This window comes from Perissodus microlepis, chromosome 9 (assembly GCF_051167445.1).
Source record: "Perissodus microlepis isolate ML-2025 ecotype Zambia chromosome 9, ASM5116744v1, whole genome shotgun sequence".
Taxonomy (NCBI): Eukaryota; Metazoa; Chordata; class Actinopteri; order Cichliformes; family Cichlidae; genus Perissodus; species Perissodus microlepis.
In genome coordinates this window covers 23,328,882-23,617,239 of record NC_140469.1, presented here as the reverse complement: position 1 = coordinate 23,617,239, position 288,358 = coordinate 23,328,882, and the positions used below count along the sequence as shown (strand labels likewise).

Below are 288,358 nucleotides of genomic sequence, written 5' to 3'. Positions count from 1 at the left end.
TTGCTCTCAGAAATGTGGTGTCAGAAATCAGACTCATAGAATCTCCTAACCTGATCAGAGAAACCAGGTTAGGTATTTACATAATACTGAAGGAATTGCATATAGTAAACATAGTGCTGCATGTTGTGCTGAGGTGGCAGTGATGGGTAATGCAGAGAAATGAAGAAAAGAAAATATGTCAGCTGAAGTGTACGAGGAAGATGGATGGAAAGAGACAGCAGGAGTGAGATGAAGAAGGAGAAAGAGAGAGAGAGACAAAGGAAAAGAATGAGAAGAAAAAAGACAATGAAAGATGATTAGCTCCTGTGCTGACTCAGGCTTGGAATGTGGGGTCATTCATTTTACCATAAATCTATTCCACACCAATACAGAGCTGGATGGGAAAGAATCGGACCTCAGGTGAAAATCCCATTAAAATGCATGTTGTAGAATCAAAGTGGGCCAAGTTTGAATCAAAGCCAACTTTTAGGGGCTGATATTCTAACCAGGCTCCGAGTGCAGACTGTGCAGTCAATATAGGAAATGAATGGAAGATTTGTTGCCTTTACAAGTTGCCCAGTTGCTGAGGTGGCAGACCATTCATATGAAGAGAATCCACTATATCATTATGTGTTGTTTACCAGAGATTATGCAATTCATTTTTTTCCACAGTACTCATTTGGTTTTCTTGTCCTTTTTCATGAGCTTTTATATTGCTTCCTAAACCAACAGTAAGATCAATGCTGTACTTTTACTGTGCAAATAGATTGAATAATTATATAAAATATGAACGAAATCACACTACAGAGAGTATTTAGAAGTGTTTTAGGGGTGGGGGGGGGGGAGAGTAACCAACAAGATGAGTGTGGCGCAAGTATTAGATTTAACAGGTGACCCTTTTGGATGGATAGATGTCAGTGGTTCTTTCTTGTCCCCCTTGTTTCTTTGGCAAATGACACGTGGACAGTGTCGCCAGCAGAAAGCCTCTTCTCTCTTAGAAGAGGTTGAAAGCACAGCTTAGGTTTTCAAAGTTGCATCCAAACAAAGATTTCTGGAAGTATCTCCTTTGGAAAGACAAGACCAAAGTGGAGATGCTTGTCCATCATGCACAGCATCACTTTTGGAGTAAGCCAAACTCAGCATGTCAGCACAAATATCACATACCAACTGTCAAAGTGCATGGTGGTGGAGGGATGTTGGGGTCGCTTTGCAGCCATAGAACCTGGGCAATTTGCAGTCACTGAGTTGACCATTAAGTCCTCTGTATGCCAAAGTGTTCTAGAGGCCACCTGCCTGACAGCTAAAGCCTGGCCCATGCATCAGAACAATGATCCTGAGCACAGCAACAAATCTACAACAGAATGACTTAAAAAGAAAAGGTGTTGTAATGAAACAGTCAAAGTCTACTCCTCAATCATAGTGAAATGCTGTGGTGGGACCTTAAGAGAAATGTGAAAAAAGTCATACAGAAAGAAAATATGGGCTAGAGTTCACATAACTGTACATTTAAGAATATTACAAGCTTCATTTATTAATTTCATTTAATTACATTTTTTAATCAGATGTTGGACACTGGAGTCAATTGTAAATTACCTAAGAACTCAAAGAGATCAGAATAGGCCTGGCTCAGGAGTCAACCTTATGCCTAATGAAATGCTGGGTTTTTGTTGTTGTTTTTAAATTTCTGAATGTTGAGTTTACCGAACTGCAGAATTTCACTCTTAAATGTTTTGCTATCAGCCTTGTTTGTACTTTGTCCTTTGGGGGCTGTTGTATTAAAGGATGTAAGCCTTTTCTCCCTGCGACTGTGAACTGGATAAGCAGTTAAGAAAACTGATGGATGGAAGTCTTTTTCATTAAGAAAAAAAAAACACAGAGGGAGGTAAAGAAAAAAATAGTGTTATTTTTCCTTGTCCAATTTTATTGTTATTCAAAAATAATCTTTATCTGTATGGCTCCTTTAGTGCAGGTTAATGTTGACACTAATGGTTAAACGTAATCAGCAATACAATATTATTATCACACAAACAGCTTCTTCCCCTGAGCCATTCAGAGTGCCAACAAACACTATCCCCCCTCCCCTCCCTACTCACCTCACCAATCTGAGCACCCCTCATCACTCAGGCCACACACATACGGACTCTATACTCAGACCAGTTTCTTTGCACTGCTTCCAACACTTTGTTCGCCAATTTGTGTCTTTTCTATGGTGTGCCTTTCTCTTATTTTGTGTGTAGGAGTCTCAGCCATTGCCTTGAGAAGGAAAAGTGGAAGAGCTTCTAGGTCAGGTATGTAGGAATTTTCCAACTGGGATGAAACCCCAGGGCAGATGCAGAACATGCCATGGAGGGTTTGTCTCTAGGCTAGATTGGAAATGGTGGGGACAGAGTGGGAAAAGTCTTCTGAGACTTCTTCTGGTGGAAAATGGATGAGTGGATGAGGGGAAGTGTTCTCTCTAAACAGAGACGGACTGCTGCTGTGATGATACGGCTGTCACTATGACTTTAACCATGACTAAGATTTATTAGTTATGATTCTTGCTCTGATTATTTTTTAATGAGTCTGACTCTGTATGTATGCAGAGATGGTTTTCCTGGATGATTGTTGTATTGAAGCTACTGTATGTCAGCAGCATAATGAAGCACACAGGTTCAGACAGTAACAGCTGGATGTGTCCGTGGATGCCACCACATCAGCTGCTGGGTAAAGCAGCTGCAACTGTGTTCACAATCAGTAGCTGCATACTGTTGGAGGCGATCCGTTTAAAATGAGGAGTGAGCACAAAATCCACAAAGTGTAACATTAACCATTCTTTGCAATGTATCAGCAGATTGCTTCCCTGAACTTGGTACACAGTGAACTAAACTCACACAAGCTGTTTAGATCATTTTTATAAAACACTACTGCTGCACTCTGAAAAATTACAATTCAGGCATGCATTTTTAGGGTAAAAAAATTAAACAAATGCAAATCCAACCTGGCCAAAGAACTGACTTTGGAGACCCCTAGTGGCGACTTTAAATATATGGCAATTAAAATATTTGTTTTCATTTTTTTTTACAGTGTCTTGGCTTTTATCAAGAACTTTAAACTGATATTTTTTTGTTTTTGTCTTAGTACAGAGTGTAATGAAGTTTCTGTCTGACCTGGAAAACTACACATCTGAAGTGTCCATGCTTTATCTAGCCAGTAATGAAAAGTGAGAGCTCTTACTCCCTCTTCAGCCACCTGAAAACACACGCACGCACGCACGCACGCACACATCTTTCACAAGACATGCCAGCACCAAATCATTTCCATTATTTTCAAGACACTCACCCTTTGCTATTCCTCTCAACACATCATGCGCCCAGCCCCGGTGTGCTGTCCACGCCAACATGGCATGGTTTCAGCCAATCAGAAGGCTTCATTATGCATTAAGGCACTCTGATTGCCTGTAATCAAAGTCTCTTTCCCGAGCAGACTCAGCATAATGGAGGTAAAGTGCCTCTGGACCAGTACTTTCGCCTGTATGTGTTGATTAGCTCTGATTTAAGACTTAACTCACTTCAGCAACAATTTTCTTTCATCAATCTGCAATTAACACAGAGGAAAGACAGCACATGGCTGTGCAGTCTGCAAATCAGTGTTTCTGTAAGTGGTGTTTTTCATTTTTTGGTGTGAACAGGTTGTGATGATATTTTAAACTACTAGAGGATACAACGACTCAGGGTTTGTATCAGTCCACGGCACAACTTTTGCTGTTGAATAAACTCCATTTTCAGTTAACTGAAAGTTTCCCAAATGAATTAGAGCTACTCGGTTGACAATGATTAAAACTGTCAATAAATAATCTATCAGTTGTTTAGGCTAATTTGCTTTCTTTTCTTAACCAAAGAATATATTGACTATGATTTTATTTTATTGCGTTGTTCAGAAAAAAGAAGCATTTAAAGATCTTTTGAGGTTTCGTTAAATTGTGATGCAAGGGATTTGTTCTCTCAAAGATATTTACATTGATGGACATTTTCCATCTTTTCAGCAATTGAGGGTGAAATTTAATCTTCCTAATTCGCATTTTTTCAGATTTTTACAGTTAAGACATTTCATCAAAGCATCTATTCCACAATACAATTTGATTCCTCGAAACTCAGTGCTTGACAGCTTCATGTTAGTTGAGCCCTATACTAGAGGTGCTGTGTCTCGCTTTTACAGGGCCTTACTAGATATATACAGTCCTTCATCTGATACTTTTAGGGAGCAGTGGCAGGAAGAACTGGGGGTGGATGTTACTGATGATCTTTGGCAAGAGTGCATTAAGAATATATATTGTAGTTCTATAAATGCTAGACATTGTCTGATCCAATTTAAGGTTGTGTATAGGTTGCATTTTTCTCCCACTAAAGTGGAAAAAATATATAAGAACGTTTCAGCCCTCTGTGTTAAGTGTTCAAGTGGTCGAGGAACTTTATCTCACCTTTTCTTTCAATGACAAAAACTACAGCTTTTTTGGAATCATTTGTTTGATTTTCTGACCAAAGCCATTGGCAGGGAGGTCCCATGTACCCCCTTTGCAGCATTGTTCGGGGTGTCTGAACCGGGATGGGCAAGGGACAAGACAGAGACGCAGGTTGTGTCAATAACCACACTTGTGGCTAGAAAGCTGATACTTCTCTGCTGGAAGTCTGATAAACCTCCTACCTTCGAAATGTGGTTGAGAGAATTTGGAAATGTACTCCATCTGGAGAAAATCAGGTTTACCTTGTCTAACCGAGAGAGTGTGTTTTATAAGATTTGGCAACCAGTCATTAGCCTGATGGATAAACTTCAGTGAAATATACTCTGTCTTAACATTTATGTATGCTGTATTACCACCTTGTTGACTTGCCGTCCACCTTCTATTGTGTTCTTTTGAAGGTGATTGTTGTATACTGCTCAATTATAAAATCAATAAAAATATATTGAAAAAAAAAAATTGTGATGCAATGCGTGTTTCTGGTGTTGTTTGTCAATTAACTACGACATTCTCCTCTGTGAAGGAAAAGCTCTTCAAAAGTCCTTTTAGTTTTTTAGTGTTTACTGGTTATCATGAAACTAATCTTCTGATTGAGCTTGAATGGAAATGACTACCTGGAGTTCGAATAGTCAGTGTTCAGTAGTTTTTAACTTACTGCCAGTAGCACAACATCAAAACATTGAACTGAAGAAGAGGGAAAAAAACAGTATGCAAACTCTAGTTAACCAAAAGAAATGTGAGCATGTGTTGAATACTGCTATTTGGATTCTTTGTAACCCGTGTTTTTGTAGCTACAAATGACTGCCAAATGCTAAAAGTGATACAGAAGCACTCACTGAACGGGGGTATGTCTGATTGCACCTGCTCAAAACATGGCTGTGCAGAATGGACAGATTATAGGTTGCCGCTTTATCAAGAAGCAGTCATTGAAACAAGATTTTCTCACAGGAAAACAAAGGCAGAAACAATCAGTTTAATTTAAACATGGCCACCTATCTTTACCTTTCATACCATTTCAAAGGCTTGTTTGAGGGTTAAACCTGGGATTACGTGGCATGGGAATTCATAGATATGAATGAATGTAGAAAGGCAAATAACAGTGAATGTGTTGTATGTGTGATCCTCCCACTACACAGAGTGGAGCAGGCTGAAGGCCCTGTAGTGGAAAGAAATAAAGTACATAAGCAAAGAGACAAAAACATTCTGATTCGGTTGACATATGATAATGCCTGAAGTAAACACGTGTGGATGAACAAAAAGCTCAAACCTTAGTGCGCTCCAAGATGTACAAATTGAAATGAAACCAGCAGGCCTTTACCATCGCAGTTACTGTAAAGCTTTCAAAGCAAATGCCAGCTAATGAAGTTCATTTTCCTCTGTTTGTGCCCCAGCAATGCAAAGTTAAACGCTATTAAGATGATCAAAGCGAGCGGAAAATTGACATGACTTCGTATCTAAATGTATCAATCATTAACTGTGAGGGAAACAGAACGCAGTTGCTCCAGTTCTGAGGAAAGCTTTTTCATTCTCCTCTGCTCACTGACTCCCAAAAGCCCAAATATTTGCTTGATATCTGGGTCTGACCACTTGTTCTGAACTTCTCCCTCCTCAGGTATTGTTTCCCTCATCTCATTGGCTGTTTTGTCCTACGAGCGCTACTGCACAATGATGGCGCAGACTATTGCAGACGGTAGAGACTTCCGCCCAACCCTGGCAGGGATCTGCTTCTCCTGGCTTTACTCCGTGGCCTGGACCGTGCCTCCGCTGCTGGGCTGGAGCAGATATGGTCCTGAGGGTCCCGGCACCACCTGCTCGGTTGACTGGAGGACACGTACGCCAAACAATATCTCCTACATCATCTGCCTGTTCACCTTCTGCCTCGTTCTGCCGTTCGGCGTCATCCTCTACTCCTACGGCAAGCTGCTGCACGCCATCAGACAGGTGCGAATCTGCAATGTAAATGTTATGAGAGTGTTTGTTCCAAAGTGAGAAAATGAGCCTTTCGGGAAAAACAGAACACTAATTCTGTCATGAGATGTGACTGTCAAGACAGTTGTGTGGAAATGACCCAGATTTGAGATGAGACACCACAAGGGCATCTATACATTATGTGATTTATATGTAGAGCACAAGAGCAGCCCCTTATCTACGACCTCAACCGAATCACGAGTGTATCATAAGCCTCTCTTTACTGTATAGCCCGAGGCTGCAAAGCCGACAAGAGAGCGGGTAACATGAGTACAAACATTTCAAAGACTTGAGCTTGAAAGCTGAGAAATTTGAACCACCAATCAGGTTTGACTTTTCAACAACCGTCCATTAAAGCTGCCAACATCGTTTTCTTCTCTTGTCTTTAACTTTATGCCTTCGCTGCCGGTCGGGGAAGCTCGGGTCAAACTGCAGCTGTGAGTTTTCTTTTAAAAGCCTCTGAAGCCACATCATATGTGCCAGAGCATAATTGATACCTCGAAGCAAGAAAGAGCAGACAGAGAAAAATGGGAAATCATGACCTGAATTCTGGATGACAGTCATAAATTGTGTCTTCATATTGCTGCTGAGCCGGTGAACTGTTGTAACGGCTCCGGTTATGTCTGAAACTAGGTTGTGTGCTCAGTTTTTCCAGATTTTCTGTTTTAAATATTAATGGTTTTATTTACACTACCAATCAGAGGTTTGGAGTCCCTCTAGTTCAAGCATTTTGTGTGTTGTGTATTGTCAACATAGAGAAAGTACACCATAGATATTTAAGATATCATCTCACATTTGACCTCTGTATTTATGACCTTGAAGGAGGTCAAATTCTAATACTTTTTCCTTAAAATTAAATACTACCTAGAGAGTGAACTTTGGAGGAGGTTTATGCTCTCAGATTGCTTCTGGTTTGTTGTTTAAACATTTTCTAATAATTTATTTTGATGTAGTTTATTTATTTATTTTCAAAATGAGTTTAACTTCACATAATACAAACACAAACCATAGGACTATAACTTGGAGGAAAAAGCTGAAGATAAATTTCACCCTTTAGGATTTAGAGTATTATTATTCCCTTCAGGTGTAATCTTTCTATTTCCCTCCTCTCCTGGTTTAAAGTGCTTTGCTCTATGGATTAAACTAGGATTTTGTTGCTCATTTCCAGCTTCATTCTTTTTTAGCATTCTGCCATATGACCATATTAAATAGTTCTTGGCTTTTTGACACCATAAGGATCTAAGAGTGGAGAAAAGGGAGCTTCTGGGTCACAGGTATTTCCATCATTTAAAATAATGGAAATTTTGCTAATTCAAACTTAAATATAACTTCTGCATTGTCTTGCTTACCACATACTGCTGTATTTATGAAAATACATCATTTTAATCAGACATAAGGGCAAGATATATATGCAAAGATAGAAAATGCCTCAGTCATTCCAACAATAATGAGATTAAGTCTGCCTTGCACAGTGTAGCATTAGCTACATCATCAGTGTGACATTATTACTCATATGTAAAATCCATATTACTTTAAAACTTTAGAGCACAAATCAGTGGACTGTTAAGCAAAATACTCCATTACCTGCCACATACAATCGTACTATACTTAGCACAGAAACAGATGACAAATGGTCATTCAGGATCTTCATGTAATAAAAAACAACAACAATCAGGTAAATATTGTGATTGGTCAGTGAATATCAATAACTAGTAACAGTAACATTCAATATTTTAAAGCCTGACTTTGACTGATTTTCACATTAGAAAGCTGAAAATGGTAGTTTGGTAAGAAAAATAAAGAGCAGCACAGAGCTTCAGTCTGCAGCGTGGTGTTAATGACAAGATTACAGGCAACTGTCTCCATTACACACTGCTGAGGCACTTCATTAAACCTCGAGGATACAGGCTTTCACGCTCAGCTGTAGCGCCGAAAACTCTTTATGGAAAAGCCCAAATAAAAAACAAACAAAAAACATGTGAATGTTATGAAAAATGTACATCAAGAGAAGGAACTCTGATTTGCTAATGTTTCTTTTACTTTTATTTCATTGCATGTAATATGGTGACACATGTTAACTTCTTTTTATTCATGAATATAAATGCATTCTTCTCTTCAGGCTGATGGTGCCTGTCTGTAATATGTCGTTCTATTAGGGTCATTAATGAGGTTAAGCATTATAATATTATGATTTAAACAATTTACACAGAAGCAGCTCCAAAGTAAGTTGTTCTTTAGGTGGAGAGATGGGATGAGTTACATACTCAAGGTCAGAGATGAGTTACTAAACCATATGGACCATATGATGATGGGTGCATAACATAGAATCTATGAATAAAACTTAACAGAAGTGGAGCCAGTGGGCACACTGCTCATTTGTAAGGATATCCTGTAAAGCAGATGGGGGTGGAGATGTGATATTGAGGTCCCACCTCCTCCTTCATGTTTAATAGCAATCTCACTGGGCAATCAAACTGGGCAAAATGTGAGGTACACCCTGAACGGCTCACCACTGTTGCAGGGCAAACACAGAGACATAGATGCCCATTCACATTCACATCTAGGGCTATTTAACCCAGCATGCCTGTCTTTGGACTGTGAGACGAGGCTGCAGAACCCATGCAGGCACAAGTCCACACAGCTGGCTGGTGAATTTGAACCAGGGCCCTCCTATTGTGAACAAACAGTGCTCCCACTGTCCTACTGTTGTGTCATCTTTATGACATGCTGCAAAAATTGATTATTGACTACCCGACAAACAAGCTGCAGCATGTCAGACTGCGCAGAGCTGCACAGGGGGTTGTGCTGTCTCCATTCCTCCATTCCTGCTCACCATGCCACATATAGAAATAATCTGATTTTACAGTGGTTGAATGGGCAGGAGGAGTACAAAACACTAGTGGATTTGTGGAGTGGTGTGAGAGGAATCTGCTTCTGAACCTGAATAAGACCAGAGAAATGGTGATCAACTTCAGAAGGAAAAGGACAGCTACAGTCTGTGTCTGTCCTAGGATGGGATGTTTATGTGGTGGAGGGGTACGTGTACCTGGCTGTCCATTTCAACAGTAGGCTGTAGCATAAAAGTGCAAGAGCAAGAGCAAGAGCTCTGTTTTCTAAGGAAGCTGATCCTTCAATGTGTGCAGCAAAATGAAGTAGTGCACTTAGCTGTGGTCTGCAGGGAGAGCAGCATTTTAGCTAGCAGCTTGAAATCTGAAAAAAGAAAGCAACCGGACTTCTTTAAGTTGGTGAGTAGTTCCAGGTGTCTAATACTTGGGACTCTGGAGAAGCCTCTTGGATGCCAAGTGAAATGTATTCACAAACTTAAAGAAGTCCAGTTGCCTTCTTTTTTCCTGGATGACTGAGAACCTACACAGACATCAGAGCGATTAACACCACCAGGCTGAATAAGCGTATTTGGAAGGCTGTTTCTGTGACTGGCTGAAAATTGGACATTTTTACAGCTGTGGAAGAAAGGTCACTGAACAAACTGTAATCCATCATGGATAATCCTGACTACCCTCTGCACTATTTACTGCAGGCAGCAGAGGACACATTGATTCAGCTGTACTGCTACAAGGACAGATAGTTTTCTTTGTGTTAGTTTGTGATATAAACACAGATCTCAAAATTAGTTATTAGGATCTCATAACCTATAAAGATTTGTACCTAGTAGTTTATACATGCTGATGAAATTAATAAAACCATCTCTGAGGTTCAGTGTTTAGGTTAAAATCTTCTACACTTCAACCAGAAATCGGTGAAGGATTTAACAGAGTAATGCAAAATCAGTTTGCAACAAACTTAAAAAGGCAAAATGTGTTTAAGCTGTCAGTGGTAACCCCAACACTAACTTTAGAGAACATCAAAAAGTACCAAACATATAGCTTTTGAAGCATGTCAGAATGGGCATTTTTGTGTCTTCTGTATAGCATTAGTGTTGGGTTTAGGGTCATAATCTGTGATGATTGAAGGAAAAATGGGAAATATTTACAATAATCATCTGAAAATGTCTTTCACAAATATAAAACTAAGTGAAGATCAAGTTGAGTGATTGAGCCTAACCCGTCAAATAGTTGAAATAAATTCATTTGAAAAAATAATATAAATTAATTGATAAAAATATTTCCAAATCACTGCTGTAAATATTCTGCTTGTCTGTTTATACACAAACAATGGCTCCCTTAATTCTCCTTGTTCTCTTTCTGCATGGATGCCTGTTTGTCATTGCCTTCGCTGTGATGTATGTCCTTTATGTTAATCTGTGACAGCTACATGCACAGTGAGTCTAAGAATTAGGGTTGCCTCAGTCTTCGGCTGTGCATCATATGTCTTCACATTAACTGTGGGAACTGTTCGTTTCTATTAGCCCTGTGGGTGTTGTCTGTGTTGATGTTGTTTGTACAAGAATTTAATTTGCCACACCATTTGCTGGTTCATGTACCGTGCTTCTCTGGGTCTTTTCCATGCCTGCAAGCATAAGGAACTTTTTTTTACTAGTTGTTTGGAGCAGAGACTCAATTTAAGTGTAACTGTATGCAATAATCACTAGTTCAAATATTCTCTGTATTGCAGTGTTACCTGTAAGTAAGCGAAGAAGAAAATAGTTACACACCTTCACTGAAGTCTCAATAATGCAACTGTTTTGGTTGTATTAACATTAAAAGCATGACCCCATACTAAATGCAAACACGTCACATTGTAACTTTTCAAAGTCAGTCTTCTTCTGCATTGCTAACGTGGAGGCTGGTAATCTCTGGAGGTCACCATCAGTTGGCTTACTTTTATCCATACTGAGATATTTCAACCCATCAGATGGCTTGTCCCAAAAATATGTTGCAAATGTGCATGTTTGTTGTCCAAAGATGATTAAACCTTATTACATTAACCACATCAGATTTCAAAGCATCATTTAAATTCACATTCTATCATAAACTGTGATTAAATTCCTTAAGATATGGAGACAAGGAGTGGAGCAGTTGGTACAGATAAAGAAAGTGATGCTGCAGACGCCATCTGAATTAATTAAGCAGAGGAAGACGGGCCAGATGTAGTGAGAAGTCTCTTAGCATACTGCATCCTGTCAGTGATGGCAGGTACATTGATGGATGTAGGTGTAGAGAACCAGGACCCCCCCCCCCCCCACACACACACACACACACAAAAAAAAAAAAACAACCAGAGGGTATAGCTGAGCAGGAAGATGACTATTGAGATTGACAGCTGCAATATTTTTTTAATGTTGTTTTGGCAGTTACTGTATACACTCTGTTTTTTTTTTAATGCCCTTCACAGTTTCCTGTGGTCAACACCAAGTCAAACCTGGATCATCTTACATAAACAGTTTTTTGGTAATGATTAAGAAGATTTTTTAGAAAACTGTGTCTGGTTTTATTCATATTAAACAAGTGTGTTAAACAAACAAGCAAACAAACATACATAGATATAGTCATAGACAGATGGTTTCTTCTGTCTTTCATTCTTGTTTCTGATGATTTCTGAGTCTCAGTTAATGTTCTCTGTGTTGTTGTGCTGGTGCTTACTTTCTACATCTATGGTTCTTAGGCTACGTCCACACGTACACGGGTGTTCTTGAAAACTGAGATTTTCCGTTTTCGTTTTAAAAAAGAATCCCATCTACACGTAAATGCAGAAATGAAGAAAAACGCTGCTAGGAACATGCCAAAGCAACAGGTGGAGATATATTCCTAACCGTGTAGAAATGTTGGCCAATCAGAAGTCTAGAAGCCTCGGTGGGAAATAGTAAACAAAGCTGGGGCATAGAAGCAGAACCGAGTCGTATGTGTGGAGGGACAGTAACTGTGTGTGTATATGTAAGCATTTAAACACTGCAGAGAGTACAATTAACAGTATTGTAGAAATTCATTTCACCAAAACAATAACGTGGCGCACAGTGTGACGTCAAAAAAGGCGCACACCTTTGACGCTGCGTTTTCTCCATTTTTCTCGTCCACACGTAAATGCAAAAACTGAGTTTTTGAAAGTCTCCACCCTGGCAGGCGTTTTTAGAAATCTCCATTTTCAGTGAACGAAAACGTCGTTTACGTGTGGACGAAAGGTGCAAACGCAGAGAAAAATCTGCGTTTTCAAAAATACCCGGGTACGTGTGGACGTAGCCTTAGTCTTCAGTCACACAGGTCTAGAGATATAAAATGTAGATTCAGCAGCAAGTTGGTGAATGTCTGCTGACTATTTCCAGGTAAAATCAGCTGGAAAAAGGCTGCTGCACTGAAAACACTTGAGGAAAATGTGATGCTAACTGGAAACTTTACCCTTCAAAGTAAAAGTTGGGCTTTTCGAAACATGTTGGTTTGTCTCCAGTTCTGGTGTCTGTTGCACTTCATGGTTTCATCTTTATCCACTGCCAAAGCAATTGCAAGGATGCTTGTGGTGTAGCACTACACACCTCTCCACAACCAACTTCACCTAGCCCCAAATACACATGTTTCCCCTGTGATCAGTGGTTGCCAGAAGGTTGCCAACTGGTCTCTGGACAGAATTTTACATTGCTAAATATTTTATTATTGTGTCCTTGTTTACTTCCTGTTTTACTATGAAGGACTGCTTTGTGTGTTTACTGTGTGATTAAGCATAAGTAGCCAAAGTTTTATATAATTAAGTCAGTATATGTACATGTGTACATGTACGAGTGATCCAAATCCCAGGTTTCTGACTGATCCAGACACTAGCATTCAGGGAGTTTTTATTCTTGGCTCTGTATGTTGTCATTGAGAGCAGATATCCTTTATTCAATCATCTCAGTCAAAGTCACCTGCTAGGCCACTGGCAGCCAATCAGAAAAATGTTGGCTTTAAGGGAGAGCGCCTAAAATGACCCAGAAGTTGGTGTCTCGGGACTTGGTGCAGAGCAAACGAGGAGTGTAAATACTGGACTTTTATTCACTGGAAACACATGTAGGTTGAGAATTGTTAGGTAACTTGATAAATATGTCAGCTATATTATACAGCCAAACAATCACTGCAGTGGGAGAGAAAGTGTGCTAATAAATCCTTCCTGTCACTCTATAATAAAAAGCTAAATGGATGCAATCAGTGGGAATTTTCTTTTATACTGAACAGTCAGTGACATTTTCATTTCACTTAACCACATCAGATCTGCTGGTTTTGCTGGTCAATAAAAGAACAATATGCAGTTTGTTTTCACAGAAAGATACTGAGGAAAGTTTGAGAAAGATTGTTTCTTTCTGTCCACTAAATTAAGCCACGTTTCTACAGAGTAAGCCCTTAAGGCAGGAAGATAGCTCTTTGTTTCATGTATTAGTTCTGCGACTTAGAAATCTTTCATTCACGGCTGGTGGCGATCCACTTGAAGTCATTAAACTATCATTCTAATTACCAAGTTGATAAGTGATTTATTAAAACAAACTTGTTGGCAGAATCTTAAAACAAGAGTTGAACTGATAGTCCCTCTGGTTAATGAGCTGATAAGGATCCTAATCATTTTCTCAGCTTTGTTGTGATGTGGTGATTTTATAATCGAATGTTGCGTGAGGATCGCTGGCAAGTTTTCTAATTAACCGCAGCAAAATGCAGCTTCACGTGGAGACAGACAAGAGAAAATGCTCACGGTGAGGAAGATTGGCATCAGCTGGGGAATGTGTTTAGCTTTTCTTTGCTGCCTTGTATGTGTGCTGATGTTTGTCGTCTCACAGCGGCGTAGGCATAAGGTTACCTGGGGTTAAGATAATCCCTTGCTTACACAGCATGTATTTTTCACACTTGCAGGACAAACAAATAAAGCCATCCCCTTAGTTTTGCGATTGAATCTCTTGAGTGTGTCTGTTCAAGCCACATACCAAGTAGAAGAAACTGAAACTGAAGAGGGAGAAGAGTTCCTTCAGGCTTCTGCATCTTTGCTAGCAATGTGAGTTTCATTTGCTTTACTCCACATTTGTAATCCTTTACAGTTTTATTGAAACCTCGGAGCCCTTAATTTAAAACAATTTAGCATTAGCATTATGATGCAGTTGCATTCAAAGCTCTTTTTTTGGATATTGCCTGCTTTTTATTCTCTTATCTGTCAAGATGATCCAACACTGCTTTAATAATGTTGAAATCTGGGGAGGCAAATTCTGTTGCTAGTTGATATTGCATGGCAGGCCTTTTCTGTGTTCATAATTCTTTCAATTTTACCAATATCCCCAGCTGAAATGCAGCCCCTAACCACGACAGAGCTTCCACTCAATTTCTTCAGACTTCTTTAAACTCTCTCCACACCATGTTGAGAGATGTCAAGTGGCCAATAACCAATAGTTCTGTGGGAATCACCTTGTTGGTGCAGAAATCCCGTTAATGCAAGTCAAACTGTATTATCTGTGGCATTTTCCATAGATTAAGCTACATAATTATATGAATAAATGTGTTTTTTTTTTAAAGACAAACTGCTAACAAAGTGGCTAAAGATGCAGTTTAAAGCTGGTTAATTTTGCCACTAATTAAAGAACAAAAACCATCATTCTCCCTTCATAGTCTTAATGTGCCTGTTAATATGTAATAAAAATAGTTTAATCCCCAAGTAGCTAAATTAAGTGAAATTAATCAGAAAGTGTTCCCCATTCTAAAACAATCTCATAACTAAACCGCTCTTGGTTTAACAAACACAGCATCCTGGTTCTGTAAATACCTCTTCGCTCTTTTCTATTGCAGCACACAACACTGACAGATGATATGTTAAACCTTGAAAAAAAAAATGAGAATGTACTGAAATGCACTATTCCCATTCACTGGCAGAAAAACAAAGTCAGCACAAGTATCTGTTTTATTGATGGGGCCAGAGATCAGAGATTTTCAAACATATTTATTAAAATGTTTCTGTTTCTTAGCCTTAAAGCTTCTTTAAGAATACGTGTACTGCAAAAACCTGGTGTATAATTTTCAGCTGACGGAGCTTTTGTGTGTGAAGTACGACTTGTCATCAAATCTTTATGCATTAATTATCATAATGATATATATCAATATATTTTTTTAAATGTACTTGTTTTCTGCCTATATAGATTTTATTCTATTATTAGGTTACTTTGGTTTATTGCTGATGCACAGGTTTATAAACTGATTCTACAGGCGCTACTACTAAAATGACTCTGAATCTCAGTCTGCAAATATGCAAAGGCAAGCACAATTATTTTACCTTGAAAAAAAACCCATGACGATCATCTTGGATCAAATTTTGATTGACATTCTATGAGAATAAAGTTATATTGCACCTCAAATCAAACAAAAACAAAAAGCACAATGTGACACATGACTGACGAGAGGAAGGCGATGAAATGCATCTCCACAGACTATCTGGTGATGTCTATGTGGCTGTGTCAGTGAGAGAGATGGGAGTGGCTGAGAAAGAAAGGCGAAAACGAAATGAAAGACATGTTTGTTTCTCTTCATTTAACACAACAGATAGAGAGGCCTCCAGCAGAAGGCAAGAATTGGCTATTGAGTGCAAATAAAGCTATTGGATTCCAGCAAAAGTTTTTTCTCTTATTCAGAATGAAGAGACAAGAAAAAGAGTAGTAGGTACCCATGATTACCAGTCACGACTGAAAAAGAAAGTAGAAAGGAGGCTTTAAAATAAGCTAAAATGACAAACATAGCGATGAAAGAGTAGAGTGTACGTACTGGCACTGAATGTAAACAAATGACCAAAAGAGAAGATCCCTCCAGTAACAGCAGGTTATAGGAGTGGTTTGGTAGCAGCATTGAAAAACACCTCAGCAGAAGCTTTGCAGATAAAGCAGGTAGAGCTGTTCTGCAAGTCATTCACTGTTAAGGTGAGTGACTCAGACTCAGTCTGCAAAACTGTAATTGACATGGGATGCGACAGCTTTCTCCCCAGTGAGTGGAAAAAGCTCATGTGGCTACATTACTGTTGCCTCCTGTGGAACTCTGTGCCCTTGTCCCCGACCTTTTAGACCTTCTTTGCAACCTTGATGACTTTAAACAGAGTGACAGCCTTGAGTAACCTCACCACTCTTAGACTGAAAATGAAAGGAAGTTCAAACCATTGGCTTGCTTTATGTGTAACAGTCTTACTAATATGGTTAAATTTAATACTTTGGAACTGGTGAAACAGACAGGAAATTTCACCGTGGGTTGCCTTTTTGAGGAGATTTTGTATAACTAACATTAGGACTTTAAAAAGAGCTTTCTTAATGTAACCCTCAGCTTATGAGATGTATTAAACAGTTGCCAAAGTTTGATGTGATGTGAAATAATTTTTTAATGTTGATAAAATTTAATAGTCATACACTTTAAATGGTGGCTTCACCATTTAATATATTTTTGTCTTTCTAAAAGGGGGAACAAGTCTGCACGCTATTTCAATTCAATTCATTTATTTGTCTCCAATTCTTTAGCAATAAATTGAGTTAATGTTTTAAGAATTAAACTATTAAATTAAAGCATTTAGGTCAGAACACAAAGCCTAAGCTTTTGGCTGACCTTATTTTTTGCGAGTTTATCCATCTCTGCTTAAACCTGTTTAAACCATCTTTAATCTATGTTTAATTTAAGCATCCACCAATGCAATTAGAGCAAATAATTTAAAGCTAATACCTCCCCTTGAAGTTGACCCCTTTAAGTTGAAATTTGTGTAATAATTTATAATACCAAAATAGGACTAAATGTGAGGTCAGAATATTCAATAGCACTGAGTATTTCTCACTTTTAAATGTTTCACATCATCAAACAAATTTTGATGTTAGACAATGGTGACCCGAGTAAATGCAAAATGCAGTTAAATGAGCAACAGAATAACATCTACAGAACTGCAGGCATTAGCTGCCTCGGTTAAGGTCAGAGTTCATGATTCAACAATAAGAAAGAGACTGATCAAAAAATGGCATCCACGGGAGAGATCCAAGGTGAAAGCCACCGTTAACCAAGAAGAACAGAAAGACTCACAGAAAATATCCTGTGGACTGATGAGAAAAAGTCTAATCTGTTACAGAAATTAAGCCTTCCAAAAAAATTTAACTAACAGCATTTCATAAAAAGAAAATCATACCAAACATGGTGGTGGTAGTGTGATAGTCTGGGGCTGGATAATGTCTGGTTTATGTCCTGAGGCTCGATAGTGCTTGGGTTCGGCAGCAGGACAAAAAACCAAAATGAAAGTTTTGGGGTACATTAGTCAAAAAACTCATTGTCAGTTAATTCAAATTCCCTGATTGCAGTTCTTGTTGCCAAGGGTAGCAGAGCCAGTAATTAGTGTTAAGGGGCAATTACTTTTCCACACAGCACCAGGTAGGTTTGGATGGCTTTTTTCCCCCTTAATAAATGAAGTCATCATTTTAAAACTTTATTTTGTATTTACCCAGGTTATCTTTGTCTAATATTAAATTTTGTTTGATTATCTGAAATATAAAAACTAAGAAGAATGCTTTTTCACAGAGCTGTACATTTTGCCTCTAGACAGTTTTACTTATCTGGCAGTCTGACTACTCCACTCCTTTCTGCATCTGTCCCTCTGGTTTACGCAAAGCTTAGTCTTTCTATCCCCGTGCTGTCATCTCTTAGGTGATTTTATAAAAATTAAGTTGATGTCCATAAAAACTGATCTATTTGATTAGGAAATGATGAGAACTTTGTGCTGCCTAGAGTTGCAGTTTTATGGGCTGGCAAGAACTTCTCATCTCCTCCTTGTGAAGAGTTGCAGACTTAAGATTCAGGATGCACACTGAACCTTCTGCTCTGCATACAACTGTACACATTTAATCTCATTCATCCTTCAGCTCCTTCAGTATAATGGACAGTAAGGTCTGGACTTTCTTTCCATTCAGGAATTACGGATGCATAGACTGGTTGTTGAATTGCTTTTGTCTGGGACAAATGACCAGAAGGACTGAATTGCAATTTTGCCCTTTGTGCCACAGTACAAACACTTTTTACTTTGAGACTAGTTCAAACTAACTCGAAAGGATTTTAAAAATCATTTATATTCATAACATTAGACAATATTTATTGACAGAGAAGATCCAGATGTACTCTTCTTTCAACCAGATGAGGTCTGTAGGACATGCTTTAAATCTCTCAGGCATGAAATATGGCAAATGTTTGTTCAGCTTAGTACTGATGAGATTTTGATTCCCGCAGAAACTCATCAGGGAAAGTCTTGAGCTTCTGTCCACTGCTGTGTACTTTGATATGAGTTACCAGGAGCCTTTGACGCCCATGTTTTACTTATCATTCTACTTAAGATCTATAACTTAGTTCAGATTCATCATTTCCAAAGAGAAGCTAGAGATGCTCACACATTCTGCTTATATGCAAACTCCAACTGTCAACCCAGCAATGTGATGGAGCATGTCCTTGATCGTGTGACACTTTGTGCGCTACGTCTGACCTGATGCTGTCACATGTCCAAACATATCTTAGTTTTTCTAGCACACTCTGCCTTAAAAATGTGCTTCAGGGGGTAGAGGCTTGAAATAATCTTCAAACATCCTCCACGTCCAGCTGACACAGCAGCTGTGACATGGATTGAGAGGCTACAGTTTGCTGAGAGTAATGTGGAAGACGTGATTTTGTTCTCCAAATGTTCATTTTTTACTTCAAATTTCGACAGTTGACACATAATGGAAACAAGCACAAGCGCCTAAACACAAGTACATTTTTGTTGTCTGTAATACAAACCAGTGCGTGCCAAGTGCAGGTTTAAACCTGGAAATATTTGACATCTTGGATGATGTCCATGTTTAAATTAATTACATGCCACAAGAGACCAGTATTTAATGTTTGTCCATTTAACATTTAACAGCACAGACAATGCTTCAGTTCTGATTTAATCCCAGTGACTAAAGCGTTCACCGGCACGAACTGATAACGCCATAAACTCACTAACACAAGAAAGCCATACCTGTGTTGTTGTTTTTTTTTAAAAAAAGGTTTCATCAACAAAATAAGTATAAATCTAGAAACTGAGAAGAATATGAACACTTAATTATTCATTAGGTTAAATAAAATTCTTATTGATCTCCAAGCACTCTCAGTCTGAGGACGTCTTCTTTCTTTGCTTGTGAGTTTGTAAACCCACCTTGAAAATTCAGTGTGATGAAAATTAAATGGGGGAAAAAAGACAAAAGTAACTTTTTATGATGTTTTCTCCTTTTTCTTTCCTCACCTGAGTAAAATCTCATCTTCTTTTATGTATGATAGAAATTATTTATTTATGATTTCCAGCTTATTAAACCATACAGATTAGTCTCTGTTGTTGCTAAAAGAATATTGCTTTTACTGCTCTAGGCCTCTGTGGCTCCCGCCAATTGATTCAATTATTTGATGTTCATCATGCTGCTGCCTGCATTTATGGTCTTTTTCTGTCAGAGGTTATTAGCACAACCACAATTTGTCTCTTTGCTCAGGATCCTTTGGTTTTAGTCTTAAAAAATTCTCAAATCATCTGTGTTTCAGTCTCTTGTGCATCAGGTGTTTTGGTTTTTGAAAACTAATGTTTGCATTCTGTTTTAAGGTGTATTTTTAGTCAGCTCTGAGTTTTGCTTTTGGAGGGGAGGTATGGCAGCTTTATAACTGGTCAGGGAGGCACAGACATGTAGGGAATAATAAAGCAGAGTTTAAAGCCACTGTTGGGGGAGAAAAGTCTACAAGCTGCTGAAATTGCAGCACCACTGTTTTTTTGTCTGTTTTTTTTTTTTTTTTTTTTTTTTGGCATCATGACAGTAGATCAGTAAAGTGTCTTTTCCTCTTTGTCAGGTCCGCAGCGTGAGTTCAGTGGTGACCCGTCACAGAGAACAGCGGGTGCTGGTGATGGTTGTCACAATGGTGGTATGCTACCTGGTCTGCTGGCTGCCCTATGGTGTGGCAGCTCTGCTTGCAACCTTCGGCCCGCATGATCTTTTGACACCAGAGGCGACCATCATGCCGTCACTGCTGGCCAAATTGTCCACTGTCATCAATCCCTTTATCTACATATTCATGAACAAACAGGTGGGTTAGTGCTCTTTATTTGTCTTAATGACTTTTTTGCAAACATCACTCTCTCTCAACATCTCTTCAGTTTTATTCTAAAACATGCTTACAGTAGAAAAAGCAGCATCTCTTTTATATAACTGTAGATCCATCATAATTCATTTAAGGTTGTCTACATCTTTAGAGACGAACATGCAAACTTAGAATTTGTTTGGATTAGTTAGTGTTGACATGTTGGAGATGTAAGCATACAGTTTATGGTACCTAATTTATGCAGACATAAACGCGGGTAACTACCCAAATGGATGTTGTGTGGCCCTTCCTTCCTACCTATAATTAAACCAAACCAAAAGCAGTTTTTCTGTGACAAAATGAAAAAGTTAAACATTTGACCCTTTTACAGAGACTCTTTTCACACCTGGAAGCTATATCTAAACTAAATTGTGATTTCACAGCTCTGATTGATGGCACAAATGGTTTAACTGAGTCTACTCTAAGCTCAAAATGACACCTTTTTAATGTTTGCTTGGTTCAACCAACAGCGCAAATTTCTAGATCTATCAAAATTACTGAAAGGCAGAGGAGATTATTTACATTACATTACATTTAAAAGCTGGAACCATAAAATTTAGATGTTTTCAAAACCAAGAAAGGGGCAAACACTTTCTCACAGCACTGTCTTAATGTCATTTACACAGAGTGAAAGAGATGCATACATTTAACATTTAGAGGGTAATAAATTGAGTAAGAACCTTTTTAAACCGTGAGATTGAGTCTTCTTCTAGTCTGTCACATGGTTGGCAAGTTTAATCTGATATAATACTTGATGATGTAATTAACTCCACTCACAATGTCCCCGAGGAGCTTCCCTTTGGGTCAATCCAGAAGCAACGTTGGTGAGTAGTAGGGGAAAACATTATCACTAATGGCCAGCCGGTTCCAGAGACAGCTGCACCCTCAAACTCCAACCAGCTGACTTGCATTCACTTAACAATGCACATATACTACCACAATCTGAGGATTTGCAGACATTTTCCATGCATGAGCACTACGCGGCATGAGAACAAGAACAGAGAGGTGCTTTGTTTGACAGGGACAACTTTAAAAATCAATGATATCTTAGAAAGAAACACACAGTACAAACATAATAAAAGGCATGTAAAGGACACTACATCCTTCTGACCTTCTCCAAAGATCATACCGCTGTTATTCTGAGGTTATTGGTAAATTTATGGGTTTTCAGAAAATATGGATGACAGATGGAGGGTGGATGTTTTTTATTGAGATTAAAAAATGCTTAAAACAGAGAGAGTTCAGCTTGTCTTGGTGGCTGACTGGGTGTAGTTATTAAGACTGGTTCTACTTCATATTGCAGTTGCTCACTGCTGGTTGTTTGAGGTTTACTGCACTGTTAATGCTTCTTTACAACTTTTCTAGGAGTGCAGTCAATTGTCATTTTGTTTTTGTTTTTTTGTTGCACACTTCTCAAGGACATGCATTTTCTCAGTTTTGCGTTTTACATGCCGACCATCAAGGCAGCGTCATCTTTGTTTGCATCTTCCACTGACATTCAAAGAAACTCATCTTTGAACTGCCATATGCAGGCTTTAGAATTGTGGCTTAATATGAGCAAAACATCACTCGCTCCATCTTCAAGGCAAAATAATCTATTATCAAGCTTTTTATCTCTCCTTGTAAATGTAAAAAAAAAATTACATAGCAGCTGATTGTTCAGTGCATTTGCTGATTTAACTGAGCGTTGCCAGAAGCCATTTGTATCAGCTCTGACTCCAATTAATTCCATAAACTTCTCAACCAGAGGCAACAATAAAAGTTAAATATTTTCTTGTTAATATTCTAAATATCAGCCACTGTCCCTACCAAAGGCTCATAATGATCTGTTAGAGAACAAAACAGTGCTGTATTTAAATTGGACAAAATGTTCTTACACCTCATTTTTGCTCTTATTTGTGAACAGAGCGGACACCACTGGGAGGCCTCTCTGTTGTGCTGTTCTTTAGAAAAATCACTTTTTGGGAGTTGCCTGTTTGTTGCCTCTCCAGTGCATCTGTTTTCACTTTCGTTAGTACCAAAGCAGGTGAAATGCAGTGATTTACAGTGATGTATGATTGCAAACAGTAAGGACTGATGCTCTGTCCATTAATTTCTGCTTGGAAAGAAAAAAGAGAACATTCAATTGTCAGAGTATCAAAAGGTTTCTATGCAAAAATCCAGTGACTAAAGAAATATAGGATTTACACTTGTGGAGAAAGCAAGCAGACGTCCTCTCACCCTCTGCTGTCTCTTTCTTTACATATTCAGCTAGAACACACATGAAGACGCAGCGCAGACAAAGACGGATCTGACATTACTCTAACGGTGTCAAAGTCATAAAACACCCCCACCTCGCCCCCCTGTTCAGTTGTGATACACATCAGTGACATTTACGGACGATGGAAAATCTAGTTGATGTTACTGCTGTTCCTAAATGACAAACTTCAAGGTGCTTTTTAGCAATTTCACTGTAGATAAATCTTTAAAGCAGTCATTAGCAGATTAATTTAATGACTGCAAACAAATCAGATCAGCACACAGAGGCTTTACGCAGTTATTTTTATTACAGTGAGAAAAAAACGATGGTTTCTATGGTTTCTCCTGTTATGTCAGTAAACCTTAAAACCTTATCAGAGTTGTCAAAAGTTCATCTAAACAATGATACTGGGTAAAATCTACTTTTTCTTTTCTTTTTTACCTCTACAAGTCATTAGAAAGATTCCTTTGAGCTTCTGCCCCATGTAGACATGATTGCATCGCATAATTTCTGCAGATTTATCCACTGCATTCATATTCATTCATTCATATTCATACTGGAACTCAAGAGCAAGCAAGTTTTTGCCCTTCTTGTTCTTCAGGAGAGGTTCATGTCCTTTCTGAGTTCATCTTAGGACACCTGAATTGTAGTATGACAGGTGTACCATTCCAGTCAGACTTCTCTCCTGACAACCTCTCCTGAGGAGGTCATGTCAGGTGGTTGCTGGGCATTTGACATCTAAAGCAAGAGTCCACCTGGGACTCATCTTCCTGCCTTACTGAGTAATGGAAAAACATAAGTGATGCGGTGATCAGTACTCTTGCCTCAGCGCTGGGTTCAGATCTGCGAACTGGTCGGGGGGTGGGAGGGGTGTCTTTCTGTGTAGAGTTTCCTGTAGAAGTTTCCCCAAGCGCTCCAGCCTTCTCATAGAGTACTACGACATGCTTGTTAGGTTTATGGGGATTCTAAATTAGAGCCCGACCAATGTGGGACTTTTTAGACTGATACTAGACAATATCAAGTATTTTTTTTAATATTTATTTGCTTTCAGACACACAAAACATATTTCCCAAGCATTTGTTATGTATAGTTATTTACTCATCCTCACAAAACTGATGACAATGAAGCTTAAAAATAATCTTGTTTATAATTCTCTCAGCAAGTTATGAATTAGTCTTTTACGCCCTGCAACAACCAGCCCATCTGAGCAGAGTGCCCTCTAATGGACAAACTATGCAGTGTCAAAACTCAAAACATGCGTGAAAGGTGTTTCTGCTCCCTCCGCTTTACTTTTTGAAGTTTTATTCATCAGCTGGTATAAATATTGAAACATATGACTGATATATCAGTATGGCTCTGTTCTAATTTGGCTGTACGTGTACATGTGGGTGTAAGTGGCTGTCCATCACTCTGCATTAGCCCAGCCACTAGTGACTTGTAAGTATGTGCCTGGTCTCTTACCCTAGGACAGTGTTGTGGCCATTTTTGTTGAATTTTTATGAAACATAATTTTTATCCATTTTTGATTTTTCTTTAATACAATAAGAATATCATAGTTTGCTTTGTCAGTCTGTAATTAATTTTACTTTTGGGAAAGTTTTGGAAAAGTGATTCGTTTGGTAACTTTTGGACCCTCCCATTAATTAAGGGATTAAGAGCATGCTAGGGGGTGTGGTGGAAATGTTTTGTTTTTTTTGTTTAACAAATGTCAGTTGGGACGAGGCTTTAAAATGATTTGTTGACCACTTTTTGAAGTATAATCAAATTAACTTTCGTTTATGTTTAAGTTGTAAGACATTATTGGGTTGATTTTTTTCTTTGTATTTTACCACGAAATAAACGCCAGATATTTTCAAAGAAGTCAGAAGTGTGTTCTGAAACAAACCACCTGTTGCCACCCACGGCCTTTTCGTGGACTATTTTTCTGTTTTGGAACTTAAGAGGCGGCGACAGACAGCCTGGATAGGCTCCAGCCTCCCTGTAACTCAAAAAAAAGAAAAAAAGTTTATTTATTCACTTCTGTTTAAACCGAAATACAGTGGGGTGTGAGAATGCAAGACACAGTGCATTCAGTTCTGGAAAAACAAAACAAATGGATGTACAAACAAATGGAGAGAGACTTAACTGAAACATTGGCTGTTCCCACCTTTCAGGTGCACTCATTTCCCCATTTTAATCATTTTTACTACCTGGATTGTTTCCCAAGAAAAATGGCATATAGTAGGAAGAATGGATACAAGCGTTTACAACACCTGATGTTATACATATCTTTATGCCCGTGGCTTTAACAAAATCTCAGCATACGTCTTGGGAGTGAGAACTGTCTGGGTGACTAGAGAAGCCAGTTACCTGTTATTTTAGCCAAACTGGATTTTTCCTTAGTGGGGATAGGTTAATTGATTAATCCAAATTGCCCATAGGTGTGAATGCAGGAGTGAATGTGAGTGCGAATGGTTGTCTGTCCCTGTGTGTTAGCCCTGCGACAGACTGGCGACCTGTCCAGGGTGTACCCTGCCTCTCGCCCTATGACAGCTGGGATAGGCTCCAGCGACCCTGAAAAGGATAAGCGGAATGGATGGATGGATTTTTCCTTTCTAATATGGTGCATTATTATGCTGCAGCAAGCCAGAAAGTTGTACATTCATGCCTATTAAGGGCTGTGTATAATCAGCAGTGACATTCACATTGTGGTATTCAAATCACTGGTGTTAAGGGGCCCATGCTCTGCCAAGAAAACTTTCCTCACACCTTCACAGCAACACCAGGAAGAGTGCAAACTGCTGACACAAAGCCAGTTGTGTCTTTGGATTCACGCTGTTCTTGCCAAATTCTTTTCAAGAGTGGAACCTTCTAATAAAGTGCTGAGCAGGAGGAGCGATGACAGTCCTGACAACCACTCAGTAGTTTCTCACAGTAATTTAAGTTTTAAAACTTATTTTTCTCCTTTTTTCTCAAAAAGCAAGCTCAGAAAAACAGCCAAATTACATCAAAATCAACGTATCTCATCCATTTGTATTCTTGCAAAATTTTCTTTCCATCATATCCTGTCATCTGTGATAAATGCATTTTTAAATTCAGCTATCGTTTGATGTTTTCCGATGGTACTTTGTATAGTGACGCAAGGCGTTTTTTAAATGTGTTAATCTGTCACGGCAGGATGGTTTTTGACAGGATTCAGATGCCCCGTGTTACATTTTCATGAGCGGTGACCTCCAGAGCTCAGCAAAATTATTGCTTTTTAATACCTTGTGACATCTCGATGAATCATAAGAAAAAATGAGGGGAATATGAGGTATTCAAACGTGTTGATTGGGTGGAGGAAAAAGCAAAACTTGACCAGGAAAAAGAAAAAATATGCAAGGTTAGATTAAGGATGAAAGAGTAAAAGAAGGCAGGTAAAAAAAAAATTACAGAAGGAAATGGAAGATGACACAGGAAAAGGGGAAAACAGAAAAAATCCAAGGTGAGGAAGGGAGGACAGGAGAAATAACTGTAATGAGGAAGCTGGACGTAAAGGCTGGAGGATGGATGTTAAAAGAGGGGAGAAAATGAAGAAACTTTTTTCAAGAAAGAAGGAATGAAATAAATTTGTTAGACTGGCAGTGAAGAAGAAATGTCAGAAATATAGTAGAAGTTGGAAAAGTATACAAGACATTAAGATGAAGGAAAGGTGGGAAAGAGAAAGGTGACAGGCAGGAGGAGTAAAGGATGAAGTTCTTTTTAATCTTGCAAAGGTAGCGTGGCTTTGATTTTGATTAGCATGTTACTATCAGGGAGCGACACAGTGCCGTGGTGACCTTTTCCTTTTTCCTCTCTCTCATACGTTCACGCAAACAGTCTTTTATCTGCCTCTGTCTGCTTTTATCTGCTGCCTCTGCCTGTCGTTCAGGTGCTAAAGTTGTCACTTTTGAGCTCGTGAGACATTTAAACCGTCTTTGATGGCTGACTTATTACGACGGTAAAGTTTTTAGGGTTTGTATGTGATGATTAAGCAACTAACTGAACTTTCAGGACTTCGGATAAGCTCTCGGGAGGCCATGTGGAAGGCCGCACTGTGTGGCGCTTTCAGTCTTCAGTTCCTCCCAGCCCATAACTATGGCAGCAATGTGTTGAGGCGAGTTGAAGACTTTAAGCGCTGTGCAGATTCACGACCCGGACCTAAGCTGCTACTTTTTCCAGCCCAGTTTGTACAGACAATGTAATGAGCATCTTATTTACTTTTTACATGTTGGCTGTTTAACACTATCTTTTATATTTCTGTTACATTTCATCTAAGCAAGTGCATATTTCCTACCCGCTGTATATGTTTTTTTTTTTTCAATATTTCAACTAAATATTGAAATTAAGTACAATGTATAGGAATTTAGACTTGAATACTTATATTCTATTTTTCCTTATAATTCAAATTCACCATGTGTAAGAAAAAATGCTTTTTACTCCAGTGCCAAATGCTATAAAATGAGAAATTATGATGTTTTAATGTAATTGACGCCCCTAGTTGAACTACAAATGTGGAGCCCAAGGCCAGTTCCATCCCAAAGAGACCAGCTGCTTGGTAACTTGTTTATTTTGGAGAGGATGGTGTATGTTTGGACTCTCCCCTGAATTCTCCACCAAGATATTTTGTGCTGCAAAACACTGTGGACTGAGTGGCTCATGACTCATGAACAATTTGACCTTACAGGATTACTGGGAATGTTGAATGAATCATCATCAGGTTTTTTTGATAAAGATCTCTTATATCCGTAGAGTGGTGTATTAAGCTATCGTCATTGGCAACCATCTTGATTTTGAAGCTCTCAGTATTTCAGCCTTCACCACCTTAAATAAATAAATACATTTTTATTCATATAGCACCTTTCAAGACAGAATCACAAAGTGCTGCACATAAGATTACAAGTCATAAAAAGATTTAAAAAGAGAAAATAAAACAGGCAAAAAATTAACCAAAAGCAGTTTTAAAAAGATGAGTCTTGAGTTGTTTTTTAAAAACAGCTACTGAGTCCGCAGTTCTTAATGTTTGAAGGAGAGAGTTCCACAGTCTCAGGGCCACAGTGGCAAAAGCTCTGTCACCTCTAGTCCTCCTCTTAGTATTTTTTTAAAGCAAGTAAGCCCTGATCAGATGACCTCAAAGACCTGCTAGGGACATAGGGCTGTAGCAGATCAAAGATGTAGACTGGTGCCAGTCCGTGCACAGCTCTGTAGGTCAAGACCAGGATCTTAAAATTGACTCTAAATTTAACAGGAAGCCAGTGTAACTGAGATAACAACGGTGTCACATGTGAGTACTTGGAGGATTTTGTCAAAAGTCTAGCTGCAGCGTTTTGCACAACCTGCAGACGATCCAGAGAACCTTTGCTTAGACACATAAACAGCGAATTACAATAATCCAAGCGTGACGAAATAAATGCATGTGTAGCAATCTCCAATTCAGAGCGAGATAAAATCGGTTAGTCACAAGCGATGGTCACTAGCTATTTATCAGTCACAAGACAGACAAACCTGCCTCGAGGATTTCTCTTAAGACATTCCATGTGTAACGTGATGTTTCATTATGTGTTTGAAATTCTCTTTTTATTGGCTGTTACATTGTGGTTACTTCTCATGCCCTGAAATCCAACATTTCCAAAAAAAAGCCTCATCTTCATTAGCTACAATATTCAGTTGATTACACATTAAAGCAGCGGTATATTTAACCAATTTCTTTTTTTAAACTTAAAAAAACAGACATGATTTTGGCTTGATTTGATGCTAAAAGCACATGTGCTTTCAGTTAAGAAGAAATCTTAATATTGCTGATTTAGAGTTGCCACACTGTGGTTAGTTAATTGTGTCAAGCGCATAAAAGTACTCAGCCCACAATTATAATAATAAAAAACCCACTTCTTACATTACAAACAAAGAGCTTTACTGTCTTCTGTTGTAGGCTCACCAAACAAAAGCAGCCCCACCCATATGGAAAAGATCTATATAAATCTTAAAAAGTTTGTATCTGTCTTGTGTGAAACTTGTATGAAAAGCATACAAGAGTGAAAACAGATATAAGATCCCTTGAAAAATTATATAAATGAAACTTGTATGTTTTGGATACTTACTAAAACAATGTATGAAAGTAATGAGGTATATTCAGTTACTGGCTTTTGTTTTCAACACTGTACTGCAAAGAATAGCTGCAGACGCCCATCGGAGATGAAAAACACACCACCAACTGTGAAACCCTCACATCATCGCTCCCAGCCACCATCCCCAGTCTCTTGCATTAAAGACCACACTTCACATCAAGGTGGTATCACATGTTCATTTGTGTTAATCACTCCCACAGGTTTGGAGTGGCAGGTGAGGATTTGGTCACTCATCAGTGTTAAGATCCCAATCTGTGTCTGATCTCAGCTGTAATCCCACCTGACGTCAGCTCGCCCTCCTGTTTATCCATTCCTCCCCAATTTCTCCTTCCCACTTCTCACATCTAGCCTTTTCTTTTCTCTCTGCGGTTTTACTTTCAAACCAACATTTTCTTTTTTCCTCCCCCAGGCACATCTCTCTAGTTGATTAACACACTGGGATTTGAGACACGAGCAGATTTAAAGCACACAGCTAATTTTGAAAGCTGCATAATTTCCTCAGGGTAACAGAAATTAATTGGCTCATATGAGGAATTATCAGCCAATTGCTCAAGTGTCTTAGTTAAAAAGCACTACAAACTGGTGTCATTTGTCATATCAATAAGTGGCTGTCTACATTTTCAAAGGGTGCTAACATGCTGGAGGAAACTGCATGCCGAGGTGTCGTGTTTCATGCAGCACGCTTGTTTGATCTGCAGCACCCTGGGGAAATGTAGTAGACTTTAAGTATACATGTGGAACTGGGGAGTATACTAAGTACACTACGTTTATCCAGGGGATGCCTGCCGGACTCAAAACATGCAGAAGACAGAAAACTTAAAAGTGTGTAAATGCAAACCTCTTATTTTTCAATGACTTCACTTTGATTATCATTATATGGCATTTCTGTCTGTGCAACATCCAGTTAGTTCTGATCTCTTGGTCATTTTGTTGCTGTCTGTTATTCCTTACATTAATACAGTTCTGTTAACAAATATCTGAAATATACCAAAGTTATGAACACTGGAGAGAAACATCTATCCTTATCAGTATTTTCAGTATCATTGCAGTCTTCTGTAATTGACATTAGTCATAAGTGTTTGCTGTTATTGCTGAATAATTACTATTACTTTTTTCCTCCATTTTTTTCCAGTCTTTCTGCTGTGCTGTCTGTTTCCCTTTTTATACTCAGTGCAAACCTCAGTTAAATACTATTACTACTACTAGTAAGTACAGGATTTACAGTATTGTGCAAAACTTCTCCATCCTTTTTGAATCTCTTTTCCTAGTTTTTCTTTGGATGTTGTCTGATTTTTCACTCATTTTCAGTTCAGGATCTTCAATCACATCATTATTAGTGGTCTGTCTAAAAAAATACCAAAGGTAACAAGTCAGACAGGCATGAAACAGCACTTTTGATCCAACAAAGGGATTACCAAAGAGCTTTAGCTGAAAACATGATATATCACAGAACGGTGTGCTGTGTGTGTACTGATATCCTAAAGCATTATTTACAGCAAAATAAATGTATCTGAAAGGCACGTCCTTAAGAAAAAGGGGAAAAAATACAGCAAAGACCTGACTCAGGGCCTGAGAGATACAGCTGCCCTTTGAGTCGATCCATCTGTTGTTTGCTCAACCCTCATCAGAAATGGACTCAGTGGAAGGATGGCTGTCAAAAACACATTCTCATTCAAACAGTGAGAAAAGGCTGAGGTATGCCAAATTACACACGAACTGGACTGAAGATCAGTGGCATTTGGTCTTGTGGAGGGATGAACTTAGATATGTGGTTCCATTCCTCATCAACATCTTGTCCAGAGTCTTCAAATTATGATTGCAGAAAAGCACCATCCACCATGCAAAACCATGCGGAAAGCATCTGATGTGCAGCAGCATAAAACAGACACAAACGTAATGGAACACTGTCAGTCATTTCTTGGAGCCCAAACCTTAACGTTATTGAGGTATTGTGGGATAACCTTGACAGAGAACAGAAGAACAACAAAACAAAAGCAGCCAACATGCAAAGAAGAGCTTTGAGTCTCCTTTAAGAAGTCTGGGGAACTGCTTACATACAGAATTACATATTATCACTTCTAGAATACTATTTCTAAGTCTACACTTTCACTGATACTGTAGCTACAGTCAACACTTTACCTGTTTCTGTTTCTACTCATAGTACTATGTCATTACAGCATGCATTAGGATTTTACCACTGGAAGTCAAAATAAGATGGTTATTCTGAACTTCAGTAATCTGTATTCAATACAAAAGAGCAATCATCAGTGACAGAGGTGAAACTGAATTATTTAGTCATGAAAGGGTGAGTTGGTGTTGAGGTGGGTTGCAAAGCAGTGTGTAGATGTACCACAGTTCTATGCAGTCTAAAGCAGCTTAAATTATTCTTAAATTTTACTGCAAACTACTGAAACAAGTCTTGTTATGTCTCTTGTGGGAATTATATCATTTTTATATCATGTTTATTCTTCGATATCCTTTTTATTAAGCTTTGAGTAGTGGCATTTGATTAAAACATTTATTCAATATATTACACATATAGTTTCAATCATGTTATTACACATATTGCAAAATGTGCTTAGAAAAAGTTGGCCTTCTGTCTGGTAAGAGGTTACAAGCTTTATCTGGTGAGGTGAAAAGGTGATCACAGATCTTAATATTCATCAAGTCAAAAGTCACCTGCAGTCACGTTCACCTCGTTTACCTCCTAACCAAACACCCAAATCTACAAATTTCAGCCATTAACAAACTCGTTACCACTCTGTGGCTAATCCTGTGTGTGTCTGTGTGTTTTTGTGTAGTTTTACAGGTGTTTCACAGCATTCTTCAGCTGCTCCATCCCTGAGCAGAGCTCCACCTTAAAGACATTTTCTCGGGTGACTAAGACGTTCCGCTCCAACCGCCATGAGAAGGAACCCCAGGTGTTTGCCACCGCTCCATCCACAGCCTTGCCCACACCCCACTCCATTCACGAGTCTTCGCAGGAAGCCAATCACGTGGCTCAATCTCCAACAAAAAGAGACTGTGTGGTTTCCCAAACTCCTACTGCTGTCAGCCTCAAACCTAAACTGATTCTGGTGGCTCACTATAGGGAATAAAAACAGAGACAACAGGAGGTGAATGCTCAGAGAAACAAGAAGGCGCAAACAAGCGGGAGAATAGGTCTCCAATTAAGAAACAAATCCTCTTAATAGCTGGAAAGAACGATTGCAGTGGGACCGCAGTGGGAGTTTTAAATACAAGCTGGGATGTTTTAATCCCAGAACAGGTTATCATTGCTGTGTGAGGTCGGCAAACAGGGATAGAGGCTCTGTGTACAAATCAGAAGAAAGATTTGAAGATTAGGGCTACACAGAGTGCTATGTGTTAAAACCACACACTTCTGTCATTAGGATGTACCCGCCATAATCACATCCATTGTACACAAGAGCACAGCTGTTGCATTAAAGCTCACTTACCTCTGCCTAAAGTTTAACATTAAGGACCATGTATTTCTTTCACACTGGAAGACGGATAATTCTACCTAATTCTGCAGAAATGGTCAGGGATGTATGGTCAGAACATGACCCACGCAGTGCCAATGTGGAGAGGCAGATTACAAAACAAGAAGCCTGCTGTTTTAGAAAAAGTGGATATTTGCTTTTACTAAATGTTTAATCACGATGAGATGGGGGCTCTGCTTACATAATGGTTGTTTTTGTGGACAGACTCATGCTTGGTTTTAACAACAGTGCATTTGGAACAGATACATCGACAACACTTTGATTTGAGCCCCCATTATTTAGCAGTTACTAGCTGTATATACAGATTTACTAAATGGTTTATAGCACATTGTAATTTGTTTGCAAGTAGATGTGTGTTTATGTAATTAATTGCGTTTGAAATTAAACCCTTTATTTGCGTGTATTCAGATGTGTATATTTGTGTGTGTGTGTGTGTTTGTGGCGGAATGTGTTAGCTACAAGCCAAGAATTAGCATGTTTATTAGGCCACTGCTAGTATGTCAGTAATGGGTATGGAAATAAGCACGACTGCACTTTAATGATTCAGATGTCCCAATGGAGAGGAAAATGTGCCGGTAAATCAATTACAAAGAGAAATGAAAAAATCCACAGAGTGCTTAAAAAAGCTAAGCTTTTTGCTTGTATGGATGTGTGTGTGTTTTTTTTTATGTAACTAACAGAACCAATTCAGGAACATTTTGCAGAACCACAGCGGTCTCTGGCAGCAATTTCATAAATTGTTTGGTGATGATTTCTATCCCTGTTTTTTTTTTTTCCATTTTGTTTTGTTTTGTTTGTGCAAAGGGGGAATCCCAAAAAGTTCATTCTGTTCAACTGGACGTAGTGTTTGCATTGGGACAAACGTTTTGTCACTCATCCAAGTGACTTCTTTAGTCCCAGCTGACTGCAGGTTTCCCCAACCTCATAAACAGTACATTTGCATAATAACTGAGACTAGCACACTAAAGGGACTATGGGCTGTGAGGTCAGTTCCTGTGTCATGACCATTGATCAGCAACCACTGACCCATTCACAGAGAGTTGGGGAATGTCTGCAATCACAGCATTGTAAGATGGGAAAAGATGTACCCTTAGGCCCCCTCCTTCAGAGATGGTCTTTCCCTTTTCACATAAATGGCCTTCAGTGTCCAGGTGTGTACATCCTCATCACTGAAAGAGTGTCCACTGGTCTGTAGGTGTGAATAGACTGCAGAGTGCCGGCCTGGCGAGTTAGCTATACCGTGTTGTGCCATCTGCTTAGCCAGAGATTGTTTAGGTTCGCTGATGTATAAATCATGGCAATCCTGTGGCACTTAACAACGTACACTATATTACTCTGTTTGTGCTGGGGGACCTGATCCTTGGGGTTGACTAATTATTTAAGGTTCGGGGGTGGCTGTAGCTCAGGAGGTGGAGCAAGTCACCTACTGATCAGAACGTTGGTGGTTCTGGCTCCTCTAGTCTGCATGCCAAGTATCCTTGGGCAAGATACTACCTCCGATGCATCCATCGGAGTGTGAATGTGTGTGAATGTCGTTAGAAAAGCACTCAGTTTAGAGTCAGTGCTTGTGAGAATGGGTGTGATTGGGTGAATGTGGCATGTTGTATACAGCGCTTTGAGTACTCTGGGAGAGTAGAAACGCTATATAAGAATCAGTCCATTTACCATGACTCTAATCATCCACTGGAGTATGCTGGGCATACTCAGGACGCTACAACACCAGCCCCACAGATACAGCGGCAAGGGAAGCAGAAGAACATCATATCAAGAAGGCCCTGAGTAAATGTGTTTACATTTGTGAAATCCAGGTCAATCCAGGAGAGAATAAGGACAACTGCTGCTTAAGCAAAAGCCCTTAGTGATCTGTTGTGTCAGAAGTATCAGAACAGCTGAGATGCATTTTCTATAAACACAGCATCTCCATGGCTTTCAAACCCCAAAACCTGCTGCACCAAAAATCGGTCCACTCCAAGGATCCTGTTCCCCGACACAAACAGAGTAATATAGTGTACGCTGTTAAGTGCCAGGAGGAGTGCCATGATTTATACATCGGGGAAACCAGACAACCTGTGGATAAGTGAAATGCACAACACAGAAGAGCAAACTCGTCAGACCAAGACTCCTTAGCCTGTCTACAGGTCATGGACACTCTTTCAATGACGAAGATGTACACATCCTGGACAGGAACGCTGGTTTGATCAGGGAGTCGAGGAGGCCATTTATGTGAAAAAGGAAAGACCATCTCTGAATCAAGGAGGGGACCTAAGGGTACATCTTTCCCCATCTTACAATGCTGTGATTGTAGCATTTCCTGAACTCTCTGTAAATTGTTACTCATGGCCATTTGTCAATTGTCATTAATCAATGGTCTTTGATCAGTGGTTGTTGATCATTTGTGATCAAGAAACTGATATCACGGCCCATTGTTCATCACTTGTGCTAGTTTCATTCATAATGCACATGCACTGTTTATAAGGTTGCGGAAACCTGCAGTCAGCTGAGACTGAAGAAGTCACTTAGATGAAAACGCTACGTCCAGATAAGCAGAATCAACTTTTTGGAATTTCCTTACCTGGATGATGGTTTTGATGTTTTGTCAGCTATGTTTGCAGATACTGTAGCAGGATTTTTTTTCCAAATTCAATTTGGTTGAAGAAGGAGGGTAAGCATTTTTTCCTGACCCAATTTCCAAACCAGTAGGCTATTAGAGGATTTGATACAGAATATTAAGGATTTGTTGAGTAATTTCATGCAATTTAGTACTGAGATGGTTTTTATTAGATCTTTATTTACACTTTGCTGCATATAAGTCTCCTTTCACCAGACCTGGGACTGTTACAAAAGCCATTAAAGGGACCTTCCACCATGTTACATGGGACATGTAAGGTATTTCAGTGTTTTGAGTTGCTGATATTTCTAAAACTGCTGCGTCTCTGTTTGCTGGCAGTGTGGTTTTGTGTTGTCTCCTAATGTACTTTCCTTTGCTTATGTAACATAAATGAAATAATGTCCGAAACAGATTGGGATGTCTCAGTATTTTTTCTTCATTGAAACGTTTTTTGTCTCTTTCCTGAGAAGCTTTAGCTCACTGTTACTGTGTCAGTTTACTTTCTCCATATTCATATGTGGTGATTAATCCATGAATTATTAACACAGGCATTATTACAGGGAGAAAAACAGATTACCAGTCTTGGCCTCTTTGAGAAGCAAACAGTATTTGGAGCATTCGAATGGAATATTACAAAATGACGGCCATGAATATGTAATGAGCTGACGGCTGCAAACACACTCACTCAAGTCAATAACAGAGTTTTCATAGTGGATTACTTGATCTCATCTTTTGGAGGATGGTGTGCTGCAGGAATTTAGTGTGGCTCCACACAGTTTCAGTTACATTACACTGAAGACACTTTTATCAGGGATTTTTAGTTTCATACATGTTACCACTAGGTGACTACCTCATTAGTGGAGAAGTACCAAAAAACAGTTTTAACTGCCACTTAAAGTTGGCCCCAAAAAGTGTAAAGAAATAGTTCCTCCAGTATGAAAAGTGACACCAACATAGAAACACCTTTATCTTGTTTATTATCAAACGGCCAGCAGACTTTAAGGCTATATGGAAGTCTTTTGGAAATTTTTATTCATTTGGATATATCATCTGCTAGCCCTCCACTCCTCTAATTAAAGTCACTGAACTGAACCTTTCCACTATATTTGTACTGCTGGTATCATTTGAAGCATTTTAATCGAATAAAATAAAAAATAATATGGTCTGCTGTGATGGCATAGCTTGTCCACAAAGTTTGTGATCCACTTTTGAGGAGTGAAATTAGAAGGTATAAAAAGGTGTTACAGTGGGAGAGAAAAGCGGTACACAGATTATAATCAGTCAATTCCCTGTACTACTGATCTTAGCTCATATAACACCTGTCTGCAAAATCTATTTCTTCCACTCCACACCCCCCACTACCATGGGTAAGACCAAAGAGCTGTCAAAGGACATCAGGGATAAGATTGTGAGCCTACACAAAGGTGGAATGGGCTACACAACCATCAGCAAGAAAGTTGGTAAGAAGAAGACAGCTGTTGACCTTAATATATGGAAACTGAAGAAATATAAAATAACCATCAATCACCCCAGGTCTGACCCCAAAGTATACTGCCAAGGCAAAAAAAAAGGAGTGGTTAAAGAAGACATTACTACATTAAGGTCATGTAGTAGCCAATCTCTAGGCCTCAATCCTGTAGGAAATCTGTGGAGGGAGATGAAGCTTTTCATTGACAAACAGCAGGCAAGAAACCTAAAGGATTTAAAGAGTTCCTGTGAAGAGGAGTGGGCCATAATCTATCCTGAGTAACCAACTGGTAACAGACTACAAGAAACATCTTACCGCTGTGTTATAGGCCATGTTTTGGTTCGGGATCAAATACTTATCTCAGTGAAATGCAAATCATTTTCTAACTTTTAGGTAGTAGAGAGGTTTAGTACAAGAGGTATAGAAAAGTCACTATTTGTACATGAGTGTCAGATACTGCTGTGTTAGAGGGGAGCCCCATTTTCTGACATGCTAGTGATGTGTCAGGTAGATAGAAGGTACAGTGAGATGGTAGTACAGGAAATCCATTTGTTCAAAGTTGTCCAAGTCTCACCGATTTATAATACTAACACACAGAACTGTGTGTTCAATATCGCAACTTATTCAGTATATTACACTGGATGCACGCTTGCACATGTGGGGTAATCTAAGGATGCTTTTTGAGTGATGATGTTGCACTATGTTGCATAAATAGTTTAGCCAATTAAAAATGTTTTGCTGCACGGACCTATGCTTCCTTTTGGAATTAGCACCACGCTGTGCTAGGCTAGAAATGGATGAAGGCTTATAAACCAAAATGATTGAATCCCCTGAAGAAGTGGTTCTGGTGTGCATTTGAGAATCACACTTGCTTGAAGTTATTTCAAGCTTATTTGCAAGGACAACCCAGTTCTATTAAAATATTATAAAAGGAACAGCATAAATACTACAGAAAAACATGTAGAATTAATTTTTTAAATAGTTTTTTTTTAAAACATGAAGTTGCTTGGGCCTTTTTTCAACATGAATATAATATTTCACAGTAGGTTTTCTTCCTGGATGTACATATAAGGTTGTGTTGAATCTATCTGTCTGGAATGTAATCATAAACTGTGCAGCATGGCCTTATCACTTGCAGAGACACCAATTACATAATCAGACAGATTAGACGGTTGCAGATTATCAGCTCCAGACATCTCCAACTAACTGCAGTGCCCTTTATATCACACTAGATCACAAACAGTTACTCTGTTGTGATGGAGTGTCATAACACAGCGCTTGCATTTTAATCAAATTATACTGAGAAGTTGCAGGCACTGAATGTTACAAATTGAAGTAACAGTACCAGTAGGCTATATAATGTTTTGTATTACAAGAGCCATATTAAGTAATTAGTGAGTCAGAAAACGTTTGACAATTGCAATAAGTCAAATTGAGTGCTTAAGATTTTTTTTAAAAAAGAGCTCTTTGTTTATATTTCTGAGCAAAATGCACTGAAAGATATTTCGACACACACAATTTTTTTAAAAAAAGAACCAAATACAGGAAAGCTAAAGAGATGGTTGCCAGAAAATGTGAAGCACAGTATCTGGGAAGTAAGCAAATAAATGAGTGACGTTCATCTCCATATTCTTTATGCGACAAAGGCAAATCTCGCTTCTTCTGTATGAACTGTCAGTTCATCTCTACGTGATTGGTTACACGTCTTTGTGCTTTTGAAGCACGTGTTCAATTTCGCCTGAAAATAATTTTGTCAGCCACCTTTGACTCACTTTTTCGCTTGAGATAACCAGTTGATGAAGTACCACAGGATATGATGGGATAATCATCAACATGGTTTCAGTGACAGTCGTGCCGGTGACAGAGGTAGCCTCCGTTTCATTATTCTGAAGAGACACTTCACAGCTGGGTGCCCTTTTATTATTGCTTATTATTGTCAGCTCATTATATTTCATGCACGCTGTGTTGATTTACATCAGTCTACCTTCCTTCCCACACTGGAAAAAAAGGAGGAAAAAAAAAGAGTTCCACCTATTACTAAGTGGCAGTCTAGCAGTAGAAATATGTAATTGTTAGCAAGTTTTTATCGTGAATACTAAACAGTGCAGCCTGGTATCTGTACTGTGGCTTGTTGTGATGTGTAGGAGGGAATGATCTCATGCTTTAGGTCACAGCTTGCATGTTTCAACTGTGGAAGAACTGGACAAAGGTTTAAGTCTCTTGTCACATGACTGTGGGTTTGGTTTGATTGTTTGATGTCTGCTGGAGCCCTGTGTGCTTGCACCCCTGCCACTTCAAGACAGGCAGAGGTTTACACAATGTTTGGCCTGAATACAGGGTTGGATTATCGCACGAGGCAAAAAAAACAAACAAAACAAAAACAAAAACCTCCAAACAGCCCCATACCCTCATGGGAATCCCAGGTATTTTTCTTTTTTACTTTTTTTTTTTTTTTTTTAGAAGGAAATTTGCAGCACTAGCAAACACTCTCAGCTAAGGCAGCAATGTTGTAATGTTTTACCCCTGTTATTTTGCTGGGATTCTTTGGTTTTTATGAGAAAACCCACCAGAGATAATAAAAAAGGGAAAATACAGGAGTATAAGTGATGTTTGCTTCCTACACAGTGAAAAGCAAACCAATTTTCATAGCTGGAAACCCTCCCATAGTCTTCACTTATGAAAGCTGGGTCAGTTAACAGCCATTTCCCTTGGGTGAGTCAATAGCATCCAAACCCAAGCACCATATCCGGTCAAGCGTGTGACCAGGAGCATGCTACACTACTACATGTGTATTATGACTTTTGGCCACACAAACACCGTCATTACTTACTGCCCTACAAGCCTGATTTGGCTCCCTGAAAGTTCATCCCCCTTTTTTACCCAAATTAAATTCAAGTTGAAGGGTAAGGTCCAAGATTTTGACTCCACACCTTCAAATATGCTAAACCTGGCATGACTTCACCATTTTCTGCAGAAGCCAGAAGACACATTGAAAGGAACAGTGAAATAACCCTTTTTGTTTGGTAGATTGATTCTGTAGCTTGGTCAGAAGTGGCATTCAGCCTACACTAATCCCTGTGGCATGCAAATGATAGAGAGGCACAGCTATGACGCTGATATTCATAATCAGCAGATTTAAATGAGATTACCTGGTCTTTCACTCTAAAGTACTCTCTGGACTATTAATGTTAACACAGGGATTATGGCAAATGTGGCCAAAAACTGTTTAAACACAAAACACACACAAAGAGTCAGAAATGATAGATGAGCTAATTTCCTTTTTTTTTTTTTTTTTTTTTTAGAAAAACACTTTCATTACTAACAAACGATGGTTTGACGTCCTCAGCCTGTCCTTCCTCTGACGCAGTTTTAATTGGATTGAGCAGAAACTTCCACTCATCATATCTCTCTTGTTTGCAACTGAAGCAAATCCAATCTCACCGGGAGTACTACTGAAAAAGTGGGTGAATATCTCTACTGTCTCAGCTAAATCACTACATGGATCCTCATTAGCAGCTTGATAAAGAGAGACGGAGGCTTTATAATTTCATTTTATATTCACTACACATTCAGGATAAATGCTCACGTTAGTTTGGTGAGTGAAATACCTTGTAACGATTGAAAGATATAAACTTTAGATTGAATGTTCTGCAAATTGTTTTTTTACAGCGCTTACTTTGGATAATTTCTTTTTTAGCTTTACCTGTCCTCTTTCTGATTTAGGAACTTAAAATTCCATATAAATAAACATCTGCAGCAGTCTGACCCTTGCCCAGCTAGAGCATATACAATGTTGATTGTGCATGCAGGTAAATCTTTCTCTATTTTGAAGAGTTTTAAATCTTTTGTCTGCGGTTCTACTTAAGTGCACCAGTGGCAATCAATTGTGGGATGGTGTGGGGAGATGGACAAGTTCATCTGTTGGATAAAGTCATAAGCATCTGTCAACATTGCTTTTAGAATTATAGCAGTCACTTTCTTTATTGTGGCAGACTGGTGGATTTTACCAAGTAAATTGGAAAGCAGTGCTTAGTTGAAACATTGGTCTAAGTAATTACATAATGTTACATCTTATTATTTGGATTTTGGTCTGATTTGGAAACAGTTGTTTTATAACCAAATTGGACAGATCATAACGTTACATGTTGTTCTTGGAAATGAGCTGATGACATTTTATTCACAGACCAAAGCTTTGTTGTTGACTTTGAATTTGTAGTTGGCAAACCACTTTCTCTGCTTTCAACTTATCACATGAGCCTCCTCAGGAGATCGAGTTTACCCAGATGTTAAAAGAAAGTCTGCTAACCTGTAGTTTGATGTACAATTTTGAAAATTCAATCAAACATTTTTTCCTCACCACAGAAATTTTGTTGGCAGAAAAATTCCAGAAATGTCATAAAAAGTTTTCACCTTCAGCTGACAAAAGGAGCCTCTTTCAGGGCAGCGGTACTATTAACTCTCAATAGAGAGATGTCCTGTCACTTCACCTGAGCCAAGGCTACCAAAAATGCACACAAATCTCTTACCAGGCAAAGTCCATTACAAAGCAGCAGCTCACTCAAACAGAGCTGCAGTTACATTTTGATGATTTATACGTCAAGCCAGACAATTGATTTTTGAACAAAAAAACATGTTTTTTTGTTTTGTTTTTTAAAAAAAACAAAAAAAACTTGTTTTGCCAGTTGCCATGGTAACATAGCAACTGGCAAAACATGCTCCCTGCTTTCTCTCCATAAATAAAAAAAACAAACATTCTCCTGACAATGTTGTTTACAATTTCATGTTCACTGACAACAAAATCCTGACATTCTGTTTTCACGAACTGCTGGGGTTTATTTTCAGAAGTCTATATTTCCCAACACCATGAAGTGTGATTTTGGATCCACATTGGCATAATTATGTATAAATGACAAAGGACACCATCCTAAAGACCTCATGTCAGATATGTCTGCAGTGTGATCAGAGCTGCTCTGTTCAGTTAACCGGTGACTTACATGTGATGGCCAAATCAGTTCAACTGGAGATGGGATGCATTAAATGCGACAAGCAGGACCTTATTAGAAAACAACTCCCTTTTGGACTTGTCAACCCACTCATCTAATGTGAGTTATGAAATGACACAGTTCTGTTACAATCAGAATATTGTATTAATCCAAAAGGAAACTGGTTGCAGACATCTGAAAAGTAAATACTGAAGATAGAAAATATGAAGACAGGAAAAATATCAAAACCATATGCAACTCTATAAAAACTAAGGCCATTCAAGAGCCAATATGGCAAAAGTAAATAAGTAAATAGGGAGGAGCTGTGATGTTAGATGACTGCTGGTTGGGATGACTTCCTGTGTTGCATCAGTGGAGATTATCCACCAATGATGGAGAGGTTATGGACTTGTTTTTATATAATGTTTTTCTACCTGAGCACTTAAAACACTTTTTTACAACATTCACCCATTCATACAAGGACTTTTTTCTATGCTTAAGTGCTTTCTATCTAACATTCACACTCTGATGAATGCACTGGAGAGCAACTTGGGGTTAGTATCTTGCTCAAGGTTATTTGACATGGAGCAGCAAGGGATCTAACCACCAACCTTCCGACTAGTAGATAACCTGCTCTACTTCCTGAGCTACAGCCACCCCTGGGATATTAAGGATCATCCATTATAGTACATAACTAGACAGCGGCAGAGTGAGAAGAAATAAAGAGGAGAGCAGGAAGGGGAAAGTGTATGCTACAAAACACTGTGTAAAGAGGGGAACTTTACATCTGTTGTGGCTTACACACTGAAAATGAAAAATGTTCAACATAAGTACCTACTTTCTGAATCTACAACCACCAGTCAACCACCCCAGGCGGTGACAGGATGTTGCTGACAACAGTTCTATCGGTCTATGTTTTTTTGTTTTTTTTATGCCCTCATGACCCCTTACATCTACGAGGCATATACCTCCACCTGAATGTTTTCAAAGCTTGTCTCTAGGATTTATTGACAGGGAATGTAGTGTTGAAAGTACTGAAGAAGGGCAAAAATAGTTTTCTTGTGTATCTGGGGCCTCTGAAGGACATGAACTACAGTTTCTCCATTCTTGGCGACAGGACATGTGTCTGAGGGTTTGTGTCAGAGGTGTAAGAGAAGAATGGCAGCATTTCCCTGCAAATTTGTTTCTGGAACAGAAATCTCCTCCGTTTGAGACTCTGAAACAGGGCTCCTGCCACCCGATGTAAATTACTCTTATTAGAGGAGGTTCTGTGGAAGTGGATCATTTGAAATTTCACTATACCCCTAAATGTGTGTGCAGGATATTAGGTGGACCTATGCAAGAGTGCATGCATATTATTCTACTTGAAGCAGACCTTTGTCAACATCCTGTTTTAGTTTCCTCCCTGAATCTGCTCAAACTACACCACAGTGCCTAGCAAAGTGCCTTTGCATACACACTGGGTATGTATGCAAAGCCTCAAAGTCGCTCATAGCCTTGAGCCCATATTATCCAAGAACCTAAAGTAAAAGATTGGTGTTGAGAGCACAAAGCCAGTGTACCCCTCTCCAACTCGCTCTTATATATGCTCGCATATGATTGCGAACATTTCTCCCCTCATGGCTTTTTTCAGATTCCCTAATCCAGTCTTTTGACATTGGGACATCGTCTAAAAACAGGCCTCAGAGCCATTTGAGTATTAGCATCACTTGTCAAGAGGAGGGTTTTCTTAGGGGCATGGCTGCTAGGTGGATAATCTCCAAGAAGTGATATCCTTCTTGGAGTCCTGGTGTCCTTCACATAGCTTGGTTGGTCAGGTGAGACGTTACCTTTACCTTTACTTGCCCAAGATCCATAAAGCGCTTGCTTTATGGATCTTGGGCAGCAGATACAACAGACTAAGCAGGTCCTTAGTCCTTAAGAGGTTCCTCTGCTTTACAGGTACAGTATGGACTTAGAATGATATGCAAAGTGTATTGTCTTCTAATTTCCTTGGACTAGATGATGATTTGTGTTGGGGATCTTTGCTTACAGCCTATACTGTTGTTTATCCATGATAACTCTTTTGGGGCCTTTTATTGACCAACTTAATGACAATACCCATGTTTTTCCTTAATCCTCTGCTTCTCAGCATCAATTAAGGCTCAGGCCTTTCTTCATCCAGTTTAAAGTCCTTGTATGCACAGATGTCTGCTTTGATTAAACCCTTAACAGGGTTACTTTAGGCTTCCCAGTCTTCCCAGTCCCAGTTTAAATTCAGTGACCCCCAAATAATCCAAGATTTTAATCTACCTGTGGTATAAATGGAGGTCCTACGAAGGTCGAAGCTCAAACCATTAGAATATTTAGTATTTAGTATGAAAGTAAGATCCTTCTCACCTGTACTGAGAATGATGCAAACTCCTTTGGCAGCTTCAAAATATTCAAGGGGAAGGACAAGGACTCCCCTGCCCTCCCTTCCCCCACTACCTCCAAGTCTCCTCTAAACCCAGAGTGATTTCTCACAGCTTACACCAGCCTTCTCAGAAAGTGGCAGAAGTTGGCACCAGGGTAGCTGTCAGGTTGGCAGGTCATGAGAAGGAGAACATCCAAAAAAAAAGGTTAAAATTGAATTAATTCATTGAAGATACCTGACGGCACTCCACACTGATATCTGGGGAATGGGTGTAGTGAATAGTGGGAACAAGTGAGCCCTTTCACCCGCAGCTGTAAGATCTAAAACTGTTATCATGAAGACATCTAGGAGGACATAGATCAAAACAAATGTCCCACCCAAGCCCAGTTTATTAGACACGTTCTGTACTATCTTGTCAGTTCATAAGCTCACCATACATTTCTGACCTCCCAGTGTGATGATTTGCACTCAGCATGCTTCACTCCTTTTCAACCCTCCCGTCTGTGCATCTGTCTCTCTCGCAATAATTATTCCTGCTTCCCTTCCTCTGGTAACTTGTCCTTTGTCTTCGTCACATAATTCTAAGGTGTTAAGCCTTTTTAATCTGATTACTCCATTTTTGTGTGGAACAAATGTGCAATTTGAGGTCTTATTAATAAAAATGTCTGTACACTCTAAAGTCACAGACACTAGAAGAACAGTGCAAATGAAAATTTCAGGGAAAGAGCCAAAACTAAGATCTTCACATGAAAAGTCAAGCATTCATGAAAACATAATAAAACTAAACTGTAATTCCATCCTGCCTGCAAGTTTTCATTTCTTTGTGGTTATTTTGCACCACAATTAATGAGCTATTATTTTAAAGGGGGGGGGGGTCTTTTCTTCTTTGTAGCCACGTGCTTTTTATGTGATATTTTAAATATTTTAAACACATTATTCACATCCATTCAATCACTGTGTTTGTCTTTTCTTCTTAGGAGCTGTGAATGGGTTGCCAAAGGAAATGTCAAAGGACACGTTGAGTAATGAGCACACAGCCATGTGATGCTTGTTTGTTATCTTGCCATTTAATACCATTCATCATCTCCATCCTTTTTCTTTCTCTCCATCCTGCGGCTGATCACGGCGATGAAGACAAATGCTGCAGCTCAGCCTCAGCTCCCTAAAAACATGCTCACTGATATCCTTGACCTCAGTGGGCTCTGGTTAAATGCAGCTGTTCCAACTCTCTGTGACCTTTTGCACTACTCTTCATCTTGTTAGTTCACCTTGAGGGAAAGTTGATGTAACACTGCCACACTGTGTGACTTTCATACAAAAAGAAAGACATATTTAGCCACATTTAGTGCTTAAGTAGAAAAAAAGGGCCAAGTGGTTGTCCAGGAATGGACAAAAATGCCTGGAAACCTTTGTCTCTGACCTTTAAGTCACATGATTCACACACTGTTACATTTCCATTTCACGTTTACAGTTTCACATTATTAAGGACAACAATTTCTCATTTTATGTGAAATACTACATATAATAATGAGTTTATTGCTAGTTAAATGCTTGCATGCTATAAACGGCTTGGAAAAACTAAAACAATGAGATGATGAGGCGAGCTAAGCTCCGCTTGACTGCGATGGATCCTGTGGGGGAAAACTGTAAGTATTCTTCACCTCCATAATTGTGATGCAACCCGATATTACGGCTAAATGTGTAATAGGTATGCCGGTCCACCGTGTCATGCTTTGCCTCTCCAAAATATGAAGAGGACAGACACACATGCAGAAGTTGGAGTAAGTTGCAGTAACAACAGGAGGAGATAATTTATTTTAAGCCAACATGAAAATAATCATGGCAAATCGCTTAAACGGGTATTATTAACACATTTACATAGATATATACATGTTAGCTGACTAGCTTAATCATATCTGGCATTTAAGCACCCTGGAAAGCACTTCATAAATTTTAAGGGCAAGAAGTCAGTAGTGAATAAAAAACATTCAATCTCCTCCTCCTGGTTATGCAACTTCTGCATGCAGTAATCCCACATCTGCATTTGTGGACAGTGGACCAGCCTGTCTATTACATGTTACCTGCTCTTCTGACCCCACTCTCTTTTTAAGTTCTTAGAAAGAATATAAGTGGTGGCTCCGCTACAGGGCTGTTAGCTGCCAACCCAGGCTTAAAATCCCAAACGGTGTCTTCTCTTTCAGGAAGAAGGCAGCCTATATGGGCTCATCCATCTACAAGAAACAATCTGAAGTGGAGACTTCAGAAGGAGTATAAATCATCCTCAGCTGATCATCAGCTCCAGTCTGCAGATAACTGGACTTGAGGCCAATAACATGTTCACACCAGTATACCACAGGCTTCTGTTAGGTAACTGAGTGCACGCCTGTGTTATTAACCACAATGTTTTGGCTCATTACTGTGCACTTTCTGGAAGGATAAGCAAACACTTCAGACTACAACAGATCATGGGTTATTTCCCTATAAACCCAATGTTGAAATCAAACTAAATAGCAAGTGAAAACAAAAAAAATGTCAGACCACTGTGGTACTTGAACCCGAAGGCTGAGCATTAGCCTGTATTTTGAAAAGTGTTGCTGAAGAGGTCATAATCAAGCCTGAGTGTGTGAGAATGTGCTTCTGTCCTACTTCAGAAGACACTCACTCTCCTTCTCATGCAAACACCCAGGTGGCTTTTAATTCCCGCTCCCCTGTGCCAACCACTCTTCTCTCTGTGTTTGATTTTATTGTATTTTTTCAGATTGCCAGTCTTTCTGCTTTCCAGCAAGCTACCTCACAGTGACGGTGATGTTTCTGTCCGTTGAGTTGATGTTTTTGATGAAGGCCTCTACTTCTTGGGTTTTTGATTTGGGTGTCATACACATATGCAAGGCAGTTGCAATGTGTTGTCTTTCTGAAGCCCACAAGTTTACTTTCCATTCCTACTATTTGAAGGTTGGCTACAATGTGTGACACTGGGAAATCCAGGCTTTTGCCTTTAGAAACTTTAGATGCAAATCTGATTGGAGTTGAAGAGTTAGCCCATCATATTTAAGTAGTGCAAAATACTACCATGTAACTTAACAGTACGTGGGGGACAACTTTTATGCAGGTTATGGAAAGAGCTTGTAAAGTAACTTTTGAGAGTTTCTGTGAAACTTTACATGCCTCATGTGTTTTTCAAGGTTTATCTTATTTTACCCTTTTATTTACACTTTGTTATTTGTCATGTGTAGGCTATGTGCATTCCAAAACGTGGCCACATTGATAACTAATTACTGGCAGCTTCACTGGATCATTTTTTTCATTAATTTCAAGTTAAAGCTCATAAATCCTGATTTATAGAACACAGCCTGTATAGCAGCACTGAAGGATTTTTTCCAATCTCCCAGGGCAAAGTCAGATATTATCACCTTGATTTAGCGGTCTTAAAGCGGACATATGCGTCCTTGTTAGTGCAGGTAGTTGGGAGTTAAGCTGCTTGATTGTCTCTCCCATATTACAAAGGCACTAGCCTGCCACTGGTGCAAACCTGGGGTCCAGTGTCTCCTTGCAAAAAACTCCTTGCATCAACTTGTTTTTCAACCACAATCACTTAATGTGAATATATTCAATTCTGTGCCATGTTGCACTGTACAACCTAGTGTGACTTTTACATATGTTTTTTAGACAAATTTTTAATTGCTTCACGTTCACAAAATATGGGGTTATCTCAGAAGGCCTGAACTGAAACTGAGATTTCTGCTGGAGAGATGGAAGAACTAGTTCTGTGGCACTTCTAGGTAAATGATAATGACAGCCTCTACTGAGGTTTTCCAAGAAGCATGTCTTCATCTAGATCTGTCATTTAATAAAACAAAAGCTAAACTTTCTTTATTGAATGCCAAGTGCTATATCTGACGAAAACCAGGTCTAACTTGTTTCCTGGACAGTGTTGTTTCTATTCAATTCAATTCAATTCAATTTTATTTATATAGCGCCAAATCACAACAAAAGTCGCCTCAAGGCGCTTCATAGATACAGAGAAAAACCCAACAATCATATGACCCCCTATGAGCAAGCACTTTGGCGACAGTGGGAAGGAAAAACTCCCTTTTAACAGGAAGAAACCTCCGGCAGAACCAGGCTCAGGGAGGGGCGGCCATCTGCTGCGACCGGTTGGGGTGAGAGAAGGAAGACAGGATAAAAGACATGCTGTGGAAGAGAGACAGAGGTTAATAACAGATATGATTCAATGCAGAGAGGTCTATTAATACATAGTGAGTGAGAAAGGTGACTGGAAAGGAAAAACTCAATGCATCATGGGAATCCCCCGGCAGCCTACGTCTATTGCAGCATAACTAAGGGAGGATTCAGGGTCACCTGGTCCAGCCCTAACTATATGCTTTAGCAAAAAGGAAAGTTTTAAGCCTAATCTTAAAAGTAGAGATAGTTTCTGTCTCCCGAATCCAAACTGGAAGCTGGTTCCACAGAAGAGGGGCCTGAAAACTGAAGGCTCTGCCTCCCATTCTACTTTTAAATACTCTAGGAACAACAAGTAAGCCTGCAGAGCGAGAGCGAAGTGCTCTAATAGGGTGATATGGTACTACAAGGTCATTAAGATAAGATGGGGCCTGATTATTTAAGACCTTGTATGTGAGGAGCAGGATTTTGAATTCAATTCTGGATTTAACAGGAAGCCAATGAAGGGAAGCCAAAACAGGAGAAATATGCTCTCTCCTTCTAGTCCCTGTCAGTACTCTTGCTGCAGCATTTTGGATTAGCTGAAGGCTTTTCAGTGAGTTTTTTGGACATCCTGATAATAATGAATTACAGTAGTCCAGCCTGGAAGTAATAAATGCATGAACTAGTTTTTCAGCGTCACTCTGAGACAGGATATTTCTAATTTTAGAGATGTTGCGCAAATGGAAGAAAGCAGTCTTACATATTTGTTTAATATGTGCGTTGAAGGACATGTCCTGGTCAAAAATGACTCCAAGGTTCCTCACAGCGTTACTGGAGGCCAAGGCTTTTCAGTGAGTTTTTTGGACATCCTGATAATAATGAATTACAGTAGTCCAGCCTGGAAGTAATAAATGCATGAACTAGTTTTTCAGCGTCACTCTGAGACAGGATATTTCTAATTTTAGAGATGTTGCGCAAATGGAAGAAAGCAGTCTTACATATTTGTTTAATATGTGCGTTGAAGGACATGTCCTGGTCAAAAATGACTCCAAGGTTCCTCACAGCGTTACTGGAGGCCAAGGTAATGCCATCCAGAGTATGAATCTGGTTAGATACCATATTTCTAAGATTTTCAGGGCCGAGTACAATAACCTCAGTTTTATCTGAATTAAGAAGCAGAAAGTTAGCGGCCATCCAGGTCTTTATGTCTTTAAGACATTCCTGCAGTTTAACTAATTGGTGTGTGTTATCTGGCTTCATGGACAGATAGAGCTGGGTGTCATCTGCATAGCAGTGAAAATGTATGCTATGTCTTCTAATGATGCTGCCTAAGGGAAGCATGTATAATGTAAACAGAATTGGTCCTAGCACTGAACCCTGTGGAACTCCATAATTAACCTCAGTGGGTGAAGAGGACTCTCCATTTACATGCACAAATTGGAGTCTATTAGATAGATATGATACAAACCACTGCAGTGCAGTACCTGTAATACCTACAGCATGTTCTAATCGCTCTAATAGGATATTATGGTCGACAGTATCGAACGCTGCACTGAGGTCTAGCAGGACAAGCACAGAGATGAGTCCACTGTCAGAGGCCATAAGAAGATCATTTGTAACCTTCACTAAAGCTGTTTCTGTGCTGTGATGAGCTCTGAAACCTGACTGAAACTCTTCAAATAAACCATTCCTCTGCAGATGATCTGTTAGCTGTTTGACAACTACTCTTTCAAGGATTTTTGATATGAAAGGAAGGTTGGAGATTGGCCTATAATTAGCTAAGACTGCTGGGTCTAGAGATGGCTTTTTGAGTAAAGGTTTAACCACAGCCAGCTTGAAGGCCTGTGGTACATAGCCGATTATTAGAGATAGGTTGATCATATTTAAGATCGAAGAATTAATCAATGGCAGGACTTCTTTGAGCAGTTTTGTAGGAATGGGGTCTAAAAGACACGTTGATGGTTTGGAGGAAGTAATTATTGAAGTTAACTCAGAAAGATCAATTGGAGAAAAAGAGTCTAACTTAACATCAATGGTACTAAGAGTAGCTGTAGATAATATTACATCTGTGGGATGATTACTGGTAATTTTTTCTCTAATGATAAAAATTTTATTTGTGAAGAAGTTCATGAAGTCATTACTAGTTAACGTTAAAGGGATGGTTGGCTCAACAGAGCTCTGACTCTTTGTCAGCCTGGCTACAGTGCTGAAGAGAAACCTGGGGTTGTTCTTATTTTCTTCAATCAGTGATGAATAGTAAGATGTTCTGGCTTTGCGGAGGGCTTTCTTATAAAGCAGCAAACTATTTCTCCAGGCTAAATGATGATCCTCTAAATTTGTGACACGCCATTTCCTCTCCAGATTACGAGTCATCTGCTTTAGGGTACGTGTTTGAGAATTATACCACGGAGTCAGGTACTTCTGATTAGAGACCTTAGTTTTCACTGGAGCTACAGTATCCAGAGTCGTACGTAGTGAGGAGGTGAAATTATTAACAAGATAATCAACCTCTGTTGGGGTAGCGTTCAGATAGCTGCTCTGCTCTGTGTTGGTACAGGGCATTGAAGATGATAACAGTGGGTGGATTATATTCTTAAACTTAGTTACAGCGCTTTCAGAAAGACATCTACTTTGATAAAGTCTCCTCTCCACCGCTGTGTAATCAATTATTGTAAATGTAAATGTTATCAGGAAATGATCAGACAGGAGAGGGTTTTCAGGAAACACTGTTAAATGTTCAGTTTCTATGCCATATGTTAAAACAAGATCTAGAGTGTGATTAAAGTGGTGGGTGGGTTCTTTTACATTTTGAGAGAAGCCAATTGAGTCTAATAACAGACTAAATGCCATGTTGAGGCTGTCATTTTTAGCATCTACATGGATGTTAAAATCACCCACAATAATTATTTTATTTGAGCTCAGAACTAGATTAGATATAAAGTCTGAGAAATCAGACAGAAACTCTGTGTAAGGCCCAGGTGGACGATAGATGATAACAAGTAAGACTGGTTTCTGAGTTTCACAGCTGGGGTGGACAATGTTAAGCATCAGGCTTTCAAATGAATTAAAAGTCTGTCTTGGTCTTTCATTAATTAATAGGCTGGTGTGAAAAATTGCTGCCACACCGCCCCCTCGGCCTGTGCTTCGAGGTTTCTGGTAGTTAGAATGACTCGGGGGTGTTGATTCATTTAAACTAACATAATCATCCTGCTGCAACCAGGTTTCTGTAAGGCAGAGTAAATCAATTTGTTGATCAATTATTAAGTCATGTACTAACAGAGACTTGGAGGAGAGAGACCTAATATTTAATAATCCACATTTCACTGTTTTACTCTTTGGTTCAGATGTGGATACTGTATTGTTCTTTCTTTTTGATTGTTTATGTTTAAGTTGTTTGTTGCTGGTTTTTAGTTTGTTTTTTGTCTTTTTGGAAGCTGACACAGTCTCTATGGAGATGGGTTTTTGGGGGGGTAGCAGGAGGAGAGAAGCTGCAGAGAGGCGTGTAAGACTGCAACTCTGCTTCCTGGTCCCAACTCTGGATAGTCATATTTTGGGGGGTTTAATAAATTTGTCCATATTTCTAGAAATGAGAGCTGCTCCATCCAAAGTGGGATGGATGCCGTCTCTCCTAACAAGACCAGGTTTCCTCCAGAAGGTTTGCCAATTATCTATGAAGCCCACATCGTTTCTGGGACACCACTCAGACAGCCAGCAATTTAAGGAGAACATGCGGCTAAACATGTCACTCCTGGTCTGATTGGGGAGGGGACCAGAGAAAACTACAGAGTCCGACATTGTTTTAGCAAAGTTGCACATCGATTCAATATTGATTTTAGTGACCTCCGATTGGCGTAACCGGGTGTCATTACTGCCGACGTGAATTATGATTTTACTGAATTTACGTTTACCCTTAGCCAGCAGTTTTAAATTTCCTTCAATGTCGCCTGCTCTGGCCCCTGGAAGACAATTGACTATGGTTGCCGGTGTCTCTAGCTTCACATGTCTGAGAACAGAATCACCAATTACCAGAGTTTGACCCCCGGCGGGTGTGTCACCGAGTGGGGAAAAACGGTTAGACACATGAACGGGTTGGTGGTGTACCTGGGGCTTCTGTTTAGGACTATGCTTCCTCCTCACCGTGACCCAGCCGCCCTCTTTCCCCAGCTGCTTGGGGTCTGCCGGGGAACAGCTAGCGGGGCCTACGCTATCTTCGGCTGCACCAGCTACAGGGGCCTGGCTAGCTACGGGTGAATGAAGGGTGCGAAGCCGAGTCTCCAATTCAGTAATCCTGGCCTCCAGAGCTGCAAATATGCTACATTTGTTACAGATATCATTACTGCTAAAGGAGGCCGAGGAGTAACTAAACATCTGACACAATAAGCAAGAAAGTGCAGGAGGGACAGGTGAAGTAGCCATGGTGCTAACGAGTCGGCTACGAGCTAAGCTAAGCTAGCGAAACAGTACAGAGACAGTGAGTGAATACTTTGGCTATAAATTAGGTAGTGAGTACACAGAAAGTGTGCTTCGGATGAAGCACGTGAAGATTATACTATGAAAGAAGAATGTATTTAAAAGTTGTTAATTAAATTGCTAAGCAAATAAGCTACTCAGAAACACCACTGTGTTTGAGCAGGAACAGGAAGTGATACTCTACCGCAGAGCGAGCGAACATGAAGAATGAATCAGTTTGTTATAAGATGTAATTATGCACTATTGTATCTATTTTCATGAATATACTTTTTTCTATTAAGTAACTTCAAAAATGACTGGCTGTACTTTTTAGATACTATACCTTTTTGTTCTGGACTTCCTGGAATTTTTCTTCCATTTGGAAAAAAAACTTAAACGCAGCAGTGAATAGCTTCTATGTTTGTCTCAACTTACCGTCATCTGAGAAATTATGTAAGGGGAAGCCTCATTTATTTTGAGTTTGCTTGTGAAGCTACAAAAACCAACAAAATTTGTGGGAGAAGTCTCTTTCTTTGACGTGCATTTTTCTCTTTTCTCAGTTCTCATCCATGTTTTTGTTCCCAGATGAGCTGACAAGCATCTGGTGGTGAAAATGCAGTGACACATCAGTGTGCCAGTGTTTCCCAGAATTAAATTTACTGGCAGGGATGGGTAGGACAGACCTCTGAAAAAGTTGTAATCACTGCATTAGTCTTAGTTTCTGGTGAACGGCAAAATAGTCAGTATCATCAGCAGACAGCTGTAAGGGCTGATGTCACAGGGGTTAATGCTGAATAAACTGGAACTTAAACATCAATGGATCATGCATCTTTTAAGCTGAGATTTGTGCTAAACTAATTTTAAGAGTGCATGACAAATTATTCAGATATATTCATGCAGTTTTCACAATTATTCCCAAGTGGCCTTGTTAAATAGTTTGTTCACAAAATATTCTTTGCTTTACTTTTATGTTTCTAGTGTTGACATCAACATAAATTCTTTCAAATCATTAAGTGCACTTTGTTGCCCAATCGGACAAACATGAAAAGAAAACATTTAAAACAGATTTTTTGCTGTTTATGTCAGATTTTCAGCAAGACCTGGTTTGTCCCCCACTCAGTTTCAGTGTCACAATATTTTGAACATTTATCTAGGTGATGTTTTGTTTTGGTCTGAACCTCCGGTGTTCTATGTAATATTCAAAATCTGAATATCATATAAGGCAGCTGATAAACGCTGTCATCATCCTGCATGTCACATGCTGCCAGCAATAGGTGCCAGCAATGGGTGGCGCTGTCACTTGGTGTTCGTTCGCTCGCTCTGCGGTAGAGTATCACTTCCTGTTCCTGCTCAAACACAGTGGTGTTTCTGAGTAGCTTATTTGCTTAGCAATTTAATTAACAACTTTTAAATACATTCTTCTTTCATAGTATAATCTTCACGTGCTTCATCCGAAGCACACTTTCTGTGTACTCACTACCTAATTTATAGCCAAAGTATTCACTCACTGTCTCTGTACTGTTTCGCTAGCTTAGCTTAGCTCGTAGCCGACTCGTTAGCACCATGGCTACTTCACCTGTCCCTCCTGCACTTTCTTGCTTATTGTGTCAGATGTTTAGTTACTCCTCGGCCTCCTTTAGCAGTAATGATATCTGTAACAAATGTAGCATATTTGCAGCTCTGGAGGCCAGGATTACTGAATTGGAGACTCGGCTTCGCACCCTTCATTCACCCGTAGCTAGCCAGGCCCCTGTAGCTGGTGCAGCCGAAGATAGCGTAGGCCCCGCTAGCTGTTCCCCGGCAGACCCCAAGCAGCTGGGGAAAGAGGGCGGCTGGGTCACGGTGAGGAGGAAGCATAGTCCTAAACAGAAGCCCCAGGTACACCACCAACCCGTTCATGTGTCTAACCGTTTTTCCCCACTCGGTGACACACCCGCCGGGGGTCAAACTCTGGTAATTGGTGATTCTGTTCTCAGACATGTGAAGCTAGAGACACCGGCAACCATAGTCAATTGTCTTCCAGGGGCCAGAGCAGGCGACATTGAAGGAAATTTAAAACTGCTGGCTAAGGGTAAACGTAAATTCAGTAAAATCATAATTCACGTCGGCAGTAATGACACCCGGTTACGCCAATCGGAGGTCACTAAAATCAATATTGAATCGATGTGCAACTTTGCTAAAACAATGTCGGACTCTGTAGTTTTCTCTGGTCCCCTCCCCAATCAGACCAGGAGTGACATGTTTAGCCGCATGTTCTCCTTAAATTGCTGGCTGTCTGAGTGGTGTCCCAGAAACGATGTGGGCTTCATAGATAATTGGCAAACCTTCTGGAGGAAACCTGGTCTTGTTAGGAGAGACGGCATCCATCCCACTTTGGATGGAGCAGCTCTCATTTCTAGAAATATGGACAAATTTATTAAACCCCCCAAAATATGACTATCCAGAGTTGGGACCAGGAAGCAGAGTTGCAGTCTTACACGCCTCTCTGCAGCTTCTCTCCTCCTGCTACCCCCCCAAAAACCCATCTCCATAGAGACTGTGTCAGCTTCCAAAAAGACAAAAAACAAACTAAAAACCAGCAACAAACAACTTAAACATAAACAATCAAAAAGAAAGAACAATACAGTATCCACATCTGAACCAAAGAGTAAAACAGTGAAATGTGGATTATTAAATATTAGGTCTCTCTCCTCCAAGTCTCTGTTAGTACATGACTTAATAATTGATCAACAAATTGATTTACTCTGCCTTACAGAAACCTGGTTGCAGCAGGATGATTATGTTAGTTTAAATGAATCAACACCCCCGAGTCATTCTAACTACCAGAAACCTCGAAGCACAGGCCGAGGGGGCGGTGTGGCAGCAATTTTTCACACCAGCCTATTAATTAATGAAAGACCAAGACAGACTTTTAATTCATTTGAAAGCCTGATGCTTAACATTGTCCACCCCAGCTGTGAAACTCAGAAACCAGTCTTACTTGTTATCATCTATCGTCCACCTGGGCCTTACACAGAGTTTCTGTCTGATTTCTCAGACTTTATATCTAATCTAGTTCTGAGCTCAAATAAAATAATTATTGTGGGTGATTTTAACATCCATGTAGATGCTAAAAATGACAGCCTCAACATGGCATTTAGTCTGTTATTAGACTCAATTGGCTTCTCTCAAAATGTAAAAGAACCCACCCACCACTTTAATCACACTCTAGATCTTGTTTTAACATATGGCATAGAAACTGAACATTTAACAGTGTTTCCTGAAAACCCTCTCCTGTCTGATCATTTCCTGATAACATTTACATTTACAATAATTGATTACACAGCGGTGGAGAGGAGACTTTATCAAAGTAGATGTCTTTCTGAAAGCGCTGTAACTAAGTTTAAGAATATAATCCACCCACTGTTATCATCTTCAATGCCCTGTACCAACACAGAGCAGAGCAGCTATCTGAACGCTACCCCAACAGAGGTTGATTATCTTGTTAATAATTTCACCTCCTCACTACGTACGACTCTGGATACTGTAGCTCCAGTGAAAACTAAGGTCTCTAATCAGAAGTACCTGACTCCGTGGTATAATTCTCAAACACGTACCCTAAAGCAGATGACTCGTAATCTGGAGAGGAAATGGCGTGTCACAAATTTAGAGGATCATCATTTAGCCTGGAGAAATAGTTTGCTGCTTTATAAGAAAGCCCTCCGCAAAGCCAGAACATCTTACTATTCATCACTGATTGAAGAAAATAAGAACAACCCCAGGTTTCTCTTCAGCACTGTAGCCAGGCTGACAAAGAGTCAGAGCTCTGTTGAGCCAACCATCCCTTTAACGTTAACTAGTAATGACTTCATGAACTTCTTCACAAATAAAATTTTTATCATTAGAGAAAAAATTACCAGTAATCATCCCACAGATGTAATATTATCTACAGCTACTCTTAGTACCATTGATGTTAAGTTAGACTCTTTTTCTCCAATTGATCTTTCTGAGTTAACTTCAATAATTACTTCCTCCAAACCATCAACGTGTCTTTTAGACCCCATTCCTACAAAACTGCTCAAAGAAGTCCTGCCATTGATTAATTCTTCGATCTTAAATATGATCAACCTATCTCTAATAATCGGCTATGTACCACAGGCCTTCAAGCTGGCTGTGGTTAAACCTTTACTCAAAAAGCCATCTCTAGACCCAGCAGTCTTAGCTAATTATAGGCCAATCTCCAACCTTCCTTTCATATCAAAAATCCTTGAAAGAGTAGTTGTCAAACAGCTAACAGATCATCTGCAGAGGAATGGTTTATTTGAAGAGTTTCAGTCAGGTTTCAGAGCTCATCACAGCACAGAAACAGCTTTAGTGAAGGTTACAAATGATCTTCTTATGGCCTCTGACAGTGGACTCATCTCTGTGCTTGTCCTGCTAGACCTCAGTGCAGCGTTCGATACTGTTGACCATAATATCCTATTAGAGCGATTAGAACATGCTGTAGGTATTACAGGTACTGCACTGCAGTGGTTTGTATCATATCTATCTAATAGACTCCAATTTGTGCATGTAAATGGAGAGTCCTCTTCACCCACTGAGGTTAATTATGGAGTTCCACAGGGTTCAGTGCTAGGACCAATTCTGTTTACATTATACATGCTTCCCTTAGGCAGCATCATTAGAAGACATAGCATACATTTTCACTGCTATGCAGATGACACCCAGCTCTATCTGTCCATGAAGCCAGATAACACACACCAATTAGTTAAACTGCAGGAATGTCTTAAAGACATAAAGACCTGGATGGCCGCTAACTTTCTGCTTCTTAATTCAGATAAAACTGAGGTTATTGTACTCGGCCCTGAAAATCTTAGAAATATGGTATCTAACCAGATTCATACTCTGGATGGCATTACCTTGGCCTCCAGTAACGCTGTGAGGAACCTTGGAGTCATTTTTGACCAGGACATGTCCTTCAACGCACATATTAAACAAATATGTAAGACTGCTTTCTTCCATTTGCGCAACATCTCTAAAATTAGAAATATCCTGTCTCAGAGTGACGCTGAAAAACTAGTTCATGCATTTATTACTTCCAGGCTGGACTACTGTAATTCATTATTATCAGGATGTCCAAAAAACTCACTGAAAAGCCTTCAGCTAATCCAAAATGCTGCAGCAAGAGTACTGACAGGGACTAGAAGGAGAGAGCATATTTCTCCTGTTTTGGCTTCCCTTCATTGGCTTCCTGTTAAATCCAGAATTGAATTCAAAATCCTGCTCCTCACATACAAGGTCTTAAATAATCAGGCCCCATCTTATCTTAATGACCTTGTAGTACCATATCACCCTATTAGAGCACTTCGCTCTCGCTCTGCAGGCCTACTTGTTGTTCCTAGAGTATTTAAAAGTAGAATGGGAGGCAGAGCCTTCAGTTTTCAGGCCCCTCTTCTGTGGAACCAGCTTCCAGTTTGGATTTGGGAGACAGAAACTATCTCTACTTTTAAGATTAGGCTTAAAACTTTCCTTTTTGCTAAAGCATATAGTTAGGGCTGGACCAGGTGACCCTGAATCCTCCCTTAGTTATGCTGCAATAGACGTAGGCTGCCGGGGGATTCCCATGATGCATTGAGTTTTTCCTTTCCAGTCACCTTTCTCACTCACTATGTATTAATAGACCTCTCTGCATTGAATCATATCTGTTATTAACCTCTGTCTCTCTTCCACAGCATGTCTTTTATCCTGTCTTCCTTCTCTCACCCCAACCGGTCGCAGCAGATGGCCGCCCCTCCCTGAGCCTGGTTCTGCCGGAGGTTTCTTCCTGTTAAAAGGGAGTTTTTCCTTCCCACTGTCGCCAAAGTGCTTGCTCATAGGGGGTCATATGATTGTTGGGTTTTTCTCTGTATCTATGAAGCGCCTTGAGGCGACTTTTGTTGTGATTTGGCGCTATATAAATAAAATTGAATTGAATTGAATTGAATAAACCTAAATTAACAGATTAGACATGTGACCTTCCCGTATCTGGATAGCCAGCCAGAGCTGGTTAAATAACAACAAGAACTATGCCAGCTAATGTTAGGCTCAAGTGTTGCGTCATATGACAGTTTATTCACTAAGCTTGTGAGTCCAACAAAGTTGAATTCAAAGACAGTTTCACTAACAACAGCAAACAGCAGCTGACAGTGGCAAACACAGCAGGCCTACTAGCAGTTCTGCATATCCTCAACAACTCACCTCAGTATGGCTGTCATTGGTCAGAAGTGAGCTTTTACCGACTCATTGACCCATATCAGACTCCTTTCACAAAGCCAAGCCTCTTCCAGAGCAAATAGGGGTAGATATTTCTCACCCAGCATTGACAGCTGAGGTAAACAGTAAACTGACAGCCTTCCACAGGTGCATCTGGATCCAGTTGAAAAAGTAGTAGAAAGCCACCGAGCAGCCACGACCTTTATGACGTACAGTTTTAAATCTATCCTGGCTGACTAAAACATGATTATGGCAGCGATCAAAGCTAATATTATAATTTGACTGCATTCTGCAATTTATTGACATCTAGTGGTGAAAAGCTAACCACTGCAACTTTAAGTTACAGTGGTTAGTTTTTAAATGTCAATGCCAATTTTATTTACATGCCATATTTCATGTATATAGCATATTGCATGTGCTTACTATAACAGATAAAAACATAAAAACATAAACCTGCAAGAATAAAAACATTTACTGTTTTTGAATGTAGACACAGATGCAACTGACCTCAGATCAGTGGCGTGTTCCAAAGAAGATGACCACCAGATCCCATTCTGGGAACAGTTAGAAGAGCTGTACCTGATGATCTGAGAGGTTTAGTGTCTTGTTATAGACACTGAGCAAGTCAAACAACTGAGTTCTTTATAAACTAATAGAAGGATTTTAAAGTAACTTTGTGTTGAACTGGCAGCAAATGATTTCAATACTGATGTAATATGTTCAAACATTTCCATGTATTGACTCTGGTTGTTGCATTCTGAATAAGATGAAATCACAATTCTGCAAAAAAGAGTGTCACAGTAACCTGTTTGACATGAATGCATAGACCAGTTTCTCAGAGCCAGTTTGAGATAAGAATTTGTATATATTTTTTAAGTGAAAGGAAAGAAATTCAGTCAAGGTTGAAGTTTATTAAGAAAGATTAAAAAACCTGTTAATTGTTTGACAGATGTAGCCTTGTCTGGCTAATTTTATTTCATTGTTGCAGCAATGAAGTGCATTTTTATAGAAGGTCTGAAGCGATAACATACTTAAAAGCATAGCTGTTAAATTCATTAGCAGGGACAGTACCTCAATTATGATTAGAAAGTATTTATTGAAAGAGAACGGCAGATGTTTGAGCTTGAAACTGCAGTTTAGGGGAAAATTTAAGTGAGGACTGGCAACAGCTCCAAGGCCAGTTAGATCCCCAGAGAGCAGAAAGCAGCACTGATTGAGATTTACAAAGATTTTGGAGGTTGCTGTGGATGTATGATTCAGTATTACATTCGCAATTGCCTCAAGGTGCTACAATAATAGACCTACAATAATATAGAGAAAACCCTAACAATTAAACAACCGTCCTTGAGCAGGATCTTGGTGACAATAGTAAGGAAAAACTCCCTTTCAACAGGAAGAAACCTCTTGCAGAACAGGCTCAGGGAGGGGCGGCCATCTGCTGCAACCGGTTGGGGGTAACTTGATGGAAGTGGGTATAAGAATCCAATCTGGGACCGATATGTGGCTTCATGCAGTAACAAACAACCAAGGTTTAAAGAGAAGCATGCTGGGATTTCCAGAACTGAGGGTAATGTGTTAGCGGCTCAAGTGGATAGTTGAGTTTATCTTGAAATAGAATTTGAACTACAGAGAGAAGGTGAAGGAATCCTCGAATTATGTCACTGGGTTGGCAATCCTAATTGAGATTTGTTGATAAACTTTCAGCAACGTAGGAATCTAAAGAAAACCAAAAGGGACATGGATTTGAGCATGATAATGCAGCGAGTGAGGAAGATAATGGGAGACATCAAGAGGTTAAAGGGGGCATCTGACCCTAGTAGCTTAGAGAAAAAACAAAATAAAGTTCATCACGCATTTAAAAACCTACTATATGATTCAGTTTCATTAAGAAAAGGTCTAACACTATATTTTTGTTAAATATTAAATCATGTATTGACACAGCCCTGTAGCTTCCTGTTTTTTCACTCTGTTTTTTCTTCAAATAAAATAAATCAACAATATTCAATGACTGCATGCACTTAACTACTTTACATGTAAATGAACAGAAAAAGGCAGTTTTTTGTTTTGTTTTTTTTGCATTATGAACGGCATGTTTATGTGGGAAAATGACTGCTTTTGCAGTCTACACCAAACCAAAAAGTACTTTTTGTACTCAGGGGTTTAAAGGGTACCATTTTTCCCAACACTGCACCACATCCCACAAAGTCTAAAAATAGTGTAATAGATAAATACAATAAAGATGAAAGTAGTTAACTGTTTTATTAGGCAGGTAAAAACAAATCATGTTATTAGCAGTAACTAAATTCAGGCCTCAAGGCTGTTTTCAGACAACCCACAGTAAATATATAAATGCTGCACAGATGAACACTGATCTTATTGTCTCTGATGTGAAGGTCTATGTTCTCAAAGGGTTAGATGTGATGGGCTTCAGGAGAGCGGAGGAGGAGCCATCTGCTGTGGCTTCAAACAGCTGCTCTCCACTTCTGATGTGCACGCACACACAAACCTGAGGCCTCAACGCTCCAGATGGTGGTGCTTCATGGCCGAACATGGAAACTTTGGAGGATGTACACAGGAAGAGGCAGGCTGGCAGCAATGAAACACACACGTTTACATATTCAGACAAATTTTATTAGAATGGACTGTCACGCTGAGCTGCCCCACTTTTGTGGCCCTTCAGATTTAATTTCCGGAGTGTTTCATTACTTAAAATGTGTCAGAGGTGACACGCAGTGGGAAGTGGAGCAAATGTTACTTTTGTTCTCTACAGAGAGAGCCAAGTTTTTTTTTTTGGGGGGGGGGAACGAAAAAAGAACACACACACACATCTGGCAATGTTTTAAAAAGCGATTAAATATTAATCAGGTCCACTGTTAGCAAGGGATATGCCCGCTTTGAGCTGCAGGATGATGAATGAGCGCTCATGGCGAAGGATAGTAAGACAAACACCGCAGCATTGCCAAGAGACAATAGAAGGCTGGGACATCTATCATAACAGTTGTTGTCGTGGCAACCTGTCGCCAGTTGTCGCCATGCGACCGCTTCATGCTGCTCGCTTCTAAGGGTCGTGGCCCTGGAGCATCACACGACGCAGAATCCAACAAATCAGAGGAAACAAAAGGGGGAAACTTTTGAGTGGATCCCCCCCCGACACACACACACACACACACACACACACACACACACACACACACACACACACACACACACACTTAGCCTTGAAAAACTAGGCTTTTTTCTTTAAGTGCCAGCTTACAGCCTCGCACAGGGAACACAAACAAAATTACATTTCCATAATAATGTTTGTATGTGGATCGAATAATTGTTTCCAACATACCTAATATCTCCAACTAATTAATAGCAATTTTCATGTAAATTTGGTATGAAATTAGTTCATGGTATTTAGTCTCCAAGCGACCCTGCTCCACAATGATAAGACAACCCCACACTGCGTTTCCCTTTCTGTCTCTCTTCCTCGTCCTTGTTAGAACCATTTCTGTTTCCCTAGGGAACACGGGGAACCTTAATGACTGAACAATAAAGAGAAAATAATTTCCCCCAGGGATCAATAAAGTATTCTGATTCTGATTGCAGTGCCTCCACTGCAAACAAACAGTACAATCAAAATTAACTGCTAATGGTGTTACATTTATTAATGTCTAAACAGCTTACAGTAAGTTCATTCCTCACCTTGAAAACAGTGATTTTTGTTTTGTTTTGGGGGTTTTTTGGGGAGGGGGGGGGGGTTGCCGACATTGACTGTCTTTAATTTTGGCAATCAGGAAAACCAGGCTCTCTGATGACCTTAACCAAGGACGGAAGCAAATTCAAACTGCCATAAAGCTTGAAAATCTGAGGACAACGAATGAATGAAAACACTGTATAACACACAGGGCAAAGTTTTCCTTTAAATCCCTTCAATATTAATATTGTGGCCCCTTCTCGTGTGTAATCCTGCAGCTATAGGGGCCTGTGTAATCTGCCTCTGGAAAACGCTGACTCTGTCTTGCTTTGACCTCTTTATCTGGTCGTAAGGTGCAGAGATGATGCAAACATACAGTATGACTCCCTTGCTTTCTATAATACTGTATGGGATTGACCTTGAGCTTTGAGATGAGGGTCTGTATGTTTATGTAAATGTAACCCAGGCCACCGGTGACAGAAAAGCTTAACCGGTTAAAATAGGATTTTAGTCCAGAATGAATAAATGTATTTGTCTACTTTGTATGTGAAAGATGTTCTGCTCATTCTCACTGCTCTTTCCTACATAGGTCACATAACATTTTTGGCAGTACAAATAGACTTTTTGTTTTTGTTGCGCACAAGCTGTGATCGTGCTGCTGCCCTGATATTCAACTATCTTTGTAGATTTAGTCAACAAGATATAAGCACATTTTTATTTTTTTATTTATCACTGTAAAGCAAGTGTAAAGAGGTAAATTTCGGTGAGCAAATGTAATTAAAAATCATCCGTATATATTTAGTATAAATTTTAGCCTTAATGTAACCTATCACTGACCATGAACACCACAGCCTGCTCTGCACCAGTCAAAAATAGTGGCATCAATGTAAACTTCACTGCAGTAGTCCAAGTTAACGTGTTTAAGTAACGCAACATTTTTTAAATTAAAATAATTCAGCAACTTCTCATGTTCTTGTCACGTTCCATCTTTCTTAAAATTTTCCTCATCTGTCAGTGCACAGTAACTTTTTTTACCCTCTCCCTGGAAAACACAGCAGCTGTACATTTAGCTCACAGACACACTTTGTGACAAACTGCACAGAAACATTTGTGTGTTTGCTGATATTTGTTGAAATATTTGAAAAGTTCCATTTGAAATGTCCTGCCACTTAAAAAAAAAAATACACATGTATAATATGCATTAACCTGTGTGTCAGAGTTAATTGCTCATTAACTGAAGGAGTCCGAATGCCGTTCCAGACCTTTCCAGCCCACTTTAACCCCTGCAGGGAAGGAGTAGAAAATGAACTGACTGTTGAGTGTGTATTTGGATTAAAGTCACAAATATGACTCCCATATCACATTTATATCATGTTCTGCTTTCCTGAGGTGAATATAGGGTTGTTTTTGCACCATTTTTCTTTAAAGCATTGGTCTTTAGGAATAAAACAGAGTTACCCTGCTGCTCAAGCTGCAAGTGCGTGATTATGTTTTTGAAGCAAACAATTAGACAGTAGACAACACGACACCCTCTTATTAGCTCCAACAAAAAAATATTTATTTTGTAAGCACATTTCATTAAAACTACCCCTGCTGCTTAAAAGAATCAGTCTAATTACGCGCATACTTTATATGGCACGACTCGTCACCTTGTAATTTAAAGTATTGTTCTGGTGAACAAAGTACAATAATTAATAAAAGTTATCAGAAAAGACTCATTAGAAGCTTTCTTTGTTCAACCATGATTTTAAAGGGCAATGAGTCATGTATGACCTTTATCGACCTCCATTGCTATGTTTGGCCGACTCATCAGAGGATGTTTCTGCACGACAGTTATATTTCTACAGCCAAGAGGAAGAAAAGAGGGAAGGTGATAGTTCAGTGCAGGAATACAGAACATCTCTCATCCGCATTGTAATCAGTAACGTGGGCTGGAATATTTTTGCACTTCCAGGCACTGTGAATTCAGCCTTTTTAGCCACACACCTGTTTCCCTCTTTTTTCACACCTTGTCCTCAGCTTGCTTCTCTCCTCTCTTTTCTTTGTTTTTACCTACCTTTCACCTATTTTTCTCCCTCATTCTTGCTTTGGGTCACTAATTGGAAAGCTGGACCCCCTAATGTTTCTTTCTACCTGGCACTACTTCCCAGCTCTATACATAAGGTGAGAGATATCACACCTTTTTTCTTTTTTTTATTTTAGGTGATGCAGCACCCTGACAGATCTACTCATTTCTAGCTGTCCATCAGGTGGAAGACCTTTTTACCCTCTCTCCTAATCTTATTTCAGAGCATAGCACCTGTTGAGTATTGCAGCATCGACAGCGATCAACTCGAAGGAAAATGACGACGGAGGCAAAAATGTCCTTAATATTTTGGGAACTTTATTCCACATCAACACGCGGCAAAACTTTCCTCATGGGTGCCATTTTCGTTGTGGTGTACTTTTTTCTTCTTAGGGGCGTGATGACGCAGCATCCGTGCTCTTACAATGAAACAGTGCCTCCTTGTGGTGACATATAAAATACTGTCTCTGTTAAACCACAGTAACCATAATGCAGTTAAACACTGTACAACATGAGTACACACAATGAATATCTTAACAGCACCTTCTTTATTTTTAATGAAGGTTTGAATTAAAGGTTGATTAAGTAAATTTTTCTCTTGTCAACCTTGGCTCTGTTTATCTCACTGCCTTTTCATTTTCTTTTAATGTAATGTTTTCACACATTATTCCCATTTCTTTTATTTATTTTACTCAAAATTTTGATTTCAATTTAACAAGGGTAAGGAGAACAAGGTTGTGAACTTATCCTCTACTGTATCATTTTTGCAGTTTCAATTAAGACCAGGGCAATGTCCACATCTCAGAATATGAAACAAATTACTTTTTTTTTTTTTATCACTTTTGCTTTTAAAAAAATATCTGATATATCTGAAATATCTGATCACAGCTCCAATATTTCGGATTCAAAGCATCGCTCCAAACACTGTCCATGGATGTTTGTACTTGGAATTGCTTTTCTCGTTACACTCCAGATAAAATATGGATCCGATCAGCGGCACACACTTAGATCCTGAAGGTTCCTGCTTATTTTCTTTGGATACCTTTCTTTGTCTGACCTGGGAAACATCACCAATCCTCATGGACGTCCTTCCAAACTGCAGTCTCAGATCTTTGTGCATTCTGTCTGCCTTGCTATTTCAGTTAACCTTGTCTATTCATAAGTAAGCTGTGGTCCCTGTTAGTAACATTTTTTGCATGCTTTTATGGGGCTTTTAATATAAATGTTTTAATATTGTGATGTCAGTATGTGGTTCCACTAATCTTGTATCCTGAATACAATGACAGTAAAGGCTTTCTGTCCTATTCTAATGTAAATTTCCCATTAACAGCTGCTGACAGGATGGAGGGTGTTGAGGATAGTCTGTAATTGATTTGACAGTGCGATCTATTGTTAGTCTTTAACAACTAATCAGTTTGGACTTGTTGACAGCATCAGTGGAGTCGCCTCCTAGAAACAAGAGGGAGTCCCAGCTTCAGCGCGTGTCTGCTCTGACTAACAGACAAGCGTGATTACAAAACACAATTTTTCACTGCTCTGATTTCTTAAGTGATGAAAATTGGGCTTTTGTTGCAGTTTTGTTTGTGTGCAGGGAATATGAAACTCTCAGCATCAGGAGGCTGAGGATGCTTTTTCTGTTGCATGCAAATGAGAAATGTGCCACTATTTACTTCTCCATTCAGCTGGAGTTTGTCTCACACCATCTACCTTATGATTTGCTTCATTGTATTGTTTTGTTGCATCAACCCTTTGAACCCAGATGAAGGATACAAACACAGTACTGCAAGGAAATATTTACTGATGTATTTAACATGCGAACTCCTTCATTAGCTCTTCCGGTGTTGTCGTCATGTCTGCAGGAGAGGAGGAACTTACTGTGCAGAAATTGTCCCTTGTTAATCTCAGCTTCCTCAGCAGGATCTCTGTTAGTGAGATCTTTGATAAAAATAAATTTCTTGAGAGACTCTTCCCCACTTTACAGGTGTGAGAATTGTATCACAGTCTGTGTGGAAAAGTCCTCTTTCAATAACTAGTAATGAAGTTAATTAAACACAAAGAATCTCTGGGTAAGAAGGTTTAGCATCTACATGGTGCAGCGTGCTGGGTGAGAAGGAGGAGGAATAAGTCTGGATTGGCAGGGGTTCAGACTACGATTGAGTTATGAGCACATGTAGTTAGTGATCCAAGACATGTTGTCAAACAGCGTCTGGGCATACTCCACCAGACTCCGGAGCAGCTGGTTGTGCCGACCCAGGAGGATTCCTTGGCTAAAGATGGCTTTTTGAGACTGTGGCTGGAGTCGAATAGTCGAAAAAATTACCTCCTATGTCTTTTTGTAATCACTTTTCCTTGGACTTGATGGAAAACGTCATGAGGTCCAAAAAAGATGTAAGGGGAGACTTGGAGCACTGAGGTGAACTGTAGCAAAAACCTGACTGTACCTCTAATATAGTGCTTAATACTCTGATGTCTATCATGTTTAAACTACAATGACCCTAAAATGCGCTACAAAAAAAGTGCATTCTTAGCATGTTGTTTCATGCAGGCTACACAGCATCGTTATTATGGACAAGCCTCGGGGGTCCAGGTGTCAGGGTTCCTGGGTCGGTGACCCAGTGTTTTCAGTTGTGTTCATGTTCAGTTTATTTTGCCACTTCCATGTTCTCACTTCCTGCTTTTCCTGTGTCAGCTCGTCTCGTGTCATTAGCCAGATTATGTTCAGCTGTGTACTCACCGGTCTTTCATTATCATCCTCATCAGTCTATGTATTTAAGCCCTCTCTTCCCTTCAGCCCTTGTCGTGTCATTGATGTTATGTTGTCCTTCCCGTGTGTTCCCTCAGTTCAGTCAGCCATTCAGTTGTCCAGCCAGTCAGTGTCCGTTTACCCTCTGTTCATCCACTCCTTATAATAAACCTTCACCAGTCTTCACCTACCTGCGAGTCCTGCGTTTGGGTTCCTTCTTCCTCGCCTCCACACAACGCCTGACACCAGGCTTGCTCGATAAAGTCACTGTGCCCTCTCAGCTGAATTCTACTGATACACTTTGACTCTAATTCATGCAAATTGGTTAGGAAAACCTTAAACACCCATTTTGACTAAGTTATTGCAGTGCAAACTCCGTTTAATTATTCAGTTCAGAGTAGTTTAGTGCTTCTGCAGAAATCATGGTAACTAGCATGACTCAGATCAACACTGAGTGTTCACCCCTCATGTCTCTTTGAAACTAAAAAGAGATCCTACGTCATCTTGTGCAGCTAGTTTTGAAGCATTACCCTACTCAAACATTTCAAAACAAATGGAAATGTGTTGGGGAGATTGTGCACTCACAGTTAGCTGTCCTTGTGTGTGTGGTGAGTTCATTGATCCACTTCTGCACCTGGAAAGAACGTCTCGACTGTCTGTTCCTGCTTTGACCCTAAAATCTGAAACAGGTATTTTTGCACTTTTCTAAGTGTGGCTTTCTTCTTCTATGGTGGCAATTCTGAATATGTTATGTGAGTGTAGAGTTGAGTTGAATGCTCCAATGTCAAAGTTAGTTCCCCATTCAGTTCAGTTCATGTGCTCTGTTGCCGACCCTGAAGCTGCATGAATGGAAACATGCTGGTAAAGAATTTCACTTCATAACCAAGGCTGGAATTTAGAAGAAAAATGGAAATCAAGCGAAATGAGTTTTTAATTTGTTGTTCATATTTTATCTTCTGTGAAGATATGATCCAGTGCAGGACCTAACTGTATTTAAGACTAGATATTTTTGACTTTCAAGATTAAACTACAATTTAAAATACTATTTTATTTTCCTAATGTGACCCAATCCTTCGTATGCCTACAGAATTCATCCAGCTCTTATTTTGGCTGCCATGCAGATGACATGGTAAAAAATGGCCTGTATTTGTATAGCGCTTTACTAGTCCCTAAGGACCCCAAAGCGCTTTACACATTCAGTCATCCACCCTGGTGATGGCAAGCTACATTGTAGCCACAGCTGCCCTGGGCGCATGATAGGAAATCTTTTAACGGAGCAAAATAACCAAAGAAAAATTGAGTTTTAAAGGTGCAGCCTATTTCTGTGGAGTGTACTTTGGCCAGATTATTAACTGGCTGAAGCACAGAACAGAAATGAATTAGCACCTTTACAATGTTTTGCTGATGAGTAAATGGAAGACAGTTGTGAAGGCTAATGAGCAATCAGGAGTCCAGGTGGAGGTGAGGACATGGACACAAACATAGAGACGAAGCAAAACAGTAAACACAGGAAATGGAACAAGAGCTGAAATGAGCACACACACAGAGACAGGTCTGTGTGCGCCCGCAGCAACTCTTAAACTACATTATGTGCTCTCAGATGTTTATGGACCATTGTTGGTGCCACAATGTGGGAAAAGCCTGACTTTGAAATCCAGAAAGTAATTTCACCCCTTACAGAGGAATGTCCGTGGCTTTCAGATGGAACACCAGGCGCTCACACACATGTAAGACAGCTAATCAGAGGGCTCTAATACAAAACAGAATTTTAGGCTATCAAGGTAACTAGAAGTTAAACCACACCAGTCCTTCTGACCCGTCACTGATTTTGTATTAGTTTGAGAACTGATTTTAGCACTACATTGCAGTTTTTTAAGCCCTCCATGGTCTGGCCAATTTCTATATAACCTGACTACCAGGAAAAAAATGTTGTCCAATCAAAAAAATTTTTTAAATCCCCCAATGTTTGTAAGGTAATTAGAAGACTGAAATAATTTTTTGGGAAAAAGAAGTTAAATTTTTTTTAGATATCACATGTCCACTGCAGAGGACATTGGAAGGCCAAACATGTAAAAATGAACTTTGATGGCAAATATTTGCTTCAACTCTTCACCAAGGAAAAGTTTGAACTCAAGGAACTGTAGTGGCTTCTTCCCCCAAAACTGCAAGTCACTGCTATACTGAAGCCACGAGTTGGTGATTGCCAGATCAGAAAGTAGAGAACTGCACATACTGTCAACAAAATGGAGGAAATGACTACAAATGTCCACTACGGAGGACATTTTTTAAACACTTCAATACTATACTAAAATGAAGTTAGAATTAAGCATACTATGTTTTAATGTGTTATTTAGAGACTTATTTAAAATATGTTAACAACATTTATAGCTAAAAATTGCTCAATAAGAAGTTTTATGCACTTACTTTTCTTCTTCCCATAAAATGTGCTTGCAGCGATGGCCGCCATGTTCCTTAATGAAAAAACTAAAGTTCCCAAAGCTCCACCCCTTCACGTTTGGTATCATTGGAAAGCCCTAAATGTCCTCTGTAGATACCAAAAGGAGGCAATTCTGTAGTATGCAGTGCATGGGAGATATTCAGGTTTAGAAAGGTGCTCTACAGAGGACAAATTTGCATTGCTGGTAGTCAGGAGGATAAGCAAGATGCTGACTCCATATGAGATGTCGACGTCAGAGTAGGGAAGGCGGCCGGTGTCCTCTGACGTCTCCAACCTATTTGTAACTCGACCTCCCTGAATGTTAGGATCAAGATCAGACTATTGAAGTCTATCGTCATTCCGACTGCACTGTACGCTAGCGAAACCTGGCGCTCAACAAATGCGATCACTTAACGCCTGAACTTGCTTCAACAATGTGGTCTGCAGCGAATCGTGAGAATTTCTTACCGGGACCGGATAACGAACAATGAGGAAGGCACCTGCCCTTTAGCTGATGTTGTTGGAAAAAGGCGCTTCCGCTTTGCGGGCCATATTCTACGTCTACCCCCTTATCGCCCAGCCAAGATCGCCATTACATGGTTCCTGCGCACTGGCCAGCGAAAGCAAGGCTGACCAAAGATCACATGGTGTCGAACGTTTATGGATGATCTGAAAACCGTCAACATCGCCTGGGACAAAGCCGAGGCAATCGCCGCTGACCGGCATCGATGGAGATCGTTAGCTGTCTGATGGCGGCGGCGAAGGAGGGACTAAGTGCTTAGTAAGTTGGGTGAGATCTGTTGGCATGGATTTGTGGAGGGCACTAAAGTTTGTCTAGTAAAAGCTGATCAAGCCTTTGCAATTGGGGTTCCATGACTTTGGAATTCCCTGCCTGAGGATCTCAGAGAGCTCTCTAACCTCTTTTAGAGAGCTCTCTGTATTGGTTTTTCCTTCTCTTTTAAAATTCTTTTCAATTTCATTGTAGTTATTTAAACTTTAACTTTTCATAGCTGTTGCTTTCATTACTATTCAACACTTTGTAACTTTGTTTTGAAGAGTGTTTTATACATTTAAGTTCAACCTTTGATGGTGAGTATTATGAAGCTGGTTCTTTTTTTACTAGGGTACATAACTATGGTAAGTTGTGCTGCAAACCTAACTTGCTCCAGAGCTAGCTATGTTCCAGATTAGAAATCAATAGATTTGAAATCATTGCTAATAAATTATTCATAAAATTGCAAAATCACTCGTAGAAGATTTCTTGGACTTCACACATTGGTGCATGGATGGATAATTTGATTGCCCTACATGGATTAGTAGAGCAGTCCATGTCTGTTATATGCAGCCAACCCCAACATCACTCATATCACATCTCATTTTTATTTCTTCACCTGCGTGAAAAAAATAGTACTTTTGTGCGTTGGACACTGACACTAAAAATCTAAATTGCTTTGGAATAATCCGTAAGTAAAGATCAATGTTGTTGTGACAGAAGCCACAGAGAAATATGAAAAAAGGTTTATTTTTTCAGTGTTGACCTCTCAGAACATCCAAGCTGCATCTAATATTTTCAAGATAAACTGTGCATGTGTCTATTTTGATATTATCACATAGTTAATTTCATAGAAGCACAATATCCTTAGGATGGAAAAGAAAAATCAGATAAAGCAGAGGACACGCAGACGATAACCAGCCTTGTGAATAAACAATTACAAACATGACCTCACTTCCAGAAGAAAGTTAGTCAGAGCAGATTTACGACGCTGGCTTTGAATGAGCAATGAATGATTTCTAACTGGCAGACATTTAAGAAATAGTTCAAAGAGGAGTACGAATTAGCTTGATGACGGCAGAATAATTAAAGGACTCTGGTTTAGTCTGTACAGCGTTTCATTGGACAGGATTTTTGTCTACTAAGATGGTCACTGAGACATTGAGTCATGTTGTAGCTTTGCATGTTTCACTATCTACATGATGCATCTTCTCCTCCTCCTGCTGCTTCCTCTCTTTACTTTCATGTATCCTTAAATTCTGCTCTGTTCACTCATGATGCTAAGCCAGGGGTGGGCAATTCCAGGCCTCAAGGGCCAGTGTCCTGCAGGTTTTAGATCTCACCTTGGGTCAACACACCTGAATCACATGATTAGTTCGTTACCAGACCTCTGGAGAACTGCAGGAGCTAATTTAGCCATTTAAATCAGCTGTGTTGGTTCAAGGACACATCTAAAACCTGCAGGGACACCGGCCCTCGAGGCCTGGAGTTGCCCACCCCTGTGCTAAGCCCATCCCTTGAACGCAGGGTTCTTTTGAACATGCAGTAGCTCACTTAATGTTTAAAATCCTCCACAGTAAATGAGCAATGCCAAGGAGGATGATCTTCTGGAGCTCTTGTATTTATGTTATTATATTAAGATATTTTGCTGGGACTTTGTTGGTGTGGTCTTCCACCCTTTATTGATCAAACCTAAAGCAAAAATTGAGAAACCTGAATGGCATAACTCGAGAACGAAGCAACGTAGGAGCTTCATATTGATGCCATAGGTGTATCTACTAAAAAGTTGGAATCTCAGTGACCTTGACCTCAAGGTTAGAGGTCAAGTTTTCTGAAAAAATCTTCTGAATGCAATAACTTGTGAACATACTTTGAAAAGAGATTCTTTGCTCCTTAACTCATTTGTTGTCTTGTTCACGTTGGGTAGATTTAGTAGAAGAGAAGCTTTGATTTGTTATCAGTACCTGGATTTCTGGTCCAGTTATTTTTCTCGGATGTCTTTAGTTAAGACATAAAAGGTCATGTTATTTTAGGTGAAGCATTTTACTCGCTGCACAGCTGTGAATCCACTCAGCAGGAGAAGACTGAAGATTGCCAATGTGACAGGATATTTTTTTTCCACTCTTTTATATTTCACAAAATAGAGTCAAAATTTTACTCTGAAAAGAACGTGATTCATTTGTAGTGATGCAAATTGTGTTTTTCTTCCCACAGCACCTCTGTTTTGTTAGATAAAACATTTTTAAAACTTTTGACTTGATTTTCAAATTTTTAGAAGCTCTCCTGTCAGTTTTTTTTATGTTTTTATCTCAGTTACTCAAAAAAACTGAGCCAATATTTGTAACTCTGATGACAGAAGACAGCTTCTTGTTTTACTTCCTACTGCTTTTCTCTTAATGTTTATTCATCAAGCTAAATGCAATCACATTTCAACTAAAAATTCCCACTTCATTTAAATTTTTTTTTTTTTAACTGTGTCCACAGTAAATAAGTATTCCAAAAAAGAGGCTGATCCAGCTTTATCAGTGCAAGTATCATCATTTTCTTCTACTCATACCTGACAGTGAATCATCCGACGCATATTACAAGTCCATGATGTGTTGCTTCCAGATTTAGGTCCTCATTCTTCATTCCAATCTTAGAAAATTACCTAACCAGCCTTTACAATGATCATCCAGTGAATCGGGTCTATCTTTGCTTTTGAGCATGTTGTTTGACAATGTTCCTCCTTTTCAAATCTATAAATGCACCTACCCTGCTGGATCCTTTTTACAACCATCCTTCTTTTAATTAACACCAATATGTGATGACTCAGGAGTTCATCTCTGTTTTTATTTTCTGTTTTTATAAAAGAAATTCTCATCATATATTCATCACAACTTGCACCTTATCCCCTGATTTTTATTACCTAATTAAAACAAAACAAATCCTGCATACCCTTTGTCCTTTTGTTTGTAACTGAATGGCAAAGTTTTCAGCTGAACTTTGAGGCCTACAAGAGCTTCACTCCAGTCTGCTGAAGGCATGTGGCGTTAATGTGTTTGACGGCTCCTGGATCAATGAAAGTCGGGCCTCTCACCCTCCTCTTGCTGGGTCTTTTGGAGCTAACTGAGAGATCCAGCATGGAAAACAATGGAGTCACAGTTTGGATAAGAGTAGAGCAGAAGAAACCTCAAATTTAAAAAAAGAAGAAAGCATCAGTCCTCACTTAGTCACTACTTGCGCTTCCTCTAACTCGACCAACATAAAAATAATCTAGTTTAGGACAAACGAATAAGTAAATTTAGGAAAGTGATAACAGTTCTTTTGACACTGCACGCACAGCACTGGAAACTACAGCAAGTTGAATGACAGTTGCGATTGTTTGGTGTGAATCATGCAGTTCTTTCCTGCATGACCGTAACACTGCTGGAAGTGTAGTACAGCTCTGTCTCCTTGTGCCTTCATTTACAACAACAGTTCACACTCCAGCGTGAGTGTTCATATACTCAGGCACTTTGGCACGGCCGCACGCACTCAGTGTCAGGTCGCTCAGTCATCTGATGGTTCCTACCACACCGGCCACCATCAGTGCTTACCGGGGGTTCTAGCATGCTGCTGCATAAATAGGAGAGACTGATTAAACAATGTGCCACAGCTGTGCCACTCAGTCTCTGATTGGCACTGAGCCCTGAATCTCCTGTTCCACCTCTACTCCCCACAGCTGAGCCAAAACCACACCCCACCACCACAGCAATAGCAAAACCACATTTTTGAGAAAACTAACAAGCACATTCCTAAGAAAAATTCTGTTTCGTGGAACAGCTGAACTCTTTTTCCTCCTTCACAGCAGGCGTTGGGCCCCGAACATTTGGTGTACACCGTGTAATATACAGTACTCACATAGGTTTTTTGGTTTTTAAAGGAAGACTATTAAAATCCCATGTGCGTGTTTCTCAAAAAGCAATGACATGCATGAATTAATGTTAATGGTAAACACTCGTTCGTAGTATTTTCTACTTGACTGGGGCATTCAAACTGCTTTATACAACAGTCCTCATTCAAGCATTTTTTTTTCTTTCCAAGTTCTTTCTGCTTCACATTCACAGTCCAATAAACAATTCAGAAAAAAACCTGAGGGTTGCACGCTAACGATACTTTACTTTGGCATGCAGACTGGGACAGCCAGGGACTAAACCACCAACCTTCCAATTAGTGGATGACGTGCGCTACCTCCTGAGTTACAGCCACCCCTGTGTGTTAATGAGATAGAGAAAGGGAATAATTGACAAAAGAAATTTACACTTTTTGCATTTACTTAAGGGCATCAGTAGAAATAATAGTAATTTTACACTAAATGATAAACCCTATAGTCTGTGTAAGTGAAGTGTATTTAAAGTTTTGTACACGGTATGTGAGTGCAAATTGTCATTTGAGTAAGGCCTGCTAATCTGTCCAGTGTTTATTCTGGTAACCCTGGACCAGAATATATATTTCTGTTCAGAAGACTTCAAGATTTTGGCAGACAGCGTGTAATACCTAAGAAATGCTTGATTCTAATTAAAGTTTGCTTTTATTTGCCAAAGAATCTGGAGATTTTGGACATATAATACAAGTCAGGATTTTTTTCCCCTTCACATTCATTCAAAAGCAATGAAAAACCAAAAATCAGTGGATGCTTATATTTCTTAAAACTCTACTTCAGCTTTTATATCATAGATGTAACCCCCAAATACCCATATTATGTTTTTTCTTTCTGAGTGGATCAGTTTGTTCCAGATTATAGTAGCTAGTCAGTATGTCATGGTGCAGTAAAATGCAAAAAAACTAATCAAAGCCAACAAACATATTTCTGTATTTTTTATTAGAACAATTAAAATGAAAAAAATGACAATCCATCTGTGTCAAAAAGCAATAAACAATATTTCATTTTAAAAATAATGCACAGATACAGAAGCAAAGCTGAGAGCTGCGAGGTCATTACACACTTGAAAGCACAGAGGAGAGTTTAAGGTAGAAAGTAAAAAGCAATAAATCAAAGCATCAGGCCCAAAGCAACTAAAGTTATAGGAAGGCGTTCCAGGAAAGTTTTTAGCAGGCTCCCAAAGCAAGAAACTGTGTTTGGGATGTACATGCATGTACTTGCTCTCTGGGTCCATCAAATTCACCTGTGTCCCACCTCTGGTCCAGATAGAACTGGTTTCTCGGGGCATGAGGCGTTCAAGGGCTGAACTACAGGAACGCATGGGACTGTGCATTCATGTCCATCTGCATGCTTTTGTGCGTGTTAGCCTGTTTACTTCTTGCGGTAGTTGTCTGCATAAGCTCTGTGATCATCCTGCCCGGGATACTGGTCTCCATAGCGCCTCAGTATGTCCTGGAGGCTGGGCATGCCTTGTGAGAGAGGCTGGTAGGTTGTGTGAGATTCCTCCTGGCCGCTCTGGTAGGGCTCTGCTTCATACTGGTCCTGATTAACCTGCTCTCTCTCGGCTGCCGTCAGGCTGTGGTCCTCTGCTGCATGACGTTCAGGCTGGCTTTGAGGCTGCTCGGTCTCATAGCGACGCAGGCGGCAGTCACGGTCATACTCGGGGTCACAGTGTGGGTTTTCCGGCTCCAGGACGCCGTTGCGGGTGCCGTCAGAATTCAGGTGGGGCTCATAGGCCTCAGCAGGGTAAGGGATGCGACGTTGAACTCCAGAGCGAGGTGCGCTGGGCTTCACGGGATAGCATTCACGGTCATAGCCAATGAAACAGTCGTAGCCCTCCTTGGTTTTGCCTGGGGGACCCAGAGGGTGGCGTTCCTCCTGGGCAGGTTCCTCATAACTGGGATAGGAATAAGGGTGCTGCTGCCTGGGGGAGGGAGGGGTGTGCAGGTGCATAGCGCCTGCTGCATCACGCATAGCAGAGTAAGGATCGTTGGAGTTTGACTCAGAAGCAGCCCCCATACGTGGAGCATATGGGTCATTAGCGTGAGCTTGGGCCATGTATTGGCGCAGTACAGCAAAGAGATCAGTAGCTGGAGGAGAAGTTGGGGCACTGGCCTGGCGATACATAGCATAAGGATCAGTGACTCTGTTAACATTAGAATAAGAATCCCTATACATGGAATAGGGGTCATACTGCTCAGCAGGAGGGGCAGCACGGATGGCAGCGGCCTGATTTCTCTCGTTACTTTTGTATGACTCTGGAGGAGTGGAAAATCTGGTGGCGGTAAGAGGGTTGCAACCGTCTTCAAAAAGAGGATTGCAGGATCCTGGTGCAGCTTGGGGAGCCTGGAGGGATAGAGTAAAATTAAAATATAGTAATGCAGAAAGCTGTTGAAGGAAATTAGTATGACGAATAAGACGTACCGTACTGGAGGCAGAATAGGCATTCATGTAGAGACCAGCAGGAGCTTTCTGTACCATTTTACAGGCAGGATCTTTCTTGGGGTCACAGCCAAGGTGGGCATATGATGGACGGGACCCACCAGAATACCCATAAGCAGCTTTCAGATGGTACTGCAGACACTCCACATCATCAGAGCCACAGATCCGCAGCAACTCTACCTTCTGCTCCTGAAGCACGAGAAACAAGGATCCATATTATGAGATGGGTGCAATTTTTTCTCATCGAAAACATTTGTAAGCAATTAAATTATTGCTCCTGCTGAATGCATCCATCTTGGGCAATAATTATAGATATAGGTTTGCAAATCTTACCCATGGGAGCTTTCAGATGCACCACTGCCCAGCAGTCTAAGGTTCTATTATCTAATAATAACATAAGTTTTAACATGAACTCTAAATTCTAAATAAAGAACTCTAAAAACTCTCTAAATTACCTTAAATTTAAACAATAATCAGTTTTTCAGTTGTAAACAGTTTGAAAAATTGTGATATTTTGTATGGCATGATACAAAACGTGCAATGAATAATTAATTAATTAATTAAAATACAGTAAATATACATGTATACTATGCACAAAAAATACTGTAGCATACCATGGTCAGGAAAGGCATCGTGGACGAAGAGTAGTAGTAGTACCCTGACTGAGGGTCCTTGGCTGGAGCAGGAGAGTGGACGTACTGAGGAGCAGGGGTGGCAGCCGCGAGCACCAATGGCTTGTAAGGGCTCTTTCCCTGGACTAAAGCCATGTACATGCAGTAGGGGTCCTTGGTGGGGTCACAGGTTTTTACTGGGGCAGGTTTGGGGGGTTCCGCTTTAGGACTGGCCCTGCTGGTGTAGGAAGCCACACAGTTGGGGTCTTCAGTATCGGAGCAGGATTTGTAAACATCTCCCAGGTGTCTCAAGTAGGCCTTGTAGGAGCGACGTCCCTCAGCACGGTTCTTGTTCTGGAGGTAGGCGAGGAAGATGCGATCCATCTCCTGAATCTGAAGGGAGTAAGGATTTATTGTTTTTTCACTGATCTGATGACATGTAACATCAATAAAAGTAAAAGGCTTCTCAGAGAACCACCACTCTCTGAACATCCAGTTTTACAGGGAGGCGCTCAGAAAGAAACTATCTCTGGCTGAAATTATAAACTCTGTGTGGTCAACATTTGTACTCTGGCAATTTTAATTATGCTTTTTTAATATTAGAGTATGAGACTGTAAAACAGCAGTAATAACCAGCTTGTACCTATTCATAAACACGACTGTCCTCCTAGCCTCTGTTTTTGAAAACTGGTGCTATCAAGGAAGTAACTGACCAATCAGCATGCATTAGCAGAACACTAGCTTTTTATTGGTAACCCTGTTTTATTGATTATAATGTTGACATGTAAGAGAAATTTAATTTTTGTTTGTTTCTTTTGTTTTATTGTGTTTTGTAGCAGGTGTGACTCTTTAGTTTTGCTGTTTAGGTGAACTGAACCTTCTGGTGAAAGAAGCTGGACAGGCCTCTGTAGATCTGGTGCCTGCTGTCCTTTGAAAGGACATTTGATTGTGTGTGCTTTAATTCCTGTTTGATAAAACTCACTCCGTCAAGTTTTCCCAGCAGAAAATCACGCAACTTGTTAAACTACTCCTGATTTTACTGGCTCATTAACTTTATATGTGAGAGTTGTTAGTGATATATTCAGGTTTAGGATGATAATAATATTTGCGACTTCTTAGTGACTCCACTCATTTTTCCTGAATCCAAATTCCGAGTCCTTCCTTGCCCCCTTGTCATGTCTAAAAAACAAGGGCAGCAACAATAAATCAAAGCAGTGAAGCTGAAAGAAACCAAAAACTGTGCTAAAAGGTGCTAAAACAGTACTTTCAGCTTTTATTACATCCAGTCACATTATAATTTATGGTTTGGTCACTGCAAAAGACTCAAGCCTGTAATACCTGTAATACCTCACATTTGATACATACAGTTTTTGTGAGTTATGGCAACTTCTACATCATCAGCATGATTATTTCCCCCACAAAAAACCTATATAAACTGCACAACACATTTTTAAGCAATACATTGCAAAACAAATGCCAGATTTGGCAAATACAATACAAATAAGCTGGCATGTACATTAATATATTAAAAATCCATTTTAATTATTTCATGGTTCAGGCTTTAAAGGGTTAATATAAAAGCATTAATTAGAGCAGCTTTAAATATAAGAGAACCAATCATCTCATTAACAACTTGTCAATACTAAAGAGTTTTGTTTCATATTAAACAGCTGAAGTGTTACATGGAAACTTTCATTTCATGGCACAGTTAATGTCGAAAACAAAGCGTTCACTCACTGCCTCCTGGTTGCCGTTGTCAGTAAAGTACTTGTACCATGCCCAGAAGTCAGAGTGCTGTTTGTACCAGCTGATGTTCCTGCGGTTGCGGATCAGCCTCCTGTGTGCTGCTGCAGCAGCCGCCTTCTCCTGGATGCTTTCCCCCGCTGAGGGCAGGAGATGAGGGGAAAAAACGAAGACACGGCTGATCCAAAGGCTTCCACACTGACATCATATTCAAGGACTTTCTAGTGACTTTTAAAGTTTCCAACAAAACATTCAAGGACTCAAACCCCTTTTTTTTTGTATTCGCTAGAAAACGGCTTCCATCTCACATTAGCTCTCAATCACAGGGTCAAGTGTTGAAGCTACACAGAAGCCAGGTGAGGTGGAAGTCATAAATCTGTGTTTACTTTCCAATCACAAACCTCTTCCATGGACAAACTTTTCAAAAACTCGGTCACCGTGCACTCTTTAGAAACAAACACACATGTTGAAGTATCTTTTAAGGTAAAAACAACATACTTACCATCTCCTCTGGGCTTTTGCACAATTGGTCCAGCAGACAAGAATGCTGCAAACAGAGAAAAGCAAAAACAGATGTTGCTGAAGTCAAAATTGCTGATTCTTTCTAATCTAATTTGTCTGTAATATCCAAGCGATAACATGACATTAAACCTCAAATGCTTACGGGCTGATAGTTTTCATTAAATAGGGCTGGGGTAATTGGCACTGCCTGAAGCACTGGTTACTGCAGTTCTTTGTAGATTTTTATAGGGGCGCTTGTAACACGGAGCCCCACGCTGTGCTTTCAAAGGGCCGTGTGTATCTGTATGCACATACATGCACACGTGTGCACAGTTTGAAGTCGAAGGAACAGCAGATTCAGATTCAGCTCTGCTCCGGGTTCCTTTCATCTCCGCAGGGAGAAGGTGTTAGTCCCTCACAGAAGGGGAGGAAGAGGAGAAGGAGGTAGAGGAAGAGAGGAACAGATGACAGCCTTAAAAAGATCCACAGGGGATAAATTAGGGTTACGTGGCGTGTGTTTTAAGTGGAAAAAAACATTAATCTCTTGATTTTTCTTTTTCTTTTCTTCTTTTTTAAAGTTTGGATTGGAAGAATGGATATGCACTGTCGCCTGTGAGGTTAAATTAAAGGTATGGATCCTAAAGTACACAACAGAATTAAAGGAGAAGGTGGGAAGGTGACCCATGGTGATGTTTAGGAGGAGGAGGAGGAGGAGGAGGGTGGGCTGAATGATGCTGCCTCAGTATATCCGCTCTATTTCTCTCTTTCTTTCTTTTAACAAGCCTGTAAAAAATGGCAGGCACATCTGGAAACAGCAGCACTTTAAGAGGGCATAGAGGATGCTGACAGGTAATAATTTTTTTACTGATCAAAGTAACTCCTCCTCTTCCTCGTTACTGTATTCTTTCCCCTTTATCCATCAGGGAGCGTAACTTTTAAAACCAATTTTAAAAGAAAGCATGTCAATCAAGAAGAGAGAGAACTGGAAACAGGTGGTAGGGGAACAACCTGTCTCCATGTTGCAACATCGCCGGTGATATATGAGCATCACAGACGTGTTATAGAGCCGCATGATGATATATGTGAAACCCAGTTCTGATGAACTCATCAGACGTACTGCAACTAAACTTTAGCTTTAACAAACTGAACCTTGAAATGAAGCAATAGCTCAAGGCAAATGCATTTTAAGGAGGCTCGAACAATCAAAGGAAAGTTGGAAAAATAAGCTGCTAAACTGATTCACAAAATCAAAAATGTTGTAAGTCTAAAAGCTAGATCCTCTGGCTCTGAATAGCTTTATTAGTATCACACTAATCTATAGCCAGCTGTGTGTTTTTAATGGTTTAAAATAACTGCATGTCAACCTAAATGCAAAAGGTAAAAGCTCTGATTTATGAATATTTTATTTTTTTAAAAACAGACAAAGAAAGAAAGTCACTCATCATTGCTGTGTCCCTGCTAACATTAAGAAATAATGGCTGACATTCGTCATCAATGTGGACTTGAATGACTCATTCTTGCCCACAGTAAAGTCTACCCTTCATCTCACGATTTACTCTTCAATCATTCAGTTTTTCAACTCGTAAAACTGGAAACATGCTTTTATGTCATCATTGTTCTTTTGTTCTACCCATCAGTTGGGACATGAATGGACTCTTATTTGCTCAAGGACTGTATTTAAGGACAGATTTGCAGTGCGAGAAGTGAGCATTCACCGGAAACTGCAGTCTTTCAGGGATGTTTTATCATTTTAAATGGCACCATCTCAGCACTGAAGACTTTTGGGGAGTGTGCTTATCTTTCAGAGTATCCGCGCGTCATAGAGGCACCGTGTTTTACAGGTACCTTTGCTTTAAAGTGGAGCTAGAAAAGTAGTTGAAAGTTGCTGAAGCCTGTTTGAATAATATGAGTTTAGACAGATTTTTAATTAGTTATAGCTTTGTATACACTGAAGTATTAGATAAGAGTTTACGATATTGATAAATTTTGTTCTGATGAAAGATACGATGGGTTGCTGGTTTTGGAATGTGAGGTTTTAGTGCTTTTGTGCCTTTAATACAATTTCAAAGTGATTATCTTTAGGTTTGGGGTTGCATCTAAGATATCTGATGACATTATCTCAGACTTTGTTGGAGGCACTTAGAAACAAACCCCTCAAGTTTGATTAAGAAAATATTTGTTGCAGACCTACCAAAAACCCAAGCAATGTATATAATATAAATAAAAGAAAAAGCTCCATCTTTTCAACACTAACACATTTTCATTTGAGATCCTAACACTGTCACCGAGCTTGGAATGCACCCATAAAGCAGACTAACCTCCAAACTCTTGGAGATCTTGGAGCTTTGCTGTTATGATTCTTGCAAATATTTTTTAATAATTCTTTAATTTATTGGGCTCCTAATTGTGCATCTTCTGATTGTGTTATTGTGATTGTTTCTTCCAATAGAGATTTCAATCTGCAGTAATATATAATATGAATATATTTACACTGTGCGATTACTAATCAACATTATAATTTAGCTACCTGTCATCATTTCCATAATTCGCTATAATATAATGTATAGCTGACAATCTGGCCTTGTTATCTGACGCCGTCTGTAATGTCCCATGTCTGCTGGGTACTCACCAGGCAGCAGCATCACAGCCAGCACAATGGTGATCAACACACCGGAGAAACTGGTCCGTCTTCTTTCAGCCATGACTGGACCTCAACAAAAACACAATCTTGAAAACCACTGTCACTTTGATCCTTTCTGTGCCTGTACCTGATTGACACTTCACATGATGCAAAATCCTTTTTTTCACATATACTTTGATCACTGGCTCCAAAAATAAGGTCCAACAAGCCATAGTAGTAATATTTTAGCCACTAGTCACTATTTTTCTCACAAAGATGCATTTTAAAGCTCAAAAATAACTTTACAAAACTTTTAAAGCTCTATCAAAAGTCTCAACAGTTGGAGAAGTGACCTCTGCCTGTGGCTTGGAATTGAACTCTTGAAACAAACATGTTGCCACAACGGCTCCTGGCTGGGTTCAATCTACTGGTTTGTCATAGTAAAACAGAACCAGGTGTTTTTCAGCAGAATTTCAGCAGAATTTTAAGCCTCGGAAAGTACCTGATTCTACCAAAAGTAAACACAGACTGCACTGTTTGGTCTCTTACCTGCAGTTGTTTGACTTCAGTTTCCTTCCAGAGGATCCAAAGTGGACTCGGATGAAGCTCAGTCCACCAGGTGTGTACGTGGGAGGTGTTTGTGTGTGTGTTAGGGACTCCTTGCCTGCCCTGCAGCTCTTCTTACAGACTGATCTGACAAAAGGATCCAGCAACGTTTTAAAGTGAGCCCATCATCTCTGACACGCACTAAAAAAGGCTCAGCATGATTACCTGAGGGGGGTCAAGGGCCACCCCAAGAAGATGCCTGATTGGCTGAAACTTTCAGCCAATTGGAGGCACTGTAATTAAAGACAGAAAAGCAGAGACGGTGGGAGAGCTCGGAGTAAAGATGAAGACGTGGAGTATTGGGTGATAAGAAGAAACCTCAAGTTGTTAATTTAAGCTACTTCACGGTTGATTGTTTAATTATATTAAATGTAAGAAATCACATCTGTTTCAGAGATGCAACAATAACTCATGTAAAGTAAAATAAAGACCACAGAGGAGGCAGAGGAAAGACACAGGGCTGTAAAATAAAGGGGCGTTGAGGTGCCACATAAGCACTTCTCAGAGACCTCAATGAGGGCCAAACCACAGCTTCTGTCTGAGCACACACAACATGCAAGCACAGCTGGTCCACACATGAGGAATTTGATAATCTACAGTTTCCTCCTGAGTTTAACTGTGTTCAGGCATGCCAGCCACGTAAGACACACACAGGTACATAAACACACACACAATGATTTTAGTAGAAAAACTATGTATCTGAGATATATGATGCAATATCACCACATCTGACTATATAAGCCTATAATTCATTTAGGCCATTCAGTAATGTTATCAGGTTTATGTCCAGAATAGCTGCAGAGGGGTTTTATTGTTTTTGGTTCTTTTACTGAAAATATTTTTGACACTAAATGTAATTTAATTTAAAACAAATATGACTTTTAAGAGAAAATCAGTTTTAAACATTGTCTTATTCCAGAAAGAGAATACGTTTAACATTTATGGAAGTATAAGATTTTGAACACGGTGCTTAAATGACTGATTGTGAAACAGCTAAAGACTGAACTACAGTTAGAGGATTTTGAATAGCTTGAGGTGTTTTAGTTTGGTCACTTAGAGAAAACTGCAAGTCCTTGTAGAGCAAAAGGAAGAGGCCTGCTCTTCTTTACAGCGTTGCTTCAATTCATTTTGGGTTGAGATCTGGAGTTTGACTGGACCATTGCAACACTTTTAATTTTTTCCAAACATTCTGATGGAGATTTGCTTCTGTGCTTGGGATCATTGCCCCATTGCATGGCCTAAATTGGGCCAAATGTTAGTTGTCAGACTTGTGGCCTTACTTCTGACTCTAGAACACTTTGATATACAGAGAATTTCACCATCAGCCTAATGGGTTTAAGTTATCCAGGTCCTTTGCCTGCAAAACAAACCCAAATCATTAGCCCTCAACCAAAGTGCTTAACAGCTCGTATGAGGTGTTAGTGCATAACATCTCCAATGTAGTTTTGCCTGTGCAAACGGCATTGTTCCATACTTTAAGGTTTGTTCCACTGAATTTTTGCAAACCTAAGCTGTGCTGCCATAAACAATACTTGTTCAGTCTTTATCTTACTGCACTGTCATGAAGTTTAACATTTAAAATTCTAACTGAGGCCTGCGTAGTCTGAGATGGAGCTCTTGGGTTTCTCTGAGCATTGCATGGTCCATGAGATGAATCTGCTGGAATGTGCACTCCTGGGAAGATTTTGACACTGACACACACCTGAATGCAAAATTTCGGATTTATAGATGTGGTAAAGGGATAAGTGATTTATAAAGTGCATTTGATTAGCAGCACTTGGATGCTTAGTACCCTCTTAACTTTTAACCCTTTAAGACCTACCATAGAACCAAGTCCGCCAGAGCTTATATTATATTTTTACATGCTGTAGTGCCATTTTTGGGAGCATTTCAAGTTGCTATACATCAATACAACCATTACAGTCTAAATTTTAATAATATGTATGCATTAAGTGCATAGTAATTACATAAATTGTAAAAAAGTGCAATAAACTACAAAAAAATTGAAAATAGTTTTTGTTTTTTTAACATATATTTCTAGTTAGAGAAATTTAAGAGGCTTATCCCTCAAAACTGTAAATACAAAAAAGTTGCACAAAATAGTTTTCCACCACAGGAAATTTATTTTGAGTGTCTTCATAGTTTTATTTTTGAAATACACCAATTTTTATATACTGCAGGAAAAACGAAAATAAATATTATAGTGCAAATTTGCAAAAAAGCAGCATATGCATCAAAATAAACTATTTCCAGCAGTGCAATTTGAGTTCTAAGCATCCCAGAAACGACACAGAAAGTCATAAAGTCAAACATAACTTTTAAAAACACCAGTATAGGCTCATGAGGCCCTGATGGTAAAAAAAACTACATTTCCGCAACATGACGTCACTTCCGGTTCCGGGCAGGTCATGGCGGACATGCGATAGTTCGCGCTGACATCTATTCCAGGAGGAAGTGTTCTGAACAGCTGATCAGATCGGCAAAGCGTGTTTCTGTAATATTATGTTTTTGTTGCTGCAAGTGCTTTTTATGCAGTGTTTGCAAAGCTATATGTGGAAGGAAACTGTGACCTAGGACAAGCTGATGGCATAAGATGTAAGTACAACTCCTCCGGTTTCATGTGCAAAAGAAATTTATTGCGCTAGCTCACGTGGTTGCAGTGCTACCGGGATTTAAAAGTAGTTGCGCAAAACAGAGCGTGCCTGCTCCAACCGGCTTTAAAGGGTTAAAGCTGTAAGGATCAAGCTAGTTTTTCGCAGGCCTACATAGAGCCTGTGTGACTGTATATGTCAGAAATACCACTGCGCTTTAACTGGTAATGTAACTACTCATTACAAATGTTATTTTATTGACAGTATCACCTGTGTAATTGTCATTTTACAATAAAACACTAAATCTTTCACATGCATTTACTGTATATCTCATTTATCTGCTATGCAGAAGAGCTTTCTTTTAGTAACCTGTTTAGTGTTTGACCTCATTGGTTTTAATCTGACGTTAAATTGTAAAATGTTTCCCATAGCAGGTTTTCCACTTGATGACCTGCTGTAGTCTGGAACTTTCCATAATCCGAGGCCTATACTAAATACAAAATCTGCCTTTTGTAAAGTAAAATTAAACTTTTTATGAAGTATTAGGTAAATACTCTTGACAGCATGCTACTTGTAAAATATAACATACAAACTTCATTATTTTCTTTATCCTGTACAGAATGTAAATCTTTCCATCCACCTGTTTTTAAAGCCTCACTACAGATTTTCAGTTTCATTAAGATTTGGAGTTTTCCTGGCCATGAATCCAAACTCTGATCTTGTGCAATTAAGTTATTGCTTTTGTCTTGAGACATGTTGCTCAATCATGCTGGAAAATTCACAAATTGTCACCAAAGTACTTGGAAGAAGTTGGCCTTTGAGGTTTTAGTATAGTTGGCCATTAAAAAGAGGGTGGACGAGGAGAAACATCTTTTTTCCATTTTCTCTGTTTACAGTACTTTGCTGTTCCTGCATAGTCACACCTTAATTGTTGCACACTGGCTTTTTATTTCTTTCATCTTTATTTGTTCTGGAGTTGTTGGGTTTTTTTTAGCATTTCCACATTTTTCCAGCCCTATTCCTGTCCCATCATGCTCCCGCTGATCATTGAGTGATCACGTTAACACATATGTAATTACGTCTGCTAACAGGTGGTTCTCAGGAGAAACAAGCCTACAATCCAGGCAGGAGCAGATTCAAACAAGACGACACCAAAACCATACTCATAATTTTCTCTTCAGCAGGAATGTAAGAGATTCTCAGAATTCAGACACCTGGTTCACCACCACTTTTTTTGTAAAAACAAAAAGGTTTTATTTTAATATTGGGCTGAGTGATTTACACGAGGGAAGCTGTACAAATAAGAGACTTGTAGAGAGAATGGGGCAATTTCTTCATTCCTTTTATGTACATGTTCAGCAGCTCAAACAGGTGTCATCACTGCAGGTCATCGTCATCAAACAGATCCTCAAAATCTGCAAAAAGAAACAGGAGAACAAAGACAAGGAAAGAATTACAGAGTTTAAATCTACTTTATATATTGGTCACAATTCATGCTGCTCTGTAGATACTTAAGATTTTTTATTTTTTTTGTGCACCACCAACACAACACATACGTAAATAAATAATTATCTTATACCCCAGTGACGCAGACCTACACACTGGTTGGTGACTGCTTGGCAAACACTGGTTGTTAAGAAAAAAAAATAGGTATTCGCCAACAAGTTGATGAGCAGTTCCACAGAAGACGCTGACATATCTGCAAACACTTGCCAATTACCCACTAAGCAGTAATTGATCTGTGAGTGTGAGCAAAAAGTCTGAGTTCAAAGCAAAATTTATGTCTTCTGAAAAGAGTCGATTTCACTGACTGCTCTCTAGGTCTGTGTAACTGTGGCCTTAAAAAGACAAGGAAAACTCTTTATTTACATATCTGTTCACACAACGAGTTAATAAAGTTATATGACTGGTCTGAGCATCACAGGTGGACATATTAAATTTTTCGTGATTTCTATTTTATTATCTTGGGAAATGAGTGTTGGGTAGATGGAAACCACTTAAATATACTTAGAACCCCAGAAGGAAGAAGAACAAATAATTGGCCAATGGATTGTTTTATTAATTAATGACATAATGGAAAAAAAAACAAACAAGTTAATGACAAAATTTGTTAGTTGCAACCCTAGAGGTTAAAAATAAATAATAATACTACTAAAAAGCCAGTATTTTCACATCTGGAGAACTGGCAGCATGGTCTCTAAACCACTACAGATGACTTCATTAGAAGACATTATGAGGTTCTTCTGAGACTTTTTCCCCACTTTGACAAAACTCTAACAGGCCAGTTAGCAAACTTAACAGTCTGACTGATGTGAAAATTACTCATCACCAGAGGATCTAACTGGCTCTGACAGCTCGATATTAAAAGGTTAAAATAGCACACAAGTGATTTCTCATCCAGGGTCAATAACTGGAATTTTAACAAGATCTTTGAGGCAGTATGTTCGCTCTAGTGTTGCCATGTGCCACTACTACTGGCCAGAAGGAGAAAGTCACCAGAAACTTATCAAGTGAATGGGGGGACTGTCTATTAATATCAGTTACATTCCCTCTGAGGTGGAACTTTCCTAAAACTGCCTTAGATGTGACACTATTTTACACATACATTAAGATGCAAATGCACAAATTTGAACCTGCTTACATGAATCAAGCATTTCTTCCTTAAGTGATGAATTTTCAGTTATGACAATTATTACCATTATCCGTCTCTCTCAGTGCTCATACTGCCGCATACTAACTGCTCTTGGATGCAAAGCTGTGAGTTTTTGTTTGGTGTAAACTAGGGATGGACCGATCTGATATTACGTATCGGTATCGGTCCGATACTGACCTAAATTACTGGATCGGATATCGGAGAGAAATAAAAAATGTAATCCGATCCATTAAATATCACAAAAGCAGCTCACAAAACTTGCGACATGGCGTAACTCAGCTCATCACCTTAGCACGTCGGCGCAGTATGCGTCACGTGATAGAGCGGCTGTGGCGTGCAAGACCTGTCGGCGGTCTGGTTGAGCATTTGGAGCCTCGCTACCAAACCGGCATTTCATCTCCGAGAAAGTTATCCTCGAGAGAAGTAAAGCAAATGTGTAAGTTCATCTCTGAATGTTTGTAAAGCATTCCCGCGTTAAGTTTAACAACCGATACATGGAGCGACTGCCTCTTCTCTCTCCCTCCCTCTCCTGCTGCTACTTCAATCATGAAACTGATCAATGATCGGCTGATCGGCTTTTCTGTCGCGACTCCCGTCTCTCTTGTTTGTTTTTGGCCCACTTTGCACCAAAAAGAGGAAACCAGTGGATAAACAACAGCAGCACGTTTAAGCTTGATAAGCTGTTGTTAGAATTTATTTAATATTACTTTCTACACCAGGATCCTTTTCTACGAATCTGACGGCTGGTAACTGTGCAGGGGCGGGTCTACCAAAGTTTTGCCAGGGGGCCAGGTGGGGCATTAACAGGGAAAAGGGGGGTACCAAGAAATACTTTTCTTTCTTATTCTCATTTAAAATGTCTAGCTTTTAATAAATAATTGTCTGAATCTTACACCCAAAGTTTTAATCTGATGTAAAATGTATAGAAGTCCATTACTGTATATAGTAACTATTAAGTCTAATATATACCCTAGTAAGCTATAGTACTTTTTCCTTTGGGAACCATCTATTCAGTCTGCAATTCTGTTGAAGAAAGACGTTGAATCTATTTAATTATTGTAGAAAAATAATTGATTTCTGTGCATATTTATTTATTCATTTATTTCACACGTGCATTAAATTAAAGTTGATTACATTGATTAAGCATCATGAGGCAGAGGGTGGTTCCCTATTTTTGTTTTGCTCTGAGTTGGCAACCCTATTAGTTAGGTTGTTTAATATTTCTTCTAAGTACTCTTTAAAATACCAGAATAGGGAGGATGGTTTAGGGTTATTAGCTCAGCATTGATGAACTATGAAATATTTTGGGTGCAGTGTATTTTTTGCATACAGGTTTAACAGAATAGCTTTAGTGTTTTTTTTTTTTTTAACTTGAATATGAACTTATACAAAATACAGCAAGATATTAAAAAAAAGTTTTGTTGAATAAAAAATACACTATATCGGATTCATATCGGTATCAGCAGATATCCAAATTTATGATATCGGTATCGGACATAAAAAAGTGGTATCGTGCCATCTCTAGTCTAAACTGCACTCTGACCTTCCAAGTTTTTAAGAAATCTGCACCCACGTAGTGAGACAGAAAATACTGATACAACTGTGCAACCACTTATATCGGTCATATGTAAGAAGGTTTGCAGACTAAGTTTAATTTGTCAAAATATCCAAAGGGTGGCTACGATTCGCCACAGCAGGCTTGAGAAACTGTTTGACGAAGTGAACATTCTTCAGTCTTCAGTAATGAGGGACAGTTTGCCCTCTGGCTACCTGTAATGACTTTCAGTGGTGTAAAAATATGGCATAAAAGCCAAAGCTTCCTTGACACACCTCACTTTCACAATCTGTCTTCAAAAGAAAAAAAAAAATCTCATGTTTCACACTATTGCATTGACCTTATACTACCACACTTACAGAGTCCTGTCAAAGGGCAGAGTCTCTGAAATAAACCAGCAGTTCTGCATGGTCATCCAGCTTCTATAAACAGATAGAGCCAGTATTCACTGACCATAAGAGTAAAGTGAAATCTCCAGAACAATGGCCTCATTTTTAATTAGCATGATGTGACTTGGCTCGATTCGACTCGGATATTAGGGTTTTCCATATTGGGGACAATACCTGGTACCAGGTAGAGCAGGGCAATATGACCAAAAATATTTATCACGATATACATTTGAAAATTTGCGATAACAATATAACTGACGATATAATTGACACTAGACAAAATACTTTACAACTCCACAACTTTATTAGTGCAAAAAAAATCAATGTATTTTCACTTAAAGAAGCAGCTATTTTTTATGTGCATTAAAGTTATATAAAAATGTAACAGTGCAAATTCCTTGCTGACAGTTTAACCAAAAGGCATTTCCAGTGGAAATTGGCCGACATATCCTCAGCATAACCATGTAGAATATCCTCAAAACTTAAAAAGAGGTTATACACACACAATATGGTAATATTATGTTGAAGCACAGTACGTATCACTCCGCGAGGCTCCTGACTACAATAGCCGTAATGATCCGACAATCCATGAAGCGGTGCGGGTTCGTAGCTTAGCAAAGTCGTACTGAAACATTTGACATATTTTTGAGCGCCGTGTACGACATAAAATTGTTTCAAGGTCAGTAAACACAACCAGAATTCATACATAAGGCACACGGGACTATAAGGGGCACTGTCGATTTTCAGAAAAATCAAAGGATTGATTTTAAGTGTGCCGTATTTTCCAAAAAACACAGTAATAATGACGGCGCGCTAGCATGCACTACCAAAAACAGTGCTTTGTTGTGTATCTGACGGATGAAAGCTAAACCAGTTCCACACCACTGAAGTTGCAGCATTTTTACAAACCAATTCTGGTTCATCCGTTTCATTTAATGATCCGCTTTCGCCCTTCTCATTCTCCGTTGCTGCCTTGCTTTTTCTGCCATGTGCGTATGAAAACAAAGGCACTGTGCATGCGCGTTTTACCCATATTATTGTTGCCCAACATTATACCGGTATTACCGTGAACGGTATGATATGGCCCAGCCCTAGTACCAGGTACTTTTTAATACCCAGTAGGCAGGGATTCCAAGCAGACTGAGCTAAACCAAAAATGTGACGTCAACAAACTGCATGCCACTGATTAGCCAGGGAGTGATATCACTGATTCAGTCATGTCAGTGACTCATTCACAAAAATTAAATTCACTATTCCTGGCAACAAGGAACGGTTACACACAGAGCAACACCATGGCCCTGTGACAAGGTGCAGACACTTACGGTCAAGTTTAGCACCAGAGATACCATTAACTTGATATCCTCTGTTGTTGTTGTTGTGTTTGTGTCACGTACAAATTACATCACAGGACTTTTGAGCTACATTGCTATAATGACTTCACCCACACTGAGATGGTACCCAATTTTAATGGAAAACATCCGAAACTGACTAGAGTCAAATCAAGTCAAGCCAAACAAAGTAGTTAAGGTGAAAAAGAGGCAAAAGAGTCAACTACAACTACCTGAAAAGAGGTTCTGGCTCCAAACCAAACTTTTATGTCAAAGTGTGAACAGCAAGTTATAGCGGAGCTTAAAGGTATTAATGCTGCAATGGGCTTCAAAATACAAGGACTAAAGCCTCTATTGCATGTGCATGAGACGTAACATAACTGCACTCACCCTGTCACGTTTAAATGTGATCAACGGTTCTGGGGACCTTTGCCTTCTTCAAGTCAGCACAACCCCTTCTTTAATTACAGGAAAAAACTAACAACTTTAAAAAAGAGCTTTAAAATATGATGATATCTATAGTTTTACAATACTCTTAGTACAGAGCTTATTAGGTAGAGGGGAACCAGTTCTAGCAGTGTTAACGACCCAGGTGATGAGTGCCGATGTGTGTGTGCAGCTGACTGGCGAGGTGTCCCACTGAGTTTCGGTCTGACAGCAGCTATAAACTCACTTTACCATCCTCTTTCTCTCTCATTTCCCTCACGCTCTCTTTTTAACAATCAGCTCTTTTCTATCTAGGTCATGTGCTGCTGAGCCAAAAATTGTTCCACCGGCAGCCAGCACAAAACAGATTTGCTCGGTGTTTTATAGTGTGTCTTCTGCGTCTGTGTTTGCACATAAACTGGTGTTTACAGGGGAACAATGGGATTGCTGAGGGTTAATGTGAGAAGATAACGTGGTTAAAGGAAGAAAATGGGTAACAGGTTTAAGGCTTTCTCAGCCACAGCCTTTCAAATTACTGAAATAATATACTGGAACATATAGGGTTTATTTCACGTCTTTGAAAGTTTATTTGCTGACTTTTTATGTTTGTTTGAGTTGTTCATATTTGCACCTTAAGTTATGCTTTTAATGTATTTTAAACTTTAAATGGAGGTTTTGAAAAGGCAAAATGTCTGCTTGTCCTATTAGAAATCTAGATGTTTACCAGTTTTCTGTTATTCCCTTGAACATTAAAGAACCTTCCTCTCTGCATGCAAACACAATCTTGCTTAAACTAGGCAAATTTACAAACTGGGGACTCTTAAATGGTTTTTTACTTGTTAACATCACACGTTTTTCTATTAGATGTGATCAATAAATAGAGAAAGGAGCATGCCGTTGCTTATTTTTGGAATGTTATACCATGTGTTTTAATCATATTTGTTTGCCTCATGAGACAAATTAAGGAATCGTAGCTTAGCCGTGCCATATGAAAACAAGATTTATGTTTAATTCCAGCTCGACTCTGTAAGCCCTAACCTCATTAAATTGAATCAGTGAAGTAAATTTAATCCTCATCAAATTTAATAATTTGGGAAGAGATGCAGAAACCTGTCCCTTACCATTAAAGAAATCGGAGTGCACAGCTTTTTCATTGGCTGCCAGGTCCATGAGCAGACCGCTGCTGCCTCCTGCCTGCAAACACACAACAGTGCAACCACATGAGAAAAATCTAACACATACATGTACACCAACTGCTACACTTACTGCATCACAGCAGTGCATGCTATGGAAATTTCTTCCAAAAAAAATCCACAGGTCAAAAGTTCAGGTTACGGTCTTAGAATTTCAACTTACCAACTCAAACTTCTGAGAAATAAACTCAAAATTGAGAAAATAACTTGAAACTTCAGTTATTAAGTTGAAATTCTGAGATAATAACCTGAAAATTTGAATGTTGCAAATGGATGGGATTTTTTTCTTCCAAGTGAAAACAATAGCAATTAACATTAACAATTTAGCCAGAGCTTACTTAGAGCTTTTAACTAATATCCAGCACAAAGATTTAATGTTACACAACAAAAAAATAAACACTCACAATTATATTTAAAACTAAAGATAACATGCCCAATATAAAGTGAGACAAGACAAATCTTATCTATGCCAAAGTTGTAAAATACCCTTGTTATAGCAATTAAAACTAATTAAAAACAACAACAATATTTTAGGACTGAAGTCTCAGCTGTCAGAGGGCAAGAGGCGGTTTATACCCAGCACAGATCACCAGACTGTCTCACTCTTACGTTAGTTTAAAATCTCCAGTTAACCTAACACACATGTCTTTAGGATCTGGGAGGAAGTTGGAATAACAAGAGAGAAACTCTCCATTAAAAAAAAAAAAAACATATGAAAGCTGGAGCCTATACCAGCAATCGTAGGGTGAGAGACGGGGCACACCATGGGCAGGTTGACAGTCAATAGCAGGGCTAACGCATAGAAAAAGATAACTTCCTACTGACACTAATGGGCAATTTAGAATCATCAGTTAACCTAACCCTATTAACTATATGTCTGTGGACAGTGGGGGAAGCCGGAGTACCCGGGAAAGCCCACGCAAACACAGGGTTAACATGAAAACTCCGCACAGAAAGATGGTGAACTCAAAATCAGACTTCTTGCTGAGGCAACAGCATAGACATGCACGCATTTAACGGGATGAGCTGAGGTGTTTCTATCAAGAATACTGAATAACCCAAAATGTAACGTATTAACGCAGTTACATGTAAAAAAAACAAAAACAAAAAACCCCCCAAAACAAAACAAAAAATAAACAAGCTAGCCGATTATATTCATCGCTTCCGTTTCATGTCATTTCAAACATATGGAGCTAGTTAGCGTTAGCACATCTAGACGCCGGTTAATTTAAAGCTCTAAATCTGTGAACCTACCTCGTCCAGGTCCACATAGGGACCAGCTCCTTCAGGAAACATTTCATCCACTGCAGGCTTCATGTTATTCTAAAAGCAGTTCCGCCGCAATTAGATCAAACGGTGCGTTTGCGTTAGCAGTTATCGAGGCTTAGGTGGTAAATAAAACAACCATGTGCAACACTAATTCATGCCCGGCTTTCGCTGCTGACTTGCCGCTTTCGGTCCGCCCTCAGCAAAATATGGGTGATTATAATATTCCTCAATATGACCACGCGCATAGCACGTTAAATAATTTCTAATAAATTAATAGATAAAATTAAAGTTCAAGTCTTTAAGTTAAACTTTTTTCAAAGTTAAAAAAGTTAAGCTAGTAAAGTTAAACTAGATATCCAACGTGAAGAGTACGGTTTGCTCCATTTAAGTCCTGTTTTGACAGCCTGCAAAATATACTATAAATAGTGATCGCAAATTTTGACAGTCTTTTTGTAAGCCTCTTGTTAAAGCAAAAATGGCAACAACAATAATAACAAATAAATAGATAATAACAATAATAATAACAATAGTATAGAGAGAATGCTTTTAAGATCTCTAAAAACTAAAAGAAATCATTTCTCAGACTCCATTACATATTTGAAGAATGGTTTGTTTATTTATTTGTGGCACTTCATATGACAATAAGGCGGCTATTTATTTCTAATTCTCTTGTATATATGTGACTAAGCTACTAAAAAAAATCTGTGTTCCTTTTCATATCCCCCTTTTGTTTCATATTTATAATAATTTCCTTATTTCCCTTTAATAAACCCTCATGATAACATTTTTTTTTTTCATGTCATGCTCTTTTTGCTTTTTCTCTCTTTTGGGTCTAGCAGCTCTCTTAGTGTTCATGTCCTGCATTGGTCTCATATCCTAGAGTGTCTCCTATGGGCTGGTGGGCGAAGAAGGCCCGGGCCATCTCATTGATGTAGTTGTAGGCACCGATGGATCTGAAGTACTCAATGTAGTTCCAGAAGTCAGAGGTGGTGTACGGCCAGTAGGGAACAGCTGGTGGTTCATCATAAGGCACTGAAAGACACATGGCATGTCAGAAAAGGACAGGGTACATCCAGTCTCAAACAGTGAGATGCTGTTACAGACCATAAAGTATTATGTTAGGGATTTACTGATGATATTTTGCAGTAAATATAGTTTTTGGTAGTAGTTCATATTCACACATTCAGAAAAGCACCAGGTGTTTTTAACTCCTGATATATCACAGGCACCGTTTCCCACATATGAAAGTGAAAAGAGAGGCAATGGCTATTTATTTTTTTACAGAGAACAAAGTGAACCACAGCCCTGCATAGGCATTGCCTTTGTTGACTTATTTAACATATTCTATGGAAAATGTGGTTCTTACAATGCTTTTGTATGCCTTTCATTTCCACCAGGTATTTAGATCAGCAAAGGGTTTTGTTGCTGTCCCAACTCAATCACAGAACAATGGTATTGCATTAGGTAATCCTAAGTGTAAAAGCTTTATTTTGACAGCTAAACACTGGCAAATCATAACAACAATAGTTGCCTCATATTTTAAAGTTAAAAAAAACAACAAAAACCCTGCAATAATAGAGCAAAACCCCCAACAATCAGATGACCCCCTCTGAGCAAAAATAACAGGTGATAGTGGGAAGGGAGAACTGGTATTTACCACTCTCAGAGAGACACAACCAACATTAGCTCATTAGAAACATCTTTATTGCATTTAAAATCATATATTTGCTTTTGCTGCTAAATGCAAACGTTAATTCAGATGTCCAAGCCTGTTTAAAATGAAAATTGAATGTTAGTTTGTAGAATAAATTCCTACAAGTCATGAGTTGAAGAGATTATTATAAACAAAAAAATGTGCATGTCATATCAACACTCCTTTTAAAGGCTAAAAAGACCAAATTATTAACTATTATGATTTGTCTCTAGTATTTCTCTCTAAATAAATACCTGATCTATGCATCCTGATTTTTTTAGCATTAAAAGTGTTCTAGTTTATTAAAGTTGCTCTAAGATTCCATTTGAAGACTGTTACCACCCCATCCACCCATTTATAAGCAAGGCTTATATCACTGTGGAGAAATTCTTTTCCTAGGTAGGGTCACAAGAGTCTCAGAGGTCACTCACCACTGTTGGAGCCTACATGTGAGAAAATAATGACTTAGCATCTGTCATGTGAGTCAGTATTTAAGGACAAGCATAGCTGGCGCGCCCTTTCTCCTTTGTATTCTTGTATTCTGACAACAGTGTGTGGGGAGGAAATTCAAATATATATGAATGGCTTTCCTTTGTGCGAATGCTCCCTGTTAACATAGTTGCTTTGAGTCGAGCTCAGTGCTATAAAAGGCTGTGGAAAAAAACTGAATGTCTTCAAATAACCCTCATGATGAACCTGGTGTTGAGTCCACATGACTCATTTGACCAAAAAACATTGACTAATTTATGGATGACAATGCTTCCCAATATTTATTTGAAATAAAAAATGTAGCAGTTCATTTTCCTATTTGTAAACATTATATGCCATGTACTTGTAATGTTATCCACAGAAGAGTTGTGAAAAGTTATAGAAAACTTTTGATGCAGATATAATAATAATAATAATAATAATAATAATAATAATAATGATAGGACATATATTTCAAAGCGAATGCAGGGTTTGATTCAACGGCGACATTTGGCTACTTCTGATGTACAGCATGTATGCAAAGTTCATTGAGCTTTTTTATATGTCTGAAGACGTCTAAAAGAAGTTTGAAAAGTTACCTCCTTCTGGGATGATCCTGGCCTCTGCAATGAGGAGATGGAGAAGGAAGGGGGGAAGGGAGAGAGGGAGAAGGGGGGAAAAGTTAACATTTCAGGCATTCCTTGAGCACAAAGATGGGATTCAGGTCTGGAAAAGAGAGCTTTTTCCTAGGGGACTACAAATACCTGCTCCCTCCTCAAATATTATTGTTAACTATTCGCGCACACACACACACGAACAGACTAAACCAGAAGGAATTCATCATGGAGACTCAGTCAGAGTCCTCTTTGTACACAAAACAAATCCTCTCCAGCACCACTGTCACATCACATGATTTCCAGCTATTTTCACCGACATTTCTACATGTACATATATCAAACTTAGTCTTAAAACTTATTAATGTTTGCACTGCATGAATAAACTCAACTTTAGCTACAACACACCAACTCTCGAATTCAAGGGAACATATTTTCTGTGGATTAAAAAAAGAAAAACTCACCACTGAGATGACAGGCAAAGAGGCAGAAGACAATACCGAGCAACACCAGCAGCTTCATGTCGCCCTCCTAAATAAAGAAAACGCCCACCAATGCTGTAGTTTTTGGGGGGTTTTTGTCTATGTTGCAAAAGTGAAATCTCTTAAACAATAAATAAAATGAATAATATGTCAAACTATTCACAATATCTTGATATATATACTAGAAATCTTCTGAAACCAGAATCAAACTCTGCAGCTGTTTACCTGTGAATAGTCTGTGAAGCCGTGCAATGAGATGCTGCTGATCTTCTGCTGGTTCACTGAGGTCTGTGGTGTGAGGGTCTCAGTGGAGGAAGAGGCAGCCGACCTCCAAACACTCACTTAAGCAAACACACACATGCAAGCACATAACCCCGCCAGGCCTTGCCCAGATTATACTGTACCCTGTGTACTCAGAGGGGAGCTGTCCTCATATTTCACAAATATTTCTCTCAGTTGTGTACACATCTACTAAAAAAAGAAAAAGAAGTAGTTTGATTTGTTTTGAATTTCAGGCTCATTTATAGCTGTTTAATTTGGGAGGAAAGTAAAAAATTGCACACAGTAGCAAGTTGGTCCTTCTGGACCACCACTGTTTATCCTGCTACTGATTGAGTCTAATAGTTAATGCTGTAAAACAGTTTTACTTCTGATAAAGTAGAGCTGAGCTGAATGGCTTTCATTATTTTTAAATGTTTATTCTTTGTTTATAGAAATAAACAGACAAGCATTTTTTGATAAACAGATAAACATTTTACCCCCAACAAAACCTACTGCAGCAACTGTAATGTAAACTGAGGTGTAAATTCTGATTAAAACACCCAAACAAAAACTGGGAAAGAGAAAAAGCAGCATGTATGGCCACAAGTGTAAATCTCTCCTGACTCTTTTAGTAGAGCAGTAACATTTAGTTCCCCATAATAAATATTTAGTTCCCTGTATAAATAGTCAATGAACTGGTAATCTGCAAACATTTTTTTATTTTATTTTAGTCACATTTTTAAGGATGAAGCCAAATATTTGCTGGTTCCACATTCTTAAACTTGACAAATAAAATTGTCACCATTAAAATTAAATGGCATCCTCACAGCCCCACAAGCTACGCGTCTGGTGCCTTCTTCACTAATCCAGACACAATTCTCAGTCCATGTCTCAGCTGCCAGTTCAGAGTTGGCTAGTTCTGGTTGCCACTCAATCCCAGGACTGACACAGAGAAACAGGCAGGCATTCACATGCGCATTCATTTAAAATGTCTTTAAAGCAACATCTTTGTGATGTTTTCATGCCACAAAGAAACCACTGCATCACTGTGCTGCAAGAATAATCTGTCGACTATATAAAAGTGATACTTCCCCCCTTTATATAAATCATGTCAGCGGTAACCCTTAAAAACTAAAAATTAATTGAAAATACTGCATTTCCCCAATCAGAGTGAATCAGAATAGAATGTTCAATATATTAATGATGGTTGTAAAGAGTAACTGTAATATACGCAGAACCTTTTTTTCATCACCAAGGAAAATGATCCACTCTAGTGTCAATATGCAAACATGAAGTTCAGAGAATAATGTACATCATGATATCGTCTTTCTATCATCTCCTCTATCTTTTTTTCCTCAGTGTTGTAGTTATTTGTCTTTTAGGCACTTTTTCATGTTCTTGTCTTTGTTTTACCTTTTCCTCAACTTTTCTCTATATTTGAGTGTCCTGCTGTTTTTTTTTTTCCTTCATATTTGTCTATACATATACATATATATATATATATATATATATATACATATATATAATTTTTTTTCTTGGAATAATTAATAAATAATGGGTTACTTAACTCCTTTGTACAATTTTAACACTTTAACTTAGTGATCATTTTATTTAGAATTTACATGTCTTTTCAAAAGGAAGCAACAGTTAAAAACAGATATATTGAAATGGGATGAGTTCATAAGAGAGGAATAACGGAACGTGTCTATTGGTTATTATTTATCCTTGCAGTTCTGATCTGTGTGTGTCATCCTGAAAATGTCGATTCCTTCATCAATTAGCAGCTGTTTGGCGTAATGCACAGTCTCTGGAGGCAGATAGGGCGACCGGGCAAGAATCCAGCTGTAGTTGAAATGGAATATGCGAAGGATGTCTGTGCAGGAGTACACGACAGACAAGCTGGTGTAGTCAGTAGTCAGAACCCAGTATGGCACATATGGAGTGACTGAGAACAAAGAGAAAAAAAATGTATAAAAAGGAGAATCTCTATATTGATTTTCTGAATAAAACTGATCCAACTTAAATGTGTAATATTATGGAGCCTGACAAATATATGATTTTTAGTGACTTAAAAATCTGCTTTTGGTTTTCTTTTTCTCAGACAAATGAAACATAAACAGATTTTGTATAGTTTTTTTTATTGAACTATTTATGCTTTGCCTCTGCTCTGATCTGCTGGTTGATTTATTTGTTGGCTTTCGAGTTTGTTTCAAACAGGGACATAGCATAGTGCCCTCTGGTGGAAGAAATAAGCAACATCAACATTCATAGCAAGTCTGAAGGGTGTTTCTACCGTCTCTTGTTTACTCTAATTTTTCTTTTTCTTTTATTGGCTAAAATGCTGATACTGATAGATCAGCAAATATGTAATATGAGTTGATAAAATCAGCCCACTGATAAATTAGTCAAGGTAATTACAAAATTAAAACATCATGATGATGCAACAAGTTCAATATATAAGACCGGCTACAGCCATGACAGTAAAACTGTACAGTATCACAGTGCTTTAAGGCAAATGCTTGTATCAGCTTGTCAATATACTCACAATCTCACACTATATTGTCATCAACTAAAGTACTGGACAGCTCCAAATTATAGCCAACAGAAGGTGTTTGAGTGAAAAAATACAAATGTCAAGATGTAATTTCAAAGGACCACCAGACTTCGTACAATTTGATCTCAGTAAAGCAGGAATACTGCAACGTTTCATCAAATAGTTGATAAAATAAGGATAATAAGTACTTACAATATGAGAAACTGACTCCCAGTTTGGCCGGTTCTCGTGGGTCTGAAACTACACCTGTCCCTTCTGCATGCCTCTTCTTATCTTTACTGAAATGAAAAAATATGTCAACAAAGATTTCAAACAGACTAACTATTAATTCAACTAATTATAAAATCTGCTGCTGGAGGCGTGGCCAACAGAAAGACAGAATCCCTTATGTAGGTAAACTCTACCTCGGGTGTGCCGGCAATCAGCTTTAGGTCAGTTGTCCATGGTCAGTGTCAGCTTTATTACTTTTTGCTCATCATACAATACACACCCTGAAGGAGTCTAAAAAAACTCAAAAAAAAATCAAATCACCCATCATCACGGCTTGGACCAAGGTGTGCTTTGAGCTACTGCTGTAAGCCCTTTGATTTGAACATAGATGTATCTTCCTAACCACGCTAGAAACTGAGACAGACTCACTATTCGTGGAATCTTTTGCTTTTAACATCCTGGTCATAATACCTATAACCAGATGGCAGTTGCCTTTCCCCTGGAATGTTTGACTCTTAGACCTTATCACCTTTGTTTAACTTGTTTGATCACATGCCTTTTGCCTATGTTTAACCCTCACTTGTGCATTGATGTAAATAGCATTCCTTTTCAGGGTTGGCTTACCTTTTCATCACTTGTCACTTAAAGCTGACAGTTAACTGTTTGTCATTCCAGGCTCTGGATGTAATCTCTGAAAGTAATCCTCAAATTTATATTGTATCCTGTCATCTGTGAGTCACCAATATACTGTGCTCCTATTGGTTGTCTTTTTCATCACTTGCATCAAAGTTGGGAGAAGTTTACCCTGGGACAAGCTTCCAACCATCCAGCCTGTCACTGTGGCAACATGGCAAACTAATAAAGTCCTGTGCAACGTTAATTCAAACAAGAATCTTTTTTCAAACGAGAGGAGTTGCCCATTGCTGACCATAACAAAGGATTTAGATTTAAAGCACTTTTACGCTGTTTACTTTTTTGAATCTGGGACTATATACAGACATATTTCATACATAGAGAAGAACATGATTTTTGGTACAATGAGTTTTGAAACAAAGCATTCTTTCTGATTCTGTACACAGACAACAGTTTTTATGCCAGAAACAGTAGAATTATTTTTGTCTCCAGCATCATATCAACCATACAAATGAGAGTGATATCAAGCTTTTCAGTGGTATCAATATTCCTTCAAAAGAGTGTATGCTAAAAGAAAAATGGAAGTTGCAGAGAAATGTGGTGTCAAGCGAACCAACAATAAGAATCCTTTGCTATAGTACTTACTAGATCTGCGAGGTCAACAGCTGGATGGTCCCATCTCTCCTAATGGAGTAGTTTATCTCAATGCACTTTCCTCTTGCAAAGGGAGCAGGCAGCTTCTCAATCTCATACCATTTACCCAGGTACTGTAACAACCATAGGCAAGTCATTAGATCTGTGCAACTCTTTGTTTAATAATTATAATTATTTCATTTGTATATCACTAAATAAAACACAGTTAGAAAATGCTTCACAGTTTGCATAAAATCACACATTGAAGATAGGTGTACATATCCAAGCACACAAAAAACATGGTCAGACATGTGGTCTTACACTCATTCTTGCATACGCACTCACATAAATACATATTAGAAGAACAAAAGCCAAAAATATTGGGAAAAAGTTTGAGGAAATGCTAACCTATAGAAATTAATTTTCAGAAGGCTAAGGCTGACCCAATGTTTAGAATTGCAATAGCCTCTAGATTTAAAAGAAGAGGGTGTGTGAGAGGGTGTAAAAGAGCCCAATCAGATGATCAGAGAGGACGACTGTAGTTATAAGGCCCCAGTAGCTCAGCTATATATATATTTAGGAGCCTTTATATTTAGGAGGTCTTTATATGTTAAAAATTTTTTTTAATGGATTTCACTGAAAGGCAGTGAGGGAAAGCCATTATAGGAGTGTATGTCTTAGTTTGTACTCACCTGCTGAAGGTTAAAGTTGGGCTGCACCTTCGGAGTAGGACAGGGACCCCAGTGATAAGTCTGAGCTGATAGCAGAGGGAGCATCAGAAGGAGAAAGCACACACCAGACATTGTTCCTTCAGGAGATTAGGGTAGAAATTACATTAGACAAGAGCTATTGCAGGAGTGTATATTTTTAGTAGCAATAATGCAAGAGCTGCATTAATAATATACTTAGAATTTCAGTAAAAAGATACACTATGGGTATTAAAACATAAATCTTTATGCTCAAGATGTTTGTTGTATTTCCATTTTATTAAAGTTATTAAAGCGTTCTTACCTGAGCTCTGTACAGATGTCAGGTGGAAGTTAGAGGCTGAGCTTTCGGTCACTGTCTGAGCTCTCCAGACAAACACAGGTCAGCCTTCGCATTACGTCACTCGGACAGCATAAGGACATCTGTTTAACTAATTGTAATCATGCGCACATTCCTGTATGGTGAAAGTGCTGTCACTGTGAGAAAGGATGAATGTCGTTATTCATTCAGGAACCGCTGTGTTAATGCTGGGTTCATCCCCGAATTAAGCTCTGATTTATTTCTTTATCATTTTCATTTGAATTGTTTGTCATACACCTGAAGATACCACCTTGGAATGAGGGAAATTATATAAATGATATTATTCTTCATCACCTTTAAATTGTTTACAGATAAAATAACTAGCTGAAAAATCAGTACTGATGGCTCTTCAGTTGTACCGCTTTATTGTGATTTGAGGCTAGGAACAAAGATGATTTATGTGTGATATTTCTTCCACTTTATTACAGTGAAATTGCAAATACTTTTCTTTATTAAAAATAAAATGCCCCTGTATTATTTCACTGTGGGTCAGGATCGTATAGCATTTTCTTCATTTAATGACAGTTACAATGAATGTAAGCCAAGTCAGTGTTTAATCGGTTCATCTTTAATGCCAGCAGAATCTTAGCAAAGTTTTTCCTACACCAAGTACAGCATGTTTCATGGATTATTACATGCAATCAGGGATATGCAAACACTGCTTAGTCGATTAAATCCAAAACCTTTAAAAATAGGACAGCTTTTACTGAATAGTTTCCAACTATCAGGCGGCTCACACAGAGTTCAAACCATTTCTGTGTTCATGTGCAAAACATTAAAACACAAAAATAATGTACTTTTTAAAAAACAATGGCTCATGTAAAAAGTTACAGGCGTAGGTAATCAAGGAAAAAACCTTCAGAGAGAAAAACACACTCTACAATAACTGAACATCTCTGCCAGTTCTTGCTAAACGCTACAGCTCTGATCTGTGGGAGTCATATTGGAAATGTAGATCCCCCCGCTGATCAGCATCCATTTGGCCTGATCCACCATCTGTGGAGGCAAAGAGGGTGACCGTGCAAGAATCCAGGCAAAATCAAAGTAGAAGATCCCAAAGACATCTTTGCAGGAGTACGCAATGCTATAGTTGGTGTAGTCGGTTGACAGAACCCAGTATGGGGTGTAAGGAAAAACTGGGAATAAAGATCAGAAACAGAAATAAAATGTTAAAAGGAGTGTTGTAACAGTTAAAACAATATATATACATATATAGATGATAAAGGAGGTACCTACAAGACATGAAGTTGACTCCAAGCTTGGCTGGTTCTTGTGGGTCTATAACCTTGGCTGTCCCTTCCAGGTACCACCTTTTACCCTGACTGAGAGAGACAAATATGCAATTTCATCAATCTATTCATTGTGTCATATCTCTTATCATACCAAGGTCTGTCTCTAGTGCATTTGCTCCTAATCAAAACTTCACTTGAGGTGTCTCACCACTAAGCCTTTTGTCAACATAGATTACATGACATTTTTTCTTACTCAACCCAGCTCTTCAGAAGAACAATACTTGTGCAAACATTAAATCAACACTCGGAACAAATCCAAAGAAAAGTCACTAGAAGTAAAGTTCAAGGTTTCACCCTGCAGACAAACACATCCATTATTAGCCATCTATTACCAGCGGCCAATTGCTTAAACAACATTAATGCTACTGCAAGAAACTAGACTTTTTTTCTTTGTTGTTATAGTTAAAAGGATTTTTTGATATCTGCAGGCGGAACTATACTAGCATTTCCCTGCATTATTCTCCTTTATGCTAAGCTTATCTAACTCTACTGACTGAGTATCAGTCCATCTAACCTATATTCCAGTCATCAATCCATCGACCTGATCCTTCAGTACTTACTGGTTCTGGGGGTCCCACACCTGTGAGTACGACACTTGAACAGACCCATCTTCCATCATGGTGTTTTCCTCCCTGATGCACTGTCCTCTTCCAAAAATATCGGGCAGCTTTTCAATCTCATACCACTTACCCATGTACTGTAACAAAAAAAACACCCAGCCATGAGTTCTGCACTAAAAAAATGTTAACTCTGGATGCATATATCTCTTTGCTCACCGGTTGAAGGGTGAAGTTAGATTGCACCTCTGGAATAGGGCAGGCACCCCAGTGAAAAGTCTGAGCTGAGATCGCGGGGACCAGCAGGAGAAGAAGGTAAGCAGCAGACATGGTTCCTTTAGAAGATAAAGGGGGGATTGCAGAAGTTATGTTATGCAGCAGTTATACCTGTCTCAGTTCATCCAGCCTTTTTAATACATGTAGAGAGCGTGTTTCACTCTATCTCTATTTCTAAAGTTGAAAAATTTCATCACCTTTTATACTGAAAGGTTAACGGAAACTAAATACAACACATTTTTTCTTCACTCTTAAGATTTGAAGCAAGTTCCCCATTTAGTTGTGAAATGGTTGGTTAGAAGGTCACAGATTTATTAAATTAGATAGAAGAAAGCGACAGGACAAAGTTGTGCATTCCTGTGAGGGTTAAGTATTGTAGCAAATATTGTCACACCTGTTTTCCTGGTTTCACAAATGCTTTCTGTGAGACACTGCGAAGCATGTGTTCAGCACCATGTCATAATCATTAAAAATATATATGTTAATACGGACAACAAGCATATGGTAAATGCAATCTGTAAAGATATCAGAATACATTCTGATTTAGGATAACAAAAAAATGATAAAAATGAGTGAAAATTAATGCTGGCGTTAGTATTACAGAAAACTGTGTTTAAAAATATCAACATTGCTAAAACAGCACAAATTTTCAATTGAGTTTGGTGTTTTTTCTGTAAAAAAAAAAAAAAAAAAAAAAAAAAAAAAAGGTAATTTAAGATCTTACCTGAGCTGTGTGCGAATGTCAGGTGAAGGTCCGAGGCTGGGAGAAACTGAGTGTGTGAGCTCTAGGAACAAACATTTTATATACAGTTCACAGAACAACAGAGGTTGGCCTCCACAACACGTCAAACAGCACTCACCAGCTCCTTACCACTAGTCATAAGAATATTCTTTTGTTGTGAAATGTCACTGGGATAAGGGTTAAATATTATTGATTTCATTTTTTCAGCTAAATACACTGAGATTGCTCCACATGAGCAATCTCAGTGTATTTAGCTGCTTTTACCCTAAACACAATCAGCTGACTGAGAGAAATGCCTGTAGTCATCCACTTTGGTCATTATGAATGTTGAAGGAGATTTGTTCCATAGACACCTTATACTAGTGTTTCCTACACTTAATCCATCACTACTATGTTCTATTTAAATCCAGATTCTTTTTATAGTGTGCAGTGAAATTTGTTAAACCATTGCTTAATGGGACAGAAGTACAAGTCACTCTTTACTAACACATTGTAGATAAGTTTATTGCTGGACAACACAGCTAGCAGTCTCACACACTCTTTAGATTTTTGAAGTTTTGTGTGTAATGGTTTAGTCTCTCACACCTTACCCTTTTCTCCCCAGTATCACAACAGTATGACTCCCAAAGTACGGCTCAGTAAACAAACAAACAATGACTCTAAATTCAGAACACAAATATACAGTTGGAAGATTAATGATTGCATTTTTTTTATGATTCGTAGTAAACTACCCCCTCTTCTTCTCTGTGTTGATGTTGTTCGTGTGTGTGTGTGTGTGTGTGTTCATTTAGAACTGAGATTCTAAGTTCTAAGCAGAAATCTTATGCTCAGCCAGGAGTATGTTTCCCCACTTTCACAATGCTGAGGTGTCAAATCCATGATCCAACAGATGGTTTGTCACACGCGGGCGAGAAGGGCAACCACCCCTTACTTACACAACCTCACACACTATAGATTTTTAAAGTTCTTGTGTACAACGGTTTAGCTACAGATATAACTTTTACTTTTGATAAAGAGCACTCCCTCTGCATATTTCTTAAGAAATGAAGCATCTTTACTGGGATATTTATTGTCAAACTATGCGATTTTCCAAATGTGTGTGGAGTAAAATGTTGTGACCAAGAATCATTCAGGATTAACAACACAAACTGTTTTGATAGCAGAAACAGTCTGCCTTATAGTTCCCACACTTTACCGCTAGTTTTACAAACACATTCTTCTTCATTTCTGTTTACATGGTTTTTGTGAAACTGATTTTCAATAGTACAACCAACGTCTAACTTTCCTTTGCTCCCCAGTATAAATGCAAGAATTTTGCAGGCTTTATTGAAACTGTCACAATTTAACACTCAATGCCATAAACAGAGTTGACCCATGTCTCTATGGACACTGTTTCATACATCAACAGCTCTGAAAATCACTTTTAAAGTAATGTAGAACATGATCTCTCTCAGTGTCTCTAAAAACCCAGCAAACTGACAATCACCTCTAAACAAGGGGTTAGTTTATAGGTTTTTTGTTTGTTTGTTTTGTTTTTTATCAGGCGCAACCACCAGAAAGTTTGTAGTCTCACCTACTAATATTATTTTATTATAGCACAATATTCAGCCAGGTTACTACTTTGACTTTCTTACTTTGAGCACATTTCTGAGCCCATACATTATCAAACTTTTACTTGAGTATTTCTGACATTAGCAGCTATACTTCTACTTAAGTAAAAAAAAAATGCCTGCACTATCAATATATAAAGATGTCTGTGATTCTTGAACAGTTCATGCAAACATTATAAATTAAACCTGCACCACAGCTAACGCTTTTTAATAACCAATAACAGGTGTATTTCTTAGATCTAGTGATACAGTCAAGACACTCTGCTTGTATAATGCCATATTCTCTCCCAGCGTACCCTTGTCTCACAACAGGGTGATTCCCAAAGTACGACTCAATAAACAGAGACTCTAAAACCAGAACAGAAAGATAATGTTGGAAGATCAAAGATTAAGGTTTGTGTTTTTATAGCACGAAGTAAACTGTCCACCATAGTCTTCTAGGCCTTGTTGTGCGTACCTTAGAAGTCAGATTATACATCAGTCATACTTCCAAAAACATTTTGAATTCCATTTATAACTGAGGTGTCAAGCTGTTATCAGACATCTTATGCTCACCAGGAGCATGTATCCCCACCTTCAAAACCTTAAGGGGTCAAATTCACAAACCCAACATGGGCTCATTCAACACAGGGGCCAGAAGTCCATGTCGGCCTTTACTGACACACTGTAAATAAGTTCAATACAGGGCAACGCGGCTAACAGCCTTGGAAACGCTTTACATGGAATTCAACTTTTTAGAAAACCCTTTACAAGAATAAATGTGATGATCTGTTTTACCTGAATCAAATGTTTTTGTTTGTTTACTTGAAATAAAACTTATTTTGGAAACCCTGTACATGAAGTAAGAAGTATCGTGTTGTAAGTTCTGGCTTTAATATTTCCAGCTGATAAGGAGACGTATTGCATTTCAAACGCTTTGCCGAGGCATACCACAATCTGGTGGGGTTGGACGTGGTGAAAATCGGGCAGCTACGGTTGGTCACAGAGTGTTACAAAGGAGGCTGCTAATGTTTTCTCTGAAACACTGATTCTTTCCAAAAAACAAAACGTATTGTACCGTATCTTTCAAACAGCTACCCTGCTTATTTTTTCAAACATGCATCCAGATTTTTCTTTTTTAAAACATGTAACCTGCATTTTACCACATTTTTAAAAGCATGTATCCTTTTTCAAACATGTATCCTACATTTAGCGCATTTTTAAAAACATGTATCCTACATTTAGCGCATTTTTTAAAACATGTATCCTGATATGGCCACCCTTCCAAGGCCCTGAGAAATTACCCAAATCACTATGGGTTAAAGATGAGGACTTACCCTATGAACCCACGTAAACGGTGTTGAATTGTGAAGTTACAATTCTTTTCTGTAAAATAAAAAAGCATTTTTATTTTTATCCCCAGCACAGGGGAAACAAATTCTGTCGGGGATACCTACTTTGGCACGACACCGGCCACTAAAAACAACTAGCTGGCTCTGTCTCCATCTTAGTTCAACATCCCGAAATCCCGATTTTTAAATAAAATGATCGCATCAACCCGTGAAAGAAACCCCAGTAGATGCGTAAAAAAACTAGTTAAACTAAAACTAGTGGTTTGATTAAACGAAATGCTTGTGAAAAGGCTGAAATTGCCCATTCAGAAGAAATTGCCATTTTGTGCCATTTTTAAAATAAAATGCTTCCATCACTGCAAGCTGAGACATTGCAGGAATCACAAAATTAGTGTGATTAAAACACTATTACCAACACTTGACTAGATGTAAATAAGAAGCATTCCCGCTTTGTTAATGCGCACTGAACCAAAACGGCTTCAACCCCTCCACGCTAAAACAAAGAATTGCTTTTAAGAACACATAAATGTCTGCATAAATGTTGAGACACTCCAAAGCGATAAAAATAGTTCAATTAAAAACCCTATGGTTTGATTAAATTAAAACCCAGTTAAAAACACATGAACTCGCATATCCCCAGCACACCTGAACGCGCATGTGCACACGCACGAAACCGGTCAAACAGGTTGTCAAACGGGTTTGGTTGGCCGCCATATTGGACTAGTGCCATCGTATTACTACTGCTGCTGTAGTCAGTAGACAAGTATGGATAGTAGGGAAGAACTAGAAGAAAAAAAAGAAAACCGAAAAGAAAAAATAAAGACAGCTATTCCAGTGGGAGAGATTATCAACTGACTACAGAGAAAATCTCTTTAGTCAGTTTCCTCCTCATAATAGCTTTATGAACTTTTATGTGTCTCATCTAATTTAAACTGTATTAAGGCTAAAAATCTAAAAGACCAAAATGCATTTTGACAAAAGACTCTCACAGCGACAGACAGAATGTCATCAAACTGATGCTGCTGTGTCATTAATCACATGATGTTATTGTTATTCTACAGGCATAAGTGTCTGTAGTAGGTAGTTTATGATCATTTAAAGTGCATAATTATGCTTAACAAAATAGCAACCAAGGAGAACAATAACATGAAAAGTATGTTGAAAAAGATGACAAACATATGGGGATGATTAAAAAAATGTTTGCAACATGAGAAGCTGACTCCAAGTTTCCCTGGTTCTTGTGGGGTCCATAACCTTAGCCCTCTTTTGTCCACCTATTGTCACTCCTCATCAAACTTACCCAGGTACTATACACAAAGACAATTCATTTATGAGGTTTTTTTTTTTAAAGCTTTTCTTTTGGAGGAAGGAAGGTTCAGGGTTTAAGTAGTCATCATCATGGGCTCATCCGATTAGAATGAGAATAAGCAGTCAATCATTTACAGGTTTTGTCGTTTTATTGAATAATGGGTAAAGGAAGGAAAGACACACATGGACTGCTATCTCTAAAAAGGACATAAAGTATCATTTAAGTAACTTGAAACAATACATGAACTCAGGAGACTCAAAGAGATACTCACCTCAGCTGCCACCCCATGTGGGAGTGAGGAAAGAGTGAGGGGTAGGTGAGTGCAGTCCTTCTATAACGAGTGACAGGTGAGTGCAATTAAGGCCAAGCACCACACCCAATCAAAGGTGAGGAAAAGAAACAAGGTGCATCTGGTGAAGTGAATGTGCTGAAAGGTGAGCCTTTACAACAGCTTTGTTTAATTTGTTTTTTAATTTGTGTTCATACAGGTTTTGATCCGGGCTCACTGGTTGAAGGGAGATTTTGGGCTGCACCTTCAAAGTTGAACTGAGATCACAGGGAGCAGCAGGAGGAGAAGTTAGACAGCAGGTGTGCTTTCTTTGTTCGATTACAAAAGTTATGTTGTGTAAGACCTGCACCTAGAGCTCATTATAGCTTCAGTATACACACTTTCCTTTTTTTTTACATCTGTGTTTAGGTACACAGTCAATATTTACTTACTGGATAACACTTAGCACACACTGATCAATCAAGAGAAGCATGCTGTACAAATTTGATTGATCATGAGCCAGCTTTACAAAATAAAACTGAGGATTAAAAAGGCAATATCTACTGCAGAATAAATTGATCGCCTTTTTGTTTTTTAAAGAAAAATGATAAACTGAACACAAACAAAACCTTTCTATCGGGTTTTTTTTAATTATTAGAAAAATTTCCTAAGATATTGTCCTCACCTTAGAATAAGAGAACTTACATCACCTGAGCCTTTTTTAGCAGGAGATAAGATTACAATATGAAATAAATTATTACAGCAGACATTCTCATGTTCAGAAAATAGTTCATGTCTTAACTGAAGACTTTTCTAATGTCAGTTGCTTCATCTTTATATTGACTAAACAACTAAAGCTTCATCCACAAAGGAAACGATTCCCAGTGAGTCGAAATCAGTGACATTCGGTAGTGATTACAGACGGAAATATTACTTGCAACACAAAGTGAGCAGATCCCAAGGCAACTTTCCTCAACTTTGAGATCAGCAATTTAGTCGCCTACAAATGAGAGAGCAGGATACCAGTGACTGACTTATGGCAAGGTAGTAAATACATTAGAGCTTTACCTAGTCAAATAGAGCCTGCTAGCAATCATCTATCACCTTAACAGCTCTCCCTTTGTCAATGTCCTTTAACACAACGACAATGTCTAAAAGAATTTCCAAAAGGAACTTGGAAATTTTCCATATCTACATCACTGCACTTTGATTTGAGGAACAGTAACACTGTCAGGATGATTTATGTTTAGATGCTGATGGAACTCAAAGTATATGGTGATGTTTTACAACAATATATTTTATAGTTTATCAGCTCCTTCCCAAAATTTAAGTATCTTAATCATTTATTGAAATATTGATCAAATAAGTGAAAACTGTGGTGACATCTTTCACTATCATTAGTTTCTCATATTTCATTTAAGGTGTAAAAAAAAGGCAGGGACAATGTCATGAACATATACTTATACGCTAATATACTAAAATTTGCCCATCTCTGTGGCCAATTCTCCTCATATTCCTTAAAAATTCTGATTCGTCTTGGTTGCAGAACACTAAACCAGCTCTTGAGCCTCTTGAGGATGCTCAAGGGTGCATGGAAATCTACTAAAAGAAAGAATTTTTGTTTTTGTGAAACGTGTTTTGGGAGTTTGGGTTATCTGGCCCCTTGTTATTGGAAATTCAGTCACTGTACAACCACAAGTTTTGTTCATGGCACAGTTTTTACAGTTCAACAGTAAAAACTGTGTAATTCTTTGTGTAATTATTTTCAACACAACCTCAAATGTCTACTAACTGGGCTGTTCAGCCCTAAACAACAGAACTAGTTCATAGCTAACAACAAGACAGTCATGTTACCCGAGGGCAATGAACTCTGCTAAGGCCGCCCTCTCTCACTGATTCTGTTTAAAACTTTTCATAAAAAGAATTTCTAGGTGAAGCCAAAGGGTGTGACTTTTGTTGATCTCTAGATCTCATGACATAGTTCTGATTTCCCATGTACGAATTGTTCCTCCAAAGTCAGACTTGAACCTAGTCTCAAAATACATTGGCAAATACCAGCATAATGCATATGCTACATATATATATAAATATACATAAATGATACAAGGCTGTGACAGAGCCCCTTAATATCAGTGACATTACAAACATTACAAACTACTGCATTACATGTTAACTGATGTTGTTATTGTTGTGTGTGCCTTCAATCAAGATGAGTTCAGAAAAGCTTATTGAATGGTTACAAGGTAAACAAAGGTCCTATAAGTGAGGCAAAATATTGTTTTAGTTGTTTTGTTGTTGTCTTTTTTCATCAGTTTGTAATGATCTTAAGAGCCTAATTATCCTTAGGAAACGAAGAAGAAAAACAAAAAGAGTAATAATGACCAAAAAAAGGACAATTAGCAAGAAGAAATGAAAAGGTGCCAAAAGCAGTATATTTACAGCTGTAAAGAAAGAAAACTACATACAAGGTGAGAAGTTGACTCCAAGTTTTGCTGGGATCCACAACTTTGGCTATACCTTATATGGACAACGTGTCATCACTCCTGAGAAACACAAATAGAGTACTATTAATTCAACTGTGAAGTAGTAGGAAAGGGACTCCATTAACACGCGAGCACGGGAGTGCGTTGGACTGTGCGTTTAGGACGCAGGTCCATGAGAGCTGTGCGGGCAGGACGCAAGCTATTAAAGAAAAGAAACGGCTCCGCAGCTGCGCGGTTTCACGCGAGCACGGGAGCGCGTTGGTTGCGCGGGTCCACGCGAACCTAGAGGAAGCGGCTCTGTGACTGTGCGGATAGGTCGCAGGTCCAGGAGCACGCTAGCTGTGCGTTCTGACGCAAGCTTTGATTTTTATTTTATCTTATTTTTACTTTAGTGTATTTTTCTTCGCCGTTAAAGGTATAGAGAGTTTAAGATTATAGGTCTTAAAAAGTGTGTGAATGAACGTATGCGTGTGTGAGTGCCAGTAAAGTGAACGCAGCAACACAGAAGGAAACCTAAAGCGGTGTTAACGTAATTCTGTGACCTGTTGTGTACACGTAGCCTGGGTTTTGGGGTAAGGTGTTACCTGCCGCAAACTTAAAAGAATTGTCATAATGGGGAATAAAATGTGTAAGTCTGCCTTAGAAGGGGATGTAAAATTTATGGAGAAATTTTCACCGGGCAGCATGCAGTATGTAGGTTGTTGGCGTAAAAAATATGGATTTGAAGGGACATTAGTGGAAGTTCAGTGTAAAATGCTTGTAGAAAGAATAGCTGTAAGTGTAGCAGGTAAAACAGGGAAAGCGAAGCAGAGGAAGGAATTGCAGTTAGCAGTTGCTAAGTTGTGGCTGGAGCAGGCTCAAAAGAGAAGAGAAGCACAGAATGTTAAAAGAGCAATATTGCAAGCAGTAGTTGTGAAACCTGAGGATGAAACCACAGCTCAATCCACTGCAACTACTTTAGAACAACACCGTAGAAAAGCATTAGAAAGAGCAAGAATGTTAGCAGAAAGAAGAGCGTGAGAGAGCAGAGGTGGAGGAGAAATTAAAGGAGAGGCATTAGGAGCAGCATTGAGTCCAAGACAGACTAGGCAGGGCAGGAAACAGAAAGCAAAGTTAGTGAACACAAACGTTACGACCACATATCCATCCCTGACACAACACAAAAAAAACATATGGTGTTTCTGTCCCAGAGTGTGAAGATGAAGAAAGTTTTTCTCCTGATCCATTCCGTGAGGTGAGCACTTACCCTATGGTAGAGGTTGCTAACCCACATTTTGGAGTGGACGGGGATGACAGCCGCACTATTCATGTTTACCGGCCATGGACCGAGTCTGAATGTGCTGATGCTTGCAAGAGCCTTGGAAACCCATTGACTAATGTTGATGAGTTCATAGCTCGACACAGACAGCTTTGTTCCTCATACCGTTTAAATGGACAGGAAACTGAGATTACTTTTAGGAGATGTCTCACTTATAATTGGACCCGTGTCAGAGGACAGTACACAGGTAAAGGGCCAGGTGATAACACCCTGCCCTATGGAGATGCAGATCTCGTTGTCGAAATTAATGAAGTGTAATTGTGATCTAAGCAGAAGTGAGTGTGAGCGTGTTTGACGTCACGGTGTGTGTGAAAAGGTATCCAGCTGGGGCAGACATGATTCTGCAGATCACCTGCCCAGTGGACAAAAAGAAATAAAATAGTTGTGTGGATGAATGATAGCATGAAGAGTGTTTGGTGTTTCTCAGTCTGAAACAGCTGTAATGCTATTTTCTGTTTTGGAGAAAAGTACAGTTTTAAAAAAAACAGAGAGAGAGATGTGTGTTGTTTAAGCAGTGATGAGAATAATGAAAGTGTGATGAGAGAGAAACACAAAAACATACAGAAAATGCATTAACTATACTAACCCTACATGCATATACACATACAATGATACTCATGAAGACCAGACAGCATCTTAAGCATGAGATTCTGTTTGTCATCTTGTCCAAGTCACTAGTAAGATGAAAGTGATACATAGACTAGTGGACTGAATATTATAGGAGGACAGATGGTTGCATCATAGAGGAGAAAACAGAATGCTGATGAGGGGTCTTAAATGAGTGAGCTGAGTGAGTTGATTTTGAGTTTCTGGTGTGTGAAGAGGTTTTACCATGGCACACATTTAGTTACATGAGAAGAAACTTATTATGTTCTAAGACAACAGGGTTATGCTGTATGTTGTGTGTGATTGGATGAATGTTTGAGATTAAACTGGCTGTTGATTTGTCTTTTGTTATTAAGTTGAGCCTGCCAATTGGGTTGTTACGATTTATCCCCCGGCATGAAGAACACGTGTCATGACTTAAACAAGGCCTTTCTTCCCTTTGCTTTCCTTTATTTTCTTTCTTTCCTTTTATTTTGTTACTTTCATGGTGCACTGAAAGTTTTGTTTGATGATCTCTGTTTTAGCAGATCTGCACGATTAGAACCGAAGCGTCGTCGAGAAAACTGTTGCAAAGTGAGCTTCTCCAAAATTAAAACGGGCTCAGGAGAAAGCCACTTATTTGGGACAATTAGAAAATAAGTTCCTGTCCAAAAGGATTCAACGAGGAAATCCAGTCTAAATTGTTTTTCTTTTTGAAATGACGTCATTTTGCTGAGTGTGGAAACGAATGCGACGATAATTTCCACAATCTGCAAAGAATCACTGAGTGAATAAGTGATTTATTTAAAAATGAATGGGGAAGCTGACAAGACTGACTGACTTAACACCATTGTGTGAAGTTAACCCCCACCTGACAAAGGTGTGGATGTATCTCTGTGTGTGTCTCTGTTGCAGGAGCAGAAGGAGACCACAGGAGGAAACTTGGGTCACATGACTATGTGAACTTTGCAAATTTAACCTTTTTAGTTTAAATTTTTCTGTGTCTGTGAATTTACCAGGTACCATTACTACCTTATGTTGCTCACAGAGATTACTGTGAGAAAGAGTGTATACACCTGCGCAGCGCTAACATTTACATTTCTTTTTACAGCAGATGGTTAATCATGTGATTTGATCATGTGATTTATAGCAGGACACAACTTAATGATGTTTTTCTACCACGGGATTACTGAGATTTTGTATGAAGAAAACTGTAGTTACAGGCTATATGTTGATGATGAAATTACACTGTGTTAAAATGTTGGAGAAAATGTGAATGTTACAGGGGAGAAATTAATACAGTTTGAGACATACTGTGATGAGACCATTACTTTTTCCACAGCGAGTGTTAACTTTATGACTTTTCACAGCTCCTCTGGAATCTGGATGGCCGACACCTGACAACCAGGATGAACCGTGTGTTTGGCTAATGTTTGTTTTTCTTTAAGAGTGCTTGTAAAGGATTCGGCACAGACAGAGAAGTGACAATTGAACAGATGTGCAGTGGTTACAGAATAGTTACATGGGGCTCATTATCTGACCACTATTGGGCTCATGGTGAGTGACAAACTTAAGGGAAGTCACTGATTACAATGTGGAATGACATTGAGGTGTTCAATGATTTGGAACAAATTATGGGGAAAAGTAGGAGTTTAATGAGTTTAGAATAAACCAGCAATGATACTTGTCTTTGTGACGCTGAATACTTTATTACTCCTATGATCTATAGTTGGTTGCAAATGTGAGGTTGTTTTAACTTTAAGACTTTGTCTTCTAGGATACAGGCTGAAGCTGCGAGTTAAACAAGCAAAACATTTAATTGCTGACTAATGTTTTTACACAGGGTTACAGCTTGGAGTGAAGCTGCTCCAAGGGATAAACCCTGGAGATTGTTTTAGGGAGACTGTGCAACATTCTTGTACATGTCTCATTGGGGAGTTGACACATGGCAAAAGCCGTGTGGCGAGAGGAGTGTCATTTTTTTAATTTGTAGATGTCGTGAGGTGCCATGACGAGAAGGAGTGACTGAGAGGATCGCCCACAAGATGGAAGCTGAGGCCTGGAGAGAGTCTTCAGGAGGATCAGAGATTACCTTCAGCACAGAGAGCTGTGCTACTGGGCTTCCAAAGGATTGTCACGAGGAGACTTTGCACAGCAAATCTTAAATACAATGAAAGAGTTTCGACATTGACATTGAGGAAGACAACTAAGGTGTACGACGTGCTCTGCCTTAAATCTTCAGCAGCGTTGGAAAATGGAACCTGAGGGAGCGTGCCAAGCTCCAAAAGTGACAGCGCAGAGGAGGTCCAGCGATGGACTTGTGGTTCTGTGAACAGCACAAATGCCAGGTGACTGTAAAATAACTAACAGCACTTTTTCCACAAGTGAAGCCAGTAACTTACTATCCTAAAAGATTAGCTCTAGTTGCTCGTGCTTTACCTCCATGCGTGAGATCAGTATGTGCAGCAGCTTAAGCTGTACAATGTTTCAGGAAATAGTTTATTTCACCTTTTGACATTATTAGTTCCACACGAGGTAGATGTTTACTACTGCAGACTAAACTTGCATTTCTGTCACCTACAAGACACTTGCCTTTAATGTTACTATTACTCTCACAACCACACATATTACCATAAAGTGGTGCACAATTCTGAATCTGTCAAACCCTTTTTGCCAACGAAAGAAGAGGGCACTTCTCATGAGTGTAGAGAGCACGTGGAGAAGAAGTGTAAGCCGAGGGATGACTTACCAAATGTGCCACTCGTTGAGGGAAAGGTTTGGTTTGTTGATGATTTGAGTTTTACGACAGTAGAGGGACACACTAGAACACGTTTTACTGTAGCAAACAGTGAGAAAGTTATCTATGCATGACAACTAACATGTTTCATATTTGCTTGAGCAGCAGAGATTCTAGCTTTAACGGAAGCGTGTAAAGCTGCAGAGAGACAATATACCCTGATAGGCAGTATGCATTTGCTACATTACATTTTTTGTAGTGCAGTGAGTGAGACGAGGTGTGACAACCTTTACAGGGAAACCTGTAGAACACGCCAAACTCTTGCAAAATCTGCTGGAGGCAGTGTTATTGCCTAGTGGAATTGCCGTTTGTAAATGTGCAGCACACATGTGAGGGAAAGATCCAGTTGCATTAGGGAAAGTTTTTGCAGATAAGATCGCAAAAGAGGCAGCTTTAGGCGAACATGGCGTTAACATTTTAGCAGTACAACATCAGCAGACATGTAGGGCCACTCCCCTACTGCAGGAAAACAGTTGTGGCTCACCAAGGGAGCGAGCTTGCAGGTTGATGTTTTTTTATCTGTGTGATAAACCAATACTGCCTTAGAATTTGTATAAGACTGCTGCTATTTTGAGCCATGGGCTATGCCATGTTTCAACAGGAGGGAGAGTAATGATGGAAGCAGTAGGTTATACTCACTCTAGCAGTAGTTTATACTCTAGGATTATTAAATACTTAAAAAAAAAAAATTTTGCAGGCAGAGAGAACTAATAGAACAGTAAAGTTAAGACTTAGGAAGACAGGCAGGACATGGTTAGACTGTATAGATTTAGTTAAGATGTACATGAGGATTACTCCAACAGAGAATGGTCTGACTCTTTGAAATTATATATGTTAGAGCATTTAGAGTTCTAGTCTTCTGTAGTGATGATAGAAAAGCAGAAGAGAGAGCATATTAGCAGATTAGATGCTTGAAATGTTTAAAAGTAAAGTAGTCATGAGAACAAATGATCTGCCAGATGATTCTGTTTCTCCGCAGGAGCAGAGTCTGAAGTCTGGAGATTGGATGTTGATAAGGCCATGGAGAGGAAGTGCTGGTCCAGTCCACGATGGAAGGTTCCTATCGGGTGCTGCTGACAACGACCACAGCAGTGAAGATTGCTGGAAGGAACACTTGGATACATCAAGCGCACTGCAAGAAGGTGACACACATCCAGGCCAGCTCGGAGTAAGTGGCAGGAAGACTGGGTACAAAGGGGGGGGGAAAGCCTCCAGGGCCCTTCGTCTCAATCCGGTGAAGAAACCAACTGAGCCACAGGTACTCATCAGAATGGCTGGGAATGTGCTGTGCATCTTCTTGAGCCTGTGGACCCAGAGTGGGATGACAGGGAGCGCACTGGAACAGAGCAAACCACACCCAGTACCCGCATGGGTTTTCAACAACTACTGGTGGCAGTTTAAGAACACAACCGCTCACATAAAGAACGAGACCAATGGTTATGCTTGTGATGCCATTGGCTACACATTCTTCTGGACTGTGGCCATATAGCATCACTGAGAGCGAGACAGTTTGTTTGGTTGCCTTAGCAACACATCCAGGAGTAAACGTACTTGGAACACTGCCAACCTTTTAACTGCTCTGAACCTGAATGGAAGGTTGATTCACCAGTAGCTGGGAAGGTGAACTGCTCTGGTAAGACAGACCTGCTAGTCTGTCTCAAAGGATCTGACTTGTTGCAGGACATTGAACAGTTAAACGAACTGGAAACAGGCCAATTGCCTATGTGCATAAAGGGCAATGGATTAGTCCAAGTTGGAGATTAACCATGGAATTTGTGCAACATCACCTATTCTTTTGTCTTCTGCAAGAAGGATGTAAACACAGAAGCCTTTTGTCTACATTTACATCATGAACACTTGAGGTTTTGAACCAAGAAGATCAAAACAGCTTGATCCAATTTCCTTTACAAAGCTTTTTCTGCCGTGATAACAGGACAGGAGAAGAGTTGTAAATGCAGATAATTCACCAGTTGACTCTAACCCCCACAGGATGCCTACAGTGAGATTTGGGGGATTGATAGGAGTCATAAAGAAGGGTGTTGACCAGGCTACAGCTTTGAAGTTAGCTGAGAGCCACATGGACAAACAATGAAGTCAACTGATGTGTTTAAATGCCTATGTCTGTATACAGTTGTATACACACACACACTCACATAACACACACTCACATAACACACACACACATTCTCACATAACACACACACAGTGCCTTGTCTTTTGTAACCAAGGGGGGTTATGTGGGGAAGGTATGTGTTGTAAACTATTGTTTATTGTGTGAACGTTGTCAATAAAAGGGAGCGAGAGGAGGTGTCATGGGGGGTCATTTGTGATGAGCTAGGATACCGAAGACACCTCCCTTGCAAGTAAAAAAGATCGATCGCTGTTGCCTTGTTTTTCTTTCACGGGAATAAGTTCTGGGATCAGCGGGGTCTGACTTTAGACCCAACAGTCTTCATGCCCCTCCACACCTCTCTCATGCTGTTCTGCTGGAGTTTCCACTCCAGCTTCCTCCTGTAATTGTCCGTAGCCTCTCTGATCTTGTCCTTCCTCACCTCCTCTTTATTACCCCCTCTGAAAGCCCTCTTCTTGTTGTTGAGGAGGGCTTTGATGCCCTTAGTCACCCACGGCTTGTTATTTGGGTAACAATGAACAGTCTGAGCTGGAACAATGGAGTCGGTGCAGAAAGTTATGTAGTCTGTGATACACTCAGTAAGCCCACTGATGTCCTCGGCGTGAGGCTCACAGAGTGTTTCCCAGTTGGTCACCTCGAAACAGCCCTGTAGTTCCGCTAAGGCCTCCTCTGACCACCTCCTAACGCTCCTCGTGGTCACAGGTTCCCTCCTCACAATTGGCACATAGCGGGGGGTGAGGTGAATCAGGTTATGATCTGACCTACCAAGTGGGGGGAGGGAGGTGAAGCATACAGAGATGCATGGGAGCGTCTCAACCACAGGTATGGACATCCATTTGTGGTACAGAGGGCTTTCAGAGAAAGACTGGCAAAATGGCCAAAGATCCAAACAAATGACTCCACAGGATTCAGGGCATTTGCTGATTTCATTCAAACATGTCACGAGGCCATGCCCCACATTGAAGGCTTAAGCATTCTCAACGATTGTGAGGAGAACCAAAAACTTGTTCAAAAGTTACCAAACTGGGCAGCTGCAAGGTGGAATCGTCAGGCCACTCAGTTTATGAAAGAAAGTGGGAAGTTTCCAGGTTTAAAGGACTTTGCCAAGTTCATGTCTTCTGAAGCAGAGATCATGTGCAACCCGATTACATCATTTCAGGCTCTCCACTCTGCAAACTTCACCACAGACACTGGTAAGGGCTGCCAAAAGGACAAAAGGCCCACCTCTAGTGTTCTCCATACCCAGGCGATAACTGAGACTGAAAATAAAGGTCCAAATGTTAAGGCCCCATGCATGTTCTGTCAAAACAACGGACATAAACTTCACAGTTGCCCACAGTTCAATGGAATATTGCTTGAGGAACGAAGGAAATATATAAAGGAGAAAAAACTCTGTTATGGTTGTCTCAAACCCGGACACAGCGCAAAGAACTGTAATTACAGACTTGTATGTGAAGTGTGTAAGAAAAAGCATCCTACCTGTCTGCACGACTTCAACTATAACAATGATAAATCAGCCTCAAACCAACCACAAACTCAGATCAGCACAGAACAGGCTGCAACCACCCTGTCTCTGAATGCAGAAGCCAGTGAACAGTGCGTGAGCACCTCCATGATTGTACCAGTATGGGTTTCTTCAGAGCAACATCCAAGTACAGAAAGGCTTGTTTATGCCCTCCTAGACACGCAAAGTGACACCGTGTTCATTGACCAAGATGTGTCTAATAACCTCCAAGCTAAGGCTACCCCAATAAGGTTGAAGCTCACTACACTGCTTGGTAAGGATGTTGTTGTGCCAAGCGAACGCATCTCAGGTCTCAAGGTAAGAGGCTATAACTCTTCAGAAATGATTGAACTCCCTCCTGCTTACACTAAAGAATGTATACCAGTTAACCGCTCTCACATTCCTACCTGTGAAACGGCAAGGCGATGGAATCATCTCAAGGAAATAATGAACGAGATTCCTCCACAGCTAGAATGTGAAGTCAGCCTTTTAATTGGCTACAGTTGCTCTAAGGCATTAGCTCCAAAGCAGGTAATCTTAGGAGGCGAGAACGAACCCTATGCAGTTCGCACAGCATTGGGCTGGAGTATTGTAGGCCCAACATCATCTTATGGTGACTCTTCTAGCATGTCTACTGTGTGTCACAGAGTTGCAGTTAAAGAGCTTCCCCCAGTGACTCCAGCTGATGTAATCAAGGTCCTTGAGTCTGACTTTAAGGATAACGACAAGGATAACAAGTCAGTGTCTCAAGATGACATTCTCTTTCTGAACATGTTAAAGGAAGGCATTTACAAAAACACTGAAGGACATTATGAAATGCCACTTCCATTTAAGGAAATACCTCCACCTGCAGACATCGACATGAACATACCACTTGGAGACCCAGAGGTTAAGAAAGTACAGGCACTGAACACGCTCAAAACAGAGAAAAAAGGTTTATCAGACAAGTTAAAGTTTTCCTCATGGTACAGAGCCACCCAAGCCATAGCTCGACTCATTCGCTGTGCCAAGGGAGACAAAACAACAGGCCACAGTACAGTACAAGAAAGACAAAATGCACAATGTGTTATTCTAAAGGACACACAAGTAAGTGAATATGCAGAGGAGATAAGGTTGCTAAAGAGCGGGAAACCACTTCAACACAAAAGTAAACTGTTTCAAATGGACACTTTTCTTGATACTGATGGACTCCTTAAGGTGGGAGGAAGACTTAAAGATGCTTCATTCTCCTCCATACTGAAACACCCAGTGATAGTTCCAAAAGGTCACCATGTCACTCAACTAATAATAGATCATTTCCACAGTAAGGTGCAGCACCAAGGGAAAGGTTTTACAATCAATGAGATCAGAGTGAATGGATTTTGGATTCCAGGCATCAACAAGGCCGTGGCAAATTTTATACACCAATGTGTGAAGTGTCGCAAACTCAGAAGAGGCACAGAGGAACAAAAGATGTCTGATCTCCCAACGCAGCGCTTAGATCCATCTCCACCATTTACATTCTGTGGAATGGACTGTTTTGGTCCTTTTCTAACCAAACAAGCTTGCAAAGAGCACAAGCGTTATGGACTTCTTTTTACATGCCTTTGCTGCAGAGCAGTGCACATAGAAATGTTGGACAACATGACTACAGACGCCTTTATCAATGCGCTCCGCTGTTTTATAGCCATAAGAGGAGCAGTCAGTGAGATTAGATGCGATCAAGGAAGCAACTTTGTCGGAGCTAAAAATGAGCTACAAGAAGCTTTAAAACAAGTGGACTCCAACCGCATTACCACATTTCTTGCAGAGAAGCAGTGTGACTTCAAAATGCACACTCCTTATTCAAGCCATACAGGAGGTGTATGGGAAAGACAAATCAGGACAGTTCGAAACATTCTGCGCTCCACAGTTTCACTTTCATCTGGCAGAATGGATGACGCATCGTTAAGGACATTCTTTTATGAGGCAATGGCGATTGTCAACAGCAGGCCTCTAACGGTGGACAACCTAAGTGACCCAAGCAGCCCAGAGCCCTTGACGCTAAATCACCTGCTTACTATGAAGTCAAAGATATCCCTGCCCCCTCCAGGCACATTCATCAAAGAGGATATTTACGCACGTAAAAGGTGGCGGCAGGTGCAGTACTTATCAGAACAGTTTTGGTCACGTTGGAAAAGGGAGTATCTATCCAACATCGCAACAAGACAGAAATGGCACACTCCAAGGAGAAACTTGAAAGTTGGAGATGTTGTCATGGAGAAGATGGATGATCTACCCCGCAATGAATGGAGATTAGCACGTGTAATGGACACAGTAACTGACAAAGACGGACTTGTAAGAAAAGTAAGGATTTGCTTCGGAGAAAGGAAGACTGAGAAGGGACAATGTTCTAGTAAACGTTCTATAGTGGAACGCCCAGTGCAGAAACTGGTTTTGCTATTAGAGACTGTTTAACTACATTCCAAGGTTTAAGGCTCCCTCTTTTCAATGGAACTATGTGTTATCATACAGTTTAATGGTTACGGGTCATTTCTTCATTAGGAAATCATTATCGCGTCAGTTAATTTCCAGTTAAGCTCTTAATGATTTGGTGGGAGTGTAAATGACCTCATTAATATTTTGTAAAGTGTTTTGTAAAGTTATGAGTGACTATTATATTGTTGGAGCGGATGCTTTTATTTTGAAAGTCACAGAGCGACAAGGTGCCGTAAATTAAGTGGCGTAAACCATATAGCAGAAGCGCGAGTCTTAATGCACAGAGAGAAGGTGTGCTCTATGGTTAATGGACGGGAATGGGAAAAAGAACGGCTATTAAGGTGCAACACTGAGTTGAAAGAAGTTTCTTAGCACCTGGTTGATGAGGGAACAAGGGTTGTAACAAAGTTTGTCCTGTAGATATGTATTTTGTTGTTTTACGGAGCATATAGCTGCTGACCGCTACTAAGCATAAAGGCTAAGTTTTCACCCACTAGAGGGTGCTAACGTACCTCGTCATGTTTAGGCAGCGATGCAACGATTTCCCTGTTATATGCAATAATTTACAAGTTTTAGTGTTATTTGTTATGTAAGGTAAAGAGAATTAATTTGTGATTAATGAATAAGTCAAAAGGTTAAAGGCAACACACTGTTTGATTTACTAATAGTCTTTTATTCTGTATGTTGTAGCTCTTACGGTGTGTTCACATACACGGCTGTTTAATAAAAGGATTGTGAACCATCAGTTTGAGAGACCATCTTTTCAACCGGGGATGCCACACACAGCACAGCGGGTAAAGACTGAGAACTAAAATACACAGGATGGAAGATGAGGAGATAGGAAACAGGTGGAAACACAGCTGGGACTAATCAGACAAAAAATGAGATGAGGAAAACCAAAAGTAGACACACTGCAGATAGGACAGAGCTATCAAAATAAAACGGACGTGTGGAACACAGGAAAGGGCACAGAAACAGGACAGGAAACCAAAAACTCAAAACACAACCATCCTAAGAAAACAAAAGTACAAGACTCAAAACACCGGGTCACCGACCCAGGACCGTAACGCTAAATGAGGCCTGTAGAATTTGAAGAGTAGCTCTTGGGTTTTTTGCAGTTTCTCTGAGCAATGCACAGTCTGGCTTTGGAGTGAATTTGCTGCAATGTCCACTCCTGAGAAGACCCTGTAAGAGTACAGAAAGTCACAGTAGGAGTACACTTATTTTCTCACCTTCTGTTTCACCGCACAGTGTTGATGTTGTCACCCACTCATCAGTGAATTCTGATTAATTTCATCAGTATTTAAAGTTGCACATAGAATCATTTATTGCATCACTGTGAGACAGGACTGTATGTTCAATGGATTATTTCCAGTTCAAATGAAAAAAAAACAGCTCTAATTTAAGTAGAACAGATCCACAGTTTCTTTTTTGCTCCATCACCAAGAACAGCTTGATTTGCTCATTGTTGTAAATAATAAAAGATGCACTATAGATAGAATATAAAAAGGATGTTGCTATTTTCATTGACTAATTAGTATGCAAAACAATCACTTTTTTACAGATGTAGTATTTAATTCTTTGCAAGAATATGTACTATATAAATGTTTTAATTATCAAATGAATTTTATCTCAAAATATTACTTTAATCCATTCACTTTGTAATCAAATGACAAAATTAAAATGATGAAAACAATGATGAAACAAAGAAATAAATTAAAGAAAAAGAAACAACAATGTAACAGATGTACTGTGATTTCATGGCTGGTAGGATAAATAATTAGTTCTACAAACAGAAAAACTCTTTAATGAATGAACCTCTCTGTCAGTTCCTAAATATTTCCACAGCTCTGATATGTGGGGGTCATCTTGGAAATATCGATTCCTTTATCAGTCAGCAACTGCTTGGCGTAATGCACCGTCTCTGGAGGCAGGGAGGGTGACCGTGCGAGAATCCAGGCGTAGTAAATGTGGAATATGCGCAGAATGTCTGTGCAGGAGTACACAATGGTGTAGTTGGTGTAGTTTGTCTCCAGCACCCAGTATGGGCTATAGGGTGTAACTGGTAACAGAAAGCACAGCCACAGAAAGATAAAATACAGACAATAGCAAACTTTTATATGGGTGAGTTTGCAAATGATTTAGATTTGTAAAGCAGAATTGATGCAACATGATATACATTACTCCAAATACAAAGCCATAAAAAGTAAAATGACAAAGCCACTACATATGAGGTCTAATGATCCATACAGCTGCAGTGAGATCTTGGTCCACATTGCCCCTTTGCTGCATTTAGATGTCAAACAGAGCAAACAGTGACACCTTTGGTCATCTCAGGATCATGTCTCCGATTTGAATTTGTTATCCTGCTGACTTGTTGACTAATGATCTCCAGCTTATTCTAAAGTGGTGTGTGTCCTAGTGTGAAGTGTTATGGATGACACTTAGCACCTTGGCTGCAAATTGCAGATCTGCGCTATCATCAGATCCAAAAGGTGAATGAGTTTGTTAGTTTTTTGTTAGTTTTTTTTTAAACATGAATTTGCCAGCTAAACTTGAAGTTGTGAAATGATATACCACTACATTTGATTACTCCTTCCATCTTTAATATTCAGTTTTTAGTCAACTGCGTGACATTGCCATCTCTTGGTTGCTGGCATTCTCAAAGCCATAAATAAGGGGCACCAAATTGTTTCTGAGAGGTCACTGGCACTGAAACTACTTCCAGCTGTTCCCTTATTCACAAAGGGCTCCCACAGCAGCTGTTTCCACATGTCTCATTTGGCAGGTTTTTACACCAGTTGTTCATCCTGACACACCCCCAAACCCTCCTAGAATTAAACCACAAATCTTTTGCTTGCAAGATGAATATTTAAACTACTACACTAAGAAACCACAATCTATCTCTACCAACGCTACAGAGAATGATTTTATGGTCATTTTTAATGCGGTCCAATAGAAATGCCATAAGTTATGTACTTTTTTTGCCCTTTAATGATGATAGAGTACTTTATGATTTAAATGGGATGATAACAAAATACTTACAATATGAGAAGGCAACTCCAAGCTTAGCTGGTTCTTGTCGGTCTGGAACCACAGCTGTCCCTTCTAAAAACTCCCTTTTACCACCCCTGAGACACACAGATACTGTATGAGTTTATCAAGCAAATTACTTGTTACCACAATCAATTACAGCAAATTAGACAAAATCTCTTTCCTTTGTGCAAACTTCTGTCAACAACATTCAGCACAAGAAAGCACCCTGTGTCATTACAGCAAACGCCACATGAGGTGTGCCGCCACCGAGCCTTCAGTCAACAGTTCAGGGTCAAGATGTTAATCATGTCACTCAGGTTTGTTTTCATTCTCCTCGTACAATACATAAGAAGAAAGGTGCTTAGTGTACACGTTAAATCCACACCCTGAACTTCACCTTGCAGGGACAAATAAAAAAATACCCGTCATTGTTGCCAATATTGAGGTTTGTTTGGTGAAAGGTTTTTTGTCTTTGTTTGTTTTTTCAGTGATGTACAGATTGATACAGCAAATACACAGGTGCAATAATATATATATATATATATATATATATATATATATATATATCCACACCACCAGGATATACAGCAATGACATCGGAATGTCGTTCGGGCTGGAGAAGTGTAGTGGCTGGACAAAGCTGGACTGGTCGTCCGTGCAAAAACATAATGAAAATCAATTGCCATGTTATCACCTGTTACAATTAAAGTGGTGTTTTCCTTTAGCAAACCACAAGTTGCTTACTACTTACACAACCTGAGAGTTCAACACTCGGATGGTCCCATCTTTCCTTACAGAATAATTCGCTTCAATGCACTGTCCTCTGGCAAAAGAAGCAGGCAGCTTCTCAATCTCATACCACTTATCCAGGTACTGTAAATAAAAATGAGCCATCATTTCTGTACAGCTCTTTGCTTACTTTGTATGTATGTATACAGAATACTGTTTGTGCTCACCAGCTGAAGGCTGAAGTTAGACTGCACCTTCGGAGTAGGGCAGGCACCAAAGCGAAAAGTCTGAGCCGAGATTGTGGGGACCAGCAGGAGGAGAAGGTAGACAGCAGACATGGTTCCTTTAGGATATGATAAGGTATGTTACACAAGAGTTGCACCTACAGCTCATCCATTTTGTCCACTGGCAGTTTAATGCAGCAGGCTGTACAGTGCAGTATTTGCAGGAAATACCGAAATCCATTTTTAAATGGTAATTTAATTTATTAAATTTAATTTATTAATTTATTAAGGGAAAAAAAATGTTCAGCTCTATCTGGCTCTATGTTAAAAAGTAACATAGAGCCAGATAGATCAGGGACCTGTTTTCTTGTTATTTAGAACCACTCAGATACTCTCACTGAGTATGCCAATTGCTGTACTACTGGCCTGCTGTTGAATCAGTTAATGTTCATTAAAGTATATCTGGAAAGCACTCTCTGGGCCCCACTCTCTGATCGGAGTCCTTGTCCTGAGGGAGTTATCACACCAGCATCCCAGAGATAACTCTCTAACACTAACCTAAGAACGGATTGTGCCACCCTTGGCAGCAAGAACTGCATATCAAGTGTTTGTGATAACTGGCAATGAGTCTCTCATACACTTCGGAAGGATTTTGGCCCACTCTTCTTTGCAGAATTTTTTATATTCAGCCACACTGGAGAGTTTTGACCGCAAACAGCCCTGTTTAGGGTCATGCCAAAGCATCTCAGTCAGACTTTAAGTAGCCCATTCCAAAACCTTCATTTATTTATTTCTTTATATTTTTGAGCCATTCAGAGGTGGACTTGCTGGTTTGTTTCAGATCATTGTCTTAAGTATAACCCAAGTGTTTTTGAGCTTCAGGGCACAAACTGATGGTCAGACATTATCCTTCGGGATTTTCTGCTAGAGAGCAGCATTGGGTTAGAATGTTAGTATGACCTTCTTTTTATAAAAAGCTTTGTTAGTTTTATATCTGACATAACAAGGCACAAGACTTCCAAAAAGTTCATTTTTTGTCTTGTCAGTGGACAGAATATTTTCCTAAAAGTTTTGGGAATCATGATGGGTTTTTTGGGGGGTAAATGTGTTCTTTTTTGTTCAGCAGTAATTTTTGCCTTGGAAGTCTCTCATGGATGCTATTTTTGTCCAGACATTTTTTTTTTGTAACTGTATCAGCAACATTGACCTTATCTGAGGTAAGTGAGGCCTGGAGTTCTTTAGATGTTGTTCTGGGTTCTTTTGTGAGCTCCTGGGTGAGTCAGTGATCTTGGACTAATTTAACCTGGGAAGATTCACCAGTGTTCCAAGTTTTCCTCATTTGTGGATAATGGTCTCAATGTGGCATTGTAACCCTTTGCAGACTGATGATGGCATGTCAATGACTTTGTTTCTCATCTTCCGTTGAGTTGCTCTAGATCGAGCCATGACGTGTTGCTTTTCGAGATCTTTTAACTGATTCTATTCAAGTAATTTCTAGATTCAACTGCTCTGGCAGTAATCATGTCTGGATAATGCATTTTGTATTTAATCAAGTTATCTTTAGTTAATAATAAACTTTGCTTGCTGTGAAACATTTAAGTGTGACAAATGTGCAAAGTTAAGAAATCAGGAAGGGGCCAGATACTTTTTTCACAGCACTGTATGTTCACATGAGTACTGATTGAATAACACTGACACAGGCAGCAAACAGCCGGGCCCCAGGTTTATAAGATATAAAGCAACAGACGAAGACATATATGTGAACACTTGACCAAAACTATTGACCCTAGATTATAAAACCTTTGTGTACACAGCTAGCTAACAGGTGGTACAATCTACACGTATTATTGAAAACTCTCATGATGTAAACAGCTGCACTAGATGACATGTTTTAAAGCATATTCTTATGATAATTATTCTTATTGGTAATTGGTTTTGGCTTAAATGGCTGACATTTACTACCAATAATTTTATCCTACAAAGGGATGCAGGCGAGCACAGTGTCTTGTGATTTACGGGAATCAGTTTGAAAATTCTAAACCCATCTTGTTGATCACTAAATCACTGTGATTTTACTTTCCACAATAATTAGCTAACACAACATAACACACTTTTCAGCTTTAATTTATTTTGAAACTGTGTTGTTGTTGTTTTAGATCTGGAATGTAAAAATGTTTGTCTGTTTAAATGTGCTGTGGGCTGTAAATTACACCATCATGAAGATCACCACAAAAGGGTTCAGCAATTTTTCATAGTGTATGATTGAGGTATATTTATTTATTTAACAGAATTTAGTGGGCTACATATTGAACTTCTCAATATCCCCCTGAGCTGACTTCTTTGGCGGCTTCGCTCCACTCAATCTAGGCCAAAGAGCCTAATAATATCTCAAATGTAATGAAAATTTCAACCACATAGAGGCAGTATTCTACTAGTATGTGTGCTTGATTTTTACAAGAACTGGGTTTGCTTAAATAAAGCAGGGATGTGTCATGTAAGAGTCAGGGCAGGATTGAATGTTACCTTGACTTAATGTGGTTTAAAAACAGAAAGTAGTATTAGTGAGAGTCCAGCCCATGTCAGGTTCAGGGTATTGTTTTAACACAAAACAGCATGGCTGTTTTTAGTAGTTTAAAAGCTTTCAAAGTTAAGTAAATGTTTTAAACATGAGTGTTTTGCAAAAAGAATTTAACTTTCAATGGTAGGGGGGGAAGACACCATGTATACACAGTGTTGCCAACTCCTCAGTAAGGAAAATCGCTATTGGTTGTCCTAAAAGTCGCTAGAAGTCGCTAAATGACGTCATCGCCTAATTTGCATAATTGGTCATGCTAATCTAATTGTAACCTAGTTGTTGGAGAGAGAAATAACATCATGGAAGAGACATAAAGTGAGTAAAAAACGTCCTAAATGCATTTAGAGTTTATTTAGAACTACAAATTAAATTTCTTTTAGCAATTATTGTTTTTTTTAATGTCACAATTCCAACCCTGCTCCTTTACCCGGGCTTGGACCAGCAAAAGTGACCCGAAATAGGCACTCTGGTGGAGTTACTTTGTGTGTGTGTTTATAAGTAGTTTTAAACCTTGTGATCCACAAAACAGCATAAGAGTAAAAGAAGAACTGACTGCGTTACAGCACCCGCTGCTTGTTGAGAGTAAAAGCGATACGCGCTTTCACGTCTTTTTTTAGCGACTTTTTTCAGAAAAAAAAGTCGCTAAGGGGTCTGAAAACTCGCTAAATATAGCGACAAAGTCGCTAAGTTGGCAACACTGTGTATACACAATACTTGCTTTTTTGTAATTGAGATAATATTTTACTTGAGAAAAACTCTGCTGCTCAGTGTTTTAGTTTCGGAAAGCAAACAGGTTGTTTGTCGCACCTGCTCACCTGTTACACCTGTTCTTCTGGTGTCACGTAACAAATTCCCGTGGGACTCAGGTGCTGCTTCTTCTCAGTGCTATGTAACAAGAATGCAAATATTTGAAATATATCCAAAGACGGGACTCCAGAATATTATTAAAGAAAAATCACAGTAAACTCTCATCTAAGACAACGGACGGTTAAACCAACGAGAAGAAAAGAAGATCAAACCGTAGAAAATAATCTTTTGTTTTGTTATCTAAAAATTGAATAAATAAAACAAAACCAAAAAAACCCTTGCCAAATAAACGCATGCCATCTTCCACTTTCAGATAGGTGCTCATTCGGTGCTCTTTTCGTTTCGTTTATTAAAGTAAATAACTCTGTCTTACCTGAGCTGTGCACAGGTGTCAGGTCAGGTGGAGGCTTGCATAAAGTGAATGTCTCCAGCTCTACGGAAAAACACGGGCTCGCCTTTACGTTACGTCACGCGAAGCAGAGCTTTTACTTTCTCGGCAGAAAGTACAAGTCGTGTGCTTTATGTGGAAGGACCGTGACAATTGTGCATCTTGGTTCCTGGCTATTGCAGCTTTTGATGATTTGATGCAATGACAGGGCAAGGCTCCGTCTTTTGCAAAACATAAAATCAATAATAATAAAGCAAAATATGCTAATTGTCTTGCCTTGTCAGTGTAGTAAAGGATCCATTCAGACCCCACAGGGTTGATGTTGTCAGCTCTGATTCGCTTCTTCCTCATAATGGAGTTTACTTTTATGTATTTTGAATTGTTCAACACGCTTATGTATGCTGATTACGGAAGTGTGAGGCTGATCGTTATGTCACCCAGAAACAGGAAGTATAGAGTTGCCATGGATACCGTGAGTACTGCCGTACTGTGATGGGAAACGACATTTAATAAGCCATTATTTATTTATTTATTTATAACACATATCAAGAAATGAGCGAGATTTGTGTCATTTTTATCTGCGTCCTAAACTCCAGCCTTCTAATTCTAGGTTTAAAAAAAGAAGAAAGGAAAAAAAAAACAATCGCGAGGTATTAGAGTAAATATAGTGAATGAAAATGTCCTTCATAATGAAAACAAACTCCATCTCACTCTAGTAAAAATGAGTAAAATAAAAAAAGAAATTCTTCAGGAGCAGTTTAACCCTCTAAACCAGTTTTCATGCTGTATTTGTTAATATAACTTTATTCTGATTTTAACCACATAAGTAGATTTTTAACTAGCCAAGTAAGACAGGGTAATGACACCCATTCAAACCTTTACTCTGATCAGCTCTGATCATTACAAAAGCAGAGAGCTAAGTAGTATCTGTCATATACTGGGTTATGTTAGTGCCTACATTAAGCCGTGGGGTATTGTGGATTTACGCCATATGATATGCTTTTGCGGCAGGGCTGTCTAGTAGTTTATTCCTAGCTGTCGTACCCGTTGTTGTGTTGTTCTAAGTGATGGATGCTGAACACATGTTCAGTAAAGCAAGGTTATAAGGAAAGCTTTCGAGTGGTCATTCTACAGTATCCTTTGTGTTTTCATTTATCTCTTCTGGTGTTTTACTTGTTGAAATTCATGCTCCGCGAACAGCTTCACTTTCCAAATTAGTTCTTCCCAACTAATAATGGAAGAGAAAACAAAAGATGGGCCAGAAAAGAAAGTAGTTCTTTTCAGAAGAAAAAATAGAAAAATCAAAAAAATTAAAATTCATCAGATCCTTTTGGTTTACTGTGCAACTTATCCTACAATTTCATTCTGTTTTATTCTGTAGGATTAAGTCATATAAAAGAGTCGAGAATAAAAATATAAAAATATACATTCCTATTTTTAAAAGATACAATCTTTAATATGATAATAATTCATATTGCTAATTATTTAACTGAATTTCAGCATACGTCTCAGGTTTTCTGCATTTTTAAGAAAAGTTACTGTAGTTAATGAAAGCAATCTGTCAGCATGGCTCTTTGACATTTAATATTTTGAATCAATTTATTAAACTACAGGAAAAAGTTCTGGTAGTTCACATGGTGGAAAAACAGGAACTTTTCTCTTTACTAAATTACTTTTGTTTAGTATGAGTGGCCAATGATGAGGTCTTCATCAGTAGGAAAAGTTGTAAAACCCTCCTTCACGTTTTCCAAAGCCTTTCTTTCTGTGGGCTGCTTCTGGACCCCGAGCCTCTGGTTTGCCACCCTAATTATGACTTTTGTTTTAAAACAGGAAAATCTACAAACTTTGGCTGTAAATTACAAGAGCAGTAAGTTTTTTGTGTCAGTTATTTGTAATTTGTTTATTTCTGCAACTATTTATGCTTCATATTGTTTGCAGCACATGAACTGCTGGAATCTCAGATTTCTATTTAAACTTCTTGGAATGAGGCAGAATTTTATATCCTGAAGGCATCAAAATTAAGAAACATTTGTCTACGCTCCCTGTCAGTTTCACCCCATCTGTTTACAGCAGGAAAGTAAGCCAAGGGATCATTGTATATTCCTGAGGTTTTGGATTACAACAGCTGTCATGATTGTTGTGATTTAAATCAGGCTGTTGTAATATTTCAACGTAATGCAAGCATACAAATCTGAAGAGCAACACAATGCTTTGATAAAAACATATGCGATTTATTGTAATAAATATATTTGTTTGGACATTGGCTGAGGAAAAAAAAATCTGGTCTATTATTCTTCCCAGATGTTTTCTGAGAATAATAACAATGACGCCAAAGAGACGAGGGTCTAAATAAAGGTTATTTATTTCCAGTGTTTGTTGAGGGGAGGAGGTGGTGTTGCGCCCATGTTTTTCTGTAAACACGGGCGAGATGTTCACTCTTCAGCAAACATTGTCTCATGCAGTTTCAAACATATTTTTTTTTCTCCCAGCTTTTTAAAGCACCCGTTCCATTTTACTGCAAAACTCGGGGGGGTGGAAAACTGAAATAAAACTATAATGAAACATTACCGCGATAAAAATCTGATGTTGCTCCGATGCTGCTGTGAGTTTAACTAAAAACAGGATAAAATCTGGAATGCCTGTGAGGTTAAAAGAAAAAAAACAACCCTCCTTGTGTTTCCAACCATCCATAAAAACAGTTTAAAAACAAAACAAATAAAAGAGGCACTTTTTTTTCGTATGTAAGAACTCACTTTTTGGACTATACCTTCACAAAACTACTGTACCAAGCATTACATACTGTAGTATCAGCTTTTATTACTGTTTTCTCAGTCTTTTATTTCATAAAACTATAATAATCCCCCAGTTCCTCAAGCTAATATCTGGCTGTTGTGAGTGTGCTGTGAAAATACAAAATAAAACGACAAGAAACATAAAAAGAAAAAAATTAACTTCCCACAGCACTCAGCTCAGAAAGCAGCCCTCAGTTACTTCCACATACTTCAAGTACAGCCGAGAAAAACACAGACATGCCGTTTTGAAAAAGACATTATTGTCACAAGCAACTCATGTTAGTCCAAAAAGTGTAATACATTCTTCATACCGCTCCAAAGAGGAAGAACTGAGTCATGATTCCTTATTAAAAAAAACTCTTGCACCTGCTTTCTTCAGTAATACTCGAGTTGACCCTTATATTTGTCATCGTGTCCTATTAAAGTCAGATTCTTGCACTCGTTGGGTTCGATCTTACAGGAGAAAAGTCTGTGTTAGACATCTCTTCAGTCGAATTCCAGTAACAATCATAATAAGTATGTACAGTAGATACATAAAGTATACTTTGTAGAAAAAATATTGTGCAGTAACCTCAGCTAAAATACCCACATTCATACACGTACACATTCATCCCGGTTTTGTTTTTTGTTTTCCGTTTCACAGATACTGGTAGAACCGTGAGCGGACAACTTGCGCTCCAGAGAGTTTGTGTGGGTGAGCGTCGTCCCCTAAGGAGCCTTTGTTTTTGCTTTGCAGCCCTCTGCCGTTAATGTGCTCCCCGGCTGGAGGCTGAGCCCCAGGGGAATCCGAAGGCGGTGGAGGTGGAGGTCTTTCGGGAGGTCTTTCTTCATGCACTTCTGCGTGATCATCCTCAGGCACCGCTTTGGGCGCAACCTCGACGTTTGGCTCGGAGCCTCTGCTTTGCTCCCTCGCAATCCAGTCCCGAATGGATAAGTCCTGAGAGGAGCATCTAGGCTTCAGGGGGTCTAGAGCTGAGAGTTCGGCCGCCTGGTCCACCCCACCCTGCTCCCGCCAGTCGTTGATGATTGCCAGCTCTGCAAAGTCTCTCTGCCCGCCCATGGTGTGCCTCCGTCGGATGTTCTTTTTCTTACTGCGACAGTCGGGAGATCGGTTCTTCTGAGTAAACATGTCATCAGCGGACGTTCGTAGCCTAAACTTGAGCCTCTCTGTGATCTTAAGGTGCCAGGCTGGTTCGGATCGCTCCGACTCACTGCGCGAAGAAGAGCTGAGGCTGCTCGTGGATCGGCCCTTTTTCATCACCTCCAGGACTCGAGACAACCGGCTGGAAGACTCCGCCCTGCCCTCGCTTCGCTCCCCGCTGCCAGCAGCCCCTTCGACTGATGATTCACTGTCTGTTTTCTGTTTCAGGGACCACCTTCTTGAGAGGGTATCGCACTCGATCATGCGGTGTGTTGGGAAGAGCCGCCGTGCTTCCAGTTTTGGTGAGGTGCCCCCTTCGATAGCACTGCCCCCTTTGGCCTCTGCCTTTTCTTGACTTTGCGCTGGGCAGGGTGTGGACTGGCTGCTGCCGCCACCTGGAGCAAAAACTGGAAAGTCGCTCTCGCTGTCTGTCTCCATCGGTCGTCCCTCGCTGATGAGCTCACTGCGCTCATCATCTGCCTCCTCGCCACCCTGCAGCTCTGGACTCAGCGCGCTTGACTCCGCTCCAGTCAGGAACGTGATAGAGGAGGTGGTGGAGTAGTCAGAGGTGATAGAGCTCACCTCTGCGCCAGCGGACGCCCCCGCACCTGCTCCCAGAGCGGCTCCTGCTGGCAGATCAGGGGACACTCCCGCAATCCACTTTTTCGGTCTGGATCGTGGCACTGATGCTCCAGAGCTCATGGTCCCAAGGTCTGAGGTGTTTTCATCAAGGTGGGACGGAGGGTCTGACAATGAGGATTTTCCCTGAGGAGCTGTTTGGTAGCTGATGTTGGGAGAGTTGGAAATCTTTGGGGAAGGTAAAGGTGAAGGCGAGGAGCGTCTGGGGGTAATCTTCTCCCTCAGGAATAAAGAGTTTCGGTGCTCTCTCTTAGCTTTAGGTGTGAGCTCCACTGTCCTCCCATTCTCCTTCCTCTCTTCTGTCCGTACTTGCTGCTTCGTGCTGGGTTTGGTGTTAGGGCTGGGACGAGTCTCGCCCTGTGCCTCGGTCTGCTGGTTTGGCTTCTGGCCAAGGATTTCCTTCTTGAGGAATACAGAATCCAGATCATCGTCTGAGCTGCTAGGCTGCGGCTTCTCCCTTGACTTCTTTCTTTTGCGGCTGGCTACAGCAAAGATGGAGGAGACCAGGAGGTCTCTGCTGCACTGATCCTTCCCTGAGGAACCCTGCACAGAGGAGAGGGGAACAGAAAGAGAGAGCACAAGAAGAACAAAATGAGCACTGCTGAATCTAAGAAACACAAAAGACGACACAGAAACTTTTAACCCCAACCCCCTTCCTCAAGTCTGTACTCCACCTGTTCCCATGAAGCACCAGACAAACAAGTAGACAGAAAGAGGGACATTAGCAGCATCATAAACAGGGAGCACAGTACTGATTCATGCCGGCTTTAAAGCAGAAGCAGAAGCAGCATCACAGCATGAACTGAAGCGCGGCTGAAGCTGAAGAGGAGGAGCCGGGAACAGCAGTGCAATGATGGAAAGCATCTGCCTTTTTTTTCCCTCCTACATCCTAACAAGCTGTTGAACACTCCCAAGTTCCTCAGCCACAAGTTTTAAATCCAGGGTGTCCTCGAGAAGGACTTCTATGAACCTTTAAAATCACGAAAGACTTGATGCACAGCAGCCTTTATGGCTCAAACTTGCTAACCATCTAACCATAGAAATTGTTTTGTTTTCACTGTGGATGTGAGGGTCAAATAATGTGTGGTCACAGCACTGAGAATACACGATGGGCCTCAATCACTTTTATGTCCAGACAAATGTTCTGAATTACCATCAGATTCATAGTGAACTTTTTTGTTATTCACTAGGACAAAGATTTTCCCAGAAACTACTGAGAAATCAATGAAGTTGCTGTAAAACGGAACACTTGCAAAATGCAAAAAAGGAAGACTTTCGTGAATGAAAGCCGGAAGCGGCACACCTCCTCCTCGGGTAAACTGAGAGAGCTGGGCTGCAATAACAGATGTGGAGCCCTTTGAACCACAACTAGAAGAAAATGAAAGAAGCAGGTGGAGGACAGGGACCACGTGATCCTTTAATTTTTGTGAATGAGGCCCAGTGTGTAGCAACAGATGAGTGAAAACTGTTCACAGTGAGATCTGTGGGTGTTTTGAAGTACAAAATCCCTGCACCCTGTGACAGCAATCGTGCATGTTTTCAAACGCCAAATAGAACAAATTTTGTGGTCAGTCATTTTTTTAAGTTTTGTGTTTACAATCTTTCTTTCTGATCCTCTGGTATTTAACACCAAATTATCTTTTTAACGTTCCTTATTTTTTGACAGGCTGTCTTTGAACCATAAAACAAAGTCCAGCACCACATCTGTCTCTTAATGAGAACATTGCAGATGTTGCTGTTTAATTTCTTATATGTGTTCTAGTAGTGTTGTGAGTACCACAAATGAGTCTTTTTCACTGTTCGGGAATAAGGCAGAAAATCAGAACAAGTAAACAAGATGCTGCTCTAAATTAAATTAGGTGAAAATGCCTTAAGCGGTAAGTTTATATCATCTGTTCTCTTCCTACCTCCTCTCATCTCACACCATCAGACACTGGAGACACACACTCACCTTTGATTTAGCTGAGTCACTAGTTGGTGAATCTGTAGGTAAAAGAGAAAAAGAGAGACACGTTAGATGATTTAACAACACGGGTGAGCACACAGAGCGGGTTAAACGTGTGGAAATGAGTGTGACAGGAAACAAAGGAGGAGAAAGAACCATGTTGATGAGAAGAAGCATGACGAAAAACACCAGACGAGACCGATGAGAGGTGAGAGCAAACAAGCGGACAACAGGCCATGCTGCACACGGGGACAGATGAGCTCAGCGTTACACTCAGGTCCACGTCTGTATGTGTGACATGTGACATGACATGTGACATGACATTGTTTCCTAATTAAGTGTAGACCAGAGGGTGTCAGAAAACCCACAGAAGATGCTGACGGCTATTTCCATCAAAGCTCCTCTTGGTGATTCTGAGTGCAACTTTTGCAATGAACAGCAGCGGGGCAGATGATGTGCCATGCAACACGAGGATGGTGATCGATTTGTTATCCAGGAATGAAACCGTGGTCCTGTGGTAGCATTTTCTGATTGAAAAAAAAATTGGTAGTGGCCACACATGAGGATTTCTCCTGATACTTTCAACAATTTCTTGGGCTGCACTGTAATAATTATGAACAAATGCTTCTGTTGTAATTGTCACTGCAAGTGTCAACCTCTCACGTGTCTTAATCTCTGTGGTTTGTGCTACTTTTCAGATCATCCAACTAGGTTTTAAAAAGTTTCTTTAGGTTAAGAAACACTTGAGTTTACTATCATTTTCAAAGCCATGAAGAGGTGAAACTGTTTTACTATTTTATGAATGGGCAGTATTTTCAGTTCCTCAGTGAGATCCAAACCTCTCTTGTCATGTCAAGTTTAAGGTGAAAGTCTAAATTCCCAGCTCATGTTTTACACAGAACTTTAAAAGTCAACAGTTATTCTCACAGCGGTTGCTTCCATCTTTTACATACAGTCTATGATAAAACCACAGTATATAGAGATTTTGGAGACACGTCGTCATAGCTTCTTTTTTCTGACTAAGATTCGTTTGCCAGAAAGGAGATAAACACATAATAAACAAAGTTGCAAATAATTTGAATGATCTGAATATTCTTTTTCTGATTTTCCAGATATTGCAATAATGTTGTCATGAAGCTTTTTAGCACAAATATTTGTACAGTGACAATCTAATGATGTGACAGCCCTTTTCCTATGTTTTTTTATGCCATGTTTTTTTGTAACTGTCAACCTTATTTTAAAAAAAGCCTAAAATTAAACTTCAGTATTAAAATAACAAATAGTTTAAGCTTCTAACTGGAGATCAATGTTACCGATCCATTTCTGTCAAAACAGGTTGATACCAAATTTGCCAATGAAGCAATGTGAGATGATATGAGGTCTCAGACACATTGACACAGTGATGACAAAAAACATCTATGGAAGAAACCAAATTAAGAAAAAAAGAAATGAAGGTGACGGGGGGGTCACAGAGGGGCTAGCTATATGAGAAGAGAGGACACTACATGAGAATGAGTGTGTCAGCAAGGAAAACCTATAATCAGTCCTCACCTGCTCTGCAATCTGTCACTCATAGCGTCCCTTAGCTAAAATTTGTGTTTGTGTGACATAGCCAAGCCCCCCTATACACCCCTTACAATACAGATGGAGGCACAATATGCAGGTGCACACTGACCAGTGACGTAGAAACCGTACCATGCTATCTCTCCTGTTGGCAAGCTTGCGAGACAGTGAGGAGAGACAGCGGAGAGCCTTTCAGACAGTAGCACCGGCCTGTGTTAGGTATACTCTGATAGAAAACCGGACACCGTACAGTACCGTGTTGCCGCTTCGCTTCCCCTTTTCATCAAGCTTTCTTTGATTAACTTTTTTGTTTGTTTGTTTGTTTTGTTTTCTTCTCTCTCTTTGGCATTTCTTAATAGAGCTGCGGGTTCCTGCAGACTAGGCAGCTACACTGCGGGCAACAATCCTCCTTCTTCCTACAGTTCCAGCTGTCCATCACAGACATTATAGAGTCCATCAGTGACATCATGGTGTGATAGACTCCTCCCACTTGGCCTGTGTCAAGATCAGTATGTGTGAATGCTGGGAAAGCCGTTAGGACACCCGACAGAGCCTCACTAGAGACAGAGGAATCAGAGGTCGCCTTTTACTGTAAAAACATCTAGTTCTGACGTGCCAAAGAACATGCCGTATTAGTGCAACAGTAGGCAGGAAAAAGAGGGGGAAATGGGGGTACCAAAAAGGGCAGAAGGTTGTTTAAAAAGAACTGCTTAAAAGGCTAGCATATACCGAGAAGGAGGAATAGATTTTAAAGCAAATGAAGGAGGGAGACAATTTTTTGCATCCTTTTGGGGATGCAAATAAATTGCCCACTGAATCCCACACGGGGATTTGGACTGGCCCTTTCTCATATCTGGACTGTCAGATAATGCCGTTTTGTCAAAGCTGCTGGCGTGTCTCAGCAGAAGGTGTCCTTTCGCAGTAGAGTGCATAACACGCCGGGTTATAGAATCAACGAAATGGATCTTTAAAGAGGTGTAAACTTAACCAGGGAATAAAAATTAAGACAATCCATGATTTTTCCCTGTGCACAAAACTTAATTCCCCAGAAAGGTTTCGGCCTTCCCAGAATTGGAATAAAGATGTTTTTTTTTACCAGGTGAGCTACGTGGGGTTTCATTTACAGAAGTTAAGTTCTTGAAATGGTCAGAATTAAGATGAAAGTTCAGACTTTTGTCATGTAATATGTGGCCCCCAAAAGCCCAGTTTGAGGTAATAAAAAGTCTTCTAAGCTCAAAACAGGATGCAAACCACAGTCGCATCAACCACAATAATCGTGCTGTTAAGCTTGTAACTTCTGACACTGCCACCCTTACCGATGTCCTAATTCCTAACACCTAATAAGTTTATAGAACTGCAAAAGCAGGGCCAAAAGACACCTGACAAAAGGGCATTATGTAACGTCCCAGAATGAGAATTCATTGTTTGGACTCAGTGTTAGCCATTCTTCCTAATGGCAACAGCCAAAGGAGCAAAAGGGGAAGCTTGGCCTGGGGAAGAAGCAGCATCATCAACATTTGTTTCTAATCTTAAACACAACCGGTCCCTCCCAGCTTTGACCACAGTGCTCAGCGGTGAAAGGGTAGAGAAAGGTTAACCCACCACAGAGTTGGCCTGCCAAAATGCAGCGTGTTACCTGATACTTCACCCTGCGATGTGCCCGTACGGCCGATGTTGGTGAGCAGGTGATCGATGTTGGGGAGGGGCTGAGACTCCACTGCACTCTCCTCCTGGGACACAGTCTGAAGGGACGAAGGAGAAGTTAATGATTTGATTTGGGTATCTTTCATCATAAAAGGTAAAACAGTTTTTTGCTGGTTTGTTAATTTTCTTCATTCAACGTCCAATCAAAAAGCAGGTCAACTTCATAGCAATGTTCAGTGAATGCAGCTCAGTGTTGGGCACCTCATTCTTCCATTAACTTTGCTGTTGTAACTGTGAACTATCCTTTGAAAGAACACATACTTAACTTCTTGGGTGCTGCATAAGTTAGTTGAAACCAATTTTCAAACATGTACTCTGAACAACATCAGGAGAATTACGCTTCTAAAGCTTTCTCACATGTAGCACACAGCACATGGGAAATACTCAGAAACACCACAAGGGGCAGTGGTGTTGCTACTAGAGTGTTTTAGTTGGGGTAGGAAGCATTGCTGCAGTTGTACTGTTACTTCTTTTCACACTGATGAGGTTCCACATTTCAACCAATTGGAGAACGGAGCATTACAAAGATGAAAGTGCTTCTTTTAGGAAAATCATGGTGGGCAGATTCTGCAGGATGCAACTGAAAATCACATCCAATAGCCACAGAATGGCACCAGCGATTTTTGGTGGTGGAAGAAAAAAAACACTAAAATTTTGTCCTACCACTTTTTGCTTTTCTACTTGATTTAACAGCACCCACAAACCCTCCTTTCCCTTGCAGTCTGCCTCTTTTCTTCGCCTTTGGAAAACCTCTAAGCAATAAATACCTTGGCTGAGCCATGTCCATCTGGTTTTATGTTACTTCCCTCCTTCCTAACAGAGCTGGGTAGTAACACCAATCATGTTTTTGTTTTCACTGAGTAAAAACTGATCAATGCTTTCGAACTGATTCAGTGTTTTTTCTCTTTGCCATCTACATTTTTTTTTGCCAACTCACTTCACCAAAACTGCCTTTTTTGTTTTAGTATTTAGAGAAGAAAACAATGTTATTGTAGTAACGTCTGTACCCACCACTGGCTCTCCATTTCCATCTTCAGTGAAGAACCAATCGTACTGCAAGACACGAAATAAACGTGAGAAAATAAAAATTTGTGTGCATGTTTGAATCAGTGACCCAACACTGAAACTCACATTTTGAATGAGGGTCTCCACTATCTTGTACTGGTCGGGCATGTGTGTCACCATATGGGTCATGTTGTCCTCGGTGGTGCGCACCAGAGTGGGGCCGAACACGATGGCCAGGTTCCTCGGTTCCATCTGACATTTTTAAAAAAAGTTGTTTTTTCTTTTTTTGTTTGTCTCCAAACTGAGTAACTCAGAACAGAGGGGTCTACATAATTGTATAAATAAGACTACAGACAAGAACAAAAATATGTAAACAACAAAAGCAACAATGACAAGAACAACAAATACCTTATTTTTCTCAGAGTTGTCAGCCACAGTTTTCAGGTGAGCTGACAGGAACTTGAGGGTCTCGTAATGATGAGCCGGTAACTCGTGAAGCTGTAAGGAAAAGAGAAATTACACAAAACACAAATTGAATGTCTGACATCTTAGTTTCTTGCATTTTTGGTTGCATTTTGTGCAATTTTAATGAGGTTAAATGTTACAAAACTACTTCTACTCACCAGTCTCTTCAGCACTTTGAGTCTCTCCACTGGGTCCTCTATCCTGTTGGCCTCTATAAAATCTGTGTACCTCTCTGCAGGACGAAAAAAGAAGTAAAAGTACTTTTACAGATGACAGTTCTCCTTTTTAACCACTAGATGGCAAGAAGAATCAACTTACCATTGGTGAACAGGGGCTCGGGGAGTTTCCGAAAGAAGGACTTGAGTAAACTACTGATCACATTGAGGTCCCTCCATTTCTGCACAAAAACACAATTAATTTAGCAAAAGGCTCATTTGGGAAAACAAGTGTGATGGTTTTCTACAGCTTCCACTGCTGCTGCATAATGTTTGTGATCCAGAAATACAAGCTTACCCAGCTTCTGCAATAAATAGATATGACATTTTAAAGATTGTTAAAAGACCCATCACTGGCTAGAGTACAAAGATGTAGAAAAGAGACCTGTCAGTCTGCAGCTTTTAAAAATACTTCAGGCCATTAGGGAAACGCACTTCAAGGAGAGTTTAATTAAAGCAGCAGCAGATCAATGAAAGGACACTCACATCGTCTTGGATGTCGATATCATTCATGCCCTTGTTATTGAGCTCCTCCTGCATGTTGGAGATCGCAGCATTGTTTCCAGGAACTCTGTAAATGCCCGTGTACTCCAGCCCCCTCTCTTCCACCAGCTTACAGCAAACCTCCACAATCAGAGGCACAAACTGAAACACAAAGGAATGAGGACCGTGTTTTAAAAGGCCCATTCCAAAGCAGAACATTGGGTTTGTGCACTGAATAAAACCAGCCCGAACCTTGTTGGTCTGTGCAGGAGGACAGTCGTCCAGTCTCACTCCAAACGTGACTCCAGGAGATGGCTTCTTCTCGAAAGGTTTCCTCATCAGTCCTGGGATGCCCTTTCGCCATGTCCCTTTATCCTTGGGAGGGCTGGTGTCATCTGCACACACAGGACAACACGCAGGATACCGTGAATAGTAGCTTCTAATTACAACATGTCTGAGAAGGATAAGTTAAGGATATGTAGTAAAATCCAATAACTCCTTTTATATGATTGATGTTTAGCTACTGTGTGTAAATCCTGAGCACTTCTGCTTTTATTCTTATCTGGATCCAAATGCTGTGAAATACAGGATTTATTAAGCGCAGAATGGATTCGACTGTCATGATTATCGTGATGCTCCAGATATGAATACAGAACTATACTGACTGTTTTCTTGCAGTCTTGGCATGCCACTCTAATACCTTTTGTACTGCTAAGCTGAGCAGTTTCTGGCACAAGGTGCAACAATCTTCAAGTTTATTACCTTTAACAGGCACGAAGCAAGCTCTACGGGTGTTGTACTTGAGGCACAGCTCATTGAACGTGTACTTACTTGCATTAAAGTAACATTAACTGTAAAACAATGAGTTATTACTTCCAGAAGTGATACCTTCCATCATCACCATCAAAACACCTTCAACGCACTGTGCAGTTTACTCTGTGAGCATTTATGATTCGTTTCCTTTAACCATTTGTACCCCTTTAAAAACAGCCTGTGAGAGTTTGCTTAACTACAAAGCATTGTATTAACCATATAGTCACGCTGCCTGATCTAAATATGTAAAGGCTGCATAAAGCAGAGGCACCGTGTACTCAAAATGAAAACCAGTGATCAAACTGCCACCCTTCTGATTTGTAGATGACCTGTCCTGCCTCCTGAGCCACAGCCACCCCAGTAAATGTTTATATACTACTTTTACATAACAAATGAAGGAAGCATTAGTAATTAATTTTATTATTTATCAGATATAAAATGTTCTTCCTTTTCATACCTTTGTGCATGTTCTTCCTCTCCTGCTCAGCTTTGGGTGAGTGTGGGCTTGTTGCTTTGGTCTCTCCTTTCCCTCCCAGCAGCGTCTGCCTTAGCGACTGGCGTGAAGTTCTGGGAGACGGCTCCGTCTTGCTGCCAGTCGGGCTGCATGAGACATGGACACGAAACTTTCAGAGCTTTCCCATGAGCTATGAGACACCTCCCTTCCCCGCTCACCTGCTTTCATCTCACCCTTACCTCATCAAGGTGTTGTACTCTTTGATCTTCCTGCTGATGAGGTCGTGGCTAGTGAAGTCGGCATTCTAAAAAAAGGGAAGACGGAAAAAACGACAGGGCATGATATGAGACGTGATAACAAATGTTTACAGGAATCTGGTGCAATTGTGCCCTTCAGCCTGGCCTTACAGACTATGACAGATCGTTAAATAACCTGCAGCTCTCAGGTAGCACAGGGAGGACTGTTAGAACAAAACATTTGGCTGGTTAGGTCCTCAAAAGAGTTTATATTTCAAATACGGGAAGATGCACCTACTTTGTTCTTCATTTCATCTCCAAAATGTCACAAAACATTCCAAAAAGTTTCATCCACCCAAAACTCAAAGAGATTCAGTTTATTCAGTTTTAGTCACATAAATGTTACCCAGAAGTCCAGAAAAAGAAATGAACACAGCGAGTCCTGCTGACAGAAATCTGCAGATGAACACACAAATTCAGCTATTTTATTGTCCCTGTGCAACTGAAATGTAACTTAACTGGCACATTTATTTTGAAATCCCGCATATTTAAAACAAATAATTAGAACTAGAATAAGCACCATAATAAACACCATGGAGTCACAAGCTAGCGTACTCCTAGTCCTGATCCCAAGCTCGGATAAATGGGAGGATTGCGTCACGAAGAGCAACCAGAATAAAATCTGTGCCAAATCAAATATGCGGATCTATCCACTGGGGCGACCCCCTGGGAAATAAGGGAGCAGCCGACAGTACCAAGAATCACATGAATGTTTACAATCGAAAGAACGCGGAAAGAGCACAATTAAGGAAACAAGTAAATACAAATTTGAAGAAAAACTAACTGGTGTGGGGAGTTTTGATGAAACGCCATGCAGAAATTCTGCATTTATGTAGCAAAGATTGTCGCTGCCTCAGTGGCTTTTAGAAAGCCCCAAATTATTAGAAAATATCAATAACTGAGCGGAAAATTAGAGCAGCACTGTATGTGAGAGAAGAGGGTGGCTTATGGATCACTAATTTGATATTTTCCATTAATATTTTAATTCGATAACTTGAGTAAAAATATTCCAACAGCTCATCTGTTTAAGAAGAAAGTTGTAAATCTTTGTTTAGATTAGAGCTGTACAACACATGTTCTCACTGAATCTGGAAGCTGTTTTCTGTGCTAAACATTATGAATTCTGTCTGTCTTTTACAATTTATATAAATCAAATTCCTGTTTATCTGCTTTTTAAACCCCAGTGTACTCGCATATGTCAGCCTGTAACGCATGCACTGTACTTCATAAAGTTTCAACAAATAAACAGATGCTAATCACACAGCTATGGGTTGAGGAAAATGTCTAAACTTGCCTAGCAAGAAGGTTACATGCTTTAAAAGCTTTGCTCAATCAAAGGAGATGAAAGCTAATGCGCATGAAAGCCCCCGAGGACACTCTTAGTGAGAACTACTGAGCTGCAAGCTGCCAAATATATCAGTAAAAATTGTAAAATTAAAAATGCCAAACCGCTTATTCAACCCGTGACGAACATGATAATATTGGTATCTGTTTTTATGACTTTATCACATCTGAACACAAAATTTTTCAAATTCTTTCAGTGTTTTTTTTTTTCTCCAGAGGAGACGAGCAGAGTCACAGCACTTGGACTCAAACAACTGAACTTTAACTTAATTTGCCTGCTTATGAAAGTTTGGGTCTTGTGACTGCTTTTTGTATAATGACTGTCCCAACAGTTTGAACCCAAGACTCGCACCTCGTCATCCAGGTTGCTGTTCTCCTGTATGACTCTGATCCAGGCCAGCATGTCCTCCCGGTCCTCAGCCTGGAACAGGTACTCGCAGTCCGACGTGGTCAGCCTCAGGACGTTCTTCCGCTTCGTGTCGCTGTAGGAGATGTCAATCAGGCAGGACTTGATGCTGATCGGCAGCGGCTCATCCACTGCTTGGCAGTTGGCGTGTGCTTGGCCCTCCTTTTTGTCTTTGTATAGGCAGAGGTAGTTTCCTCTCAACACGGCGTACATCTGTTTCCACGGCCGCATGCCTCCTCCGACACGCTACATAAAACACGTCATGAAGAAGAGAATAGTTTACAAAGCAAAATAGCAGGAATTCAACCAATCTTAAAAGCACTACTATTGCTTTATAATCACTGTGTTGTGGACAATATGAGACAAGAAAATCTAAACTGATCAAGCAAGTAAAACAAACAGCAGAGGAAATATAGATAAGATATCATCAAGAAGGAGCTGTTATGGTTAATAAACCAAATTTTGAGCAGGTCAATGGATATAAAAGTGTGTGAGGCTTGATTTCTGTGGCACTGTGTGAGTTTTAAACAGAGGCGGTGCACACCTTGGCCTTTTCTGTATGAAGCTGCTTAAAATGCAGCAATCCCTCCTTGGTGGCGTCACAGAAGACGTCTGATGAGGAATCTCTCCTTGACCCTGAATCATCCGATGACCTGTCCACAGCCTGAAACGGAGACGAAACCAATGCAAACACATGAAAGCCCGAAAGGTTTTCAAGTGCAAGACGAGGCGAAAGTGCACCAGTGATATACAGTAAATTAAAAACTCCTTTTAAATGAATCATTTACAAAAGCAGCATGACGCAACTCCCACGGCTCTCCCAATTTTCCACAATTCATTCACATTACAGTGAGAGAAGTTTATAATGTGGGTGTGAAACAAAGGTTGTATAAATATCTGAGCAGGAAATGCTGACAAAACAAAGAGCCGACAGTGAGCTCATAAAAAACTTACCTTCATAAGACTTTTCAGACCAGGTATCAAGGACCGCCTAGACAGAAATGGAAAAAAATGTGAGGGCAGCAGAAAGTATGAGATGTGTGTGAGAATAAGCGTTTAACACTACATCAAATAATAAAACCTGCTTCAGTGGGATTGGTTCAAACAAAATGTGCTCGTTCTCTTTGGTTGTGGAGTAAAACAGAACCAAAACAACCTCTGACTTTACTGTTTAGGAAAGACATCACCCTCTCTTAAGAGTGTAAAAGCATTGTGTAAAAGCAAAATTGATCAGTCACAGGAGTAAGGTACCCATAAATCCATCCACTGCCAATAAGCTTTCCAGAAATGTGACCTAACAAGTGATCAGTAAATTCTTAAAACTCTGCACACAGCTGATGGACCCGTATCGGGGTTAAACGCAGAGGTATGTTCCGCTTTTTGTGCAGCGCCATGTTTTTCCTACTCCACTGTAAATAATCTACTAAAACCTGCCTTTGTTTGTCCTGTTTTTTTAATACAAGACTGATAGTGGCTGTTTTCACAAGTTTTTACATGCACTGTTGTGAGAGCATCTTACCCTTTGCCTTCTTCCCGGTAGTTATCGAGGCCTTCATCGTACGACTTGGAGCGCTCAGTTTTAGTACCAGAATCTGACTCAATAATTGTGAGACGGAGAGAATCTATTAAAAGAGGGTCACATAATTATTTGAAACTGTCCCTTTCTGCACCAAATTCAGCAGCTGACTAACCCTTTGATATGGAAAACACACCTTGGTCATGTGACAGCTGGCGGCGAATGAGAGGGGACGGAGAAGGGGGGCTGGCTGGGATGGTGGTGATGACGGGCGTTCCAGATATCACGGCTGAGGCGGGGATGTGCGCACTCTCCAGGTCGATGCTCGGACTGGACGGTTCATCTGAGGACAGAAAAGAGGAAACTGAGTTCAGCAAGGCAAGAAAATCATAAAACACTCCCTTGAACATGAAGTATAATAGTCAGAATATATCAGCTAAAAGCTTAAACATACTTAAAAAAGGATCACATGAACACTCAGGCTGGTTTTAAAAAGTTTCTTAAACAAACTGTAGTAAAATTACAACATGTTAACTAGATTTTTACCCAAATATTCAACTTTTCATATATTTGACTATTTCACTGGGTGGGTCCCTCGGGTTGGTTGCTTGGCTACAGAGTAAAGTGTCCAACATAAGGACCAGGCTGGCTTTGGAAAACGTAAAATGCGAGCATAAATGTTGGACTTTTAATTGTATTTCTAAGTTTCACAGCTTTTTCTACTAATAAAGATCTCCGCCATTTAAATTCATGCTACACCAAAATAATTAAGTTACAGATTTCTGTATTTTAATTCTTAAAATGTAAGCTCAAAGAGTGCCGCTGACAGGAGGCTTTTATACATGTAGCACAACACCTGATCCAGAACTGTAATTAGGACTGGCTTTAAACAAAGTGAAAAACTGTGTGCATGTCACCAAAGTAAATGTGCAAACGCATCGTAGCAGTCGTAACCAGATTCCTACTAGCGCCCTGTGCATGGGGCTTGTATTGTTGGCAGCCTGGTAGCTCACCTGGTAGAGCAGATGGTCAGAACCTGCATGCAAAACGGTCACTGGCCAGCTTTGCATAGAGACAAACTTGCAAAGAAGTCATTAGTAATTCTAGTTTTTCACTGAAGTCCATCTCTTATAAATTATGCAAAGATTCAGTGAAAGTTGTATTTAAATTAGGAACTTCATCATAGATTTCCACTAAGTTTATAATAACATTTTAAAAGATTTTTTAAAATCACTATTATATTAGGGTGAGAAGTAAAGAACAACATTTGCAAAACTAATATGAATAAAAGTCAATAATTTATAAAGCATAAGAAAAAACATCGAAGACAAAAATCATCATGAAGTTAATAAACTACTGTGACTCAATCAGGCTTGTCACAAATGGCAGGTACAGCTATGAGTACAGACACAGGCCACTTATTGTTATGAAGCAGCCTGAGCCCGAGGCTCAGAGAAGACAGACGTGGTGATGATTCAGGAAGACCTGACAACAAATCAATAATTACATTAAGTCCTCAAAAGTTCACAATTCAGTTTCAAACTGTTCAAGTCAAAAACATGAGGCTCTTCCAGTTTATGACAGAGGTTGCACAACCACAGGAAAGTGAATACCATTAATGGTACACAGCCATAAAGTGTGCAGATAAGCTGACGCTGTCACTTAAAGGGAAGAGAGGTGTGACAAACCAACAATTCCAACCATGGCATAATCATGATCCAAATATGTATTTTCCTAACACGGTTAATCTGCTGGCGATGCTAATCATACCACACCTTTGAAATGTATTCAACTTAACTCAATAGGAGCCATAATACTGCAAATTAGAGCAACATTAACCAAGGTCTACGTCATGTCTGCTGTCTCAACTTGAATAAACATTGCAGCAAACAGCAATAAAAAGCAGCGATAAGACGTATGGAGAGAAGACTACATGATGCAGACAGAGACTCAGTCAGTCAGTCAGCTGATAAGCACTTCAGTCCAGATAAGCTGCTACAACCCCTTTCCTTTAAATACACAGATGCAGTACAGTCAGCTTGCATTATATCATCACAGGCGAGACTGTGTCACAACGTGTGATATGCAATATCTGCAAAGCGGCAAACCCTAAAAACAAATTAGGAGACAGGTACAGCGAACAAGTAGTTGCAGAAATGAATCTTATCAGCGAATATGGTGATGCAGAAAGTAGGGCGAGACCACACAGCGGATATTGTTATTGAAAGCTCTCTTTATAATAGTGCAGAGCACAAGTAAATGGTTCAACCAGAGACTTCAAACTTGTCAGGTCACCATGGCACGAGGAGAGAATATCTTTTTCAAATTCTTACAAATTCATCTCCAGAAACGTAACTGTCGCTGTTATTTAACATGAAAAGTGCCCTGACTACAAAAGACAAATAGCTAAAAAGAACAAAACAGCGAAAAGATCTAAAAGACACAATTTCCTTGCAAACTGTTTACTTTCAGTGCTGCCATTTAACGTGAAACATGTGCTCATTGTAGGGTACAGATTACTGCTGTGAAACCTCTCTTTCCTCAAACCGCAAAGACATCTCCCATGACACTGCAAACCTCATTTCTGCAAGCAAGCCAGATGCCCATTTGCTTTAATCACTTGTTTATATACCTCTAACTCTGTTTCTGGGAAGATGGTGGCAGCCAGCGAGTTTTGACACGTACAATTACAATTTATTTTTGATGGGATATCACTTTCATACATCAAGACTGATTTGGCTTTAAGCAGGAGAACATGCACCTATCTACATCTAGACAACATGTTTGGTGTTTTTTTGTTTCTGGTCAATATAGTAAATACAAGTGTACGTCGTTTCTGTGGGTACAATAAAGTTCTCATAAAACATCTCTACAGATATGACTTTCATATGGTTTTATTTGTGTTCCGTGTGGAAAATAACAGCATAAACTCATTAACCTTCCAGATCTGTTCCAATATATTTACCAAAATCGTTAGAATATAGGCACACTACATAAAAGCAAATGGTGACTCCAATTCAGTCAGAACCACTGTAGTGAAAAAAGCCTGTTACTGTATTTCAGTCTGCAGTAATTCATATTATGCTTCAATCACAACTGAAGTACAAATAAGCCTCTACCGCCTTGTGACTAGGAAAAATCGGTGGTTGCCTGGTAACTGCATCGAATTTTTCTGCTGTCACACACCGATGGCAAGCGATTGGGTCACCACTAAAGACTGCAAGGCAGTTGGACAGGTTGCCTGATGGGAGGCAACCTGTCTCCAAATAATTGCAGTACAGCTTGGACCAACTGCAATCACTCATAGACAGACTGTCAAAGGCTTACTAATAGCTAATTTATTGTTGCAGACAGATTGCCAACACAGCAATCAATTTACAGCAACATACATTTCTATTTAATGTAAATTTCTCTGCATGCACACAGTTTTTGGATTTTCACCAATTTCTCACAGCTAATCACTAATTATCACGAACAGATTGCACGTTAACGCCAACTTGACCCCAAATTGACTGACAGCTGACTGACTCCACCTTATTGCCGTTTAATTGCCATTGTTGATGCACCAAAGTTGCTTTGAAGACAACAGCTGACTTCCAAGCAACTAGCTCAAAGTCAACAAGATGCCATGTTCATTGCACATGCTGTGGTCTCCAAACATTAGGCAGTATTGCTCTTTTCTGGGGGGTCCCTACCTTCCCATGGTAGGTAGCACTGTTGTTATCAAGTAACAGGACTGCAAACTGAGCTCAACTTTTTGACTTGTCAGCAATAAAGCTAGTATTTTAAATGAGGCTCATTTCTTCCTCTGAATCTTGGAAATATGTTATAGTTCTGATTTTCAAAATAAATGCTTGGACTTCAAAGTACAGAATTCACAAACACAAAGTGGATCTACCAAGTAAATACACTGGAGTCTGGGGCAAGTCTGCTGTTGCTTGGAGTAATTTAAAGTGAGAGGAAATGGGATAAATAAACAAACTACCCTCCAACTTTCATAGCAAGATAGAATGAATTTACACACTGCCATCAGTTTCTGTAGATTAGCAACTAACCTAGATCTTGTCCAAAATTATTACATGTGGATTTTTTATGTTTTGGCACTCATCCATGAGGTTCCATGAGGGACTCTGGGAAAATCAATGCAAGAAGAAAGAGTCCAGCATGCAGGCTCCAGATGCTTCACATCAAGTAAATAACACGTAAACAGTAAATTAATGAGCTTCAAAGTTACTTGTTGGTTGATTTTGTTATCTTTGGGTAAAAACCACACTAAACCTCTTTCCATCCTCTATTCTCAGCTAAACTAACTCCATGCTGTTGCTTAATATACAACAGACTGCCATGAGAGTATAAGCAATATCACACTGCTGTCTCATAACATGATAAAAAAAAACAACCCCAGATTGTTCTGATTTAAGGCACATTACTGCTATAGCACCAAGATCTCCATCTAATCTTGATCGAAATGCTGTGAACGAGACCACGAGATGTGAGGGCTGCCTCTGTGAAGTGCTGCTGGAAGAGGATGTGATTAATCCCTGCAGGTTCTAGGACACCAGACAGACACAAGAGCTGCTCTCATTGGATGGTAATGAGTCATCAATGAAGACACAACTGAGGATGCAAGGTCGAGTTCAAGCTTGTCAGCCTCTAGAGTTGTACGAGATTTGGAAAGACAGAAGATGCTTCAAACATTACTCAATAACTTCATTCTATAAACACCTCAACGTGTAAATGCAGCTCTCAGCTTCAGTTCATGAGGAAAAAAAAAGAATCATCAGAAACATGAGCAGACGTGACATATCGCATGTTTTTCTAGTAGTGTACGTTACATTCTGTTCCCTGCACAAAAATACATGAAATAAAATAAACTTTTGGCAGGCAGATAATGTACAGCAGTTGTTCCACTTATTGTTTGGAAGCTTACTATGAAATGTAATTGAAGCAGATTGCTGCAGGAATGCTCTCATTTCTCCGCTATGTCATAGTCCATTAGGACGATACGCTTAGGTTTCTTTCTCTGTGCAACACTGGTGGAAATATGAGATGTTTCAGGGAGTGTGTGTGTGTTTATTGACTTGGAAAGCAGCTCTGTGAGTGCGTACGTGTGCGTAGTGCGCACCCTGTGTACTTTTTCTGTGCTGCCCTTTCGGATGCCATAGGATTGTCTGAATATGTCATGCTTACTGGCAGTACGGTGTCACGTTGTAACACACGCTTAACACTACATCATCCCAAGTTCAAAATGCTGAACACAAACATTGCTTAACAGCAGCAAAACTTTTTAAAAATTTTAATTTCTATACTGAACACTGTCCTTTAAAAGGCAGTTTACCACCAAAACACAGGTTAACTGGATTCATTCTTATTCACACTGAGCAAACCTTGCAGGGAATTCCCCCATCTGATTATGCAATAGTATATCCATGATGACATTTAGACACAATGTATTTCATTGTAGCAGCAAAAGTGGGGCAACAACGGACAAGCTTAAAGTTGATTTTTAATGCATTTTTCTGATGAAATGCTATTGAAACAGGAAGTTCAGACTAATTTTTTATTATAATTATTTGGCTTCCATGGTTTTTGGTTATGGTGATTTTTATTTCCTTTAAACAGGAAGATACTGAAGGCGTGTCTACATTTTTGTCCTCGGGCAGCCAACAGTGGAGAATATCACTCTCACCACCTTAAACTGTGGATTTTGAGATGGGAGTGTCATGTGGAAGGAAAATATGTTTCTCACTTTTCATTTGATATCACTTTAAACTTGGGTTTCTAACTGCTAAATATGGAAATTACATGTGAATTAATTATGAATTAATTACTCTTTTTTTTAACATTTAATAAATTACAAACATAACCAAAACATGCATGAGAAGGTATCACTGGGTATTATAGATTTTTTAAAAGATTTTATAAAAACCCAAGAAACCCCTGAAATATAGCTATGAGCAAACCAGAGTGTGAACTCAACAGCCCATCACTGCATGATCATTTTACCTACAGAGAATTAAATATGTCATATGTCTTCATCTATTGATCTATAAGAGTGTGTTAAACTACTGATTGTATTTTTACTGTGAAGTTCTACCTGTCCTGCAAGATTAATGCCCATTGTCATGCATGGCTAACAGTAGCATTCAACTTTTCGATACAAAGCTTTTTATCTAGACTCAGTATTTACACATATATTATTTCAACACTGAAGCATGTCAGTATTTATTTTATGTAAAACCTCTTTTTATTTAAAAATGAACTTGATCATTTATGACAATTAATTTTAGTCACTTAAGTCAAAAGAAGACAGTTCTTCGCATCCCCAGTTATTTATATTTGGTGGCATGGCTCTAGTCTTTCACCTTTCCATCTTTCCTTGATGCATTCATATGTTGAAAACCTAAGACGGGAGAGTAGCAGCAAGGTCCTCGTATAAAAAGGAGCAGGCATCAATGACCACAGACATTATTTAAGTTAGACACAGCATAAATTGAAGAGGTGGGCAGCAAAGCGGCTTGCAGATGCACAGCAGCGGTAAAGCAGCTTATATAGCTCACCCTATGTAAAATCAGCCAAATCATTAGCTGATGTGAACTCACACTAAGATCATTTGATCTGTCTGGACTGCCTATACTAATACTATGCTAAACTCTATGCGTAGTGCCAACAGGTGCCAACAACCATCCTCAAATTAACTGCAGTCTGAATTTTCTGCTTCCAAGTTCTAGATGAGGAAATACAGTTTTACCTAATAAGTAGACATGAAAGCAACATTGTGCCTGATGATTTGATGGCAGCTTTCTGATAGTTGAAGCTTAAAATGAATTTCAGCAGTACTTTGACAAAACAGACTGTTCTTGTGTCAAATTTGTTGCTATAGAAAGAACATATAAAGATAAGGAGGTCTTACCTATGAAGGGGATTGAATCCAGAGAGTCATCCAAGTTGTTGGATCCGGACTTTTGCCGTGTGTCTCCCAGCCTTCTCAGATGCATCTCCCTGTAGCTGTCACTAGACGCCCAGCACATTGCTGCATCTGCAGAGCCTGCCTTCACTAAGTGTGGTGACTTATGAGTCATTCCTCTCTGGTTGTCATTAACAGCTATTACATAGGACGGAGGGCGAACATGAGCAGTTCCAGAGTTTTTGTCCCTTCTGAGGACCACAACGGTAGCATCAGGTCCTTCAACACCCTCTGCAAGACTGCCGTTAGTCCATACAAGAGAATTAGTGGAACTAGAGGTTTCTTTGACCTTTGGCTTTTGGGTGACAGCTCCATTACTGGTAGAAGCACTGCCAGCACTTTGTAGTTGTCTCTGCGTGGGCAGTTTAGACGGAGGACCAGAGCAAGAGGAGGATCTGGCTGCTAGCCCCGCCTCTGACCTGCTCTCTATTTTCAGACTGTCAGCCCTGGACCTGAGCTGCAGGTGCATAGGGGAGGAGTAGCCCATATGGTTGCCCGTGATGTTAGCTCTTTGGTCTTTTAGAGGGTCCATGGGTTTAGTGGAAGGTAAGGCAGGTGAGGCGTCTGAGATGGCACTTTTGACAGGCAGACGTGACGGCCTCATTATGATGCCATCTGTCCTCGATGGTAGTGCAGAATCTGTTGTACCTTTAGTAAATACAGGAGCTGCTAGAGGTGAGTTGGAAAATCCCTGCCCTTCTTCCTCTTGTCCAGTGAGACTCCTGTTTAGATGAGGTAAAGCCCTCAACTCAGATCCCTGCCTGCTAGCCCTGGCTTCCTCTCCCTGACCCAGCTGAAGCCTGTCCTCCACTCCTAACCTGTCTCCAGAGAGACGCCCACCTAGCTCTCCGGGATGCTGACCCAGGTAATCACAAGACCGAGCACGAGGTTTGGTGACTCCTGTTGGGGTTGAGAAAGGCAGAGCATCCTGTGAAGCGCTACGAGGCCAGTTCCTAGTTGTTATCGTCCTCTCTGCCCCGCCTCCTAGCCTCTCCTGGGAGGCGCTGCGCAAAGGAGCTGTCACTGCAGCACCTTGACTACCTGTATCCACCCCACGGTCATTGGATGCACTCCTGCGTCTAACCTGGGATTCCAGTGCCCCTCTCTGACTGGCAACGGGAGGAGATGTTGTTCGTTGCTGGGTGTAGACAGAACTAGAACTGGAAGCTGCACGCAAGGTGTCCAAGCGTTCCTGGATGGTGCGGCAGCCATAACTGTGCAGTCTTTTGGCATCAATATAGTCCTTATAGGTGGTGTAGTTTTTCCAGTCAATGTTCTGGTGAGGGGAGGTGGAGGGAGCTGTGGGAGAGGGTGAGTAGTGGTTGGCGCTGGGTGAGATGGCAGTGGAGAACGTGTCCTGCGAGGCCCGTCCAGGTGGAGATAAGGTGTCAGGATAGATTCCAGGTCTAGAAGTTGAGGAAGGGGGGTAGACTGGCATTTCTGTGGCGCGTGAGGAGGGGTACTGTAACTGAGCGCTCCCAGGGACTGAGGGAATAAGGGGTCTTGGTCGGGTCGAGCCAGAATCTGTTGTAGGACCATACCGGTTTTCCTCAGTCCTGTGGCTGGGTCCAGCCCGAGCCACCCGAGACCCCCTCTCAATCTGATCAGGGGGCCCTGTCCTCACATTGTCATTACAGACACACACCACTGTCTGAGACTTTGACGTCTGCTGGGGAGGAGAAGGAGGAACAGGGATTTCCACCCGATAGCTCTTCTCTGTGGCGCCCCCTCGCCTCCCTGGTCCTTGAACTGGCCCTCTGGGAGTCTCAGTGACAGTGACAGGCTCTGGTGACTGAGCCATGCCTGCAGCCTTGACTTCTATCCGTGGGTAACATATGGGAGGGGGCTCAGGGATATTCTGGGCATTTCCGCTGTATGCCTCATTTCCTTTGAGGTATGCATCCTGGGAATACGCCTGCAAGAGATTATAAGAAATTATATCACTTTGGTTGCAGAGAGGTTTAAGAGCTAAACCAATCCCATCACATCCACAGAGATCAACCTAACCAGAGAACAGATATTTTAAACTCTCTTAAAGGACAAGCATGGAGTGGGAAGTGCTGTAGAGTTGACACAACAACACTTGACACAAATATAACTGGTGCAGACGCATTTCCAAAAATATCCAAGAATACAAAGAGTGGGATATCTATTTTTGCCCTGTCATCTCATTTCTCAAGCAGCATTGCTAAAGATGCATTTACAACCACATCTCATATTACACCTCCACTGCCATTTCAGCCACAATAGCATGTTCCTATAGAAATACTACATCTGCAGTACAAAAACATTGTAGCTCAAGTTACAAAACTGGAGAAGGGCTCGTAATCCACAAGTGTCATTTATTGACAGGAGTCTTTGTATGAGCTGACAAGATTATCAGAAAGTCAAACACTGCTGCATACCCACAGCAAACTGGACGTGACAGATAGGACAACTGGATTGATCCCGTCTATACCACTAAATGAATAGCACGCCATTTCTTCAAATCAAACACAGCTCTGCTCAAAGTTTCTCAATTCTTTTTCTAGGAGACGGCAAACAAATGTTGCAGCCTAAACTCCTCTGTAAAAAAAGAAACACAAGTGGGAAAAGGAGGCTGCCAGAGAGGGCAATAAGTAGAGAAAGAAAGCTGGAAAATCCAGAATAAACCCTCAGAGTCAGAGTGAGGATTAATCTGGCAGGGGCTTACCCACCTTTGGTACTGAAGAGTGTGCCCTGAGGCATGAGGAGAGGGTGAACGGGGGTCTCCTCTGTCTGCTGTTGGCAGCTAACGTTACTTCTGTCAGCATGGCTTCACAATTCTACAGTCACTGAAGCCACCGAGGTACTTTCCGTGATAAAAAGTTAAAGAAAAACACTTTGTTTTGCCACAGATGGCGTCAGAAAAAAACTCCTGGCCGCATACTGAACAGACTGTATTTCCACATCCTTTCAGCACAGACGTTCTTGAGAAAATGAAAGGGAGAGCGTTGTGGCGTTGGACTTTAATCAATTGCACTCTACCTGAGGTGTCAGATTACAGCTGCATCAACAGTAACAGCACTACCTCGGCTGCCGGGTGCCTCCCTCTGAAACTACGTTCAATCCAAGAGAACTCAATTTCCTCACCGTGGAAAGCACAGAGGGAAATTTAGAAGGTCTGTTGACAGACGATTTCAGGGCATTTGTTTATCCTTTAAACACATGTTTCCCTTCTTTCCCTTAACCTACTTATCAGGATAAGAGAAAAACACCCTGCTCTACCTGTCCTACCACTGCAAACACAATCTCAAGACAAGGGGAGATCTTTCATAAGGGGTGAAGGAAAGTGGAAGATGAGAAGATTAGTATGATTTCCCTTCTTACCAGAGCAGTGATATCCCTGGAAAACTGCAGTCCACAGATTAGATAAATGGAAGCAGAGAGAGAAAAAAGGAAATAAAGAGAAGTAAACAGGTAAGAATAAAGAGATAATGAGGTACCAACGATAGACTTCGGCAAAAGCTAAAAATACATCTCGCTGTAGGAAGGCTGAACAGAGGCGTCACAGTCAGTCAAAGTGGAAAAATAAGAATTGAAAAGAGCGCAGCTGCCCATTTGGTGTTCGTCTTAAACCTGAATACCTTCCTGAGTCTCGTTGTTTGTCCCCATTATTTCGTCCCCTCACCTTCCTCCGCCTCCACCACACAGCACAGTCGCTGTCAGAACACACTGGCAAATATATTCTGCTGGCCTTTTCTCCTTCTACATACTCTGCATTTCTTCCCTTTGCTCTGTCACTCTCACCTGCTCACTGTGGTAACGCCCCTCCCTTGCCCTTCCTCGCCGGCTCCTGGAGCATTTCGTCGCCCTTGTGTGTTACACTCTCTCCACACTTGCCTCTTTCCTCGTCTTCCCTCTGATCTGTCAGATGCTGCACTGTCAGATTTTTTTTTTTTTTTTTGCTCTTTTGGGTGAGCACCCTTACTTGCCTGATCTGCACCAGCTTCCGCCTTGTAAACAGAGCACTGAGGGGAGTCAGCTGACTGCAGCTGCACGCCCTCCGGTTAGGACTCAGTATCTCCCAAAACAGACATTTAAAAAGAGACACATACATATTTACTGATACTCGTGTTGCCGCTTCAAGCTCCTTTTATCTTATGGAAACAATATTAGATCGAGTCTTCTCAATCTTGTCAATATGAGCTCCACATGAATACCAGAAATTTCATATATTTCCTTTTTATGGGATAGAATCTAATGCACAAGATCAAATATTAAATATGGAATGAGAACTATGAGCTTGTTTATTCACATTTCACTTTTATGTGGGGGCTCATTCTGGATTTTAAATAGGTCAGATTGTTGCAAACTGTACATTAAAATGGTGAAATTAACTCTGATTGTTGTTTTCCTCCATGAGGAGAAACAGCTAATTGCTTCCTTTGAATCCCTTGTGAGCTCTGATTCATTCCAAAAGGCCAAAAGCAACTTTCTGTGGCTTTTTGGTGAGCTGAGGCCAAACTAACAAGCTATGTGAGGAATTTAGCAACACAGTGGGATCTGACTCAGCTCTCTGCTTCAACTGTGATTTTCCCAAGCAGAGGTTAGAAATGTGTGGCGACTGGTTTGACGCGGCTTTGCGCTGTTATCGTCTGAGGTGCTCTGGACCCTGACTGATGCCGTATGCTGGTTGTTTGCATCACTGAGCTCCTCAGGCTGATCGGTATAAACTCGCGGAGCTGCGGCATGAAACCTGGCTAGGCGGCGTTCCTATTTGCTGGTTTTACTCCCGGCTTTTTGAAAACTAGCCCACCCACATGGGACAATCAATACAAGCTTTAAGTATAAGAACAACCCTTAAGAAACATTGCATAGAGTGGGTGGTTAAACATTGACTCAACACTGGAATGATTACTAGAGTTCTTCCACAGTGGATTAATCATGTGACTACAAACTGCAGCCTGTAAATCCCTGCTAGTCTTGACTAGCTAGCCATAATCAGACGTTAACGACACATTTTTCTCATCATAAGACGTTTTCTCCTGATGCTCAAATTTATGTAAATATTTGTTTTATTTAAAGACGTAAATAAAACGATAAAAACCTGAATTATGGTGTAATTGTCATTAATACTGTACTGTGGCGCCATATGACATCTGAGGTCATCATACTCGGTAACCCTAACACAACCTTAACCCTTTCATTTGGAGAAAGGTAAAACAGACTCTTTTAGATAAAAATGTGAATAGTTTTTGACGCGTGCCAGTCAGAATGATTATTTTAGTTGTTCATTGATTGCAAAGACTAGCAGAATGTTTTAATGAAAACAAAACTTGTGTATTCTGTTTGCCTGGGTTATGCATGATTTGCATCTATGCTGAATCCATGTAGAGGCCACCAAGTAACCTATGCAAGTGGCCAGTGCTGTTGCCAGCATTGTGCCACCAACACACTAGTTGGTTCTGGAGTTTCTCTATTTGAATGGATCCACTGTATTCCAGTCAAGGTGAAAAATGAAGATAAAACGATGATGGTACTGAACAGGCCAATCACAGTCTTTACAGGTTGCTCTGATGCGACGCAGTTAGTTTCTAAGAGTCACGGCGTCGGGTTTCAGAAGGGTTTGTGGTCACAGCGTACCTCCGGTACTCAGAAGCTTAGATCCCACTTTAGAGTCACAGACCTCAGAGGGTTAGGCAAAACAGCATAATTTGCAGCCAGTAACACAAGTTGTCTGCTTTGGAGTCTGGACACCAAACTGACAATTTAAAGCAACTGTTTGGCTACATGGCAAGCATCTGTGGAACTGCTGCAAGAAAAATCTGACAAGTAAAGTTTTCACTGGCTCCAGCTGCACAGTGGAGAGCCACAGAAAATGAATCTAAAAGCAAACTTCAAGAATGATCTTGTCTGTAGCCAGCATTTTGAAAGGGATGATGAATGTGACTATTGTTGGATAAAAAAATTCCTTCCTGAGTCATATTTGTTCATTAAGCCGGGAAACCAGGTGCAACCAAGGTAATGCTTTTGTATATTGCTACACAGGTTAGCTGACTATACGTTACTGTATATACCCGACTGTTTGACACAATCACAAGAAAAACAGTGACAGCGAACAAAGTAAAATACTGTAAAGTATCTCTTTTGAGTCTGGTTTGTTTGACACATCCAGAGCATTTTTCTTCAGCAGAACAAAGGTGATTATTTAATGTAATTTCAAAAGATTAGCAGGTTAAGTTTTAGTATGCCTGCACACGTACTGCACGATGGATGGAATGAAGAGACAGACATTTTAATGTCAACATAAGTGAAAATTAATTATAGCCATTCATAACCTAATCCTAGAGTCTTAAAAGCTGCTCTCCAGTTTTACAACTGGGGATTATCTCTTTAGATGTTTGTGCACTTGTGGTATTTACAGATAAACAAATGCTTACCAGCTGCAAAATGTCCTCATCCTTTGGCATCACACAGAGTTCCAGCAAGGCATCACTGATGGATGATAAACATAAGAGAGAGAGAAAGACAGAGAGAGAAACAGTTATAACATAGAGCTCAAATTAAGGACGTGTGAACATTTCTCGTAAGAAATGGCCAGGTGACATATTAAAGGAAAAAAACCTCGACTCTTAACCACTGCAGTGACAGGGTTGGGTGCCTCTGTTATGCCATTGGGGGCATTTCAATGGCAAAATTTGGATTGTAATGTGATTGGTATCTTCCAGGATGAGAACCTGGGCCAGGCCACACCAACAGGACATACATTAAAGGGCTGAATGACTAAAGTTGCAAAGCAAATGTTATCAGAGAAAAAAAGCAGTTCTTTGATTTGATGGTCTTCATATTTCTGAGATCTCAACCCAACTGAACATCTCTGGGAGATGTTGGACTCATCAGATTAAGGTCTCGCCATGTCTGCATGTGCTGATGCGTGGATGACTCAGGTCTGCTGTAGCTGTGCACTGTCACCAGAAGGAAGACTCAAAAATATGAGGGCTACTCTTATTTGTGTTGTTATTTCTGAAGCAGGGATGTTAAACTCATTTCACTTTATGAGCCACATACACCCCACTTTTATCTTAAGTTTATGTTAATTCAAAGAAAATGTCTGGATTGGAGTCTTTTCTGGGCCACGGGCCTTATGTTTCACATTCCCGTTCTTCTTTTTTCTGGTTCACCTCCCGAGCTTGTTTGTACAACATTGTCCTTTTTTGTTTTTTCAAAGCACCACACTGAAAGTCCCTTTGACTAACAGAAAGTGTGCGTAAACATCAAAACATCTGCCAGGAAGCACTCATGGGCTTAGCTGGAAAGTGTCTCAAAGTGTGTGAGCTGGGCACTGGGATTGGTCTATTAAGAATGACGTGAAACCGAATGTTAAAAACAACATGTGCTGCTATTTAGATTGTTTTTTCCACATTTCTTCCTCTCCCTGGTGAAGCCTGCTATCATTCTCTTTCCTGTTCCGTTTCAAACATTCACCATTCTTGGGAGGACTGCATGCAAGTGTTTCTCCAACGCATCTGCATTGGTTACATTATTACAGTCTTTCTCTCTCTAAGTGCAACCAAAAAGTCATGCAAGCAAACACAAATGCAGGGCCTCAAATTCTGCATGAGGCAGCACTCTCCAAAATCATAACGGTGTTGCCACAGAGTAACAGAAACTGGCATTTTCCCACCTGTAGTTCGTTTACTTTGGTCTGAATCAGCTGATAAATTTGTAAAACTCTAGACGTTTGCCATTATTTGGTTTCTTTTAATAACACTAACAATAAAAACTATGTGAGAATGTTGAGTCCGCTTATTGGCCACATGTGTCAGAGACGGGAGAAACAAAAATCAATCAATATGGAAGCGTACCTTGTTGCTTGTCTAAGCGAGCTCTTTAAATTTATGGCCAGTTGCCAAGGTTATCATACTCAGAATACACAGGCGATTACCTGGAGGACTACTTAACCCTGCGCTGACGGATGCTCCACGCCAGTCCGTTAATCACCTCTCTGTGGTAACTAGACTCCCGCGAAAGCGTTGCGCTAATGTTTTATTGGAACTGCGTTAAACCTGCCTTCTTGTGTTTAAGATTTCGATCCGGCGTCCAGTGTCTGCCACCTGCCTGTCCTCCTGCTCGATTGGATCACCCGGTGCTTCATCTGGCCTCGTCACTAACTCCACGGATTCCCTTCTCACGGACCTTCCCACTTCCCTCCCGAGCCCCACGGTCCCACTCCGATTGTAAGCCCGCTACTCTAACCTTGTCTTGTTGTGCTCCTCAGCTTCCCGGCTCACTAGTAATCTTCTCCCCTTTCTGTTGCATCCTCCCACGGCCCCGATTCCGGCTTCCCCGTGTCATTTGTTTCCCCGGGTTTTTTAGTTCCTTATTTGCTCCTCTGGTTTTCCCGGGCCACCTTTTGTTATTTACAATAAAGTGTCCTTTCCTGCTAGCACTTGAGTCTGCTTCTGGATCCTTTTGTGCACACGCACCTCGGTGCATGACGACAGGAAACATTTCACTTAGACTAGGTGGGCCAGACTGGGGTCAGATCACGTTTTCATCATAAATGGAGATCATGAAAAAGACTGTTATTTGGTCCACACCACAGTGCCCCAATCAAAGTGCACCAAAGAGGATAAAAGAGTCAGACTTTGATTTATGCTGGTATTCTTTTGTCACGTCTCTGTACATCTTTTCACAGCTAAATGTAACACGTGGATGTGAAAGCATGTGAGCTTTCTCTGAGAAGGAAACTCTGCTAAAAATGAACATGTTTCCCAACATCTCTAACTCCTTTCCCATCAATAAGCCACAAACATTTATGAAAGGATTAGATCTTGTGAGTCATTCAGGCTTTTTGTTTTCCCTCAAAATGAATCATTAACTGAAACGTGCAATCTTACCTGTTCTGGATCAAGGCTATGACTTGAGAGTATGTTTTCCCAATGATGCTCTCTCCATTCACCTTCACTATCCGATCCCCTGGGCAGAAAAGAAAAAGAATAAATGAAAGAGCAGCACGTGTTTGTGCTCTGAAAAATGATCTGAAATCACAGTCAACGTGATTATTGACCGAGGAAACCACGATGGAGTGACTCCTTCCAGCACAAACACACATTTGTGTTCAGATCAAAAGGAGAATCGTAATACCAGCGCATGTTTATGTATGTAAAGACCCCATGTTAGGACCTATCTCCAAGTTTTCTGAAGATGGCCATCATACAGGAAGAGAGGGGAGGTGAGTTTAGGAGTGAAACTAAATAATTGTGGGAAAATACCACTCGCTTGTCCCAGGAGGAGAGCGAACAGATAAAGGCAGGCAGCTTTAGACGGCTTGTCTGGACCGCTTTACATTTCCTGTAAAACAACGTGCTAACCTGGCAGTAATTCTGGCAGCAGTAAGCCATCACCTAAATTCCAGGGAAACTGTAAAGAGCAGGAGCTGATCCATGCTTTCACCAAAAAGGGGATATTTTTATGTTCGCTGATTAAAATTAAAAAACTGATTCTTGTTTTGATAAGACAAGAAAAAAAGTGGGAGATGTACAAAGACAAATTTAAGGAGAGGTCAGAATAACAGCGTGCATATTACACTTTGCTCAACCCCCCACGAAGGAGCCATCTGTTATTTTGTAACCTCATATCTGTTTTGCCTGGCAGTTTACAAGGAAGTGAGTTACCTACAGTACAGACATGAAGAAATCTTGGCATAGAAAAGCACTTTGAGGTCAGATATGAGACAGGCAGAGTTAATCATATCTGCCGGTTATTACACTGTGTGTGTGTTAATGTGACTGTGTGTGTGTGTGTGTGTTTGTGTGTACCTGTACAGAGTCCAGCTCCGTGGGCGGGACCTCCCTCCTTCACTTGCTTGACGAAAATCGTGTCCATTGGCTCCAGACGATTCCTCTGTCTCCCTGGCAACCAGAGAGTGAGAGAGAGAGTGAGCACACATGCAGAATGGCGATTGGTCACACAGTTAGGAAAAGAAGCAGCAGTGGAGTCATAACTAGGCCAAATTGCAGTGGGAGAATTTAACAGCTTCACTATTCTGCTGATGATGCTGATTATTGCATATTTCCCCTTTGAAGCCCTGAAATGATGTAAATGCAGACAGTTTGTAGCAAAAACACGAAGTCCAAGGAAAGTATAGAAAAAGGAGAATCTATAAATTTTAGACTGTTGATAGATGATGACTTGCAGAGTATTTTTTCCAGTCTCAAAGAGTTATTTTTTGAAGGTGATTGTGCACATGAGTATGACTGCTACACATACACTTTATGGATAAATGTACTGGGCCACCTGTACTGGGAGCTGCTAAGCTTGGGAAACTGATACTACAAAGGTTCTGGTGAACCGTTTTTGTGCTGATGTCAATGCCAGAGGAGGTTTGGAGCGCTACAGTTATTCATTTAGCAGCTTTTACACACTTTTAACACTCTGCGATTCCCGCTCTGCAACTTTATGCGGTCTGCCACTTCATGGCTGAGTTGCTGTGGTTCCTAAACACTTCCCCTTTGCAATAATACCACTTACAGTTGATGAATGAAAAGCTAGCGAAGAATACATTTCAAGAACTGACTTGTTGCAATGGTGGCATCCTGTTACAGCACCACGCTCAAATTCAATGAGCTCTTTGGAGAAACCCATTCTTTCATGAATGTTTGTAAAGGCAGACTACATGACTGGGTGCTCGCTGCTATGGGACTGAAAATTCAAAAGTTTATAGTTAGTTAGAGTATAGTTAGGGCAAAGGATAGTCTGTGCATTCTCCTGTTATTTGTGAGAATACCTATTTAGTAAAGATAACTTTACTCAGGAAAAACAGCTTACAAAAATATAAAAAGAATCCAATGAATAAAGTTGGAAGGTTCAGTAGTGATAAAAATCACTTCCATCAGAACTAAATATTTGGAAAAAATGTTCAGCCATTTTCATTTTTCCTCTTGTCCAAAGGAAACACCTGGGTTTTCAGTCAGTTTAAAGCAGCAGAGATTTATTTTGCTCTTTCTTTACTTTAAAAGTCAAAATGCAACAAAATAAGTGCTGTTAATATATAATCAAGTTGCCTGCTGTCACCAGATGTTATATTTTGGGTGTTTTTCACTATCTTACTAAACGCTGACATGCTGCAGCTAACAGTTAGTCAGCTGTTTGGTGAATGAGAAAAACTTTTCATTGTCATATGCACTGTCACCGACGGTTTCAACTGTCCTTAAAGTCCAAGGTCAGATCTTTTGTTGTTTTTCTTATCAGCAATTCAAAAAACAAAAGGAAATGCATTGAATTAAATTAAATTAAAACAATGAAAAACAGATTACAAGCTAAAATGTTTGATATCTGCTCAGAAAATAGCCAAATGGGTTAATTTTATTACATTAGCTAACACTGAATGACGCCTTATTTTCAGTTCTGATCAGTGTTGCATTTTCAAACTAACACACGCCGACTTCTTTAGCAGAACCACACAGAAAAATATATTATTTCACATCTCAAAATATGTCATCATCATAACATCCAAACACTGTGCATCAGTTCACAACCTTTCACTGGCTAAGGACAGCGAGGGGAGGTCACAGGATGCTGACATGGCTGCACGCGAACAAGCCACAAAGGAGGTCACTTTCATATGGCAGAGGGAAAGCTAGCACAGCATGCCATGTGACGTACAGTCAGGCAGGCTAGTGGAGAAAACGTAGCTGATTAAGGATCAATACTATCATATTTCAAACATATTCAGACAGCATCTATCTAAAGGTATAGCCAGCAGTTATCCTTGTGTGTAATGAAGATAATAACTGTCTTTAACTGAGCCCATTAAGCCACAATCTCAGTTAACATCGGCTGCCTTTGAGAGCCCACGGGCTTTGAGGAAGTGCAACATCAGAGCATCCCCACTGTTCTTCCCTCAGGGAACGCTGACGACCGTGCCCTGCATTGAGTTCACACATGCATTCACTAGCCAGAGGTTACTCTGACAGTCGGTGTGTTTTAGAGCTCTGAACAGCTGGACTGGAGCAGATGTTGCTAAAGAAAAACTTCAAAGGTGAGGAAACATTCACTGAGTTTACACATGTTGGTCTGGGATCCAACTTGTAACACTGTGTCCCTTTTTTCCTAAAATCATGACTACATCCAGACTGCATGCATTTAATGTCGAATTCCTGCTGGGAGGAACCACAGAAATGTTGCCAGAAGAGCCCGTTGTAATGCAAGTGTGTCACCTTAGTCGTCCTCTTTCCCTGCAAGCCAGCATGTTCAATGTTTATACCACTGCCTCCCTCCTGTGGCTGAATGTGTTACTGCAGGAAATTAACATTCATTATACTGGAGGTTTGACCAACTAGGATGTCAGATAATATTTACTAAAAGGAACAGCATCTGCTGATAAATGTTGTCCCTTGTATGTTCTGGTTTATTTAATCCTCACAATGACAATACCATTATCTCAACCATGTTAGTTCAGGAAGCTATAATGTCACAGATTTCATATTCAAGCTTTAGGTATACAAAAGTCAGTTTGTTACTCTGATGTCAACATTAAATGCACTTCAGAGTTTGACTGAGAGCAGCTGCAGGGTTGTTTCTGATCCAGCAGAGGGCAGCAGAGGCTGTAAAATGACTCATCACCCAGGTATAGCGTAAAACTGTTAAGAGCAGCTTTTCACTCTTCATGCTGATATGATGTCATTGAATTACCCGGTGACTAAACAATTACCAAAACCTTGGCATGCTGACATTGTGGCTCTTCAGCACTCCAAAACAAGCGATGAAAGCTGCACTGATGCATTAGGGCGTGATGTTACAGGCACATTTAAGGACGTGACTGACCCATGCTGTAGCTACAGATGTCAACAAACACTCTCCCCTCCCTCCCCCCTCTCAGTGTGTGTACTAAGCAGGTTCCCCCTCTGCTATTAGCCAACCTCAGCAGGCTCCAGCTCTGCAGCAGAAATTGGATTGTGGAAGTTTCCATGCACTGCAGCTGGATGAACGGGATTAAATATGGAAAGCTTTGGATAGATTTAATGCTCCCAACTGTCTTAAAGCAGAAACTATTATGTGGATTAATGAAATACATCAGTCCGCCTCAAAATGATTTCAGCTCATCTGAAACACAGATGGACAGCTGAATAACAGCAGTGATTTTTGGCGGGAAAATCTTTCACAAATGACACTTATGAACCAGCTCGCGTCACCCTTTTACGTCACAGTAAAAAGGCATATGACTAAAGCAAACTGTGGCAAAGAAGGCATGTGCAACCTGTAAGGTGCCAGCATAGGTATATACACTATAATGTCAAAGGTACTGAGCCACCTACACTCTACCACCTACCCATGATCTGCTCTACTATGGACACCCATGCCAAGAAGCTCCTGGCGTTCAGTTTTGTGCTGCTGGTAATGTCAGAGGAGTTACTGAGTCAGCAGAGCATTGGCAGTTTTTACACACTAGGCCTTTGCACTTGGTGACCTCGCTCTTTAACTTTACCTGGCCTGGCACTTCATAGCTGAGTTGCTATGGTTTCTTAATACTTCCAGATTGCAATAATACCACTAACAGCTGATTGTGAAATATCTAAGAGGGAAAAAAACTCACTAACATACTTGATGCAACATTGCCCACTGGTTCACAAAGGTTTGTAAAGGCAGACTGCTTTCATTTTATGCACCAAATGGACTGAAAACATTTAATAGGTGTGGCCCAGTACATATAGAGTATATAAACCACAGACTGTATATAAAAGATGGGATTAGAAGCCATATTATCACCTATTAACTTATAGAATATGGTTTCTACAATCTTAGATATAATCCTAGATAGGTGGTTGGATTAAACTATAATTGAGTGAGATATCAAATCAGTCTGAATCCTAAAGCAGCCGCTTTAAGATACTGTATAACTGAAATGGTTGACCTGCTAAAAAGAAAAATACTACTTATAGACAAAAGATCTATAACAGGCAATAAACATGTTTATTTTATCTTTAAAAATGAGAATTTTACAGTTGACTCCGTGGTGGAGCCAGCCTCAAGCAGCCATTAGAAGAAATGCCTTTAAAAATGACTTCAGGTATTCTGTTTATCCATGTAAAGGCAAGGGAAAACATCGAATGGGATGAGCTCATTTGCTTGAAAAAAGGTCCTTAAATGACTAATCCATTACTAACATATTATTATTTTGACTTGATTAGAGAAGCAATTCTTTCAGATGTACTTTTGGTTCCACAAATGTAAAACTGAAACGCAATGTTGACACATCTTAATCCATTCAAACCCGAGACAGCTTCTTATCGAGGCCTTTTGGCACTGTTCAAATAGTCTCCAAATACCAAATACCATGCATTTTTGTTCATTTCCTCCATAACTGAAACAAAGTCAGAGAGAAGAGGAAAGCAGACATACATGCATAGACATGCGTTCAGTCTGTTTTTTCTGTTGTTTTCAGTTTGAATCAGTTTTATCAGGTAATTCACTTGACTTTTTGAACCTAGATTTAAATGCTTAATGGATGCTGCAAATTAGCTCCAGCTAGATGCTTTGTATTCATTACGTCTGTATTACGGCTTGCACATATGCAGCAGTATTTATCTGTATTTCTTCCTTTGTATTTATGGTCCAATCTAGAATTTTAAAGTCAAAGGCTTCAGCACTGCTTCCTGACTTCAACAAGCTTGTGTCTGGCTCAGGTCCCTGGCTGCACAGCTGGGCCTGGTTGCGTGGGCCAGCTCCCCGCTCCCCCGTTGTTTTGGGTTAGATAATGTTATTCTACAGAGGGCTGGGCCCGCTGCCCACTCCCTGGATTAACCCTGGCGTAATGCCTCTCTGTCCATCTCGCTGTTCTCTACCACTTGTGTCACTCGCGCATTTGTAAGCATTTCAAATACTAATAAGAAGGTCTGTGCCGGAGTTTAGATGGTTATCTATGACAGGTCCGCTCCATTGGGGAAATATCAAAATGGGAAGTGCCTGACCCTGACACAAGGCAGTCCCCCCATAGTGCAGGAAGGTCAAAGCACAAGTACACTGCACATAAATCCATAAACTCTAACTTCCTCGAAAAGCAGAGCTTGTTTTAAGGCCAAACATGCGCTCAAAGAAACTGAATTGCTTCAAGGCAGAAGATCATGAAAATAAATACTGTAATCCTGCCCTTCCTTCTTCAGTTTCCATAAAGAAACAACATACACAGTTCACACAAGCCAGTCCAAACACAACTCTACTGTGAAAGCCTAAACTCTGCTGAAACACCTGTGTACCCGAGCCCCGACCTCTCTGAAATACTGAACAAACCCACATCCTTACAAACTGCATCAACAATGATGCAGCGACTTGTAGCTGCCGACATCAGACGGGCCAGTCTTATTTCACTAAACACTGGATTTTGTTAACAGCCACACAGCTTTCTGACAGTAACATAAACACACACTGGAGCAGGGCATGTCAATACGTCTTGAAACCCCTGTCATCACCATTCGAGTTAACTCAGGAGGGAGTCAGCTGTGTTTGTGGCACCTCTACACAGGCCACAGTGTTGCTGTATTTTTGAGGCCAGTGGTGAAAACTGTTAAGATTTCGAATGTTGACTGAAGTTGTGGCTTGTCAGGAACAAACAAGCTGTGATTGGTCAGCTTCTAATTCCAGTTACACAGAGTTAGAGTTGTTGTCATCAATGATGATGTCTCAAGATCAATTTCTACTTCTGCCTTTAATCCATGTAGAGCAAATGCAAGTGTCTGACGCTGTTGCAAGTATTTACACTTGTATCCATACGCCTGAACTTTTATGCAATTTTGCCAAGACACTAGTTGGCGAAGGGAGTTTCTCTCTTCAAGTTGATCCAAGCGATTCAACACGAAACTCTCTTGTTTTGCTGTTATTTCTGACAAAGGAGATCTTCAAAGTGAACTGGCTGACACACCAACGATACACTACATGGACAAAAAGTGTCGGCCACACCTCTTAACCTTTATATTCGGGTGTTTTTAGTCCCATTGATACAGGCCTACAAAGTCAAGCACATAGCCTTGCAGCCTGCTTCCACAAACATGTGTGAAACGGGTTGTTCCAAAGAGCTCAGTCAAATTAGAACTGCAACAGGCTGTTACTGTTACAACAAGTCAGTTTTTGATGTTTTTTCCTGTCGATACTGTAGGTGACATTGCTGACAAAGTGGAAGTGTTTATAAGCCGCAACAATTCAAGCACGAAGTTAAAAGTTACAAAGCAGGCTCACCGAGCGTCGAGGCAACAAGTGCGTAAAAGTCGACAACATTATGCTGACTGAATAACTGAAGAGCTCCAAACGTCCTTAAGCATTAACATCAGCACAAAAACTGTGGGCAGGGAGCTTCATGGTTTGGGTTTCCAAGCCTGAGCAGCTCCTGTAGATGTAATGTGTAGGTGGCCCAGTACTTCTCCTCATGTAGTCTGCTAAGGTGACGCTGAGTTTCACGAGGAATGATCTCAGCACAGTCAAAGAGAAAACAAAATAATAATTATAATAATGATTACACATTGCTTTAGTTTGATTGCCTGGTCAAATGCTGAGGATATGAGACGACAATGAATTGATTAAAATTAATATAAGACAAACAAACAATATAAAGACTGATTTGCTTTTGTAAACCTAAAAGGGAAAGTTTTCACAGAAATATTAATCAAAACCTAAAATATAGACATCTCAAAAGGGACCTACTGTATTTACTATATATAAAAGTAATAACATTCTCTACTGTTCATTTCACTGGAAATCTAATTTGTAATAAAGAAACTGCACCTCTTCAACATATGAATAATGAAGACTGACCACATGCTATTGGTTGAGCAAGAAAAACAGAGCATTTATGCGCCCTGAAGTACCATGTTTTCGTCAAACAGATTCTAAAATACCTCAAATACAAATTCCTGGTAAATTTGGCCACCACATACAATACTACTATTATTCACAATCCAAGTAATGATATCATCAACACAATATGTAGTAAGAAATGTAACCTAATATGTATGTGTAACACCCAGCAGGGCTGGATTCCTGCAGTTCCGGGATCATTAGAATGTAAGTTACTTCCAGGACTCCAGCATTCCTAACCTGGGACACATGCCGAGGTAGAAACACATGCCTAACAGTACTGTGTGCATATGTCCACTCATCACATCAGATTTACACACAAACATGTCTGGTGTTTTTTCTCACCAGGGCAGGAAGGTGGTGGAGTACTTTCAATCACTTTTTTTTAAGAATCACACATACCACAATCCACTGAGGGGAAAGCGGATATGTATTGACATTACACTGACATGCACAGCAAAAAGAAAAAAAAAATCAGTATTTTGTTTTCTTTCTGTGAAACAAGCCAAACTATCCACCAGGGGAGTTCAAGTTCAAGTGAGGGAACAAGTGACAAACATCTGGAGACACATGGGGTGATTTTAGTCTAAAATGTTGTCTCCGGTCTCTTGGAAAATGAGCTAAACCTGTCCCCTTAACACTGATTTTCCACTTGCAACTCAACAACAGTAACCAGGCCTGTCGAGCTTCTAATTACTTCACACATGTTGAAGCTGTGTTCATGGGTCTGTAGTGTGAATTGTTGCTTTCGTTGCCTTTTCGTAACCGAAATACCAAATCAAATATCGAAGGAGTGGCAAAGCCCAAGAAACGTGCTATTCGCGTTGGCTGTTAATTGTTCTTTTTACATGAACGTGCAATTTTATAGGTGGATTACGGTGTAATCTATGCTTGAGTCATTCAGTTTAATAATACTTTTTAGGTGTAGTTAATTTTATCTTACCATCACAGCTTTATAATAACTGAAGCTGTTTTGAAATTCATCCACTTAGAATGAATTTCAAAACAGCTTCAGTTTTGAAATTTCTGCTCAGTGTCGTGCTCCTTTCAAACACATGCCAAGCAAACTGATCACACCGTGCACATTTTGTACAAAGGGCAGGTGTTACTCATGGAGCACCGTGACATCAAAACTACTGATTTACTTGTCATGTGGGTTGAAATGTGACATTTTCATATACTTTATTACCTCTTGAGGTGAGTTTGGCTGTAGTTACCAGTGTGAAATAGTTAGTAGTTTGTAAAATTCAGCTGTTAAAGTATCTTATTTAATTCTGTTTGTTAGGCAACCAATGTACTGATGTTTTTAAGGGGGGTTTCATTTGACTCAGAGCCATCTGGTCAGATGATTTTGCCTGGGTTGTTTAATGTTTGCATCACTTTTTACGCACAACGATGTAAGTAATGGGGGATTTATATTTATGCATTAAATTTACATAAATCATTAAATCTAATCTTTCCTACATCACAACTTATGCCATAACCTGATATGAATGTAGCATAATCTCATGTCACTTCAGCCAACAACAACTGTGATTGGCCAGTCTAGTTGCACTGGTGCATTTCCGGCTAGCTCTCCTTCTGCTGCCACTTTTCAAGCTGACTGAAAGAGAGAGGATCAACCTGATGAGCCAAACCTCATTGCCAACTTAAGTTGCAATGGCAAAGTTGCAGAGGAATGCTTGACATACCGCGCACAAAGCTAAGGACCTCCCACAAGCAAGGACCTTAGCCACGTGCGTACGCAATGTAGCAGGCTCTACATAGATTCAACCAGAAGTCCTAAATAGGCTTAAGCAGCCATCAAGTGCATATTTAAGAGTTATTTTTACAAAATCCTGACTTTAGAACCAGTCAGCCAGGAACATTTGTAACTTCCCTCACTCACAATATCTGCAACCGACAATTGTTGTTTCAGGAAAAGTGATGTTTGCCAGGTAGAAATGATTAGCCTGTAGACCAATTGCTCTGTGTGTTCTCTGTTGCAACAGAAAGCTAGACAGTCACAGCAAAGATCTATTTACAGTAGTATGTTGAATCGTTGCAGAGCTGACATAATGCAGTACGTGGTGTTCGTTGTTTGCATTTATAATTGAGCACTGGTGGGTCTGCATTGCTCTATCATCACAAGTGAAACCAGGCTGTTTATATTGGACCTGGACCTGATAAATCAGTTGGGGGAGTTGGCGTTGGGGGTGGGGTGATACTTCAGTACATGTATTTTCACAGCTAAGAAAACAACCAAACAGCATAAGTCCACACAGGCAGACTAATGGTTATTGCATTAGCACTGTGAACTAGCTAGATACAATTACAAAGCTTTGCATTTCAGTTTACAGAGGCTCTCCATGGGAGTCTTCAATAACATATTATGATGGATAAAAAAGAAATTTGTGGCTGGCCAACAAACAACATTTTTAAGAATAAAGACTTACATTACATTTAAATTTGTATTAAAAAATTAGGAACATTTCTGAAAGGTAAAAACAAATTCTTGAGACAAAAGGGCAAATTACAAGAAAATCTTGTTTTTAGAACCTTTTTTCCTATTAAATTTCCCAGCTTTTATACTCAAAATATCTAATATTTTCAACCATCGATCCAATCTCTTCTGGTTATCCAGTTCAGGGTTGCGAGGGGCTGGAGCCCTACCCCGGTGCAAGAGGTGAGGTACACCCTGGACAGCTCACCAGCCTGTCACAGGGCTAACACACACAGACAGGCAACCATTCATGTTCGACAATTAAGAATCGTCCTGATAATTAATGTCACATTTTCAGTTTGAGTGGGTGTATGAGCTAAATAATACCGATAATATGTTAGATTTACCATTACTCATACATGCCTGTGGAGTCGGTGCAGAAAAACACTGATTGAGAGCTCAATGAGGTGAAAGAAGGACATGACAGGAAAACTATTTGTAAGAAACTAGAGTTGCAGAGGAAAGAAGTCACTATGGGAATTGAGAAAACAGAGAAAGAAAGGGAAAGACAGAGGGGGAGAAAGGGAAAGAGCAATCAAAAGAAAGGCAGTATGAGAAGCAAAAAGGGGGAGAAAAGATTAAACTTTGGATGTAGCTTTGTTAAAAAAGGTGGGGCATCAAAAAGCCCACTGGAGAATACAGGGGAATTCTGTTTGCTTGTGCTGCATTACATTCCCTCTGCAGAATTTATGGGAACAATCTGAAATTTGACTTTTAAAATAAAGCTGCAGAGAAAATAAAGCTGCAGAGAAAATAAAGCTGCAGAGAAAAGAGTTTCACATTGAATGAAAAACAAATATTTGAACAGATGGAGAAATTTTTGTGTTGCTTCTCTCGCTGTGCAGTTTCATAAGCATTGCACACTACGCCTCATTCAGATTTCACCCTTCAACAGCTCGCTAAAACACACAACTGAAGAGAAAAGACATACAGGAAAGGGAGAGACAGGCAGAAGAGGGAGGGAAGAAGAGAGGAAGTGAGATAGAGAGGACGATTTGGGATAACTGCCACTTGGTATGTACACAACCGCTGTGAAGGGAAATAAACACATCCACATTTGAGACAGGCACAGTAAGGAATATCCATGTTGTTTTTATGTCTCTGTACGTCAGGGTTTACGTATCTCTAAATCTACATCAGCGTATGTTTCTGCTTTCTAGAAGTTTGAAGTGTTTCCAGCGGCAACACCCAGCTAGTCGACATGCGGTCAACTCCCCCCCTCCCTCCTCCACTAAACACCAATAGACTCATCACACGCCCTGGCCCGGAATCAAGCAAATAAACTCCAGTGCAGCGCGATGGGGAGGCCGCAGTGAACCTCGCAGACCTGACTCGAGCTGAATGCAACTTTTTTTTCATTCTATCTTTTTTTTCTCGAAACATTAAAACAACCAAGCACATGGGACGGATTATCTGTCTGGGTTTCACATGGTTTTTCGATGATGCTATGAGTGTTTTTGAGCGTATGTCGTTTGCTATGATAGTGATCAGTGGTTGTCACATAGCAACATCCACAATTTGAACACATCAGTGAGTAATAATTCCAAAGCCAAATGTTTAGAAGCTCAAACACATGCCAAAGTCTTTTATTGCACTCATCCTTCTTAGTTCTCTGCCTGCATGCTATTTTATGACATACAGCAAATAACAGATTATTAGGAAATTGAGGAAACATCTCCTTCTGGAAAAGACTGTGTATTATTTTGTAGGATCAAAAGCTAAAATATAGGCTTTGACAATAGATGTCATTTAGTGACTCATTTCAGCATTTTAAGTATTTTGTTTTGTCAAAGAAAGCCAAGCCATCCACGACTGACTTAAACAGTGGACAATGCCCTCTACTTTATTTTAAAGGGTTACTTTAAAAATAAACCAGGCACTAAAACTAAAAACAGTAGTAAAAATGTAAAACTTTTAATAGGTATGCTACTGTTATTCGACTCACTGATTAATTGCTAGTGAACTTGCTAAGAACTACTACAAATCCTGTTTATCCTTTCTTCTTCTGGAAAGCACTAACTCAGGTGTGATGTCACTACCAAGTTCCGGCATCCAAGTTCCAAGATATCTGGAATGTGGCGTCAGTCGCTTACCAGGTCCCAAATACAACACTGATATAATCGAGCTGCTTGAATCTCTAATAGTCTTGAAGACCCAACTACGGTGCAGATGACAATGATTGTCTTTATTCTTTTTTCTGCTCTGGAGATCCACTGCAAGCCAAATTAACTGAGGTTACAGAGCATAAGGCCTCAATAATAATAACAATAATAATACATTTTATTTAAAAATAGCGCCTTTCAAAGCACCCAAGGACAATGTACAACAAATAAAAACACAAAAACTGGAAATATACACAATAATAAGAATAACAGATAAAAGTTAAGAGCATACAGAGGTTTAAACATAAGCGATTTTAAACAGATGAGTTTTGAGGGTGGGCTTAAAAAGAGGGAATGAACTAATATTTCTGAGGTCAGGGGGTAAGGAATTCCAAAGTCGAGGGGCAGAGCAACTAAAAGCCCTGCCCCCATTGTAATCAGACGAGCGGAAGGAACAGAGAGAGAAAGAGAAGATGAAGATCTGAGGCACCGGGATGGGAAGTTCATCTGTACTAAATCAGAGAGGTATGGTGGAGAGAGAGAATGAATAGCCTTAAATGTATAAAGGATTATTTTAAAATGGATGCGAAATTTAACCGGGAGCCAGTGTAGCTGCTTCAGGATTGGGGAGATGTGGTGGGTAGAGGAAGTCCTAGTAATAATACGGGCAGCAGAGTTCTGGACACGTTGGAGCTTGTTAATGGATTTTTGTGTAAGGCCAAATAATAGTGAATTACAGTAATCAATTCGAGAGATAACAAGATTATGGACGAGAATGGCAGTGGCATGAGGAGTGAGGAAAGGGCGGAGGCGATTGATTTTACGGAGTTGAAAATATGCTGCACGTGTGACATTATTGATATGTGAATTAAAGAATAATGTGCTATTGAGAATGACACCCAAGCTTTTCACAGAGGGAGAGATAGGGACCAACGAATTATTGATAGTGAGAAAGAAATCGTTAATTCTGGATAGCAATCGTTTAGTGCCGACCAGGAGAAGTTCTGATTTATTGCTGTTGAGTTTAAGGAAGTTGGAGGAGAACCAGGAATTGAGTTCAGCTAAGCAGAGGGTGAGGGAGGGTGGAGGAAGAGTAGAATCGGGTTTGGTAGAGAGGTAAAGCTGGGTGTCATCGGCATAGCAGTGGAACTGAATGTTATATTTGCGAAAAATGTGTCCGAGTGGAAGAAGGTAAATGATGAAAAGGAGGGGCCCGAGGACAGATCCCTGGGGCACCCCAGTAGATAGAGGAGAAGGCTGAGAAGTGAAGGGTTTTAATTGAATGAACTGAGTGCGGTTTAAACCAGGCTAATGGAGTATGAGAGAGACCAATAGAAGCTAATCTGCTAAGAAGAATGGGATGAGATATGGTGTCAAAGGCTGCACTCAGATCAAGGAGAATAAGGATGGAGAGGAGACCAGAATCATCTGCCATAAGAAGATCGTTTGTTATTTTTATAAGAGCAGTTTTAATCCCACAAGCCTACAGACTGGTTGGTGACAACCTGGTCGCTAGGGAAAAATGTATAATCTGGATGGTTCCTGGACCCTGTTGAAAACATTGCTGTGAGTGCTGCGAGAAATGATCAAGTGTGCCATGGAAGAGTATTTGGTTCCACCTGATTAGTATTCTACGCGATTGGCGAGAGTAACGGGCAAAACAATTATATTGTCTTCCACTAGAGGGCAGTACAACTACCTGCTCTAATTAAATGGGTTGTCAACTGCCACTAACACAGAAGAAGAGGAAGAAGAAATTACATAATAGTCATGCTTTTATGAGAGGACACAGGTCATAATAGCAACAGATAAATATTTGAAATGAAAAAGTAGTCAATCTGGCCTGGGCCCTGGAGAAAATTCCCACCCAGACGAAGGCCCTAGCATGAGTAGTGGTCAGAAAAAAGCTCAAAAACGTACCGCTGTCTGGTGCGTGGGTAAAATTATCAATATGCTTTTTGTGACATTTTTGTTTGGTGATTTTTCTAATGTGAAATATGTGCCGTGGCTTCAAAAGGTTGGGAACCACTGCATTAACCAGTTTCTAGGCCTATGTGACTGGGACGTAAAAGGACATTTAGTTGCAGATGGAGTACATCTGTGGGAGAAGAGACTAACTGGGGACTAACTGTTCATTATAAAACTCAATTGGAGATGGTTTACCAGACCAGTTCTTTACAAAGACTGAGAAATGCAAGAAATCTAATTTATCAGTACAGTATTTATTGTCATAGCAAGGTCTGTGGCATTTTAAATATTTTTTTATCCAAACAGTAATATTCAATTGTAGACTAATAAGACCTTACATTTTGAGACTCCACAGACATCCTGATGGAGAGACTGTTATTAGCAAAAAAACTAGACTGGTGTAGATGTTCAACATTACAGCTTATTACGAAACTAACTAAAGTTAGAATTTAACATAATTTTTAAAGCCTAGTTTTTGCTAAATGACTTTTTTTTCCACCCATGTGTAACATTTAAACAAGCTTCTGATACAAACAGTCCCAACAACTCTGCATTTGAGAGGAAGTCGTTACAATAAAGTTGAGTCCTGTTGTCCACACCAGTATAGTGTTCAGCGTCTTGCTTCAACAGAGAGTATCTGGTGACACACATAACCAACCCTGTAATTAACTGCCGGTCTCCTCCACCATTTGAACACAGTCAGCTTTTATCATTCAAATATCTAGCTCCATGTCGAGAAGCAATTTCTCAGTCAGCTTAAAAGCTTTTACCTTTGCTTCTTTCATCTTATTCAGCTTCTTACTGGCTCTAAAACAGGACCATCAAAGGCTGCTCTGTCTGTCACGATAGCGAGAAGTGTTCAAACACGTCAAAAAAGAAATCAAATCCACAAACAAACACAAGCATGCGGCAGCTTCAAAAAACACTTTCAGATTGGTGCATTACAATGATTGCTGTTCATCAAATCAATGTCAGACCTCGGATAGAAACACATAATAGGCAATTTCTACTACTATTGCTACAACTGGTAATAATAGTAATAATAATAAGAAGAAGAAATTGCCTTTAAGTATGTAACTACAGTCTAAGAACCCACAACATCAATATTTTATGAGTCATTATGTGCTTATTGTAGAGGCCTCACAGGGAGGTCCCTGATGTCCCTGATATCATACATCTAGGACCCTTCAGCATCATCAACACTGCCCTCTGAGACGCAAAAAGGAATTTAGTATGAGGAGCTAAGAGGCTTCCTGCTCAGCAGGAGAGAGGCTCTCAAGACCAGAATCATTATTCTTCATCTAGTGAGTTTTAACAGGAATTGCTCTCATGCACTTGAGCTAAATTCACACAAAGAAATTAAAGTTCATAAACTATAATACTGCCATGCAAAGAATGTGCAGACACTTACTCCCTAAGGGGTTTCCATTTGCCAAAGCGAGGACCCCACGTGCGTGTTAAATACTTGGAGGCCTGCTTTAAATGAGGATGGATAAGCATGGTTTGGGGATAAACTGGGTAGGTAGGGGGTAGCATGAGGAATGTGACACCACGGGCAAAGAGAGATGATGAAGGTCGCTTGCAGGAATCTCACAATTTCCCACTGAGAGGCATTTAAGAGTCATATTTATAAAAAGCCTAACCCTGGATTTTTCACTTTCTCTTTCCGCTCATGCCTTAATGGTTTACTGAAACACGTCTGGCAAGGCTTTAGGGTCACTGCAAGCTAAACAAACACCTAATTGTGGTTATCTTCTCAATTTTCCATGTTTACTTCAGTTTAAAAATACACAACTTTGTTTTTAAAAGGAAATCTTAGATGAGTAAATACAGAAGACTAAATAAACTGATGTCTTAGAAAAACACAGATATGTGCAGCAACAAAAATGCTTTGGTTTATTTCTTTAAGAGTGCGCTGTAGCTGTCCTGTCTGTGTGTAACAATAGGAGTCCATGTAAACAAGCATTGTGTTTCTATATACAGACAAGGCCTGCTTAGGAAGGCTTTTGATGAAGAGCAGCAGAGCGACCCTCCTGCATTCATGCTGGGCTGCAGACGTGAGCAGCATACTGAGGGACTGGAATGACAAGCCGGATGCTCCAAGGAATGCTGAGGCCTTGCCAAGCCAACGGCACAGGCAGCTCTGACTGCCCCTCTAAAGAGTGAAGGCTTGAAATGCAAAAGTGCAGCACAAAGCCACCCTACTGCCACACAGCGTGCAGGAAAGACACCTTCGCCTTTAACGTGTTGTTTTTCTAAATGTTTTACAACCACTCCTGGGTGAAAACTGCGCTTTTACAAGGCACTCAATGAGATTCAACTCCTAGTGTTAATGTGATGCTCTAACAAAGACTTGAAAATGCATTAATTCTATCCACGCAAAGCAAGAACACATTAGAGTAATGGACTGTCAATCCTAATTAGATAATCATTCAAGGGGGCTTGTGATGGAGAGCTGCAAGGAAATGGTTTGTGTGCATCTCCCTCATGCAACACCTGAGGTCCAGCTCACAGTGCACATCTAATGCATGCAGAATTTGATAATATACTCTCTGACTTACCTCTGCTGCCATTTTCTTCATCCTGGTAGAGGAAAGAAAAAAGAGAAAAAAGCATCAGCATTTTCCTCTGTTGATTATTTCTTAATATTCTTTTATATTGGCATATATATCCACTGCATTTCATTCGGAGAAGCCAAGAAAGACTCTGTAAACACAAATGCAGATCATTTCTCATGTCAATCATCAATACCCATCCTATGCTAAATATTAGCCTATATCTAATATGCTAATATGCTTTCGTGAGAATTCAGCTTATAAATACAGTTTCGTGTAATGAAGCACAGAGCTGAATACCACCATACGATGGTGCCTTTTTGTTTTTGTTCTGTGATGCTAAAATGGAAATGTGTACACAGACATCATGTGGGCTGTGGGGAACGCAAGTGTAGCATCAAACTGTGGTTGTTGGACTTATAGCAGGTGCTCGGAAAACTTAAACGTATCAACAAAAGTTTCCAAAAGTGAAAGTAACAAAAATGAACTACTTGTGAAGCACAAAAACGCTGGCAAATCTTACTATGATACACTCAAGAGCTGAGAAACCAAAGTAAGCGTGCAGGTACGTCTTACGCTATGTGCATGGTCGAAGCATTTCCTTTTCTGAAGTTTTAGGTGAGTGACTACAGTGATTGCCAATGAAAGTGAAGAATACAACAACAATCTCTTAAACAGTTTAGACTAAAGGAAAGACATTTCATAGCCATGCTTGTGTTTTTCCATTTATTTAACACATAAAACTGTTATTTCCTTCAGAGCCCACACACTTCTGCTTTAATCCACCTCCGCTCTGTGACACACATGTTCTGCATGTACCCTCCAAGTCACCCTGCTCTCCCAAGGCTTTGCTTAAGACGGCCTGACCCTCTTCAAACTAACTCCAATATCCTCACATTGCGATTAGTCAAGAGCTCGAATCCAAGACTCTAAAAGTAATTACAATGAGAAGAAGTGATGGATGTACAGGGATGAGCTCCTTTTTAACTGTCCTCTTGTCGGCTAAGGTTATGTAATAGAAGAGCTCGTTATGGTCAAATGTAATATTTCAATCTGAATGCTTTTTCACTGAGCTAAAAGGAAGAGAAATCTTGCGAAACAGCATGTAATTCTTTACACCGACATAACTAAAAGAACAGAGAGAAAAGTGCTAATTGCCAAGTGTGGGAGATGACATTAGTGCGTCGAGTTTTTCATTCTAATGCCAGCTCCATATTGAAAATGTTACAGCAAGATCACAGAAAAAACAAGTAGACCCAGACTGGACTTGAAAGTGCCCGAAACAACACTGTGATACCCAAGAAGACTTCTGGGAGAATCTGTCTATCTCTCTGGTTTCACAAAAGTCTGAAAATCCTAACTGTCGTGCCACAGTTTCTCTTTCAACATGCAGAACCGAAGCCAAAAGCTATAAACAGAACATGCTATGCTGACTTTGTAGGAAATCCTTCTGTGCAAACACAAGAGGTTGTCAAAATAGACTTCAGAGGAAAGTAAACGCAACTTATCCAGAATTATCACTTACAAAAACTAATAAGAGGCATGCTATGATAAGCTTTGAGTGAACTGACTCAAAACATCGGCGCATTTTCCCATTAAAGGAGACCTATCGTGTGCAGCCAGAGCCCTTTACCACATGTTAGTCTGCGCCCATTCAGAGCCGGAAGCACTGCAACGACTGGATTAATACCAAAGGGCAGATTGGTCCTGATGTCATCTAGAGGATGGCTGGCAGAGTTCCTAGGTGGGATCAAAGAAGTGAGGCATGGCTAAAACCCCTGCTGTTGAACATAACTAACACTACACAGGAATATTAACATTAGAGTTTAACTAAAACACAGTGAGGTTGGTGTCTGTGATGGCGGAGCTTCCAGTTTTCCATAACGCTCTTACAAAAGCAGATGCCGAACTGCAAACTAATTCCAAGCAGCTCTTTGACTTTTGTCCACACTTTAAAAGTGGCAAATGTTGGTATGAAAGATATGTGCTTTATTTTTAGCATGCCATTTCTGGACGCTGTTTTTCACATTTTTATTTTAGACACTGTCGTTACATTTATAAATCCAATAAATGTTTTCCTCTTAACACAGTTGGAACACTTTTATGGCTTGGATAAAGAAAATAATCAACAACTTTCAGGAGAATAACAAAAATGTTACATTTTTAAGAATTTAACTTTTTTTTAAAAAAGAACAAGATTAGCCCTCTGAGGTTTAAGTCATCATATTTGGCACCTCTAACTTTAACCCTTAATCTATATTTTGGAGAAGGCCAGAGCAGACGTTTTGGAGGGAAAATATGACATTTTTCATCTGTGCCAGTTAAAAAAAGACTTGGGAGAATCTTTTAATATGGCCTGAGTTGGGCTTCGTGGAGTTTTTAATAGTATCCAGGTCCTGTGGCTGCAAAACAAGCTTAAATCATCACCTCTCCACCTCTGTGCTTGACAGTTGATATGAGGCATTTGTGTTAATATGTTGCCTTTGGTTTTCCCCAAACGCGGAGCTCTGTCTCCACATTGTTCAAGAGGTCTTGTGGTCTCTTCAGAAGCAAATTTGCAAACCTAAGCTGTGCCATGTTCTCTTTAGAGAGAAGAGGTTTTCTTCTGGCCACTTCCAAACAAGCCATACTTGTTCAAGTGAGCCCTACAGAGTCTGACATGCAGCTTTAGGGTTTTTTGTAGTTTCTCTGAGCTTTGGGGTGAATATGTCGGGATGTCCAATCTTGGGAAAATTTGCTAACTGTATTAAATGTTGAATTTCTATCCTACATCTGTAAGTTTCTCTCTATAGAATGATGGACTTCAAATTGTATGGAAATGGCATCATAAGCCTTCCCAGGTTGGTGAGCAGCAAAGGTTAATTCTTTAAAATTAGTTTTTAAGATGTCTTTCTCTCTCAGCACTGTGTTTACACACCTGAATACACCTGGCAGCTACTTATTGCACCTTCCACATAAAACTGCATTTTGGCTTGGCAGGGTGTGATGCATCCTGTAGTGTTGTTCTTCTGATGTTGTAATACCATAAATTTAAGATTTGCTAGGAATCACATATTTTTTTCTTATCTACTAATATGTAAAACTTTTGAATTTAAAGAGAATGTGCTATCATTTGCATATATGACTGTGTTAAAACAAACGCAGCTGCATTTTCTTGGCAGTTAAAAGAACTGGGATTATGTATTTTTCTAGTCTCACGCAAATTTGATGATCACTAATCAGTGTGGCTACCATAAAGCTATTTAACGTAAAAGAAAGATAAAAAAAAGACTAATAAAAGGATGAAAACACTGAAGTTGAAGTTCCTCCAAGTATAAAACTTTAAAAATGTCTTTAATATCAATATTGTCCAATAAAATGTGGATGCAGTATAACAGAGGCTAAAACAAAGTCTAAAAGATCTCCTGAATGTTTATATATGAAACCAAGTTTAACATGCCTCAAAAATACCAAAGGCCTGATATCAGATCCCCAAGTTTGATCAACCAATAACCTTTTATGGAGGCATCTTTATTTTAAATTAAGTGAGATCCTTCTTCGGTTGGTTGTATTGGGAGGTTTTTTTTAATATATTAATGTCACCAGAGAGGTCAGAGATATTCATTGACCTTTAGTGAGTTGTGGATGGCAGACTCAGGCGGGTAGACGATAAAGTGTCGCAGTGTGAAGCCGAAGCCCTGGGATGTCCGGCGCAGGCGAAGCGTCTTGGGCCCCGGCCAGGAAAAAGGCTCGTCGTCCATTCCGGGAGAAGCGGCGGCTGACGCCTCGCTCTGATCCCGCCCATCCTTCTGCTTGGCCTGAAAAGAGGAAAAACAAACAGGAACTTGAGTGTTTATCTTCAGAACAGAAAGTGCGGGTGGAAGCCGGACATAAATACTAGAAAGGAGGTCTTTAAAACATTAGCTTGACGTTTTACAAACTTATTTTCTAGTGTTAGGTTAATGATATGGTTTCACTTTCTTCTTAAAATAGGAATTTGCTCAGTAGCTTACGTCAGCACCACTGGTTTCGCTTTTTTCGAGGTCGTTAATGAGCTGTTTACTTATTCCAGCCAATCACTACAAAGGTGGCTTAAAGGAAGAGGAACTAAAACAGCTTATTTCAAACAGTTAATGAGCTGAGGGGATGCACCACTAATAGAAAACTAGACTAGTAGAAAACTAGACTAGTAGAGTGCAAAAATAAAAACAGGCACGTATTAGGATAATAGGTTCCCTTTAAATGTCTAAGATTGTAAGTATAGCTTGACTGAGAATTTGTTTTTAACATGAAAACCAAACAAAAAAATTGCATAATTGATCATAACCTCGCCCCTAAAAATGAGTGGAAATCCCTGCTGCAGATGTTGTTCTGCATTATCAGATATGAAATCTGCTATTTCAGAGTCAGAACAAACTAAGAGCCACATAAAAGAGCACTCACTCCGCTAACAACACCCCTGATAATTGTGTAAAGCAAAGTGGTTTTGGTCAAACAAAGAGAAGTGTGTTTTTACTTTTAAAAAAAAAACTGCCCATGGCTATGCACAGATCTTATTCATCAACTTGATGTAAAAACACGAGAAATCCCTTGTTGGCGATTCTTCACAGGTATCACAGAGGAGCAGGTTGTTCCAGCTGAATAACACCGGGTCATTTTGTGGTTTCAGAAACAGGAAGATAGAGTCAACAAGAGGGTTCACTGTTAGTTCAGTGTGTTTTCATGTTAAGTAATACTTCATAAATAACTGCCACCTGAAAAAAGAGCTGTTGAATACCTTTCTTTGTTCCTCTCATCACAAACACTTTGGAAGATTAACACCATCGCAGTGGATGATTAACATTCAGTAAATCTGTAATATAACATCTGTGGGAAGTCAAACAGCTACATATTTTTATGATTACTTCCACCAAAGCACCTGAAGCTCGTAAGGGGATTACTTTGGTTTTGTTTTCTGGACTTTTCTGAACTTTGACTTCATTGACATTTTGCACTCCAGCTCAAAATGTCTCAAATATAAAATTATCAATACGATCTGCCAAAATGGTGAGAAATTCATCAAACTCTCTGAAAGCTGTTGATTAAGACCTCATTTCGGGCACATGTGTTTGTTTAAAACAGTTGAAATTCTGACTAAAAACAGTAAAAAGATTTTGTTCTTGGGTTGTGGTTAATGTCAGAGATCACAGTATCTGTCAAAATAATCAGGACTGTCATTTAAGCCTTTTTCTGCTTCCTCAACCTCCACACAGCCATACAGTACATATGGCTTCAGTTATTGCACATTCAGGGCTTTGCAGGGCTATTTGGCATACTTGCGTGATGACAGACTTATCTTCTACATACCAACTGTGACTAGCACAAGATAAAAAAAAAACAAACAACCTTTTTAAATGCTGGCAGCTCTCATGTTGCATAACATTACAGTTATGCCTACGTAACACAACACATGTGGCACATGAGCTGCAGAACTCTCATTTTAATCGTTGTATAAAGACAAAAAAAAACTGTAGCCGAGATGACAACACGGTGCGTCACTGCACACCATGCTCATTTTCTGAAGATGAAAACTAAAAATGTGTATGTGCAGAAAGGCTGTGTGGTTGTTCATATCTGGGCTTATAGATCTAGGGTTGCAGGTTGATGAAATGTGATCGGTTTGTGAGCCAAACAATTTTTCAAGAGCATTATGTGGGAAAAAAAAGGAGATATGCATGTATATAGATGAACATAACATACAGCAAAGTCCTTGTGCATTATTAGTTAGTATTATTGTTATTATTAGTTAATTACTGAATAATTAGTAATCTATTGCGATTCCTTAACCATTCCTAAACTTTTGGACTATTAAGTGAAACTAAGTTTTTGGAGCACTGAGAATATTACTGGGAAAATTTGAGTAGTATTTACTTGTTTTCCAATTTCGACTCAATTGAAACCAAAGTAGCGACTAAGTATATCACACGGTGTTTGGCTGAATCGATACTGTGTTCATAATGAATAGCCACATTACAGGAAGGAAATAAGGCTTAATTATCTTACTGCCATCTGTTCAAGCTGCAACATTGCTGGAACTTCTAATGTTATTTCTAATCTACAAGAGAAGTCTATCTGATATAAAATCATTTCGTCTGATGCAAGAGTTTTTGTAAGAATTCTTGGATGCACAGCTTTAGAAAAACTTTATTTACATGCCCACATAGCAAAATAACCATTGAGGACTGAAGAAGATTTGGTGGCAGAAAGTACCATAACATACTGGAGGGGTGAAGTAATTTATTTCTCATCTAATACGAGCAGCGGACTGGATTTAGGTGTTAGACTGATTGAAGACTGCCTCCATCAAAAAAAAAACAAAGGAGATGGAGGTCCATCATTCTCCTCATCCTTCCACTGAAAGAGATGCAGACACCCGGAGTGGGTGCAACTCTGTTGCTCTCTCTCCTCATGATGAGACAGGACACAGGGAAAGAGCTGAACACCATGAGCGATCAGCCTTTCACCTTTCAAATTTTCCCACAATACCATTAATAAAGTACTGATAGAGGAGGAAATAGCCGCACTTTTGAGTAAAAAAGTACAAATGAGCTTCTCTTCCAATGCTTGGTGTGTTAAAATCAACTACGAAGCATTAAATCACAAGTAATAGGGCTGCTCAATTAATCGAATTTTAATCACGATTACGATCTGGGCTTTCAACGATCATTAAAAATGACTGAGCCGATTATTAGCCCCTCCCTCGTGCTTTACTCTCGCGCTGCTCCGTGTGGCAAATCGAGCGCACCTCTCTGCGAACACGTGTCACAACAATTAAGAGCAGCGGTCCCCAACCCTTTTTGCGCCACGGACCGGTTTATGCCCGACAATATTTTCACGGACCGGCCTTTAAGGTGTCGCGGATAAATACAACAAAATAAAACTAGTACCGGTACCGAAAAAAAGAAGATTTATTCATAACACACGTGAAAAGACCAAGGAAAACCGAGTAAACGATAAAAACGATAACAAAATAACGCTGAAAACCGATAAAAACCCAGAAAAATATACATTTCACACCTGAGCCTCACCTCTCGCGGCCCGGTACCAAACGACTCACGGACCGGTACCGGTCCGAGGCCTGGGGGTTGGGGACCGCTGATTAAGAGAACCCGAGGGAACCTCGGAAAGCTAAGCAAAAGTTATTTGGAGAGGAGAGTGACTGCTGTTGGTTGAAAAGAGAGGTAAAAAAAACTTCAGTGGTGTGGAAACATTATGGGTTCGCGGAGTCAGACGTGGATCAAGACATAGACATAGTGTGTAAACTTTGCTACAGTGTCGTAGCTGCACCACAGAGCAACACTGCAAAGTTCACTAAACATAGATGTTTACATTTTTCATTTATTTTTTATATTGCAAACATTTGCACTGTTATCAGTATTTGCACACTATTTTATATTATTTTTTGACAATCTTTAAAATCATTATTCAATACATTGTTATTGTTAAATAAATATCGTCAAATAATCGAGATCTCAATTTCAGTGAAAATAATCGTGATTATCATTTTTGCCATAATCGAGCAGCCCTAACAAGTAATGATCTTTTGCTTAGTCCAAACTAAATTTTCAAACTATTTTTGTAACCTTTACAACAGTACTAACATTGCACCTTGTTCAAGCAATAGGAAATATTTTATCGTCTCAATCACAGCGACTCAGTATGACGGCATAAGCGATCTTTCCTGGTGCAGTCTGAGCAGCGAGACTCCTGTCACATCCATCACCAAAGTAACGATGGAGCTGAACCACTGCACCACAGGGCGTGCGTTAGCGGTTACTGCTAACACTACCATAGCCGTTCCAGGATGCGGGAGCCTGCCAAGAGTTTCAGCCTCAACCCAGATCTCTCCACAGGCTCTTCTCCTACCAAAATACGGCTTAGGTATGGATCCAAAACAAAGACATTGTTTCTCTGGTTCCTCTTTCCTCTCTCCTGCCTGTCTGCCTGGGAGCAGCACATGCAGAAACCTCCAGAGAGTGGGATGGGTGTGGGCCTAATGGTATGACTGGTGAAATCACCACCAATATCCAGTGGTGTGGAGCTGGATGTAAGCCACAGTCCATAATGTAACCAGAGGAGAAGAGGGAAAAGAGCTGACGCAGTGCAACTCAGCTGTTTGTTTTGATTTCGTGTTTAAAATTTAAATTCGCATTAGGCAATAGTTGAGCTATTAGGCTTAAATGCCTATGGCAAAGCTTTATTTTTCTTACTACTGAATTATAGAAAAAAGATATTTGAAATGTATAATGCTATAAATCTGTTCTAAACAAGCTCATAGTCACAATTACCTGATAAATACTAATCAATTATGCATGCAATCTGTTCATCAAAACAGTCATCATTATGTGCACGCTGAGGGTTTGCTGCAGGCTCTGGTACCATATGGCAACACAGACATCAAAGTACATTTCCAAACCTGTTCCCGCTTCTTTATGTATATGCAGTTTGACCGAATCTAAATGGCATTACTTGTGGACTCAGTTTTCTTTCCTTTTCTTAAAAAAAGTGTGTGAGTCACCTCTAGGTTAGTCCTCTGCAGCTTTCATACTGTCTTCGTTTTCTTTCCAAACTTCTCTCCCCACAGGCTCTAACATTAGTAATCCTTATTCACTCTATCATAGGAAAATATGCCTTTAATTCCCTAATTTGGCAGCGCAACGGCTGACTTCATTCCACTAAGGTTTAGCCCACTCCACAGAAAATAAAGAATGGCTGCTGTCATGGTTATATTTAAGAAAATAATCGTGAAAATATGAGGTGCAGATGGAACCAAAAACAATATTGTCCCCTGACAATGTCATTCTGAATCTACCCTAGGGACCAATAACAATAAACGAAACCTAACCCAAACACACACAGACACACTCACATTACCAGAGATATCGGTCAGTGAAACAGGACTACCCTGCTGTTGGGGAGCAGGATGACGCACACAAAATTCCTCAGACAGCACAACAAAGTGTAGCTGCCCCTAACCTCTCCTCCCCGCTCAGATGCTTCCTATGTAAACCTATATGCCTCTGCCAGTTATTCCTTAAACACATTTTTTAGGGAGTTTGGTTATCCCCCAGCGCCTCAAAACTCGAGCACAGCTCCACTCTTCACAATCTCAAATTGCCAAGATGCTCTCCAGGATGCTCTCATGCACATGCACACCCACTCCTTACCCGAGATCGGACGCAGTTCTTCCTGGAGGCTTCTCGAAGCCGAGCCCAGGACACGTTGCGGTTGGGACTGGTGAGCCCCAGTTCCACTTCGCCCCAGTAGGCTCTGGCCAAAAGCTGGAACCAAAGACAGTATGGCTCTGACAAGCAGCCATCCACACCCGCTAGTCGAGCCCAAGGGCATCCTCCGGAAGATGGGGAAGGAGAGAGAGAACAACAACCCTGGGATTTCACATCCACATCCCGTAGATCAGGGTGATCCTTCAGGTGAGCTGGCTTACAGCCTGGAGGGAGCCCGTTCCTCTGGGCCAGCATGGCATAGCCAAGACCGAATAGATGAAAACTGCCTTCAAAAAATGCCCCTGTTTGTGTGTCTGTTACCTCTTCTTTTCTTCTGGATATTCTACTTCAAGTTTCTGGCAAAGCTCATCTTGCTGCGTCTCTCTTCCTCGGTCTGTTCTGGTCTCAGTCTGGAGAAACAAGGCTGTTCCTGTAAGCGTCCAAGAGATACATGATGTTTCCAGTCAGCCGAGAGGAGAGCACAGCGGCTGAGTGCACTGCAGAGAGCCCAGGCCGACTAACTGACGCACCCACCCACTTACCACACAAAACTCTCCTTGAAGTATGCACACACACACACTTTCAGGCAGCCTGAAGTGAATTCTCCTCCTTTCCAGTCTCCTTCATCTCTCTCTCTCTCACTCTTCTCTCCCACAGCAAACCCCCTTAAAACTTTTAGTTGTGCGCTTGCCAACTCGCGCATGCACCAACACGTGCCGAGGGTAATCAATAAATCATAAGAACAAATAAAAGGAGAAAACAAAAGGCGCACACAAGTCAAAGGTAAGAAAAAATGTTCTCAAATTTAAAGTTTCTGAAAGTTTTTCAAGTTATCTGACAGGAAAAATGAACAACTTCATCTTTGGAAGGAGGCAAGTGGGCCTAAGGCAGATAAGGAAATATATATAGTCCAGAGAAATCTATAACCCACAAAAATGTACTAATAATAATCCACCCACCTTTACATGCCTGCAGCTCATCTGGCAACTACAAAGAGCTGATGCCTGGGTGGCACACACGGTGGTCAGAGAGAATACCAGAAGTTGCACAAACACACGGTGACTGCTGCATATTTCCCCTTTATTTATTTGCTTATTTAACAGAAACCATACAGTTAAGCAGAGCTACAAAGCAAACGTTAATCTGCAGCATGTCCCTGTTAGGCTTCTGGCCACATTTTGCCTACAATCTGGCTGAATTAGCAGCTGTTGTCCAAAGCCAAAAGACAGATGCCGGAATAAAGTGAATAGAGTTTAAGATTTTCAGGGATTGTTCATACACAGCCAAGACTAAGAAAAAAACTGTCTGAACCACAGTGTTTACTGCAGTCTTAAGCCTAAGCCTTAGGCTCAGTGTTTACTAGTACAAATGCTGACCATCTTTAATAAGAGCATCCACTGTTACAACAGGAAATAATAAGAGGTGATGTGTGAAAGTATAACAGGTGTCTTTAGAAAACCTTTTTAATGTGGTGTTTCTGTTGCTACTATTCCATGAATAAAGAAACAGAACCTGAGGAAACAGAGCAAGTGTCATTTCTAAAATTCCCTTGTATCTGACTTCTCCGACTGCTGAAATAATCAGATGAACTTTAGAATTAATTTATATACTGAACAAAAAGCATGGATCTCTTTCCCATCTGTTATTATATAGCTTTCAACTCATTCCAGGAAATGGGCAGCAAGAGGTTTGTGGGATTCTTAGATCACTTTACAGCATTAGCATTGTAGCTGCTTCCTCCTGAAAAGTGTGGGGAAAGACAGCAAGGGAATTAGATGCACTCAGATTAGACTGGAATTCAACCAGGGTCTGTTGGGTAGTCTCGTAATCCATTATTACTTCACGTGACGTCTTGGAAGTAGCAAGTCATTGAGAACATCTGTGAGGCACCTTTAGCACAATAAATAAAGGCGTGCAGACAAAACATCCCACAAAAACACAATTTGAGGTCCTACAGGTCACAGAAGGTTATCTACCTTCACCTGTGACGTCTTTTTGCATGCACACTCTGGTATTTTCTGTCTGCAGACACGAGGGGACACAACTGGTACAAGAACCACTAACTGCATTTGAGCTTTTCAACATTAGCTGCGTTCCATAAAACCCCCAAATAACCTTGAGCATGACAGCGATACCCCGCCTCTTTGCCCAGAACAATTTGTTCTCAATTAGACCCTCAACTCCAAACTCTGCAGCCCTACAGCCAACGCCTTCATACGTCCCCAAGGGAACACCTCTCAAATCCTTCCACCTCTCAAGCTCCACAGAGGCTCAGCAACTGCCTTTTATTTTAGGAGCAGTGAGATGTCTGGGATGACCTCAGCTCTCATACCTTTTAGTAAATCTCTCCGGAAGAGAGCACGGCCCGAACATCAACTTAATATTTAATCACATTTTTCATCCAAGCGCTCTCTGGAGCATTTGTGCCGCTTTAACAGCAACTTCAGGATTCCGATGTTCAATGAATGCGCTTTACACAAAGTGGTGCCATCTTTAATAGCCCGGCGTGTCTCCAGAGTGAGGCATTATGACTGGACAAATTAGCAGTTTACTTCTAGCAACAGCTAATGCATATCAGTGAACAGCCGGCGTGGTTTGTAAAGTCGTTTAGAATGAGAGAGAAAATGTAAATACAGGCCTATTTTGATTCTGAGGAATATTTGCCATCCGAGACAGCAGCAACCATGAAAACAACATCAGGAACCCAGTCGTGGAATGTTCCTTCTCCGCGTTTGGTTATGAGCATCTTGTTACCACATTCACTCGGCTCGATATAGCATGTGGTATGCTGTATGGAAAAGACGGCAGAAATAGAAGTCGCCAAACACAGGCAGCTGAGACACTTGACTTGAGGAAGCCAAAACAAGGATTAAGTCTCACAAGAATGGTTATGTACAAGATGCATACAGTGTGTTACACACATGGGGGGAAAGTCATGAGGTACCGCTTGTGTCTCAAGCCAAACAAGACTTCTTACCTCTATTAATGCATTTCAGGACGTTATAGGGTTTCAAACCACATCATATGTATCTGAATTCCTGTAAATCTAAAACACATGATAAGAAAAATGAATTTGTGTTGGCTGGGAATTACGCTTGGTGCCAAGCAAACATTAAGAACCAGACACACCACACAGAAATATTATGCCGTTACCCCGGCAATATACCTGACCACAACAATGCCATCCACTGGAAACGGGTGTTCTCAGTGTGATTTCATGGTTTGTGTGTGTCCGTGATCAAGAGGAACAGCAACTAGTGCTGATTTGAGGCTTGACGCTGGCTGTCCGTCTCATTTCTCCTGACGTCTTTTAATGTTAACACACACAGAAGGTGATGATTTGCCCCAAACTGGACCTAAAGGGGTCATGTGTTACAGCTGTGCATGATTCACAGTTAAAAGAATAATTCTTATCTCTCCTTTACTAGGCTTTGGTGCAGCCCCTGCATTCCTCCACTGAAATAATCCATTTTAGCTGTTTAAATAACTACATAATTGTTCTCTTTGTGTGTTTTTGTGCAGTTATGGTAACAGATTCTCTTTTCCAGCCTCAGAAATTATTTTATTTTTTCAACTTTTGCAGAGTTTAGCAGTTGAGTTGAAATCGGTGAATGTGAGTGTAAAAATAGGATGTCATGTTTAAGGATATTATTAAGTATACATGACAACTTTCATACATCTTAATAATTACAACAGTGTCCTTTTACATGCTTTCTTTCCCATCCTGTTCATTTTGATCAGCACTTGCTTTGCTTTTTTTTTGTTTTCTTTTTGTTTTGGTTGTTAGTTTGTTTTTTGCAAACAATTTCTACATGGATGGTCAAAAAATTAATAAATTAATAGTCTTGGTGCTGGTTTAGCTCATTGCGTGGAGCAGGCAACCACATGCCATACGACTGAGAGTGGCCAGCCCAGGTTCGAATCCGACCTACGGCCCTTTGCCGCATCTCTGCCCTCACTTTTCTATCCTTTCTAAACTGTGTCTATCAAATAAAGCTGAAATAAAATCAACTTCATCTTTCTAGCACTTTTTTGCGTCTTGAGCTATGAAAACTGTTTGTTTATCATTTCCTTTGACTTTCTTTGATGTTAAAAATCATCATTTGCTTCACATTGGACTTAAAAGGGATCTGATATGCTAATTTCTAGCTAAATGTTTTTATTGAACTCAGTTCAAGTAGCTTTACATGATTTATAGTTACAGTTATAAATACTTACCGTGAACCTCAGTGCAAGCTGTTTTAGTTCCTCTCCCTTTTATCAAACTTTTGTTTGACTGTCTCCCACTTGCAAACAAAACGTCTTAACGGTAGGTGGGTGGGGTTTCTAAGGTCACGCCCAGAGCTGTGTGACTGACTCGACCACAGAATATCTGCCTTCATTGTCTTCATGCAGAGCTAACAGTATAATAAACGGCTGCCTCAAAATGAGTGTTTACTGTCTCACAGGGACAATTTGCACATACACCTAACTCAGCATTTGAAATTTTGGTTATCTTCAATATGAGCGTGCAGCATTATAATCAAATATTTGACAGAAAATAAGGAAGACCATAATAGGTATAACTTTTTATATGGATATAAAAGTTTGACACAGGAGTAGTAAAAACTTTAAAAAGTACTGAGTTGTGGATTTGGCTTTGGGGTTTTTTTTTTCATTATTAGGGGAAATTGGATTGTAGGCTGAAATATTCACAGCTTCTGGGATAATTCAGGGCATATTAGTGAATTACCATAATTGCTGCAAGGACTGTGTCTACAGAGACATTTCATGGCAACATTCATCGGGCGGCCAACCAAAGAAAAAATCTATTCAGGAAAAAAAAACAAATTCAGTGTTTTCCATGTTTGTGTAGTTGTAACTTAACTGTATAAAATACACTTAGCTCAAACCTTTGCAGTCTAATACTACAACAACAAAAAAAACATTAATGCTACAAGGCCTTAAAGACTCAAGTCTTTCTCAGGCTTTTGTGTAGCACACAGCCTATGTTTTTGTTAGTTTATAAAGAAAGTGAAATAAAATAAATGTCATTAACTTTAAATAAAAAACACTAAATAAACTTCATAAAATGACAGTTTTTCAGATTTCATGACAACCTTATCGTGTCTTTCAGACAGCCAAAAAACCAAAAGTATTCAGTTTCTTAAACAGAGAAGAGCTGCAACAGGTTAATGGGGCGCTGCCCATGTTCAAACACATAATAAAACAGCTCTTTAACACCAACCACGAAAATACTTTGAAGAAATTTATGAGACAACACAAATGTGTAAATTGTCCAATGCTGTCAACCCAAGAAAAGCAGTAACAACAACCCGAGTGTGGACCAGCTGACAGAAACAACCTGAGGCCAGTCACGGATGGTTGTGAAATTCTATCAGTGGGTGTGGAGGGTGGCACTGTGAAAAACTGACCATCAGACAGAGGGTTTGCTGATTGTTGCTGGTCACTGCCCTTGTTGTTGCCTAAACCCAACACACTGCAGTTTGGACTTGCATTGCCCATTCATGAACTCCATGCATCCATCCATTACACAGAAAAAAAAGACTAGTTCTGGTCATATTTTTAACCAGTTTGGTGTTGATGCTTAATCTAAAACCCGTTCTGAAACAAAACAAAAGGCTAGTCCTAAAAGTGGTACCATGAAACTAATGAGTAAGTATATTTTGTCCATTTTGGTTATCCACACATGAAAACTGCTATGACTTCTATAGAGTTTGAAATGTTTGGTTCAAAGATCTTTCCACAGTCATATCCTCTAAAAATAAATAAATAAATAAATAATAACTCTGCATTGTTGTGGCACACTTGTGACATGTTAGTGTTACGCGGCAGCGTTCACTCTGGATTGTATTTTGACAGATTTTGACAGCTGTAGTCGTCTATAGCTTTGCATGTTTGCAGAGTACCATCTAATCTAATCATCTAATGGCATCTTGGGCTGGTTCACAAAAAGCACCAAAACTGGATCTAGTGCTGGTGTTGTGTTGCTGAGAAGACTGGCACAAGATGTTACGACTAAAGCAAGAGCTTTGCTGTTGTTCTGGCAACTGTGAGCGGCATTAAGCCCAGTCTCTGCTACATAATGCTCAGTTCTACACATTCCTGAAATGCTGCGGTGTTCTAAAAGGACAAAAACTGGCTCACCATTGGCAGTGGCACCATACTGGTGAAAATTAGGTACTGGAGTCTCCCCTGCTGATAATTCTACAAATGGCCTTGTGGTGTCACACAACATCACTTGTAAGGCCAAAGACAACTTAAAGACTGCAGCTGTGGTGAAATAAAGGCATAGATGAAGAAACAACCGAGCGTTTTAGGGACTAGTGTGGGATTTTTAAAGACCACTTATGAGTCTTTAAGATGAAATCACATTAGTGACATGCTTATACACCAGACCAGATCAGATCAAGTCCAGTTTGGATTTCTGGATTTGGATAGCCTAAAACAAGCTGGCGCTCGTCCTGTTCTTTTACTTGTAAAGGAATAAGCTAGCTCTTACAACAGAAATATCCTCAAAATCTAACAGCCAAAGTTGTGTTTCGTTGGTTGTTAAACTCATATCAGATGTTTATATTTCTAAGGGACACAACACAATGGAAACGAATTGCTGCTTCAATTTAATCCACTCAAATCTTGGAGTCTCGGATTTATTAAATGATTATCTGCAGCTCTTATTTGTATAACAAAGGAGAAAAGGTCTGTGGTCTGTGCGCAGCTGACAGGATCTCTGCATGGGGATTAAAGACACAAGGCACAGACCAGGCTCCAAAAACTAAAATAAGTAATTTTGAAGTCTCCAATTGGTGTGTGTACGTGTGCGTGTTACCCATTATGTATCTGTGGCTGTGAATGTGTGTGTTTTTGTGTCTGTGTGTGGTGCAGAGAGCCAGAAAAAAAGAGAAAGTCTTGCAGGAGGATTAGGCTCGATTCAGGGGTAGCTTTTCAAGACTCCTGGTGGGTGTAAGATCTAATCTGGACATGCTGCATCTGGGATCCGCGCGGTATGGCTTACTGTAACAAAGGACTGGCTAATGAGGGACAGGGGACAGACTGCACCCACACTGTTGCACACCCATAAAGCCCTTCTTCATAATGCTCTCAGAGGGGTACAGAAGGGGTATGAACCCTGCAAGTTACTACTGTGGGGAGGTAACAGGCTGCTGAGCTGATCAGGCAGATATCCAAGCAGACTGAGCTTGTTTTAAGCTCAGTTAAGTACCCAAATCTGAGTGTATGAGGCCATGATTGTTTATAAGGCGTTATAATATAATTTTACTGCACTCTATCTGCCAGGGAGGACAGAGTTTGGGTGTACATGCACAACCAGCCTCTTTCTCCTGGAGGGAAGGGATAGTAAATAAAGACAAAGCAAGAAAGTGAGGGAAGCTGTTGCAGTTAGAAATAGTATAAACAGTGTCCTTAAAGCAGTAAAAATCAGAAATACTTTAGTGAGTTAAATAAGAACATACAATAGGAGAAGCTTGCACAAAAACATAAATAAGCGTCTTTTTATTGCTTAAGTTTGTGTTCACATACATCAATAGATGCATCTTGTTAATCTTTGTTTCCTTGTTTGCCATGGTAACGCCTCACTTCTACCTACTTCCTATCAAAAAACATTATGTGTGAATTTGAGCTTACTGACATGGTAAATACCTGGCAATTCATGTCCATGACTGCTAAAAAGCTGATACATTTGCAATCGATTTTCAAAAGTCAAAAGCCTCAAGCTAAAAAATCCTCTACCAACACAACAGCGGACTTTTCTCATGGATGCTTTGGTCATGAGGAGGAAGTTAGCACAAGCTTTCTTTCTTTTCATGTTAAAAAGCATCCAACTCAAACATAAGCCATGATGCAACATCTCAAAATCTACCAGTCCAAGTCCCTGTGAGTCATGCCCACGACATGTTTATGAACCAGTGCATTGCTTCTCTTCCACTGGCAAAAACAATTATCAAAATCCACAGTTTGCTATGGAGACCATCTGTGTGGAGCAGAGAAGAAATTGCATGACAGCCTCAAACTTCCAGGAAAGAAAAAAAAAGCAGAGGGGATTTCCTTCAGGTCGGCTGCAGTGAGAAGTATGTGTTGGACACTCACGGAAAAACTAACAGTTGAAGACAAAAGCCTGGGTCCAGGAGGAGGAGGAGGAGGAGGAGGAGGGTGGCAGGGGTGTGGGTGGGGGGGGGTTTGCATAAGCTTGGTGTATTAGCAAGCTCCCCTGTGAAGGAGCCCTGCTTGATCTGGACAATTGTCCCCAGGCACCTTCAGACAAATGCTTCTGCCAATCAAGCATTCAGTAGTCTGCACATTCACTCCTCAGCAGCTGCTCTCACACAGCAAGAAAAGCAGCAAATATGTTTCTGATGACAGCCCGACCCACACCTCTCGAATGAAAAAGAAAAATCGCTGCCGATGTTTAATTATTGCATCTCTCCTTCTCACTCAGGCAGTTTCCCTCAGGGAGAAACCATATGGTTCAGGAGAGGTGAGATGACAAAGAGGCCCAGATCATCTCAGAGCGTTAATGAAGACACAGCAATGCTCCTGTCGGACTGACAGAGATGTGCGATAAACCTTTGTTTGAAGTCCGCCTCACTGGGTCAACATGCATCATCTTACCCGCCGCCGCTACTATGCAAACAAAGCAGGTCTGACATGGCCCTGCTTAACTCTCAGATATCTCAGACTTATGTCCCTATTTTTGGCTCTTCTGAATTCCATGTTTGTAAATGATTATGTAACCTCAAGCGTGTAAGACACAATCAAGCTATATACTTTTTATTTTTTAGGAAAATCAGGGCAATCAGGATATGTGTTTCAGTCATGTCACTTGGTTGCATTAAAAGCTATAAAGCAATAAAGACAAGCAGATGGGTAGACCACTGGGTGTTTTCCACTGGGTTTGTGGAGCTCACCAGTTAAAGGGACTGGAACGAGAAGGTTGACTGGTTATAACTTAATAATTTATCAGACAGGCACACAGTAATCACTACAAGCTTCACACAAAATGCAGAAGGACACACATATCTACCAATTAGACACAGCTGAAACAGACAATGTGTGCGTCAAGCTCTCTTCTGAGCCTCTTAGCTCCAGCTGGAAGTCATACACAACACCGCAATAATAAGATCCCAGAAAGTAACAATCTACAGATTCTGACAACCCTGTTTTTGTGTTGCATTATCATAAAGATTTTAAGGCTGACTATCTGCAAAGAATAAAATAGTGGGTTTCTCAACTCTTGACACTATACTATTGCTTTTTTCAGTCTAGGACTATCCAGATTTACAGAATACGAGTTGAGCACCAAGGTGATGATCTTAACGAGTTGGGATAATAACAAAAAAGCGTTAAAATGATCAGACAGATCAGCTAATGTTTCAAGCAACATGGGACCCATTGGCTAGCCTGCTGACAGCCTCTGTGGACACTGGTCAATTTTTCAAGACTTCCTGTGTACCCAAAAACTATTAATGGGCTAATAAAGAGCTAAACCATCATAAGTTTTCATTTGTGCAAAGAAAATCTACTCAAATCTAAGTGTTGAACAGAACTCGTACTACTCGAGGACTTCAGACAGAAAGCAAAAAGCTTCCAGTCGCAGATGAATGTGCAGAATTTGTTTGCAGTGATAAATAATCATGCAGAGCCGCTAAACATTCGCAAGTTGCAGCTGTTCAAATTGCTTGCAAAAAATCCATAACATGCAGCTGACATTTGCTTCTAAAGAACTAAAAAGTGAATTGTGAGAAGACTGGATGTTTATTCACAGTCAACCCAGTTTGTCCTGTTATCCTTAACAACGACCATTCTGTCACTGATTTTGGGACAGATGGTCCTCAAACCACGTGATTCTCAAAATTCCTTAAAATAAATAAAAAAATACCTACACAAAATTATTGGTGACTTTAAACTCTCTTCCAATGTCACCTGGGATTTCTACTAACCCCCCGTGACCCACTGGAGGGCAAAGAGGATATAGATTATGGATGGATAATGCAGAATAATGCACCACTTCACACATATCTGCTTTGTTCCATTTCCAGTACAACTGCAACCAGTACTGATGAACCTGACATGAAGAAATCTCATTGAAGCAATATATTTTTAACCATGTAGCATGGCAATGGTGTGAATGACTCTACAGCAGTAGCAGATGCTGCCAGGGATTAACTGTGGGAGCAGTTTGATGTGACTGGGTCAGATTTAACACATCATACACAGGATTTGTGATTAAATGCGGTTCTATAGGGTCTGTTTAAGCTTCAGAAACCAAAAAAAACAGATGAAAATGAAACAGGATTCATCGTACTTAAGATACCACTATTCATCCAGAATGCCATAAACCACCCGCATGTGGAAAGTGAGCACAGACATCAGCAATCAGTCACTGGCACGTGCGGACAAACACCTGAGTCAGAAATGTGGGAATATGGTACATAGGCCAAGCTGTCCACCCTGAATGTAAACTCTGGCTTTGGAGCCGTCTGAAAGGCTCCTTTGAGAAGTTGTATTACTCCTATTTGCCACCGTGCGCTTCATAAAGAGAGCATATAGCAACGGTGTAAGCTGATCTTGGAATTCCAATAGCTGAGGTTTGAGGCTACACTGCTGGAGGGAGGATAGGAGTGGAGGGTCCACTCATTCCAGACGCATGCCTGACGGATGCATAATGATGGTGTAATGGGTGACAACACATGGAGGGAGAACAGCGCCCAGCCAGGCAGACACACTTGGCTCAGCATAAAGAAACTTCATTTAATAAAATGTTGATTCATTAAAGCAAAGATAATGTAGTGCAGGCTGTCACTGTGGTTTAACTGGTGCAGCAGGAGTTCAAGCGGCGTATAATGACACATAAACCATGTAGGATTAACAGGGGGCTGATGACGGCCTGTGAGAATGGGAGCAGAATGCCCAACTTAGCACCTTTTTAAAACTACTTAAATAATTAAATGAGGGATTATCGGGATTTCAAAACCCTGTTTCACATGTGTGTTTGTCATTACTATAGGAAATGAAATAATGACTATCAACCTATAGTCACTGGCTACTTTATTAGGTATACCAATTCGAATGTTAACTGTCAAATGGCATTGGTTTGTTGGTGTCAGACAGGCTGGTCTGAGTATTTCAGAAACTGCTGATCTACCTGGATTTTCCCACATAATCATCTCTGGGGTTTACAGTTAATGGTGTGAAAAAAGAGCACCTTTGGGATATGGTGGACCAGGAGATTGGCATCATGAATGTGGAGCTGACAAATCTTCAGCAACTGTTTGAAGCTATCATATGTACGAACCAAAATCTCTCAGGAATCCTTCCAGCACCTTGTTGAACTTATAGAAAGAAGAACTGAGGCAATTCAAGAGGCAAACGAGGATCCAAGCTGGAATTAGAAAGGTATGCCTAACAAAGTGTGAGCGTATTTAGCTAATATTATCAATTTTATGGCACAATGAAGAGCTGAAATACTTCAGAATGGATGCACATTGAAGATTTTTTTTGTTATCCTGGCACAATTTGAGAGATTAAGCAATGTAAAAAAATTAATGTGCAGCACTAACCATCCAAATTACCATTTTAATCACTATTCATAGAAGCCCAGAATTGATTGGACCTGATTGGTGCATACCTAATTCAGACCATCCTTACTAAGTAACATCAAGTAACATCAAATCCTCACATCCAAAGACACTAGAGCCAGAGAATATTTTACTTTTTTATTTGTTAAAATCACTACAACAAATACTGGTAACTGAAAAGTTGCCAAATAGTTTTTCTTGTTAATTGGCTAATTGATAAATTTGATATTCTTTTCAGCTCTAATCACATGCTTTACATTTAATCTACAACTCATCTGTTATTTAATTTAGAGCAAATCATATCATGTGATGCCATCAAAACAACACTTAACTGCTACAGGAAGACGATTAGTGAATGATTGGAGAAAACAACCATTAATAAAAAGACAAGGCAGAATGAAGCGCGCGATCACCTGTCACTGCACCACTAAGTAAATACCCAGCCTGTCATATCTTGCATCCAGCCCCGGCTATTCTAGTCGACTGGTGAAATATTCAAAGCTGCCATTCAAAATTCATAAGCTACTGGAGAGATGCTATCAAGCTCTAAAAATACCCTTTACTACATAACAGAATATGAAATATTCATCTTGATATGAACACTTTCAGCTTGTCTGGCAATGTCTCATGTTTACTTCTGTCACGTTCAGCACATTGCTGAAAGCAGCAGTAAATATTCTCTTGATTGCAATTATTACTGCTGAGAGCCATCTACTTTAGAGAGAACTGACACACAGCTCTGCAGAACAAGAGTGAGCCTGCATACAGGATTGTGTCACTACTTTTCAGGCTTTTGGCTTCCTAATATGAATTTTTCATGTTTTCTTTGAAATGTAACCAACTATGATGTGTTTAACATGTAGTTACAAATACAATTTCAATTCACTTGCTAAAGGAGGATCGTCAAAGTGGCCTGCTAAAGGTTTGATCCAGCCCACTGGATGGGTTTGTAAAATATGAAAATTAGTCATTAATTCCAATTTCATCAAAGAAAATGTTCCTCACTGTTCCTGCTGCGAGGACTGTATAGCCCGAGGCTCCATTGCAGGAAGTCTGCAGGTTCAGATGGGTGCAAAAAGACTCTCAGGCAGGTTTCTGCTGTCAGCCAACTGACAGCAGAAACCATTGGTGATTGGAGACTAAGACAGCTTTCCATAGGTTCACCTACATGGCGCTGGACAGACCACATTGACTAAAGGTTGAATTTCCATAATTTTGGCTTCAGCTGAGACGGTGAGTTCGGGCTGTTAGGGTGGGGTGAAAGCATACCTCTGTAAAGTAAAGGTGTGTGCGTGAATTATAACACCAGGCAAAATGAGAGCTTTATAACAGAAATTAGTTCATTTTATCTCAATTATCGTGTTTTCATAATCACTGGAAACCAAAATCATACTTGAGATTTAAATAATATTAATACCCAGCCCTGATGCCCTGTAATTTTAGTAATTTAACATTGAATTACCTCATAATGAAAATAACAGCTGAGGGCCTTCTTTTCACTAATAGATGAGTCCTGGTAACAAAACATTTATGGGTATTTGGCTAATGCTAACGCCAACATATAAAAGATAATTTAATCTGTAATGCATTTCTGCATTTAGTGGACTGTAACAGATCTGGTATGTGACAGATCTGGTACTGGTTATGACAAGAGGCACTCTGCACTCGAGCCAACACTGATGAGGGCTGTGGGACACGCCCTTTAAAACACACACACACAGTGCTGGTCTGACCAAGAGCTGTAAATTACACCACTATTAAGACCCAGGAAGCGAGGGACTGTGTGATGGAGAATGGTGAGACAGAATATGAGAGAAACAGAGAGGAAGAGTTAAAGAAAATGAGCACTCTGAGTGTGGAAGCCCAGAGTGTGTGAGAAAGGAATGATGGTCCTTGGAAAACACCATGGTGCTTTCCCTGCATACACATGGTCTGACTTGGAGAACATACAGTACTGCAGATCTCCCCTCCTCCTTCATCCACTTCCTTTCATCCCTCATTTTTCTGCCAATGGGCGTGTCCTCTAAACTCCCCCTCTTCTCCAGACGCCCTTTGCTGCACTTCATCAGACCGCCGAGTTTAGCCGCAGAAGCTTCATCAGTTTAAACGTCGACATGCATACCCAGCAAGTCACTCAGTGACATCATGTTGCATTCAATCAAAATGACCGCTCTGCAAAACCACAGTTGTTGCATAGTAACAGTCCGACACAGCACATGAGCCTGTGCCACTATGAAGATGTGATGTAATATGTAAAAATAAAACAAAAAAACAAACAAACAGGATCTCTGGGACAGAATTACACTGTCTAATTTCAGCTTTATGAGAAAACATATATATGGATTAATAGCTGATTGGGTTCGGGTGCTGGGAAAAAGTATTGCTTCTCAGCTCGCTGGGTGGCATATGATCCGGGTATGAACTCTCTGCCCCCCTCTCACGGACAATAACCATATCCAACTCTTTAATAGCACTGAACTGGTCTGCATTGGTGCATCATATCTTTATTCTCTTTCCCCCTCCTGTCCCCCACCCCTCTTTCTTAAATAGATAACTATCATATCTGACATCATATCTCACAGTACAATAATAATATTGTATGGGTTGCATTGTTGTACTTTGTCATGTTTCTCAGGTCTTTGTCTGAATTTCTTATGAACATTACTTGTCATGTTCTCATGTTGTTGCTAAGGATTGTCTTATTGCACTGGAGTCACACTGGGTTAAATATTTACACTTGGGTTTTAAGGGGTATTTATTATTTTCTTTATTATTGTATTTATGGGTTGTACGGAAGCTCCAAACGCAATTTCATTGTTCTCTGACAATGACAATAAATACTTATCTATCTATTTATGATGGATCGACATTAAAGCAACAAATATTCCAGATTCAATTATATAATCAAATATTAAAACAAATTCAATATTTGACGGTGAAAATGAATAATCGCCTGTGGAAAAAAGCAGCAGCACCAGCAACTTTTTGTCTCCTTAATGGCACAAGACGTAAAGCTGCATCAGCACCAGAAACATTGTTAGACAAAGCGCTGCTGGGGTTAATTGATCACTTTGTATTTGCATTACCACATATGTTGTTGCAAGTTAGGAACAGCCACATGGCAATGGTTTATGTTTGATGTGTTGGTCACAGGTTGTGTGAACCCAAAGAGCAATGCATGCCAGCAGTTGTGAAGTCTATGAATTTGACAGGCTGGATAAACTGCCTCCTGCTAGGAGGGAGAAAGCAGGAGAGAACAGATTGAATTAACCTAGTGTAATTTGGAAATATAAATGGAGTGATATGAGCTGAACAACTGGAAGTGAATGAGCAGCATTAAGTCATAACATCTGTCTGGTTCTTTTGTTTTGTTACTACACTCTTTTAGGCCAGTCTGTCAGATAAGTGAAAGGAAGTGGGCGGATGGATGAATGGATGTAGTAGTTTTGTATCTCCTAGGGATTTCTGCCAGTGTTTTGAATGATCAAATGTGATTTTTGTCTGATTTTGCCATGACTTTAATCACAGGTGGAAGTCAGGACTTACTTCTCGCTATGTCGTTCCAGAAAAGATCGGAATGAGGATGTGACGGAAGCGGCAGTGAAAAACAGAGGGAACAGTTCAGAAACTGGACGTTCCAAGTTAGTGTCTTCGGAAGAAAAAGGAGGGCCAGGAGACATCAGTGAGATAAGGCCATGAATTCAGGGTGAAATAAGGGATTGCAGATAAACTAAGAGCCCCAAGAGATGATGGACTCAACTGAAAAATGGTCTGGACCGTGCATAGCTGTTGCTAACGTCAGCCAGCACTGCCGCTCAGGGTGGAGTTCATGAGGGTTCGTGTGACCTGCTGCAGAAAGAGAGACAGACATTGGATTTGTACGGGGCGGGGCAGGTGTGGCCGAACAGTAATGTCCTGTATTAGCTGTGGAGACAAGAATGTTGTCTTTCAGCTGAGCGCTGACGTCACCTGGAGGAGAACAGTTCCCTGACTGATGCTGTTTGATGTCCGTCTGGGTTTTAACAAGCGCATTTGAATTATTGACCAACATCTAGCATCCGCTCGAGTCTAAAGGCTGTCTCGTTTCATTCAAAGAAGGACCATCACACAAATACTGAATCAAAGCATTCTTTTAATGCAGAGTATTTACACAAACAGCATCCATGTATTCAGCTGACATCACAGGCTCTTTGCAGCTACACAGGTCCCTGCTTTTCTTAGACCTGTTCTATTCTGCTCTCTGTGAGTCTATCCAACAAAACCCAGTTATGTAATAAGGACCTAGGCCAGCTGAGCTGAAGAAAAGACTATTTAGCTTTCCACCTCCCTCCCTACAGCACGGAGCAGCTCAAGCCATTATTCACTGGAATGTTTTCCTCCCATGTTTGTCCAGAAGGACAAAAGCTCTGAAGCCACACAGTCGACAAATCAGCACCACATATGTTTGTGTGACTGTATTTTTAAATCTGGAGTAAATGAGACCACTCTGACTGATGAGTAACCTTTTACAGGAACCACTTAAACAATAGCTTTTCTTAGACATGTTTAAACACTTTTAATCTGTAATGCCTTGCTCATATCAAACATGTCCAGAGTCTATGATAATGAGTTATGTGGGCAAATCCCCCAAGAACTTGGAAGGGTTTTTTTTGTTAGTTTCTTCTTTATATCAAAATTAATATCATAGTTTCAACAAAAATTGGGTTATTTTAATGTCAAGGATGTAGAGGATCAGAATAGGAATGACACTAGGAAACAATCAGAGATCTTTCTAATAAACTCAGAAAACATGCCAGTACTTGGTTTTCTGAAGCACTGCAGGTACTGTAAGCAGTGTACATACCTAGGATACAATTCTTCCAGAACCGATAAAGGCAGCAGACACCTACAAGTGTTAAGTCTTACCTGCTGAAGAAGAAGAAGCAGAAGATTGCCAGCAAAATGGAAAGTTGGTGACTAGTGCAGTAAAAATTTGGTGTGGAAGTACTTTACATCCTTCTCCATGTTACCATTTTGCTTAAGAACAACTAGCATTGGCTCACAGACAGTAGAAAACACGGAGGTGGCTACTTTGATGTCATCTATTTCTTACTGAAGTCCCATTTTGAAGCCTTAAGACAGGGGTGTCAAACTCATTTTAGTTCAGGGGCCACATGGAGAAAAGTCTATTCTCAAGTGGGCCAGACTGGTAAAATCATTGTATATATATAACTTAAAAACAACAACTTCAGATTGTTTTCTTTGTTTTAATACGATCAACGTAAAAATAAAGCTAGAGCCTGTGGACAGTATGTTCAAAATAGTACAGGCACAACATAGCTATTAATCATAAAACACCTCAAGTTATTTGAAAATTCTGAGGACAAAGAACACACAAGCACACAGTGCCTCAGTGATTCACAGAAGTATATCACAGATCACAGAACTACATCAGGGTGTCTCATGCAGCACTTTCAGTGGGGTTGCATAGTTTATTTGACTTCTGATACCTGGCATCTTTTAGCTTTCACCAGCTCATCAATAGCAGGCTTCACATCCTGAGCGGCAGCTAACTTCAGGATGTGATTCAAGTGCCTGTGCGTGAGCCTTGAGCGCAGTTTTGTTTTATTTATGCTCATTACAGAGAAAACTTGCTCACAAAGATACGTGGTTCCGAACATGCACAACAGTTTTGCAGCAAGGGCTGTCAAGTTGGGGTAACCTGGCAAGAGATTCTGATAGAATGTTTTCAAGCCAGCTGCGGCAAATTTGCCCTTCAAATCCGAGTCACACTGCAAGTCTATTATTTCAAGTTGGATGCTGACAGGCAGATCAAAGGGATTCACGGTGAACGGCGAGCAAAAAACTTTGAAGTCTTTCTCCAGTTCACCAAAAATCTGAAATCGTTGCTCAAACTCTAGTAACAGTCCCGTTATTTTATCTTTGAACTGCTTCATATCTGCCACACTTTGGATCGTGCACACATTTTTCAGACAGGGGAAGTGAGCTGCATCACCACCAGCGAGCTGCGTCTCCCACAATAACAGCTTCAACTTGAAAGAACGCGCCGACGAGTGCGGTGAAAATATCAGCTGCGGTCGTTGTATCTGTCATCGGTACCAACTCCACGAACTCCTCGGTGACGGTCAATGTGTCATCAACTCCGCGGATGAAAATTGCCAGTTGTGCAACATCTGTAATGTCCGTGCCTTCATCAATTGTAACTGAAAACACAATAAATAACTTTACTTTTTGCTTCAACTGGCTGTCCAAATCCACTGAAAGATCAGAAATCCTGTCGGCAACTGTGTTTCTTGTCAGGCTGATATTTGCAAAGGCCTGGCGCTTTTCAGGGCACACAATCTCCAATGCCTTCGTCATACATGTTTTTACAAATTCACCCTCACTAAATGGTTTTGAAGCTAGTGCAATTCCGTTAGCAATGAGGTAGCTAGCTTTTACTGCAGCATCACTGATGTCTCTGCTGTGAGTAAACACAGACTGCTGTTTCTTCAGACCCGCCAACAGTTCATTCACCTTCTCTCTTCTCCGCTGTCCTTGAAAGTTGTCATATTTGTCGGCATGAAGACTCTCATAGTGGCGACGGAGGTTATATTCTTTCAGCACTGCAACATGCTGGGAACACACCAAACATACAGCTTTCCCATTCACTTCCGTGAATAAATAGGAGGATGACCATTTTTCTTGGAACACTCTGCACTCTGCATCCACTTTTCTCTTTTTTGACAGAGACATATTGGGGCAATGAGGGTGCCAAAGCACATCAGGTTTAAATTTCGCGGGCAAAACAAAGTAGCTCACAATTGCTATTGCGCCATCCAATGGACACAATTGGAACAGCAGTTTCTTTATTGAAAAATTGCAGCTCATTTTTATACTTTACAAAATCATCTCATGGGCCGGATTAAACCTGTTTGCGGGCCTGATCCGGCCCACGGGCCGTACGTTTGACACCCCTGCCTTAAGAAAAGAACTTCTGTAATCACCATCACTATTTTAATTCAAATTTACCTAAAATGAGTGAGTGGGTTTATCAAGAAAGTGTTTAAGGAGGTAAAGACAGAAAGTCGTTTTCCCGCAGACTTCTAAAGGACCCCGAACAATTTTTGCAACCACAGCTATCGCCATCTGGTGGCGTCCATGTGAAATGCAGGTTAAAGACACTGACCCAGATGAAAATGTTTTGTACTATCCGTGCACAAGATAAAATGTTTGCAAATAAAAGGTTATGCTAATGCAACTACCTTTTTAATAACGTTATGCAGACTACTTGGCAACCATCCTACAATTTCAGTCAATGTTAACATTTCAAATAAACTGTCTAATGCCACTATGTTGGGGATTTAAAATTTAAGCATATGTGATACTAATTTTGTTTTGGCAGCAAAATGAATATCAAGCACGATGCAATTCTAATTTTACTTTTAACTAGTGCTGTCAGCGTTAATCTCATTAAAATTATGTTAACGCCATAACCACATTAACGTGGCAAATCTCCGTTAGCGTGTTAACACGGATCGCCCCGTGCGTGGGGCTGCATGGCGTCAACGCTTTAGCGCGGTTGGCTCGTTGCAGCCCCACGCACGGGGCAATCCACGTTAACTCGCTAACAGAGATTTGCCACGTTAATGCGGTTATGGCGTTAACATAATTTTAATGAGATTAATGCTGACAGCACTACTTTTAATTGAATTTGGAATTATTTAAACTTATTCAACTGAACTGAATAAGTCTGTTTTTGGTACATTTTCGAGAGTTTTGAAGCAAGTTATCTCATTTCTACCTGCACTTTGATACAAGGCTTATCTTCTAACCGTGACTCCTTCTCTGCTAAAATAATGAATGTAGCCGTTTATGAAATAAAGGAACAACGCTGCACATTTTCTATAATAATTTGGACATATCACACTGATCAAACAACTCAAGGTCCTGAAGAAGCTTTGTAAAATCCCTTCAACATGGCCACGTAGAGAAGCCTGGATCACAAAAGGTTTCAGGATGTTCTCTTAGCAAATTGTGGTTTGTAGCCTGTTAAGCTTGTTACAGTTTTCTTTTGGCATAAAATGAGATGTCAGTTTTATACTCACTTTACTAAACTTTAGAGGAAAACATCCGGCTGCTCTGACAGTTGTGCTCAGAGTCCTCATCTGTTGGCTCATACTCAGATTATCTAAAGGATCTGAAGTGTGACTGCTAACCAGAACGACTGAGGAAGAAAGTGTGGATCAACAGTAATTGTTAACATATGTGCCAGCTGCCATGCACAGTCGTAGAACTTTAAATCTAAATTTTCTGTCTCACTGTCACAAATTTCCTTACTCGCCACTTGGGGCTGTTCACACAACCTAAGCATTAATATACAATCTAAACATGAATTAAAATAAATCAGTGCTTGTTACTCTGCAGCATTTTTTAGCTTTCAACTAAAGCTTATAATAGCGAACACTGGTGCCTAGTTATTTTAAAACTGGCATTTTGGTTAATTTATTTGTGAGCATCATTTTTTCAGCTGCGTTCTTCTTGTGTCACCATCCTTAGTATTTACAACCAGTTCAGGGAGAGTCTCCTTTGTGCTTATTAACTATCTCCCCTCAAAGAAAACTCGGTTTGCAGCAACCATAAAATATTCAACCAAACATACCATGCATAAATAATGTGTACAAATATATACAAATGAGCATAAACCATTCCTGGAAAAAAGGGCTAGCAGGCTAGCAGAATTAGTGGAAGGAAAACAAAACTCAAGAATATAAAAGAGGGGCCCAACAATACAAACAATTGCATGTCCACATGAATAAAAGGTGTCAAAAACTGTGACTCAGCAGCATCTATTGTTTATACTGGGATAAGGCACATGTGTGAGCTTATGTGCTACTGTAAAAGGGAAAGAGAAAGGGCTGTTGGTGCTACTGCATGTCCAGATTGAAGGCCAGATGGCTTCACAAGCAAACCACTCTGACTGCCACTTGCTTGTGCCACCACCATGGGAGGAGGGAGAGGGCCTCTGTGTGTGTGTGTGTGTGTGTGTGTGTGTGTGTGTGTGTGTGTGTGTGTGTGTGTGTGTGTGTGTGTGTGCGCGTGTGCCTGCGTGCGTATGGGTGTATTTGTATGTACAAGAAGAAGTCAGTGATGGTGGTTAAGTGATTAAGTATTAAATCTGTTTCTAATCTGCTGGCGGGTGATTTCTACAGGAGACAGAGAGGACTTTTGTGCAGCTTTCACACATATTAAAACTAAAGAGAAAACAGTGCCGAAAACACTGACATACACAAACACACTGAGCTTTCACTGGCATGTAAAATGGTGTAAAGTTTCAAGGTTAAGGCTAAAGGTCAAGGGTTATAGGAGAGCAGCACACAAGACACTTAGTCTTAGTGGAGACGCCGAGAGACAAAGGCACCAAGTCAAGCGAGGTGGGAAAGCTTCAGACAGTCTTTGTTTATTTCACAAACCTACAGTGTTTTGATACTTAAACAACAACTTAAACAGGTCATTGTTGTGGTAGTCTCCTGTCTGGAGGTTATTTTTTACATTAATGCAAATGCAAAAAAGCTTACTGGAAGCTTAATCCATCTAAACTGACATAAGAAAAAAATCTAAGGTTAATCTCTGGAGGAAAAAAAAGAGAAAGTAGTTCAAAACGTAGCAATGGTACCCTTAACGTGTTTATAGTAGGAAACTGCCACGTAGTGATACTAAGAGTGGATTGCTGTAAAAGCAAAAAGCTACAATTAAATAGCTCTCAAGGAAGAAGTGCAAAGACAAATAAAGGCAAAGCAGCAGGGATTCAGCTAAATGCAGACCTCATTAATTTAGCACCTTGGACATCTAAATTGGCATGGACCAATCGAGCAGGTAGGAGTGAGACAAGACTGGCAGCAATACAGCCACAGATAACTTTAAGTAACAGTATCAGCCGTCAAAGAATACCTAACATCTACTCTGTACGCACAACAACTCCTAATCCATTTAGGAGAGCCAAGATCAGCTGCTAAACAGAGTAAACCTCACCCAGTCAATCCCATTGACAGGAATGTTCCACCAATCACATCAGGAATAGTGGCAGGAGACACTTTATAGCCCTGCGTTGCTGCCTCAGGACTTTACTGCAATAAACTGGCTGCAAAAGCTGAAGCAGCCATTCTCCAATCAAAGGGCCAGAGAGTGAACAAGTACTGCATTACTTTATGACATAAGGTTAGATGTTCTTTTGCACCATCATAATTATTATGTTTAAATAAGGTAAGAAAACAATTATGTTCATGGTTGGAAGTGGGGTTTTTTAACTTTCTGCATTTCTGCGTAAATGGACTTCCCTGTTTGCATCTGCTCTAATTATACAATAGCCACATGGCTTTGTCACTTGCCGGGAAAATACCACTTTTAACTCCCAAAGCTTCGTTTGCAGACAATAGCTAATGATCAAAACATCACCTAACCAAGTGGGGTGAGCAACAAAGAGTCAGACAACAATCACCATACAAGTCAGAAGTCTTCTTCCTGCATGTAAAGGATTTTGACGTCCACCAAAGAGCTTTGGGCTTTCCTCAAAAATGTAAAATTTCTTACAAGTGGGCTTTTAATTTACTCAAGCTTAAAATAAAATGTTGAATGACTGCTTTAATCACACATGGACGATTCACGCATATTTGTGTAGTGACCCGACTACATAAAAAAGTCTATTTTAGGCCAGGAAAATAAAAACATTGCATGCTCTGTCCCTCAAAAAACACAACAAAGACTAATCCTAATCCCTCAGACATATTTTAAACCACTGAAGGCGTGTGAAAATTGGGAAATATCAGTGACAAAGTTGCTAAGTTGGCAAAAATTACATAAAGTGAAGGGTAACAATCACTGCTACTAAGCTCAGTGTCACACCACATTTTGTAAATTGAACCCACATTCTCTGTATGAGGTTATGAACTGCTCTGCTTGGGGTGAGCTTTGAGGAACAACCTGTGTGTGTGACCATCCCAGACGTTTCCTGTAGCGCGGATGTGTTGTGACCTTCAGCCAGAGTGCACGTCTTCAGCCCGATAGGCCTGCACGAGTATCAGCCCAACAGGCCTGAGCTGAGAATGAGACAACAACAGTCCCCGTAACGTGACACCTCAACATCAAGGGAGAGAGGAAATGGGAGATTAGTACTACAGTATCCAGGTAACAGTCATAAACAGTGCCAAAGCACAACTGAACTCGGAGCGAATCAAAGCCCTGGACCGCATAATGATACGCTGACAAAGACCAGCTTTTGTGGTAGTTAACCAACTGAATGGATAAAATTACTCACTGTGTTTGCGTGCTTGCTGTATGTCGTTATGGCTCGTCTGCTAGGCGGAAAGTGAATATTACACCTGCCAGTAGAATCATCCATTCAGCCACTTTTTGGCTACTGATCTGCACTTTGCTTCACAAAATTTCCTTAGCCAACTTCTTCCTTTGATATTCATTCAATTGAAGACTCAAGATTCTTTATTTGTCACGTGCATGGTTATACAGGTATAACACGCAGTGAAATGTGACCTGATACGCTCCTCGACTGTGCAAAGAAAAAAAGAGACAGACAGACAGAACTTTATTTGATATTGAGCAAAAGAAGGACGCGAAGCATCCACAAGACCACATTTCTACACGGATTCCTGGACTAAAGAGACTCAAGCCACATTCTGCACATATTCTGTCTTCAAAATCAAGATATTCTGCACTCATCGAACTCAGCAACTGCATTTCAATGTACACCTACATCATTGCTGAGGCTATAAAAGCAAATCCTGTGATGATGTTCTCCAAAGGCACACAGTGCTCCTTTCAAAACACTCGGAACATGCAGTCTGATGATGGAAAATGTTTGCTTTTAAACCGCTGGAAAAGTGTGAGCCTTAGAAATACATGAGCTGAAGACCGTAGGGCCAGTGTAGTGCGTGCTGTCCAACACAGGTCTCTGAGGAGGGTGACGCAATACAGGACGGGAGGGGATGTTGAGGAGAGAGGAGAGGGGGCTGAAGTATGTTGACTATTACGAGCTGAAACCCCCCCTCCTCCTGCTTCTCCACCACGTCCGCGGCGGTCCCACCCAACGCTGAGGCCCATCTGGAGTGCCTCGTGACCTGGCTGATTAAAAGCAGTTGGGGCCTTCAGTGAGATACGGCCAGTGGAATGTGGAGACTGTAGAAAAGGCCCAGAATAAGTGTGTCTAAGAGGTGTGTAAATTCATAAAAATGTGTATGGGATATTCAATGTGCTCTCTGTGTGTCTATGCATCCATTAGAGCATTTGAATCACACATCTGTGAGCAGCCTTGCGTCCATTAGTGCCAGTCAACAGCAATCAATCAAATCTGAGACGAAGGGGCCCTGAGCTCAGCTGATGGATGGATGCCCCTCTGGGACTGATGGGCTGGCTGAATGGGAGCATCTCTGCACCAGAATCACAGCTCTGTGCCTTACTGTTCCTTGACCCTGTTAGCCTACACATAATGGCTCCTGCACATCCAGTGTTTAGGATTATGCCCATTGACCTCCATCAACAGAAACTAAAAGTCTCCTTCCACATAGACTGAAGTGTTTTTCCTGCCTCTGCCTTCACTTTTTCTACCTAACCATCTGCTCCTCATCCACCCCAGACCTGCCAACCTGGCTTTCTACACCCTTCAAGCCACGACCATTTACTAGCAGCACCCGTTGAGCAGCATCACCCTAGTCGAAATGGAAACCAGGCCGAGAGTCTCATGGCAGCCGCTAGAGCATGATATAACAGCCCAGGGTTGAGCTTTACTGCTCTCGTCCCAATAGGGGCTCCTCCATGCGGTTAATGTCAAGCTTAACATGTGTTTTACGGCTTAATTGAATAATGAAGCGATGAGAGAGGAGGAAAAACCACACGACCGAGATCTGCACCAAAAGGCTGCCAGAGGAGGATTGTGCGGTGAGAGACGAATACTTTGGTTTAAAAGCGGTGTTTTCATAACCGCTGTGGCTGTACGACTTGTCAGCGACACTTTCATTATCTCACTAAAACTGAATCCTGCACAGAGCACCAAAACTGACCACCCCACAGCCCTCTGTCACAGGCCATCCATCAAAGTGATCACAAAAGCAACTGTTTTAAGTCTGCCATTATGATATTTAATTGAATCCATGCTTTCTAATTTAGTTTGCCTAATATAAGTCAATTCAAGCCATGTTTTTCGCTAATGGGGTTTTTTTTACCATCCATTTGGCTGCCTGTTTTCTTCCCGTAACTGTTTGGATTTTTTTCCATCCTATCTGTACACAATTATCGGTGAATAATGAAACAATGAAGCTGCAGGTGTTTCTTTACTTTTCTGGAAACTGGAACACAGAAAACCAAAGCATGTTTCACTCTAATGAAAACATTCCTCATCAGTGTTTCACATAGATTAAAATTTCATTTATGGTAGCAGGATGAAGCCCAATCATGCATTTTTAAATTAAATATTAAATACTGAATAAAGCATATATCATAACAACATAAAACAGAGCTATTCTTCCTGTTAAAAGGGAGTTTTTCCTTCCCACTGTTGCCAAAGCGCTTTATCATAGGGGGTCATATGATTGTTGCGGTTTTCTCTCTTTTCTTTATATTATTGTACGGTCTTTACCTTCCAATATAAAGCACCTAGAGGAAACTGGTATTGTGATTTCATGCTATATAAATAAAATTGGAAAATGTTTAATTAATCAGCTGCCTCTGTGGTAAAAAAATAATACTACTACTAATAATAATAATAAACCATTAAAAAATAATGGTTTGGGCAAGTTGGAATTATTTTCCCTGTTTGTTGTGATCAGTGTTGTGGTCATTACATTAAATAATGTATTATGCACATTACACAGAACGATTTTCTTAAAAGTAATGCAAAAGTTATGTTACTTTCACGTTTCTCCATAGAATGACACAAAAAGCATCGTCTCACAATTACCATTTAACAATATAAACATCTAGGCTACAGTTCCACAAATCAACATAAATCCCTATGCTAATGAGGACATGCATATGATCTTTGTCCTGGTACTTTGGTAAGAACCCAAAGACAACAGCAAAAAGCAAAAATGAAAACCAGCACAGAAAGACTTTAAAGCAATCGCCACAATGATTCGACTTGAATAGGTGGAAATGGAGGCTGCAACCTGATTGTTCATCAGTTTGTTACCTGTTGAAGTTCAGGGTCTGGCTGCTGAGTGAGAAGCAAAAGCATGCCAGCGTAAACAAGAGGGGTCTGCTTAATGTATAACATAAACAACAAAAAAGGAAAAGAAAAATGTGATGTGAAATGCAAAATCCTATTTGATTTTTTGCATGCTATGGTTAAAGAGACTCCAGAGCAAACTGAGGATCGCCCTCACCAGCTGCACTCCATGACACTGGAGTAGGAGTTCATGCAACCAGGATCAAGATACTCTAAGAAAATGACTGTTACTACCAACATCAAGGAACCCAGTAAAACAGCAACCAGGTCAGGCTGCTAGCAGGTGCTACCTGGTTAGCATTTAGCAGCAACTGAAATGTGGGTCACTCTTTTGGACCAAATGGAAAATTTATTTAAAATGCTAAAATTTACCCATCTATCCATTTTCTACCACTTACCTGGTCCAGGTTACAGGGGGGAGCAGTCTAAGCAGAAAAGCCCAGGTTTCCCTCTCCATGGCCGCCTCCACCTCCTCAGAGGAGACATAGAGGCATTCCCAAGCCAACAGAGATATATAATGCCTCACTCATGTCCAGGGTTTTCCAGGACGCATCCTGATCAGATGCCTGAACCACCTAAACTGGCTCATGTTGATGTCGGGGAGTAGCAGCTGTATTCTGAGTCTCTTCAACCTAACTCTGAGGGAGACCTACATTGTGCGTAAAAGAAAGCTTATTTCTGCATCTTCTACCCACAAACTCATCCTTCTAGTGACTACCAGAGCTCGTAGCCACAGGTGAGGATAGCAACTCAGATTAATCAGTAAATTAACAGTTTGCCTTTTGCACTCAGCTCTCTCCCCACCACAACAAACAGGCACACAACCTACACTGCACCAATCCACTTGTCAGTCTCCCTTCACTTGTGAACAAGACACTGAGATGCTTACATTTTTTTCAATTCAATTCAATTTCGATTCAATTTTATTTATATAGGGCCAAATCACAACAAAGTGACTTGCAAAATCTATTTAGGCAGCCATTAATATACCTCAAAGGCCTGGCTAAGTAAACTGTATGGGTGGGAAAACACTACCTCGTATACAATGTACAGTATTCATGTACATATAATAGTCTTTCAACCTGTCATGAAAAACAAGACAACAGTGATGACACTGAGAATACACAGTAACCTGACAGGACAGGAAGTGCTGACTAAGTTGCAGCCTTGTCAGTTTTTACCTCAGCTGACCCTGAACAAATAATAAAACATGTCGCAGCAGCATCTAGTTTGATTTACAGGCTGCAGACACATATCTGGAGTTCCTGGGTTTCCGTGCATTTCACTCTGTCAAGGAACCGGCACCGACTGCAGCCAAACACTGCTGCTGCACGTTTACAATCTGCACGTAAATCCCTAAAATTGAACAATTTCAATGAGAAATAATGTCACACAACAGCGGAATTAAATCACTATTAGGTCAAACACATGCAGGATCATCTGCAGCAACAAAACAACACACAGAGAAGCCATTTGGCAGATGGATCAGGGACTGTGAAGGAGCAGAAGTAAACGCAGCAGGTCTCCGGGCCATGATGGCCACACCCGGGCCCAGCTGGAAACGATAAAGCCTCGTGCTTCTCATCTCTTTCACTCCATCTCTGGTCCTATATTGTTGCCCCTTCTCGCTGCTCCTGACAGCAACTTTAGATCTCAATCTCTAATTTTGTGTCTCTTTCCCTTTGCACTTCCATTCCTTTTGTCTGCTCGCATCGGATGGTTTTCCAATCATCTGTGGGCCCCATATTACAGAGCGGGAGTGTCCACTGCATTCTCCATCACCACAGTAAACACATAGTCAACCAGTGAGCCACCCTCTCTGGCATGCACAGGCCTCTTTAAAAAAAAAAAAAAAGAAAAGAAAACACAGAGCGAGAAACAGATGGATGTCGTTTGCGCGATGAAGACAAACAATGGCAGTGAAATAGATTTCAGACTGCCAAAAAATAGCAAATTTAGCCCCATCTTCCTCTTGTGACCTCCCCTATGACACTGTCAAATTGGTTTTGGTTGCAATTCATCACTGCTGATTAATAAATCAGGGATCAGCCAATCTCTGACATGCTATCAAAGGACCATAGGTGTGGAAGTGCTCTGAATGCTAATGCAGTATCATCTCATCAGCATGAGAACAAAGCTGTGCTCACAGGCTGAGTGATAGAGGACAGAGGGCATCATTATCACTGTAAAGCCTGCACTGTTTGTGCTGCCTGCCAATCACGTGCTCTGGCTTTGGACCGGCAGCCAATTAGCGCTTCGTTTACTGCGATGCCTCAGGGTTGTGTGAGGAAAACACAAAAATATGCTGGGCTCACCATTTTATGGAAGAGGAGAGAAGGAGGACATGGTGGAGGTTTTGATGCTTTAAATTACATACTGAGAGGGGAAAACAATCATCTCAACTTATTCATTTATCCATCTCAGCTAAATCAGCCACTGAGGAACAAGGGTTTCATGGAGAGGGTGACCGACACACACCAGTGATCTATAGATTCTCTGTCAGATGGATTATCACTCCTCCTCTGCCCGTCTTGTATGACGTAACTGCTCTTAGCAGGCTGCCTGAGTTTAAATATACAGTGTGCATTTACAGAAAACAAACCCACACAAATAAAAATCTGTATAATCAGCATTTCTTCTCCATCATATGGGTGATATTAACAACATCACCTCAACAGATCCTGAGGGGCGGGCAAAAAGGCCAGTGTGCAGTGTGTAAACAAAACAACACCTTCTCACAACCACACGATCGCACATACATGCATGCTCACACAGCTCCACCCACTGGCGACGCTCCTCCCAGCCCTGTCTGCATTGCACCAAAGAGAGCTGCATCTTGTCCAAGCAGGTTTTTCACCCAAGCCAAGGAGTCTTAGCAGCATCCAGACACGTCCTATTTGCATCCTGCACTCTGCCTCTAGGAGACTGTTGCTCTTGATTAAACTCAAAAGAAGAAAGGGGTCTACGCTTTCAAGGATGAGGCGTTTGCTGGTTTTGCTGATTTTTTTCAGCTCCACAGAGACCCGTAGAAACAGCATCCCTGTTTGTTTTTACGGCAGCACTAAGTACATATGTCGGCAGGATTATGCGTCTGTGTGGTTGCGTGCGGAGGGGGAGTGAGTGAGGGGGTTATTGTGGCAGTAAGGGGTGAATCAGCATTCTGTTCACGCCGCTTTTCACTACAGCTGCTGAGGACTCAAAACCAAATTTGCGGCAGTTTGATGCAGCAGGAGTAACACCAAAGGATGCAAATGTTTCCTTTCTTGGTATCAGACGTGACCTAATTTTGTGCGAGTACAAAAAAAGTATAAGTCGATTCATGATATTCTGTTACTTTAGGAATGATTTGATGTTGCTAGGCTGTTTAGCTGTGTTTTGTGCTCAAATGAGCACAATTGTGTACCTCCAGCAACAAAACCCTGTTAAAATGCTTCTAGTGTCATCTCCAAGGTCCATGCACCCATAGATAAACTATTTTCACACACAGGGTTTTGTTACAAGCAGTGCCCTTTGCATGTAAACATTAACCAAGTGGCTCCATAGTATAGTGGTTTACACATTTGCCTAACAAGCAAAAGATCCTCGCTTCAGCTCTGGGAGGAGACACGACACATATCCCTTTGGGGTTGTTTCAGGAAGGGCATCCTCTGCTAAATCACACACCCAGAGCTACCTGCTATGGCAACCCCTTGTGAATAAGGAAACAGCCAAAAGTGGCTTATATTTCTAGTATGTAAACATTAACCTGTCTCAGTGGGAGGCATTGCTTAATGGTTTCATGCCTCAGTACGCCCAATGTGGTCCAATACTATAAGTGAGCAGTTTGGGGTTGGAGGTAATCTTCGAAGAATAGCTGAATAGTTTTCAGTGAAAATCATTTTTTTTTACTGGAAATGTCCACTACCACTTGTTGAGCAGCACTTACTGTTGATTAATTATTTATTTAAGTAATAGTTTGAAATATTACCCTTTTAGCCCTAACCTTTTCAAAGCACAAAACTGTCAGTTTCAGCTTGCTCACCTTTATCACACAGAAAAAGCAACATGTTTTACCACTTCAAGTCAATATCTTTCACAGCTCACTGAGCTCAGCGGACTATTGAAACCCCAGCAGAGACTCCTATGGTGGCATGTGGACTGCACTAGGCTAAACACATCACTTTAATACACGATGTTGTCTTCCACAGTGTCTTTTATCCTATCTTCCATCCACAAGATGATTGCCCCTCCATGAGCCGGGATATGCTGGATGTTTCTTCCTATAAAAGGGAGTTTTTCCTTCTCACTGTCTCCAAGTACTTGCTCATAGGTGGTCATCTGATTGTTGGGGTTTTCTCTCTACTTTTGTAGGATCTTTAACTTACAGTATAAAGCGCCTTGAGGTGACTGTTGCTGTGATATTGTGCTATAAAAAAATAAAATTGAAATTAATTGAATTGACATTTATATCAGTTTAGTAAGACAAAAACAAAGCATTTTTCTGGTGTACAGTTCTGCCTGAGTGCTGCTACAGCCTACTACCAGGTATGAATCTTTTCCTTTTCTAGCTCCTTTCATAAACATTAAGTCAGTTAGAGCCATGAAAAATGTTCTCTGCTGGGGATGAGTATGAAAATCCACTCTTACAAAATTATGTGTAGCAGTAATGTCAACAACCCTCCCATCCTCTCTTTTAGTGTTATTATGAATACCAAGTACAGTCAGTCCACCACAGAAGGGCACATTCAAACCAAAAACCTTTGGTTGAACAACATGTTTCCTTCAAATGTGTTGCAATGCTGTGCAGCAGGATTTGAGGATTTGTTTTTTTCTTCTTTCGTGGGAGTGTCAGAAGTGTTACCCAATCGGCAGCGACGTGTATATATATATATATATATATATATATATATATATATAAACCCACAGATATTAACCTAGAAGTAAAGGGGATTTGCTCCCAGTAGCGCCTTGTTTGCATAACTTAAGTGCTGTTTAATTTAATTAAATGTTTTCCTTTTTTTTTTCTTGACACTGAATGCAGCCCAGGTGCTGGAAACCCTAGATACCCCATGATGGAGGTTTTAATTCTTTAAATTACTTACTCAGAGGAAAAAAAATTCTCAAGTTATTCATTATTCTTAGCTAAATGAGCCACTGAGGAACAAGGGTTTCATGGAGAGGGTGACCGACACACACCAGTGATTTATGGATTCTCTGTCAATCAAATCTGTATCACTTCCAAAAAACAGAAATTATATAAAAATCATCAAATACTGAAAATGTCAATATTTTCACATTATTTTCTTCTTCTAGTGTTGATGACAGAATGCTAGAAAGTCTCAGAAAACAAGTGATTAGATGTATCCTCCACCTTATGATCTAAGTTCAAGGAATCAAATCCTTATGAATGACTGATTTTATGCCTGAGACAAGCACATGATCAGACTATGTCATCATGAGTGTTCGGACATTTCAGGCTGAAAAAACGTAGTTGAACAGATAAACAAGTTTCTCTCTCTTTTTTTTTTTACTGACATGCTCAAATTGTCAAGCATAATAGTTCAACATAATTCAAGAGTAAAACCTCAAGCATCAAACCAAATGAGCAGACAACTATGCGCTTCTTCATTAACAAACATAAAGATTTCCCCGAGGAAAATGCATGCCACAGAGGCACATGTGTTAGCATGGGGCTGATTAAAGTTCTGAAGTCTGCTCGGAACTGATTTGAAAGTTTTATGACTCCCCTTCCCTCCCTTTTTCCCGCCTCATCTCACTGCCCCTCGGCTGCTTTCATATGCTAATGGACAGGCAATTGTGCGGGCCAACAGCCTGGAATTCCTCTCCACAAAGGAGAAATGGAGATGGAAGGAGAAAGGAGAGAAAGGGACAGACGGACAGAGAGAAAGACCAGCCGACAGTGGGCCGACACACATCAGACGCTGAAAAGGGGTTTACTGCAAGACCACACGAAGCCAAAAAAAAGGTTTTCTACTCAAGTGTATGCCAGTTTAATTATGTTTAGAGCTATTAACTAATCTGCAGCTTCCTGCTGCCATTAATTAATTAAAACCTCAGCCCCAAGAAGTAGTCAAAGTGCATTAACATACCCAACACCTTGAAATAAACCATCGCATTTAACTTATTATTAATATACACAAGGATCTGCTGTTTAGGAAAATCATTTTACTAATACTACTAAAATACCAATAAAAATACTAATACAGCTTCATGGAGCGCTTGGGAAGCCCTTCCTCTGGTTTTGGGTGTGGTCCATCAATATGGGGATGTCAGAGATGGCTTCCAACACACCAACAAGAAAAGCCATCCCCCCACGTGTACAGCTCAGAGCCAGAGGCATCCAAACAAAGACAGTGCGGATATACACAGCGCCCTTACATCCAGCCACCTCACCAACCCCTTAGAGAAAAGAGAGCAGGTGGGCCAATTAGAGTCCCCAGGGTCCCCCCACCCCCGATGCAAGCAAGGCCCTGTATAATTGCTTTCCTCATCGATGAATTATTAATTCTAGTTGCTCTTTGAGGTCTTTTGACAGCGTAAGGTCGTGACAGTGTGCCCCCATGACACATACACTCTCATGTTTAACCCCCTAGTGCCATGTCAGAAGTACTCCTCAGACCAAAGTGAGGTGAAACATCCAACCAGCCAAGGTGGAACTGATGCTACCTACGACTGGTAGTTGCTTTAGTTTGTATGCATATTAAAAGAGACTTAAACCTAAAGACAAGAGTAACAGTTTTTACTCATAACGAGTTTTTAAAACAGTGAAACTGAAAAAACCTAAAAAAAATAACACTATGCTGTTTGATGAAGTTTTTTTTGTTTTGTTTTTTTATCAACATCAACACATCTGCATGATGCTAATAATCTACCAGTCTGTTAGCCACTATTAGCATAACACAAGCTACAGTAAATCTTTGATTTAACTATTGGAGGTGAGGCTGCTCAGAACAAAAGAAAATTATAATGAAGGGTTTCTTTCTGTTGCCTAATTGGCCTTTGGGGTATAATTATGCATGCGAAGATGACTGAAAAATTAAACCCTGCTTAAAAAATCTGGAAACGATTTTATTACAGTGCTGCATGAAACATATTTGTTGGGCATCAGATTTTTTCTAGTAGTATAAAAAAAACATAATCTCAAAACAACATATATGACCTTGACCTAGAGTCCAATCTGGATGAGGACCCATCGGGTGATCTTTGCATGCAAGTTTGACTAAATCCTTCCCAATACTGTAGGAGGAGTAGCGATGCATGTGAACTGTGGACAGATGGACAGTGGGACACTCCCGGGATACAAATGGGAGTTTGGCCAAAACCAGGATGTGTTTTTTACTGTGAATCTTGCGAGCCACAGAAGGTCTACAGCAGCAGTGATTATGTTCATCTTCAAAAACACTGATACAACTTTATAATCTTCTAACAGCTCTGATAACCAAAGACTCTCTTTCCTTCATCTTGGCTCAAGTGAATCTCAACAGGGCGGGCTTCACGAAGGAGAGTAATCAATCTTGTTTCCATGATAGTTGGACCCCAGGAAGCCAATTGTAACATGAAAATAAAATGTGATTAATTGGCCTAGTCCTAGTTGGAGTTAAGGTGCATTGTTTGGTGAAAAAAATTGGCATTCGTGGAATAAAAACAGCAAACAACCATAGTTCTGCTGGAGAAATTCTATTTCTAAATGTCCTTCACAAAGGTTACAGCACTTGTACAAAGGTCCAAGTAATGGCCTCTCAGGAGGTTTTCATATACATAACACTCCAGTAATAAGTAATATATGGAAACAAAAAGAACCAAAAGTAGGCTATATTACCAGCTACTCTCACTGTCACACAGCTGGTCAACTGTTGGTTTCAGAGGGTTACAGATGTCGCTCCAATGCAGTATAGAGGGGAGGTTGAAGGAGTTTCCAAAATTATGAGTAGATCTAACAGCTTTAACTTAACCCCATCTGGTGCCTGAAAAACTTTCTTTCACTTCTTTATTTAGACATGCGGCTGATAAAACACAATGTTTAAACAACACGACATTAATTTCAAGTGTTATCTGATGTATAAGTGTTTAATTCAAACCTGTTTAGAATAAAGTAATCCCCCAACCAAATAATAACTTTGAGATAGTCTTTGATTATTTGTTTAACTTGAATATTAATAGCGCCGGGGCCTCACAGTTATTGGTGGCAGTGTTGTTGATTCCCTGGCCTCTCTCTCGTAGTTTCACACCAGGTGTGAGCCTGTAAATATTTTATGGAGCCTCGGTGCTGTGCTACTGGCACACAAAGGCTGTTTTCAGCGCCCTGGACAGCAGCGGCTCTCTGGAAACAGAGGCCTATCAGTTCGGCTTGGGACGCAAACAATTTTCAGCGCAGCTAAAATTAAATTAGGGGAAGGGGCAAGCCAGAGAGCAGAGCTGCCACATTGCTCAACACGGCAAGACTTCTTTAGTCCTCACATCAGGCATTCCATGGCAAAATGAAAAAAGGGAGAGGGGAAAAATGCATGAAACAATGAGCTGTCTGTGTGGGTATCCAGTGAAAAAGCCTAAGAGGCATGTCAGAGATATGAAGGGTTTGTTATGGTGCCAAGTTGACTTCTCTGCATGTAAAGACAGATGGATCCAAACTAGATAACACAGAAAACAGCATTGTATGGACGAGACATCCATATTCATATACTTGGATGTCCTGGCGCTTACATCATTCTCTCAACATAGGACGACTTCACCCTTTACTAGACATCCCACCCCCATTAAAGAGTAAAAGTACAACTTCCTCTAGATTTCAGCAGCCAGGCTTTGATCCTAAGCTAACCCGATAAGTTTATTCTTCACTTCTGAACACCAATCAAGAGTATTTTTTGCATTTACAAATGAGCCCGAATCGATGTTGGGCGATATGTTGAAGCCGGCCACCGCCCAACGGTAACTGCCGATAGAGCTGGCAGCACACAGACGCAGCTAAACACCTGGCATGTGCTCTCAGATAGCTTGTAAGCTCAGTCTGCATGATAACGTTGCCATAAATTTGGAAAATGCCTGTTTCATTTGCTGCTTCAAGCTAAATTTAAAAAAAAAACACGTATCAAAAAAAAGTTGTTCAGCATTTTTTCAGTCTTTTTCTATAATTTTAAGGTTATTTTGCTTTCCCCAATAGCTATATAACAGTGATATTCACATTATCCCAACACCTTTGCTTTAAAATATGTGCAGCATTATCTTTCCACCTGAATTTATAGAATCAACAAAAATTTAATTTAAAAAAATGCAAACCAATGCAAGAAAACAACCATCATCATAGCTAGCCAAACACTAATTGATGCAAAAAATGTACCACTGCTCCCAACTGGGTCAGTATTTCTCTTATCGCTCTTATCGTATTCAATCTAGTTTCTCCTCCACAGTCCTTCCAGTAAGTTGTGCTGGACAGAGAATACTTCTTATTAAATCACTTCGTAAGACTGATTTTATAAAATCAAGTTTAGCGTCGAGCCACCTGAGGCTACACGAGGCACTCTGTCTGCAAGAACGGGGACACTCAGAGGTCAGCATGCCAAGCACTCCACAGTCTCTAATTCCACACTGCACTTCTGAATGAATGCTGGCTATTAATACCCGAAATGTCAGGGATGCCTTTGCTGGAGAACTCCAGAGAGAAACAGGGGCCAGGGAGGAAGGCGAGTTCGTAAAGAAGAGTAAGGAGAGGTGACTGATATCTGCAGGTCAAAGTAATGCTGCTGCATGATTGCTGCAATAGGAATGACTCGCGTAAGGGAACTATGTTAGTCTGATAGCTAAAAACAGCCTTACAGCAAGATGGCTCTAAATATTGTTATAATACCAAAAAAAAAGAAAAGAAAAGACTGACCTGATTGCTCCAGGCGCAGTACAGATCACAGATCAACCTCCAGTTGTTGTTAATCATACAGTCGAGAACTTTAAGATGAGCCATTATCACTGAAGAAACATGAGCCGCCCAGACACCTGCCCCTCAGCTGTGTGTACCATACCCCGCTGTGCCCAGCGGCACCCTGCTGGCACCGTCGCTACTTCTTCTCCACCCCGGAGAGGCGAGTGCGAGGAGGCGAGAGAGAAGCATCAGCAGAAGGGTACGTCCACGTGCCCATCTGCAAGCCCAGCAGGTACCCTGTCAGCTGTGGCCATCGCCCCAGACACGCTTAATGAACAATATGTTAATGATTCAGGCTGCACAGAAACTCGGGGGATTATCTTAGCATTTAAAAGAAAGAAAAAAGAGAGAGGAGTGGGAGAAAAGAGTTAACAGCATGCTGACCGGCGGCGGCGACGCCTAAAAGACAACGCAGAAGGATTCGCCTCTCCTTGCTATGCGCCTCTGCGTTTTGCTAGGCTCTTTTTGATGTTCTCTGTCTCTCTTCCAGGCTGGCTGTGCCTCCCGGTGCTCGTCTCTGCAGTGGTACCAGGCACAGGCAGCTTGAGATTGAGAGCGGCACAGGATCACTCTTAATCTACATGCATCAGGCCACAATGCAGGACAACCAAATGACTACCCTCCTCTCTTCCTCTGCCTCCTTAAAAGTCTCTGTCTTTGACTTGATCCATATCTTCCTCTGCAGTCTCATACTGAAGCTCAATTAAATGCTTGTAATACCTAAACGGGGCTCAAGATATCCTGCAAGAAGGTATAGTAGGGAGGCGCTATGCAGGCGCTCTGCCTCAATCTGAAAACCTGAGTGATGCTGCACTTTGCCGGCAATGCGGGACGCTGTGCAGCCTGAGTTATTTATTTCATTACTCTGCAAAAAACTCTTCAGACTCCCTGACAAAAGGCAGGAGCCGTGCCGCAGCCCCCACCATCACAGAGCAAAGTCCCACCTTGCGCTCTTAAGTAAATGAGCGTCCAGTTTAAGACTTCCTCTTGCTGTGGGATATCAAAGAAATCAAGCTTTTAAAAGAAAGAAAAAGTATGCAGTGAATCATTTTAATATGTGAGAAGACAGAATCTGCAAACTACTGGATGCCAGTAAACAGCTGCCTGGGACTACTTATGTTTCTTCCACTCCTTTGATGCTCTATGACGTCCAGATGCTTGTGACTGTGGCAGCCTGCTTCATCAGGGAGACGCATTAAATCCACTTCAAATGAGAAACACCATAACTACAAAACAGCCTGAGGTGGGATTTAAAATATTCATACATTTTTAATAAAAGCTTCTGTTTTTTTCCTTTTCTAAAGATTGCAAAGCCTGAGCAGGAATTATAATTAAACATGTGTAAAATTCAGAATATGTAATCCATAAAATTATCGTGCCCTCATCTGAAAATGTTCAACTTTTGAGTGACATCTGCACACACAAGGGGACAACAGTGAACTGGCACCAACAGCAGCAGCAGTACTCCTTTCATATTTTTAAAAGAAGAGTGAGACAGCTTGAGTAATCATGCAGACATGAGACTGTGTCAGGTCAGGAGGCTACAAACACAGTCTGGCCCAAAAGGTCAGCCAAGTCCCCACACTCGACCGGAGACCAGACATGGCTACCCAAAACTCAGTGCTCACCAGCTCGGAAGATGAACACTCACTGGCTCTTCTCTGCTTTTTCCTCTGGGCTGTAGTGCTATTTACCCACCTAGATTGCTCTGATATGAGTTTCCCTTTTTCAGGGATATCATCTATAGAGATGTCCACTAAACTTAATTAAAGGGGTGTTCACTGTGGGAGTTTGTGGTGAGCAATTTCATATAGGAACTATTTTCATTCTATCAAACTACAAAATCAACCTGTACCACAGTGCAGACACAGTAAGTACCTGAAACTGCAGTTCCTCACCTGGCCACTTGAGGCTTGCTTCAGTCACTATGGTCTCACATGTTAAAATGCTCAACGTTACACCAAAGCATGCTTATTATAGCCTAGTACGAAAAACTGTTTAGATCTATATGGATAACAACTAACAACTATGCAACATGTAAATTTACTTATAATAATCCATGTGGATTTTAAGCCTAGCTTTAAGCATTTATAAAGTGTGGCCAGTGTGTGCAAACACAGTGTCCTAGGTCTCAGTACACTGTGTTTGCACAGTCTGTGCCTTTTAGAGAATTTTATTGTAATTATGTGACAAACATTACAGCTTATTGAGTCGTAACATTCATCCAAAAAATTTTGCTTCAGTTCCCGTGAATTTCTTAGTCTGTTACTTACCATTAATGACCTATATCTGTGTCTATACACTGCACCCGTACTATTTATAAATGTACATTTTTAACCAGTTGCAGTGACTCTAGTAGTTAACTTAGTACCTCACCCTCTCATCCAAATATGGTCACTTTCAGAACAAAAAGCTAATATGTAAATAAGGATGAAGTCACAGTGGCTATCTCTATCTTTTATAGGCAGTCGATGGCATATAGCTGTGAGGAGAGGCTGACATTCATGGGAGTGACAAGATGTAAATGTACATGTTTGGTGTGAAGCCTGCAGACTGGAATTAAAACATGCATATTTGATTTTACTGTGAAATTGCTTCTTTAAACTTACAGCTAGCTTATGTCGGCACCAAATATGTCTGATTAGCTTAAAAAAATAACCAAATGGGTGGAGGGGGCTTCTGTCAAGATGCTCAGCAAGACAAGCCAAAATATCACATAGAATAAGTCAAAACATGATGTCAGTCAAACCGTCCAGCTGTCTGCAGACTTCCTGGCGAGATTAAGCGCGTCAAAGCCGATGTTTTGACATCTTACATTTAAAACAAAACACAACAAAATGCTTAAGAAGTCAGGGGGATTAATACAAGCAAATCTTCCACCAATATCTTCAACAAGGACTCACTGTTCCCACAATATCTAAATCTAGGCCAGGCAATTCTAATAAAGTGTGTCATTCCTTGGCGATGTTTCAAAAAAGTGAAATTACCTCTTAAAAGGCATCAAAATGTTTCTGAAAAATATTCTGAAAGCCGTTTGTGAGAGAGGACTTTGCATCAGTTCAGTTTTCCTTATAATAGCAGAATTTGTTTTAGATTTCTGGAAATTAAAGACATCACGTTAGTCCAAATTATCTCATGCTGGAATAATTTAAAGCATAAAATGATGAATTACTGACACACAACTGTCTAAATAACATCTAGACAGTAAACCGCTGTGACATCATGCAGCACCATGTGGCTCCAAAACTCCCTCCGTCACACGCCAGGAATAGTCCAGTAAAGAGCAAAAGCATGTGCCCTCCCCCGACGATGAAGCCAATATAATCCAATCAATTGTGAGTTATGGATCTCGTGGCGCTCTCACGCAGGCAGTGCCACACGACCTCGCGTTCAAAACAACACACAGCGCATGTGTGTTCCACGGATGTCCACGTTACCTCAGTTCACTGACGGAAAATAGATGAGGCCATCAGGAAGAGAACGCCATGAAAGTCACAAAAGGACACAAGGCTTATTGAGGCAGCAGATGGATGAGGTGGGTTATTAACATCAGTAGAGAAGAGTTAATACACATCAAAATTAGCATTTTTATTCAGTCCAAATCCATCCAGATAGCTAATTTTTATAACTGCTAAACAGAAAATGCAGGTAAAGAAATCCCAAGGAAGTGGAGCGGGTGATCCGCTAAGAGGAAAGTAGGTGGAAGTGCCTTTAGTCAAGAAACTAAACCCACCTCCCCCCCAAAAAACCATTGCGCTATGTGTCATTAATTTGTGTATGTGAGTGATATTTGAAAACTGTACTTTATGTGTTCAAACTCAAACCTCAGACGCCAGCATGCTGGCTCAGGTTTAGTTCTGCTTGGACCAAGATGACAGTAAGAAAGTCGTTATTGAACAAGAAGGCTACAACAAATTAAGCCATTTGGTAACCTTAGTTTCAAGAAGCCAAACAAGAAAAAACAGCTGCAAATCAATTTGTTTTGTTAAGCTCTTTCAAAAGTTATTGAGTTATTGTGTTAAATAAACATGACGTCAATGGTGACCAGAATAATCTGATTATGACTTGTGCTGTGAGACATTAATAAGTCTAGAAAAGCACTGCCTAAATGCAGCCGATTTTACCCTGTGTAATGACTTCAGACTGCTTGTTCTTTCAACCTAACGTTTTAAGACTAATTTAGAAACACATTTGCTATTGTTTGTTTGTATAATGTGCAAAATGGTTTCATTGATTATTATTACATTTTTGTCAAAACAAATAGCTGATCAATCCACTATCTTGTTACCTAAAAATCCATCCAGCTGTCCTCTTTCCCTTTCTGAAGCCAGGTCATGGTGGCAGCAAGCTTAGCAGGGTATTCCCCAGCAACACTTTCCAGTTCCACCAGGGGAACTTGAGGCGTTCTCAGGTCAAATGAGATATATATATATATATATATATATATATATATATATAATCTCTTCAGTAGGCTCTTCAGTAGGGCGTGCCTGGAAAACTTCCAAAAGGAGGTGCCCAGGAGGCATCCAAACCAGATGCCTTAACCACCTTACTATCTCCTTTCAACATGAAGGAGCAGGGGCTCTGCTCTGAGACTTCTATCTGACCTCCCCACCCTGTCTCTAAGGCAGAGGCTAGCCACACTTCGGACCTTTGTATTTGCAACTTCATGCTTTCGGTCATCACTCAGCTCTCACAAACATAAGTGACGGCTGGAACATAGACGCTCTGGTAAAATCGAAAAAGACACGTTCCGCTCAATCCTCTCTTGACTAAAACAGTCCGGTACAATGCTTTTATTATTGATGACATTACACCAATCCGCCAGCCCAGCTCGTGCTCCACCTTTTCATCAGTCATGACTAAGGCATCCCCAGCAGCCAAAAGGTCATTCCCAGCTCCTTCACCTGGGGATGCCACAACCCAGTGGGACCACTTTTTTCCACCAAAGACCCATGGTCTAAAAGGTTCCCGTGTGGCCTAGCTCTGATTAAAATTATATTTAAGGCTTCAACAAACCAAAAACATCCCATATTTCCCCAACTGTAAATTAGAGTATTAAATCGCAGAGGTTTTCTAGCATTAACTGTTAGCTTGCCATTTAGTAACTGTGGTCAAGAGTTTCTACCAGCAGCATGCATCCCGACAGTCTGGCAGGCCTGATCACCTGCAACAATAACTCAAAAGAACTATAAAGAAACTTTAAAAAAAACATAGAAAACAACAGGCAAATATTATGACTCCATATTTATTTGCCTGTTCAGTTGACATGCTTCCATGTCTCTCCTCTCACCCACCATGTGCATGCAGAGCAGCACTTGCACAGCTCACCTATTTGTCTTGTGTCACTCAGTTAGCATTATAGCAGATCGAGAGCGCTCCAGTATGTGCAACATTAAATATACTCACACTGACCTCACCAGTTCCACTTATTTTTCTGTGAACAACTGCCAGACTGCGATCAAGAAGTTGTGTTCAGTTTGGTGTTGTACACTTTAAAGGCCATAAACCTCCAACAGCTTCCAGTGGCTTCTCTGCCATCCATTCATGAAATCATTCCTTCATCAGAGTGCCCTTGTTCACTTCCACTGCTGATGCTAACAGGAAATAATGTGGTTTCCTGCCAAGACCTCAGAACCCAGACTAACACCACAGGTTACGATATGTATTCTGATAACAGCCTGTTACATAAGGTCCTTTCAAAAACAAACACTGCTAATGCGCTGAACTGAAGAAGTTTCTCAGATGAGAGGTGAAACGTCTTCAAGAAACTTCAAGCTCATTAGATTACCTTGACCTGGATGACTGAGAACCTACGCAGACACTGTTAATGCATAACAGCTATATAGTATATGCTTCACTTCCAAAATAAATAATAAATGTAAGAAAAGGTCATATGAAATGTTTGCTCTTTTTCGATGTATGTGTTCCACATATTCATTATCTACCAGCAGCCACAGCGCAGTGCATTACATAATCTGTGGTTCATGAAGCGTGCAGGGTGTAGAATATGACAGGATGAAGGAGGAGGAGTGTGAATACCGCCTTAAGAAATGTGCTGTGCAGATCAACTGAGCACACATCTGAGCAGTGTATGTCATGCCTCGGAGCCAAAGACAGAGCCAGATAGGGGGCAAGTGTTGATGGAGGTGCCTTGGGCATGTGTAATGGATAGTGTATCATGCTCACTGAGCATTAGACTGGTTCTGTTCTGCCTGTCTGCCTACATGTGCAACCCCCCCACTACCACCACCACCCAAACTCCTACCACCCCCTACCCCCTGCCCTCCCTTAATCTTACGTATGCCTGGGGCATCCAGGCAGAAGAGGCTGCGACACTGAGCCAATTGGCAACAACAACAAAAAATAAATAAATAAATAAAAGATGAGGAAAGGGGGGTATTTTTTTTCCCCAGTGGATAAACTCTCATCTTCCCGCTTCCTGCTCCCACCCATTTGTTTCCCCCCTACACATCCATCAATCATCTGTCTGTGCTTCTAACTAATGGAAAAATAGCGTCCAGCGTGACTGCGGCCTGTGTGGCCGAGCAGAGAAGCCTTACCGAGCGTTAATGTCACCCCCTCCACGAGAGGAAAAGATACGGGTGCGGTCCGACACACATATGCACACATATCCCGGGTGACCTTGATTTGAGTGCAGCATGCATGCAGATTTCCTTTTTTGTCTTTTCCAGGAAAAAAAAAAATAGCTGGGAAGCTTGATTCCGATAAGAGATGCCAAAATATACACACATGCACTCCACTTTCAGTTTGATCGCCAGAGCGAGGGAGAAGTGGCGTTCTCAAATGGGAAAACCCTTCAAAGACCGTGCTCCTGGTTATTCCCATGACACCTTCTGTGTGTGTGTGTGTGTGTGTGTGTGCGTGCGTGCACGTGTGTGCTAAATCAGAAGCCAGGTCATGTCCAAGTCAATGCCTTGTTTGCAGAACATAAAAGCGACCTGATCTACTGCAACGAGACACATTTGTTTTTCAGATGTATGCAAATCGACATCCCTTTGTCGCTGCTTTGACCGATAAAACATCATGGCCCAAACACGGTTAGATCCTTTGGAGACTTTGCACTCCATAGCTAGATATTTCATTTTCATGAAATCATATTAGGGTTGGGAGGTGACACTGAAGACGTGTCCAGCTGGGTATCTGTTTGGAAAAAAAAAAACCTGACTCTTTCTGTAATTTCCACAGAAACTGACCAGTGTCGCATTCCCTGAACCCTAAAATGATACTGTGCTGACCAACATTCACATGTTTGCTGCTTTTAATTGCATTCGGGAGAAAAAAGGCCGCGATTCCAGTACAGTGACTCCATTTTTCCACTCTCAGCATTCGTCTTTCCACGGGTTAAATATAGCATCGTAGAAAACACGCGGGAATAGAGGACGGGTGAAAGACAAGCATGTGGACGGGTGAGGAAGAAGAAAAAAAGCGCAGGGGTTTACAGAATTAGTAAGGGCTATATTTAGTCCAAGAAAGAGAGCATCACCGCTGCTTAGAGCACCATCACTGGTCTCCTCCTCCTCAACAAGGGATGCAATCAATGGAGAGCTGGAGAGTTTCATACATGTTTCCAATCCTTTACAAACAATTTCTCATTCTCCTTTAGTTTGGAAACCCAAATTCTTTCTTCACCGAAAGTAACAATGAAACTGAAATTTAAGGGCTTTGGAGAGAGAAAGGTTTTTCCCAGTAAAAGAGCAAACATTTTAGCCTTTCTTCCCTTTTTTGCCTCATGTGTCCCAGAAAAGCAAGGCCATCCATGACTAATCGTCTAGAGCACAACCCCTTCGTTCTTAGTTTGAAAGTTCCGTTGTTGATAACCAGACAGCAACCTCTGAGTCCGAATAAAAGTCAGCACAGTAGTGCCAAAAACTTGTTATGGTGGACAATTGAGGTTGGGAGCAAAAGTAAGTGAATGCCCAGAGACGCTCATGTGCTGACTGTGAGGCTCACACTCTACAGATGGATACAGATGGTCTTTGAACAGTAGTCCTTGTTCTGCTCTAGAGATCCACCACAAACTGGAGGGTCTAACCAGAACCCACAGCAGGTGGAGAACTGCTTCATTTGTCTGTCCACAGGACATAACAGAAGCATCTAATATGGTATTATTTAATAATGCATGCACACATGAGCTGCAACCAAGAGCTAACCTGCTTATATTCTTTTTGGTTTGATGTGTTTTGTTCTTCAAACAAAAGGTTATTTAGGACACACACTCTGACTCCATAGTAAAAAAACAACATTCACAGATAGTGTAGTCTTTTGCTTTTCAATATATTTTTACTGGAACTTTGAGATGTAAACAACTCAGGGCCTCAGCTGCCTTATAGCTGCCCTGCTAGCCTGAACGTGACAGTAGGTCGACTAAGGAAAAGAACACAAATAAGACAGATAGACAGTGTGGGGTGTTTTTCTCCTAATGACCCGGGCAGCTGTGTCTAAATGATCACAGAGTTGCTGCCATTGCTTTGGCAGTAGCAGGATGGGGTTTGGTGGGGGCAGGTTTAGAGAAGCCACCCCCTGAATTCTCCCTCATTAACAAGCCAAGATGATGGAGGTGGAGGTGGGAAGCTGGAGAAGGAAGAGTGGGAGCACTCTCACTAGACCCCTGGGGGGAGACAGCAGTTCATAAGCAGCCAAGCTTTAAAATTGGGCGTTTGTCTGCGGCAGGCATCAGGTGGATAAAAACACCTGCCTCGCTCATATGTCAGGCCCCGGGCTGCAAATATTCAGGTTAAACACAGGCACTGACTCATGGGTGAGTCACAGCTTCGGCAGCAAAGCAGAGGTGTGATGGAGAGTCAGATTTCAATTGTATCAACCTGCAGATTCAGTGGGCTGTCGCTGAGCATGTTACGAGTATCAGCTGTGGTTCTCAGCTGATTAAAAGCTCTAAGTATCGGACTTCCAGTGAAAAAGGAAGCTGGGAGCTTGCTGGGATATGGTGATTGGAGTTTTCCGCAGTGTGGGAGAGTTAAGTGATGTTGTGGCAAGCATTTATTAGATTGCAGAAACAGGCAAGTGGAAAACTTCACCGCTGAGACACAAGGAAAAGGTTTTGCCTCATGGCAGTTTGTTTTTACAGACAACATATAAACTATGTTTGCTGACAATCCAGCCTGATGGCCTCATTAAGATTCACTTTAAACCAAAAGCATTAGCAGACACCTCCTTTTTAACCCCATCAACCACTGCAAAAACAGTCCAGCTCTGCTAGGATGCTGAGTTACTCCATTCCCAAAGATGTATGTCCTCCATCCTCAGCTAGTACTGACATAGTAAGAGGATTAGAGTCACACACACACACACACAAACAGAGAGAGAGAGCACTGTTGCCATTTTCTGATGATGGATTAATCCAAAACATGCCACCAGTCCATTGCTGTTATGACATGCTTCAAGCCTAGCTGGTCCGAGATGATGATTATGATGATGTAACCGCTGAAGCTCTGGCGCACAAGAGGAAAAGGATGAGCTCCACAATGTGCCATTTATCAGAGTTTGGCATGCAGACACACAAAGGACCCAGTAAGATTAGTGCCGCAAGTATAAAACTCTCTTTGTGCACTTAAACAGTTGCAAGAGTGAAGAAAAAAAGATGAACCCTGTCAACCCGAACACTGAAAGATGTGCTGTGCGCTACGCTCACACTCCCTTGTTTGCCCTCTTCTTAAATTTCGCCCCAGGTTTTGTGCAAGTGATGATACCTCTATATGACAGCGCTGATGATGTTAGGTACTTTGGAGGTTTTAGGTGATGAGTTCTGACAAGTGAATCCACATGCAAGCACCTTGCACAACAGAACTCACATTGTGTCAAAAACAGATGGTCCATATGGAAGGGAAAAAAATGCCCTAAATGAACTCTGATGCACTCAATAAACAGTTATATGATCAACTGCCACCATCCTGCAGCTAGTCCTACCTTGCCACATGGAGTTATGGCTCTGTGTTTACGCTCCTCATTGTCCTGGGGTGAATCACTCCAACGTGCTGCCATCATTTCATTCCAAGCCGCAGAGGGGGAAGAAGTCCTTTAGAGCCCACATTTAGGACGAGAGGAGGGGGGATTAAACCAAAGAAAGAAAGATAGAAAGAAAGAAAGAAAAAAGAAAAGAAAAAATGGGTAGGGGAAGATCCTAATCCACACCGTCTTCCTTCTTCATGTCCATCAGTGGCTCAAACCTACGCACAAATAATTAAAAAAAAAAAAGTTAAACTAAGTCAAGCTGTTGCAGACTTTTGCAAGCCTTTAGAAAATTACTACAGCCACTGAACGCCACATCCTTGCATCATTATTGATAGAAAACAACACGTCTCTAATAGACTTTATACCGCCTTAAATTCTTACAGAATTAGTAATATGACAGTGATATCGTAGCACACAGATACCAAAGTGGGAAATCAGTCAGCACCTGTCTAAAATCTAGCTCTAGTTCAATTGAGGGAGAGCTAAAAGTGAGCGGTGGCAGGTGCATAGGAGGAGTGGGTTTGTTTTCTTTAAACGAATGCTTTTAATTAAAGACACACCTGAAATAATAATCTGCACAAATATATGCGCGTTAAATAAAAGCGTTATTCGTGACTCCATGGGGAGGAAAGTGCACATCAAGCCCCACGTATGCCACTGCGGTGTAAAGGCAATACATCAGCCACCGTGTATAATACTATACGCTGCTCACTCTCTCTCACACATGACACAAAGGCTGCAGAAAAAGCAGCATTTTTGTTATTTTTCGGCTACTTTAAACAACAAAATCGTCCCCTGTGGCTATGAATACGGTTCCCTGTTGCCAAATACTAACCAGGCGGACGACAGGTTGTTGCCATAAATGCGAACATTGAAAAAAAGAGAAAAAGAAGAAACCCATACCTATTACAAATTCAGAAAATAACGCCCAAAAATATCCAAAAAAAACACACAGTCCATATTTCTGTTGAGAGTAGATAAGCCTCCGTCGAGCCAAAGATGGGTTAAAAAGGCTGTCAAGAGATTACAAAGCGGGATATTCAGTCTCCTTACAGAGCTGCACTGACTGAGCGCTCAGGCTCACTACCTGTTAGGAAAAACACGCTGGAAAAAATACGGAAAACGCCCTTCAGTGTACATTTCTCCGTCAGGGAGACCCGACGAAAATTAAACCTCATTCATTTCCACTCATTTGCGTGTTTCACTTCGATGTTAAATTTCTCCAAATAGAGACAAAAAAGTAACGTGTACTCCTATGTGGTCCCGGTTGGCGGCGCGACAATCTGTACATAGATTGACGAATCTCCGGACCAGCACAAAGCTCCGCCCCTCGGCCTGCCTTCCCGCTGGTGGAAACCCAATCAGGTGATCAGTTTAAATTTGGAATTTTAAAGCGGGCCAATGGAAAGCATTGTTACATAACAATTTCAGTAAAAGGTAGAAGCTGGTTCATTCTGGTTACTGGATGAAAACTATTATTTGCTACATTGTTACTATAGTATTTTATGTTACACTAAGTTTGTATTCCGGTATGTACGGTATTTCTTACCCCAGTCTATGAACAAAATATATTTTTTACCCATATAATTTTTTTCTAATTAATTTTCCAGTTAATTTTTTTAAAAGCATAACATGTTGTACACACTGAAAAATGATTTCAAAGTACTATACATACTCATTATAAATCTTCTGATGTAGTTTTTCTGATAACACTTTTTCATTTAAACTCAAAATAAATTTGAGAGCAGAAGCTTTACTCTTTGTTAGAATAGGCTTGTTACTATGTTACCACTTTCATATTCAAATACAGCTTCATGTTTTTACATGACTGAGATTGTCTTTTTAAATTCAGTAATGGAAAATTTAAATAAATAAATGAATCAATAAATAAAAGAGGGGCTTCTCAAGTGGTTTCCTAATCTTAAGTACTTTAGCACTTTATTTTTGCTTTAGTGCTTTATACATATTGTCAATCTGCTTATCTGAAAATTACCAAAGTACTGAACTCCTTACCCTCCCACCCCTTTTTAAATTCATCTTCCAATACTGATGACTAATGATCGGCATTCGTGACAATGACAGGGACAACTATACACTCACAGAATAAACAGCTAGTCATTTGCTAATCAGCACTTTATTCCTATACTGTGTCAATAAGCCATTTAAGCCTTTTAAAGCCAGCAAATGAAATCACAAGAACATCATTGTAAATAGAAGCCTTGAGGGCTACACATATGCCGAGCTTCTAACATTCAGCCGGTGAAACATATTTGCCTTTCCATTATCAACTGTAACAGCAGTGTCCTTAACTTTATTACGGTGACATGTAGGGCATGGCAGCCACATGGGGCTCCGCAGAGCATGAAAAAACAGGGATGCCCAGCTGATCCGGACAAAGACAAAGACTGACAGTGTTCTGTTTGCAGGCTACTCCAGCAACACAATAGAAGATAGGACAATAGGACTCTTTTCACCCATACTGTGGTGAGGTTTCCCCGGTTTCAGAGAGCATCTCTATTGTCTAAAGAGCCGGTGCACCCTCATTCAGACAATGGGGAACTTTAAAATGATTCAAGTGAGACTCTTGCATTATGTGATGGTAAACATGAGGTTCATATTCATTTAATTTGTTTACTGAACCCATGCCACATTATTCAATGCAGTTGACATCAAGTGTTATTCTGCATCAGAGACAAAACTCAGCTGGAGGTGGAGTATTTTCCCACACAAACAACCCACAATCTGCTTCTCTATGAATCACACGTGTGCATAAAAATTCTCCAGAAAACTATAAAATAAAAAATTAAACGTTTTACTGGTTTCTGTTTACGTGGGGCTTTCCCTCCACTTCAGTTACTTCAACACTGTAGACTCTGATGTGCACAACACATTGAGTGCACGCAGTTCTATTTTTATGAATGGTGAGGACAGAGGATTTTAGATCAATGAACAAAGCTCATTGAGAGCTTGTAGAAAGTCTGCAGGCTGCTGTATTTGAGTGGGTGAAACCTCTTTCATATCTCACTGAAGCAGATAAATCTCCCCTGCATTTTTCCAGGGTTTCAAACTTTGTTTAAAATACTTTCACTGCTGATTCCATCGTGCCAAACGCTGCAGAGTCAGACTGACTCAGACATTCAGCAGAGAGGAGATTACCAGCTCTCTCGTGGCAGCAAAATGCTTGGCTGGATTAGTACATCACATGAAGCCCAAGTTCAAAGCCCAGCAGCGTTAGGATTAGGACAGGTGGAAACGCCTTTCCAGCACAGCATGCTGAGTGTATGTAAAATAGGTTCTCAACAACCCATGAGGCATAAACAGTCTTTGGGCAAGGTTTACATTCATCAGACATGGCATATATAACTTCATTAAGGATTTTTTTAAGCTGTAGCAGAGTTTGAGAGTTTAAGAGGATGAGGATCACTCCCTACTCCAGGTTGTGTAAGTGGATCTGGCACACAGTTTGATGACTGGACGAAAGTCAGCGGCAGTCAATCTATCAAGCACACTGGACAACCAGTCACTGAGTGGAATACAGAAGCGGAGAGGATGTTCTTTCTATTTGTGTACTGAGACACGTCAGTAAAAGTGAAGCAGTATTTTATTAAGATCCAAATTCTGTTAATTAATATTATGCATATATATAATAAATGGGTAGAGTAAAAAGTCCAGTACATAATAATTTATTTTAAAGCTGAATCTGCAAACATAAAGAAATAACAAGATTTTTGTGTTAATTAGTGAAATTTAAAGTTTCAAACATATTTTTCTAATCAAGCTCTCAGAAACAAAAGGTTGTGCAATGATTGTATTTCACAAAATTTCTGTTCTTTTTTGTTTTTTTGTTAAGCCAAAGCTGATGTGTGAAAAAATGAAGACAGTGTGGCAGAGCCAAAAACTGCAATTCATCTAATGGCCACTTGATGTTGGTTTCAAAAGTGAGTCGGGCTCCACTGACTCCTGTGTTAAAATACCCAACTTTACAGCAGAAATAAACACCTTTAAAGCCTGTAATTTTAGCCGTAATTACAATTTCTGCTCATCCGTGTTCTGCCACTTATCCAGGTCCACAGGGTAGCTATCTAAAGTGGATTTATTGTTCATTAGGGAGGTTGTGTGTTTGCAATCTGCTGGCAGTCCAGGTACAGCCCATCTACCCGAGGAGAGCTTTGTTGTTGATGGAGGCAGTGAAAAAACACTCTTGAGGGTCAAGTTATGTGTCTGGTGTCGCTCGCTTCCCTATTCTGGCCTACTTGGCAATGTGCACTTGGGTTTTTGGAGGACTATATGTGAGCATATGTTGGGTAGTGGGTGGAAATGGTGGGTGGAAACCCCTCTCCTTGCTGTCTGATTTCATAAACAACAAATTGGTTGTGGGGTACAGGACCACAAATTACGCTTTAGCAGAGATACCCAGCTAAGTCTGCCAAGACACAAGACACACCATCCACAATAAGGAACATGTTAGGTGTGTGATCACAACTGTACAGGGTTTTTTTTATGACTTACCTGCTTAAATGTACATAATGCTTACTGCTGTGCATTGTTGGCTACATATTATTATTATTATATATAAAATGCTTTTTTGTGTGTTTAAATGTGCTAAAAATGGTACAGAGAAGCTTGTACTCTGGTTTTCGTGAGTTAAATTCTGGTATCTTATTTATTTGTCATCAAAATTAGCATATGTTTGTGTTCTTCCATTCCCTATGCAGAGCTAGTCTAACAGACTGCTGGCTGTGTATTTAACAGACATGAAATGTCAACCTCTCCTCTAATGGTAGAAGAGCCAAATAATTGCCATCAGGAAAAAAATATGCCTCATCTGCTGTGCTGGTGAGATGTAAATCTATCCAGCTGGCTGTTTCTAACTACAGGCTTCATATGTCAGATGCAGGGATGTGTGGCCATTCAAATGCACAATTCCCATTTTGTTCCTTTTGTACTGATCGCAGTTTACCTGTAGCCTACTTTCTGCGGTCGTCCCCAACCTCTGTTCCCTTGACGAAGCGCTACAAAGCTGCAGCATGTGAACCCTACAAGGCTTTTTGTCCCTTCCTCCTTTCACCAAACTCTGCATGGAGGTGAAGGACAATGGCCTGCGAGTTCCCAGGGCAGCGCAGGAGGGCATTAGCGCTGGGATAAGTTAACAACTACCTCCAAGTGCTGATATCTTATGATAAGGATACACAGCAGTACAATGGGAGTATTTGTAGCTCAGACTGCACAGAGCTCAAAACCAGACAGCTGTGTGATTTATTTGTAAGTTTTTCCTATTTCTTATCTCACACCTCTGCAAGATTCACAAACAAGAGCTGAAATCTGACTAAATCCAGGGTTCCCCTAAATATAATAGCTAAGGTGCTGTGAAACCTGAGAGTGTTTTCTAATGCAGGAGCTGAGTGCTCCAAACCTCCCAGAATTCCTTTGTTTGCACTCATTCATATTATCCAGCAACTCATTTAACAGGTCATTTAATGCGGAGAGGCCTTGTAGCTGGAGACGCATCATTACCTTTGGCTTGGAAACTTGTTTTTAAAATGTGAGAAAAACACACATTTGATTTTTGAATTACTACAGAGAGACGATGAGAAAAAAATGAATTTCCTTTTAACATATTATTTCAAGCCAAGAATCACTTCACATCTTGGTGGCCTCTACATGAAACAGCGAACGCAGTCACAAGTTATCTGCATTAAGTGATGAAGACACAGACTAAGAGTAAACATAAACACACTAATTATTTCATCTTCTTTTAGCTGAGATGCAACCCCACCCCGGTTTGTTTCAAGAAATCTTGCAGATCTTTCGAATGATACCTCCGTGTATACATGCATTCCTGTTATGTGATGTGACGGCTGTTTGCAGTTTCAGGTGATTGAGAATCAAGAGCGCTTAGCCACATGATAACACTCCCCGAGTGCTTGCTATGCAGTGAAGCGTGCTCTGGTCTGTCTGTCGATACGCACAATTGACTCCCTTAGACTTAAACCTCACTATGAGTGTGTGTGTATGTGTGTGTTTGTTTGTAGAGAAGGTTCCTCTAGACTGCAGGTATTTTAATGTGGCGAGTGTAGAGCAAGCTTTTTTCCCGGAAATCAGGAGCTCAGACAGTAAACATACATACATAATATAAATATGCAGTGATTCTTTGCGGCTCAATCACACTAAAGTAAAAGGCCTCATGAGTAGGAAAAATTGATGGTTACCTGATTTTATTTTTGATGTCAGACGTCAGACATCGATTACAAGTACTCGCGTTGCCCAGATGTTGAGCTTGTTGGTTGTTCAACTTCTGGGCAACCAGTTTCAATCAGAAGGTGATTACAGAGTTCGCCTGGTGAGAGACAAAGTGTCTCCATTGATTATGGTATGACTCAGACTGACTGCAATCATTCTCAGACAGAGTGGCAAAAGTTTGCAAATAATTGTTGTCTCATTTTTAAATGCAGGTGGATTCCCAACACAACAATTTGAGTCTCTTTTCAGTAAGGGACTCGACTCATCTGGTTGCCAAATGGTTATAATTTGGCTAAATTCCTTTATGAAAGCAAGGCTGCTTTGCACTTCAACTATGACTGGCTGAGGACTATTTTTTATGACTTGTTATTCTTTAGTTTTGAACTTTTGCTTTCAATTCAGGTTTGTCTCAGTTCGTTTCCCGAGTGTGTATGCTCCTTTTAGTTTAGTTTAGTTTTTAATTTGACCAAGCTACTAAACACTAAAGCTAAGGGCATTTCCTGTATATTTTTTTTATTAAAATGTACTTTATTTAAAATGAGAGTGCTGGTGGCTTCCCATGATGCACTGTGTTTCTCTTTGACTTACTATGAGTTTATACACCACTCCTCATTTATTATTGTAGTTATTCATTAGTTATAATTCATCTTAGGCTCTCTTCCCCTTGTGTCTTCTGTCCTGTTTGCCTTCTCTCATGCCCAACAAGGGAGATGACAAACCCTCTCTGAGCCTGCTTCTGTTGGAGGTTTCTTCCTGTTAAAAGGTATTTTTTTCTTCCCACTGTTGCCAAGCGTTTGCTCATAGGGGGTCATCAATAATTGTTGGGTTTTCTCTCTATCATTGTAGGACCTTTACCTTACAATATCAAGCACCTTGAGGTGACTTTGGTTGTGATATAGCGCTATACAAATCAAAATGAATTGAATGGTTTTAGTATTTTAGCACAAATATTCCACATGTTATGGTACTGTAATCTTTATGTGGTTAGGTAAAATTTCTCATTGGTGTTGGCCACATACAGTTTCCCGCTAATGTGTTTTGGCTTGAGAGTAATGTAAATGTCAGATATGACTTAAATACAAATACACATATTTATTTATAGATTAAGAAAACAAAAATTCTTTTTTCTTTTAGCTAAAGAATTTTTGTTTTAAAAGTCACTCAAGTAACGTAACACTGAAATTACAGTTTTGTAGTTTCCAGCTTTCACTGCACTTTTGTCAAGGCCACGTGGACTCCCACGGGCCAAGAAATTATTTTTTCTAATTAGTCAGGCTTGTGCATCTTTGCCTTACGCTCAAAGGTATTGCAACTTTTAGCAAGTGAAAGTAAAAACATCTACTGTCAAACGCTACACATACATCATCCTATATAGAGAAGGTCAAACTTACAAAGGAAAAAAAAACCCACACTGACAGAAACAAGCAGATACAGCGTGTGGAGATGCAGTACCCACTGTGTGCTGTGGGCGTCATCCGGGTACGAGGATGCCAACGTCCATAAGCTCTCTCCATCTGTCACCAGCGTCCTGTCCTGGTGGGCGGCTTGTCTTTCTTTTATTTAACACTTTCTTTGTTTCTGTGTGAATCTCATCAACATGCAAATAAAGAATGAGGCAATAACTGAATTAAATGCCTTTTAATTCACACATAAAAACATTTCACCCAAATTGTTACAGCAATGGGAGAGAAATATGTGCTGCTGTAAAACTGAGTATAAGTAATGGCTTCATGTCTTCTCATATCTTGTACTTCATCTTTCCTGTTCTGCTGAGGACACAGATATGCTGAAACGAGAAGGGGTGATAAAAAAACAAAACAATTAGCTTTGCGATCATTTTTACAAACTTTAAATTCCACTTGCAGCATGAAACCATAAAAACCAGCAAATTTGAAAAGAGAAGAAAGTAATCTCCAAAGATATGACTCATTCATTAATCTAGCTTCGGGTGTCCTGGGGATTCAACTCATATTTCTTCTGTGGGATGAGGACAGATAAGAGGGTAAGCTTTAACTCTGTCTGATTATCAGAGCCTAACCTCTACATTCCACAGGTCACACGCCTTCAAACTTTCATAACGAATACCACCCCCCTCAAACATGGACAAGAGCCACACACACAACCATACAGTACAAACAGTGCGTGCTGCACATACTGTACGTGACTGTGGGAGTCAAGCTTAGTGTTTCACATGAGTAAGAGGTAAATTCGAGGTCACGTTTCACAGATAAAAACAGCAGGGTCCATATAGATTTGAACTTATCGCTTTCAGAAAGACTTGAATTAAACTGAATTCATATCGAAAAGAAAGTGAGAATATTTACAGAGGAACAACAGCCTAAAGAAAAAAGCTAATCTAAATAATCCATATGTTTTACTATATTTCCACTAAAAGTAAACAGAAATAAACCGATAGAAAAAGATTGCGCAAATGCTTGTGTAGTAATTTTAAAAAACCAAGAAAACACAGAGTAGTTATAAATTGTGGGTCATGTGCTGAGCTTCAGCAGAAAGAATAATGATATAAAAGCACAGGAAGAGGTAATCCTTCTCAAATTAAAACATGGAACAAAAATAAAATGCATGTACATTATTATTTGAGTTCTGACCAGTGCTTATTTATTTTGCTTATTTCACTACCTTAACGCATTGTTACCTACACGGGGTTTAATATTTTTTACCTTCTGTGTTAAGCACATTGCGCTTACAGTAAGTAACCATGTGTCCTGCTCTTAGTGGTGTAATGCCATTTGGAGGTTGGAGTTTCTAGGAATTTGAACCAAGTGGATGGGGGCTTGGAAATAAGTAGTTTATCATAGGTATAGACTAATTCAACATTAAGGGTTGTCTTCTGCTGTTTTTAAGACTGGGTTGTAGTTTGGTGACTATTAAAAATGTGCATTTAACAATGTGCAAAAGATAGATGATATGTGTAAAGTGTGAATAGTGTATGGATTTGGATATTGAAGAGGAAGGCTTTGCAGGTATAGCGCTCAGTTTATTTTATGCTTGAATTATCAGGTTGAAGCAGGATAAATGATAATGGCAAACAAAGGAGGGCAGAGAAGCTATCCTTGCCTAGAACCCCTGCGTAAAGTGAAGCACTGTGATATTAGTTCATTGGTAATAACTGCTGCCATTGGTGCTGTGCAGTCCACTCTATTCTCCAGAGGAACTTTTACTTAGCTTAAAATAAAACAGCAGTCTTCTTAATCCTAACATTTAGAAGCAGTGGATAAATTTGTGTTTTTTGTTCAACTTAAAGCACTTTAGAACAATTTTTCAGATTAATATTTGTGCTACAGTTTGAATCTTGACTCAACAACAACGTACGCTCACTGTACACTGTATTTGGTACCTCTTGCTAGTACTGGGTTGGACCTCTTTTGCCTTTAGAAGTGCCTTGATTCTTCACGGCACAGATTCAACAATTTCTGGAAACATTCCTCAGAGATTTGGGGCCGTACTGGCATGATAGCATTACACAGTTGCTGCAGAACTAGACAGCTGCACTTCCATGTGGACGCTATTGCGTTCCACCAAATCCAAAACTTGGATTGAGATCTGGTGACTGTGGAGGCTACTTGAGTACAGTGAGGTCACTGTCATGTTCATGAAACAAGTTTGATGTGATTTAAACTCTATATTATGGTGATTTTATCCTGCTGAAAGGAGTCATCACAAGGTGGGTACACTGTGATCATAATTGGAAATAGTCAGAAAAGAGCTGTGGGCCAAAGTGTGCCAAGAAAAAATGTTCATGTTCAAAGTCACCTAAGAACACTTTCCTCCCCATTTGGTTTGAACGGGTTGTCTTGACCATGGCTTCATGGCTAAACGCACTAAGTTGCTGCCATGTGATTGGCGAATTAGATATTTGTTTTAACAAGCAGCTGAACTAATGTACCTCACAAATTGGCTAATGAGTGCTGTTTGAGATCATTTTGGGGGGTTAGTACATCAAGTCTGTTGGCTACATCTTTATACAACCATTTATGGTTTATCAGGAACTGGAAAAAATAGACACAATACTTCATTCATTTTTATCTTACATGTAAAAAAATCTATTATCTATATCATTCAGTGACTCCTGTCCTGGGTGATACAGACCTCCTTGTGAACACAGACAGAAACCACCTGCTCTGAGCTACTTTGCCTACATGTAAAATCTCCTCGTGGCGGGGAGCATACCTGTTGGGTGAGTTTAGGTTTCAGGCAAAAGAAATGTCGTCTTTGATTTACTATGTTTACTCTCCCCTCCTGTCTCTTTCATCCCTTTCTCTCAGCTCTTTAAAAGGTCACAGGCTTTGCTGGAGTGTCAGACTTACATTCAGGTCACGGAAGTATTCATTGTAGTCAAGGGCATAGCCAACAACAAACCGGTTGGGAATTTCAAATCCAACATCTGACAATGCAAACACAGACATGAATGTTAAGTATCCTGATTTGTTTAACATTAAACAAAAATTCCATGTTAGTCTTTTGAATAAACCAGGAGTGAGTGGCTGTGATATTGCACATAAGAGCTAGAAATACACATTTCGATGCCTTTATTTGAACTAATTATGAACAAATAAATTTCAGCTAAAATTAAAGATGACTGATAGGTGTTGATGAAGCAGTCTCACCTGAATCATCAAATCTGATTAAGCGAACAAGCGAAACAAGTGACACATGTTAGGAGGAAAATCTAACACCCAGAGCTTAAACTCAAAGAAAGAAAATTTAAATGAAAAGAGAAAACTAGGTATGTGACTTTTTTAATGTAGCAGACTTTTAAATTTGTGCTAATACTTCTGAGTACCCTGCTGTAAGCTGCTGTAAACTTTTTTTTTTAAAATGCCAGTATCTAGAGCTGAAAAGTTAAGCTAAAGATGATGTGAGAAAATCTGCAATACCTCCACTGGCCACAGGAGGCCAGTTCACAGTTCAAAGCTTGGTTCAAAAAAATTGTTTTTTCATTTGAGTTGGACATAAAAGGACTGTCTTTGATGCTTTTTGTGTTTCCAGTGCTTCTATTTTAGTGTGTTAGTGTGTGTGTGAGAATGTTAGACACAGCGCTTAGGTATAGGAAAAAGTGCTTATATGAATATGCATGTGAATGAGGCATGCAGTAAAGCATGTTTTGCTGCGATAGAACCTTAAGAGAGCTGTGCATAAGCGAATTACTGCGAATCCTAATGAACAACATTAGCAACATTGTAAAGAAGAGTGGGTTGAAATTCCTCCACAACAAAGTGAAAGACTGATAAAATCCCACATAAAATGATAACTTGCTAAAGATAGTTTTACAAGCTAAAAAATCATGGCGTGTACCTACTGTTCCTGCATTTTGACTTAGTTTTTCTATTACACATGGCATAGATCATGTATGATTGTTCATATGAGGTTGTATTTAGGTCATTTCAGAACCTGCTAAAGACTAGGTCATTTTGATTATGTCCTGATATGCAAGGCTTTAGAGTTCAACAAGAGTATACTTTCTTTTTCCCATGACTGCAGTCAGTAGTTAATATTTGTAACCTAAAGCTATATTTTGTTTGCTTAATTTGTTCAAAAACTGACTTCCTGAACTCCAGGAGGTCACTTACTTGTGTCATGTGGCAAGGCACCTTGAATACACACTTCTTTTGTATTTTGGGATTAATTATGGGAGGACTATCAGGTCAGGACACTTTGAAAAAAGTGAAAGAATAAGAATAAATGTTTGTTTATTTTTTCCTTTCTTCCCCCCCTTCTCACCGTCTCTTCTCCCCTTTGGTTTTCTTTCTCTCCCTCTCTTTCTTTCATTCTTTCTCCCTGTCCTATCCCCCAGTCACGTCTGTCCCGTTTGTAGCAACCGAAAATAAAATAAATTCATAATTATAATAAAGGTCAATCAAATGGACCAATATGGCAAGGCCATGATGATCCACTTGGTAAAATAAATCCGCTTGGCATCTTTCTTGGCCTTAAGACAACAATTCTGATGGCTAAAGATCCAAACGGGACACAAAAAAAAAAAAAAAAAAAAAAAAAAAGAATAAATGAAAAAGACTGGCAAGTAGGGTACGGTGTGGGTGCTACGAAGGTTAAAACAAAGAGCATAGTTACAGTCTGTCAGACTTTCAGCCATGTTAGGGAGCCTCTTCACAAGCAGCCTGAAATACAAAATAATAACGTTAATTACCCTCAAATGTTAAATGATGTATACAATATCAAAAAGTTGACTTTTTCAGTTTAATTTCAAGACATTTATTGGTACAAAAACCATGGTGATAAGACAAAGACTTTTTTAAAAATGTACATTTTTGGAGTGTTTTCACAATCCAGAGGAAATAAACTTTCAACATGAACCATGTGTGAGAGATGTTTATCGTGTTTCTGTGATCTCGGGAATGCATAGGAACAGCCCACAGACACAAGATAGCAGTGACTGTGGACAAGTGATATCTTCTTGTGCTTGTCACACGCTTGGCATTTCCTTTACAGGGGAAAACACAGACGACTAAAAAACTGGCTCACCCTGCGACCTTGACCATCTTGGGTTCAAAGGTCTCCACATGCTTCAGAAGGGCCTTCATGGTCTTTCCTGTGTCAACTATGGCCTGAGGGGAGGGAAGAGCAAAGGAAGAGAGGAAGAGATTTGGAGGAAAGAACGTGGGATATATGAGAGTAAAAAAAAGATCAAGATATAGTATTATGCAAAAGTCTTGAGCCACAACTGATTTCTTTATATTTTGCTTGCCAGGAGGAGGCAGATTTTTTTGTACTTTTGTACTTTGTTTTTCAGGCTTTATGAAGGTCTTTTAAACTTTGCCTTTGGACATTGGCTGGTTTTCATGTGTTCAGTCCTTGCACCCGTCCATCAGAGGAATTCTGAGACAATTTATGAGCAGCCTGTCACAAAAACACTTTTCACTATGAAAAACGCCAAAGATAATGCAATTGAGGTGTTTCCCAAAGAACTCTTAGGAGGACACCAACCTGATAAGTGGACAAAAGAAGAAGAAGCAGGTCTCAAAAAGCTACATACAGCAGATGGACAGAATCTGAAAGTCATGTCATTAAGAATTAGGAAGAAAATCCAGCAAAGACTTGACACAAGACCTTAGAGATCAATGTGACCCTTCTGTTGATCCATGCGTTTGTTAAAACCTCGTCAGAAATGGTCACGGTTGAATGGGGAACACTAGCAATATTATAGAAGCAGTGTGGGGTCTTTGAATAGCTTCCCGAAGCCTGGAGAAATATTCCTGAAGACTACTTAAAGAAATGAAAAGAAAGCTTGCTCAAGAAAGTTCAGACTGTGTTGAAGAATGAAAAAAGCAAAAAACAAATATTGACTTTCAAGCTTGTTAGAACTGTACAAAGACTGTTTTTGTGTTATATACTGTATTTTTATTTATGCTTACACAAATCTCAATAAATTTCTGCACCTATTTCCCATTTTCCCAGAAATATAAAAAGGAATGAGGGGTTGCTCAAGACTTTTGCACAGATATTGATCAACTGAAATAGGTAAATGCATTGATGAGCGATTAATGAATGCATGAGTGGCATCTGAGAGAGGATTTCCAGTTACTTAAAACTTTGCTGTTACATTCATTTAAGAGCTAAGACATCGTATAACTGAGAAAGATTACATTGAGCTTGAGCAGCTGTTCGTTGTTTTGCATCTGAAGCTATCAGAGCATGCTTTTTATCCTGCATGGCCCATGTAACTATGTTCTTATGTGTGTCTGAATTGAGTCCAGAAACCTTCACAACTGGAACATGATCCTAAAGAGGAACAGAATGAGTTTTTTCCTCCTGCGTTGACATAAACCACCACCACCACCACAACAACAACAACAACAACGACTTTTCAAAAGTAAATGATGTCTCAAAGGGGGCAGAAATGGTTCTAATTGAAGGGATTTATCCGACAAAAATAGAAAAACATACACACACACTCACCTCAACAATGAGCACACTCTTGGTAACATGTGAAAAACAAGGAAAGAAAAAGATTAGAGAACGGTCACCTTTGAATTTTAATACTGTTCAAGCAAAGCAAAAATAAAGGCGGTGTTGTGTCTTTGAATTTCTTAGAGATGGTATCTATAGCAGCGATGTTGGCAGTATCTTTAACGCCTGAACAAAAACACAGACGACTCATTCTCTTCTCCTCAGTAATGAACATCTGTGTCTACAGTGAGCAAAAGTCACTTCGGAGCTGCACACTTTCACTGCTGCACATTTTCAAATGAATTCTTGTTTCCTTGGCTGGGTGTATGGGACTCTTTGTGAGAGCGGTGGAGAGTATCTATGGTTTTGGGGAGAGTGATCGCAGAGAATGCAGGCGCCTGGCCAGTGTTCCCAGTCTACACCTGAACACTCTTGCATAACGCTTAATAGGAACAAGTAAAGAACACAAGAACTACAGCACAACAAACCTGTCTTACTGCCTGCTGCAAACTATGGAGCCAGTTGGGCAACAAATATGCACTGGCAATTATTTCACTGTGTATGGCATCATTGGCTGGGATTTTATGGTTCTCCTAGGATCTGTAAATGAGATGTTTTGACTTGTTTTTGTAATTACATTTTTGGGAACCTTGGGAATCACTTGTAATGTTTACCACATTAAAGCTGGTAAACATTAGAAGGTTTGTTTTTGTTTTGTTGTTTTTTTTGTTTTTTTTGGGGGGGGTGGGTGGGGGGGTGGGGGGGTGGGGGGCAACAAAACATGTCAGAAACCTGCTAATTGAGATTTTTGCTTTTACTACAGTGAGGCATGCATTCAATACATGGCCAGTTGGGACAAACAAGGCTTTCAGGTCATCCAACTTTTAACGTTTTGTGATTCAAGTGATCTAAGAGGGAACTAGTTGTCTGCATCTCCTCAAGTCTCTGTTTTCAGGCTTTTGAAAATCCATCCCAGTTGTGTCAAACATACGGCCCGTGGACCAGGACTGGCTGTGCAAAGACTCCAATTTTGCCCACTGGATGGCTTTGGAAAATCTGAAAGAGGGCATACACTTTTGAACTTTTAAGGTATTTTTATATTTTTATATTTTTTTTGTTTTGACAAACTGAGATATGCTGTTGAAATTGTGCCTTTTCTTATATTAAGATATCTCAGGGATTAAATGTGTGACAGAAAGAGGTATTTCACTTGTCCGATCCACTTAAGATCAAACTGAGCTGTATGTGACTCACGATAAAAAAATTTGTTTGACATCCCCGATTTAACCTGAAGGAGGAGAACTATATTTTCCTGATTTAGACCCACTGCAATTTTACCTTTCTTAGTTTACTCTTTAAATATTGTAACACCTTTTAATTACCATTAGAAGGAATAAGTGTTAATTTATCACTGAAATAGTGACCCGGTGATGGCGCTAGAGGAAAATTCATAAACTTAATTGGCTGTGGGTCATCCTGTGCACCAAACTTTGTGCAGATTCCCCCTGTGATGCGAATCAGAGTAGTAGTAGTATCATTAATATGGTCATCTCAGGCACAGCTCTGTGTTCATGTCACCTCACAGATCAACATAACATTTACATCACTGAGCTGACATTATGCTGGCATCATTACAAAGAAACTCATACTCGAATTGGAACTGAGCCTCAGAAACATTTCGCCGAGGAAATGATGATGACTGATGATTAGTTTTGTTGATAATGTATGAGACTTGTGGGAGGCTTGTGTGTAACATTTCCGTCCAGAGGAAGAATTATGACAAGAGCACCAACATTTTTTCCCCCCAAATGATTCATGCTTTCTGTGTAAGGTGCCTGTCAGATTTTCTGTTTTTATTCCCTCTGACCTTCTTAACCGAAGTGAAAATACATTGTAGCTAAAGCACATTTTGACAGCTAACTTTAAAGAATTCAACATCAGTGTTTTTTTTTACTCCAGGGTAATTCCTCACAATGCCACAGACTGTCCTTACAGGCTCCTCAGTCCTCCCTGCCAGGGATTAGCAGGGACAAACAGTCAATAAATCTGCCTTCTTCATTTGCCTGAAATCTCTGATTCATGGCCAGCCTGGAGACTGCAGGACGATATGGTGAGCAAGCCTCAAAAGTCAGAGCATAACGGTGTGGTCTTGTCTAAGACTAAGTCTAACAAATGTAACTGTGTGACTTTGATCACTTGGGAAAAAATTCTACCTAAAGACAGATTAACTGACAGCTCCCTCTTGAGGCTAGGGTAGTTTCTTTTAAAACAGCATGTAAAAATATCCTTATCCCATGTCATTATCCTGACTTTGCTTAATTACAAACACACACCTTTCCACGCAGAAAAGACAGATCTCGGCATCCTATGATGTGCAGGTCCTCTGTTGATTGGTCATTCTGGTGAGAAGATGAAAAGAGGGCAGTAAATTTTTATTTTGCAACCCAGCAATTGTAATTTTTGCCCTTTTTGTTACTCCATGGTTTCTGTTAATGACAATAAATTGCCTTTAACTGTGATTTACAGTCAGGGATATGTGCAGCAACCTCGGTTAACTGCATTGGTTTTCAAAATTTGTTTTTGCTCAAGCCACACCGAAGTTCAATCCAAAATTTCAAGGCACACCCATTCTCATAATTGCAGAAAATGGCCTCTAAGTTATCTGGAATATCAGCAGTTCTTCATTTGCTGCTATTGTCAGATGAAGGAACTTGCAGGAATACAGATCCTTACATCTGCAATAAACTCCACTTGTATATAACTCCATCTTGTTATCAGACACTTTTTTGGTGTCTGAATGTGTGAATGAGTGTATCTTAATAACTCCTCTCAGCAAATGATACACTTGGGCAGAAGGCTGTCAACCCCGGTCCAGGTGAAGCGTAGCTTTTGCAGTAGTTTCTTTTGGCAGTTTCTTTTGCGGGGTTTTCTCCACACATGATAGTGATTATTTGACTTCAATAACCAGGGCCTCTAATCAGGGAATTTCATGTGTTCTAATATAGTGCATCTAAATTACATTTGTTACTTTTTGTACAGTGACAACACAAATGCTTAGTTGACACAAAATCTAAGGCACACTATTTGGGAACCACTGTGTTAAAGAAGCGAACAGATCCTGACAGGCTTGAAAAAGGGTCAGAAAATATAAAAATTTAGTAAGAGTAATGGATAAGCAGTAGAGAATATCCATCGAAAAGAAATACACGTTAATGATAAAATTATATGGTATATTAAAGTGATTAAATGATTGTAAAATCTCACTAAATATTTTGCTAACAGTTATAATTATTAGCTAACAGCTAACACTAGATAAAAAAATATCTAAACATTCACACAGATATTTGAAATGCAGTAATTTCTTAAAACTATGAATAAAAAGCTTTTTTTCTAAATAGACTAGCAGCTATATGCTAACTAATGGTATGAATCAACAGCTAACTGCTAGCTAATGGTATGAATCAACAGCTAAAATTGCTAGCTAATGCTACAAACAAAATTGTTAGGAAAGAAAATAATGAATGCTTGATCAGTAAGCTTAATGAAATGTATCACTATTATATGAAGCACCTGCAAAAACAGGGGAGTAAGAACACTAAAAAAATACCGTTCTTGCTAATATAATAGGAACGGGTGGTTTCAAAAATGTCAATTGTAATCCAAGATCGGTTGAACTCGAACTGGCTGAACTTGGATTTAAACATGAAGGTGTTTTTACTTCATCAGACAGGCCACCATGGGAACATCAGAAAAGAAGATATAGTGATACCGGGATGGGATATATATATATGTATATAGTTACCACTGTGTGATACATAACTGCACATAGGGGGACATATTTCACAAAGTCTTTGAGATAAAATGTCCTGAACATAAACAAAGACATGAACTCCGAGGAAGCATGGTATTTAAAGCTTTTAAGAATGAAGGCTTTGAAGTTAGACTTGGGCTGCTATAGATGCATCACTTGGATAAGAGCAGCAGTGACGTGGACAAAATCCTGGCCTGGGGCAGGTCACATGTCTCCATCATGAGCTGCGAGATTGACTAACAACATTATCACTCAAACACACAGTCCTACAGTGCAGTAACAGCAACCGCTACCCCACGCCATGTTGTTGACATCAAAATACAATGATCAGGAATCAGATGAACTTTAATATAAGACTATACTTTTGTATGGTCTCTTAACTTGTCATATCTTTTCAGATTTAAGGTTGATTTCTGCCAGTTTTGTACTTTTGTCTTAATTTTCTGTAGCAGAGTTCTGTTCACAGAGTTAAATAAAGCTCTAGTAAGTTGAACTTATTTTGGTATTATTTAAATAACTCATTCAACCTTGCCCTAAGAAAAATAAAAACCTTATTTTCTTAATATCGTGGAACATCACAGCATCACTAGGCTGTCCTCGCTGCTTTAACCTCCACGAAAGCCAGTGAATCCTCCCCCGTGCTCAAAAGGGACTAAAAAAATGTGACCACATGTAGAGAAAAACAAATCACATCCTTTTAGATGTGCTGCTTGCCAAAACACACCACAATAAAACAAGTGACTTTGCCGACAGTTGATATAATTGTTACCACTGCTGTGTCGTTCCACAGTTTATGCATCCCAGGTGTTGGACTCCATCATGACATGAGCAGTTTTTCTTGGCAGCAACAGCTGCACCAATTAGCAGACTGCTATTTTCATGACCTGAGCTATGCAGTCACTCCACAATGAGTCGTCCTTGAGTTGCCCTGTGTGAATGTTTCACATTAAACATGAACAACAGTGACATCTGGTGGCTCTGGCTAAAGTCTGCGTTGAAAGCAGGGCTTCAGCAAAAATTGTGGTTATTATCATTTAAGATTTTGTTTTACTTTTATTTATTTAAGGTTAAAATAACAAAAAAGCACAGTAAAAATGCATGTTCCACTTCCTGATAGGAGATTGGAATCCTCACATTGCTTGCTTCGTCTGTTTACACAACATATTCAGTCAATTGACTGATATAAAACTGCAAAGGAAGTCCTCCCAGGTGGAAAGCTAGAACCAAGAATATTTCCCTAATATTTGAGCTGGAGTGTATAAGAAGGAGAAAAATGGGACGATGTGATTAAAGCATGTAATATGTTGTAATGTTTTGACATTTGCCATGTGTTCATTAGTTTGTAAATCCTCAGTTTACCTACTGCCATGTTGTTTTTCAGCCAGAAGTGACCACATCTGGATGAAATGATGGAGTTCCAAGTTATCAGCCCACAGTGGCAAGCTTGGTTAACAAGGTGCATCCATAAACTTTATGGGTTCATTGCACAGACAGAGATGTCTTGTAATTTGTGATAGCAGCATATGGCTAAACTACTACACCTTTACTCATTTACAGACTTCTTGCCACGTGATTTGGCAGATAGTTACTCCAATAGGCACCTACACCTCAATTAAAATTAAGATGTCCAGTTCTGAGACTTGATGGAGAGCTCAAAGCTACGTGAAACATTCCTAACTTAAAGCATTAATTAAATGTAAAAATCTAACAGCGTACCTGTCACACCATAGGGTGGAGATGCTGGGCAAAATGCCCTTTGAGGCAATTTATGAAAGTTTTTTCATAGATTGCTGCACTACCCACCAGGTAGCTCTTCAGACGGATGAACTCTACTCGGGTCTCCAGGTACTTGTTGGAGTTCCGGCCGAGAATCTTGATGAACTCCACCAGATCTGCACAGAATTTGTAGCCTCCCTTCAGAACACACAGGACCATTATGTTGTCATCTCGAAAGTCATCCATGATGTAGTGGGCCAGGCGTTCTGTCCTGCAAGAGCAAATCAAATCATACTACTAATGAGAACACTCAGAGATCGCAGCCCCCTCCTAAGTGCAAGAGCCCTTTGATGTTTCATGCCTTTTAGTTTGATGTTTTATGCTGTCAGCATTGTTAATATAGAAATCTAGGCTAGCATATAATGTTTTCTTGTCATTGTAAAGTAACATAATGTTGTATTGGGAAAATAATAAGCTCAAACAAAGATTGTCCTCCTTTGACCTGTGATGTTGAACGCTACATTCTGAAATAGTGTATTTTATTTTCTTTACTCATATGCCTCATTAGGGGCGATCGTGGCTCAAGAGTTGGGAGTTTGCCTTGTAATTGGAAGGTTGCCGGTTCAAGCCCCGGCTTGGACAGTCTTGGTCGTTGTGTCCTTGGGAAAGACACTACACACGTTGCCTACTGGTGGTGGTCAGAGGGCCTGGTGGCGCCAGTGTCCGGCAGCCTCGCCTCTGTCAGTGCGCCCCAGGGTGGCTGTGGCTACAATGTAGCTTGCCATCACCAGTGTGTGAATGGGTGGATGACAGGTTGTGTAAAGCGCTTTGGGGTCCTTAGGGACTAGAAAAGCGCTATACAAATACAGGCCATTTACCATACGATTGGAGCAGAAGTGGCTGAAATCTTTTGTTGTCAATAAGCTGTAAAAACGTGACATTTTAACATATATTCACACAGCGTGTGATTTTACGAAATTTTATGACATCATTGTGATGTTGTAGGCCTTTCCTACCTATTCATGATTACCCCATGTGGAATGTAAATACTCTCGATGTCATCATGGTAGTGCTCAGGGTAGGTGAACAGGTCCAGACTGTAGCCTGGCCAATCATCTTTTATCTAGAACAGGCAAATTATTGTCAGGACCGATTATTGGCAGTACAAACATATGCTGGGAAGATACAAAAATACATACATACATATGCTACAATCATTATAGTGTGATGATGTTTGTTTTAATCAATTATTTATATTTATTTAATTTACGTTACTATAAAATTGCTTTGCTTTTTCATTTTAGTTTCATTTAGTTGACTTGTGTGTCTTGATAAACAAAAACCTTTGGAAGTTATATATTTTTTTAAATCTCTGAATTTAAAAAAAACAACTAAAATTGAAAGCAGACAGTTGTCTTTACTGCTTTGTTTATTACAAAACCACAAAAGATATTAAGTAGCAAAAAGGGGAATAATAGCCTCTAATAGCCGTAAAAGTAACTACCAAACACTACTTTAGCACTATAGATGTTTAAACGTGGTGTTAAACATACCACAATTCTTCTTTTTATCCCTGCATTGTCCATCTGTAGCAGTGCTGACATTGTGGCACAACTTATAGACGAATCCACGTGAAAGTGACCTTAAGTGGAAACACACAAAAACAGCTTACTTCCTTCTGAACAAGACAAAAGCGGTAACACGTAGAGAAACATTTCTTCAAATACGAACTTCACTAACATCCAGAGCAACATCTCTAATCTGTTGTTAACAAATCATCACTTACTGTTACTGTTGCCTTCTTTTCAGCGCCCACTCACAAAGCAGAGAGGGAAAATAGGAAGGCGAGGCATCCAGACGAGTCCCGGCCAGCCTCATGGGCCGTGCGATCACGCTTGAGTCATTTGTGCAAAAGGAAAGCGTTGTTTTGGTTGTGGAGATTTACATGGATAATCAGCTTCATGTGATGCTGTGCTGGCTCGTGGCCGCTGCGGACGGGGGAAGGGGGAAAGAAATCTAACAACAAATGATTGGTTCAGTACGTAAGCAGTAAATTTTATTCAGTTTTCTGAGGGATTATACTTTTTAAGGAACACAAGAGGAAATTATTTGTCATTTAATAAATGCTTAAATTTTAGCTCTGGATTTATGGATACACAGAAGGAGAAAAGAAGAGCTAGACTTGAAAATCCACTTGAATGAAGGGCTGCTTAGTGACAGCAAAAATTGTAATTGCAATTACTTTGGTCGATATTGAGATCACAACAATGTAATGTGATTACTTTGGGAAAATAGTGGGTAATTCATCAGAAAAAAACAAAATGAGAAATGTGACCTGAAGTAAACACAGCCACAGCCTTGTGGGGGAGTGAATTTGGGATTTTATGGAGGACACTTGTAAATGAGAGCTAAGGGGCTGAGATCATGTTGTTCTAATACTTATTGAAAGCCAAAATCCAATCATTTTCTTAACTCCTTATCCAATTTAGTGTTGTGAAAAGGCTGGACCTGCTGTTATAAAGTTAAATTTGGGGTGCACCTTGAACAGCTTGCCAATCCATCAAAAGGCTAACAGCAAGAGACAGATCACCATTCAAATGAAGGCCAAATTTCATTTAACAAGCATGTCATTGGACTGTGGGAGGAAGCTGGAGAACCAAAGAAAACCCACACAGAAAGGCACCAAGTGACTGATAGATTTAAACTCGAGACCTCCTTGCTATGAAAAAACTGTTCTAGCCACTCCACTGCCGTGCTGCCCAACTGAAATAAAAACTTCAGTTAACAGCACAGTCCTGCACAAGTGTCAGCTCAAGTCTGAAAAACAAATCAGAAAGTCTGAGGAAAATTTTAGTACATGACTTGCCAAGTTTTTTGACGTCACATCAGGCTCAAAAACATGACAGACGAAAGCAAACATTTAGATTTATTGTAAAATGTTTTCCATTTATTTTGCAAATTCATGTTCCACTTTGACTTACATTTAACTTGTATTAAAGTGTCACGTTGCAACTGTCGACTGTCCTAATTTAACTGGAACTGTGAGTAATGGAAATAACGTGAAAGAAAAGTTGTGAATAGAGTCTGAAGGTTTTGGATATTAGCTATTTATACTGGGCGACAAGTGAAAATTTATAAAGTAATGACAACATCAGAGAAACACCGTTCAACCATGATATGAGTGTTGACATTGCATCGTTTTCCCCAAAGAGGACACTCTGCAAGTACCCTCTTGGCAGCTACACAACAAATGCCAGAAAAAGATGTTTATCTTACATGTGACTGAAAGAAAAAAATGTATTGGCTGATATATCAGAATTTTAAATGCCCAAAATAGTGAATTTAGTATTGCTCTTAAAAATCCTGCATCATTTGGGCTTTAGTCATGAAACAACCTTCAAACTCAAAAGGCCAACCGTTGGAGGGGACATGAGCGCAGGAGGTAACAGTCATAGTTTCAGTATCTTAAGGGTTGATCTTCTGCCAGAACTCATCCACAAAACTCAGTTTAAACTGAGATCATGCTGGAAAACAACAACAACCTTGTAATCTACTTTCCCCTGATAGCTTTAAAAGAGCAAGAGGGTTAAAGGAAGTCTGTGTTGAGCTTGTAACCTGATTTATGTTTTGAGCTTTTCTTCCTCTGTTAAAATCTCACAGGAACTAAACAGCAGGATTCATCATCATCAGCCAAAACTTTCTCTCATGTCATGAAACAGCACAACAAATTTATGTTTTTGGACTACATATGGAAGTGGCCGAAGTCATAAATTCATGTGAGTGTTGTTTGTCTGAAAAAAAATCTTGTATTTTGTAAAAAAATGAACTGACACTGCAAAAAATATACAGTAAATCAACCAGTTTATTTTCCTCATGAATGGGGCAAATAACAACATTCACTACACTGCATCTCATCACTGCTGAGTTTAATCATCTTTAGGTATGTAGATGATTTTGAACCTCTCGAATAAGTCGATGTCGTCCTCCAGCTGCTTCATTTGCCTTTCAAGGCAGTCCTTGGTGGCCCTCTGTGACATAGTGTCGATGATGAGGGGAAGGGCCTGGTACTCGTGATGCAGCTTATCCCAGGTCTCCTTCAGGCGCTGGACAGAAGATTTGGGGAAGGAAATGCATCAATGTCACAAGACAGACTATCTGTATTCAAGGCTTTTCTGAGTAAACAGGCATCAGTCAGAGATGTTACAGAGGGTAATTATCTAAGAAATCCTGCTGAGTAAGGAAGGAAAACTGGTATTTTGCGGCCAGAGTTGGCTTTGGTGTATTGTTGTTTATTTTTGCATGTGCAGCAGTTAAGGAGGAGAAATCTCTTGAACTAAAAAACAGTATACACAAGTATGAGAGCTCTAATTAATTTGATGTTACATGCACTTTATACAAGTTTAGTTGTGAACATTTTTACAAGTAAACTCAGAAAATGTTGCTGGAATGATCTCAGAAATCTCAGTTTTTGTGCCTCATACCCCGCACAGGGACAGACACTGTGTCGTGTTAATGGCTAAACGTTAACATTGTTCTGTGCCATATGAATCACTGGATACCATATCACCCATTCACACGAGGCAAAGCTTAAACACAAAATAATGATGCCCACATTGAGAAATCAAGGATCTAAAGTTAAATATTGATGGTCCCGCTAGTCTTCTCACTTCCTACTGTAAGTCCTTATATAGAAAAATCAAGTTTAAATGAAAAACTGTACAAACTGTACTGTACTAACAAAGAACCCTCAACATTTACTTTAACTGAGAACAATCTAACTGTCATCCTACAGCTTCACTGTGTTAATGCATGTGAGTAACTGAAGTTCAAAACCCTGTATAACTCAAGTTAAATCCACTAAATTGTAAGATCCAGCATGGTTCCCCTGCATTTATTTACCTTCAGGATGGCTTGTCTCTCCTCCTCTGTCATGTGTTTCATGGCCCTCTGCTCCCGCTCTGCTTTTACAAAGTTTTCATACTCCTCTCGAGCCCTCCTCTCTGCTTCGCTGCGCTGCTGGAGGTACGCTGGTACTCTACCAAAGTCCTTCATGCAGGGTGTATTTTATGAGCAAATATAAACATGATATTATTCCAGCATGCTTTATGTTGATATTTAAAAGACTGCAAGTAGCAACTGTAGGAAAATACCTTTCGTGTGATGAACTTTGGGACAAGCCCTGAGTTTTCCAGCACCTGTTTGTGCCCCTTGCTGGTGTCTACGCATGCAGGCTGTGGTTTCATTGGCACCAGTTCAGGTGTTTCCTTTAAAAAGTCCCTCTTGGTGTGAATTCCCATCAGTGGTTTGTCATTCCTTCTGGGGACCGGAGGTTTCCTCTCAGTGAAAGAGCAGGTTTTATGAACATCTGTGGAGCTCTGCGTCTCTGAAACATGCAATTCCAAGAAGCTCATATTCACCATCTCAAGGCAAACCCACACGCTAATAAAACGGTGTGACAGATGAACTCACGTTCAGGCAGTTTGGGCTCTTTCGAATGCTTCTTGAGGAAATTCTCTGGAGATGGCAACTCCACTCTGGCAGGTCCCATCGTCCTTATCGGCTCCTTCACCAGTTTTCTCTCCAACATAACTGCAGGCCTGAATTTTGATACATACCTTAAAAAAAGAAAAAAGAAAAAGCAACACATTAGTTGAAGCAATCACTACAAAAACTTAAAAACAAAATCATTATTTTTTAATTAAAAACAAATGAAAACCATGCTTTAAAATAAAAGAAAACTGAATTGATATACTGTACTCACAAAATTTAATATTATAAATTACTATTTTTAGTCTTTTCTGCTGTTATTTTTAAGTCAAACTCGTCAACAAAATAGGTAGTGATGAGTTTTTTTAGTTTTTCATTTTAATTTACATAACAAACTGAAAGAACATTAAATCAGCTACATTATTACACAATACTGGATTTTTTTCCTATACTATTTTTTAAAATACCGTCCAAAAGCTGCGTTTCTGTTTTACGACCTAATCTAAATTTACAGTAGTGTAGAACATCTGACTAGTGTTCTAGTGATCAGTGGGGGTTTACCATACCTGTTCGAAGCGAACAGTTCACTGCGCATGCACGCAGTAAAAATGTCTAACACACTGGGTTCCCACCCCCGGAGTCAAGCTACTTGCATGTAATGTCTCCTCAGTTACACACAGTAAAAGCTTACAAGGAATCACGAATCCAGAGTCTTTACTAAAACATCAAACAAGTATAAAATCTCTCTAATCTCTCTAATTAACTCTTTACATACCTAAAAGGAAAAAAAGAAACCTTTAACAGACACCAAAACGTTTCAATAAAAATGAGCAAACATACTCCAAAAAAATCTCAATAAAACTAAAAGCAAACATTTAAAAACGCAAAAAAACAAAGCTATAGGGATGTTTTTCTTTTCTCTTTATTTTAATAAAAATTCTCTGTAAAACTACAATTTACTACTTACCCCAAGTTTATTAGTTATTTCTGGAAAACAAAACAAGCAAACAAACAAACAAAAACCCCAAAGACTTTGTAAAACTTTAATGTCAAACTGATGTCGTGGTTTTGTTTTGTTTACCCCAAATAATAGTTTAAAGCTAACTGCGTACTTTGAGCTAAGTTGAAGCAATTTACCTGGGAGCTTTTTCCTTCTTTTTGTCTTCCACTGGAAGGAGATTGAAGGCACTTTCTGGAGGATGAACATCTTCAGACATCATGAATAAAGAGGCGATTAACGAAAGAGTACTGTAGCTTCTTTTGAAGGCTAATAGCCTTAAATTCTCCAAATTTGTTTGACACTGGTTAGTTGCTAGGAAACAAGAACAGCAGATGTTGCGTTCATGAGCGGTCGGAAAGTGTCTCATTTAGGTTCAAGGTTCTTTATTTGTCACATGCATAGTTATACAAGTATAACACACAGTGAAATGTAGCCTGACACGCTCCTCTACATGTGCAAAAATGGGGGGGGGGGGGGTAGAGGAAGAACATTATATATATATATATATATATATATATATATATATATATATATATATATATATATATATATATATATATATATAAATAGTATATACATTGGGTGAATGTGCAGTAGTAGCAGCAAGCAGGTGAATTCTGTACATTAATATGAATAGACATCTGACTATTTTACAGAATAGACAATATAAACATATTTAAAATTAAAATTAAAGGAATTTGGAATGTACATTGTGCCTTGGTTTAGAGTGTCTGGAAGAGAGTCCTGTCTCAGTCAATTATAGATGATGTGAGAGGGCGGGTGTGTGTGTGTTTAGGGCCCGGATGGCTTGGGGATAGAAGCTCCTCTTGAGTCTCTCTGTCCTTGCCCGGATGATTTAGGGTTACATCTTGTTATTTTTGAAAGTTTCAAATGTAAAATGTTTCACGTTATCCATTAAATTGCAAAAAATATTCTTGTCTTCTTGCTTTAAGATTACAAGGGCTATATACTATTTTCGCGTGAAGTTTGTTTGCCGTTTAGAGGAGGGGATTTTCGAGGCAGACTTGAAAGCAGCAAAGAGTTCAGCTTTGCCTTCAGATTTTCTCTTTGTTTTGTGGATTTTTCTAGATGTTTGCTACAACTTCGCATTCATTGCTACAACTTCTAAGCTGTTTGGTTACAGTTTAAAACGTCGCTGAATTTATATGTAGTTAAGCATTTTTTATTTTTTATTTTTTGCTTCCAGTGATAAATATAATTTTGTCCCTCTAGGCCCACCGTAGTTATTTATGGCGACTGTTGTGGAGACTGTTGCCGCAAAGAGTTCATTTCCTTGTGTAAACTAACAAGATCACATAATTACGTAATTTAGAAAGTCATTTTTTAACAGGGGGAGCTTATGGAAAGTCGTTATTTGCGTAAGTGTATTGCTCATTCAATTTCATTTACGGTCATCTGTGAGTGTCCTGAATAAGCCGAGAAGTTATCCCAGCCTTTTACGATATTTTATCAAAGCTTATAAGCTTGGTAATTACAACTGCAGCTGACTTTAAATTCCTCGGCTAACTTCATCTCTAAACTTCGAAAGCAGAAATCTAAGCATGCTACTGATATCTGTAATTATACCTTAACGGTCAATTTAAATGAAACAAACTGACCTACGTTAAAAAATAAATAATTACTTTTTTATGCTGCTGTTGAACACTATTGAACTGTACGAATTATGAAAAAAAAAGTCCTTGCAATGATTTCGAGTTTTCTAGTTTGTCCCCCTCAGACTGCATATGGGGTAAAGCACATGTTTGCGTGTGAAGTGTGAAGGTTAAAACTCACATCAGGCATCTGAAGGACAGATGCACTTTATCTTGTTTTATACAAGCTTACCAACTTGTATAAAATAAAAGCGGAGGCTTGTTTTTATGATGTTATCTGATATTTTGTTAACCCCACGTTCCCAGTAATCAGATACTGATATCTTCAGTAGATATTATCTTTTCTTCTGCCTGATAATCATCTCGCTGTGTACAATGAGGGAGAAGGCATAGAAATGCTGTGCCTAAAGTGGGACAGTTTTCACTGTATTTGGACATCAGTGCATGTGACTAAAAAAGGGGAGGTGTGCCTGTCAGTGCACTTAAATGTACTTGCCATGTAACTGCATATATGCTTGGTAGGTCTATTATTACCCATCTTATGTAATCAGAAAAATTTCTGTTTACATTTACAGCTTTGGTATGGCTTTTTAGGGCCAATCTAAAAGCAATAAGAGTTATTGTCTAAATGGAAGAGATAATGATTTTAGAACGGTGTCTTCTTATCTTTAAGATGTTAGGGTGTGTGACAAGATTATATAATACTTTTCAAGGTCTGTCAAAAAGCTAACATGCTGACATGTAAATTTAGGTGTACTATAATCTTAGAATACCATTGTTCTAAAAAAAAAAGAAAGAAAACTGAAATATGTTCTTTTTCACAGGGGTAAGGGCAGTTGTCATTTGATTCCTGAATGGGTCTACTGAATACAAGCCAGCTTCCAATAAGAGCTGCCAAATGGTGCCTGAGTTCACTGTCTACACAAAAATCATGGCTTTCCGCCAGATCCACCTGCCTGGGAGACAAGAACATCCTGCTCATGGGTCCTCCGGGAGCAGGAAAAACTACGGTGGGGAAGATAGTGGCCCACAAACTGGGACTCCCTGTCATAGATGTTGATGATGACGTCTTGGAGACGGCATGGAAGATGCCTGTTGCTGCTAAGTTGGCAGCAGTTGGCGGAAGGTGTTTCTTGGAGGAAGAAGGTCGAGCTTTGTGTAACTTCTCTGCCTCTGGGTGTGTTGTTTCCCTGACGGGCTCTAATCCTCTTCATGCTGAAGCAATGCAGCATGTCAAACAGAGCGGGCTGGTCTTCTACCTGGATGTGGACAGTGAGGACATCTTACAGAGACTCACCAGCATGAAGGTGAACAGGATAGTGGGCCAGGAGGAAGGGGTATCCATGAGGGACATTTTGCTTTACAGGAAACAGTTTTATGAGAAATGGCTTGATGTGAGGGTGCTGTGTGGAACAGGAGACACAGTGGAGGAGGTAGCAGAGAAGGTGCTGAAAGCTGTGGAGAGATACCAGAAAAGTGATGAAGAAACATTCATTTCAACCCGATGTGATAGCGCAGGATTGTCCAAGCAGAAAATATACTTTAGTGATGTGGTTGTGGAGGGTCTGGCTCCAGATGGAGGGCTTTATGTTCCCAAAAATGGCTTCCCAAAGATAGGCTCACGCGAATGGCAGAGGTTAGTTGAGATGTCATACCCAGAGCGAGCGTTAGTTTTACTTGAAAAGTGCATCCACCCTCTGGACGTCTCTGCTTTGGATCTCAGAACAATGATATTCAAGGCATATGGGTCAAACTTTGCCAGCAAGGTTGTCGCACCTGTAAAACACCTCGCCCACAATCAGTACATTCAGGAGCTTTTTCATGGCCCCACTGCCTCCTTCAAGGACCTCGCTTTGCAGTTGATGCCTCAGCTCTTCGCCTACTGCCTCCCACCCATGTGCAACTACCTCATCCTGGTAGCCACATCTGGAGACACTGGCAGTGCAGTGCTCAGTGGCTTCAGCAGGCTGAGCGGCACTGACAGACACCGCACCGGCGTCCTGGTGTTCTTCCCGGAGGGAGGAGTGAGTGAGATTCAGAAGCTCCAGATGATGAGCTACAGGGAGGGCAATGCCAGGGCTGTCAGCGTCCTGTCAGACTTTGACTTCTGCCAGAGAAATATCAAGAGGATGTTTGGGGAGGCGGGGCTGACAGGGCATCTCGCTGTAGAGTACGGCACAGTCCTCAGCACCGGCAACTCCATCAACTGGGCACGGCTGTTGCCACAGGTAGGTTGATGATCACTGAGTGTCGCTGCAAGAAGACATTGATTTTTATAAATATAAGCATTTAATTATAACATTATAATTTAATAAGCTTTTTCGTATCCAACATTGTGATTGCTTTGGTTGCCAGCAGACTTCCATGCTTACCAAAAAAAAGTTGTTTCAGAGCTGCAGCCAACATGTTTTAAAAAACTTTTATTTTGAAGGTGAGTGGTGTCCATTTCTGGTTTGTGCTGCAAGGAAGTGGAACTAAATTTCAAACTATGACCCCAGTATGCTTGTGAACGAAGCAGTCTTTCTTTAAAATGCAGAAACAGGAATACAGTGTTATTGTAAAGTGAAATTTTATTGTGTTTCCCATTCTGTTGTTGTGAAAACACCAAAAGTTTGATCCAGGTGTTTTGCTGTCCTTCAGGAATTCACTTACTTGCTGAAAGTCTGTGATTTTTAGTCAGTCACAAGGGCAGTATTATTTTGCAACACTAAGCAAATTTTTACTAACTTTTTCTCCTCTTTCAGGTGGTCTATCATTCATCAGCCTATCTGGATCTGTGCAGGGATAGTGTCATCAAATTCGGCGATCCCATTGATGTTTGCATCCCTACTGGCAACTTTGGCAATGCCATGTCAGCTGTGTACGCCAAACAAATGGGCATCCCGATAAGAAAAGTTATCTGTGCATCCAACCACAACCGTGTCATCACTGACTTTATCAAGACAGGCCAGTACGATCTTCGGGGACGGTCTCTGATGCTCTCCCACTCCCCCGCTATAGATATCCTGAAGTCCTCCAACCTCGAGAGGTTTATCTACCACGTCTCCGACGGAAACAGCCATCTTGTCAAGGACCTGTTCACACGCTTAGACAGACAGCAGCACTTTCAGGTTCCCGAGCCTCTTCTTGGCACGATTCAGCAGGAAGTGCTGTCTGGCTGGTGCTCTGAGGATGACTGCTTGGCCGCTATCCAGAGTGTTCACACACAGACGGGCTACGTCATGGACACACACACGGCTGTGGCTAAATTCGTCGCTGATAGGCTGCAGGATGGCTCATGTCCCGTAGTGTTTTGTTCCACGGCTCACTATGGGAAATTTGCTCCCGCTGTGTTCAAAGCTTTACAAATCCCAAATATTCCAGAGGATCCCGCTGAGCAGCTCAAGAAGCTGGAACTTATTGCATCCAGACCAGAAATGCACAGAGAGATGATAAAATGCCTGAAAGAAAGTGCCAAGAGGAAACACAGCATTTGTGAAGCAGAGTACAGTGTGCTGGTAGACCAGGTGGAGAGCATGATACAGGACTCCTTCTTAAAAGTTATGTAAAATGATCCCAGCTTTTGTTGATGTCCAGCTTCAAGTAATTAGCCAGAAATTACAAAAGTACTCTTTTTCTTTGTCCTCTTTGTTTCATCCACTTGATTTTTACTGCAAACAGAACACATTACCAGGGGTGCACATAAGTGGTCTGCAGGTGCGCATTCGCTTCCAAATAAAAGACACGCACCAAATAAGAAGTTGCAACGCGCATTTGCGTACATAAGATTTTCTGGAGGAGGACAGACATTTGTTTCGAACTCTTAAAGATGTCGAAGAAGCAAGCTCCTTTAAGCAATTACTTTGGTGTTTCTCCACCTCCAAAGAAATGTCTGAAGGAGTCCAAACCGCAAAAGAAGTGCGTATTCTTGGAAAAGTGGTTGCAGGAGGTGAGCTGGCTTCAAACAAATGATGAACGCACAGAGATGTGGTGCAGAATATGCCGTGAAAATCCCACTCTAGCGGACAAAAACAGCCTTTTATATGGACGCAAACGCGCGTTGCAACTTCTTATCTAGTGCGCGTCTTTTATTTTGACAGCAAATGCGCACCTGCGGACCACTTATGTGCACCCCTGCACATTACAAAGGAAAAAACCTAAAATCTTGATTAACATGTCAAAAAAGGGAAACAAATGAGCGAGCAACCTCGTGAAAATGCATTTAAAGACAAATTAAATAGGTAAATCTGTCTGAGCCCCCAGGATTGAGAAAAATGAACATATTTTACACAAATTATACTCTAATAGAGCTTTAAACAGCTTTATTACTCATTTGATTGATTATGCAACATTTGTTCTCATGAAAGTCTGGATTCCAAGCTCACTAGATGGGGATGTCTACCCCTTGGCTACTGCTGCGTTTCATTAACAGTATATGGATGTAGATGCAGGGGGAAGGTCAAATACCAGTAAAATATGGTGTAAAATCAATATTGTTACTTTAATCACACATTTCTGCAGTAATAAAATCTGACTGTTAAATCACTTTTTAATTATAAAGTGATGTTTTATTCACCTCATCTTTTCTTAGTAATTTGCGCTTTTTCCAGTATTGACCATGTAAACCTGGAGGAGTTTAATAGTTGCTCGATAAGCTAGAAAATGCTTTTTTTGTCATAAAAACCAGACTTCTGACATATAGAGCACCGTGTAAAAGTCTTAATCCATCGCTTGATTCTTAAATTTGTTAATTCCAAGGAGCTAGACTTTTTTGCAGTTGTTTTAAAAGTGGTCTTGAGCAATAGTCCTCCAACCTTTCTGAAGGGCTTTCTAAGATCTTTGGTAATTGACTGCTTTTTCACCCATTTTCAGTCCAGTCCTTGAACATGACCCTCTTCAGAATGTCTACAGGCATCTGTAAAACATGATGGTGGCTCTGTCATGGTTTGGAGTTAGCATTTCAGTCAAAGGTGGCGATCTTGTCAAAACTGATTTGTCAGATTTTCTCAGATTTTGATCCACCATAGATCTGAATAGTGTCTAATTATCAATGGCTTAATTTATCAGCATGACAATGGTCCCAAACACACTGCCAGTGCAGTAAAAACATACCTGGACAGAAGAAAGAACAATGGAGCGCCATCGATCATTAACTGGTGTCCTCGGGGCCAAATCATCTTGACTGAGAACAGAAACAAAAGGCAGCCAACATCCAAAGAAGAGCTGTGAATGTCCTTGTGAACTATTCATGAAGGCCACTAAAGTGACGAGAACGCTTGCCTTAGAAACATGGTTGGGGAACTCCAGGCCTCAAGGGCCGGTGTCCTGCAGGTTTTATATGTCCTTGATCCAACACAGCTGATTTAAATGGCTAAATTATCTCCTCAACATGTCTTGAAGTTCTCCAGTGGTCTGGTAATGAACTAATTATTTGATTTAGGTATGTTGACCCAGGGTGATATCTAAAACCTGCAGGACACCCCACCCCTGCCTTAAAGAGTTCAGGCAGCATTGGACAGTAACGGTGACCACGCTATATTACCACCAATTTGACTTTCAAGCTTGTTAGATTTGTACAGTTTGTGCTTTTTTTCAATTATTCTTGCACCTGTTTCCTATTTCCTTAACAAAATATCACCAAACTACAAGTGGTCAAAGACTTTTGTACTGTATGGTATCGTCGTGGATTTTGATGATAAGAATGCAGCACGTGAACTTGTTAAGGTGGTGGTTATATAGGAATGAAACAATTTACAGTTATTCTTCCCAGATGCCTCTCACATGAGAAAGAATAGAAACAGGTCTGTGGGTAATTTCTCCATCCTCAGCTGTCACCATCAGGCGTTCAGAAATGAGTCTAGTCATTTAAATCCAGGTGCTGCCTCAGCAGCTGTGGCAAGAGGAAGGGGGAAGATACGTTTCATAGATCTGCAGGATTGCTTATGGCTGCAGTTGTTAAAATAGATGGAAAGTCAGGCCGGATTTGACAAAGCACTTTGCTAGCATGCCCTCTGATCTGGATCACTGTCTCTCTTTGCAGGAAGTGAGAAGAAGTGTTTTCTGTAATAGTAACTGGTAATCTGGTTAACACTTTAATATCACAGGTGTGTAGTACCTATTAGGTCTTCTAGATCTAAGGTTTATCAGCTCATTTGATTGCCTTTTCATTATCCATTAACTGTAGTTGCTATTGTTTGTATTTTTTAGCACAGTCATGTTTATGACTCTGTCTTGTACTTCCTACACTCATACTTTAAGAGTGTATAAAAAAGGGGCAAAACACACCAATTTAAAGCCCTTAACTGTATTCCCCATTCAAATTTGTATCAAACATCATACATCAATAAAACCTTTATTTTTATTTATTCTTTTGTTATTTAAGGGAATGTCGTAATTCATTATTAGAACCTTTAGTCTTGCATTGGTGTTCCTAACTTGATCCCACTGTTTTTCAATCAGAAAAGTCTAACCGAGTCAGTATTGTTCCTTAACAATCACTTTGTCGCTGCTTACATTGTGTGTGTGTGTGTTTGTTCTTCCACACTTACAGGATGACTGATCGCTTTTCTATGCATGAATATATTACAGAACACACTGCACTGATTCTGTGCGTCACCTATGTGTCTGCGGTTTGTATCGCTCTGAACATTGGCCTTATAAATCAAGCTGCTTGGCAGGTGAATGTAAAGAATGTGTGGGAAGGAGTCTGGAACCACATGAGTGTGGTGTGCAGGTGTGTGACTGTTAGTGTGTGTGAGTGGTGGAGGGAACGAGACAGCCAGCTGTCGCTCAGCACCTAGTGACCCACGGCTGGGTGAGCAAGGATAATTGCAGGTAGCAGCCTGTTCCCATCTCCTTAATGTGAACCACTGGCATAATGGAAACTCCTCTTTAACAGTGAAGGGAAATAGAAAAGAGAAGAAGAAATGAATGCATCGCAGGAGTTTAGAAAGAAAATCCAGTGGACCATGTTGAGATTGTGCTTCTGCTTCTAGCTGCTTGCTTTTATAAAGATTATTTATATAACCTATAAAACAACAGCACTGCCAGGTAATTTATTAACCTGTGGTGTTTATGAAGAAGTGTTGTACGACTGCAGTCAGCTGTATTCGGTTTGGGAACTGGGATTTTTCCCCGCCAAAAAAAAAAATACATACTAAACTAAACACAACTAAAAATGATAGAATACGATTGGTGAAGCACTGGAGCTACTACCAAAAAAAAAAAAAACACTTCAAGGAGGATCTCAGCAGGGCCAGGCCAGACAGATCAGCGGTGATGTTGTCCTTTTGCCTTCAGAGCTGCCTGAATTCTTAATGGCACAGACTCAACGAGGTGTTAAAAACCTTCCTCAGACATTTGTTCCCCTTTGACGTGATCAGTATCACACAGTCGCTGCTAATTTGTCGGCTCCACATCTACGATTCAAATCTGCCTTTCCCAGACATCCCAAAGGTGCTCTGTTGGATTGCTATCTGATGACTGTTGAGGTCATCTGAGTAGAGTGAACTCATTCTTATGTTTAAGAAACCAGTCTGAGATGATTTAAACTTTGTGACACAGCGATCAGAAGATGTGTACACTGTGGCCATAAAAGGATGGACATGGTCAGCAATAATATTCAGCTAATTCAATTTAATTCAAGCAAGATGGTGCAAATTGTAGGCTCAGTTTCCTGTTCTTAGGTGACAGAAGTGACACTCTGTGTGGTCTTCTGCATCAAGGATCAACATGTTGTGCATTCAGAGATGCTCTTCTGCATACCTTTGCTTTAACAAGTGTTTATTTCAGTTACTGTTGCCTTACTGTCAGCTGTGAGCTATCTGGTCACTCTCTCCTGACCTACTGCATCAACAAGGTATTTTTACCACCCACTGAGTGTTTTCTCTTTTTATGACCATTCCCTGTAAACCATAGAAAGTATTGCGTGTAAAAATTCCAGTAGATCAGCAGTTCCTGAAATATTCAGACCAGCCCATCTGGATTCAGCAACCATGCCAGGTTCAAAGCCAGTTAAGAGATCCTTCTTCCTCATTCTGATGCTTGGTTTGAAATTTAGCATGTTCTCTTGAGGCCATGTAATTGGCTGATATGATATTTACAATAGCAATTCTAATGAAGTGGCTGGCAATGTGGCACAGTCAAATTAAAACTGCAAGCCTTTCCATGGTTAAGTTTAATGTGTGTAAAAATATAGAATGTTTCCCCTGTCTTTTCAAATTTTACACTCATTTGTTGTATAAATGAACTGCAGCTTCAAACATCCCCACAGAAAGTCATTAGCATTGGTTCAGCGTCATTTTACTGTCCCTTGATGCTTTGAATAAATGCTATTTCAGAGTCTTCTTCACTCTGCCAAGAATAAAGCCCACAGGGGGAACAGTTAATCCTTGTCCATCTTGGCACATTAAAAAAAGGAAAGCATTGGCATATAATTCTGGCACTAAATATTGGTACTGAAGCAAAGGTAAAAACACTCGCCCACCATTGCAAAGATCTGAGTTAAATTCTTGGCAGCTGGCCGCGTGCTTTGGTGAGAGTGTTTGGATGGAAAACCATTAATAATAAAGTTTAATATAAACATTGTATGGGTTTAGGAGGTTTGGGTTTTCATCTTCGTCATTTGATTTTCGTTAATGATACGATTATGATATTACAAAGATTGCCATGACTGGTTTAGAAATGGGTTTTCTTTGAAGGGTGCCTGTGCTCTCCCTTAGAGGTAGGGTGAGGAGCTCAGAGTAGAACCATTGCTCGTCAACATCAAATGAAGCCAGGTTTTCCCGGTTTTCTACAACACATTCCCTAACACAGGAGGGAGAGAAAAGCTAATGAAAGTGTCAACTTTTACTCACCCACCTGAAGATGGTAGCTTTTGGAGTGGAACAACTCATTTGCATGCTGATGCAAACTGAGAGCTAAAGAACAGACACCAGTGTTTGTCTATTGTTTACGGTCTTTAATAGCCTTAAAGACAAAAGGCAAGTTGAAGAAAAGATTTGACTTAACTGATGTCTCCACCAGTCTTCTGCCAGCTGTCTGCTAGAATCACCAAGAGAATGAGAAATTGATGACCCCATGAAGGACCTCTGCAAGATGAGATATGAGCTGTGGCTCGGAGGCAGGGCTCTGACTGACAGCTGAATGACAGGGGTTAAATGATATCAATGGAGACAAGCTTGGAAGTGTAAAACTAATCCTCCTGGATTTTCACACCTTGTAGAGCCCAAGTGTTGCTAAATTCCAAACACATTTTTATAACTGACCTTCAGTTGTCCCTTGAAACATTATGGGGGAAATTATAGTTCAGTGGTGGTAGCATGTTGGCAGTCCACGGCATTTTGTGCCCAGCTAGGAACTGCCTGTCTACCTGCTGAACATCTGTTGTCAGATGAAGGCAGCATCTAAAACACTGTTTATGATGCAACTATTGAATTTAAGCGCTGTTGTTGGTCCATCATGGAGAAGAGCAAGGTTAGAAGACACAAAGAGCTGGAAGGAAACTGACTGGAACACTGCCTGCACGTTGTTCGCAGAACATTTTTGATCATCAATTGTTTTTTTTTTTTTACAATTTTCCAATTCCTGGTGAACTTCATTGTCAATTCCTTAACTGTTTCCTGTTGACTGATGCCCAGTGCCATCCACGTCGAGTGAGGTGCATTTGGACTGCATGGAAGCATGTTTGCATTGGTTGAGAATCACTCTCTGTAGGCAAATACATAACAAAATCCACAACACTGCAGTACAGTAAATTTAGTGTGAAGCTTAGGTTACAATCAGGTGTGGTTAGCTGGAGATCCAATGACCGAATAGTCATTCCTGTTATAGTTCTATGATGTTGACTTGAAGTACACTGCCTGGGGTGCACGTGCAGTTGAATTATAAATATATTATAATGAATTACAATCAATTAAAAATTCTCAGAGGACGAGTCTGTTTGGTCACAAAAACTCCAAGTGAACCAAAATGTGTCACTACAAACCACGTGATAATGTTCAGTCTGGTCACTGGCCAGATGTGTTTGGGTTGGGAGCAACAAATGTAAGTACATGACAAAGGTACTGTGTGAGAAAAGTGTGAATTTATGTTAATTTCACAGCTAATTGCAAGCCTTCATACACCTATAGTACATTTTGAGATACAAAATGTATTGTAGAAGTGTACTATAGACCAGAGTACCACAAACCAGAGTGCCGTCATTGTGTTCATACCTGGAGAAACAAACCACACCAAGGGGCAAAATGAACCAGAGTTAGATCTAAACAGACTAAACACAACATTATACCTGTATAACTGTGTATAAGCTTAAGAAAGGCTTAACTTTTTGTCTCTGCCAGCTCTTATACTACTTTTATACCCTCTCTGAATGTCCTGTTCTGACTACCTGGAGGTGCTTGCAATGATCTGGATTTTCTCCAATGTGGCAAAATTGCAACATTTCAGTGAGAATATAATTCTGGGGATTTCCAGCATCTGGACAGTTTGACATGTTGATGTTCCCTAAGGTCAGTGGGTACAAATGGTCATAACAGGAGATTCAGGTTGCATCATAGCAGCAGCAATGGAAGGTCCAAGTAGTTCACAGGGAGTTGACTTTAATCAATCAATCAATCAATCAATCAATCAAGGCTTTCCCGACCTTACACACACAACACAGACATCACATGGGGATACAGGTCGGAGATCGGTAGCGTTACAGAAAAAAACCACTGAAATATACACTACAATGGGAAAGTACAAGAGTAAAAAAAGAGACCTCTACTCATGCTGGGCTCCTGGGAGGACAGCATGAGAACAGGAAACAAAAAAACTCCTCTGCACAAAAAAGCACATAAATGTCCACAGCACAACATTATGGAACACGTGACAAGCCACAGGGTCGGGTGGGGGGTGAGGAGTAATCCGAAGCAAACACAGCAGCCATCCTGCCCAGCGCTACCATTCCAGCGCGGGCTCAGACCCACCGTGTTCCCAGGAGGGAACAAGCATCAAAGGCGTTTGGAAAGGGAGGGGGGATGAGTGTGTGCATATCAGTGTATATGTATGTGTGTGCGTGTCCATAGTTCAGCTGAGACAGTGTCCTTTGCCCTGCTAGGCTAAGTAAACAGTCTTCCAGCCAACCCAGGTGGCCTTGCATGGAATGGGAAGGAACAGACTAAACACAGTCGTTATCAGGGTGTTTTTGTTCGGCCCCAGCCTTGAGACCGCAGCTGGCGCCGAGAGGGTATCCGCATGAAGTGATGGTGCTTTTTACTTTAGTGCGAACAACTCATATGAATTTCAAAGCTGTTCTAACAGTCCAACACTGGTCTCTCAATCTCCCGTTGGAGAGCCGTGAGCTTCTCCATGATGATATCAAACTTGCGCTCCGTGATGTTGTCATTCTTGTGCTCAAAGAGCTGATTCTGAGAACTCACGACCACAGTGAGCTTCTCCAAGATGTGATCCAATTTGCGCTCAGAGATGTTATTCCGAGCGAGCCCCTCCGAGATGTAATCCAGTTTGCACTCAGAGATCTTATTCTGAGTATTCACGGCAGCCGTAAGCTTCTCCAAGATCTTATCCGTGCTGCACTCAATGAACCCATTTTGAGAAACTCACGCCTCTTCCCATCGTTTCAATCCCAGCGGGCAGCCTTGTGGGGGTTTGAACAGCCGGTTCCACTTTCTTAATTCTTCGATAAGTCAGGGCCAAGCCAGCTCCGATCAGCAAGAACCCTGTTACCATGGTTCCGAATAGGTAGATATCTTCAGCACTCAAACTTCAAAACGTTGAGAAAGGGGTGTCAACTGCATTTAGGGACCAGTTGATCAAATCCATAATTCCTCTTTTAGGTTTTAGAGAACAGACTGTGAGAGAGTGTTCCAGGGAAAAGTAATACAAAAAACACGAGACTAGACAAGGACATAAGAGGCTAAGCAGGGAAGCTAAGGGAGAGGAGGAGAGGAGCTACATGCTACAGCTTGGTAACAGAAATGCTTTGACCACTCCTTTTAAATTCCAAAATGTCAAAAGAGTCTTCACAGAAAGGGCTACTTTGATCCTTAATATGACTAACTAATTTAAGAAGTAATCTAATTTTTTTATGAGCTTGTTTGTCTTCAGCAAGTAATTTTAGTGACATGACACAACTACAAAGTAATTTAGTTATAAAGTCACATAGTTATAACACAGTTTTACAGGTATAGTTGCAACATAATGTCATAAAATCTGATTTTTCACTGCCCTGGTTATTTTCATTAAGTCAGAGCAAGGTCAGCATTTGGTAATCCTTGTCTAGGTTCACTAATTAGCTTGTTTCCTTTTATCATTTTAAGGGCTTGCCTTATCGTTTTACTGTCACAGAATAAAAACTGAACACTGAATAATTTGCATGGCATCTTGTTTTTCCTGGAATAAGGGTAGCTCTTCCCAGAAGCAATAAGTATTAGGATTAAGCTTATCTTGACACCCTTTATAAGTGTGCAGTCACACCAGATCCGTGTCACTGCCCTGCAACACTAAGGATGGATTCTAGACGCACTGACTGCCTGACAAAGCCTCTGTCACGGCTTTTTGAAAATCTTGGATCAAAAGTAGGATCCTATCCATTATATTTTTTCATTGTTCCTGTGTTACTCTCAGCAGCACTCAGCGGGGGCTTCATTTTTCTCGAGGGAAGACAGGACAATAGTCTTGAGCGCCAGTTTACGCCAACTAAAGGACCCTCAAAGGCAACCAGAGCCTTTGTGAAAGAAAACTTTCCCTACAATTACTCCATGTTTTCTGAAAACAGGCAGTATGACAAGGGCAGCTTTGCATCCCTCATTGCTGTGGCCAGGAACAGCCGTAATCTACTGGACACACTTGTTTTAGAGGACATCATCTCACTTAACAATAAGATCCTTGATATCACTGTGGACAACGGGAGACTGGGCTTCAATGAACTGTGTGCCAGAGCCAACGGAGAGTGTGTTTCAAACATCATCCTGGAAATCCTCAGCTACAGTCTAACCAATCAGACCAGCATCACCTATCCAGTCCACATGCACAAAGCTACTCCACTCTTTCTAGGTGCAGTGCTGGGAGGTGTTATTACAGATGATAGCGGCTCAGTCAGAAATGCTGAAGCTGTCAAACTTTTCTACTATTTAGATGATCGGGAAAGCACAGCTGAAGCCTCAAAATTATGGCTGAGAGAATTTAAAAAGCTCCTATCAGACAACACAGACAGCGAACACATTTATGTGAGTATCACATCATTACTCGTGTTTTTATTATTCATTTTCTTTTTTAAACTTTAAACTTGAAGCAAGTAACATAACCTCTCTGAATTCTTAAATGCAAACAGAGATTCTTGGGTGTATTTATTCGATGTGCATTTACGATTAACTATTTTTCACATGACTGATGAAATGCTTTGCAAAAGCCACAAATGCTTTTAACAATGCCATCAAATGATGCTTTTTGTGTTTGGTAATGAGTATTATTATTTTTTAATAAATCTTTCATAAATTTTGAAAAAAAAAAGTTTTTGCAGTAAATGTGTTAGCAGACTTGTGCTTCTAGCCCAAACAGTCACATGGTTGCAAGAATTGGGGCAAAAACAATGACCTCAATCACAAAAATAAAACGACATAAAATGATCACAGAAAGATACATTTGACCACAGAAAGATTTCAAAGGAGGTAGAAACTACAAACATTTTTTTCATTGGAATGTGCCACCAAAAGCTTTTTGACAAAAAAGCTCGGAGTCAGTTGTAAATTTTGGAAGCATTGTGCGGTTTAATGTTCTATTTGAGTTAAAGACAATTTGGATGAAGGTCAAGTACATGCCATCAGCAGTGGAAAACTACCAGCCACACTGAGTGGTTGTTTCTTTTTTTATTGTCCTTTTTTATGTTGTTTGTTCTCTTTACCAACAGCATGGAAAAACACCATAAAAATACCAAAGTCATGCAAAAACACCCCCACAAAATTTCATGTTACAGTGTTTTTAATTCATAATGCCATTATCAGTGATGGTTTAACAGCTTATTGTAATGTAATTCTAGTTTTAAGCCTCATTTTATTTAGTTAAACAAAATATGATTTAGGAATAACTACTTTACTTTTATGTTGTTTGACACTGATATTCTCTCACTTTATGCACAAACTAGTTCATGTCTTCCCCCTGTATTTTTTTGGAAAATAACTTTTTAAATCTTCAGTGGGCCTTGCGGAGTCCTCTCTTAGAGGAAGCTCTTTTCTGCCGCTTGTATCTGCGATCTCGTTCTTTCGGTCACTAACCACAGCTCGTGACAATAGGTGAGGGTAGGGACGTAGATTGACTGGTAAATTGAGAGCATGGCTTTTACTTTCGGTTCTCTCTCTTCACCACGACGGACCGGTACAGCGTCACTGCAGCCGGAGCACCAATCCATCTGTCAATCTCCCGCTTCCTTCTCCTGTCACTCATGAACAAGACCCTGAGATATTTAAACTCCTCCACTTGGGGCAGGATCTCATCCTTGACCCAGAGTGGGCACTCCACCTGAGGACCATCGCCTCAGATTTGGAGGTGTTTATTCTCATTCCCACCGTTTCACATTTGGCCACGAACCATTCTAGTGTGAGCTGGAGGCCATCACCCGATAAAGACAACAGAACCACATCATCTGCGAAAAGCAGAGATGAGATTCTCAGACCACCCAAGTGAAAGCCTCCCACCACTTGGATAGGCCTAGAAATTCTGTCCATAAAATTTACTAACAGAATCAGTGACAAAGGGCAGCCCTGGCAGAGTCCATCATGCACTGGAAACGAGTCTGACTTATTGCCGGCTATGCGGACCAAGCTCTTGATCTCATGATGAAAGGAAACTACAAAAATGGAATAATCACAAACTGAGGCATTAAGAAAGTATTCCTGAATAATAGAGTCATTTATAACCTGAAAATGGTTGTAATGTGAACTATGCACACATTTCTTTTAGTTGGCAGATGTGTTCCAACATTAAACATGCTCATAACAAGGTCTGAAGATTTCCTTGTTGAACTAACATTGTATGATTTGAAGAAAAAGAAACATTTCTGCTGTGTTTCTTTTAAAAGTACTGTACTGCTATCACATAGTGCCATTATATTCATGAGAAGATAAACTTTTCTACAGTTTACTTCCAAAAACTGGGCAATTCAATCCAAACAGTCTAAGTGGAGGAACAGGCAAGCATTACAGGCCAGAGGAAAAATCTAAATATTTGACTTTTATGGGTGAACTGCCCTTTTAAATCCAAACTGTTGAGTTACACTGATGTAACAGCTGCCAGGACTTCCATGTGCAATCATTTTTTGTGACTTATACGCTCAAGCTGACTTCCTTCTGCTGTGCTCTTTTGTAGGTGTCTTACTACACCTCGAAATCCAAGCAGGATGAGATTGACAGCCACACCACAGATGGCTTCCCCCTATTCCTCATCGCTTATGCCTGTGCTGTCACCGTCTCTGTGATATCCTGCCTGAGGTAAGAAGTGATCAGCAACCGTCACGCAGTAAGTGGCAAAATCCAGGATGCAGAGCGCTTGTCTGACCCAGGTCAGGTTACATGTAGTGCAGTACAATTAACTTTTTTTTTTTGTTTTGAGCTATTTTCATGTACAGGGAGTGCAGAATTATTAGGCAAATGAGTATTTTGTCCACACCATCCTCTGCATGCATGTTGTCTTACTCCAAGCTGTATAGGCTCGAAAGCCTACTACCAATTAAGCATATTAGGTGATGTGCATCTCTGTAATGAGAAGGGGTGTGGTCTAATGACATCAACACCCTATATCAGGTGTGCATAATTATTAGGCAACGTCCTTTCCTTTGGCAAAATGGGTCAAAAGAAGGACTTGACAGGCTCAGAAAAGTCAAAAATAGTGAGATATCTTGCAGAGGGATGCAGCAATCTCAAAATTGCAAAGCTTCTGAAGCGTGATCATCGAACAATCAAGCGTTTCATTCAAAATAGTCAACAGGGTCGCAAGAAGCGTGTGGAAAAACCAAGGCGCAAAATAACTGCCCATGAACTGAGAAAAGTCAAGCGTGCAGCTGCCAAGATGCCACTTGCCACCAGTTTGGCCATATTTCAGAGCTGCAACATCACTGGAGTGCCCAAAAGCACAAGGTGTGCAATACTCAGAGACATGGCCAAGGTAAGAAAGGCTGAAAGACGACCACCACTGAACAAGACACACAAGCTGAAACGTCAAGACTGGGCCAAGAAATATCTCAAGACTGATTTTTTAAGGTTTTATGGACTGATGAAATGAGAGTGAGTCTTGATGGGCCAGATGGATGGGCCCGTGGCTGGATTGGTAAAGGGCAGAGAGCTCCAGTCCGACTCAGATGCCAGCAAGGTGGAGGTGGAGTACTGGTTTGGGCTGGTATCATCAAAGATGAGCTTGTGGGGCCTTTTCGGGTTGAGGATGGAGTCAAGCTCAACTCCCAGTCCTACTGCCAGTTTCTGGAAGACACCTTCTTCAAGCAGTGGTACAGGAAGAAGTCTGCATCCTTCAAGAAAAACATGATTTTCATGCAGGACAATGCTCCATCACACGCGTCCAAGTACTCCACAGCGTGGCTGGCAAGAAAGGGTATAAAAGAAGAAAAACTAATGACATGGCCTCCTTGTTCACCTGATCTGAACCCCATTGAGAACCTGTGGTCCATCATCAAATGTGAGATTTACAAGGAGGGAAAACAGTACACCTCTCTGAACAGTGTCTGGGAGGCTGTGGTTGCTGCTGCACGCAATGTTGATGGTGAACAGATCAAAACACTGACAGAATCCATGGATGGCAGGCTTTTGAGTGTCCTTGCAAAGAAAGGTGGCTATATTGGTCGCTGATTTGTTTTTGTTTTGTTTTTGAATGTCAGAAATGTATATTTGTGAATGTGGAGATGTTATATTGGTGTCACTGGTAAAAATAAATAATTGAAATGGGTATATATTTGTTTTTTGTTAAGTTGCCTAATAATTATGCACAGTAATAGTCACCTGCACACACAGATATCCCCCTAAAATAGCTAAAACTAAAAAAAACTAAAAACTACTTCCAAAAACATTCAGCTTTGATATTAATGAGTTTTGTGGGTTCATTGAGAACATGGTTGTTGTTCAATAATAAAATTATTCCTCAAAAACACAACTTGCCTAATAATTCTGCACTCCCTGTAGATTAAGAAGTTTGAATTCATAGTTACAGTTCTAGTAAAAAGAAATAGACCTTCTTTAAATTCTAAGGACAATAAAACTAATCTGGAAATACAGCCTGAGGTGAAGAATAACAAGGATCTATATCAATGTATAACAGTGTCTTTATTAATTTAACAAACAAAAAGCTGAAGTTGAATCTGAAGCAATGTGTGGAAACCTAACTACACCCGCATGATTCAGAAGCTTGTAAAACCACCTTTAGCCTTAATCATCTGAAGTAACGTGAGCAATTGTTTTAGGCCTGGATCTGGATGACTCATGACCTAGTTTCAGTTTTAGCTGTTAGATGGCCTCACGTTTGACTCTAGAATAACTCCTCCTATAGAGGAGTTAATGACTGATTCAATTACTACAAGGTGCCCAGCTCCTGTTGCTGTAAAACAAGTGCAAATTATCACCCCTCCTATTAAACACTGATAAGACTCACATGCTTGGTTTCTGAAAATCAAGCTACAGCCAGAAGCTTAGTCAAAGAGAGAAGCTGCTGGCCTAGTTTTGTCTTGAGGTAAAGAGTAATAATGTCTCACTTAAATCTTTTGTACTTGGAAAAGTTGTTATTGCGCTTTGATTTATGATCCAACTGAAGAAACACAATCTCAATTACCGAGCTTTAGAGCTTCAGAGTTACACATCGGAGGCATTTTTTTTTTTACCTTTATCAGAGCCAAACATTGTATCCATTTTTCATATTTAAAGCAGCTGATGCCTCAATCTTCAAACTGTTTGAAGACAGACGAACGTATGGTGAACAGTGTTTTTAAAAACAGTTCATGTCACATGAAATGTCCTCTATTTTCTGAGACTGACACCCTCCCCACTTTTAAGATTAGGTTATAATTTTCCTTTTTGACAACACGTATAGGCAGGACTTGATCAGGTGTCCCTGAATCCTCCTTTAGTCACACTGCTAGTTCTAGGCTCCCATGATCCATCCAAATATTTAATCTTTACTCAATCACTCTGTGTTTATACACAACACTGCATTTAATCATTGGTAATATTACTCTGACTCTCTTCCGCAGTTCGTCTTTGTCTTCTTCCCATCGGCCCCATCTGGTAACAGCAGATGGCCTCCCCTCCCTCAAACTGGTTCTGTCAGAGGTTTCTTCCTGTTAAAAGGGAGTTTTTTCTTCCCACTGTCACCAAGTGGCTTCTCAAAGGGATTTTCTCTGTATTATTGTAGAGTCTTTAAAAGTTTCTTGACTTATTATCACTAACAACTTCAATTAATCAATAACACGCTGTGCACTTAATCAGTAAAATTCTTACTTACTTTTCAATTTACATAAAAATATTATTAGAACATGGTCTTACATGTTAGGTTAACATACAACTGCCCATGTTTACCAAATGATTATTTTCTGAAGATACAATTTAAAAAACATTTATGAAATCCTCCATATTTTTCTTAAAAAAACTACATTTCTATATTTAGCTTAAATGTAGATTTTTTATAATCTTATTCCACAGATTTTTAAGGCGGCACGTATCTTTTTTCCTGGATATTTAACCAGGTAATAATTAACAACAGGGAATATAACATATAACTTGGGTAACAGGGAAAGATAATAATTAACAATCAGGTCAATATATTTACCTTCTGTTTCTCTTTTTATGACGGGACATTTTCAGAACGTGTGATAGCTATTGTTTATCAGGTTTATGGCTCAGATTGTGTCAGCTGTTGCTACCTCTGTATTAACTATGAACAAGAGGCTTTTTTTTTTACAAGCTTCACTTTACAAATTGTAAGAACATCCACAATAAAAGGTCATATTTAGGAAGTTGTTTTGTTCTAAAATATCCAACAATGATCCTTTACAGGCTGCTTTGAAAAACTGGACCTTGCCCTCAGTTCACTGTTATCTTTATCATCTGTATGGATTTAAATACAATTTATTCCTCCTTGGCAGGCTGGACAATGTGAGGAACAAGGTGTGGGTGGCTGTCTTCGGTATCCTCTCCGCTGTGCTGGCAGTTCTGTCTGGCTTTGGCCTGCTGCTTTACATCGGAGTGCCGTTTGTTATCACCGTCACAAACACCGTTTTCCTTTTACTTGGTGAGAAAAATTCACTCTTGGCTTCTTTCCTTCCACACTTTAGTTTTAGCTTTTAGCTGGAAGTGCAAAACCAGCCAAGTAATTAAAAGTGTAATAAAAGTAATAAAGGTGACAACATAAAAAAAGTTTCAGTGGTGTTTTACAAGGTGGTGACCTTTTTCATTTATAAGCATGTGAGTCATGTGAGTACCGTAAAACTATCATGAACTGTTATCACTTTTTTCCAGGAATTGGTCTGAACAACATGTTCATAATGGTGTCTGACTGGCGGCACACACATGTGAATGACCCGGTCCCAAAGAGGATGGCTCACACTTACAAAGAAGCCATCATGCCCATCACCATCACCGCTGTGACCGATGTTCTCAAGTTCTTCATAGGTGTCAAGTCTTACTTCCCATCCATGCAGGCCTTCTGCTTGTACACCAGCACCTCAATCATATTCTGTTACATCTACACCATCACCTTCTTTGGAGCCTTCTTGGCTTTAAATGGGCGGCGGGAAGGCAGCAAAAGGCACTGGCTGACCTGCAAGCGAATCCCATCAGACAGACCTAAAAATCGCTCTGAGCTATACAGCATCTGCTGCGTGGGAGGTGACTTTAATAAGAGCACTGGAGCAGAGAAGATGCAACCAGTCAGCTATTTCTTTAAGGATTACTACGGCCCATTTTTGATCAAACCCTGGGTCAAGGGAATGGTGATCTTCTTCTTTGTGGCATATTTAGCTGTAAGCATTTATGGATGCCTCCATGTACAGCAGGGGTTTGAGCTTCACGACCTGGCAGCTGATGACTCCCTTGTTAACATATTCAGCAGGAAGGATCGGCATTATTTCTATGATTATGGCCCATCTGTGATGGTTATTATCAGTGAGCCTTTTCCATACTGGGATGAAACCAAGCAGCACGAACTCCAGGCATGCGTGGAGGACTTTAAAGGGCTCCACATTGTAGATAGAGACATTTTTTCATCCTGGCTGGACTCTTATTTGTTGTATGGGCAGGCAAATAATTTAACCCTTAATGATAAAGTTGCCTTCCTCAAAAATCTCCCTCATTTTTTTGAATTATTTCCTTTCTACCAGCAAGATGTGAACATCACCGGAGATGTCATCCACGCCTCCCGAGTTTTCATACAGATGGTTGATATTGACAGTGGCAGCATGGAACTTTATGCACTTAAAGCACTTCGGTCCACCTCAGCTGATTGCAGAGCAGCTTCTTTATTAGTCTATAACCAGAAATTCATCTTCTTTGACCAGTATGATGTTGTAGTGAGCAGCACGATCAAAAATGTTTGTGTGATCGCAGCCGTGATGTTCATCGTCTCTCTCCTGCTCATTCCTAAGCCTGTCTGCTCATTTCTGGTGACTTGTTCGATTGGTTCAGTGACTGTAGGCGTGACCGGCTTCATGGCGCTCTGGGACATCAGCCTGGATTCCATATCCATGATCATTTTCACCGTCTGCATTGGCTTCACTGTCGATTTCTCCGCTCACGTGTCTTACGCCTTCGTCTCCAGCAAAAAGACAGATCCTAATGCAAAGGCTGTGGATGCTCTCACACATCTGGGGTTCCCCGTCCTCCAAGGTGGCTTGTCCACCATTTTTGGGGTGTCAGTGTTGTCTGTATCAAAGTTTAACACCTTTAGAACATTTTTTAAGATTTTTTTTCTTGTCATGTTTATCGGGATGGTTCACGGCCTTGTTTTCATCCCAGTAATCCTGACAATATTCACACGCAGGTCAGAAAAGGAAGAGAGCAAAGAGAACACTGTGAAAGTCACCAAACTATAACCAAAGTGGCTACAGTAAGGACTTTTAGTCAGATTCAATTTTAGATGCTGCTTTGAAAGTAAGTAAATTCAGTATAAGTTAGATTTATTTAAATAACAACCTTACAAGTGAAAATAATTTAGACTTTATGATGTAAGATATTCATTTATGAATGTGTTGTATTGTCTAAATTAGAACTCCAAAATCTGACACAGTGTCCCTCCCAGTTTATTTATTCTTGTTTTAGACACATTGCCAGTGGCTAAAACAACCTTGTTTGATCTTGTTTGAGATGCTCCACTGATTTATTGACAAATGTAAACAATAAAATCAAGTATGAACACTTAAACTAAAGTCTTATTGACATTGGATCTCAGCTACAGTGAATATTTTTCAGTGCATTATGTGTTTGCCTGCATTGCATTGTGGGATCCTTATGCTGTTACAGTGTCCCATGCATGCACATTCCAGGAAACAGTATGCATCTCACTACTGTTGGGTGCATGATAAATGGTGAACAGACTGGTTCTAATATAATGCTTTTCTTCGCACTTTTATGTCTACTTGAGCGCTTAAAGCGCTTAATACAACATACCGGATTCATCCATTCACACACCCATTCACGCAAGCATGTTATTTTATGTCCAAGTGCCTTCTGTCTAACATTCACACACATTCACACTGCTGTGTATGCACTGGGTACAACTCGGGGTTCAGTATCTGGAGCAGCAGCGACTGAGCCACCAACCTTCCAATTAGCACACAAACTGCTCTACCTGAGCCACAGCCACCCCCCTGCATAATAAGGTCTTGAACTATTAAAACAAAATCTCACAATGTGCACCGTAAAAAAAAAGAAAAAAAAAAGATTTAACAAAAAAAATCCTTAAAAAATATTCTGGGAGCTAGAAATGTTGCAATAATGAAAATATGATCTTCAAGTTGACACAATATAGACTCAAAATCTTCAAAATACTGAAATAGTTCAGCTGATGCCATTTTGTAAAGGCAGAAAATTCTCAGCTCAACTCTAAACATGAGGTTCATTCATTCTATATACTCAAGTGTTTCATTCTATATTTTCAAATTTCATTCTATATATATATATATATATATATATATATATATATATATATATATATATATATATATATATACATATATACACAATCTTTCAGGGTTTTCACGTAAATATAAGTGTCATTTCTGAACATCCCTAAAACGCATATGGTGCAAACTCACCTTTTCACTAGCCCTTGACACCAACAAGTCATAATGAATCTGCCGAGAGAAAGAATAACAAATGTGGGAACAGGGGACACTTAAATAGGTAAATAGATAAATCTGTCTAAATCCAAAGAGGCATACTGCTTAATGCTAATTATTTTGTACAGGTAGCTGAAAAGCTAAAACTGCTAACATCACCTCAGCCATTAGCATTGCTAGCAAGTCTGCTCTCCTCTTAATATCATGAGAGGGAAGAGTTGGTTCAATAGTTTCTATTGTTATTATTTTACTAAACTTTTACCAATTTTGGTAATATGAAATACATCAGCTGTGAAATTAGCATAATGATAGCTTTTGACACAATACTTGCAGATTTTATACACTCATAAAAAAACATTGATACAATTTTTCCACCAGTTTTGTGGTGATAACCTCTGTAATTTCACAACATGTCTGTTAATGAATAAGCAAACCAATGTAAAATTACAGTAAAATTCCTTTTTCCTCTGTCATTCTTTGTGTTATTTTACACTAATTTCATCACATTCTTGATATGTTTGTACATCATAAAGCTAGTTTTCAGTAGTTATATCTTTTAAATAAAGAAAGCATCTCAGCATATTATGTTTACATTTATTTCTGTGTAAAAGTAAATAAAATGTTTCCATACAAGAGTTATTTTACGTTAGAAACGTCAATATAGAGACTATTTTATTTTTGTAATTTTACTAATTGATAAACCAAGATAGGTTTATGTTTTTTTAAAAATATGTTTGCTGCATTTAGTGAGAAGATGTAATTTAAAAAAAAATCTTGAGACAAAAACTTTGCATTGTTTATGGTTTGTTTAAAATTGAGGAAGGCAAAAGTAACCCACAAAGACACTTGTTTGGGATGTAAAGGAATAGAAGAGTTGCATGATGGATCATACGCAGCCAGCAAATCAAACTGTATTATGATATCATGTCAGTATGGACCAAAGTCTCCAAGGAATCTTTCCAGCACCTTGAATATATGCCATGAAGAATTAAGGCAGGTGAGCGTATGATGTTGTCTAAAATCTACCACTTAAGGAAATCCTGATAGTTATCTTAATGCCATTATTTGCATTAAGATAATCAGAGAGATGAGATGACTTTTATCTGGATAAATCGCTGCAAAACTTAAATGAATGTTTATGTCTATTTTTCTACTCTTTTTATCGCTGCCTGGTTAGACAATAAAGAGTGGCATTTATATTGTGCTTTTTCCCTCTTATTAACCACTCGAAGGGCTTTATACTACAAGCCCCTTTCACCCACTCATTCATACAGACCTTTATTTATCACACTCACACATCGATAGATACATCACGGACAATCTGGGGTTTAGTTTCTTGCTTCAGGAAACTTCACCATGCAGACTGGAGGAGCTGATTAGTGGATGTCTCTAACTCCTGAGCCACCGCTGCCAGTATGTGGCTTTGAATAGTGCCCTGAAATACCATTACATAGATTTCAGAAGCAATCGGGACTCAAAAACAATTGCAAAGCTGCCACAATAGTGGCACAATAGCCCCCCCCCCCCCCCCCCCCCCCCACCCTTTACTTCATTTACATGCCATTCAAATGTCACATTATTCCAAACTGTCCATAATTAAGCTGCACCACAATTTCTCAGTTTCAGGAAGTGGTGTTGGTGGCATATTCATCATAATGGCCTCCAACTGGCAGCGCATTAAAAGCAAGAACCCATACAGATGGCTCACACCTCAAAAGGAAGCGTTATGTCCACCAAAGCTACCACCACCATCCTTGTGATCATGACTGATGTTTAGAATTTTTCTATTGTTTCAGTTGCATTCATTTGTGGCATTTTGCACAGAACTATAAACCGCTGGAGACCTTCTAAAGGAAAACAGAAAGGAAATATCTTCATTATAGATATGCTTTATGCTTGTTGCTGCAGATAGGTTAACATTTAGTGTGCATATAAACTTTAAATATTAGAATGTAAATTGTGAGTATTCTTATTTGAAGACTTTCCAAAGAATAAAACAACACACTGAATTGGGACAGATAAACTGAATAAAGTGGTTCTTACTGCTTTTTCCATTCGCAGAGTGAATGCTAATCAGGTTGCTTAGGATCAAGTGTTTTGTGTACAGCGGTGCTGCAACGGTAGCTGCCGGTGTCTTGTTGTCGGCTCTTTACTTGCAGATATGGAGAGTTTAACAAAGAGGAAGAGAAGTAAGGAGCCTTGGATTCAGCTTTACTCTAAGTAGAACTTAACCCCCCCTCCCCAAAAAAGAAAAGTCTTCTGGTTTTAACTTTCTGCATCTTTCATGGCTGCTGCACAGCTCTGTCACCCTCCGTCATGCCTGTCTTCCCTCGCCCTGCTTCCTAGGCGAGATGCCTCTGGACTGCACAGCATGACATGAGATGGCCCTACACCCAGGACAAAGGCAGAGATGGAGAGAGTGTAGGTGTATGTAAGAGCATCAACTGAT

At 40.1% G+C, this 288,358-nt stretch overlaps 12 protein-coding genes across 23 annotated transcripts in view; 3 read left to right on the top strand and 9 right to left on the bottom strand.

Moving 5' to 3' along the window:
• tmtopsb (teleost multiple tissue opsin b) overlaps window positions 1–35,356 on the top strand; it is a 43,251-nt gene extending 7,895 nt beyond the window's left edge. The window contains exons 2-4 of the mRNA XM_084939738.1: window positions 6,087–6,415; window positions 20,185–20,418; window positions 31,635–35,356. Of these exons, the coding sequence (XP_084795864.1) occupies window positions 6,087–6,415; window positions 20,185–20,418; window positions 31,635–31,931 (860 nt within the window). The 3' untranslated portion in view covers window positions 31,932–35,356. The remainder of the gene's footprint in view (window positions 1–6,086; window positions 6,416–20,184; window positions 20,419–31,634) is intronic.
• Window positions 35,357–75,256: 39,900 nt separating this feature from the next.
• On the bottom strand, window positions 75,257–84,777 carry and1 (actinodin1). Of its 2 annotated transcripts, XM_084939736.1 has the most exons (6): window positions 82,160–84,777; window positions 79,532–79,576; window positions 79,024–79,169; window positions 77,290–77,679; window positions 76,658–76,864; window positions 75,257–76,579 (listed from the first exon to the last, which is right to left on the bottom strand). In XM_084939736.1, the coding sequence occupies exons 1-6, from the start codon at window positions 82,230–82,232 to the stop codon at window positions 75,605–75,607; spliced, it is 1,836 nt and encodes a 611-aa protein (XP_084795862.1). In that variant the 5' UTR covers window positions 82,233–84,777; the 3' UTR covers window positions 75,257–75,604. The 2 variants fall into 2 exon arrangements, with proteins under 2 accessions (XP_084795862.1, XP_084795861.1); XM_084939735.1 differs by having other exon boundaries at window positions 75,257–76,864.
• A 1,895-nt stretch (window positions 84,778–86,672) lies between these two features.
• cops9 (COP9 signalosome subunit 9) lies at window positions 86,673–94,328 on the bottom strand. Its single transcript, XM_084939737.1, has 3 exons — window positions 94,146–94,328; window positions 92,820–92,892; window positions 86,673–86,762 (listed from the first exon to the last, which is right to left on the bottom strand). The coding sequence occupies exons 1-3, from the start codon at window positions 94,206–94,208 to the stop codon at window positions 86,725–86,727; spliced, it is 174 nt and encodes a 57-aa protein (XP_084795863.1). The 5' UTR covers window positions 94,209–94,328; the 3' UTR covers window positions 86,673–86,724.
• A 445-nt stretch (window positions 94,329–94,773) lies between these two features.
• otos (otospiralin) lies at window positions 94,774–99,157 on the bottom strand. 2 transcript variants are annotated; one of them, XM_084939733.1, is made up of 4 exons: window positions 97,643–99,155; window positions 97,400–97,466; window positions 96,921–96,944; window positions 94,774–95,192 (listed from the first exon to the last, which is right to left on the bottom strand). In XM_084939733.1, exons 2-4 carry the CDS (start codon window positions 97,455–97,457, stop codon window positions 95,005–95,007), a joined length of 270 nt encoding a protein of 89 aa, XP_084795859.1. In that variant the 5' UTR covers window positions 97,458–97,466; window positions 97,643–99,155; the 3' UTR covers window positions 94,774–95,004. The 2 variants fall into 2 exon arrangements, with proteins under 2 accessions (XP_084795859.1, XP_084795860.1); XM_084939734.1 differs by having other exon boundaries at window positions 97,400–99,157.
• A 36-nt stretch (window positions 99,158–99,193) lies between these two features.
• On the bottom strand, window positions 99,194–103,123 carry LOC146380558 (apolipoprotein D-like). The gene is made up of 5 exons (XM_084939732.1): window positions 102,720–103,123; window positions 102,401–102,516; window positions 101,721–101,842; window positions 100,425–100,510; window positions 99,194–99,623 (listed from the first exon to the last, which is right to left on the bottom strand). Exons 2-5 carry the CDS (start codon window positions 102,509–102,511, stop codon window positions 99,394–99,396), a joined length of 549 nt encoding a protein of 182 aa, XP_084795858.1. The 5' UTR covers window positions 102,512–102,516; window positions 102,720–103,123; the 3' UTR covers window positions 99,194–99,393.
• A 118-nt stretch (window positions 103,124–103,241) lies between these two features.
• Window positions 103,242–110,751, bottom strand: LOC146380557 (apolipoprotein D-like). Of its 3 annotated transcripts, XM_084939725.1 has the most exons (6): window positions 110,165–110,751; window positions 105,626–105,686; window positions 104,845–104,960; window positions 104,629–104,765; window positions 104,013–104,098; window positions 103,248–103,912 (listed from the first exon to the last, which is right to left on the bottom strand). In XM_084939725.1, exons 3-6 carry the CDS (start codon window positions 104,953–104,955, stop codon window positions 103,686–103,688), a joined length of 561 nt encoding a protein of 186 aa, XP_084795851.1. In that variant the 5' UTR covers window positions 104,956–104,960; window positions 105,626–105,686; window positions 110,165–110,751; the 3' UTR covers window positions 103,248–103,685. The 3 variants fall into 3 exon arrangements, with proteins under 3 accessions (XP_084795853.1, XP_084795851.1, XP_084795852.1); XM_084939726.1 differs by lacking the exon at window positions 110,165–110,751 and having other exon boundaries at window positions 105,626–110,147; XM_084939727.1 differs by lacking the exons at window positions 105,626–105,686; window positions 110,165–110,751 and having other exon boundaries at window positions 103,242–103,912; window positions 104,845–105,597.
• Window positions 110,752–124,088: 13,337 nt separating this feature from the next.
• On the bottom strand, window positions 124,089–133,428 carry LOC146380556 (apolipoprotein D-like). 3 transcript variants are annotated; one of them, XM_084939729.1, is made up of 6 exons: window positions 131,181–133,428; window positions 130,808–130,885; window positions 127,429–127,544; window positions 127,224–127,345; window positions 126,482–126,567; window positions 124,089–125,498 (listed from the first exon to the last, which is right to left on the bottom strand). In XM_084939729.1, the coding sequence occupies exons 3-6, from the start codon at window positions 127,537–127,539 to the stop codon at window positions 125,269–125,271; spliced, it is 549 nt and encodes a 182-aa protein (XP_084795855.1). In that variant the 5' UTR covers window positions 127,540–127,544; window positions 130,808–130,885; window positions 131,181–133,428; the 3' UTR covers window positions 124,089–125,268. The 3 variants fall into 3 exon arrangements, with proteins under 3 accessions (XP_084795855.1, XP_084795854.1, XP_084795857.1); XM_084939728.1 differs by having other exon boundaries at window positions 130,816–130,885; XM_084939731.1 differs by lacking the exon at window positions 130,808–130,885.
• Window positions 133,429–133,539: 111 nt separating this feature from the next.
• arhgap21a (Rho GTPase activating protein 21a) lies at window positions 133,540–237,113 on the bottom strand. 6 transcript variants are annotated; one of them, XM_084939723.1, is made up of 26 exons: window positions 236,714–237,113; window positions 235,766–236,025; window positions 184,468–184,656; window positions 180,866–180,887; window positions 164,726–164,818; window positions 163,805–163,883; window positions 161,345–161,399; window positions 158,292–158,315; window positions 154,890–156,858; window positions 148,173–148,319; window positions 147,980–148,082; window positions 147,415–147,451; window positions 147,005–147,124; window positions 146,407–146,706; window positions 144,654–144,718; window positions 144,418–144,560; window positions 143,400–143,542; window positions 143,151–143,309; window positions 142,768–142,846; window positions 142,608–142,681; window positions 142,393–142,482; window positions 142,111–142,236; window positions 141,991–142,032; window positions 140,912–141,017; window positions 137,719–137,750; window positions 133,540–136,310 (listed from the first exon to the last, which is right to left on the bottom strand). In XM_084939723.1, the coding sequence occupies exons 2-26, from the start codon at window positions 235,841–235,843 to the stop codon at window positions 134,625–134,627; spliced, it is 5,961 nt and encodes a 1,986-aa protein (XP_084795849.1). In that variant the 5' UTR covers window positions 235,844–236,025; window positions 236,714–237,113; the 3' UTR covers window positions 133,540–134,624. The 6 variants fall into 6 exon arrangements, with proteins under 6 accessions (XP_084795849.1, XP_084795848.1, XP_084795847.1 ...); XM_084939722.1 differs by lacking the exons at window positions 235,766–236,025; window positions 236,714–237,113 and adding an exon at window positions 225,776–226,626; XM_084939721.1 differs by lacking the exons at window positions 235,766–236,025; window positions 236,714–237,113 and adding an exon at window positions 190,045–190,622 and having other exon boundaries at window positions 147,980–148,052.
• A 6,560-nt stretch (window positions 237,114–243,673) lies between these two features.
• On the bottom strand, window positions 243,674–257,406 carry prtfdc1a (phosphoribosyl transferase domain containing 1a). Its single transcript, XM_084939718.1, has 10 exons — window positions 257,293–257,406; window positions 257,060–257,148; window positions 256,523–256,629; window positions 255,594–255,777; window positions 252,313–252,378; window positions 249,989–250,006; window positions 248,555–248,637; window positions 248,144–248,190; window positions 246,379–246,455; window positions 243,674–243,836 (listed from the first exon to the last, which is right to left on the bottom strand). The coding sequence occupies exons 2-10, from the start codon at window positions 257,108–257,110 to the stop codon at window positions 243,789–243,791; spliced, it is 681 nt and encodes a 226-aa protein (XP_084795844.1). The 5' UTR covers window positions 257,111–257,148; window positions 257,293–257,406; the 3' UTR covers window positions 243,674–243,788.
• Window positions 257,407–259,350: 1,944 nt separating this feature from the next.
• Window positions 259,351–262,317, bottom strand: enkur (enkurin, TRPC channel interacting protein). The gene is made up of 5 exons (XM_084939717.1): window positions 262,131–262,317; window positions 260,976–261,121; window positions 260,657–260,889; window positions 260,406–260,552; window positions 259,351–259,609 (listed from the first exon to the last, which is right to left on the bottom strand). Exons 1-5 carry the CDS (start codon window positions 262,211–262,213, stop codon window positions 259,433–259,435), a joined length of 786 nt encoding a protein of 261 aa, XP_084795843.1. The 5' UTR covers window positions 262,214–262,317; the 3' UTR covers window positions 259,351–259,432.
• Window positions 262,318–263,078: 761 nt separating this feature from the next.
• thnsl1 (threonine synthase like 1) lies at window positions 263,079–269,570 on the top strand. The gene is made up of 3 exons (XM_084939715.1): window positions 263,079–263,372; window positions 264,431–265,834; window positions 266,351–269,570. Exons 2-3 carry the CDS (start codon window positions 264,461–264,463, stop codon window positions 267,152–267,154), a joined length of 2,178 nt encoding a protein of 725 aa, XP_084795841.1. The 5' UTR covers window positions 263,079–263,372; window positions 264,431–264,460; the 3' UTR covers window positions 267,155–269,570.
• A 6,524-nt stretch (window positions 269,571–276,094) lies between these two features.
• Window positions 276,095–284,697, top strand: LOC146380551 (patched domain-containing protein 3-like). The gene is made up of 4 exons (XM_084940381.1): window positions 276,095–276,814; window positions 278,949–279,070; window positions 282,721–282,866; window positions 283,094–284,697. The coding sequence occupies exons 1-4, from the start codon at window positions 276,095–276,097 to the stop codon at window positions 284,662–284,664; spliced, it is 2,559 nt and encodes an 852-aa protein (XP_084796507.1). The 3' UTR covers window positions 284,665–284,697.
• Window positions 284,698–288,358: the final 3,661 nt, after the last annotated feature.

Bases quoted from the DNA above. Each gene is read 5' to 3' on its own strand.
- LOC146380556 (XM_084939729.1), bottom strand. From the start codon at position 127,539: ATGTCTGCTGTCTACCTTCTCCTCCTGCTGGTCCCCACAATCTCGGCT. The intron at 127,346-127,428 runs GTGAGCACAAAC...TTTTATTTACAG, and splicing joins CTAACTTCAGCCTTCAGCTG to TACCTGGATAAGTGGTATGA. The intron at 126,568-127,223 runs GTAAGTAGTAAG...TGTGTGTCTCAG, and splicing joins GTGTTGAACTCTCAGGTTGT to GGGTGGTAAAAGGGAGTTTT.
- and1 (XM_084939735.1), bottom strand. From the start codon at position 82,232: ATGGCTGAAAGAAGACGGACCAGTTTCTCCGGTGTGTTGATCACCATT. The intron at 79,577-82,159 runs GTGAGTACCCAG...CTCTGTTTGCAG, and splicing joins GGCTGTGATGCTGCTGCCTG to CATTCTTGTCTGCTGGACCA. The intron at 76,865-77,289 runs GTATGCTACAGT...CTCGTGCTTCAG, and splicing joins CGATGCCTTTCCTGACCATG to GAGCAGAAGGTAGAGTTGCT.
- thnsl1 (XM_084939715.1), top strand. From the start codon at position 264,461: ATGGGTCTACTGAATACAAGCCAGCTTCCAATAAGAGCTGCCAAATGG. The intron at 265,835-266,350 runs GTAGGTTGATGA...CTCCTCTTTCAG, and splicing joins GGGCACGGCTGTTGCCACAG to GTGGTCTATCATTCATCAGC.
- arhgap21a (XM_084939719.1), bottom strand. From the start codon at position 190,356: ATGCTGGCCCAGAGGAACGGGCTCCCTCCAGGCTGTAAGCCAGCTCAC. The intron at 146,707-147,004 runs GTGTGCACCGCC...TGTTTTATGTAG, and splicing joins TTCATACAGAAAAGGCCAAG to CGTGTCGGAGGAGGCATGCG. The intron at 144,561-144,653 runs GTAAGGGTGAGA...TGTCTCATGCAG, and splicing joins GAGTACAACACCTTGATGAG to CCCGACTGGCAGCAAGACGG.
- enkur (XM_084939717.1), bottom strand. From the start codon at position 262,213: ATGATGTCTGAAGATGTTCATCCTCCAGAAAGTGCCTTCAATCTCCTT. The intron at 260,890-260,975 runs GTGAGTTCATCT...TGCATGTTTCAG, and splicing joins AGAGCCCAAACTGCCTGAAC to AGACGCAGAGCTCCACAGAT. The intron at 259,610-260,405 runs GTAAATAAATGC...TCTTCTGTCCAG, and splicing joins AGAGACAAGCCATCCTGAAG to CGCCTGAAGGAGACCTGGGA.
- otos (XM_084939734.1), bottom strand. From the start codon at position 97,457: ATGAAGCTGCTGGTGTTGCTCGGTATTGTCTTCTGCCTCTTTGCCTGT. The intron at 96,945-97,399 runs GTGAGTTTTTCT...TCCTCATTGCAG, and splicing joins CTTTGCCTGTCATCTCAGTG to AGGCCAGGATCATCCCAGAA. The intron at 95,193-96,920 runs GTAACTTTTCAA...TGTGTCTTTCAG, and splicing joins CAGGATCATCCCAGAAGGAG to TGCCTTATGATGAACCACCA.
- prtfdc1a (XM_084939718.1), bottom strand. From the start codon at position 257,110: ATGTCAGCACTGCTACAGATGGACAATGCAGGGATAAAAAGAAGAATT. The intron at 256,630-257,059 runs GTATGTTTAACA...TGCCTGTTCTAG, and splicing joins GGATAAAAAGAAGAATTGTG to ATAAAAGATGATTGGCCAGG. The intron at 255,778-256,522 runs GTAGGAAAGGCC...TTGCTCTTGCAG, and splicing joins CATGGGGTAATCATGAATAG to GACAGAACGCCTGGCCCACT.
- LOC146380558 (XM_084939732.1), bottom strand. From the start codon at position 102,511: ATGTCTGGTGTGTGCTTTCTCCTTCTGATGCTCCCTCTGCTATCAGCT. The intron at 101,843-102,400 runs GTGAGTACAAAC...TGGTTGTTACAG, and splicing joins CCAACTTTAACCTTCAGCAG to TACCTGGGTAAATGGTATGA. The intron at 100,511-101,720 runs GTAAGTACTATA...TTTTCATTTCAG, and splicing joins CTGTTGACCTCGCAGATCTA to TAAAGATAAGAAGAGGCATG.
- cops9 (XM_084939737.1), bottom strand. From the start codon at position 94,208: ATGAAGCCTGCAGTGGATGAAATGTTTCCTGAAGGAGCTGGTCCCTAT. The intron at 92,893-94,145 runs GTAGGTTCACAG...GTGTGTTTGCAG, and splicing joins CCTATGTGGACCTGGACGAG to GCAGGAGGCAGCAGCGGTCT. The intron at 86,763-92,819 runs GTAAGGGACAGG...TTCTTTTTGCAG, and splicing joins GCACTCCGATTTCTTTAATG to ATTTTGAGGATCTGTTTGAT.
- LOC146380551 (XM_084940381.1), top strand. From the start codon at position 276,095: ATGGATTCTAGACGCACTGACTGCCTGACAAAGCCTCTGTCACGGCTT. The intron at 279,071-282,720 runs GTAAGAAGTGAT...CCTCCTTGGCAG, and splicing joins TCTGTGATATCCTGCCTGAG to GCTGGACAATGTGAGGAACA. The intron at 282,867-283,093 runs GTGAGAAAAATT...ACTTTTTTCCAG, and splicing joins CACCGTTTTCCTTTTACTTG to GAATTGGTCTGAACAACATG.
- LOC146380557 (XM_084939725.1), bottom strand. From the start codon at position 104,955: ATGTCTGCTGCTTACCTTCTTCTCCTGCTGGTCCCCGCGATCTCAGCT. The intron at 104,766-104,844 runs GTGAGCAAAGAG...TTTTTGTTACAG, and splicing joins CTAACTTCACCCTTCAACCG to TACATGGGTAAGTGGTATGA. The intron at 103,913-104,012 runs GTAGGTACCTCC...CTTTATTCCCAG, and splicing joins TGGAGTCAACTTCATGTCTT to TTTTTCCTTACACCCCATAC.